Below are 243,793 nucleotides of genomic sequence, written 5' to 3'. Positions count from 1 at the left end.
GGATAATTATTTTTTCTGAATATTGTCTGGTTTAATCTTATTGGAGAGAAGATGAAAATCAATGTCATGGGATACAAGTTCAAAATAATTCAAATGATATCCAAACCCAAAGAACCTGGAATAATTCGGCTACATGTTTTGTATTTTTAATAAGTGCACCTATTTGTCAGGAAGACAGCAGAAATCAAGATATTGAACAAATAACAAATGATGTAAGAAGTGTGTTTATGTGTATGTGTAAATATTCTAGTGTTTTCCCATCAATGCAGGAGAAATTTTTAAAAAAAATTCAGATGAACCAAGTGTTGATTCACTGGTTGCCGGCTGAATCTGATGCTATAGTAGAAAATGGCCAAAAACAACCTTTGGGTATGCTGGATTTGCTTAACGACCATTTGATTCATTTAACAACCATCTGATTCTCTTAACAACCATGGTAATTTACATAAAGTCTGTTGTGAAAATGATCATAAATTGAGCCAGGTGATGTGGAGACCTACATAATGATTGCAACTTGCAACCAAAATTTAAGACTCAATTGTGGTCATAGGTTGAGGACTACACATACATATAAATTTCCAAAATAATTAGGATGTGGATTCTGTCTACACAGAAACACATTTGATTAACATACAGTATGTGCATATGATTTCAGCCTAAATGTGCTTTACTAAATATAACCTTTTTTCTGTTGTGATGGTTTAATTCAGCCAAACTTTAAGATTTTGAACTGGGTTTAGCGTGTTAAGAATGCTTGCAAATCATTTGTGTTATTTCCTATTTTTGAAGACTAGTAATTCTTAACCAACAGCTAATAATTCTTTCTCTAGAAAGGGACTTCACTGAATTCAGTGGAACATTCTTATAAATAATCATATTTGCGGATTGTACAATATAATTCCCAGAAAAACACCCTGTTTTCATTTATATCCTTTTATGAAAGTGAAATTCTAGAAATCAGGATTCTTCACAAATCATCACAACTGCAGTAATCAGGATTCTTATTTTAGTAAGATCAGTTTTGAGTACATAGAAGAACAAAGCACCTGGACTATATGTAACATTTCCCACTTTACCTTCCATATTTTCAGTTTTCTCTCCTTTATGAAAGCAGACCTACCACTATAGTCTGTCTATATTCTGTAAAACCCTTCAGAACTCTAAAATGTTAATAAGAATTCCATGAAAAAACTTCTTGCCCTAAATGCATTATTAATTAATGCTGATAACTCTCTTTCTTAGCAAAAAAGTGAGTAGTTAATCTGGGAATGTACCATCAACCTGTAGCTTTTAAATGCCTGAGAAAATGTATTGTACCTTCTAAGAATGAATTTAGTAACACTGCTATCCAAACTTACATAAACCCTCTAGAGCAGCATTTCTCAAGCTTGGCAGCTTGAAGATGTGTGGACTTCAATTCTGGGGGTTGAAGTCCACACATCTTCAAGCTGTCAAGGTTGAGAAACACTGCTCTAGAGGCTTCAATTGAATATAAAGGGATCTAGCTTTAGATTATCCTATGTTGCTCTGATTATAATGAATGACTTTTCCAGTCTTAAATGGAAAAAAAGCAATTAAAAATTAAATGTTCTAAACCGAATTTTCATAGCACTATGTTCAAGCTTAAACCTTAGGCTAGTTGAGTTTGTTATGAATGGTCACTATTCTAGCAATACCAGTAGTACCAACTCTTAGGCTTATATATCACTCCATAGTGCTTTATAGCACTCTTTACAGCAGTTTACAGAATCAGCATATTGCCCCATACAATCTGGATCCTCATTTTATTGACCTGGGAAGGATGGAAGGCTAAGCCAACTGATCAGTTTCAAACTCCAGGCAGTGGGCAGAGTTAGTCTGCTATACTGCATTCTAACCACTGCACCATCACTGCTTTATTTGTTGAATCATTTATTTATTTGATTTTATCACTGCAATTTGATTCCTAGTGGTTCTGAATAAACACTTTTAAATGCATGCTTAGTTACATGTAGGAGCATGTAGGAAGCATTGTTTTTGACTGATTAAAGTGGCTATGTCTCCTTGTATGATTATTATTATGTGGAAATTTTTCCTGTCTCTACATGTGGATACATATGCAGTCACACATTGCATTGGATAAACATGAATGGGTAATCTGTTTATGATTCATGTGCTTTTTTGACAATAGTTCTAAAAGATGACAAGATTGTTATGAGACAGAGACATCGCTATCTAAAGGTTGCTTTTTAGATAAAAACCATGGGAATGGAACTGAAATCACATTGTTTTCTTGATGTTTCTACTCATTTCAGTCCTTTTAATTTGATACTAGTTGATAACCTGGTGTTGCCCCTGTATTGATTTATAGGGGGGGGGGGGAATGTCCAGCCCAAATGTAATTTCTAATGTTGGATTTTCCCCCTTACCAGAGGGAGCCCCCTTATGGAGTACTGTGGGGCTGTTACCATGGCAACTCCACTGCATTGTACAGTAGAAGCCATTTTACGGCAGTATACTAGAAGTCATTTTAACGCACAACAGGCTGTATCTTAACAGAACATACACCCCAAGGGGTGTTAGGGGTGTCTTACCCCACAGTTTTTTTTTTTCCAGAGAGTAATTCATCTGTATACCAAGTTTGGTTGAAATTGCTCGAGGCATTCCAGAGTTATGCTGGAACATGCACACATACACACACAACCAGTTATATATATATATAGATAGATAATTCATCGACTAAAATGATCCACCTATCATAAAAACTAAGAGCTCTAGAACAGTGTAATTCCTAAAAAGGGCAGAATTGCCAGAGTTCTTGTTATCCTGGGTTTGCTATTTTTCTTGGACTTGCAGATAGATACACAATAATTATGAACTTTTATTTGGGCTGCCTTAATTTCTTAGGCAGCTAGGAATATCCTTATCAGTTTTCACATTGCTGCAGCAGGAGTGGAGGAGGCAGACCCCAGCAGGCTAGGCTGCAAAGGAATTGATGCCATTTTGTTGACCTTGTTTTGAGGAGAAGAAATGCAGTGAGTCACCTTTCCTTCTAGAAGAGCCACTTGCCCAAGCTGTTGGTGGCTCCAGGAGAGGATCTTGTATGATTCTTTCATTTACTGAGAGAATGTGGATTGGCTCTTATAAATGAGATGTGAAGGCTGGCGAAGGTGGTTTAGGGAACAAGGCAATCCAAAGGTTGCTCTTTGCCTGTTCTCTGGCTTCTGATGCAATTAGCAGATCATCATCGGCAAGATAGGAAGGTTGGGTGGAGAAGCCACTGACATGTCCTCTGGCACCTGCTTTTTGCTGGCAAGGGATTAAAGTCGCTGAGGAGAAGTTGTAGGCATCTAGAACTGAGGAACGCCTAGGAGGCAGCCTAAAGAGATCTGGTGCTTCAAATATATGATCCATATCGGAGAAAGGAACAAGAGCTTGAGTTGAGTCACATGAGCTCTTCTCTGTATCCTCAGAAATACAGGACTGGGCACAGCTTTCCTGGACCTGATTCTTCTGCTTCAAAAGGCACAAATCATCTCTAAAGTGGGGGTTAAAGAGTAAATAAAGCAAGGGATTCACGCAGGCTGGCAGGGGTAGCACCACCAAGAGCACAGACTTGATGACTTCGGGGGTGATGAGAATGAGGCTAAGCATGGAAGAGAAGGTGAGAAAAGCCACCGGGCAGTAAAGAAGGCAGTTGGTGAAAATGAGCCAAGCAACATGTTTGATCATAGCACAGTCCCAGACAGAGTCAAATTCGCCTTTCAGCAGGTTGCAATAGAGGCGGATGTACGTCCCAGTGATAATGAGAAAGCAAAGTGTATTCACTAGCACCAAAGCTACCATGAAACCCAACATGGAAGGTTTCCCATCAGGAAGCAGGTGGGGCAGACAGAGAGGGGATGCCCCATACTCCCCAATGGAGAAGAGGGGCAACATTGCAGCCACTGAAGAGAGGAGGAGACAACTTAGGGCACCTGCCTTGACAGTGCCAAAGGAAGGAGCCTTTCCGTACGTCCGCATGCACGATACTGAAAAGCTGCACTGCACGGCAGCGAGGGTTAAGAGAAGAATGGAAGCTTCTGATGCGAAAACAGACAGGAATCCAGTCACTTGGCATCCTGCACCCATCTCCCACCTGGCCCCGTATTTTGCAAAATGACCAAAGGTGACTGCATCCACAAACGCTAGAATAGCACAGTATATCCCCATCAACATATTGGCTCCAGCAATGGATCCAATGATAAACTTGATCGGGGACAGATAGCCTGGCGAGGCGAAGACAACCACTGCAACCAGCCCATTGCACAGCACAGAAACCAGCATGATCAACCAGACACCCAGGCGAATGACCCAGCTTTCAAACAGATGATCGCAGGGCTTGAAAGGACCTGGAAAGAAAGAAGGAGCCAAATGACTAAAAGGAAGGAGAATTCACTGCAACAATCAGTGGCACAAAAACTGCTGAGCACCCATTCAAAAATGTCTTATCCCTATCGTCTCACTTGCTTTTACAGATGACGATGACGACAATGCCAACAGAAGGTTACCAAAATAGAGAGCAGCTGTTCCGAGGCCAAAGGCGCAAAGCAGAGCCATGGTAAATTGTCTTAATTCACCATTTTAAGGTCATTGCTGCAATCGAAGTTTTGCAGCTGACCTTTCAGAGAAAAACGGTTCATTTGGGATATTGTCTTTGGCTTCCACTAATTTGTAGGAAGAAACAAATAAATTGAAGAATAAAAACTCTTCTAGATTACTGAAAAATCTGTTTATTTTCATCTGTGATTTCAACAGATGCGGTGTTTACACTTTGTGCTATGTCAAAGTGTGGTTTCGTTTTGTATTGTGTGTGATTTCTAAAGTATGTCTTAGGACTTATTGTGACGTGATTCCCCCCTCCCCTCCAATATTAGAAGTTAAAATTTTGCTGTATATAAAAAAAAGCTAATCAAATTGTTGCATCATTACCATTACATTATTCCTAATGCAGTGACAAATACATTTCTTATTCTTCACAGCAGCACCTTTTCATGCCCCTTTTATTTCCAGGTTATTGTGGGCTAGATCAGGGGTGTCAAACTCGCGTAATTGTTGCAAATTATGTTACATGTATTTTGGTAATGTTCTTACCAGGGCTGGGTGTACATTGGATCTTGGTCCGAAGTTTTGAATCATCGGAGTCTGCCTGGAAGTCATCCATGTCTAAGTCATCTAAACAGTAATAAAGGAAGAAGTACAAGCATGTTAATACTTAACTTGTTTTTATACTTAGAATGAAACATTTTTCTTCTTTTTCTTAAAACCATGGCTGTTGAAGTGACATAAATATCAACTCTGCTGTATTATACCACTTCAGTGGATCTTATACAGCTCATCTTGGAAAAAAAGATGTTTGTGACTTAACATGCTAGGAAACTGAAAATAAACCAAACATATATAATAATTGTTAAAAACTAAAAGGACAAAAACAAATTTCTAGACTAAGAATTGCCTTTTATTGAAAAATTAGTTCTATCGAGTTACATCCAGAAAAGAACTATAGAGTGTAGAGCATTGCAGTCTCAAAGGAGATATAGCTACAGTATGTCCCTTAATACCAAATTGGCAGGAATCAAAGGATATTTCTGTTGTCTCCCCCCTCCCCCCTGAAATTTTGTTGCTTAGTTCTATAGGGACATGTTAGAAGAATTCCAAGTCAGAACAAAAGAGAAAGTACTTTCAGAATTCTTTAAATATATCCCAGGAAATCTAGAACCATGTTTTTTTCTTTAATTAAAAAAAGTATTTTTGCGCATGTCATATTTAATTTTCTAGCTTGTCTTGTGAACATTTTCTAATCTTTAATTTTAGATTTTATGATAAGGGCATTGGGTAGTTCCATAGTAGTAGCATATCACTTCTGGAAAGTTTTCTTAACGTAGGGTTGAACCGCTAGTTCTGAATCCTCAACAATTTAGCTCCAATTCTAGAAGTGACTCCTGTGACATAGGCTAGTAAATGAACGATGTATTTCACAGGTACAGACTCCAATAAAGAGAATATTTATAGTTCAGGGTTGAAATGAGATATCCTTGGTGCTCTCTGAGCTTGGTTGTTTTCTTGCAGACATTTCATTACCCAAACTAGGTTACATCATCAGTGCTAGTCCAGGTACAGACATTCATTAGATGAACTTTCTTTTCTTATTCTGGAATGAATGAAAAGCTGTCCCTGTAGATAGATTTTCTACTTTTGTCAATAAAATGATGTAAATCCTACCATTAAGTATTTTCCCCTCCAATGAAGTTAGTTTTCTGTCTTCAAGAGAAAACTTACACAACACATAATATGATGAATATTTCCAGGAGGTTTAAGAGAGAGAGAGAATGAATGAATGAATTTTAAGTCACTGCTATTGCCTTACAAAGGTGAACCCAGATCCACCTCAGCCAAACTAGTAAGATGCTGGCACCCAGAGAAGGACCTGTTGCCCAGTTGTCTAGACTGTGCTGTTTATTTTCTTGAAGGTGTTGAGAACATGATTTGGGGCAGTTTTAGAAAAGGTGCATATTCTTTTCCCACAAACATCCTGCCAGAAAAGCAGCTGAGTTATACAAAGGGAGCCATACAGAGCTTCCATTGAACTTGCAAGCAAAAAAATGACCTTGTATGCTATTGAATGCATAGCAAGACTCAATGGTCTGATGCACAGTAAATGTAAGACCCCTTCTTTTGCTGGCTTGAATCGACTCTGTTTTCTAGTTCTGACTGTGGCTGAACTAAAGCTTTTCCAGGAAGAGAAGAGAGCAAACCCTTCTTCCCAGTCAATGGCAAGCAGATGCAGAACCACAGGACTCCACTGTAGATGTTAAACTAATGGGTTCCTTGATACTACAAAGTTACTGGTAGTGCTAGAAGGTGACAAAAGAAAAAGTGATTCTAGTCAAAGTGGGCGTTCTGTTTCCCAAAGAATGGGAATTAATTCCTACATCAACATGCTCATATCTACACAAACCATCAGGTAATGGAAGTATCTGCAAGCACTATATTCTTAGTACCTGAAATCAGGAAGTGACATAGGAATTGAGGGAGGAATGGGTATAAGGCATTCCTATATAGTCAATCAACCTACAATAGGGGAAAATGGTAACCGGAGCAGGTATCTAGATATCCTATTTTTTAAAATAGCAATGGCTATTTACTGCTTCGTAGTGCTTTATAATACTCTCTACAGCAGGGGTGTCAAACTCACGTTGTCACGGTGTCATCACATGATGTATTGGGACTTTTTTCCCCTTCACTAAACCAGGCATAGGCGTGGCCAACCCATGACGCATTTGGCCCCTGGGCCGGGGGTTTGACAGCCCTGCTCTAAGTGGTTTACCGAGTCAGCGTATTGCCCCTAATAATCTGGGTCCTCATTTTACTGAACTCAGAAGGATGGAAGGTTGAGTCAACCTTGAACCAGTCAGGATCAAACTCCTGGCAGTAAGCAGAGTCAGCCTGGAATACTGCATTCTAACCACTGTGCCACCACAGCTCCTATTATTATTTCTTCATCTCCAAAAATGTAGAGCAAGGGGCTAAATACGGGAAGTTTATGATAACACAAGACTCCCAATTAAATATAAATTCTAATCAAACCCAGAAACCATTAATCAGATTGCAAGCAGAGATGTATCCCTTCAATCCTGGAGCCATATCTGTCCAAATTTGAGGAACTGTTTCCATAGCTATAATATAATATATTAATATAGTATGATAAGACAGTTATACTTTAGGTCACAATTTAAAAACAGGATCTAAAAGGAGCGAGCGTTAGCAAGTCCTCTCTCCCCAGTAGTCTGCATCAAATAAGTTTCTCATTTCAAGTCCACTCTCAGTCTAGATACTGTGTGTGTGTGTGGGGGTGCATGTTTATGCAATCATGTCATGCAGCAAACAAACAAACAATGTGGTGGTTTGAGAATTCATATACTTCCATCAATGTTTTTGCATGTCTCTTGCAACTTCATAAAAATCCTCCACCACCACAGAAGGATTTGCATACTAGACAAATCTTCTACCTAGAAGCCACAAGGCATCTAGTTATATAGACTTTTTTCTGAAGTGAATCTAAGTCTTTCTTTTGAAGTACCTGTACAGAAGTTGTGATAAAAGACTGAGACTAGTCGTAAACATTACAGAAGCAGTGGAAGTGTACAGATGGAGTGATAATCATTTCCAGGTAATCCTTGGCCTTCAACCATTCTTTGAGTGACCTTTCAAAGTTATAGGAGCCGCGGTGGCTCTGTGGTTAGAATGCAATACTGCAGGCCACTTCTGCCAGTTCGAATTTCACCAGGCTCAAGGTTGACTCAGCCTTCCATCCTTCTGAAGTCGGTAAAATGAGGACCCAGATTGTTGGGGGCAATATGCTGACTCTGTAAACTGCTTAGTGAGGGCTGTAAAGCCCTATGAATATATAAGTGCTATAGCTAGTGCTATTGCTATAATGGAAAAAAAGTGAGTTATAACCAGTCCTTACACTTACGACATACACACAGCATCCCATGGTCATGTGATCCAAATTTGGATGCTTGGCAACCAGCATGTATTTACAACAGTTGCAGCTTCCTGGGGGTCATAGGATTACCACACGCAATCTTTGCCTAAGCCAGATTCACTTAATGACAGTAGGACTCATTGAACAACTGGGGTGAGTCTCTTAAGAACTGTGGCAAAAAAGCAATTGCTCATAAAACTGAGCACCACTCACTTAACAACCACCTTGCTTAATAACAGAAATTTTGATCTCCTTTGTGATTGCAAGCGAAGGACTGCTTATATACTTTATTCCAGTAGTTCTGGTCCTGTTTGCCAGTGTGTGAGTCTGCCTAAAAGGCTGTGCTGAAAGGACATCTAAATAAGGCAGAGGTATTGTTGTTAAGGAGAAAGCTTATTCTGGATGGGGTTGCGGTTCTCTACAACCAGACTGGCAATTGGAGAGAGCACTTTGAGCTCTGCTGCCACTGGATTTGCAGGCAATAGCTACTATTAGGAGTGGATTTGCACACATATGGCTCTAGTGCCAACTACAACCCTTCCTGAACTGACCTGGTTTAGCAACCATCATCACCACCCTGGCTACAACTCATATTGATGAATCCAATGGGACTATTTTTAAAAAGCATCTAAAAATGCGAGTGGTCTAAAATGCGTTAGCCAGATTTCTAATAGGAATGAGATATAGGGACAAGGTGTGCTGGCTACCAATTATCCGCCATCTAAAGTGCTGAGGCTGACCTCTGAAGTTTTAAGCCCCTTCGGGCCTCCCTGTCTGAAAGGCTACCTTTACCCCTAAGGACTTGCCCATTCAATTCCTGTGTGTGTGTTTGTGTGTGTGTGTATGCATGTGTGTCAGGGGTGGGTTCCTGCCAGTTCTAACCTCTTCTATAGAAGAGGTTCCACAAATCTACAGTGCCGTTTAGAACCAGTTCCAGCTCCCTCCCCCCTCCCGTCTGCACATCATCAAGATGAAGAGCGAGAGGAGGAATTCTGGGAGTTGAAATCCACAAGTCTGTCAAGTTTGAACACCCCTGGGTTTTTTTTTCCTAAAGGGTTAGGGGTGCAAAGGTCTTGTAACTTGACAGCTTTAAGACTTGCGTGCTTCAATGCCAGAGTTCCTGAGCCAACAAGACTGGAGGAGGAATTCTGGGAGTTGAAGTCCACAAGTCTTAAAGCTGTCAAGTTTGAACACCCCTGGGGGTTTTTTCCCTAAAGGGTTAGGGGTGCAAGGGTCTTGTAACTTGACAGCTTTAAGACTTGTGTGCTTCAAATGTCAGAGTTTCTGAGCCAACATTTTGGTTGCTAAGCAAGAGTGTTGTTAAGTGAGTTTCACCACATTTTACAAGTTGGCCACGTCCACCCAGTCACAAACTGCCAAGCCACTCCCACCCGGTCAAATGGCTGTCAAGCCACTCCCACTCAGTCACATGGCCAGCAAGCCACTCCCACAAAGCAGGCCACACCTACAGAAGAGGTTCTAAAAATTTTTGAAACCCACCACTGATGTGTGGGCACATGCACAGTCTTCACTGACTCCTGATAATTACCTGGACAGGTCCCTGCAGTTTTCTTGGCAAGAGTTTTGAAAGTAGTTTGTCACTGCTTTCTTCCTAATCCCGAGAGAGAATGACAAGCCCAAAGTCACCCAACTGGCTTCATTCAACTCATGCTCTCCTGGTGCTTTAAGCAATCTGGCTTTCTAATAATAAATAAATACCCCAAATACGGATAGTCCTCAACCTATGACAGTAGCTGAGCCCACAATTATGGTTGTACGTTGTTGCAGTCAGTAAGTGATCCCCATGTGACTGGACCCAATTTTATGATATTCTGTGTGGCAGTCATTAAGCAAATGTCATGGTCATTAAACAAATCTATGGGTTTGGTTTTGACTTTTTTGCCGGAAACTGACAAAAAACATTAAAAAAAATTGCAATCACATAACTGAGGCTGCAAATAGCCATAAAAGTGAGCTGGCTGCCCAGTCGCAAAATGTGATCACGTTACTTCGGGGCATGCATGTCATAGCTTCAAATGTTGACCATAAGTAGATTGGGGGTGATTATAACTTCAAATGGCCACTAAGTGACCGGTCATAAGTCGAGGACTACATGTAAAAAGAGCTTGGGTAGACTTTCCTTTCCAATTGTATTCCTGCCTTTGTTATTGTAAGCTGTGCCTCAGATTTTGCAAACTTAAATTTTGCAAACTTAAAAGGCAGAAGCCGCCTAAAATCAAAACTTGATCTTACAATGATCAAGTCCCAGGGTCCTCTTGTAGCCATCAACATCCTCAGGACTCATGTCCTCCGGGTCCCACTGACTGGAGATTTTGAAGACGTTGCCACAGGTTCCGTAGGCACAGCACTGGTAGGCATAGGGCACCTCCAAGACCCTAGGAAGAAGAACATAGGATGATCAGTTATGGTATATGCTGCCATTCTGCTCCCATATGGGCATGGAAACAGATGTTGGCACTAAGGTGGCTTTTTTGTTTTGTTTTGTTTGCAAATAGAACGCGGGAAGGGATAAAGTTAAGCTAGAGAATTCCCAGATCAAAGCTCTTGACCCTTTGACACTCTCACAGTAGAAGGGCATTTGGCATGGGTATTTTACAAGCAGACTTGCAAACAATCAATCACCCTCCTTTCACAGAACCGCTAAAGGTGCAGAGGACCATAATTCTAAACATAGCAAGAGATCAGTATCTATTACTTTGCATGTAATGGACACTCAGGCACAGTAGCCATGTTTTTTTGCATTCTCAGCATATCACATAATATAGTAATAGTGAAGACTAAGATTACATACTGTGCATGTCAGTCCAACTAGCACACAGAAAAGGGGCAATGAGCAAGGAGCAGGAAGTGCAGGAATACTCTTCCTTAGGAGACCTTTGCAAAGAGTATAAAAAAGTGGCAGCCTTTTGGAAGTTAGCGAAGAATGAACATTTCTTGATAGCCACTCAAATGTAATTATTCACCATGAGTATTTTATAGTCTTACATTGTCAGGTTTAGTTTTTTTGGTTTTGCTTTGTTCTGAGTTTGCATGGTGTTATGTATTGTAAACGGACGATTCAAAACTTAAACTTTTCAGGGCTAGAAATTTAAATCGGTACAGGTAAGAAATGGTTATGATGTCCAAACGGCCTTCTTTTGATTCTGGATATGCATGCATAAATGTATGAATGCATAAATTCTGATTCATTTCACCATCACTCTCTCTCTCTCTCTGGAAACTAATTTTGTAAATATGGTTAAGGATTCCTGACAGAATTTCTAGCACCATTTTTATGGAACTGTATTTCCTAAGATTGCTTGGGAAAGATAAAAAAATTAAATGGGCATACATAAGTATATATTTGTATCATATCTTTGTGCCCTCTTAGTATTCTCTGTGTTTACAGGAATATAAAATATGGAAATTCTATGCCCTATTTGCATAGTTTATTAATTTATATTCCTGCAAATGCAGAGATCATTAAATCTCTTTATAGAATCAGAACTAATCATGTGTTAGCTGCCTGTATTATAACCAAATTGGTGCTACTTTTGTATCCGACCAATAGGTTACCATGCTGATTGTTTTGTGTGTGTGAGTTTGGATAATGCCCATGACAAGCCATTCAATGGCTCATCAATTTCTCAAGTCAATGATGAACACAGAGTGCAAGCAGCAGCTGCTCAAACATTTAGCTGAACTGAATTATATGGAACTGCCTAGTAAAGGCATAGACAGCAAAAGGCAGATCGAAGTTGTTAGATTGGGTAAAGGAAAGGCACACTCAGGCTAAAAGCAACAACAGCTCTTTATTGTAACAGAACAACTATGTACAATCCAGCGAAGGTTGAGTCTGACAGCAGCCCTTTCATAAGGAGCTGTCAGACCTTCGACCAATAGATTAAACCTCTGTTCTCGCCGGAAAAGAGGACTCTGGTGGAAACCATTATAACTGTAGCTAGTATCTAACACCCCTCCCCTCTTAGATGGAATCATCTTACTGGTAACGTAGTCACGCAGGTAGGCGGGCTTTTTGGTAGCTCTGCCAGACCTGCGCAGTTCAGTCGGAGGGTGTTCTTCGGACAGGTCGGATGGACCTGTTTGCTCTGCAGCTTTGCTTGGTGGAAGCTCCTGGAACCTTTCACAGGCCGCGGCTGGAGCTTCTAGAGCCGGTTCGCTCGGAGCTCGCTGCGAGCCTGCAACAGAAGTACCTAAGTATCCCGGTGTCTTCGGGTTTGAGTTGGCTGTGGAAGGAGTGACTTCGTGCCCCTTTTGGGTAGGGTTTTGGCTAACTTGTGCAGGAGTTACCTCTGGCTGCCTAAGTGTGGAGTTGGAAGGCGGCCACGGAGTTGGTCAACCTGCCTTCTCCAATTCTGACAATCCTCAAGCTCTACGAGATAAGAGCGAGACGCGGTGATGCCTATCACTGTGGCAGTAATCCACAGAGTTCCCTCAGCATAGTTGTGGGCATAAACTGAACCCCCTATGCTAAGATTTTGAATTTTGCTTGTGGAGTCTGGGAGCAATGCGGCAGAATAGTTTGGGTGTAGCCGGTCTAAGTGGGACCTTAGCCAGCGACCCATGAGAAGCTCAGAGGGGTTTCTCCCTGTAGTGGCACTTGGCATGATGTGTTGAATTAAAAGATAATGGTCAACCCATGTTTGCCAATCTCCCGGGCCCATCCTAGATAGGGCCTCTTTTGCAGATCTCACCATTCTCTCCGCCTCACCATTGGAGGCCGGATGGAATGGTGCGACCAGGATATGTCTGATTCCCTGTGCTGTTAAGTAGGTCTCGAACTGCATGGCTGTGAATTGGGGCCCATTGTCAGGGACCAGGACATTGGGCAGGCCATGTGTGGAGAAAAGTCTCCGTAGTACCTTTATGACCACTTCTGCCGTAGTGGAGGTCATCAGGACTACCTCTAGCCATTTCGAGTAGGCGTCCACAACTATTAGGAATGTCTGGCCATGAACTGGGCCAGCAAAATCAATGTGTACCCTAGACCACGGTGCTTGAGGTTGCTCCCACTCCTTAGCGGGCACCTTTGGGGGAGCTGGTCTGTACTCCTAGCACGGTGTGCAGGTAGCCACCCATTCTTAGATCTCCCTGTCCATGTTAGGCCACCAAACGTAACTCCTGGTCAAAGACTTTATCCTGACAATCCCAGGATGCCCTACGTGTAAAGCCTCTAATACTGCAACGTGTAGTTTGGGTGGAACAATGACCCACCCACCCCACCAAATAGCCATTAATAACAGACAATTCATCTCTCTTACAATAATACATTTTGAAATCACCCAACAGGACCCTTGGGCCACCCCCTCTGCGCCCAGTTCAAAATTTGTTTGATGGTGGAATCTTTTGTAGAGTGGCAGATGACACAGGACCAGTCTCAAAGTAGTCAATAAGAAGGACTGGCGTCTCGGGGGTAGGGTCTGCAAGAAGTTCTGACAGTGGGCAGCGACTCAAAGCGTCGCCATGCCCCAAAGTGGAGCCTGGTCGGTGGCCGAGATGATAGGTGTAGGCCGCTATGAAAATAGTCCATCTGGTCATCTGCGGCAATAATGACACAGGAGTAGGTCAGTCCCCAGCTAACAAGCCCAGCAGCGGTTTGTGGTCTGTAATAAGTTCGAAATCCCAGCCATAGAGGTACTCATGGAACTTTTTTACACCGGCCACTGAAGCCAAAGCCTCACGGTACAGCTGGCTGTAGTTCCGCTTGGCAGCAGACAAGGTCCTTGAGTAATAGGCTATGGGAGCCTCGGTTCCATTGGGCATGCGGTGGCTGAGGATGGCTCTGAAGTCAAATGGGGAAGCGTCACAAGTCAACACCAGTGGCAGGATCTGGCAGTACTGCACCAGGAACGTGTCTGCTGACAGAAGTCTTTTTACCGTGGCAAATGCAGCTGCCTCGGCTCTGCCCAGGACCACTTCGTGTTCTTCGCCAGGAGATAATGTAAGGGCTCAGCAATGGTGGCTTTTTGTTTAAGAAAGATGCTGTAGAAATTAAGGAGCCCGAGGAACGCCTGCAGCTCGGTTTGATTGCAAGGTGCAGGGGAGTCATGGATTGCTTTAATTTTTTTAGTGGTCAGGTGAATCCCAGAGCCATTTAAGAATTCAACCCTTGGCACCTTAATTTGGAATTTTTCTTTTTTGAGGTGGATGCCTCTATCTGTAATTCTGGTCAAAACAGTTCGTAAACATTTGAAAAGTTGCGCCTCATTTGCAGCTGATACCAAGATGTCGTCAAAATAGGGGATGACTCCTGGAATCCCCTGCAAAAGCCGTTCCATGATGCTTTGGAACAGTCCAAGGGCGATACTAACTCCAAATTGCAGGTGGTTACATTTGAATGCACTCCTATGTATCACATTGGTTTGGGCCTCCGCCATAGCGCCATCTACAGGCAATTGTTGGTATGCCTGCACCATGTCCAATTTAGCAAATACTTTGCCGGGGCCTAAAAAATGTAATAAATGCTATACAATGGGTACAGGGTAAGCGCTTTGTTGTAACGCTTTATTGATTGTATATCTATAGTCCATGCAGATGCGGATAAACCCGTCAGATTTGATAGGTGTCACTATAGAGGTCTCCCAGCGTGCGTGATCAACCAGCTCTAGGATTCCCTGGCCTAGAGGTACTCTCCTGGGTTTTAGCCTTATGGGGGCTATGTTGGGGTCCAAATTAAAAGAGATTGGAGTCCCCACATACTTACCCAGACCGGTGCCAAAGATGTCCTCGAACTCCTTAAAAATTGCTTCGCCGCTCTCGTCTTTCAAGGTGTTGATACTGGTCATTTCTAGGCCCAGGGCTTCGAACCAGTCAAGACCCAGGAGGCTCTGCAGGTTGCCGCTGACCACCATCACTGGGAGCTGGCCGTTGTAGATTTTGAATTGCACCCGGAAGGTGCCCTGGCCCACGATGGGGACTCGGTTCCCCTGGTAATTGCGAAGGTGGATGTCAGGGGCATGTAGATGCTGCTTCTTCAGGCTAGGAATAGCCCGCTTGAGTGTAGACCATAGCATGATGGTCAGTAATGACCCCATGTTGATCACCATTTTGCATGGAGAACCCTCGATGAGGACTGTGACCTTTAGCTTTTTTGGCCGCCTAGTGTGCACTTGGCCGATTTAGGTGTGGTAGGTGACTCTGGTGTCGCCCTCTGAGCACCGAAGTGGCTGCTGCCATGTACCTTGTTTGGGCCTCTGCTGGCGGTTAGATTGGCTTCTGGGCTGCCAGGTCATCATGGGGTGGTCGCTTCTGCAAACCTTGGTGATGTGCCCCTTTTGCTCGCAGCGCTGGCAGATAGCGTCGTGGAAATGGCAAGACGATCTGGCATGGTCTCCTCCACAGCTTGTGCAAGGTGGGAAACGCGTTTTGAATGTGAGCACCAGCTTGGCGCGGCTGCTGCACATCCGGCAGCTGTCTTCTTCTTCTGAGCTCTCGGCCTCTGCAGCCTTGTGATGTACGCGTGCGCTCTTTCGCATGTCTTGTGAAGTGCTTTGGCACTGCAGGGTTTCTGTACACTTAACGGCCGATTCAGATGCCCTGGCTTCATCCAAGGCAATTTGTAGAGTGAGGTTAGATTTGGAAAGTAACATCCTCTGTAAATTAATGTCCCGCACACTGCATATGATGTGGTCTAGTGTAAGTTCGTCTAGGTCTCAGAACTCGCAGTATGCTGTGGCCTTCTGTAGCACCGCCATGCACTTGTTGATCGATTCACCCTCCTTCTGATTACGAATATTACATTCGTGCCCGTGGACGTGCTTAGACGGCTTGGGAGTGTAGTGTGTCCTCAGCGTCTGATGGAGCACTGACCAAGTGACCGATTGTAGCGGCGTTGGCTCTGATAGGTCTTTGGCTGTTTCGAACACTTCCCGTCCACAGTAACCCAGGAACATGTTCTTTTTGCAGCCTTCAGAAAGGCCCATGAGATTGTTGGCTTTGAAGAAGCAGTAGAACCTCAGCATATATGATTCCCAGTGTTCGGTGACTGGGTCATATGGAGTCGGTGGGACGTGCATGGCCATTTTGTGTTCTGAAGGCGGTTTGAGTTTGCCACTCAAAAATGGCTGCTTGAAGCTATGCTGAGCTCCGGACTGGATTTACTTGCTGGATTGCTACACTCTTTTTGGTTCGCCTAGTTGCCTTCCAATCCCACCTTCGGCGCCAGTGTTAGATCGGGTAATGGAAGGCACACTCAGGCTAAAAGCAACAACTCTTTATTGTAACAGAACAAGTATGTACAATCCAGCGAAGGTTGAGTCTGACAGCAGCCCTTTTATAGGGAGCTGTCAGACCCTTCGACCAATGAGATTAAACCTCTGTTCCCACCGGAACAGAGGACCTTGGTGGAAACCATTAAAACTGTAGCTAGTATCTAACAGAAATAAATTACCTTTCAGTCCCTGGGAAGCCAGAAATTAGAAATGAAACTCACCGTATCTTGGGGAAACTTTCTTTAGTGAATGCTTCAGACAGTGCAGGATTGCCTTTGAGCTTCAGATGAGTCAGTCCACCCAAGCCAGCCAATGGAAGCATCACCAATTGATTGTCAGTCAAATCCCTGTGACAATAAAAGGACAGGACCCATTGGAATGGACAGTAAAAGGCGTGGAGGACTCAATGCAGCAGCATCTCAGAACACATTGGATTTAGCATGTATACAGTTGTTGCTTCAATTAAGTTTTGCCTTCAGCTCTTGATTATTTTAAAACTAAGAAGTATTGCTGTGAATAAACCAAGAAAGAAGTATGTGTCTCTATCAGAATTCAGACTAAACTGATACCTTTGCTTTTGTATGTATTTTAGAACCAGAGCTACACCACGTAATAAATTAATAGCAGTGATGAGTTGGGACTATGCTGTGCTTGTACTATATGGGGACAGGCAGGAAAAGTCTGATCAGTGGTTTGGCCCTGGAAACTGACAGACTCAATCCAATCAGCGAGCAGAGGAGGTCAACCCATTCCTGGATGCTATCTCCACCTCAATGGAGAAAGAAGCAGCTATGAGTGCCAACCTGTAAGGGAAGAAGCGATTAAAATAGCTTCTTTCATGTGACATAGTTTTGATATCTTAGAAATGAAATATGAATGCTTGGCTCTGTAAACAGATTTAATGTGTTCCTTTTAGTCTCATAGATGGTTGTAGCACCTTAACATTGCAGAACAGGGTAAACATCAGCATAACGATCCGTTATACACTGTAGACGATTTTATTAGTCCCTGCTGGCCACTCATCTTGCAACCACGGCTTTTATAGAACTAGTGGCACCATATAACACCTTTGGCTTACACACATATCTTTATATTTCAGTTTCTAAAAAATGCAATAACTAAGATGGCTAAAACACAAAGACTCATAAAACAAAACACAATTAAGACATAACAATGAACTCCTAAGAAAGAAACATTTTCTGCTTTAAAAAAAAAGCACATATTCTTGTATTTGTGATTATGTCCAATACAGGAAAATGCAGTGTTATGCTTAGTCCATCATTTTGACAGTTCTGCCTTGCTTCTTCCCTATTACAGACTCTGATAATTCTACTTTTGGTTGCAGTGTCACCAGTCTTGAATACCTTATTGCAGTCAATAAGATATCAATATTATATCCAAATATCTCTAGCTTAGATGGTGAAGCTTAATAGTTTGCTATTTCTATGCAGGCTACCTAAATTTGCCATGATTCCTTGAAGCTAGGGAACTCAGTTTGTGTATCTTCTACTTTCAGCCATCATCTTTAAAAAAACCAAACAGATTTTTTATTTTTTCTCCTTCTGTTCATGCATTTTATATCTTTGCCATATAATATCATCAATTTTTGCTTAAGCAATGAAAAAAGGGAAGACACCCTTAAGCCAAGTTAATCACCAGGTGACTACAATAGTTGATATGTCCATATAATTTACTCAGCAATAAAACCAAAGTGGTTTGCCATGGCCTTTTTCTGGGACATTTTCCAATCACCCTGAGGCTTAATTGTCTATGGAGAGCAAATGTATCTCCTATGCAATATAACTTACAGCTTGATGAGGGAATGAAGCATCAGAAAAGCTTCAGAGTGGATAAACTGAATGTAATTCCAACTCAGGTCTCTGCAAAGCAAAATACATATTGTGATGGAAAATATGCTTTATATTCATTTTTTTCCCAACTTGCTGCTCTCTAGGTAGCAATTTTATGCACAATAATTGATTTATATATATTTAATCAATTTTATTGTCTGGGAATTATCAGAATTATAATCCAACATATTTAGAAGGCATTAGATGACTTTGTCTACATTCCACTTTTTATACCTACAGACGTGTTATACAGTTTATACAGTTGGTATACATAATACTTGCAATCTGCTTTGAAGGACATTGATTAGAGGAAGGCAACACAGTACCATCTAAACCTTAGATGACAATTCCTCTCAGCCTGTGCTGGTATGAGCAGTGGCAAAATTGCCTGGCACTGGGTTTTAGATGTAGTAGAAAATTCTTTTTAAATAATAAATTTAAAAAGATAAAGTATCTGGTAACATAACAAGCTATTCGAGGTGGCCAAATAATTTCTCGGGGGAAAAAAACCCATTCTATAGCAAAGCTGCTTTCAGAAATTCTAAAGATTTCTTATTCCCAATTGTGCCCTTTGCATGCAAAATGATTTCCAGGTCAAAACAAATTAATGGATTATTCATGATAGACCTCTCAGTGAGGAGATACAACATATTTTCTTTTCCAACCCCATCTCTCATTATACCTGGAAGTGCCCCACATTTGATGAATGAAAGAAAACTCAGGAACTGTCAAGGTGGCCTAATTATTTGATGCCATCTCTATAGTTATTGCTTTCCATGTGCCATGGCCTTTCCTAGTTCATGTATAGTACTTACCTCAGGGCTACCACAAATAGTCTTCAAAAATTTGGTAACTGACAGATTATTTAGTGTCATCTAGTTGGCATCCAAATATTTTCAGCCCAAATACAACCATATGGAAGCATAAGGAGCAATGAACATGGAAGTAATTTTCCATACGGCAGCTTACACAAATTGTCTGCTGACGGTACTTTTGCTTCTACTGTTATTCCATTTGGGAAAAGCTGTTAGAAACTGGAGCATTTTTCCTGGTTTGTCTTTTCCCAAACTTTAGACTTCTAGTGTGTGTGAGAGAGATTGTGTGCCTCTGTGTACATTTGAATACCGGTAAGTCACGTGGTGCTATTAAAACATCTTCTAACCCATATTCCAAAACCTTTAGTCAGGAAACTGGTATAGGGAAAGGGAAAGAAATCAACACTCGGGGCTTTGAGGTTAAAAGAATCGGCATATACCGGCAATTGCTTTTTGCAGAGCACTTAAAATAGTTTACAGGCTAGCAAATTAATGCTGAACCTTGTTCATTAAATATTTTGTAGATAAAAAATTGGAAATAATTTGGAATGGGCATCAGTTTCTCCTCCTGTTTGTGATTTTGAAGAAGGTAACATATCATAGTTTTTTTTCACAGAGTATGTGAGAGAGATGACACAACAAAGGCAGCTTTCCCCAATATGATGTCTTCCCGATGAGTGGAATTTTCACTCCCCAAATTGCTACCTAGCACAATCACTAGCCATGCTGGCTAATGATTGCAGAATCAGAGAATGTATATTATAATCCAATATTTCTGGAGAGTACCAGGTGGGAAAGACTTATTTTGTGTTCATATTTTAAACTCATTTTATAGAGTGCTATTGTAGGCCTGAGTCTATGCTTAACTGTATTGGGATCAAATGTTGGGTGACCATGGGCTAACAGGCCAACTTGTTTGAAGAATTCTTTATATAATTGAGCCTGTAATCTTGTCAAGAGCACAAAGTCTTACTCAGTTCCCAATCTCCTGACTCTTTTCTTCTATCACAGAAGGCCCTGAGAGCTCCCTGACGGCTGTACTTACAGGGAGCGGAGGGCTGTGAGCTGCCCAAAGGTGTCTGCTCCAATTTCGTGGATACAGTTGTGCTGAAGGCCACTGCAAAGACAGAAAGGCTGCAATGAGAGAGAAAAACTTGCTTCACTGGCAACAGAAGAAAGCACTTTTGCGAAGAAGGTTACATCTATTAAGGATTGCATGGGATTCAAATTTCAAGGGGAAAGTGGGTCAAGGAACATACCCACCCAATCCTCTCCCACCCTTTTCCCCTTGAAGAGCCTCAGGCTTGGGGCAGCGCACCATTCAAATCAAAAGCGTGCAAGTAACAACGTTTCTTTTTACCAAGAATTCCCAGGCCTCTTCAACATCTGCTCCTGCTATGGAGCTTGGAGAGCTCCATGACACCAGATGATATTCTCGGCCCCAAGAATACCATATCTAAAGGGAACAGGCAGAAAACACTGGGGACTCTGTGCTTTCATGTCTTGCTTTCACTGTAACCTTTGTAACTCAAAATATTTTGGAGGCTCCCATTATTCTCAGCCCCAGAACAATACAATGATTAATTCAAGCTCTGATATTATCTACTGGTCTCTGTAATAAGAGAGGAAGGTTTAGTTTAGTTTACTTAGCTTTATTGTTATTGCGCCTTGTACAATGAAATTAAATGCCACCTTCAGTGTACATTATAACTATAAAAATAAAACACAAACACACATCTTTCTCATTCTATGTAATTGAATTGAAAACTCCTGATTCTGCATTAATATTACACTACACAGTATAATTCAATATGGTTACTGCTCTGGGATAGAAGCTGTTTTTCAGCCTATTTGTCCTTGTTTTTATGATCCTGTACCGTCTGCCAAGTGGTAATAATTTTTTAAAAAAGGGTTCCCAGGATGAGATGGATCTTTAAGAATGTTTTGAACTTGCAGCGGGAGTTATAAAGCTTTTCCAAAGAGGGGAGAGGGCAACCAATGACCCTCTGGGCAATGATGTTAACCTCCTGGAGTGCTGTGCTATCTGCCACTGTACAATTAGCAAACCATACAAAGGTGCAGTAAGTTAAAATATTCTCTAGGGTGCGGTGGTAGAAGGTCACCAGCAATTTTTCATTCAGCTTTTGTTTCCTGAGAAGTCTCAGATAGTATAATCTCTGCTGGGTCCTTTTGACCAGTGCTGCAATGTGAGATCCTCTTTTATGATAGCACCAAAAACTTAAAACTAGCCACTTGCTCCACTCGGTCTCCATTGATAAGCAAGGGCTGGATGTCTGATCTAGTTCTTCTATAATCCACTATGGTCTTATTGGTGTTAAGGACCAAGTTATTGTCTCCACACCATGAAAGCAACTGGTCCACCTCATCTCGAAGGTGGGAGGGTGGAGAGTGATAGAAAGAGAGGAAGAATGCCCCCCCCCCCCAAATCTTTGAGATATAAATTTTCAGAGGAGTCCAGACTAGGTCACTGTATACCAGGTTTAACCTCTCAATTGTTCACACATACCCACCAGATGCTCAATAAGTTACTTGGATGTGGGAATTTCACAGCAAAGCTTACACTTACATTTCTTCCAGCTTCTGGCACTGATGAAAACTGGGCAGTTTCTCAATGTGATTGTGCGCAAGCTCACTGTGTGGAAAATAACAAAGGTTAGAACAAAGCCAGTCTTCTTAAAGGCCCTCTTGGCATGCATATGGTACACAGGAAGGGAGTGCATGACCTCAGGCTATGCAGCTGGGGAAGCAGGAAACCCCACAGACAGGTAAATCTTCTTGTACCCAACTGATGCTTGGCACTGTTCCTTTTATTCATTTCATTATCCGGTTTCTGGTATTATTCTTTGATTACCCCAATCCATTTCTTATTAACTTGTCTATTACGCCCAATTTAATACAAATAAAAAACAACTATAAACAACTCTTATCTAGTGTTTCTCCAAGACAACCGACGGCTTTGAAGCCCTTCAAAAAAAAAAGCCCACAATAAAATAAGTCCAGCAACAAGTGGAAAGCGGCTGCAAGTTCTCCATTACTGCTTTAGAAGATGACAAACACACATTATCCCCACATGTTAGAGCAACGTAACATATGCTTTCATGCTGCCTCTATTTATGTAAGGTATTTTTGAACGATGTTCAAAATAACATAACTTAAAAAGAATAGAATAAATAAAAAATGTTCAGCAGGGACACATCCCAAATATTAATAAATGTGATGCCATTACATTACTTTAAACAGCTTTGTTTGTGTGCTGGGAATGTTCAAGTGCTCGATTCTTATTCTACAGCCCCCTCCCTGTGTCTCAATTGCAGCAGGGTTTCCATCAACTTGAACTAAAGCATTTTTTAAATTTCAGACATGATTTTTTTTTCTCTCTCCATCCCCACCCTTGCTTTTTTGTAACCAGGGCTCTCAATTTATGCAAGAAATCTGAAAAAGGGCACAGATATAATCATACAATTCCCTTATTATCAGTTCCTGGAATGGAGAAAGGAAGCAAATGAAGCACTTGTCATGACTGTACAAAAAGAACCCTGATAGCAATAGCACTTAGCCTTATATACCGCTTCACAGTACTTTATAGCCCTCTCTAAGAGTCAGCATATTGCCCCCAACAATCTGGATCCTCCTTTTGTAGACCTCGGAAGGATGGAAGGCTGAGTCAACCTTGAGCCTAGTGAGATTCGAACTGGCAAATTCCAAGCAGCCGGCAATCAGCAGAAATAGCCTGCACTACTGCATTCTAACCACTACGCCACTGTGGCTCTTATATCTGATTGTTCAGCAAGAGACCTGTGAATGGTGTAGTGGTAATAAAGGCAATTCCCCAAAGCCTGAAGAAAGCAAAATGTATTGATAACTCACAGAACCCGTAGGCTGGCCAACTGTTGACACATTCCTCCAGGAAGCAAATGGATTCCAGCCTGGGTTAAAGTCCTGCAGGAGAGAGGGAAAAGCATACTTCATACCATCCTTTACTTCGTCAAGGGCTTAAGACAGCACAAACCAGGATAGTCAATGGGAAGAACTGTTCAATGAATGATTGGTGTTACATGAAAAGATATTTACCACAAAGCATGTGAACATCTTCTTGGCATTGTGGCATAATTTCCAAGACTCATTTGTACTCATTTATTTGAAGGAAATTAAGACAACAACACAGAGATGGATTGGAAAGTTTTCTTTAGATTCCCCCCCCCCCCCCAGTTTCTAAACTCACATAATCCTCTGTTATCCCAGTAGAAAAATGAAACAAGGAAATGGATATATAATTGGTTCAACAGCTGTTCTTAGGTAAAACAATGCAGAATAATGGTACTTTTCCAGATATAGGAAGATACAAAGATTTATGTGAGGTGGCATTGCTAAAAATTATGTGCAAACATGCTTTTTCAGTTTTTCACTTTCCTGAAAGATTATGTTTTTTGGAACAGGGATGGGAAAACTATGGTTCTCCAGATGTTGTTCAACTAAACCTCACAGCTGTCCCAATCTGCATCACTGAGGTAAGGAATGCTGGGAGACACAATAGAGCAACATTGGAACGGAAAGCAATGAGTGCTGAGTTAGCATCTGATACCAAATGTGAGCAATTAGGCTCCTTCTTGAGCATGACAGAAATTTGAGTAGGCAAAATATGCATTTTGGGTCAGAAATGAGGACATTGGCAGTATCTTTCTGCCTTAGAAATCAGTGACACAACACATTAACACGTAACAGCATCCACAGCAAAGCACAATGATGCCAAAATGACATTATGAATTTGATGACATCATTATGCAAATAAATAGTTGCATCCTGATGTCTAATGCGAATCTCATACCTGGCAGCAATTGCATGAGGGTATTGTCACACAGGTTTTATCTTTTTCCTTCTTCCTTCCACTCTCTGGGACTCTCACGCACAGAGATGTCCATAGGAGGGGAAAGCAAATGATGAAGGTACTACAATGTCATGACATAAATGGCACTTTTATGCACACTATCTCAATATAAAAGAACGGGCCTGAGGTTATTTATATCACAATACTATTTCACTATTCTGGCATCATCGGGATTAGTACGAATGCTCATGATATTACTTGTAAATATAATTGAAAGACTGGGGATCCAGAAATGGCCCTGAACTTTATGGTGCTATTTCTTACATAATTTGAAGTACAGGATTTCCAGCAAATGCTTTCTCTGGAATAGCCTGGATGTTGTTGTTATGGAAGCCCCTTTAAATAAACAAACAAAAATGCTAGAATGGTTAAAAGAAACAGAGCAGGAAAACTTAAAAATTTATTGCGCAGCTGTATGAATAATGATTGAATGGGGCAAATGGACAGATTTCTCTTTTGCTGAATCCACATGGCTGGAATCTTGACATAAATCACGCTCCCCAGCTGCATGAACATGCAAACGTATTAATTATTTTATTTTATTTGTCAAATAACCTATTAATGTACCCTGCATGAAAACAAACATTGGATTGGATTGGATTGGATTTATTAGATTTATATGCTGCCCTTCTCCCAAGGACTCAGGGCGGCGTACAGCATTAAAAAACACATAGTACAAAAGTTAAAAGGAAATTAGAAACAGTCCAAAAAACAAACCCAATTTATATAACACTCACATTTAAAAAATTAAATAAAATTAACAGGCCAGGCCGGCTTGCTGGAAAAGCCAACTTTTTAGGGCGCGTTGGAAGGACCAGAGGTCAGGGATTATGCGAAGCTCCAGGGGCAGCTCATTCCAGAGGGAAGGCGCTCCCACAGAGAAGGCTCTCCCCCTGGAGGTCACCAGCCGACACTGTCTGGCCGACGGCACCCTGAGGAGGCCAACTCTGTGGGATCGTACTGGACGGTGGGAGGCTATTGGTGGCAGTAGGTGGTCTCGCAGGTACCCTGGGCCTAAGCCATGGAACTCTTTAAAGGTCATAATTAGTACCTTGAATCGCACCCAGAAGACAACAGGTAACCAGTGCAGGCCACCTAAAAGGGGTGTAACATGGGAGCACCTAAGTACCCCCATGATAACCTGCGCGGCCGCATTCTGGACCAGCTGAAGCCTCCGGGTGCTCTTCAAAGGCAGCCCCATGTAGAGAGCGTTGCAGTAGTCCAGAAAGGACGAGGGCATGAGTGACTGTGCACAGAACATCCCGATCCAGGAAGGGGCGCAAATGACATACCAGGCGAACCTGGTAAAAGGCCCCCCTGGTCAGGGCCGTCAGATGTTCTTCTAAGCTAAGCCGCGTATCCAGGAGGACTCCCAGATTGCGAGCCTTCTCTGAGGGGGCTAAAATTTCTCCCCCTAACATTGTGCTTAAATCCTCCAATTCCTCCATGCTATGAGTGAGTTTGTGTGTATAGTTTTATGGGATGGAAATATGGAATGAAAATTGCAAACCAAATACCATAATTAACTTTTTAGTAAATCTGAATTAGAGCAATTGTCTAGTATCATATGGCATTCAGGAGTTCTATCATTAGAGTATGGATTATGGATTAAGTACAAGAGGCATCCTCTTCGCTCAAAAAAGTCAACAAGGTAAACTTGAGAGTCTACATCTGTATCCTGGGAGCAGTGTAATTTCATGTCACCAAGGCAACTAAAGTATTCCAGTTGAGTGGAATGCAGAAACTGGAAGCACCATCCACACAATTAGAAGCATGTGGATATGCCTTAATGCCTGGGAAATCTACTCATAGTTCATGAACCTTGCTTGAGATGTCACAAATTGTCCTTGTCATAAAAGAATGAATGGACTTCAGTGACGTGGAAAAGGGAAATCTACCGAAAGTAATAATTAGAAGCCCAAAACTTTTCCTGGGAGCAGAGAAACAGCAGGAGCAGCAACAATTAGCCAAGGAAAAAGAAAAGTATATCCCTGTCAGTTCTGTGTGCATTTAATGGCTCTATCCAGACCTATATGTTTGTACATATGTCATCACTGGGGTCAAAGTCATCGTTAATAAAGCTCACAGCAGATTCCCTGCTGGTAATTAACAGTATGGAAATTTTACAATACACTAATGATGTCTGTGAAACATTTACTGCCATGCTGGATATGATCAAGCAGAATTATGGAGAAATGGTGAAAGAATGCCCATTAGGGTTTGGGATGGTAGTTTGCCCACATTAGAGTTGAGCCCAAATGATCTGTTTGAACATTATTCTTACAGAAAGAAAATAAAAGTCTTACAGCTCTTGAAGTCTATTGAGTGACTTAATCGCCATTGGGAATTCCACCAGCTCATTATAATTTAGGTCCCTGGGAGGAAAAAAAGAAGACAAAATCAACATTAAGAATTTTGGAAAAGCTCACTAGAGTGTAACCTTGCGAAGGGTTAGGAATGGTTACTAGATGAGTTTTCCAGACTCATTCTGTCACATGACTTTAAAAAACATGATATTTCAAAGAGATTTTATAAGAATCTTTTGATCTGGGCCCAAGTAGACTAGAATCTCATAGGGAAATGTGGGTTTTTTTTTTTTGGCTCTATAACAATTATTCCTGGTGTCCTCCTCTTAGATATGTACAGACTACCATTTCAGTTTAGCCTAATATTTTACTGCCCTGCTCTATTCCCTTTATTATTCTAAAATAATGGAAATATAGCAAAATCTTTTTTCTCAGTCTGACAGCCTCCAAGTTTGTTGAAAACACACCTGACTGAGGATTCTTGGAACAGTAGTTCAACACATTTGGAGGATCCCAGGCCAGTAAAGGCTGCTTTAGTGTATGTTTAAATGTTTCTTTGCAGCTCACTCCGACAGCAGTAAGAAACTAATACAGCAGCCTCAGTATTTTCTGCCAGGACAAGCGATGTACGACAACTTTAAATACATGTAAAGAATGTACCTGCTATTCTAATAGCCCATCATTTACTTACCAGGTTGACAGACAGGTATTTGTCACATTTTCCAAAAGAGATAAAAGTCTAAAAATGTGTTGTTCCCTCATTGGACATGTCATGTATGAACTAATTCCTGGATCTTAAAAAAATGGGGCAGTATAACCGAAACTCTGATAAATATTTTTTCATACAGCCCTACCTTTAATTGTTACTACATGAGCTTATAAAATTGCCCAAATGATGTTCTAGGGATATGATGCTGGAGTATCATATATTATCGCATGAATTAGCATCATTAAACATTTAAGGAGAAAGTGAGATTATACATGATCTTTGTGTGATAAGGTCCTCAATATTAACACTTCTTTTCCGTGGTCAAATGTGCCATCCCTACCTTCATTTCTGGATTTGAATTAATCCAGATTTTTGTAGAGAGGGTTCCCCAGAATTCTATTGTTAAAGTAGTGACTTAATGAAAATATTGTTTCCAGTAATATAAAGGCTTTTCATTCATAATAATATTTTTATCTTTGGGCTTTGATGGAAATGCTTTATGGAAATGAATGTATCCATAAAAATCACATAATTACAATTTCCTTGACATCTACCATTTCAATTCCAAGTATTTTTTTCCTATGATATAAGTTATTTCCTTTACATAACAATGGAAAGTTGTTACAAAGTTAGCAAATCCCAAAGGTTCTTGACATTGTTAGATTAGCGCCATTACAGATAAAGTTTTTATAATTACTTGTAAGGAATCAAAGCATGAAAAACATATTTTGTTACAGAAAATATACCTGATGCCATATTAAAAGATCACAAGATGATAGACAGACAGACAGACAGACGGACGGACAGACAGATAAATGTGAAATAAATAAGCTGATTCATAACCAGTTTTTTTTATATACAGTAGCTTTCCAGTGTTGGTAGAGGAATGGATTTTTCTTCAGTATTCCCTCTTAAATATAGAATCATACCCCCATCAATACTGGCAAGGTAAATTATTATATATAAGCCCCACATTCAATAGCACTGAGTGTTGACTTATAACAAATAAGATATCCATATATCTAGCTCTATAATGAAAATAATGCTAAGCAGAATATTCTATGGATCCAGTGACACTGGCAGCCCTCACTATGATCTATTGTAGAAATGGTAGACAAAACAACACATTGCTTGACAATGAATATAATTAGCAACAACGCCCTTTTTGTGTGTTTTTATACTTCCTGTTAAAGTGCTCTGATCCAACACCATTTTAAAAAAAATGATGATTAATTTTGGCTTGATTTCTAGCCGACTACATGTACCTACAGGAATAGTTCTTCTTCCATGAATACTGGCATTCTTTGCGATGTTGAGAGCAAATATGAATTAAGCCTCTGATTGGCTGAGGTAGTATACATGGCATTTTAAGCAGATCTCTGTAGAAAGAGGAGCCATCACTGAATTTAGTCTGCAAATACATTTCTTGAAAAAATTAAATTCTATCAGACACAAACAATCTGTTTGCACAGCGAAGTAACTTTCTCACAGATTACTCTTACAAATATTACCATAATTTTAGCAAGTGCAAAATAAGAAGGCTATTTATGAAGCCTTTGTAGTTTAAGCACAGGCATTTAGAGTAAATTGAATGGATACAACTGCAGAATGGAAGGAAATAAATGTTAGTGATGGAAGAATATTGACAGAGAAGATCAACATGTGCCATTAAAAAAAATAGGAAAGAAAAATGGCATAGGTACAACAGAGACCAGGAGAGAGAATACATTTAGACACAACAAAAACCCTTAATTTGAGTACTTGCCAAGGCTTAGGTAGAGAATGAATTTCAATTTATGGAAAACAGAATTTGAAAAATAACTACCAAAAATAACTACTATCTCTTCTCGGCCTTTTGCCAAGATCAAGTGTAGTGTAATAACCACCATAGACAGTGTTTCTTACACTAATGAGGAACCAAAGCCAATATTTTTCCCATATTCACTTTCTGGGTATGATGAAATTATTTCTTGTTTAATAATTTTTGCGTTTTTTTTTTTTACTTTTGTCAAGATAATTTCTAGGAAAAAAAAGAATTATTATAGCGCTAATCTGAATGAAACAATTTCCTCAGTTTTACAATACTTTGACTATCCTCGGGTCTTTAGGATTGTTCTGTAGGGAGAACGAGGCAGACAGGAACTGAGGCAAGGCAGGTTGAAGCTAACACAACCTTTATTAACAGTATAACATGGCAAAATGTAAGACCTTGACCCGGCAAACAGCAGCATTTGACAGCTGACAGCCCTTTTTATACTAGAGCTGTCAGACGCTGAACCAATAGAATGGCTGCATTCTCCCGCCAGCTGGCTGCTTGCGTCTCAACCAATCAGGGGCCGGCAATGATAGTCAATGGCGTCGTAGCCTCAAGGACTTAACAAGGATTCCCTCTATGTCAGCCATCCCCCAATTTTTGTCTTCCAGATGTATTGGATTACCAATCTGAGAATAGTCAAGAAACATCTGGAGAAGATAATTTTATGGGAGGTTACTCACAGTAAACCTTGCCACTGAAAACTGTGCCAGGGACATTTCTCTGTAGTACTACTGTGGAACTGATGACTTTACAAGGGCATTGTGTGCAATAACAACAGCAACAATATTGAATTATTTATGGGCTGAAATAAGGATACCTTAGGCTATTAAATAAATGTTTAAACTGAAATATATTACCTATGGCAGCAATGTAATATCATGCAACATGCAGTTAACTTTGGCAGATTATTCCCCATATTTCATAATACTTCTGAAAGAGACACTGTTCTAGGTTTGTTAATTCCTTCAGGCTGTGCAAGTAGACTATTTCAAACTGAGATCTCATTTGCTTTTTTAGTATGTAGGGCAGTGGTGAAATTCAATTTTTTTTAACTAAAATTCCGTGGGCATGGCTTGGTGGGTGTGGCAGAGGAAGGATACTGCAAAATCCCTATTCCCTTCCCACTCCCTTCTCCATTCCCACCACACTCTGGGGCCAGCAGGTATTTGCCGGTTCTCTGAACTACTTTTCCAGAACTGGTCAGAACCTGCTGAATTTCACCCCTGAAGTAAGGGTAGAGAAAAAGCTATGCTTGCTGTTGATATTATTGAACAACTGGGAATTTAGAAAACCTAACTTTCTACAATAGATTATTAAGAGATATTCTAATAATCCCTGAACTGATTAGCCTTTTGTTGACCCATGAACATCCAAAGCTGATACGTAACTAAGCAATTAAGAAATCCACTATAAGAGATTTCTAGATAAACTTGGGAACTTAGGTACATTATCATTTCAAAATTTCATTTATATGAATATAGGCTTATTATTAGCAGCTCTGCATTTTTTAAAATGCTAGAAGCTCTATCTTTCACACTATCATTTCTACTGTTTCTTCAGATCTATAGTATGTTGTTCCTAGGAAAATACAATTTGGTCGCTGGTCAGGGCTGACTTCAGTTTGGATGGTGATTGATTGATTATCATAAATATCAACTAGACAATATCTGGAGTATTATTTTAATTAGTTATATAGGAATTATGGGAATTAGGTTCAAATTTGATAAGGATATCAAATTATTAAATTCTGAGTTTTGGTCAATAGTTGTCACCTGACACCTTTTTAAAAATATTTTTTAAATAAATGACTCAAGGTGGCCATCTTACCTGATACTACTCCCTACTACTACTACTTTCCCTACAGCAACAACTCCTGAGACTGAGACTTGGACTGAATAGGTCAAAGTCACCCAGCTGGCTTTCATGCCTAATGTGGGACTGGAATTCACAGTTTGAGGGGTCCTTGGTGCTCTCTGAGCTTGGTTGTTTTCTTGCAGAAGTTTTGTTACTGACACTAAGTAACTGGGGATGTTACGTAGTTTGGATAATGAAACTTCTGGAAAAATACAACCAAGCTCAGAGAGCACCAAAGACCCCACATTTCAACCCTGAGCTACAAATATTCTCTTCATCAAGTCAGAACCTCCCTGTTCCTTGTGTTTATTTATTTATTTTATTTGCTGAGCGCTTATAGGCCGCCCCCTCTCCCGAAAGGGACTCGGGGCGGCGTACAGTCCATACAAGAAATACATCATATAAATAACTAAATAATTGAACAGTTAAAATTGTTAAATAGGAAGATAGATATGGAGGAGGTTAAAAAGAAGGTTAAAAAGAACTGTACAGCTGAGTAAAGTATATAAATATAGTTTTAAAACCCCTAAAAATATCCCATAAAATTAGATTTAAAACAATTTCCCTAAAATACCAGTTAAGAAATATGTCTGCCAGGAGGTAACGGTTATGGTTGTGCCAGGCCAGCCAATCGGAACAGGTGAGTCTTCAATTTTTGTCGGAAGGAGCGGAAGTCGGTGGTGGTTCTAATGTTGAATACACAGGTCTCTTTTAATAGCAAAATCATTGAATAAAATAAAACAAGAAGAGAAAACTGAAGAATTTGGAATTTTGCCCCAAGCCACCAAAAGAAAATTTTATTTTCCCCTTATCCAGACAACACAAACTAGAAATAAAAAATATATATGAAAAGAGATTATTACCATTCATACTAAGCTTTCTGGAGCTCAGTGATACTGCCAAAAATAATGAGGAATGGGCGTGAGAGGAATGATCATAAACTACTATGCAAATTTACAGCTATCCAGTTGGGTTTCGCACCTAGTATATCTTTTAAAGTTGGAATCTTTTAACATTTCTCTCTTTCTCCTGGAAAAGTAATATGCCAACTGAAGTTGTTATTGCTCTGGAAAGCCTCCATAGACTCATATTTAGAACATGAATCTGTGTTTATTTAAGAGTAAAAGTAAATTGGCAGTAGCAAAATGATGATTGCTGGTTTAGGCTGCTAGAGTTATTACCTTGAACCAACAACACACAGCTAGAGTCTAATAATAACTTGTGAGGGGGCAGAAAAAGGGAAAATAAAATAAGAAATCAGAAAGGGAGCAAGAGATGGTGAAAGCTTCAGCTGAGTGTTTGGCCTATTAGAAGCTAGGGGTTCTGCATAGGAAGCCAAGATGAAACTGCATGGAATGGAATCATCACTTCTTCCATAGAACACCACACATTTGCAGCTAATAAACCTCCTGATGACATGAGTTCAGCCACCAGACCTGGAATCAGTCTGGTTGGTTTTTTAAAATCCTGTTCTAAGTTGCTTCCAGGAATTTAAGCTGTCATTGTCACTCTGTGACTGTTCCAGACCCTCCCCCCAAAAGGTGTGTGTATGTGTTTCCTCTAGACTTTTTCACACAACATTATTTTAGTACTATTGACCAGTGACGTGCGGTGAGGTTTATGGCTGGTGAGGCTGGTGACGTCATTAGGAAGGTAGGAAATGGGACCACGTGTGAAGGAGGCTGAGGCAGCCTCAGCCTCCTCCACACGTGGTCCCATTCCCCGCCTTCCTGAGTCAACATGAAGGGGACCGCGAAGCGCGGTGCGCTCCGCGGTCCCCTTCATGTTGACTCAGGAAGGCGGGGAATGGGACCACGTGTGCCTTTTCCCTTTTCTCTCTTTTTTTCTTTTCATGATGAGAGCGGTGAGGCTCTGCCTCCCCTGACCGCACGTCCCTGCTATTGACTATTTCCCCGCTAAAGCTACTACATATTTTGACTGCTTTCCTGAGTCTTGCTGGAAATATTAAGTGTACAGTATGCTTTTTGGGAAGTGATAATATGGTCAGCTTCCAAATATTGCAAACAATAAGTGAGAGTACAATACTGTATACCTAAAGTAAACAATAAACAACAAAACCGAGAATGGAACATCAGCTTTATGGAGGGAAATACTATAGGAAAAATCAAACCCAATTTTGTAAGACTTTGTAAATTATGGTAGGGATAGTAGGGATGACAAATTTGCACATCACAATAAGTCAGAATTTTGTTATTGTGATTAAACAAGTGGCTACTCCTACTTCAACAGGAATATTAATCAAGACTTCACACTGCCACCATTTCCATTCCCCAGTCTCTTAGAAGTAGTCTAAAGATGATCCCTTAACATATTCTCTTTTATTAAGATTGCAGTGCTGAAAACAAGGAAGAAAGAACCACTGTTTACCACACCTCCAGTCCACCAACAGTAAAAATAAAATGAATATCATGTATCCCATGACTTCCTTGCAACATTTTGTGCACATTTATCAAGCTGTGTGCAAGAAAAATGAAACAAAACACATCAAGCAGCTGCTATGAAAGAGAATTGCAAAGGGTTTTTTCTCCTTGAAAGAACTGCTAAATGGATGAGGCCTTGGAGAAGCCAGAGTTCTTATAAAACTGCAGGATAACAATGCACAAAGAACCAGAGAGCCATGGAGTTTCAAAGAAAGGGTTTGTTTTACAGCTCCAGAACATATTCAGTGTTATAGGAATACAAAAGTCTAGAACTGGTTTTAAAGTGGCAAAGATTTATTGGGTAGAAATATTCTCTATTCATATTTACATTTAGTGATGTATTTTCTAGTAATAAGTCATAACTGTAATCCAGGCACAACCTATCATTCTGGACTGTTAGGAGAGAATCCAGTCAGGCAGAAATCCCTATCTTAATCTGTTATGTTCAACAAATCATGGAAAATCCTCCTGCTTTGCTTAATGTTGTCTGCTAGTCAAAGAAGCCAAGTGGAGGATGAACATACTGTATTTTATTGAGCACAATTCAGAAGGATTTATTCAACTCTGTGAAATAGGCCATAAAATCAAACTATTTGAGAGGCATATGTATTATTTTGGCTGTTGCATTAGAACAAGAGATGTATGTTTTCTACAATAGTAATATTTAGCCCTCAAAAGACTGATGGCATCTTGTAGATGTCAATCATTGATGATTGACTATGTCCTGTAGATTTCAACCGTTTCTCTCCAAGGCAACTTCTGCAGCTTTTACTAAGTAGGGCTTGTTCTATCTCTTCACATTTGACTCAGAACTTGAACAAACCTACACTGCTCCCAAAAAGGTGTTAGTATCATTTCACAGGATCAAAGCTGTCTCCTCTGTCTGTTTCTCCAGGCATTCCCTCATACTAAGCTCTGTTCTGTAATACTTCCTTGGAGTGTTGGTTCTCAACTGAGGAAGCTTCTGAATTCCATGTGTTTTCAATTTTGGTTGAATTTATTTAACAAGTTAAAAGTAAACCTTAGGGAGGCGGACTCTCTTGGGGGATCCTTCACTATACAGATGTAAGACTCTAAAACAGAGTTTCTCAACCTCGGCCCCTTTAAGACATGTGGACTTCAACTCCCAGAATTCCCTAGCCAGCTGGCTAGGGAATTCTGGGAGTTGAAGTCCACATGTCTTAAAGGGGCCGAGGTTGAGAAACACTACTCTAAAGGAAGGCTCCGAATGCAATAAAAAAATAAGCAGAGTTATAATTATTCAGAAAATAACTATGAAATTATATGGGACAAAGTGACAGAATTATATGTGCAGAATGGTTTTGCATGAATCGTAGAACTTATTTAATTTTATATTATTTTGTTGTTGTTTTTAGTGTCCATGAGATCATTGTTGGTCAAATCCTTAGTGAAACCATGCTATCAAGTTGACTTCTTGTTGTTCTTTGAAGATATATTAATTAATTTGGGGGGAGGGGTTGGGACAGAAAACCCCAGAATGATTATATGAAATCTTGAATATTTCATGTGAATAGTGAAGGCAATTTTAAGTTCATTTATTGCTAGTGAGAGTTCATAGCTATTAATATGTCAAGCTCAGGAAATCAGGAGCCAAGGAGATTCAAATGAATACAAATTTATTACATGCTAATACTCTCTACAAGAATCTGAACTGCTAATGGTCAAAACAAATTGGCAGTAGATAAGAGTCAATGGAATTCAAGGTGGGCTGGACTTAGATCTGTTGTGGGCATGAAGGGACTTAGACTGATGACATGCTTGATCCCTCCCTTGGGCCAGCCTGGTCATCTCCAATAATGTTGCTGTTGTTCAGTTGCTAAGTCATGTTCAACTCTCTGCAACTCCATGGATCACAGCATCCCAGGCCTCCTTGACTTCCATTGTCTCTCAGAGTTCACTCAAATCCATGCCCATTGTATCAATGACTCTAATCATCTCATCCTCCTGTCCCCTTCTCCTTTTGCCTTCAATCTTTCCCAACTTCAGGGTCTTTTCCAATGAGTTCTTTCTTCTCATTTGTAGCCAAAGTATTTGAGTTTCATCTTTAGTGCCTGTTCTTCCAAAGAACAGTCAGAACAGTCAGTCTGCAGGCAAAATTGCATGCGCACTGAACTGGCAGTAATGCCGGCAGAAACCCACCTCTGGCTTGGGTTCTAAACTTCAACCCCCCCTCCCCAAATCCATATTATTACCATTATTTTCTCTCGGAACAAAATCAGCAGAGGTATTGTTCTTCCCCTTTCTTTTTCATTCCTCTGCTTGCAATAGATTACTTTTGAAAATTAAAGCTAAGCAAAGTAAAATGTGGCACGTTACTGTAAATGTGGAAAGAACGAAAGGAAGAAGGGGCAAACATAAAGATGCTGAAAATGAGGAGAGAAATAATTGGGGGGAGGAGAAGAATCAAGACATCTCTATGGCTCCTCCCAGAAACATCATCTTGCTGGAGGCTTCCTGGCAAGAGCCTTGCATATATGATACCTCTGGCTCCAACCAAAAGTCAATTCTTAAGCAATAAAAACCCCGATCAAGAAATCAGTAGTGAATCCTGCCATACCACCCACTTTTATATTTCATTATTTGCTTTAGGACTGCTTACGTAAATGGATCTTCAAAACTGCACACATGAAGATTGCCAGGGCTCCAGGCATAAAATACCTCAAGTATGCAACTTTTTAGAAATAGATTAATTGTTCAAAAACAAAATGTTCTCTTTGTCTTCACAGCCAGCTCTCCCCACAGCTTATTTGTGTAATAGCATCAAATCACATAGTGCTAACACCATAATTGTAATAGAAGAAATAACCAACCCATGACAAGCCTATTATGTAATTTATTCTCAGGTATGTTGGTGTGTGTCTCATTTGAACAGCAATCCTTGGTGGGGTGGGGTGGAAGCGGTAGAGGGTCTGCCATTTCTCAAGACTGGCTTTGTGCACTGCACGGGACAGATGAACCATTTTGCTAGTATTTTGAAATGTTCTTTTCATTGCACATCATAGGCAAGAGCTTTGATTCTATGAGCTCAAAGAGAAATTGAAGGGTTTTAAAAACAGTGATTCCACAGTACTTATCCTGATGTCCAAGCTATGCCCTGCAATGGTTAATGATGTTTAGGATTTATGAGTATTATAGGAGACTCTCATGGGCTTCTGTAGAAACATGCTGGCAAAAGGACATTTCTGTCAGTCTTACCCAGTAGGCGAGATAGGAAACACAACCAGATAAGCTAATTCTACTTTTGTTGATAAAACTAAAATAAAACATGTACTGTAGAGAATTTGGTGATGGTTTGAGTCTATAAAGCCCTTTATAGCTTGGCACCTGGATATCTTGCAGCATTGCTTAATCTAGCCAGTATCAGCCTGTCTATTTAGTACTGTTTGGCAGAGACTGCTACAATTCTTTCACTTCTGAAGTCTTCCCCTGTTGCCCCTGTTTATTTTCTGTTGTCTACTTTTGTGTAATTTCTGTGGCTTTTGCTTAATGTTGCTTACTGTTACTTCTCTTATTTATGATTGTCAAGTTTTTAGACAGCACCATGGATGTTTTAACTGTAGTATTTATTCTACGTAAACCACTGAGAGTCTTGTTTGATTGCAGCAGGACAGAAACATGTTTAATAAATAAAGGAAAATAAATATGTTTGCTGATTACAGAAACAATTTTCTAAATTTTATTACTGACTGGGGCAGAGGGGGGGTATAAATTTATGCTTTGATTCAGTCAGCTCTTTCACTGTCCACTTTTGCTTATCCCAATATTGCTACTTCTTAATTACTTACAAGAATTTTTACCTTTTTTCCTCTGCTAAAATATTTTTCTTGTTTCTACACAAAAATCTTGAAATCTCCATTGTCTCTAAACTGTAAATGTACTATATTTGTTCATTACTTATTTCTGATCCTCACAATCCAATAGCTGCAATTTACATTTATATGGTATGCTCTTCTCTTACTATTAACATCTTTTCTTTAGCAATTAATGTAATGTTATATGCTAACCACATAGCTTTATACATTTTAAATAAGAAATAAATTGTACCATATTCAGCAAATATGTATAGGAATGTAATTGAATTAAGATACATGTATATACACATGTTTAAAGTATTCCAATTATCCAAGAAAAGCTCTTGCTCTTTCCTAGGTAGAAAATAAATCAATTAATTTAAATGCCTCTTTTGATGAGGCCAAATGCCCCCAAACCAGACACTTATGGGAAGTGCCCAAGAGGACAGTAATATAGTCTTCCATTCTTGTTTTTCATCATTTAGCATTTGGAGACAGTTTGCTTCTGAACCTGGAGTAAATATAGCCAATATGATTATAGTTCATTGATTGACATGATTGACATGAGCTTTTAAAGTTTTTTTAAAAGCCATTTATATTGGTGAATGTTGTGGTAGCAACATAATATCATAGTTTAATTATATGCAATACGAAGAAATATTTCCTTTGGGTCTGTCATGACTTTCAGCTTTTTAGTTAATTGGATGATCTCAGATTCCAGTGTAATAAAAGAGAGAAGAAAACTTTCCTTTATTGCCTGTGGCATACAATAAAATTAAAATCAAATTATCAGTTTAATGGGTTTGTCAGAATACATAAGGCTTTGTCGTATCGTTCTGAAATTTTATTAGCTTTGAATGAGAAAGGCAGCACCCACACTACTATTATTATTGCTTTCCAATGTGTATCTGACTTAATGGGGGATTGCAACTTGTTATCACATGCTTGGTTTTAGAAGAATTGATTAAAACAAGCTTTCCTATTTTCCTTTTCTTCGGATGTATTAGACTCCAAGTCTTATGATGCACTAGCGAGCTGGCGTGGTACCAAGTTGGAACAGTCTGGAGTAGAATTTCCTTAAGTTAGGCATTGGTAGCCTATTCATTCTGTCTCACCGAGAACTTTGAGAAGGAGAAGAAGATAACATACTGTCTGAACTGCAATTTAAAATAGTGGATTGGAGTTCACATACGAGTTCACATACACGAGCAGCAGTTTGAAAAAAACAACTGTGCAATGTTTTTCAGTTTTCTAAACCAGTTACTTTAGGATGCTCATATGCAAAAGAATAGTAGATGATATTGTGAGGGACTATAGCTTTTTGATAGAGCAGACAGAACAATGTCTGATATGTAGAAGATTCCAGATTCAATCTCTGTAGTCTCCAGATAGTTGCTGGTAAATCTCTGCAGTTTACCAATTTTATCAGCAACCCTTGTCTAATTGATTAATGTTCTGACTCTGTAAAAGGGAGCAGCCTCCTATGTTGTTTTCTTTCTGTAGAGACTTGCGTGCTTAGAAGTGCAGCTGTTTCAATATATTTGTGCACCAATTTGTAATCAGTTGAAGGGCAGTTTCCCCATCTGTTGTTTCTTATTTGCTGTTTTAATTTTTAATGCTTTTTGTTTTCCCTTTTTGCTCAAATTTTCTCTTCTTGGTATTTTTACGGATCTCTCTTCCATTTCTTTTAACAGATGCTCTTCTGTTCCTGGAATACCTATTTCTCATTTTCTGCATGCCACACGGTCATCATTACTGCACCCATAGAATTGGTTTCTCTCTTCCTCTGCTTTGTTGTTTCCGCACCATTTCACCTGATAGCTTCAACTCAGTGATTTAATGTCAATTTTGGTAGAAATTGTGGCAGGTAATTTCAAAAACATGTTTAAATCCATCAACTTCCCAGCATAAGGCTTAGCTCTGCGACCATTATATCCTTGGGCAATGCATTTTCTTCTTTGCCTGTATTGTCTTCTTTCCCTAGATGAACTGGCTAGGCTCCCTAATGACTTCCAGAGAAAAGGTGCCAAACCACATGAAAGAGAAAAGCTATGGAGGTTCACTTCTTTCTTCCTGTTGTCTTGTATGAAAGAAGATGATTTGGTGGCAAGGCTTGCAATATAGGAGAAATAACTTGCTATTTAATTGCACACGAGCAATGCCTGGTGGGAGAGGGACCTCATTGCAATGTGGCACTACTGCTTTACCTTCCAGCATCTGCTTCCTTCTGTAACTTATTAGGACACAACCCCATCTTTTTTTTAAAAAAAGAAACAAAGCCAAAGTATATACTTTCAGGTTGAGTGTAACAAGTATGCCTAAAACTGAGTGTCTTTACTGCAGGGATTAGTACAATATAAAAATAATCCCTGAAGAAAGAATTCCAATGCTAGAGCTTCTGATGGATTAAAGTCTTGGCAGGACAAGTCTAGCAGGAAGGAAGAATGAAAATGTGGCATTTCCGCATTCCCCCCTTTCTACTCCTTGGGCTTTTGTTGTGATGCATTCCCTCTCTTTGAAATGTTTAAAGCACCTTTAGACCCTAATTCCAGATATTTTTTGAAGTCTAGGATGACTGGAGATCCTGTATATTCAATGGCTTTCTCAACACCCCTAGGAATAGTTACATTCCATTCCATTGTTACCTGTCGTCAAATTGACATTCTGATAAGGGAGATAGGATAGACTCTTCTGCAGTTTGAGAACATTCAAAATGGGGCATCTCTCCCACTACAAGTAGAGACCTCCTTTTCCATCCTTGATGGGGGAAATAAGATTCTATGGGTCCTGAGATGCCCTTCAAAGTTCTATATGATTGCAGCATAATTTGCTCCATAACCAGATAAGGTACAAAATTTGGGGAGATGTGTCTGGAAGTACTCAAAATGACTGAGTCTTTAATTATATGAGATTTAATAAAAACAACCAGCTTTATTAACTTCCTGATGATAGAATTGTTAGGTATCAATAGTAAAAAAGATATAGAAAGCTTGCAGAACATTTCTGGAATTCTTTCCAACCCCTTAACTGCACCTCCATACTGGGTCATGCAAGAGGAAGAGGGAATGGGCTTAGACTGGAACAGTTGGCAACATTGTGGATGGCTGCCCAATTGCTTATTCTATAGGGATCCATGGGGGAACTTTTTTCTGGATGGTTTTTCTCTGCAGAGATTTGGCTCTTTTTAAAAATTCCATCTTTCTTTTGCCAGCTTCTCCTGCCACTCCAGATGTATCCTATTTTGCTCTGTTTTTGAAGTGTTATTATGTTAACAGATAGATGACAGTCATAAGAGTTCCAAGCCCCTTGACATCTCTCTCCCCCCCCAATTTTCTGTTAGGCTTGCAATTTAAAACTATGCTCAAGTTCCTTTCAATTCAGTCTCCCTTGATATATATTCAACATTTATATTGAACAACATAAGGAGAGACTGTATAGTTACTCATTTGCCAACCTAGAATCAGTCTGTTTTGCCCTGATTCATTAGATTATGGCTTCCTGCTTTGTATAAAGATTTTGCATGAATAAAGGAACCAGTCAAGAAATATGCTGCAGACTAACATTTGATAGAGAGTCACGAAGATCTTGGAATAGATGTTCAGATGCTGTGATGTGTTTATACCTACAAGGATCAGAATCATGCAAGCAATGATTTTCCTCATGACTCTATGGAAGTGAAAATTGGATCTTGAAGAAGCAGGATAGGAACTGTATTGACCTGTTTCTGCTTTGTTGGAAAGGATTGCTAAGAATATCAGGAAACAAACATAAATATGCATCATAGAACAAATTAATCCAGGGTTGTCACTCAAGGCACAAATTATCAAAGTTTAGACACATTATCTTCCCTGAGAAATCTGCAACACCAGAAAAGATTAAAAGAAGAATAAAGGCCACGACAATCAGCCAAATGAATAGGCTCAGTTACTATAGTGATGGGTATCCTTATGGAGTATCTGAAGGACCAGGCTAGGCTCAGATTGTCCCGGAGAAAATGTATGTAGTCTCCAAGAATCAACACTAACTTAATGGCACATAATCAAACAATAATTCAAAAATAAATAAATAGCATAGGAAACACAAAATTGGGTATAAAAATAGTAAAAGCACAAAGAAAATCCAGCAACTCACAGAGTTTCCAGATTATGGAGTCCTTCAAAACCATGTATTCCCAAGTGCTGGATCTGATTATTATGCAGGTGTCTGCAGAGAGAAAGGAGAGGCTTAAATTCTGAACATCAAACAGTTTTTTTCCCTTTGTTTGAAGAGAAACTGTAAACCGAACACTGAAGGTCAAGAATGCTCATATTTTTAGAGAGTTTTTAAAATAATAACGAATGTAGAAGGAATATATTAAAAATTCTGAGAAATTTGGATATGGGTATGAAAGGGAGTGTGTGTGTGTGTGTGTGTGTGTGTGTGTGTGTGAAAGTGTAATGGGCTGCCATAAATAGATATCGGCTATCTGAATTAACCACATTTCAATCTCATTCCATTTAAAACTCCAGGATTTATTGTATTTCTGTTGATATAATCAAAAATACTACTAGTACTGAAAACCTTCGCTATGGCCTAAAATAGCCAAAGATACCAGTTTGAGTTTCCTAAGTGTATATACCATTTTGAACAGATCATAAATTGTCTGACAAAAATGGCTACAAGGCTCACAAAACACATATTTATCAGTTAAACTATTCTCTTACTGCCTTGACACAGAACTTTTTCAAAGAAATGAAGCCACAAACATCACACATTTTATCTGTGTCTGCTTTATCAAGTCTACATGATATACATTTTTAATCTTCAAAATCTAAAGACAATGGCAGGGAAGGGAGGAGGTTTAGCACAGTGACATCATACAGACATCATCAAGAAGAGAGAGAAACACAGCTGGGTCAACGTGTTCTTTAATGTGCCTCATTATGCTTTCAGATCACATTTCTTATCCTGACTGGCTTTATTAGTGCAAAGCTGGAATGATGAGGCAGTAATTGCAGGAATAGGAATAGGAATATTCTTTATTGGCCAAGTGTGGTTGGACACACAATAAATTTGTCTCCATAGCATAAGCTGTCAGTGTACATACAAACAACAAAGTGGAAAGTCATAGATCATAAATCTTAAGATGCAAATATAAATCATAAGATATAAACATCAAGTGATAAATCATAAGATACTAATAGAAGAAGGTAGTAGAAAAGATGAGAAGGATAATAGCAATACAACCCTACCATATGGTTAGGCATAAGAAAGTGGGAATTAGGTATTTAGCAGAGTGATGGCATGGGGGGGGAGGGAATCTGTTTAAGTTTGTGTGTAGTTGTTTTGGTATGCAATGCCCTGTTTTGTTAATTTCTGTTTACTAAAAAATATCCCTTTATTTGGCCATGATTGGAAAGAGAGAATTGGAGGCTTTGCTGGAGTAATGAACATTGGGAGAAAAAGGGAAGCATTCCTATTGGTGAAGCAACCAGGTCAATGCTCTCTTACTTTGACTGGGGCTTACAAAGCTGATTTGATGGGTTAGAACAGTGTTTTTCTGTTGGCAACTTTAAGACCGGTGGATTTCAATTCCCAGAATTCCCCAGTCCGCATGCCAGAAATCCACATATCCACAAGTTGCCAAGTGTGAAATCACTGGACTGGAGCAAAGGAAAATAATGCTTCCTTTGCAAATGCTATGGTTTATATTAAGAATCAGACAAAAATAAACCTTGTAAAATGAAATATAGTATATGAACAATTAAGCTGGTCATCCAAGTGATCTCTAGTCTTGAGGGAGAATCATGGCACTATTTTGTAGGAGAGAAAGCAAGTCGTTCCAATCTTTTGTGTGTTCTAGGCAGTGCCTTTGGTAACCTTGATATTGCCACTGGTTCTACAATGCAAAGTCCAGAAGAGAGAAAAACAGTGCTTCACAATGTGCTCAAGGAATACATAGATCAGGGGTCAACAACCTGTGGCTCTGGAGTCACATGTGGCTGTTTCATCCCTCTGCTGTGGATCCCTGTCACAGGTTGGCTCCACAATTGATAGGGATTTGGGTTAGGACAGGTAGAGGAAAAAGGACACTGTGGTAGGAGGAGACCCTAGGTGGGGGAACCGGACTTCCAGTCAGCTTCAGAATTGAAGAGGGTCTTCCGGTTAGGACCTTTGTGGCTCTTTGAGTGTTTAAGGTTGCTGACCCCTGACATAGATCAGCTCATAGTCAGTACAGTGATAGAATGGAAGTACAGTTTCCTAGTGAAATTGGATTTGCCATGCCTCGAGGGAGATTCTAACCATCAGCAGGTGATTCAATGGAATTATAATTACTTGTGTTTAGTCTAAATTGGCATTATGAGAAAAAGACATAAATCCCAACCCACTTGGTCTGAAAGTCCAGAGGTTTGGCTAAGTGTGAATTTCAGGCAGCCTCAACATATGAGGATAAGAGTAAGCATGTGGTTGAAAAATAGAAGCCTATGACATCCATAAATATTCCTGGCAAGAAGTTCTTCTTGCCCTTTAAGGTGAGCAGAGGCAGAAAAAAGATTTTCCCGAGAGAGAAAACCTGGATCACTCTAACTTGTAATATAGGAGATTAATTTCATTAAAAAGCTAAATCAGAACATTTGAATATAAAATAATGATTCTTCACTGAAAATAGAAAAACAGTACACACCAAACCCAGATGCTTTTCTCTGTCGAATTTTATGGTGCATAGTTAGATCAGAGTGCCCTGACATTACGGTGAACATTTATGTAAAGATGGATATATAATAATAGTAACACATGGCATGTGGACATATGAGAAGAATATGATAAGACTTGCACTCAGGCAACTCAACTAGCTTTGATTTGCAGCTGTAAGACTACAGTAAGTCCAAGAGGCTTCAGTACATCTAGCAAATGTACCCCGAATGGAATAGTTTTAATCTGTACAACATATCTATTCTGTAGTTAATATTTAAACTCTGAACACTGCTCTGTGTCATTATACAAGAGATTTTTTACAAGCATTTCCTATTCACTTTATCCTAAGTTTGGGAGAAAATATTCAGATGACTCTTATTGATATCAGAATTAATTAGTGTTACATTGAGACGAGAATGTCAGCATTGCTCTATCACACAAACATAATCATGACTGTATAAGAGAAACAGAAAGATACAAAGGTTGATCTGTTTCTGGCTTAAATTTGGCTTGGAATGTTTTGTTCTGTTTTGAATGAAGCAAACCATGAACATCCCAGTCCCCCAAGGAACATTTATAGACATATAGACATAGTCAATAGTGAATGCCAGCATCCTGGCAAGCCTGCAATTCACAATACAAATTTACCATCCCCAATGCACATTTTTACAGGAAATGGCTCTCTTGTCATGTACACAGAAAAATACCCCAACTCTACAATATAAAAATTGGAGCACTTTAACGCCAAAAAAGAACTTGCTAGGCCAAGAAAAGCAGAAATTAATAGAGTTTCCCCAAATTGAATTTTAAAACATTCAGAAAAATGGAAATACAAGAAAATTGAAGCAGAGTAACAGATGCTTCATGTTAGATATTAGCATATATCGCAGCAAGGCTCCTCTCTGGTCTGCCGCTACGGCGGGAAACAGGTATCGTTCTGATTGGTCGAGAGGCGTACCCGATCCCTATAAAAGGGGAACCCTCCGGCCACAGAGCAAGCTGGATCACTACTACTACTAATAAAGAGCTGTTAAGTCACTATGTGTCCGGAGTCTGTTCTCTCGTTGCTCGAATCTAACATTGGCGACGAAGGTGGGATCGAGAGTCAGATAGGACGAAGAGAACTACTTCAGAATCCCAGGATTCGATCCAGCCCAGGAATTCGGCAGTAATTCCGGCAGCCATCTCAGGACACCGCAGCGCGGCAAATTCAACGAACAGAAGATGGCGATGCACACTCCCCCCGCTCCGTTCGACCCAATGAACGACCAATGGGAGGCATACATGATTCGTTTCGAGTGTTTCCTTGAAGCGAATGAATACACGGGGATAACCGATTCCCGAAAGAAGAATATTTTTCTCAGCTACTGTGGGCGAGAAGTTTTCAACACGGCCAGAGACCTCTCCGAGCCTACTCCGATACAAGCGGTATCATGGACAGCGTTGCAACAGACTCTACAGATTCATTACGCGCCAAAACCTTCCCGCCATGTTTGCCGCCAGGAATTCAACACGTGGAACCAGAAGGCGGGAGAATCAATCAACCAATATGTTACAGCGCTACGTAAAGCAGCGACTCATTGCGAGTTCAGGGATCTGGACGAGCAAATCCTGGCAAGACTTGTTTGTGGGTTAAATGACATTTCGCTACAAAAAAGACTATTGGCAAATCCAAATTTAACCCTACAAATAGCACTAAATGAAGCAAGAGCATCTGAGTCAGCGGAAAGATCGTCGGAAACAATACAACGCGGGTTCAACGTAAGTCAGCCAGCACCCAGACACACCAGAGTCCACTACGAGGACACAGATCCAGACTACGAAGATCCCGAGTTCGAGGACAGTCACCTGATGCGGAGCAGTCACATGAGGCCTGGGGGGAGACCCGGATTCCGTTTGCCGCCCTGCGCGAGCTGCGGAGGGAATCACCCCCGGTCTACCTGTCGGTTCAGGAACGTTGTTTGTTCACACTGCAACAAACTTGGACACATCGCACGAGTGTGCCGGAGCGAAGTCCCTGCCTCCTCACGGCAGCCTCCAATGTACCGCCAACAGAAGCCCAACCCAGGGGCTTGGCGAAATCAAAAAGGGCGCCCAGAGAGAAATCCACAAGTGTTTACCCAGAGAGACAATTCCCAAAGAGCTGAAAGGGCATATTCCCAGAGAGATTACACACAAAGAGCTGAGAGAGCATTCTACCAAGACGCTCAACAAGAGTATTGTCAGGATACTAATGCGGAGATAGAGTTGACCCAGAGAGAGGAATTGCGAACCTATCTCACCACAATAAGTCAGGTCCGCACCAAGCGGCCTAAAAAGCTGAAAGTCACAGTCCTCTTGGAGGGCTCTCCTTGCGAGCTGGAAGTTGACACAGGATCGTCCCTGACGATCATTTCATGGGCCTCCATGAAAAAGGCTATCCCTAGCCTCAAAAAGAGCCAACTACGCGCACCAGACATCCTGCTACGAGACTACCAGGGGAACCGAGTCCCCATCGTGGGTCAAGGCACGTTCCAAATTCGCTTCAAGGACATCATAGCCCAGCTGCCCGTGACCATCGCCAGCGCGCCGTTACAGAACCTTCTAGGACTAGATTGGTTTGAAGCCCTGGGATTAGAAGTCACCGGGATCAACGCCGTGGAGAACAGCAGCGCTGAACAGATTTTTAAGGAGTTCGAGGATGTGTTCAGCCCCGGTCTTGGTAAGTATGTGGGTAAACCAATCTCATTCAATTTTGACCCCAAAGTGGCACCAATCCGACTTAAACCGAGACGAGTGCCTTTTGCACTCCGCCCAAAAATAGATAAAGAGATCGATAAGTTAGTTGAGCAAGGAATCCTTGAGCTGGTGGATCACGCGCGCTGGGAAACTCCCATTGTTGCCCCCGTTAAACCAGACGGGTCAGTCCGCATCTGCGCGGACTATAAATGCACAATTAATGTCGCGCTACAACAAAGCGCATATCCTGTGCCAGTGGTACAACACTTATTGCACTCGTTGGGGCCAGGAAAGATATTTGCTAAATTAGACATGGCACAAGCTTACCAGCAGTTGCCCGTGGATAGCGCCACAGCGGAGGCCCAGACTATAGTGACGCACAGAGGAGCATTCAAATGCAACCGGCTACAATTCGGTGTGAGTATTGCTCCAGGTCTGTTCCAGAGCGTCATGGAACGGCTTTTGCAAGGGATACCGGGAGTCGTCCCCTATTTCGACGACATCTTGGTGTCCGTTGCAAACGAGGAGCAACTATTAAAAAGAGTCAGAACTGTTTTGGCCAGAATCAGAGAAAAGGGTCTCCGCCTCAAAAAAGAGAAATGCCAAATTAATGTGCCTAGCGTAGAATTCCTGGGATATAGAATCAATGGTCAGGGAATACACCCCACGTCAAAGAAAATTAAGGCGATCCAGGACGCCCCCACACCATGAAATTAGACCGAGTTGCAGGCCTTCCTCGGACTACTTAACTTCTACAGCGTTTTTCTGAGACAGAAGGCGACCGTTGCTGAGCCATTACATCGACTACTCCAGAGGAACGCAACATGGAGATGGGGACGATCCGAAGCAGCAGCTTTTGCCGCAGTAAAGCGCCTGCTCACCACCGACTCGCTGCTAGTGCAATACAGCCAGACGCTACCGCTGGTATTGACCTGCGACGCATCCCCATTCGGAGTCGGCGCAGTCCTTAGCCACAGGATGCCAAACGGGAACGAAGCACCCATCGCTTTCTACTCCAGGACTCTTTCATCGGCCGAGAGGAATTACAGCCAGATGGACAGGGAAGCGTTAGCTGCTGTAGCTGGAGTAAAACGTTTCCACGAATACCTCTATGGCCGCGATTTTGAACTGATTACAGATCATAAACCGCTGTTGGGACTTTTGGCGGGAAACCGCCCCACACCAGTCTCCCTTTCTCTACGCATGACCAGGTGGATTGTTTTCCTGGCTGCGTACTCATACAAGCTAATTCATCGACTGGGCTTCACTCTAGGACATGCAGACGCACTCAGCCGTTGCCCACTCCTGGATCTCTTGCCAGACCCCACTCCCGAGGTACCAGTGTTGTTAATTGACTGTTTGGACTCAGGACCGGTTTCTTCCTGCGACGTTGCCAGATTCTCTGCTAAGGACAATATAATAAAGGAAGTTCAAACATGGGTTTGGAGGGGGTGGCCGAAAGGGAACGTGGGCCCGGAATTCAAGCTATTTTGGGGAAAACGAGATGAGCTTTCAGTGTTGCAAGGTTGTTTATTGTGGGGGGATCGAGTTGTTATTCCTTATGCGTTACGTAGAAATGTATTAGAAGTGTTACATGTGGGGCATCCAGGGATCGTTAGAATGAAGGCGTTAGCAAGAAGTTACGTTTGGTGGCCCAATATGGACAAAGAAATAGAGGAATGGGTGGCCACTTGTGATCCATGCCAGGAATCGAGACCCGCACCCCCGGAAGCGCCCACCACAGAATGGGAGAAGCCTAAAGCACCCTGGTCGTGAATACACATCGATTTTGCAGGGCCAGTCCAAGGTCAGACTTTCCTTATAGTTGTGGATGCATACTCCAAATGGCTAGAAGTAGTCCTAATGACTTCAACCACGGCAGAGGCAGTCATTAAGGTTCTACGGCGACTTTTCGCCACTCATGGCCCGCCCGACCTCCTGGTCTCCGATAATGGGCCCCAATTCACGGCCATGCAATTTGAAACGTACTTAGCAGGTCAGGGAATTCGGCATGCCCTCGTCGCGCCATTCCATCCGGCATCAAACGGACAGGCGGAGAGAATGGTGCGATCCGCAAAAGAGGCCCTCGCTAGGATGGGTCCAGGTGATTGGCAAACACGCATTGACCATTACCTCCTAATTCAGCATATTACCCCCAGCGCAACGACGGGTAGGAGCCCCGCTGAACTACTCATGGACCGCCGTCTACGGTCTCACCTGGACCGTCTTCACCCAAATTACTCTGCCACATCGCCCCCAGACTCGACAAGCAAAATTCGGAATTTTAGCATAGGGGATTCAGTATACGCCCACAACTATGCAGGGGGAACATTGTGGATGCCGGCAAGGGTCATTGGCATCACGGGTCCACGATCATATTTGCTAGAGCTTGAAGATGGACGAAATTGGAAAAGGCACATCGATCAACTACGAGGTCGCCTGGCACACTCAGACCTACGGGCTGAAGACGAAAACTATCTGCCAGCACAAAGTCAGCCATCCGAGAACCCCAACACAGAGAATCACGACACCTGCGAGCCCAGGATAGAACAAGAGGTCGAAGGCGAAACCGAACAACGCCAAAGCAACGAAAGCCTGCAGACCCCCGAACGCGAAGCAGAAAAAGCAACCGATCCTGCAACCACTCCAGATCAACCAGAACTGCGGCGTTCCACCCGTGTAAGGCAAACACCCACTTATCTTAAGGACTATGTAACTAACCGGAATGCTCCGTCTAAGAGGGGAGGGGTGTTAGATATTAGCATATATCGCAGCAAGTCTCCTCTCTGGTCCGCCGCTATGGCGGGAAACAGGTATCGTTCTGATTGGTCGAGAGGCGTACCCGATCCCTATAAAAGGGGAACCCTCCGGCCACAGAGCAAGCTGGATCACTACTACTACTAATAAAGAGCTGTTAAGTCACTACGTGTCCGGAGTCTGTTCTCTCGTTGCTCGAATCTAACACTTCAGGTCCTAATTCTGAAGGAATAGTTTATAAGTCTAGCAAATAATCTGTATTAGAATGTTAATGTGCATTACTAATAAGTACTCCCATCTTTTAATTCTATGTGGACAGTAGTTGTCTATACAGTATTTCAGCCTTTTATACGTGTATTTTGCTCCTGAGTAAATAATTTGTCTGTACAATTTTAAATCCCATTCTATCTATTTATAGGTAGTTCTATCTTGTCATTTGCTTGTGGTACTGAATTTACCTTCTTCAATAGGGAATCTTGGCATTTAGCATCTAAAGCTAAAATGAGCTATTACAGCTCTTCTTGTCTTTTCTTTTTATAAAAAGTTTGATTGTATTTATTTCTTGTGCAATTGGTCTCTCTCTCCCATAAAAGGGCTGAAATGTCTAACCACATTTTAAAATGCTAGATGAACAACAGGTGATGCTATTGGGGTTTTCTCATTTTTACTTTTTAACCACCAGAAAGGCAGTACAATGTATGACACTTATATCTTTCTCACACACACCTGGGCAACAGTGTTGTCACTGGCAAATCCTTTCAATCCAGAAGCACCCTTCAGTTAGCTTTGTAGGTGCTTCTGACATGAATATATTTATTTATTTATTTATTAATTAATCATTTTTATATGCCGCACCCTCTCCACCAAGGGACTCGGGGCGGCGTACAATTTACTACATAACAAATAAATGACAAGGAGGAGATCTACAAAAAGCATTATACACAAACAATAAATAAATAATCAATTAATTAAAAACAGCAAAAAGGCAATTAAAAACAATTAAAACACCCAGAGTCAAACCTAATTTAAAATTGTATCCAGAGGGATTAGAATAGCTATAATTCAAGCCAGGCCGGCTAGTCGGAACAGGTGGGTCTTGAGTTTCATGCGGAAGGAGCGGAGATCAGTTGTTGTCCTGATGTCGGGGGGGAGGTCATTCCAGAGGGCTGGGCCCATCACAGAGAAGGCCCTGCCCCTCGGCGCCGCCCTCTGGCATTGCTTGGTGGACGGCACCCGGAGAAGTCCCTCCCTGTGAGAGCGACAGCATGATAGCGTGTATATGAATATTTTAAGGATGTCTGGAAGGTATTTAAAGGATGTCTTCACTGTATTTCCACTACAATTTCTCTTTCAAGTTATAAGAAATCTTAGTTATAAGAAAGTTTAGCTCTGTTTCCTTTGGAGGAGGACATTGAAGACTTAATGCATTTCTCTGATATGGGGTTTAAACTCACACATACATACAGATGATAAAATAAGAGGTTCACATTAGTCACAGTTCAATCAATTTGTATTCTTCACTGAGTTTCCCAGGAGACCTGGAATCATATGATTTCCTAAACAGCAAATCATCTGTTTCTGATTAAGCTTGTTGCTTCTGATTCGATCCTGGTATTAGACTCTGGCTTCATACAAACCTATTTCCTCCCCTTCTCCTTTTGATTTGAGAGCAACAGATATCAGATAATCATACACCTATTTCCCTTTTATCACATAATTCTACCCCAATGCCCTCCAAATGTTGTAGAACACAATTCCCAGCTTCTGTCACCTTCCCTCCAATGACCAGGTTGTTGTAGTGGTTTATTCTCAGGAGCAAAGCATCTGTCTGTGGGCACCACTGTGCAGTTTGGGAAAGTACCATTTGCTCCCTTCCTCATTTACAGCTTCCAAGTAAATAAGGAGATCATTGAATTAAGGAAACCATTGAACTGGAATTGCTTGCACCAAAACATTCCCAGTGACAATATCATTTCAGCACCAGAAAACGTTTCTGCTGCCTATCCTCTGCTGCAGCAAAAGAAATGAATATTTAGTACAATTTTAAAACCTATGTTTTTCATGGATCAGAATCCAATGACAGACAGAAAGAGCACAAATTCTTATTTGAGATCCTATTTCATTTGGAATGAAAATTGCCAGCCTTTTTATTATAATAACATGTACCAGTCCAAAACTTAAACAATAAACAAGGGATAGAGTATATTAATGACTCAGAATTAACTGTCCCATTACTTGCTCATCAGACAAGTCACTGGCTTCTCATTAATTATTTTAAACGTTACTTCTTCTGGGACATTAAATACTTTGTTCTTTTCAAAAATTTCTCAGAATTCATAAAGTTTTCTATGACAATTCTGAGTTTTTTCCAGTCCTTTCCATCTTCAGACAGGTTATAAATGCTTTAATGGGTCTCAATATGTTTTCCAGTTAAATACAATGTTCCTTTGAAGTGAGGATGTACAAAATGTCACTTTGCAGAAAGCTGCACATGCCATACATGGAATAAGGAAAGTTGATTCCCCTACCTCCTCTTTCGAGCTGGACTATATGAGAGTTCCCTGATTTAGAAACTATCCTGGGTTGCTGTTACAGTCCGAAGGAAGGAGCAGATGGAACTGGTATACATTCCCTTAATGGGAATATAATTTATTAGCACAGTTTATGCCCCTAACTAGTTCCAGATTGGAAAGTGTATATTTTGAAGTTGTCTCTTTCCAGTATCGGAAGATAAACAGGCATGTAGCTCCCTTTGGACCAAGGTGTGCAGATTAGGAAAGCATATTACTGCACCTGGAAAGTTCATATCCTCAGTAATGATCAATTCTCATGCCTATCATTCCCATGATATCATCCTTTTGTAGCCTCTGTATCCATTTATTTCTAGCTCACTTACCATACAAGAAAGCCTGCCCTGAAATTGGTTTTCAGCTGGAAATGCTAGCACTCTGCAAAGAGTTCAGGCATTCTCTCCTCACTTTTTCTCTCATCTCCTGGACTTAAGCACCCTTCCCTTTCCACTAATCATGTCCAATTCTTACACGCTGCTTGGACAAATCCCTGCAGTAAGTTATAGAACCCTAGTAGGCACCAGGGGAATGTTGGCTTGATGGTGCTGCCTCTTCCTTTCAACTGAATTTGAAATTTCAAGTTTTACAGTATTCTACATACAAAATTTATAGTATTCTGCTACATGCTGTTTGATGGAGGATGATCCTCATTCAAAATGTCAAGTCGATTGAGCTTATTGATTTTCTTCTCTTTTCAATGGCTTGAGGTTGAAGGGATTTAGGTTGCTACAAGATTTACAGAAGCCTGAGGTGGACAGCAGGTTCTTCGCATTTCTAGATGCATGTCCTGACAGAGTTCTTTCTTTCTTTTTTCTCCATATACTGTATAGAGTATATCACAATATGGTTAGTGCCATTATTTTGTTACTACAATGACAAAAACAAAAGGAACATATTGTTTCTTCATTCTAGTGATTCACTATTGAGTTCTATAGACTTTGTGGGAAATAGTGATTTTGGTGTTCCATAGAAACAAAGTAATAGCTTTTCTGAAATTCTGTTCTAAGACGCCTACGCTGCAAATTCATCATTTTAAAAAAGACAATGAAACTTATTGCAATACTCTACTCCAAGTGGGAAGACAAGGCCACCCAACATGGATAGAAAATAAAAGAGAGCCTTCGGGGAGATGTAGAAATGGAATGGAGGGATGCTAGCAGAAAAGGTGGGAAAACATGATGGTGAGGAGAATTTACTAGCTTCTGTGGCCTTTTTGGGTCATTGTTAAGTAAACTGTCTAGATAAGAGTTATTTAAATATGAGCCAGCAGTGTGCAGCAGCTGCCAAAAAAGCCAACACAGTTCTAGGCTGCATCAACAGAGGGATAGAATCAAGATCACGTGAAGTGTTAATACCACTTTATAATGCCTTGGTAAGGCCACACTTGGAATACTGCATTCAGTTCTGGTCGCCACGATGTAAAAAAGATGTGGAGACTCTAGAAATGGTGCAGAGAAGAGCAACAAAGATGATTAGGGGACTGGAGACTAAAACATATGAAGAACGGTTGCAGGAACTGGGTATGTTTAGCTTAAGAGAAAGAAGGACTAGGGGAGACATGATAGCATTGTTCCAATATCTCAGGGGTTGCCACAAAGAAGAGGAAGTCAAACTATTCTCCAAGGCACCTGAGGGTAGAACAAGAAGCAATGGGTGGAAACTAATCAAGGAGAGAAGCAACTTAGAACTGAGGAGACATTTCCTGACAGTTAGAACAATTAACCAGTGGAACAGCTTGCCTCCAGAAGTTGTGAATGCCCCAACACTGGAAGTCTTTAAGAAGATGTTGGATAGCCATTTGTCTGAAACGGTATAGGGTTTCCTGCCTAGGCAGGGGGTTGGACTAGAAGACCTCCAATGTCCCTTCCAACTCTACTATTGTATTGTATTGTATTGTATTGTATTATTGTATTATATTTCAGTAGCAGATGTGGCATAGTAATTGATAAACAAACAAAAAAAAAAAAAAAAAACCTAAACTACAAATAATAAATGGAAGAAAAAGGAAATACTTACAATACCACAAGGCTAGTCAGGTTCTGGAAGGCATAGTCAGGAATGTGCCAGATTTGGTTGAGCGCCAATGTCATTGCTTGTAGAGCTGGCAGATTATTCAATGCTTTGACAGGGATCTCTGTCAGGGCATTATCATCCAGCCAGAGATGACGTAAGGCAGGCAACCCTTCAAAGCTCTTTTCAGGTACAACAGAGATCAGATTGGCATCTAGGCGTCTACAAGAGAAAAGTGGATAACAAATCAGATACAAAGACAGATATGTTCTATTAGTTAAAAACTTGAAAAAAGCCACCCGAGAAGGAATATTTTGCTCAGAGGCCATGTACTAAACATTGGATAGTTCTAATTTTTCCTGCATTATTTGCTTTGATAGGAAATAGGACTGTGGGGCCTAGGCCTCAGAAGTAGAATGCCATATAATTTCTGTTTATTACTTTTAAAATCTTCTAATGGTGATAACCACGATTATATTATTTATTATGTACATTCTACTACAATAAATAAAGCTGATCTGGGCATTTTCTTGCAATAATAACAGAAGAAAGGAGATTGAAGATGGCAATAAAATAAAGAGGCAATTGATGGAGGGGAGGGGAGAAATGAAGATGATCAGTATATATATAGTGAGACACATTGATAGTTCTTGTGAAAAAGCAATCATGTTGAAAATAAGAAAAGAGTAAACATGAACAATTTATACACTGTATTATCTATTCAAATAATGTTATTGTTAAAGTTATAATTGCTTATAAATAACTAGTCTTCTGAATAAATAAAATGACAGTCACAGAGTAAGAAACCTCATCTGCTGCCGGAGATTCTGGGAAAAGAACTCATAAAAGAGACAACACACCAGTAAGAATTCTAAATTTTCATTTAGGGATGGTGGCAGTGAATTTTATGTTGTATTTATTTATTAACAAAACAAACTTAGAAGGAATTTTGCTTTTTCTAATCAAAGAAACCCAGTTTGGTGCAATAACCCATAAAAATCACATTACACGTCGACTTAATTCCAATTGACTACTACAAGTTAAGTAGAACAATTCTGCAATAGTCCAAATGCAATACAGATTAAGATGAAATGTTTGCACTGAAAAGAATCTATTTTCTCCTGTGTAGAACCCACATTCAAATATCCAACTGGCCTGCCAAAGTGTCTAAGACTTGATTCGGGGCAACTTTATATAGCAATGGCCTAGTTCAACTACTTTGGCATCAAACCTAGAATTTTTAAATTGAGAAGATTTCTATCCATTTTGGAAGGAGTCCAAACCCATTTTGAATACATTATGTGAAGATCTAGTTCTATGGAGAAGGAGCTAGTGGTAGGAATGGTGAAAAGAAGGAAAAGATGACCAGCCGTAACGATTCAGTTACAGTACCAATCAGTACCTCATTAGAAGACCTGAAAGCCCAGATTAGGGACAGATTGCCAGAGAGAAAATCTATCTATGTGGTTGCTAAGAGTCAACCCTGATGTGATGACACATAATCTACATTACACACCATCAATTCAAATTCTGATTTGATATACACAGCAGATTTAGAAGCTAATCTGCTGCCTTTTAGTCTTCAAAACATTTTTGTTGTGGTATGACTTTGACAACTAATAACACTGAACAAACCAAAGCAGAAGATTAAAATGTTTGGATGATCAACCTGAAGAGAAAGAAAAAAAAATTAAAACTACTTTGCTTCATCTGAGACCAGGTTTACAGTCACGCTAAACCAGCCATATGGAGACTTTATTTCCCAAAATTCCAGTTGGCATAGTATTTAGGAGAATTCTGGAAGTTGGTCCGCAAATCTGGGAAGTAAGAAAATTAGAGATGCCCGCAGTAAGCAATAATGTGGTTTGTTTGATTTTGATTTAATATGTGTAACCTTAGCCAATTATAAGAATTTATTAACCAAACCAAGGATTACTGTTGTATGAACAGTTTGCCAATGTTTTTAGTGATTGGGTGTAAAATTAAGCCTGAAATTTTAAAATAATTTTAAAATAATAATTTTTAAGAACAAACTTCACACCTGAATGTTTCTATTATCTTACTACCTCTTTAGTCTTAGTATTTGTAATTAAATAGTTATTGCAGGACTCAGCATAGTTTTCCAGCCTTCTGTTTTTCCAGGAAACTGATCCTGAAAAGCTGCCCTGAAGCCTTTACCACAGAGGAAATAAAGAATGTAAACAATAATACCGTCAGACTTAAATAACCTGCAACCTTGCTTCCAGAACCAAAAACAACTTGATGTCCTTGCTGCTTGCCCACTGTCCTAAAAATATGTAGGAGAATCTAAACTCCCAAATTATGATGTTTTGCAAATGCAGCTTCTCTTATGGAATATAAAAACTCTACTTCCTTGGCACCGAGAAGCTACTAATTATATCATTAAACAAAACAAAAAAGCAACCATACGCTCTCCTCTTTCTGCACGGTGTGATTATGGCTTTTTAAGCACTTTCTATTCTGGTTTCTACCTAGGATAATTGGGCAGATTAGGAGACAGAGTAGGCCAGTGCCAGCTTGCTCCATTTCCACATAGAAGTTTAAAGTTTTGCTGCTACCGAGTTCCTCAGATCATGCCACAGTTAATGGGTTGGTTTGTATGAAAAGCATTAACCCTGCGGTGGGAGGTTTAAGGCCACATAAAGGACCTGAGATAAGACTCTGAGATTTGTGCACAGAAGTCATGGCAAGTCTTGAGCTCACTGGGCAATGCACTCACTGAATCACCAGCAACTTGTCACAATAGCTAAGGCTGGAGGAGCTGCTTACTATGGCTAGTTGACACAAGCTAACTTAAATGAAACATATGAATCTGACCTGTTGAACTATTACCAAGATTCATTGCAGTTTAAAGCTTGTAGCCCAAGTAGTGAAGGAAAGAGAAAGGGAGCAAAACCGGCTAAAACCTTTGTGTTAAGCAATGGTTTAATATTATGTCTAAGGGTTTACATGTTTAGACATCAATACTATTGAGTATAAATTTGTGTCTTTGAAATGTTATGATTTTCTGCTTCTGATAAGTAGTCTCTTTCATGGTATACTTGCTTTTTAACGTGAAAAGCGAGATAAGTAAATAAGGAAAAACAAATTACTACACTACAAAATTTAAACAATATCTTCTTCATACAAAACCAGCAGAACTCCACCACATTTAACTTGTTCTCTATTTTCAGAGCTTTCAGGTTGCCATCAATTTAATTTTGTTACTTAGTAGGGCCTACTGATGGGTGAATTTTAGGAGCTACGGTTCAATGTTCAAAGGGCAACAGATTATGGAAGGAAGACCTGTAGGTCTTCAAGTATATAACAATATGAGGGTATATGCTGATAAATACGAACAGCATAATAAAGTCTCAAATGTGCTTCTTATTGACCTTGATTAGGGAGATATATGACCCTGAACCCCATTACTTAAGTACATGACTTGTTAAATTTCCCTTAATAAGAAGCCAAAGAACAGTGAAGATGTATAATTGGTACCAGATGTTCCATAGAGTAGATGTGCCTTTGCAGCAGACTGATAGGTCCCAGATGTTAAATACAGTAGATGTATCACTGCAACAGGAAGACGGACAATGGTTGCCATAGTATGATCACAACAGAGAAGTTTGCTTAGAATTAGAAAAGACCACAGTGTAGAGTTCAGTAAAATACATTATTGGAGAATTATTTTGTCTTATCATCTGATTACTTTGAACCAATTTATGCATTCAGTGAAATTGGAAGGTCCCACGTTAAAGGGATCTACATAGTTTTTGTTCTGGACATTCTAATTGCTAGTTTTTATGACAGTCACTATTTTATATTCATGAATTATTCTAGACAAAGCTTCATTCTAACAAATTATAAGAGAAAACTATAGCTGTCAATAGTTGTCATTTGTCCTCCATCTGGGGCATTTTAGGATATAGTGGCTTCTCTGTCCCGCTTGTCAAAAAAATTATTCTGCTAAAGAAGACAGAAAAAATATGAGCCAAATCTCTGATTATCTGAATTGTCAATATAGTTCTAAAAGCTGAATAAATTAGTCATTATTCCCAACATTATAATATTATGTATCCGTGTTGTGTGCTTCATATTTATGAAACGATGCATAATCCTATTAAATATATTTTGCAATGGGGAAAATATTGATTTTACCTCTAAAGCACAGATACTCATATTTTCTGTCTGAAGCTAACTCAAAGAAACTATTTACTGTATTTCTCTCTCCCTGGTCCCCTATGTTGTGAAGTTATTTGCTCCAGGGGAGAAAGTTTTCAGATTCTGTTGCAAATATACTATCTGGGATAAGGGTTTAATAATAAATAAATGAAAGCAAGGGGGGGTGGGATTATTTAGCAAGATAGCCTACATATCTGATTTGCCTTGACCTTACAGTGGTAGTGTCCCAAACAGCAGGTCAAAGTCCAACCAAAAGAAAAAAATGGAAAGGATGTAGTAATGCTTTCCCTTAAAAACCAAAGTAAATAATGTCCCCACCCCAAACAGTTAGAATTATGGGTCAGTTCCCCCCAATACCTTTCAGTCAAGTCCAGTTCCTTACTTATCACATGACCTTTGGGCTCATGGCTGATTTATTTGTTTTTGGCAACTCACAATTCTTTTCAATGAACCAGAAAACATGCTTTTCTTGTGCTCCAGGAAAGGCTTATACCTCATAAATTACATTAACAAAAACTTAACATAACTTTGCACAAAATCAGGCCCATGCAATAAATTATGGGTTCATCTTAAATTACCCCAATCTTTTCTTCTGTTTCTTTTTTTTAAAATGCTCAATGGAAGGTTTCTTTTAAAGGCCAAAAACACATTCTATCAAACATGATTTATATGAAGCAATATTGCCCTTACAATGAGCTGTCACATTTCAAGCAGATCAAAGGTGGTCTATGAAAGCAGGAACATGCTCTCAGGCTATGTTAATTCCAAAGTGATTCTTTTCCTTCCTTCCATCACTCATCAGAATATACATACTTATAACAGCCCTGTCTGGTGGGGAAAGTTCCTCCTTTGTCAACATCAAAGCCCTTGTCCTGCAACTTCCAAGGAGTCACTTCTTGCATTTTAATCTTCAAAAATAATAATAATGATAATGATAATTATCCTATTCATGGATTTAAAATAACTTAAGAGGCCATTACCCTATTCCCATCTGTTTCCAAAGTATTTCTCCTAGAGACAAGAAGGTGGAGGTGGATAATGCAGAGAAAAAAATACTTTTTTTTACAAATGCTGCAGAAACAGAGGTGAAGGATATTTACCTGAACCATTCATTAGTCTTTCATACTTTTAAATCAATGATTTGCAATATAAGGATAAATTGATCAGCTGATCTTCTTCCTAGCAATTCCCTTTCTCCATTTTCACTTGCTACTGAAGTCTTGTTAGAAAGCATACGAGCAATGAGAAAAAGGAGAGAAACAATTTTCTATTCTTATTTTGTTATATTCTGCAGCTCTTTAATATCTTCTACTTTCCAGTTTAATAATACAAAACATCTTAAAAAATATGGGACTACCACAGTACTATAATTTTAAATCAAAAGGAATATTTCACAGAAAACATATACTCAGCAATGTTTCCATGTGCATGAGAGTGAAAGATTTATTCATACATTATCCAACATAGTAATATGGCTTGTTCAGTTTTGGCTTAGTATGTAGTATGATCCAGACTTGTTAATCTGGAAATCATATGCATCATGTGTTAACCAAATAATTTGTGGCTTATTCAACAAATATGATGAAACACTTAGTGACATGTATGGTTATACGATTCAGATCATATAAAATAAAAAACACATCACTAGAAGCCAAAATAATAAAACTACCGTATTTATCGGCGTATAACACGCACAGGCGTATAACACGCACCTTCATTTTAAGAGGGAAATTTCAGGAAAAAAAATTAAATTTCAAATAAAGAACTTTGAAGCAAAATAAGGGTAGTTCAGAACTTTTTTTTATTAATATTATTACCACTTATAAGGTAAATAATGTAAAAGGACAGTAAAAGCAACTATGAACACTGCTGCTTTCACTGCTACTATCTTCCACCCTCCCTTCCTCCTTCCCTTCCTTCCTGCCTCCCTTCCAGTTCCCTCCTTCCTCTTTCCTCCTGCCTGCCTGCCTTCTTTCCCTCCTGCTTATCTATGCTTCCTTCCTTCCTTGCACCTCCCTCCCTTCTGCCTGCCTGCCTTCTTTCCTCTTTCCCTATCCTCCTATCCTTCCTTTCTCCCTCCCTCCTTCCCTGCCTCCCTTCCAGTTCCATCCTTCCCTCCTTCCTTTTTTTTATTAACTTTTAGTCGGGAGTCCGGGGAGAGGAGAGACGGCTCATCCATTCTCTCCTCCTCTCACCCACACCCCGCTGTCTAAAGCGCTTCCTTTCGCCCGCCCGAGCTCTTCCGCGGGCGAAAGAAAGTGTTTTAGTCGGGTGTCTGGGAGAGGAGAGACGGCTCATCCATTCTCTCCTCCTCTCGCCCACACCCCGCTGAGTAGCGCTCCGTGATCCTTTTCTGTGCGCCTGGTGTTTAGATAGATAGCCGGATGTTTAAAACGCCAGGCGCACAGAAAAGCAGCTGCTTTTGGGGCGAAGCGCTCCGCGATCCTTTTCTGTGCGCCTGGCGTTTAAAACATCCGGCTATCTATCTAAACGCCAGGCGCACAGAAAAGGATCGCGGATCGCTTCGCCCCAACAGCAGCTGCTTTTCTGTGCGCCTGGCGTTTAAAACATCCGGCTATCTATCTAAACGCCAGGTGCACAGAAAAGGATCGCGGAGCACTTCGCCCCAACAGCAGCTGCTTTTCTGTGCGCCTGGCGTTTAAAACATCCGGCTATCTATCTAAACGCCAGGCGCACAGAAAAGGATCGCGGAGCACTTCGCCCCAACAGCAGCTGCTTTTCTGTGCGCCTGGCGTTTAAAACATCCGGCTATCTATCTAAACGCCAGGCGCACAGAAAAGGATCGCGGAGCACTTCGCCCCAACAGCAGCTGCTTTTCTGTGCACCTGGCGTTTAAAACATCCGGCTATCTATCTAAACGGCTGCTGTTGGGGCGAAGCGCTCCGCGATCCTTTTCTGTGCGCCTGGCGTTTAGATAGATAGCCGGATGTTTTAAACGCCAGGCGCACAAAAAATCAGCTGCTTTTGGGGCGAAGCGCTCCATGATCCTTTTCTGTGCACCTGGCATATATCGCCTGGCGTATATCGGCGTATAACACGCATACATCATTTGCCCCCTATTTTTCGGGGGGAAAAGTGCGTGTTATACGCCAATAAATATGGTACGTCTGATTTACGTTGGCCATGTCATGTGTGCAAATTCATTGGAGAAGTCATTGATGCTAGGAAGCCACAATGTAAAAAAAGATGTGAAGACTCTAGAAAGAGTGCAGAGAAGAGCAACAAAGATGATGAGGGGACTGGAGGCTAAAACATATGAGGAAAGGTTTCAGGAACTGGGTATGTCTAGTTTAATGAAAAGAAGGACTAGGGGTGACATGATAGCCATGTTCCAATATCTTAGAGGCTGTCACAAAGAAGAGGGAGTCAAGCTATTCTCCAAAGCACCCGAGAGTAGGACAACTAATCAAGGAGAGAAGCAACTTAGAACTAAGGATAAATTTCCTGAAAGTTAGAACAATTAATCAGTGGAACAACTTACCCCCAGTTGTGAATGCTCCAACACTGCAAGTTTTCAAGATGTTGGATAACCATTTGTCTGAAGTAGTGTAGGGTTTCCTGCCTAAGTAGGGGTTGGACCAGAAGACCTCCAAGGTCCCTTCCAACTCTGTTATTCTATTCTATTCTATTCTATTCTATTCTATTCTATTCTATTCTATTCTATTCTATTCTATTCCATTCCATTCCATTCCATTCCATTCTTTTCTAAAACTGTACAAAGATGAACATCCAATAACTGAAAGAAGCTTTTTTTGACAGGGTAACATAGAGAGCACTTGCCTATAAAATCTCTAAGAGTGGACAGGACTGAATGGTTAAAATAACAAAATGATTAAGCAAACTAGCTTTCTCTAAAACTGGTGTCTTCAAGATGTATTTGGACTAATATTTGATATTTGGACTATTTTCAGAAATTCCAACCAATTTGGCCAACATATTGTAGGACGTTAGCATCCACTCCTCTCCTAGAAGAATGAAATATCCTAGGACATATTGAAAAGGCAGAATATTATATTTCTCTCGATATGAAATGGAGAAACTTGTTTTAGGCAGGAAACAGACTCACTCATAATAGCCACCACTTTTGTCAATGGGCCATTAAAAGGCATGAGCCAGTCTATTCTACATAAAAAAAGATCTTCCCCTTTCAGCTCCAAGGTGATGGGATTAAGGCATGATAGTATTAGCCCATTACCCATCTCACCACAGGGCACCTGGGAAGAAGCAATGCTCAACCAAACATGGACTCAAAGCACAGCCTACAGAGTTGCCCCTGCATGGCCCCATGGGAGTCTGACAACCGATCAGAATACAAGCTCAAATTCAAAGCCCAGAGAGGACATAAAACCAGGGACTTTCACCATCTCAGTCTCTTTTTCTTCTCCACCCAACATCTGAAAGCATGTGACCTGTCCACCATCTTTCCAATCAGCCTCCATGTTCCCAGTGTCTTTTCCCCCCACTTGGAACTGAACCCAGAAGGACATTTCTTCCATTATATACAGTAAGTGCAGAAACAGAGGAGCTTGATTTACACAAAAGGAGTGAAAAAGGAAAGTGTGCCTGGAAAAAACGCAGAACCATGTTCAGACAAAAAAAAAGAGCTACTGGAATCTAAATCTCCATTGCAAACAGCAGAAAAAGGTTCTATAATCGTTCATCATAGCAGGCATCGAACACAAAATGAGGCTTTTCCTCCTCCTCAATTCATCTCAAGAGGTGGAAAAGATCTAGGTAGGACAAACAATGTATAGTTTACATTTTGTCAGTCCCTGGTTTGAATTAATCTGCGAAATCTGTTTCTTTGTACATCCATGAAGGCAAGGGCTATACGGATTTGCAGTGGCTGTGCTGTGATTCAATGCTGACATCAGTGATTAGAAAGTTCTGACATCAGATATGGTGCTGGGGTAAAGATGCAACATCAAAGTGGGCCTGGCTGTGGATCAGTGGTAGGTTCCGGATCCCATTGCAACTGGTACGGTGCAACGGGGCCCGGAAGCCACCACATGAACGCATGCGTCATTACCTCCTGTGACGCTCTGCGATGCCTCCATGATGCTCCAGTTGCTCGGCGGAAGCACTGAAGAACTCAAACACAGGTAATGACGGTGGGCGGGTGGGTAGGCCCTCCGGAGCACCGTACTGGAATGGTACCCGGTGCTCCCGGCAGGCACCAGAATGCCCGTACCAGGGCTTACTTTCTGCAACCCACCACTGCTGTGGATTGACAGAAAACAAGGTAAGGCTTATATCCACCATACCATCCATCTCCCACTTAGGACTTTAGCCTGCTTTGGTTGTTCCATCCGTGTATACACTGGTAATAAAATGGTGAAGTGTTCTGTTAATCAGTTTGTGACAATGATGGTGTACGCAGGCCTGTCAAACTGGCAGCCTGCGGGCCGTATGCGTCAAGCGCAGGCCACACCCACCCTGGTTCCGCAAAGGCAAAAGACATCATGAGACGTCATAATACGTCATGTGACACGATCGAGTTTGACACCCGTTGTCTACTGTATCTTATGTTCCATCAGAATAGATAAATTTTGTGAAAGCTTATGGTGTATTAGAACTTTAGTTTAAAAGGGATTATGCATAGTTAATTTTGTCTTAACAACACTATAAAGCACGCTGTGTAAGATACTAAAGGTATGGAATAGCATGACCTAAGTATTAAAAAAGCATTAAGAAAAAATAGTAAGATCAGCTATGAAAGGTAAATAATCACAGCAATGAATAAATCTTATTAAAAGTTAAACTTGTAATGGCCACCTCTGCCCAAAAAGGAAAATAAAAACTGCATAATTATTTATTTTTATTTATAGCCTGTTTTTCATTCTGGAGTTTAAGATAGGATACACAGCACTGAGCAACAGGAACGCTGCGTGTTAAGTTGATCTGAAAGAAAATGACAAGTTTGGTCACCCAGAAAGCTTCTCTCACTGAGGGTAGACTAGGAGCTGGATCTTTCCTGTTGTAGTTCAATATTTTTATCTCTACACCATGCTGAATCTTATTATAAGTTATAAAAATATATTTAAATGTTGGCCACAAATAATGATAATGTGAGGTTAGTAAAGTTTCCATAGATTGAGCCAGAATAGTGTTTAGAAATATTGCAATGAAAGAAAATACAGGATTTATAACCTTTGTAAGACTACCTGCATGCAAAGAGATGGGAAAAAGCCTTAGATTAACAAAAAATATGTCTTTGCTGTATAGAAAACTGACTGAAAGTGTCTGTAAACCATTGTTTTCAACAGTAAGACAATCTTTCAAATACATCATCCTGATAGAACTTCTTTACAATAGCTAAACATTGTACTATATTTTTTGCAGATGTGTAATCCAAAAGTGTAGTCAAGAAGAACAAGTTATATGTCAGTCTATTTAAAATGTTTGTCAGAAAAATGTGAAGCTTTGTTTCAGAAAACATGCATACACATTGCAAATATATTGTGTATCAAATCAGAGTATGCAAGTTGGTATGATGATTATGTATTTAATCTCTTGTTACTAGTTTAAGAAATAGATAGATATGAGAAACCTTTCACCATAATTAATCTTCAGGGTGGTAGTGTTGCAGCCATCGGCTGCCAGCAGAGCTAGCAACAGAGTCAGACAAGGAGGAGGTTGAGGGAGAACCTGGGCCAGCTTCGGAGCCTTTGGAAGGTTCTGATAAGGAAACATAATCAGAAACAGAGCCAAGGCCAGGGCCTTCCATCCTCCCCAGGTGGAGGGCAGCTGTCTTCAGGGCCTGAGCTTAGTGAGGTGGGAGAACATATGTGTGTATGCATAAAGAGGAAAAGAGAGGAGAGCAAAGGAAAGCAATAAGCCGGCTCTCAGGGAAAAGCAAACATAGACACTAACCAGTCCCTCCCTGGCTGGGAAATAAATAGTAGGAGCTTGGGAGTGGCCAGTTGTCACAGGCAACCATTCATTTTCTAGGATGCAGCAAACAATTCAGATTTCTTGCCCAAAACCAGGTTTATTGGGACTAATTACGTTTGGTTTTTGTTTATCCATGCGAATAAAAGACTGTTCCTGCCCTGTTTTGAAAAGGGGCTTGTTTTACTCTTGAGTAAGCAGCTTATCATTACTTGCAAGGGCTAGGTCAAAACAGTTACTTTGCTTCCATTTGGATAAAACGTATTTCTTTCTAACTACTGAAAACAATTCTTGACCATGACTATAGGGTGAAACAATCTAGGCAAAAGTACCTTATTCAGCTCTGAATTTAGGAGGTCAGATAATTCTCAGACTATAAAGTAATAAAAGAATTCAAATTAAGACTGGATCCCCACTTGGATTTCATCTTAACACAGTTGTCCTTTGATATCAGTTTTTTTCCTTGACCTTATAACTTTTGCTACTAAGAAATCTTCCACTACAATAAGGGATGTAAAATAATTTTGCCACAGGTTCCCCTGGGAAAAGATTTGGGCATTCTGCTCTGCTCCCATTGATTTTTTTTCTAGACTAACATCAAAGCCCAGCTAGCATTTGCCCTTCTCTACTAAAATTCTATGGGAAAAAAGGATCTGAAACTAGGTGTGCCCTGTGCCATTAAGAAATATGAATAAGTAGTAGTGTTTGTGTTATTTTTAAAAAACAGAGCGTACATTAGAGACGTGTATAATAAAGGAGTTTACATCAGTGTATCCTCAGTGTATTTTCAGATTACGTATTTTAAATGCTAATTTTTTTTGCTATGTAAAATAATAGTGTTGTTTCAAGAAAATTGCCATTCTAGGATATGCTTCAGAAAATTCAAGTTACTTTCTTTTATTTTCATTTGAAAGATAACCCCCAGGAGTTTGTCTGATCTTTTAATCCAATCAGCTCTCTTATTTTTCTCATTCTTACTGAAAATACCGTAATTATAACTTATAGCACCTGTTTGCTTTGAAAATCTTTGGCTTGATGTTAAGCTGGCAGACAAACAGGCAATGTACACATCTGCTTTAAGTAAGAACTTGTAACCACAAAGTTGTTAATTAGCCTGACACACGACTCTCACAGGGTATTCATAGTGTGTTGTTACCGCGCCTAGAAAACTGCTGATAGACAGATGCTCTAAGAGGGAACCACAAGTTGACCCTGCAGTAAATAAAGGATCTTATCTAATGTGTAACTTAGAAATGACCATTAGGTGGTAATTTTTGATGTGCTTCTTCATCTCTTTCCATTCAGTACAAATATATATATATATATATATATATATATATATATATATATATATATATATATATATATATATATATATATATATATATATATATATATATATATATATATATATATATATATATATATATATAAATAAATTAGCAACAGCCTCCTACTACTGCAGTGTCATCTAAGGTGGGAAAGATTGGAAATCGCTCAAAGTCAATAAAATGGAATAGAAGATGGGATGGAGGGCCATAGGCAAACTTTTACTTTCCATCCCATCTTCTATTCCATTTTATTGACTTTGAGCGATTTCCAATCTTTCCCACCTTAGATGACACTGCAGTAGTAGGAGGCTGTTGCTAATTTTTTCCACAGATGTCAATTTTGCCACAGGTGCCTTCAAAAGAGAGTTGTATTATTGCTAAAGAGCACTATTGCTTCTGAAAGGATCTTCCAAATCTGGTCTCCTCCTAATATTAGACTTCAGTTCTATAACATTAAACAAGCATACCCATTAAATTCTGGATGTTAAGATGCAGCATAACGCTTATAATCTCATCTGTTATTGAGATAGGTGTATTATTAGTGACAGAACTGCTTGAAGTATTGATATACTACCATGGGTGCCCTATAGGAATTTTTTAATTTTGTTTTTATTAAGCCATAACTGCCAACGTTTTCTGTTTTTCCTCATATTTGATGAAGAAATGTCTGTGAAGGTCCCAAGAGTTGCCCTAATTAATTTACGAGCCCTGAGATGAATTTTTTTAAAAAAACCATCAGTACTCTCCCAAACAATTGAAACCAGCCCAAATGGGGATGTGTTTGCAACAATGGGGTAAGAAATGACTGTCTTAAAACAGTCCTGAGGCTGGTGAACTGTTCTGACATAAAGCCAAAGAAATATTAAGAGAATCTGTATAGCTAACAACTGGTAATTTTTCAGACATTGGCTTCTTGGTTTCTTGCAGTGAAAAAGATTTGTGGCACCTCACTGGCCTTTTCCTCATTGATTTGTAGTATTTCTAGTGTTACAAGCCATTATTGAAGCAATATATAACTTGTTTTCATTAATTTTACATTGACACAATAACAGTTGGATGATTCAGTTGATTTTGTGAGACACTAGCAAATGTATTAAGGCATAAAATTTCTGGAAGGCACAAAAATTATAATATTTTAAACACCCTAAAGGATTCTTTGTGAGTCTGGTCAAACATTTGCATGCTATTCTAAAAAAATGAAATTCTTCAACACATATTATCATACTTAATTAAAAATTATTGCATTTAAATGTACTTTGCTATGTACAAAGTGCTTCTTTTACATTATATTCCTAATCACAAACCCAGTACATTTCCCCTATTTTGAATCTAGACAATCCAATTTGTTATACATTGTACGTCCAAGCTAAAATATGTAAACTGTAACCTTGGCTTGTGGACAAGTTGAGTGCAATTGTCATGCCTCAAATGTGTAGCAGATTGCTTTATTGCTGGTCTTCTGGATGTTAGTGTAGATCCTTACCCCGATAAGAAGGCCAGTAGCAGGTGTGTAAACAATGCCCAGGTGCAGGCCAGGCTAACCGACCTTCTCCGAAAACACAAGCTCTTCTCAAAAACGGGTGGAAGAACGCAAGCAAAAAAAAAAAGGAACAGTTTTGAATTGCCTCTTTATAAGAAGCTCATATTTGAAAGCATACTGCATGTACCCATTGGAATTTTTGCGGTATCATCTTGACCTTTGTCTTAATAAATCTTATTAATCCAGAACCCAGAAAGACTGCTCCTCCTTTATTTTCAGTCTTCACTGTCTGAACACTCAGCTCCATCCAATTGCCCCAATTCTACCGCAAATTATAACAGGGATAACAGGGTCGTAAAAAGTTTTATTGTTTGAGAGTTCTGACATTGAGCATAACAATGGCATCATAATATGTTTTTCAGAAGGTGTTTTCTTCCTCGACATTACAGGCATACAAATATCATGGAAACATGCTGTAAGGGCAACGTGTTCAGCCTGCCCTGCACTCAATCTGTAAAGCTTCCATCCCAGCGTTTAGTGTGGAATGCTTTCTGGTGTATTTCCTGGTTTCTAGATAGTATTCTATAAAATTACATGCCAGGGTCCTAACTTCAGGAAAGGAAAAAAAGCCCTGGTAAATGGGATTGGACATATAATATTTGAAAGCCACTTTACAGTGATATATGAAAGTTCCATGTTGGAGATAGATAGGCTGTGTGTGAGAGAGAGACTTCTGGCACTCATAAATACTAAAATAAGAAAAGACTTTAATTCAGATCTGGTTCCCCCCCCCCCAATGAATGACCATCCTCAAGAAGAAGAGATAGAAACAACCGACAGATATTTGGCATGTGACCAATTCTGAATAAAAAGCTATTTGGCAGTCCCCATGAAATCTGAGGAAATCAGCTTGGCTTGTGATATGCCTTAATTCACAAAGCAGTCTCCTAAGAGGAAAACCATTTACTCAACAACTTTTCATCTCTTTCACATCAAACCTAATTTATCCTAATAAGCACTGGTCTAATGGGACTTAATAAGGGCCGGGAACACTCTAAAGAGAGGTCCCCACACCTTATTAAATCTGGCTTTAGCAAGAAAATTGTCACCATTGAGGTAAGCTCAAGAAGGCAGTAGTTCTGACTTTATGTCAGACTACAAAAGGAAAGAGGAGTATCTGATACATTTTTATTAAATGAAATAGATCTGAGGCTGGTTTGTATTAAAATTGCCTTCACTTTGCCTCCAAATGTCTACTGGGAATGAAAGTGGAAGAGTATGTAATATAGGCCATTAGTAGCTGCAACCACTGTAACTTTGGCAATGGTACTCCTTAGCATGGTGGCTTGAATCATTTGAGTGATGGCAGAGAGAACTATAGTTGTCCAGAGATACTCCAAAGTAGGTCCCCATGAGTTCATCAATCAGGCTAGACAGGCCAAGATACACCATCTGAAACTAATTGTGACCCTAGGTGTTGCATATTTTTGTCTTCAGATGTTACAAAGAAGGATTATAAAATTGATGTTTATTGATACGTTTTCTTTCCCATTTCTGACATAGCATACAAGAGAAAATTCAAAATGAAACCCATTTTTTAAATACGAAGAGTGTACCAATCTCACAAAAAAGGGGCACGGAGTTCCAGCGTCATTTGCAGTAGCTTCAGCCAGACTTGGTACAGATAGTCCTCGACTTATGACCACGATTGAGCCCAAAATTTCTGTTACTAAGTGAGACATTTGCTAAGTGGATTTTTGCTCCATTTTACAACTTTTTTTTGCCACAGTTGTTAAGTGAAGTTGTTACGTTGATGAAACGATTGTTAAGTGAATCTGGCTTCCCCATTGACTTTGCTTGTCAGAAGGTCACAAAAGGTGATCACATGACCCTGGGACACTGCAACCGTCACAAATCTGAGTCAGTTGCCAAGCATCTGAATTTTGATCACGTGACCCCCCCTGGGATGCTGCCATGGTCATAAGTGTGAAAAATGGTCATAAGTCACTTTTTTTCAGTGCCGTTGTAACTTTGAGCAGTCACTAAATAATTGCTGTAAGTCAAGGATGACTGTATTTCACAGCTGATTCTTCTACTGAAGAGATCAGGAAAGAGGCTTCTCAAGAGATTCTCAATCTAGATAAGGATGCACTGCTTTAACTTAAAGGGACAATATTGGTGCTTTCTAGTGCAGTACAACAGAAAATCAGGATAATCCAATTCTTTGTAAAGAAAAATTAAACCTCTCTTTTTTTCTCCCACTGCAAGTCATTTCAACACAGATAGTATGTAGTTTTATCTTTATTTTTGTCTTCTCAAAGCTAAGTGTTAGATATTAGCAACTATTACAGTGGTTTCCACCAAGGTCCTCTGTTCTGGTGGGAACAGAGATTCAATCTCATTGGTCGAAGGGTCTGACAGCTCCCTATAAAAGGGCTGCTGTCAGACTGAACCTTCGCTGGATTGTACATACTTGTTCTGTTACAATAAAGAGCTATTGTTGCCTTTAGCCTGAGTGTGCCTTTCCATTACCCGATCTAACAGCCAACTTGCATATGACTATGTACAGATGTTATAATATAGCAATGGCACAGATCTCCAGAAACCCCTTCCAAAGGACACAGAACCCAGGATAAACACGGCAAAACTTAATTGAAGCAACAACAGTATACATGCTAAATCCAATGTGTTCTGAGATGCTGCTGCATTGAGTCCTCCATGCTTTTTTCAGTCCATTCCAATGTGTCCTGTTCTTTCGTTTGTAAACAGGGATTTGACTGACAATCAATTGGTGATGCTTCCATTGGCTGGCTTGGGTGGACTGACTCATCTGAAGCTCAAAGGCAATCCTGCACTGTCTGAAGCATTCATTAAAGAAAGTTTCCCCAAGATATGGTGAGCTTCATTTCTAATTTCTGGCTTCCCAGGGACCAAAACTTAATTTACTTCTGTTAGATACTAGCTACAGTTATAATGGTTTCCACCAAGGTCCTCTATTCCGGAGGGAACAGAGGTTTAATCTCATTGGTTGAAGGGTCTGATAGCTCCCTATAAAAGGGCTGCTGTCAGACTCAACCTTCGCTGGATTGTACATACTTGTTTTGTTACAATAAAGAGCTGTTGTTGCTTTTAGCCTGAGTGTGCCTTTCCATTATCCGATCAAACACTGGCGACGAAAGTGGGACTGGAAGGCAACTAGGCAAACAAAACAAAAAAAAGCATAGCAATCCAGCAAGTAAATCCAGCCCGGAGCTCAGCATGGCTTCGAGCAGCCATTTTTGAGCGGCAAACTCAAAATGCCCTCAGAACACAAGATGGCCATGTATGCCCCATCGACTCTGTATGACCCAGTCACCGAGCACTGGGAATCGTATATGCTGAGGTTCAACTGCTTCCTCGAAGCCAATGACCTCATGGGCCTTTCTGAAGGCCACAAGAAGAACATGTCCTCGGTTACTGTGGACGGGAAGTGTTCGAAACAGCCAAAGACCTATCTGAGCCAACGCCGCTACAATCGGTCGCTTGGTCAGGGCTCCAACAGATGCTGAAGACACACTATGCTCCCAAGCCATCTAAGCACTTCCACTGGCACGAATTTAATATTCGCAATCAGAAAGAAGGCAAATCGATCAATGAGTACGTGGCAGCGCTAAGGAAGGCCGCAGCATACTGCGAGTTCCGAGACCTAGACGAACTCATACTAGACCGCATCATACATGTGAGGGACATTAATTTACAGAGGAGATTACTTGCCAAATCTAATCTCACTCTACAAATTGCCCTGGACGAAGCCAGGGCATCCAAATCGGCCATTAAGTCTACAGAAACCCTGCAGCACCAAAGCACTCCAGAAGACACGCAAAAGAGTGCACGCATACATTGCGAGGCTGCAGAGGCCGAAAGCTCAGAAGATGAAGATGACAGCTGCTGCATGTGCAGTAGCTGCGCCAAGCCGGCGTGCAAATTTGAACCGCGTTTCCCGCCTTGCGAAAGCTGCAGAGGAGACCATGTCAGATCATCTTGCCATTTCCGCAATGCTATCTGCCAGCGCTGCAAGCGAAAGGGGCACATTGCCAAGGTTGATCACGCACGCTGGGAGACCCCTATAGTTACACCTGTCAAATCTGATGGGTCTGTCCGCATCTGTGCAGACTACAAATGCACAATCAATAAAGCGTTACAACAAAGCACTTACCCTGTACCCATTGTACAGCATTTACTACATTCTTTAGGCCCCGGCAAAGTATTTCCTAAATTGGACATGGTGCAGGCATACTAACAATTGCCTGTAGATGGCACTATGGTGGAGGCCCAAACCAATGTGAAGCACAGGGATGCATTCAAATGTAACCGCCTGCAATTTGGAGTTAGTATCGCCCTTGGACTGTTCTAAAGCGTCATGGAACGGCTTTTGCAGGGGATTCCAGGAGTCGTCCCCTATTTTGACGACCTCTTGGTATTGGCTGCAAATGAGGCGCAACTTTTCAAATGTTTACGAACTGTTTTGAACAGAATTCAAGACAAAGGCCTCTGTCTCAAAAAAGAAAAATGCCAAATTAACGTGCCAAGGGTTGAATTCTTAGGGTACCTAATCGAAGGCTCTGGGATTCACCCGACCACTAAAAAAATTAAAGCAATCCAGGGCGCCCGTACACCTCACAATCAAACCGAGCTGCAGGCATTCCTCGGGCTCCTTAATTTCTACAGTGTCTTTCTTAAACAGAAAGCCACCGTTGCTGAGCCGTTACATCATCTCCTGTCAAAGAACGCGACATGGTCCTGGGGCAGAGCCGAAGCAGCCGCATTTGCCGCAGTAAAAAGACTACTGTCAGCAGACACGTTCCTGGTTCAGTACAGCCAGACCCTGCCACTGGTGCTAACTTGCAACACTTGCCCATTTGGTGTGGGAGCCGTCCTCAGCCACCGCATGCCCAATGGAACCGAGGCTCCCATAGCCTATTCCTCAATGATCTTGTCCGCTGCCAAGCGGAACTACAGCCAGCTGGACCGTGAAGCTTTGGCTGCAGTGGCCAGTGTAAAAAGGTTCCATGAGTACTTCTACGGCCGTGATTTCGAACTTATTACAGACCACAAACCGCTACTGGGCTTGCTGGCTGGGGACTGACCTACTCCTGTGTCATTATTGCTGCGAATGACCAGATGGACTATTTTCCTAGTGGCCTACACCTATCATCTCATCCATCAATCAGGCTCCACTTTGGGGCATGACGATGCTTTGAGTCATTGCCTGCTGCTAGAACTTCTTGCAGACCCTATCCCTGAGACGCCAGTCCTTCTTATTGACTGCTTACAGACTGGCCCTGTCTCATCTAGTGACGTTGCCCGCCACTCTGCAAAAGACTCCACCATCAAACAAGTTTTGAACTAGGTGTGGAGGGGGTGGCCAAGGGGCCTGTTGGGTCTGATTTCAAAATGTATTATTGTAAGAGAGATGAATTGTCTGTTATTAATGGCTGTTTGCTGTGGAGGACCAGATTGTTGTTCCACCCAAACTGCATGTTGCAGTATTAAAGGATTTACACGTAGGGCATCCTGGGATTGTCAGGATGACGTCTTTGGCCAGGAGTTACGTGTGGTGCTCTAACCTGGACAGGGAGATCGAAGAATGGGTAGCTACTGGCACACTATGCCAGGAATGCAAACCAGCTCCCCCAGAGGCGCCCGCTAAGGAGTGGGAGCGACCTCAAGCACCATGGTCTAGGGTGCACATAGATTTTGCTGGCCCAGTTCATGGCCAGACATGCTTAGTAGTTGTGGATGCCCATTCGAAATGGCTAGAGGTATTCCTCATGACCTCCACTATGGCAGAAGGAGTCATCAAGGTACTTTTCTCCACACACGACCTGCCCAATGTCCTGGTCCCTGACAACGGGTCCCAATTCACAGCCATGCAATTTGAGATCTACTTAGCAGCACAGGGAATCAGACATGCCCTGGTCGCGCCATTCCATCCGGCCTCCAATGGTCAGGCGGAGAGAATGGTGAGATCTGCAAAAGAGGCCCTATCCAGGATGGGCCCGGGAGATTGGAAAACACGGGTTGACCATTATCTTCTAATTCAACACATCACGCCAAGTGCTACTATGGAGAGAAGCCCCTCCAAGCTTCTCATGGGTTGCCGACTAAGGTCCCACTTAGAACAGCTACACCCAAACTATTCTGCCGCATCGCCCCCAGACTCCACAAGCAAAATTCAAAATGTTAGCATAGGGGATTCAGTTTACGCCCACAACTACGCAGGGGGAATTCTGTGGATTCCTGCCACAGTGATAGGCATCACCGGGCCTTGCTCTTATCTCGTAGAGCTTGAGTACGGTTGGAATTGGAGAAGGCACTTTGACCACCTGTGGCCGCCTTCCAACTCCACTCTTAGGCAGCCAGAGGTAACTCCTGCACAAGTTAGCCAAAGCCCTATCCAAAAGGAGCTCGAAGTCACTCCTTCCACAGCCAACTCAAACCCGAAGACACTGGGATACTTATCTACTTGTGTTGCAGGCCCGCAGCGAGCTCTGAGCGAACTGGCTCTAGAAGCGCCAGCCACGGCCTCTGACAGATTCCAGGAGCTTCCACCAAGCGAAGCTGCAGAGCCGAAAGGTCCATCCGACCTGTCCAAAGAACACCCTTTGACTGAATTGAACGCAGGTCTGGCAGAGCCACCAAGAAGCCCGCCTACCTGCATGATTATGTTACCAGTCGGATGATTCCATCTAAGAGGGGAGGGGTGTTAGATATTAGCAACTGTTATAATGGTTTCCACCAAGGTCCTCTGTTCCAGCGGGAACAGAGATTCAATCTCATTGGTCGAAGGGTCTGACAGCTCCCTATAAAAGGGCTGCTGTCAGACTGAACCTTTGCTGATTACATACAAGTACATACTTGTTCTGTTACAATAAAAAGCTGTTGTTGCCTAAGCCTGAGTGTGCCTTTCCATTACCCAATCTAACACTAAGCATAACTATGCTGGTAGTTTCATATGGATTTTAAACCCACTCCCCAACCACTGCATCTGGTTACACTACAGGATGCCTCCTAGAATGGCAGATTAAGTGGAAGCACAGATGGATGCCACCCTATAGTATGTTTGGGTGCTGGCTCTGAGTCATTTTCCTTTCCATATACAGATTCACATTGACAGATAAAATTAAGCCATCTTCTCTCACTACAAATATTTAAGATCCAAATTCAGCCAACAAATTGTAGGTCATTGTTGAGAGAGAAAGTAAATGCTTCATTTACTTGGATGCTTTCCAGAACCCATGTTTGTGGAAGTAATCTCAAATCATCTCTTTTGTATGAAAACATGGTTGTTTCAGAAGTAATTGAACATAAATCTGAATAGGATTTCAACTTTAGGGATATCCCTTGTTTTGCTTTGAGAAGACAGTGCCTGCAAATAAATCCCATTCTATTTTTCTTTCAGAATCAAAGCACTTGAGGAAAGTAATCCTCCCCATTTCCTCATAACTTTGCCTTCCTTAGAGCTGAAAATTTACAAAGGATTAAAAATTACAGAGAATAAAAATAAAATCACAAAATCTGAATTGGTGGTTTTAATCATGTAAAGTATACAAAAAAAATTATGAAGTGACCTATTTTGAAATAGGATCATGGAGTGATTGTACAATGAGTGGCACTGCATAATGACTTAACAATGTAAGGCATCTGTCATGAGGAAAATCATTTTCAACTCTCTAAAGATTGCTTATTCACCCCAAAGATGAATGCCTATATGATGCTTCATTAACCTCTACTGAAGACAAAAAACACATTGAAGAGGAATATTTTAAAGAGTATTTTATGCTTGTTATGGTTGTTACAGGTTATTTCTAGACAAATAGTCAAATCATAAGAGGATTAAGCAGCATTATCAACTTGATCTGAAATGGACAGAGTTAGTATCTAATAATAGTAAGTACGTATATCAACATATTTTGAGAGGTTTTGATCTCCAAATTCACAGTCAGAGGCGTTTCAACTTAAACTTGCCAATATTAAATAAAAGCCTCCGATGGAATATCAGAAGTATATTTTAACCATGCTTATAGAAAATATACATGGAAAACCATGCTTATAGAAAAACATTATCAAATTTAGATGCCTGTCCATCTCATCAAAAATGACTCTGGGTTATGTACAATAAAACTATAAAAAGTTAATATATAAATTTATAAATAATATATAAATTATTGTTTCAAAACATTAAGAATCATAACGGCTAGCAGGACAGCAGACTTGAACAATGGAGCCACCTTAGTACCTTGCGACAAAATCATGTTACCCAAATGGTGGCAAATCAAATTATTGATCAAAATTGTATCAAATGATTTTCGTTTTTAATTCTTTCAGTAATATTGTAAGTCCTTCAGAGACTCCAGGAATAGAAAGGCAGATCAGTTGCAGGGCTAGTTTGTTTTTAGATCTTTTAAAAAGCTGAGCCTGATTTAGATCAGGCGAGAGAGAAAAACATTTTGGCTCACTTTGGTCATCCTTAACAAATGGAGGACAAGAAGAGAAAACCGATAGGGCTGGCATTTTCTGCTAACTGGGATGATAAGCATGCTTAAGTCTGTCTGTACAGGAATCAGGAAGAAGCATGCTATGAGGCACCAGACAACTGAATGTCAAAAAGAAGCACCTTCCTGAGCAACTTCCAAGAGCAGCTGGATAGTGCTATAGTAATTATTCTGCTATAACTATTATTAGACTTTGTTATTTATTGTAAATATTTACAGCCACTCCCCAATCCAAACAGACACTGGGTGGAGTACAGTAAAGTCAAAACAGAAACGTGACATTAAAGAATTAATTAGGGCATTTAAAAATTAAGCCAAGGAATTCATTAAAATATGATTACCCTATACTTTATAGGAGCCTGGGGAGGGCGAAAAGAGCCTCCCCCGACCCCCCGGAGGCCCTCCGGAGGCTTCAGGGACTGTCCGGAGGCTTCCCCCCGAAGCCTTCGGAGCGCTTAAAACCACCCTCCGAGCAAATCGGAAGTGACTTCCGGGTTGCTTGGAGAGTCGTTTTAAGTGCTCCGAAGGCATCAGGGAAGCCTCGGACGGTCCCTGAAGCCTTCGGAACGCTTAAAACGACCCTCCGAGCAACCCGGAAGTCACTTCCGGTTTGCTCGGATGGTGGTTTTAAGCGCTCCGAAGGCTTCAGGGACGGTCCCTGAAGCCTCCGGGGGAGCGGGGGAGGCTCTTTTCGCCCTCCCCAGGCTCCTATAAAGCCTCAGGAGCCTGGGGAATGTGGAAAATAGCTTTTAAAAAGGTGAACTCAGCGCCTCGCGTGCCCTGACAAATGGCTCTGCGTGCCACTTGTGGCACGCGTGCCATAGGTTCGCCATCGCTGTCCTATAGGGAAAGGACCCAATAAAATATATTACAACTGCTAGGAATGGGATCATATTTGTTTTACTTCTATGCATAGAAATGTGACAGGAGTTTTGCTAACCAAAGTCAGTTGGCTTATATGCTATCAACATTTTTCAATTCCTTTTAATTCCAAATCAGCTGATATTGTCTTCAAAGGAAGACATCCAGTGGAACTTGGAGAGAGAGTTAGGACATAATCAGGCAGTCTGAAGTGACAATGCAGGGAGTTGCTAGAGCACAAGATGGGACAATGTAGTCTGAGAGTGGGAATGGGACATCTTGCCACGACCAACTTGCCTCAGCCAACTCACCATGGCCAACTCACAATGGGACAAGTTGCCACAGCCAGTTCACTGCGGGACCTTTTAACAATTCTATTTAATTATTTAGAATAAATAAAAATTATTTTAATTTTTGCCATTCACCTTTCATTTTGCCCTTCCTTTTGCATCTTTTTTAAAAATTCCATTCCACCATTTCTTTGCAATTAGTGTAACTCTTGTCCCACTGAGAGTGGAACAATGCAATCTGGCCGTGGCAAGTTAGCCATGGTAAATTGGCAATGGCAAGTTGGCCATGGCAAATTGTCATAGACCTTCTGAGAGTAGCACCCAAACTGCATTTGCTAAGTCAAAAATATTGATCCTTGTTTGTATTATTTACTTGCTCTTGGCTCCATTCATTTTGAGAATATAATATCCTGACATGTTCCATAAAGATTAGTACGGTGCTCAGGCTGCAGAATTGTGCAAAACAAAACCTTCAAAAGCTTTTAAATTTGTTTGTATAAAATCGACTTCAAGCTTTTCTGATAGATCATATAATATTGCTTCCCTGTATATTTCCTACTCAGGTATCAGAGCAAACACTGTTTGGATTTCTATTTCTTTCAAGAAAACATCAGAGAGGAAAATACCCTTACTTAAAAGTTTCCATAGTTCAGAATGACAATTGATAAAGACTTACAGTGACTGAAGATTAGGAAGATCCCATAGAGCCTCCGCTGGAATTCGAGGGAGCTGATTATTCTGTAACATCCTATAATTACAGAAATAGAAAGATAACTTTTTAACATATAACTTTTAAAATAATATGGATAACTTCCATATCATGAAATATACCCATTTCTTTTTCTAAGCAAGATTTCAGACAAGTCACCATCTGAGGACAAACTTCTTACTAATAAGCAGAAGATTGAGGAATATGTGGGGGAAAAGGCCAGAGCTTTACACATCTCTATAGTGTAGTCTTTATTGTCATTGTATAAAATAAATACAGTGAAATTGGTTTTAGCCTCACTGGTGCAATCCATGACAACAAATACAAACAACATAAATAGTATAAGGAATAATCCCAATGCAAGTAATTAGGGGAAAAGAAAAAAGAGAAAGAAAGAAAAAGAAAAAAACTAGTCATACTTTTTCACGTGTGTGTGGAGTGATTGTGGTTATGTTTAAGAGTCTGACAGCCCAACTATTTTAAAACCTAATTGTTTGGCTGGCTATGCTTTGATGTCTTGTGCAAAGAGACACTGACCAGGGTGTGAATCATCTCTGAGTATCTTCCTTACTCTGCTAAAGCAGCGAGACCTGGCAATGTCATCCAGTGGTCTTAGAGGGCAACCAATGGTTTCTTTTGCCGAATTGATCACTCTCTGTAGTGCCTTCCTGTCCTCAGCAGTTAAACCAGCATACCATACCGTAATGCAGTATGTGAGGACCCTTTCTGTCATGGATCAAAAGAAAGAGGTCATTAGCTGTTGTTCTACCTGATTTTTTCGCAGGACTCTAAGGAAATGAAGTCTCTGTTGGGCCTTGCCAATCACCAAGGACATGTTGTTTTCCTGGTGAGATCTTGACTAATAAGCACTCCCAAGAATTTATACGAGGAAACCCTCTCCACACAGCCCCCCTTGATATACAGTGGGACAGGTTTACACAAATTGATAGGATAAGTACTGTAATGTTTAGTCCAGGATGAATGTTTTTACAGTTTTACAATCCAGCACAATTTGGAGCATGTATTTATTTTAGCTATCTACAACTTACCAAATTAAGTTTTTATTGTTGGTATTTATTCATTTGTTCCATCATTGGACATGGATTTTAAAGAGAGTCCCAACCTCCAAAGACTTTACAGTATAAAATTTAGCATGAAGGAAATGACAAATGAGAAGAAAGTTAAAGCAAGGGTGAACTAGATACCTCGAGCTTACATTGCTTTGTGATAGTTATAGATCATGCAATAAGTTTTAAAGAGGATTAGGAGATTGAAATAGCAATTCCAAGTGAAAAGTGGGTCTTGAGGAAAGATTTCAAGGAACCAAAGTGATAAAGGCAAGCTGCTGTTGAGAGAGAAGTACCCTGAAAATAAGACCTCCCCAGATAATAAGCCCAATCGGGCTTTTGAGTGCATGTGCTAAAATAAGCCCTCCCCTGAAAATAAACGTCCCTGAAAATATTGCAACACAGCAGCAGCCATGAAATGACCACAATTGCCGCCTCCTGCACCTCCAAATAATAAGGTCAAGTGCTTATTTGGGGGGGTCAAAATAAAATAAGACCCTGTCTTATTTTCAGGGAAACATGGTAGTTATGTATTTATTTTGTGGGTACAGGGTAATACAGTGGCTAGAAATTTGGATTTTGATACAATTTTTGATTTTGAGTGTTTTTTTTGTGTGAATCTTACACTGATCTTTTTATTCAATTGCATAAACTTTGACAGATTATTTAAATAGGAGTTGCACAAGAATAAAGATAGAAAAAGAAAAGCAAAAGGTATCTAATTATTAATAAAACATAAATAAAAATATTGTGCAAAAAGCCAAAATACTTTTAGTAGTGCATTCTATCCTTCCTTTCATTTCCCTAGTTGCTAACCACTACTCAAATATTTGTACTTTGTATATTACATATCTGGAGTTATTGCTAGGATTTGTTTAAGTAATTTCATTTATTTTGCGTTGGTCTCTTACCTTTTTCTTAAAACTGTATTTCAAATGCCCATATTTCCCTTGCTATATGTAATATATCACATATAAGTGAGTCAATCTTATTTGATTTTATTTAGAATTTTATTATGAATATATACCGACAGTTTTACCATTGCTGTATATTCTCCAATTTTGGTTTTCCAATCTTGTATTATCAACTAAATCTCACTTTTCCGATAGAGTATCAAAATTGTTCTTGCAGCCAACAATAAATTTTTTAGTAAATTGTGATGCTTTTCATATATATGTTTTCTAGAATTATTCTGAATACAAATATCTGTGGTTTCAGTTCAAGTTTTATGTTTAAGAATTTCTGAATGTTTTAATATATATTTTTCCAATACTTTTGAATTTTTTTTTGCATGACTACTACATGTGGTAAAATGCTTCTTTTTAATATAGCATTTCCCACATTTGTTGCTATATGATTTGTCTACTTTGGTGATCACTGACAATCTCATATACCAGTGATGGCGAACCTATGGCACGCATGCCACAGGTGGCACGCGGAGCCATTTGTCAGGGCACGCGAGGCGCTGCCCTGTCAGCTGGCCAGCGTGTATGCGCGCGCTGGCCAGCTGAGTTCACTCTTTTTAAAAGCCATTTTCGCCCTCCCCAGGCTCCAGAGGCTTTATAGGAGCCTGGGGAGGGCAAAAAGAGTCCCCCGCCCCCCCTTCATGAGCTTCCCTGAAGCCTCTGGAGCACAAAAAAACGACCCTACGGGCAAACTGGAAGTTCAGGAACGGACTTCCTGTTTGCTCGGAGGGTCATTTTGAGTGCCCCGGAAGCTTCAGGGAAGCCTCTTGAAGGTTCCTGAAGCCTTCAGAGCGCTTAAAACGACCCTCCGAGCAAACCGAAAGTTATTTATTAGTGACTTCCGGTTTGCTCGGAGGGTTGTTTTGACTGCTTCAGAGGCTTCAGGGAAGCCTCCTAAAGGTCCCTGAAGCCTCCGGAGGGCTTCCTGGGGGGCGGGGGAGGCTGTTTTTGCCCTCCCCATGCTCCTATAAAGCCTCTGGAGCCTGGGGAGGGCGAAAAAGCATACAAAAATGGTGGGTTGCGCCTGTAGTGTGCGCATGTGCATTGGGGAGGTTCGCGCATTGCATTATGGGTGTGGCACGCCTGCACACGACCCCACTGCGCTCCCCCTACTTATGACACGTGAGCCAAAAAAGGTTCACCATCGCTGTCATATACCATCTGCAAAACATTTTACATCAATTTCCCCTGAAATTATAGCTTAGAGTATATGTTATTGATTTTTTTCTTTACATTGTTCTACTGTGATTGCTTCTTTGAAGTTTTGCATTAACTTTATCCTGCAAAGTTTAATTTGACACTTGTCAATTGTCTGGACAAGTCCCTACAGTTTCCTTAATAATGTTTTGGGAAGTGGTTTGTTATTGCCTTCTTCCTAGGGCTGAGAATAACTGGACCAAAACTACCCAAATGGTTTCTTGCCCAGGGTTGAACTAAACTATGCATTTCCCAGTTTCTAGCCTAATATCTTAACCACTACATCAATTTGGCTCTCACTGTAGGATTGCATCGCCCACTATTCCAGGTTCAATTTGGCACCTGCAAATTAGGCACTGTAAAATTAATAATAAAATTATGTTGAAATTATCTGACTATGTTGAATTTATTTTCTATCAGAAAACATAACTTTCAGATACTTAGAGCTGGTATGTAAGTTAAAGTGATGAAAGTAATCCTCGTGTTTCTGTTATAGGTCTTTTGGAAGCTTTATTGTATTACCTGTAAACCAACTATCATTCCACCTGATATCATATAGGTATTCTCAATCATCTGCTCCATAGATGCATGGGGAAAATATGAGAAATGGACAAAGAGAAGGAATGGAACCGCACATATTCTGTTATCACTTAAGCCAAGAAATTTTGAAAGTTTATAGAACTTGGGTTATTGTAACAAAGGCTTAGTTTAGTAACTGAAGAGGAAAGGAGGAAGCTGCTATCGTTCACTTTTTCCTCTGTTTTCCTTGTTGCACCAATAGACTATGATGGCTGAGCATCTGATGAACCACCAGAGGTAAACGACAAATGTTGTAAATAAAAGGGGAAAGAAGGTATGCTGTGTGGGGCCATGTGTAGCTTGTTTCTGTCTATGGAACAATGACTTTAATCACAGGGTTTCATGGACACTGTGTCGTTTCTACTGGGAGTGGCCTACCAGCCGCACAGTTTTTAGTAAACATCTCGAGCTAATGATAGACATTTGCGTTTACTGAAATAAACAACAGAAGCACAACGTGGACCATGCTTATCTCTTGGCTGCATCATTTTACGTCTTTGGTACAAAAATCAAAAGGAGAAAAAATGGTGGTTTGGAACAATACAGTAACCCTCTTGCTAAAAGATCAAATTTGTTTTGAAGGGGGACAGAGCCATTCAAATAAGTCTTACATGGAAAACATAAGCTCCTGCCTGCTCAATCGTCTTGCAATAAACACTTCTCGTAACCGCTAGAGCAGTTAAGCAGCTGATTTGCGAGTGAACCTGAGAAAAATGGAAATAGGGTGAGTTCTTCCTTCAGACTGATTCCAAATGTGAAAAAAAAAATCAGCTCAGTTCAATCCAAGCAGAGTACCATGTAGTTCATACCTACTTGGAGCAAAGACTTGTGAATACCATTGTGAAGGTAACAGCTTCGATTTCTCTATATTTCCATTATAAATGTCCAGCTAGCAATCTCCTTACTTAGTATACAGCTCTGGCTGTAGCAATGGAAATGAAAAAGAAAAGGCAGATTGTTTTCACCCTCACCTTCTCATACTGATATGGCAGCATGCCAATCCACACATTTACCTTTGTAGGAGCATCATATAAGGAATAGAAGCTGGGAGGGAGAAGGAAGGCTTCTTTCACCACCACCACATCTGTTATTGGACAGAAGGGAGTTTATGCTAATGTGAGTGGGAAGAGGTAGAGGTAGATCAGGGGTGTCAAATTGGCAGCTCCCAGGTCTGATGCCTCACGTGCAGGCCACGCCCACCCCAGCTCAGTGAAGGGAAAAAAAGCATCACCATATGTCACCTGGTGGCCACAAGATAGTAACTTTTGGATTTATTGTGCTTGCATCATGTTTTCAGTAATTATTGAATGTTACTAAATTTGCATTTCCATGCTAGGAAACATAGATTTCAGCAGCAACTTTATTGACAATAACAAAAACCCACATTCTGGCGGGATGAAAAAATTACTATGTGGTATGGTAACCCAACTGGATCCCATTAACCTCTTATCCGGCGATCATTGCTTCACAAAGAACTACTGTGAGCTACAGGTGATGAGCATTATAAATGCCACTAATTATTATAATGAAACCACAGTCTACTACAGTGAAACCACAGCCGTCACTTGATCTGCCCTATTATCACAGCAGATTTTTGAAAGCAGAAGTAGGATGGTCTTTTTAGCTGCCATTGGTTTTTATAGCTCTGATGTCAGAGAGAGGCAGGACAGTGTTATATCAGCCAATTGAATATTGGAAAATTAGAATTGGAATTCTGCAATCAAAAGTATCTTTTGCTAAGTCAAGCTATGTATAATAACTTGCAAATGAAAGTACAGGAATTGAGCCTACCTCGTTCCATATTGCGGAATGAGACTTCAGAAGTTTAAAGTTGCTACATATAAAGACCTAAATTGCTTGAGAAGATGGTGTAAAATCTTCCAATTATTGATTCCAATACAACACCAGATTTATCATTAGTTATTACTGTATGAAGACATTTTAATATTTTCTTTCAATTCTAAGCCATTCCTTGATAGGTCAAGGTGTTCTCACCTGACTTTTATTAGCTTTTTTGAAAGAAGAAAGTTTTGTATTGGAGTGCTGTGAGCAAACTATTATTATATTTTCTGTGTCAGAACAGTTTTTTAAATTTTATCAGGATTGTAACTGGGCAGACTGGTGATTTTTCTTAGCATTGGAAGCTTCGCAGAAGAGATGATGGTCATGGATCAAGTACTTTTGATGGACTGGGAAATGGAAATGTTGGCATTATGGAAGCCCCATTCAAAACTTTGTTTTGGATTAGAAGACTCCATAATAAAATGTTTTTTAAATTCCTCCTAATCCAGGAGAACCTGAAGATCTGTTAGATATAGAGGTAAGGTCTAAAAAACTAAAATTCACCCCACACAAGGACAAAGTGTGATTCCCTTACAGGTCTGCAGTATGAGTATGCTGTTAACTCCAATGCTATTATTAAACAATTGAGTGGTTTTGGTGGTAAGAAGCATGTTTTGTCAGTTAAAGCTGCTAATCCAATTCTCATTCTGTCTGGATATGCAAAACTCCAGCCATGGACTAATTAACTCCCTTTTGGATTAGTCTAATATTGTACATGGGACTGTCTCTGATAACACTGTAGAGTTTTCTGTTAGTAACGGGGATCAGGAATAATGAATTCTGCCTTAGCGACCCAGAAAATGGCTAAATAAGACAGGGCCCTTCTACTGACCCTTTCCCCCTTCTCTGTTGGAAAGCATTTTTCTTTGTGAGGCACATCTAGGACAGCACTCACTTGCAGCTTTTCAGTGCTCCTGGGCTGATATTACTGACATATGATTACAGACCCTAATTATATCACTGTTTTAGCTTGCTTTTGCTTTTTGTTAATCTTAATAAAACTGTGCTACATTTACTTTACAGAGTTAATGTTGAAGCACTTCCACACAGTCACCATCCTTGCCAATCTACTGTCTCTGCAGCAGCTTGACAGTGTCAGGTAAGTTTCCCAATGCTGAATTCAATTCCCCCATGTTGGTTACCCATGTTTGCCAGTTCATACAAAGGCAAAAAAAAACCCCCAGCACCTATTGGCATCACCCTTGTTCTTCATTTCCTATGACATAGGAAGGGCAATTTTTTAAAAAAGTCATCTATAAATTAAGTTATTTTTCTCCGGGTTGCTATATATAAGGAAAAGACCTCTGTTCTGATGGTATCCCCAAGATAAACAATAAAACAATAAAATCTATGTGAATTTGGATTTTATACAATCTATTTCAGATGGCACATAACATAAAATGAACCTTGGAGAATATGGGAGCCTGCTGCTTTTGCTTTTAGTCCTCCCATATGGATTAATATATTGTTCCCAAGTCATATGTATGTAGACTCTGTTCCTAAGGGCTGATAAACATTCAGAAATTAGAGACTGCTAGTGCAAACCATGGCTCTTATTTATACTATTTGCTCTCCATTAGACTAGAATTCTAGGATATGAATCCATCAGAATGAATGGATTGCTTGCACTTTATTCAATTATTAGCACAAATCATTGTGTTTAGGTACTCTGTTTCATATTTTTACTTAGGGCAACAAGGGCTCTGGTGGCATTCTGAGCCCTGCTTTGTGTGTGTGTGTGTGTGTGTGTGTGTGTGTGTGTGTGTGTAGGTAGATAGATAGATAGATAGATAGATAGATAGATAGATAGATAGATAGATGTAGATGTAGATATAGATGGAAGCCCCATTCAAGATATAGATATAGATGGAAGCCCCCCATTCTGCCTGCATGGTCTTCTGTGATGAGCCAAAGGACAGAAAGAGGGAGTAGTGACCTTCCCCCCATATTTAGGCATACCAGGGGTTGTAACACAAATACATATATAAGCTTACATATACACTTGCATTGTAACAAATGCAGTGGAGAACTCTGAGGCTGCTCCCCTTCTTCTATGTCTTTATTCACTTTCTTTAGTTTTAATGCTTGGAGAAGATGAAAGGGAAAGAACTATAGATCAAGGGCTGCTCATCTACCACTCCAGGGAAGGATTTCAAGAGACAACACTGATTCATGTGCTTCTCCATGCCTTCTGGGGAAAGCTATTCATTTAGTCATAGGAATGTTTTCCCACACAGTCAGCCCTCACATCTGAAGCAGCCTTTAGTCTCCTGCCTAATTGACTGACACTTTGTGAATCCAATCTTGATGGCTCCGTGCATGTTTTCTGCAATAAAAACATTCTCTCGGCATGACAAGAACTGCCGTGCTTCTCTAACTTGCCATACATCAGATCAGCCTTCTGTTGCCAGAACTGCTGCTCTGTGCAGCTTTTCTGAAGTTAGAAGGAAGCAACGGCATTCTCCCACCACCCCATTGCTTGAATGCTCTTTCTGAGATGGATTTTATATGTCATTGTTGAACATTTAAGGAAGTGAGCCCACAATTCTTGTAGTTGTTTTCCTTTGGTTCGAATCACATTCCCATTGCAGCTTCTTTAAACTGGCATGTTCGCAGGTCAATTTGCCACGGAAATAAGCTCCACTGAACACTTGGTTTTTTCATCAAATTGCCCTAGAGACTAGATCTGTGTAGTGTGCTGCTGACATGATGCCATGAAAATAGAATGTATTTATTTTTAAAAATTATATGCTGCCCACGCCCATGTTGTGATTCTAAGTATCTAGAAGCCAATTTAAAAATTGAAATTGAAATAAAGCAGACAGCATGAAAAATTGTAAACTAAATCAAGGCCCTACATTTTACATTTTAAGGAGGAGGGGACCATTTTAAAGAGGAGAGGCCCAGCCTCGGTTCCTACCAGGACCCATTTCTTAATCCAGCCATTGGCATGGAAAAAGAGAGCTATGTAGTGCAACCAGCAAAGGTGCTTGTTGAAAATCTGAACATACAGGACAGACTACCCATAAGTAGGCTAAGAGATTGGTTATACATCTGTGATAAAGCAAACATGTTAACATATTTCCCATGAATTAAACTTTGAATTGACCTGTTCATTCCAAATTCTCAATCTAATCAAGTGAATTGGAGTTAATATTATCATCTATTAGCACTCTTTTAATTACTAAGTGAGATAAAGAAATACTGGCCATCATTGGTTTGTTTCATTAGATATTGGGATGTTGAAACAACGGGGACCCTTTTAAGCTGGTGATAAACATTCTGAAATAGTTTGGTGAGGATTTTATACCACAAAGACTTGACATTGATTAATCTATTTCAGAGCCCCTTAAAATCTCGTGATAGAAGCAGGAGATAAATCTTGTCATAAAGAAAGCAAATAATAAATATCAGAATCTATTTCAAGTCCTAGGATAAATTAGCTGACTAAAAATTCTTTGAAGTAATGAGGCTTAACCCAGAGGGGTGTGGTTGTGCGTGTGCATTTGTGTGTGCGTATGATTTTATATTTTTTACAAAATATGACTTATGGCTCTTGCATTTATTAATATAAATATAGTACAGCTTTCAGCTTTGTTACAGTAATAAATGAATTATGCCAGATAAATACCTTTAAGCATAGGCAACGTGCCTTTCTTTCAACATTAGGTAACAGAGATCAGAAAATAAGGGAGTAGACTTTCAGAGGAGATACCATGGCTGACTCTTAGGCAAGATGGCATCCTGACTGAAGTAAAGGTTGCATCCTGATTCAAAGCCTGCTTTTCAGAGCTGAGCTCTAGCACTATAAGAGATTTTCCGTATTTGAGCCCTTGGGATCCGTCTTTGTACTGCACTGTGGATGATTGGTGTGGTAGGACACCAAAACTCAGGACTACCCTATAAAAAGAATTCTCTCAGAAATTATGGCATGCTGGAACTGGGTGCTTAATCTGCATTCCTTACCTGGAGCATCTTGGATGAAAGCAAAAGTTTTCCCAAAAGTTTTAATTGGTGGATTTTTTTCCAAGGCCCCATCCCAACAAGTCCCCTGAGAGCTTTGCCTCTGTGCCCTACAACCTCCTCCATTTGCTATTGTGTCACTCCAGGAAAGAATGAATTGAGCATAGATCAGTGGTGGGTTTCAAATTTTTTTAGAACCTCTTCTGTAGGTGTGGCTGCTTTGTGGGAGTGGCTTGCCAGCCATGTGACTGGGTGGGAGTGGTTTGCCAGCCATGTGACTGGGTAAGTGTGGCCAACTTGTAAAATGTGGTGAAACTTACTTAACAACGCTCTTGCTTAGCAACCAAAATGTTGGCTCAGAAACTCTGGTATTTGAAGCAAGTCTTAAAGCTGTCAAGTTACAAGACCCTTGCACTCCTAACCCTTTAGAAAAAAAACCCAGGGGTGTTCAAACTTGACAGCTTTAAGACTTGTGGACTTCAACTCCCAGAATTCCTCCTCCAGTCATGTTGGCTCAGGAACTCTGGCATTGAAGTGTGCAAGTCTTAAAGCTGTCAAGTTACAAGACCCTTGCACCCCTAACCCTTTAGGAAAAAAACCCAGGGGTGTTCAAACTTGACAGCTTTAAGACTTTAAAATTTAGATAAGACTCTTAGAGGCGGGTGGGGCGTTTGGTGAGCTAGCCAATCAGTGAGCAGTGGGCGGGGCAAGCATGGTGCGGACTGGCAGGGGGAGGGAGCTGGAACCGGTTCTAAACGACATGGTAGATTTGTGGAACCTCTTCTATAGAAGAGGTTAGAACTGGCAGGAACCTACCCCTGGCATAGATGGATGCATGGGTCCTTGTAGAAACTGAGAAAGGTTGTACATTCTAGAAATTGTACAACACCCACTTGCCTGGTAACAAGCTGACTCACAGAGCACCAGTGGGCCATTACAGGGAAGCCTCTCACCAGATTCACAGCGGGAACCAGAGACACTAAATTAACACACATGGCTGCAAGCATAACATACGCCTTCAACAAGGCCAGTCTCACTATGAAGCAATATAGAAGAACTTCGCTTCAGGCAGCTTGTTCAAAAGGGGCACTAATTTCTCAGTTTCCATTTCATTGCAGAAACATGTCCCAGGCTTCTAGAACACTATATCATTTTTTATTACTGTTTTCATTTTGTGCTTCAAGTGGAAAAATGTTTCCAGGATTCCTACCATGGCAAACAGCAAAGGCTCAATTAAAAAAATAAAGTGAAAGAAATCCTGTAAAGGATGAACTTTCATTTGGGCATTTATTGTTTTAAAATATAGCTTCATTATTTATTATAGATTTAATTTATTTAGTAACTGGTGGGGTCCAGAAGAAAAGCCTTCTCTGCTGTTGCGCCCGCCCTTTGGAACATCTTATCCCTTCCCCACCTCCCCGAATGAAGTCAGTTTCAATCCTCCTTACCTTCCGTTGTACAGTTAGACTGAGGCTCCAAGAGATGGGTTTCATACTGGGGGTGCTTGGTAGATTAACAACAGGTATAATCTCCTCCCCTTCTCATTATACTCCCCCCATCCCCATCATTTTAGCTAGATTGTTTTTTTAAATAGTATTGTATTTATATTAGAAGGGATGCGGTGGCTCAGTGGGTAAGACACTGAGATTGTCGATCAGAAAAGTCGATAGTTCGGCGGTTTGAATCCCTAGTGCTGTGTAACGGAGTGAGCTCCCGTTACTTGTCCCAGCTTCTGCCAACCTAGCAGTTCGAAAGCATGTAAAAATGCAAGTAGAAAAAATAGGGACCACCTTTGGTGGGAAGGTAACAACGTTCGGTGCATCTTCGGCATTTAGTCATGCTGGCCACATGATCACAGAGACGTCTTCAGACAGCACTGGCTCTTCGGCTTTGAAACGGAGATGAGCACTGCCCCCTAGAGTCGGAAATGACTAGCACATATGTGCAAGGTGAACCTTTACCTTTATTTATATTAGGTTTTAGACAGTTTATACAAATAAGTAAATAAATTGATTAATTAGTAATAAATAAATAATGTTTTCAGGTTGATTCCATAGAAAGGAATAAAACACATAATAAAAGCCAAAATCTGAGAACAACAACAAAAATACAAGCAATGCAATCAAAATAGATAAAAGCAGTGATTTGGGGTATTTATTTTGCGATAGTTTATATAGGAAACTTAGGGCTGAGTAATTTCAAATATAATAATAAAAGTAAGAAAACTAAAAAAGTTTAAACAACTTTAATCTGAAAATAATGTATGCTTTATCTATTGCCATTACAATTGTTGCCCTCAACTTTTTATCTGGTCCTTTGTGCTTATCTTTGTATTCAATATTTTTTTAGAGTTTTTATTTTGATGTAATTCTACTTGTTTAGAATGTATATTTAATTGCCTGTACACTTATATTATTGTGCAGTATAAAAGCATAAATAATAAGAAACAAACAGGGCAGCTGCAGTGGTGGAGAGCTTCTTCATGTGTAGATCTTGGGTAGCGGCTGTTATGCAAAGCTTATTCTCACAGCTGGAGAACTAGTAGACCCTTTAACAGACTTTTGGGAAACATTCTTTCTGATCAGCCACATAGATTAGTAGAAGATTAAAGCAAGATGAAGCACATTTGGCCTGAGATAGGGTCTTAACCTACCCTAATCTCAGTATGAGGGCCACCTGGAAATATTTTTGCTCATATTTCTTCAGATAGTAAGTCTCTCACTTTAAAATGAAAGCTAAGATGATAATCCTTTTGTTAAAATGGGTGCCCAATTTGTCTGCTGTCAAGGAAGGATGAAAGTTATTTATGACTCCATCACAAGATTGCTTTTGATGCACTCCAGGATATTTGGGCAAGCATTGCCATTTGTCTCAAACTACCAGTGCTCCCTAACTAATACACTTTCAGCCTTAGGAGAATCACACAATATTTTTTTCCTCTTGAAGCCCATGGGCAACTTTGCTACTGCTAAAACTGTTTTAGTTTCAGAGAGACTAACACATCTAACCATTTCGCCAGGAAGGGCTCCAATGTACACTGATGAAAAGCAACTTTATTGAGTGTAGTGTTGCCCTTGTTGAGACAGGGTGGGTTTTCTGTGGTTTCCTTGGTTTCTTTGATTCGGTGCCTAATGCAGGCTACGGATAAAGAAGCAACTCATCTCTAAACCCAGGGATTTAGAGTAGGATTTTTAGAAGGCCTCGTGAACAGCCCTGCACTCTCTAATCCGAGGAGCAGGTTGATACCTGCAAGTTTCATGTGAACATTGTCAGCTATGGTGGTTTTCAATTGTGGTTGGGTTCCAAACATGCCCATGAACTAAAATGTTTATTGCAGAAGAAGAGATTGTAAAAAAAAAAAACCCTTTGGAAAAATAGAAGTTGAACCACTGAGAGAATAAATCTTTCATTAGAACCAGACTGTTGGGGCACTACTATGAAGTAAAACAGCCATCTGTCTTACTGTTTGGTAATAGATTGGTTACAAAAGAATCTAAAAGTAATCAGAGGAAAACGGTCTCCGGTTCCAATAAGGAGATTGGGACAATTGCTACTTAAACCCCTTAAATCCAATCCCAGTATTCCCAGTACTAGGGAAGATGTTAAATGAAAGAATGAGAGAGTGGCAGGAATGCAATTATAAGCTAGTGCTGTTGTTTTGATTGTAGAGTAAGGTAAACTCTAAGGCAGGGGTCCCCTATCTCTGGGCCAGGGGCTACTACCGGGCCATGGCCTATTCAGAACTGGGCTGGACGAATGGTGAGTCAGTGCATACACAGCTCAACTTGCATGAGCGGCAGGCCAGCATGCATACACACCAGGGGTGGGTTCTTGCCAGTTCTAACCTCTTCTATAGAAGAAGTTCCACAAATCTACAGTGCCATTTAGAACCGGTTCCAGCTCCCTCCCCCCACCCATCTGCACATCATCAAGATGAAGAGCGAGAGGAGGAATTTTGGGAGTTGAAGTCCACAAGTCTTAAAGCTGTCAAGTTTGAACACCCCTGGGGTTTTTTTTCTAAAGGGTTAGGGGTGCAAGGGTCTTGTAACTTGACAGCTTTAAGACTTGCGTGCTTCAAATGCCAGAGTTTCTGAGCCAACATTTTGGTTGCTAAGCAAGAGCGTTGTTAAGTGAATTTCACCACATTTTACAAATTGGACACGCCCACCCAGTCACATGGCTGGCAAGCCATTCCCACCCGGTCACATGGCTGGCAAGCTACTCCTACCCGGTCACATGGCCAGCAAGCCACTCCCACAAAGCAAGCCACACCTACAGAAAAGGTTTAAAAAATTTTTGAAACCCACCACTGATGCACAGGCATGTGCAGCTTGATTTACAAAAGTTGAAATACGCATGAATGCACTCTTGTGACCCGGTTCCCTTCTTACCGCTAGCCGGGCCACTGAACCGCAAAGGTTGGGGACCATTGTCCTAAACGCCTACAGATAATTATTTACTCTCTACATAACATAACCCATCCAGTCAAAGAAAATCAATATATTGTTGTAAGTACAGGGAGGTGATGAAGCTTGTGAGAGGGACGATCACAGAATTCCAAATCTGTTTAAGAATTTTTATGCAGAGGGAGGCACACTTTTCTGCCATGAGCACCACCTGAAAAAGTTCGATGAAAGTTCAAACCCCGTTCCTCATATCAAGAATATTTACCAAGTAACATGATTATGTTATAAGTGCCTGAATTTCTCAGAAGTTCAGACATACAGTATATAGTTAAAGAAAGTACAATCACATGACTCACTTATATATATATATAAAGCTTTTGGGAAATAAAACGAGGGGTCCAAATAAAAGTCTAAAGACCAGTAAAGCAGTAGCAGTTAGAAGAAATTGTGACTTACAAAATTTTTAAATTGTAGAGTCCAGAAAATGCTCCTTCTGGAATTTTAGAGAGTTGGTTTCCAGATAGGCGCCTGTAATAAACAGAACAAACAAGATGAAGATAATACAGCCAAATGTTTAAGAGTATCTTTTGTTAGGAAATATAATGATAGCTTGGAGTGAAGTGCCTTCCTATACTTTTCAGCAAGATTATGAGTGGAGCCAGAGGTCATTATAGGAGGAAGGGTTTTCTGTACAATAAAAGTTGCTTCCCTTCCCTTCCTTCCTTCCTTCCTTCCTTCCTTCCTTCCTTCCTTCCTTCCTTCCTTCCTTCCTTCCTTCCTTCCTTCCTTCCTCCTTCCTTCCTTTCATCATACTAATGAGAGAAAATTCTTAAATTTATAGTCCAGATCTTGTTGTGAAAATGGGAAATCTGTATGAAAATATTCTTAAGATTAGAAAAAAAATATTATCACAAAAATTTTTGCCACCAAAACTACAGAAAGGATATTATTATAGATGGTTTATTAAGGAGATCATCCATCTTCAGACTCAATGGTCAGGACCAACATTAGGATAGGGTTGATCTCGTCTTCTCTTTTAAGATGTCCCTTAGAAATTGTTTTTCAGTCAGGTGAGTCTTTTGCATTCCTTTTGCATTCCTTGATATTTATACACTTTCTGGATTTCCCCAAAGACAATTACAAATGTGTTACACTGGTTACTCTATTCCTGCATACAAAAATATACATCCTATTTGTTATGTAGGTTTCTATTCTTCTCAGGAGTTTAGAGAAATTATGTCTATAATGATGTAATTGGCATCAGATTGTCTTTTTAACACAAAAAAGCAGACTTTGACACATGGATTTTGTAGGAAATTATCAATTAGAATTTGATGGATTTTTAACAGGACAACTCATTGATATCACTGCATTTTATTTAATTTCTCTATCCTGGAAGAGTCAACAAAATATTGATAACACAGAAGCTGTGTCCAAATTGGTACTTACAGTATTGAACTTCATTTTTGTAGTTTACCTACATTTGTATTTATTCTTGTACATATATGCCTCTTCTTCCCAAATTGGGAAATATATTTTTTTTAACTTTTATAAAGTTGTATATGTTTTATCAATTTCATTCAGTGGTCAAATAAGCTTAATGGAGGAGAGACTGTTTAAAATTGGTTACAGTAAATTTAAGTTTTAGGATTACAAGGTACTTTACATTTAACTTCTTCAACAGGCATTGGAAATAAATGAGCTGTGTAGATACAATGCATGGATGCAGTCAGAGGTAGAAATAGTACATTTTAAACAATCCAGTAAGAGCTCCTATGGGGAAGAACTAGGATAACAGCTGAGAAGAAATATTTGAATGCTCCCCAACCCATGCCTCATGGGAAGCCTACAGTGCAGGAAATTCTATCATTCTGGTATAGATATTGGAAGAATGGAAACTTTGCTATTCTTATAAAGGAAATTACTAATTAGGAAATGAAATGTGACACCTGTAAACAGCATTTGTAGCAGAACATAAGGATACGTTTACCTATATGTATGAAGATACTTGGAAAACAAGAGAGACAATTTTTCACAAAAATGCATGTTATTTACAAGAGTAACTATAAGCAAGCTTACCCCAGGAAACGGTATTTAAATGTAAATTATGTACATAAAGAGAAAACAGAGAAGAAGTTTAGTTTTCAAGGAAGTCTCCCTTAATAGAAAGAGAACAGCATTTGAATCAAGAGGGAATGATTTCATATATGATGAATTCTACAAGGAATGGTTGTTGTTCTTTTAGCCTTTAATATAGCACGTCTCAATCTTAGCAACTTTAAGATGTGTGGACTTCAACTCCCAGCACTCCAGTTAGCTATTTTGTGGCATGGAGCTTGAGATGTGTTCTTTATGTATATGCTTGAAACACAAGCCAACAAAATGGAGCAGATGAAGCTGTCAACACTGGTTTCCATTCCCTATCATGAATCACTGACTGTTTAGCCTTGTGTATTTTGGCACAGCAGTGTTCTTTCCTCCCCCTCCCCCCTCCATTGCATTCCCAGTCCTTCTTGTCAATCAGCAAAATCTTCATCTACCTAATTCTTAAGTCTCTGCTACCTTCAATATTCTAACAAACTTCCTTTGGGCTGATGTTTCTAATTAGATGGGGGGAAAACAAAATCATACCGATAAAATTATTTTTCTTTTGATATAAGAAACAAATGGATTCCTACAATTCAGGATTACTGTCAGCTTTCAGGGTCTCAACTTTTCTTTATGTGTTTGCCTCATTAGGCATGAAGTCTCATCGACCTCAATGAGGCTTAGTCAGAAGTAGGCATGCCCTAGATATTGTGTCACCTTTTCTATGATCAGCTTTCCAAAGAATCTGCATAAAGTATCTGTGACATACAGCATCACAAAATCTCCTAGGGACAATGGACACAATATGGGTTTTCCACATGAAAATATTAAGAAGAAATTCTCCTACTATGCTTCAATTACAGCCAGCTGGGTGGTGAAAAATATACATAATATTAACCATCATTTGTTGAATTGGCCATAATGACAAATCATAATTGATAGGTTTGCACATCACTCAAAGTCAAAAACAAAGAACTTTGTTGATTAATTGTTAAGTGCGAGTCCAAACAACACCAGAGTAGTAACTGTACTGGCTTCTCCTTCCAAACTGGCATCCTGCAGTGCCACATTAGGCTACTACTGTTCCCATCACTTGGTGCCACTCCATGTCAAGAGGCATTTGTGTAGCATACAACTAGCACACCTGCTTGCAATAGCCCTATGCAAACTCCCGTGCAAGCTACTTAATCATTCAAGTAATTTATGCATTTACACTACAACCTATAAACTGTAGCTTTTTTCAGTATCATGATTTAGAGATTAGAAAAGCATTTTTTTTTACTGTGTACGCTATCTTCTCTTACTGCTGTTAAAGAAAACTCTTGTAGCTGAAGATCAGATTTACCATATATAAGCTGCAAAAAGCCAGACATCCACTAGATGGCAACAAAGAATTAGGGTTGTAAGTATTTCTTTACTACCATCTAAGGTGGTAGCCTTAGACTTTGCAAGCTCTGGAAGACCTAATGATCAGGGATCTCAACATATTGCTAGGATAAAATAGTAGATGTTCATTTTTGTAACTGCATATACTAAGATTGCTATTTACACTATATAGGAATGAATGGTGAATCCATTATGAAATAGAATTAAATATGCCAGTTTTTAATATACGTATTTAACCAGTGATGATCTAACTATTCTGACCAGTTAGATGAATCTCTTCAAGATCAGTTTCATCCAGTGACGTGCGGTGAGGTTTATGGCTGGTGAGGCTGATGGGGTCATCAGGAAGGCGGGGAATGGGACCACATGTGCTGGAGGCTGAGGCTGCCTCAGCCTCCAGCACACATGATCCCATTCCCCGCCTTCCTGAGCATGCTCCGCCGGCTCGCGCTCCGCAGTCCTCAAAAGCGACTGGGGAACGATGAGAACCTTCCTGCCTCTGCTGGACTTTGCGCAAGTCCAGCTGAGGCAGGAAGGTTCTCGTCGTTCCCCAGTCGCTTTCGTAGCTTCGTCATCCGGGAGCGCCGACAACATTTCTGCCTCCGCAGCTCCCTGGCGTGGCTGGACGGAGGTAGCCAGAGTGGTGCCAAGGCAGTCCGGCAGGCGAGCAACCGAGGATCAGGCTGCCTGATCCTCCATCGCTCACTTGCTCTTTCGTCCGCCCGGACCGCCTCGGCGTCGCTCTGGCTACATCCGTCCGGCCGCGCCCGGGAGCTGCGGAGGCAGAAATGTTATCGGCGCTCCTGGATGACGAAGCCACAAAAGCAACTGGGGAATGACGAGAACCTTCCCCCAGTCGCTTTCGTGGCTTCGTCATCCGGGAGCGACAACAACATTTCTGCCTCCGCAGCTCCCGGGCACGGCCGGACGGATGTATATAATATTATATATATAGTATATAATATTATATACTATTATTTCATGAAGAGAGGTGAGGCTCTGCCTCCCTTGCCTCCCCTGACCGCACGTCCCTGGTTTCATCACAACTTCTTTTGATTATTTTGAAAGATTTAGGAATGGTCAACTGGTTCTTTGTTATCTAATAAACATAACATCGTGATGATTTACCTGAATTTAGTTAATGGTTAAAATGTTAAAGGTACGATTGAGATCCTTAATTTCAAACACTGTCTTTCAACAAAATCAATTGTCACTTGTGTTACTTTTTGAAACTTTAGATTAGAAGTGACAAGAAATTACATCCACATGTATTTCTGTAAAACTGGAATTAATATTTCTGTCAAAATGTATTGTATTTTCATGGCTTATAACCTATGATTTATGAATTATTGTGCCTGCTTCAGCCAAAGAGCAAATTGCATTTAATGGCTTTCCACAAAGTCATATTATATATACCCTCATGTTCACATCGTCTAAATAAAAGCCAATATCATGTTTTGTTTTGTTTTGTTTTGTTTGATGTTCGTATTTTCCCTGTTTTGGAAAATCATATATGAGATGTGACAATCAGAATGCAAACCCAATATTCCCTAAGTGATTGGAGAATTCTGGGAGTTGAAGTCCACAAGTCTTAAAGTTGCCAAGGTTGGACACCCTTGTTGTAAACATGTGGAAAAGTTCTACCCTTATGCAGATAAGTTTTAAAAAAGGAGGGAAACTTTAAAGAAACCATGAAGTAGCTTCAAGATAAGATTACATGAAGCAGTATATTATCATTTGCTACAGAAACAAGTTTGAGTGTCAGGAAGGGAAACATAGTTTTTACCAGCTAAATAATAATACAATAATTTACTGAGGTGTGTGTGTGTGTTTACTGCTATTAACAGTATGAGTGGTCTGAGATTTTTCTGCCTCACATTCAAATATAAATTGTTCAGTCTTGGATATTATTTAGAGAATCGTTTAAAAGATGTCAAGACAATGTATGTTTAGTAATACTTACAATTCTTCCAGAAAATGTAAGTGATGGAAATCTCCAGGCAGCAGTTCACTGATGTTGTTCATACTTAGATCACTGAAAAATATAAAATAAATAAAAAATTGAAACAGTTGTAGTGTAAACCACTTTTCAACTTTGACAACCAGTTTGGGGCGATGGTTAAACCACCTGGCTAAAAACCAGGAGATTGTGATTTCTAGTTTTGCTTTGGGCACGAAGCCAGCCCCTCTCCCTCCCTCCCTCTCTCCCTCCCTCTGTCTCTCCCTGTCGGTCCTGTGAAGAAGGCAATGGAAAACCACTTCTAAAAATATCTTGCCAAGAAAACTGCAGGTAGTCACCAGAAATCAACACTGACTTGAAGACACAGAAAAAAGAAAAAAAGTTAAACTCTTAGATCTTATATAGGATCCTCACAGTATTAAAAAAAATTATCCCTAGTTTGTGGGCTGTATATATTAATCTGAATACAAGCTGGATTCATATACCATTCAAAGCCAAAGCTTTGTAATCCAGAGCTGGTTAAATAAGAGAAATCCTACCAACTGGAATAAGCTACAGTAGCCTGATACATGGCTAAACGGAAGCCATAATTTCTAGGGCCATTGTACATTGTTATTTTTGGCTTTTTCCATGCTTTACAGGCTCTTAAACTGAAGGAATTCTGTTTTATCATTCTATAAATGTTATTATAAAATCAATCTGAAGGTTTTGAGCGGTAAGATAGGATATGAAAGCATGCAGATAAATAAAACTAAAATATCTGTTATCTTCAGGAAATCCCCATTAATCATTTAACCTTGAAATAATTTCCCTACATTTTCAGTACATAGATAAAGCCTCTTCAGGAACTGCACATTTTAATCTGGGCTTCTAAATAAACACTATATCAAATGCTTGTTTTGTTCCATAAGGCAGTCTATATTACACTGTTCACAAAAACATTTGACTTAGTGTGAGGCAAAAAAAGGAGGGAAACTTTAAAGAAACCACAAAGTAGCTTCAAGATGAGATAACATGATTAGTATATTAAATAATGAAGCATAAAAATTGATCTCCAGTTCTGTTATATTATGTATAAAAGTTATAAATAAGGGAACAGGACAAACAAAACATATTACTCATTTAATATATTTATATATTAAATACCCTTCAGCCAAACAACAACTCATAGCTAAATACATCAATTTAAAACAAAAAGGGCTGCAAGACAAATCCATCACAGTAAATCTTGCAATAAAATAATACTGTACTTATAATAGGTAGAAAACAGCCTGAGGTCCAGATGTACCACTGGGTATTATTGGTATAATGGTGACAGCTGAACACAAGGCAACAGATACCGTGTTTCCCCCAAAACAAGACAGGGTCTTATTTTCTTTTGACCCCTGAAATAAGCATTTGGCCTCATTTTTGGGGAGGTCTTATTATTTTTGAGGTGCAGGAGCCTGCAAGCATGGTCACCTCGTGGCTGCTGCTGTGTTGCAATATTTTCAGGGAGGGCTTCTTTTCGGGGGAGGGCTTATTTTAGTGCATGTGCTCAAAAGCCCAATTGGGCTTATTATCCGGGCAGGTCTTATTTTCAGGGAAACAGGGTAATCTTACCCAGCAGTTTCATATGGAAATTAAATAGAAAGAGTGGGACGGTAGAACCCTGCAGTCTGCACAAATGAGGGGACATGAGCTCAATTTCTTCTGCCTGATTAAAATTGGCCACTAAGTAATTGGCCATTAAGTAAGCTTAAATGACAAGCCAGCAACAGTGCATGCAGTGACACTGAGGAGGCTGATGGGCAGTGAACGCCTCTATGTTTACAAGCACAACTGAATCCTCCAGAGATTTTTAAATATATTCTGTTGGGCTAAATTAAGATAGAATGCAATGAGGATGCTGAGATTATAATCCCCAACATAGGGAGTCCCAATCTATATACTGTACACGAAGAAGAATGTAATAAACTGTTTTGTCCACATTGTTTCTTTCATAGACATAATCCAGAATGACGAAAAACAATGTTAAAACAACCAATAACACATAACCCTTAAAATCAGTGAAACCAATTACAGAACAAATAATGCAAACTGAATTTGAACATATTGTGATGGAATGTTATGCTTCTTCACTGCAGCAAAATCGTTCCATTGATTTCCAGTAATGTGCAGTAATAAAAACAGAAAGTTAGTTGGCTGACGGATCCAGAGTGACTAGATCAGCTACAGTATATCACACTTTTCAGTGAGTCTTAGTCAAATATGGGAAATCTTGGTTCCATGGTTTAATTTTGGCCTCCAAATGCTCTTAATCCATGTTCCATTACAATTTTGGAACCTAGAAAGGATATGGAATCTTCTTTGACCTTCATCCATTACTGGTGCATTACTGGTAAGAAGAAAAGGGGATACATCTGAAGATCAGAACTTCTGAAGTCATCTATCTACCTGCTTTAATGATTAATTTATTTAATCCGTTTGCTAGTCATTCTTGGGAACAATTAACAGTAGGATCAAAATGTGGATTAAAAGAGAAATACGATAACATAAAAACAGAGATATATCAGGCTTCCTTGGGGAACAGTTTAATTTTTTAAAAAATAAGTGGAGTTTCAAATCCCTCTGCCTTGTGGCCTCCTGAAAAAGCCAAGGAGGGCAGGAGGGCAGCAGGTTCAGGTCTCTATGGACTTCTAGGAGGACATGGGTGGCCACAGAGAAAGCACAAATTCCCAACTTGTATACACTGGAAAGTAAGACAAAGATCTTGGAAATCTGAATCGTGTGATTCAGAGTTAGACCTCATAATCCACTTGTCCCTCAAGGGGCTTCTTAATTCTAGGGCTTTGAAGTCATCCGCCTCTCATAAACACACTGTTTTATCTCTGCTTTTAGTTATAATTACTTTTTTTCTTCTTTGCCAAAAGTGCATTCTCTCCCTGGTTTGTAAAGTCCTCTGACAATTTTCTACTTCATATTAAGAAATATGTTTTTCTTAGATTAGCAGGAGCTATGCTACAGTTACCTCTCAATGTTCATTTCCTGCATCAAAAGCCATGTTTTTTTTTTGCAGACGCTCATAAACAAATATAACATTCTAAATAACAACTATAGTCATGTGCAGTCATAGCACACCCACATGTCTAACGTTATTAATGTGACAATGAAAGGAAAACAGAACAAGTATTCCAGTTAATATTAGTCAGATTGTTTTTTATTTCTGACTGATTTAAGATTCACATGTGATAATGCCTTCAGAACCTTTCTTCTTAAGGGATAAATTTGAATTTGTTTTTTTTTCCATCATAAGAAAGATCTAAAATAAGAGGACTTGTAACAACTGATGGTGCTTCTATCTAACTTAAAACAAGAATGAGAATTCCATGTTCTTCTGATAATGGATCCAAAACTAGGATATTGGCTGGAACTGATAAAAAAATGTTTTGAGTAGTGTCTGGAAATCAACAGGTTTCTCACTCCCATTATGACTGAGGCAAAAATGAAAAAGGTATGCTCTATGACTCCTATGTCTCTCTAACCTTTCTCTTGGAATATTGAGCATAAATTGGAAGCATGGTGTGGTAAAAATAAATAAATAATTGGTTTGAAACAAAGAAACAAATCAGAAAGGTGATGTCAGGTTGGGAAGAGGGACTCTCTTACAGGATATGCAAAAATCACAAGCAGACCTCACAAATTAGGCTGAGAAAAAAAATAATGATGTAAAACTCTCAGCAATATAGCAGGCCAATATTATCTGCTTTTCCTGGAAAACTGAATGAATGAAAGAATATGTTGATTTTGGAGAAATGGCTGCTAGATGTTTCCAAATGACAAATTTCAAGCAACATCACTTAAAAGGTGCGGGGCAATTATTTTATTTTATTTTTCTTCCTAATGAATATTCTTTATAAACACAAATGATAAGAAAGTGGTAAAAAGAAGGAAGTATCCAAATGGAGAATCATCTGAACCCAAGATAAATTCCATGAATTAGGCAGGACAATGATTAATATAAACTTTATCTGATTCAGGGGTCCCAAGGCAAAATTTTCAAACTGGTGTTCCCCTCTTAATATCAGTCATCATTTGAAGAAATAGTGTCTAGCTTTATGGGAACAGACGTGTTTTGGAGAGAATGGCAGCGGTGGTGACTCAGGGTATCTGGATAGCCCCAGTAGGTTGCCTTAGAAGTGGTGGCCATCCAATCTGGGTTGCAGATTATGTATTCAGACATAACCTACCATTAGATGGCAACCAAGAGTAAATATTTCCTATATCACACTTCTGCCATCTAGCGATCACTTCTCAGTAGACACTAAAGTTGCCTTCTATGCAGCCTTTTACTACCTGCTTTTCTGCCTCCACCTACCAGGCAAATGCCCTAGACAAATATCTAAGTTCCTTATTGGGTACACACAAGTCCTGCATCATATCACTAGAGATGTTTTTTCCTAGGATTTTTTTTAAAAAAATGTGGGCCCCAAAGTGACTCCTATTTTCCCCTTGATTTTCCCTTGAATCCAACCTCAAAATCTATCATGTCAATAAAAACCTTTTTAAAATTAATGTAGGAAGTTATCACCTAGCCCTCTCCCAGAAAAATGAAATATCCTAGGAAATATTGATAAGGCAGAATATTATATTTTCCTGGATGTGAAAAAGGGAAAAACACATTTTAAACACAAAGTAAATTCCTGCAGCTTCCTGCCATCCTCACTTTATCAATGGGCCATTAAGAAGGCCAAGCTAGTCCACTTTACATAATAAAGAGTTCTCCCCTTCAGCTCCAGGGGGATGGGAATGAAGGCATGATAATATAAGCCTTTACTCAACTGACCACATGGCATCTGAACTCAATCAAACCTGGATTCAAAACTCAGCCTAGAGGGTTGCCCCTGCATAGGCCCATGTGAGTCTGACAACCAATCAGAATACATTTCTTACACAGGAACAGGAAACAGAGAGGTGGGACTGAACAGGTTATAAAAAGCCTAGCAAGCCCCTCCATCTTCCCTTGTCTTCTTCTCCATCAACAATGAAGCATGTGATTACCTTTTCTGTTCAGGGCTCAAGCCATGTGGTCCTGTCCACCATTAAAACCATCTTTCCAAGCAGCCTCCATGTCTCTAGTGTCTTTTTCCCACTTGGAGCCGAATTCAGAAGGACATTTCTTTCATCATTAAACAACATATTTCCAATATGGGCCATCACAAATTTAGAAAATTCTGTATGTACATAAATTGGGAATTAAGAGATGATAACTTTCTACTGTGTCTATAAATGTTATGCCCTGAATCCTCCATCTAATTTGTTTTCAAATACTCTATGATGTGCCATCTATAGTAGATTTAGCAAGATTATAACTTGCCTTCAGTAACAGTTTTTTAATGATTTATTTTTTTAAAAAAAGAAGGCCAAACCAGGGGTATCCAACCTTGGGAACTTGGGCACTTATGGGCTTCAATGATTGCCTGGGAAACTTTGGGATTTGAAGACCACAAATCTTAAAGTTGTCGAAGTTGGACACCTCTGTTCTTAGCATTCGAATTACTTGACTAGATTTCCTATGTAGATATAATCAACTGAATCTAGTTATATTGACTTGTTCTGAAATGCAAAAATGTGTTGTAAATCTATAATCTATAAATAAAATTTTGCCCAAATTATTCCACAAAGTTAAAATTCCACAACCAGGTCTCTAGTAATGGCAGGAGATTCAAACCTTACAATTTACAAGGTTATGTTAATGTAACCTTATAATAAAGTAGAATTAGCTCATACTGTTGTTTCCGCTTTGGTTTGGAGCTTTGCTTGGTTGTCCGATGGTGCTTTCTGTTTAGACTGCATTAAAAGGTTGGCAGCTAGGCAGATTGAAGATTATAAAACAGAATCATTAATCTGGAATACATTGCCACTGGCAATACATGGTTGTTAACTGACCCAAGCTCCTCTTTTTGCTTATCTGCTTGATACCAGGATGACCTTGTGATATTCATTAGATGTTTCGTCTTGTGATCCTGTTTGCATACTTATTACATACACCTGACAATTCAGTTCTTTCAGCCCAAGATGAATTCAATATATCACAGTTGGCTCAGTTTGTGATTATTACAAACAATTACAGGTTATTATGGTCATGCAGAAATTTAGCAGACCTGGAATACCAACTTTTCCATGAAGCTCCAGTTGCAAAATAACTAAGGACCATCCAGAAAAGTTATTTGAGGGCATTTTAACAATTGCAGAAAAAGCAGGTTTTGATTGGCTCTTGACGAGAATAGGACAATTTTCTGCAACTATTTCTAAAAACCTGAGATACAAGGCTCCCAACATGGTATCTGAAACTTCACAGAAATGTACAGTACAGAAGCAAATTGTCCATTCCCCAGAGTTTGGCAAGGCTATACCTTTAATCCATTGCCAACCCTTGAGGTAGATTGGCAAAGAGTGGTCTGGGGAAAACAGCAATAATCCCAGTATTTATTGGCAGAGCCCACGGTGATGGGGAGGGTAGCTTTCAGTTACAATTACCTTCATGTTTCATGCCTTTAATACATAAATAGAGAGTGAGGAGGCTGCAGGAAATTTTTGCACATGTTTACAACTCTGCATGCTTAACAGGTGATAACAAGACTTCTCATGGTATATTGCAATGGCATCTGTGGATTAGTCAGTGTGGAAAATGAGTCAATGTGGAATCCATTCTCAGAAGGCATATAATTGAAAACTAGAGGTATAAGGTATAAAGCTTACACATTTTCTCCTGCCGTGGCAAATATGGACATTGCTTTTCATCTTTAATATGATTGCAAATGTTGCATGACAAGGTATGGCCTGGAGCAATATTTATTTTCTAAGGTGCACGAGTCAGTTACTCTCTTTGATGTTTCTGGCCCCAATTATATTGTCTTAGTTACTCCAATCTTTGTGGATGCCAGGAGTCCAAAACAACTTGATGGTATATAATCAATCAATCAAATATCACTCACCCCAACTACTTGTTACATTGCTTCCTTCATGGAACCATAAAGAATTCAATTTTAGCCAGGAGTGGGAAATCCCCCCCTTTTTTTTTAAATTGGGCAATGACCTATCAGAAGTGGTGGAAGTTGGGATATCCAATTCATTTTAAACCCATTTCAAACTCTGGAGTTGTGGTTGTATAAGGAATGAGTTTCTTTCTAAAATTTGATTTGGCTTTAGAGTATTAGGAGATAACTTGAAAATTTCTGGAAACATTACAGTATTTGATTTTCATGTGGATAAAAAAAAATAGAAGTACCCCCAGATGGTATTTGGGTTTCATGTCCAACTTGTCAGCTAAGGTTTTCCAACATCATCTAATAGGTTTTACAGATGAATAGATTCCAGATGGAGGAATCTAGACACTTAACAATGGCAGAATAAAACTTTGCACATTCACCTCTATACCACAAAAAAAGAATTCTTATGCTGAACTTTTGCAAGTTATGCCCATAAAAAAACTATATGAAATCAGCAGAAAAATATATGCAAAGTTAGTGGGTTAGTTAGTTAAGAGTTTCTATCAAGCAAACTCCAACAGTATGCAATAGTTACCATACTATCATTGACTGTTTCTATTTTCTGTTTTGATATTGCTTGTATGTAATGATCTTCACTTTTTTAGATAAAATCTACTGTATTGTTTGGAGTATAAGACGCACCAAGATTTTGAAGAGGCAAATTTTTTTAAAAAAGTTTTTGCACTCTGCAGACTCCCCAAAATGGCCTGTTTTTCGTGAAAATAGGCCCATTTTTTTTGATAAAAACGGCATGAATAGCCTTTTGGAGGCTCATAGAGTGCTCCTGGGGGCTGGGGGGCAAAATCGAGCAAAAAAATGGGCTGTTTTTCACTCATGTCTGCCCTTCCCAGTCCCCAGGAGCACTCTGAAAGCCTCCTAAAGGCTATGCATTTTTGTGAAGGAGGCGGGGTTTTGGGAGGCATAAAATGCTGTATTCAGTGTATAAGACACACCCAGATTTTCAGCCTCTTTTTTGAGGGAAAAAAGGTGCATCTTATACGCCGAAAAATACAGGGAAATACTTTTTTAAAAGCTGCAAAAATCCAGTAGTACTTTCAGTTCATCTCATCTCTCAAATTAACATCATTAAATAACTTAATTTTTTTTCCTGATAATGCTATTTGAACTGTAAACTTTCCTGTGGGAAGGTTTATCTTTTAATATGCTTTACTATGATAATAACCAGGGAATTTTGGGGGTTAATCCACACATCTTAAAACAGCTGAGGTTGAGAAATGCTGCTCTAGTGACAGAAAATTGATTGCATTCAAATGACTTTCTTTCTTTCTTTCTTGGTCTTTCACAGAACTCCATCAAGTTCTTCCACAGCCTTATGGTTATGCACAGCAATTTGCAAAAGCCGTTGCAACAAGAAGTAGCAACATCTTGAAAGAAGCAACTGCCCGCAAGCAACACAGAAAGTCAGAGGTTTTCTCCTTTGTGATGAGTTTCAAAGTGGAAAGGGGGTACCAAGTACATATGAAAACTGAGGCACATGGGAAGACATTCTCAAGAACCAGGCTGGCTGTAGCCTGAAACGTTCATGAAAATGATTTCCAGACCATACAGCCTTGTAAGAAGGCAGTATAGCAGAGCAATTGACATGAAGAAGGAAAGCCATGTCATCATCTGACACCTGCTTCAACTGTGAGACAGGACCACAGCCTGGCCTTTTAAACATAATCTTTCTCCCAGATGCTGCTAAAATAAGAGGAGGGTTTCCCCCCCTTGCTCAAGCATTAAAAAGCATGCATATCTAATTCTAGTAGGAGTAGAAGTCAATTACTCACCCAGAGATGTAAAATAGCCCAGATCAAAACATTCCAGAATGATTTATATTGAGAAAAGGTCTGGCAACTATCTCACTGAAATGGGATTTTGGTATTTTGTTTCATAAAATACAGACTCCTCAACTTACAACCATTATTTAGCAATTGTTCAATCTTACAACAGTGAAAAAGTGATTTACAATCTATTCTCACATTTACGTCCACCATACTAATATCCCAGTGGTCACAGATCAAAATTCAGGCACCTGGCAACCGGGATGTATGCAGGATGATTGCAGCTTCCCAGAATCATGTGATCACCATTTGCAATATTCCCGGCCAACTGCCAAAGACTAAAGCCGATTGGTGAAGCTGGATTCACTTAAGAATTGCATTTTTCACACTACAGTGGCAGTAATTGCTTTACCACAACAACAACAAAAAAAAGATTGCAAAATCAGGTGCAACTCACTTAACAACCATCTCGCTTAGTGACATCAATTCTGGTCCCAGTTGTAGCCATAACTTAAAGTTATCTCACAACATAGCCTAAACTTCATTTGCTTTAAAATATAACTGGGGTAAACAAAAGATCACATTGGCCATTAAAGAATGATTTAATTTATCCAAGTAGCCAGTAAAAATACACAGGTTAGTAGCAGCAATGTTCTGTTCCATCCAGGAATGCCCCAACATTTTGTGAATATAAATGAACATGAAATAAGATTATCTGTTCACTGGGTAGAAAACGTAATCCCTCCATTTCTTCAGTTGCCTTAAAGCAGGGGTGTCCAAACTTGGGAACTTTAAGACTCGTGGACTTCAACTCCCAGAATTCCCCAGCCAGCATGGCTGGCTGGGGAATTCTGGGAGTTGAAGTCCACGAGTCTTAAAGTTCCCAAGTTTGGACACCCCTGCCTTAAAGAGAAGTGCTGTCAGTTAAAATGCTGTTTGAGGGTCAGGTTCTTTGTTCGTACAGAGTGGTCTGCAGAAGTTCCCAAAATACACCAATTATGTCAACATGAGGTTTCAGACCCAATTAAGGTTCTTCCGTTAACGACCATTATTTTAGTGACAGGAAATCTTAGTGACAGAATAGTATGTGAACATCTTTGTTTTGTTCTCTCCTTCCAGCCCACAACCCACAACCCCACCCAGCTGCTATCTATCATGAGGGCAATTTCCCCGCCCCCAGCCTGACCACCACTTTGCCTGTACTTGTCTTCATGGCTGTTGAAAAGTCATGACAATGGTGGCAGCTTCTAAAGCAATGAACACATGTCCTTTGGCCAACCCACCCACAGCAATAAATCTTTTCCCCTTTCTTTTTTCAGTCATCGGCAAGCCTGCCCATTGTTTGGCAACTCAGCTTCCTGCCCCGGCACAAATGGGAAAACAAACAGCAGGTTTGGGTGGCATCTATTGAACTAGAAGAGAGAAAGCATCAAAGGAGGCAAGGAGGGTGGAGGCAGATACCAAGAGCCAGTTACTTCATCAACATCCGCTCCCTTTCAATCAGGTATTTTATTCAGCACCGGTAAGCAGGCAGGTTATCTGGCCCTGTTTGCATTTCTCCCCTCCTTCCACCACCACCAATATCTCATTAAAGTAGACAAGGTATATGCTGAAATAGTTACTCAGATGTTTTTAGTAGCAGATTAAAATCATCTTATGGTCTGATCAGAATCTCCTGTCTTTTTATTTATATTGGATAACATACTGTTTGAATGGCTCTTCGTTTCTATCTCTTCTACCGCTGATTGTTTTGCATGTGGCTAAAGTTACATTTCTAAAGTTACATTTCTTCTTTTCTTTTAATAGATTTGATCTAATTATTCTCTAGGCGATTGATTCCCCACCCCACCCCGCAAAGGAGTGGGAGATTGTCTCATTACTACACCTTGAAATAGGAAGGCCGGGAGGTGGCGCCATAGAATGAATTTAACTATTTCTATCTTTTTCTTCTTTTACTTGCTTTTACTTATAAGTTACACAGCTGTGGGAATCCTATGTATTTCACAGGGCAGAGTTAACAGGGAGGACAGCGGGTGAAGGTGGGCGATAGCAGCAATAATTTCCAGCCGCTTTTCAAGGCAGAGAGACAGAGCCAAAGTGTGTCGACCCAAAGAATTCTGGGAAAGAAACAGAAAAAAAAACACTCTGGATTTATGGTTTTGATGATTAGAAAAAAAAGGGCAATAGAAAAAAAGTTCTTTTTTTGTAATCATAAAATAAGAGTTAATATTGTAAATATACTTCTATTTTCTGCAGAAGAAATTAGAAACTTCTTTTTTCTATTTCTTTTCATTCTCTTTCTGCATTTTCGTCTTTCTTTGTTTTCTCTCCCTGTTTTTAGTTCGTGTTAATTTTTATGTTCTTTGTAAAACCTTGAATAAAAAGTATTTAAAACAAAAATAAAAGATTCTGGGAAAGGAGATTAGAGACCTCTGATCTCTTCTTCTACGTGCTCAACTGTGCTGCTGCAAACCTGCTTTGCTTGACAAATATCTTTCTGAATTTATCAGAGTCATATTCAGGAAATGCAACAAAATATAAGGAAACAGATATTCGTGTATGCAACTTGCCAAAGTGTGTCAATCTCAGAAACACTGTGGTCTCACTAATGGCACACATAGTTTGGACTGATGCAACATACTCAGATACATGAAAATAGAAGTATATTTTATTCTATAACATTGTCAGGAACTCTTCTCCCACTGGAAAGGGTTTATGTTATTTCTTGAAATATTAGAAGTAGGGTCGGTGATCAAACTAAATGCAAGGAGATTCGGAAATAAAGCACGTATCTCCTTAAGATGTAATTAAAATACCACATTAATAATAAGAATTTATAAAGGGGAAAGGGAGAACAAAAATAAAACTGAGATTACTAATAAAATATGCATTTTAAGGAGAAAGGGCTGTTGAGCATCCAGATTCAATAGAACAACTGCAAAAGACTTTTCTTTAGATTAAGATAATCTGTTTTAAAAAATCCTGTTTTAACAAAGGTAACCCTCCAAACAATTTGAAGAAAACTGTCGTTAATTGTAGAATTATTCAAGTTGCTCTTTCGGCTAATGTAATTTGCCACATACTGGTAATAATATTTTTTCTTTAAAAAATCACTCACAAAAAATGTGGCCAAAGACCTTAGTAGCTACTCATAAAATATTTCTGAATTTAAAAATGTATTAAATACAAATTGATGCGAATGACAGCAGAAGAGGGTTATTCAGATGACTAGTAGATGGCAACAAAGCATACCAAAAACTCACTCTTTCGCTTCTATCCTGCAGTAGTCTAGATCTTAGCAGCCTAGATCTGATAATGCCAGCTGCTGCTGATGACAAGACAGCTACATGGCATCTGATTTATACTACCTGATTTTCCCAATCTACAAATGCCAGAAACTGCACTTGGGTCCCGAGTATACAAATTAAACACAGCAGTGGTTTCTCCCATAAAGGATAGGGCAGAGCACTAGAATAAAGGGAAGAATTCTCTAGTCATGGTTTCCATATCTCCATAAAAGGTAGTTCTCCTGTATTTTGGATCTGTAGATGGTTTTCTGGCTCCAGTCCCAGTGAATGAATGAAACTAATCTTTATTTTTTAAACTTAAAGTTTATTATGGCCAAAGACCAGCATCAAACATGATATAAAGAGCATTGCAAAACCCTAAGATGAAGCTTCTTAACAGAGAAAAATTGAAGATTCTGCAGCAAACGGTTCCCTCTGAACTTGCTAGATAGTTTCTATGGTTTAATTTGCCTTGTCAAAACAACTTTTAACATTTAAACATGGTAAATTTTCTCCAAGTTGATTACAATAACCATTTGTTAACAGAGGGGTTTGAACCTTTAATCTTGCTTCTTTATTATTATTATTGTTCTTCTTGTTAATTATTTTGTCAGTATAGTATACAGGTGACAGAGTGGGTTTCTGCCAGTTTGGCCTGGATCAGGCGAACTGGTAGTGGTGGCAGTGGGAGGCTCCGCCCACCCGCCCGGACGCTTCTGCGCATGCAGAAGTTTTTTTTAAAAAGGGAAACCCACCACTGTCGCAGGCTAATAATTTGCCGATATATTTAGTAGTTTAAACATTTTTGAGGCCTGTTTTGCAAGGGGTAGGAAACTAATATTGTAGCATTGTATTAACCAGTATTTAACTGGGGGGTATAATATGTGTAAATGTGCTCGTTTTTTTCTTTTTTAAATGCACTTTTTAAATGCCTTGTTTATGGTTTTTTTTTCTCCATTTCCTTTTTTTAAAAGAGTTTTTTTGGAGTTTAAAAAAAAACTTTTTATAATAAAATAAAACTAGAAACAAAAAAATGACTTTAAACACACATACATGCATACATGCATATGTGTGCACATTCACACACATGCGCACACACAAGCAGAATACTGTATATAAGTATCACAATAGCCACAAATCTTCTGCAAGGAATGATAGACTAAAGTAAAAACAACCGATTCTTCATCTACATTAAAAAAAATCAAATCATATACAAGAAAGAACATTAGAACCTGACAGTGTTTCAGAAAATAGAATTTTCGAAAATTAACTTATCTATCTATCTATCTATCTATCTATCTATCATCTATCTATCTATCTATCTATCTATCTATCTATCTATCTATCTATCTATCTATCTATCTTTTCTTCTTCTCTCTCCCTCTCCCTCTTCCTGCCTCCCTCCCTCCCTCCCTCCCTCTCTCTCTCACCACATCCTAAATCTTATTCCGTATCTTGGTATTAGCTTTCCAGGATAGCATTTCCCCCAAACTTTTAGCTTGTAAAATGGCCTTATTCTTTGCAACAAACTCAAAGTAACATCAGCACAACAAGTTTGAGTAGAAACATATGACTGGAAATAATGTACACTCCTGAAGTCATGAGATAGTGATGGAGTAAATACAACATTTCTTGTTCATGTTCACTATCATCTTCCAGCAACAAACATTTAGCAGAAATATAAACAGGCTTTCTGCCCAAGAGAACCATAGCAGCTCCTGACTCCATGGCCCACTTGTGAGCTTGTTTCAGGCATCCAGTCAAACCAATTAATACAGTTATTTTCAAATATTGGTTTTGCTCAATATTTTTATTTGTTATTTACAAATATTTCTATACAGCCTAACTCCCAAGATAGCATGAGCCAGCAGGTTCCCTCAATCCTATTGATAATCCTTCATATTTTTTCATCTGCTTCATAAATGTGCAATCAGGGGTTCAGCATTTGCCCAGGTTTAGCAACAAAATTTAAGCTCCAGTAATGTACTCTATCAGTGCTGCATCTCTCATTTTCCTTCATCATTCGTTGCAAAGAAATTTGCTAAAATGCAAACATACCTAAACTGTAATAATACAATAAGGTGAAGTAATATGATCTCAAATTAATACATTTGTGCATTAATATAATAACAGAATTCATTAAAAGCAGCAATAAAACCAACAACTAAAGCAGCCATAAAACCAAATAGAGACTCAAAAGGGATTATTTGAGTGGATGTTTAAAAAATGATCTGGTTCTTAAATTAGTTTCATTGGGAGAAAGCATACATTGAAGCTTGCATGTTGAAAGAGCCTTAGGACTTTGAAAGTCAGCATCAGCATTTTATATAGAATAAAAGATACTGGTTGCCAGTATACATATTCTCAAGAATGAGAGAATATATTCAAATTGGAGGATTGCACTTTACTTGCTGTATTCTTACACTGAAGCCACAAGCAACATGGATCCAGAATTATGTCTCCATGGATTAATGGAATAAACTCCTTAGAATCCACTGGTGAAGGCAACTGTGGATTGGCATTTGAATAATATGGAGAATTGCTCAGTTACCATTTAAGAAGCAAAGACTTCCTATCAGGACTAGCAACATTTTCTTAGCAGATATAATAGTGAAAAGAATTTGCATGCCTGCAACAGACTTTTTAGCCATAGAAAAGCATTTGAGTCCTCCACTACAACTGACCTTTAAATTCTTGTTTCCTTATTTATTTATTTATTTATTTTATTGAACTTATTAGTCGCCCCCTCTCCCCACAGGGACTCGGGGCGACGTACAGAGCAATAATCAAGATATGAATAGCAGAGTTTATATGCAACTATATGCATGATGCAAATATATAAAAACCTATTATAATGAGAGACTGCATGATTTTAAAGTTTGTAGGTGAGAAAAAAAATCTAAGATTGTGATGGGGCCATGCATTTTGCTAAATTAATACTTTGATATGCTAAAGTTGCACAATATGCTAAGCCCTAAACCAGTTTAAAACCACTTTTGCCATATTAGCTCAAGATAGTAAGATATCATGAGACTGGTTTTGGCTTAGCACCTTCCATAAGCAAGTAAATATACCTTTGTCCATTTCTTTGCTCAATTCCAACTCTTCATTTTCAGATTAAAATTAATTTCTTTACTCTAGTGGTTCTGATTTTCTCTCATTTCAGTTGATAGCAATAGCACTTATTTCACAGTGCTTTTACAGCCCTCTCTAAGCATTTTACAGAGTCAGCATATTGCCCCCAACAATCTGGATCCTCATTTTACCCACCTCGGAAAGAAGGAAGGCTAAGTCAGCCTTCAGCCTGGTGAGATTTGAACTGCTGAACTGCAGCTAGCAGTCAGCTGAAGTAGCCTGCAGTACTGGCACTCTAACTACTGCGCCACCTGGGCTCGAGATGCACTTTCTTGGATTATATTTCCTGCAGAGCATTATATTTTTGAAAGTTGATTGAGCACATTAAATGCATAGCAAAGGTGGCAAAGGCTCCAATCTTCATGCAGAGAACACAAGAAGCAAAAGATCAGAGAAGACATACAGTGAAGCTTCCATGACAGCCATGGATTGAAGTTCTTCCAGTAATGGAGGAAGAAAGTGGGGAAGAAAGGCAATTAAAAGTACATCATTTGGAGGAAAGCGCAATGGCAAGAAACCAGGCACAAGGGTTGTTACCTACTGATCAGATCAGGTTATTATCGCAATCAGGATCTCAAGCAGAGACCCAGTTTAATCTAGTGACCAGGCTAGAAAAAGAGGAGACTGAGCTCAAGTCCTATCTTAGCCGTGAAAATCAGCTGGGTGATTTTGAACTAGTTTTTCTCTCTCTCTCTCTCAGCCCAACCCACTTCACAGGGTTGTTGTTGTGAAGAATATAGGAGGAAGGAAGAAGGTGTGCTGGACATGTTCACCCCTCTTGAGTTATTTGTAAAAATAATAAAGGCGGGATACAAATAAATAAATAAATACAATTTTGTCCATCGGAACATGGTCGGTAATAAATGTTCATTCCTGCATTATATTTCTACAATGGGCAGTACCCTCTTACTAGTTAATTTGAATCAAAAGCAGATGATTGGTTTTAAAAACTCAAATTGTGTTTTCAAATTGAATAATCGCGAAGGTTTACAGCAAATTAAAAACCATAAAAACAAAATGTAAGCCAGTAGCAGAAAATACCGTGTTTGTTTTATACCAAAACTAATTCTCCCCTGCACCCAAATCTGGCTATGAATGGCCAATTTCATAAGAGCAAGCCTCGTTTTGATGGCAAATTAACACAGTTATTGAGAATTTCAGTGGAAGGAATTTTTCCTGAGAATCCGATTGAAAAAAATGGAAAATAGAGAAGCCCATTTCCACTGAAAAAAATAATTACCTGCAGAAAAACTCACGCATTTCCTGGGATTACCTTTTAATTTAGAAAGTGCAGGAGCTCCACACTCTGTCCATGAACAACTTCTCCAAAAGTATATCTTCTCCAGGAAGGATTTTAAAGCAAATTATCTTTTATTAGATTGAATTGGACAAGATAATGCCCAGCTCGCCTTAAAAATGGATATAAAAATGACTTGGTGTAATTCATTATTTTACATCTAATGCCACCCAAAATCATTTTCTAGGAGAGATGGATGGCTAAATAATAAACATACAAATAAATAAAACCTCTGATAAAGAACTACCCAGAAAACTCTCTCCAAATTTGTGGAAATAATGTATAACAAGATCCATATTTTTCAAGTACTAGACTAGTATTTCTCAAATTTCGCATCTTTAATATGTGGGGGCTTTAATCATTTCTTACACACAGATTTCCTTCTGCCTATGCCCCTTCCTGGCAGATTTTAAAATACTCCCTTTTCCCATGATTTTGAAAGGTCCACTTCTGAACCTGAGGCTCACAGGAGAAACGAAAAACAAGACGCAGAAGGGATCTTTACATGAAAAGGGCACTAAGTACAGTGGCCTTTTGACAAAAGGGCAACATGAGATTGGAAACTGAGCTGCTCCAAGAGTAATGTTGTTAACTATTAGGAGAATATTGCCCATTCTTCTTCTTCATCATCAGTTTTAAGCCAAAGCAAGGCCAGCACTGAGCATGTAATCCCTATCCCTCTGAAATGGTCTAAATCCTACTTGCTATCAAAATCTACACTGTGGTCAAAGGGACGTGGTGGCTCAGTGGCTAAGACGCTGAACTTGTCAATCAGAAAGGTCAGCAGTTCGGCAGTTTGAATCCCTAGTGCTGCATAACGGAGTGAGCTTCCGTTACTTGTCCCAGCCAACCTAGAAGTTCCAAAGCATGTAAAAATGCAAGTAGAAAAATAGGGACCACCTTTGGTGGGAAGGTAACAGCATTCTGTGCACCTTCGGCATTTAGTCATGCCGGCCACATGACCACAGAGACTTCTTCAGACAGCGCTGGTTCTCCGGCTTTGAAGCGGAGATTAGCACCACCCCCTAGAGTCAGAAACGACTAGGAAATGTACGAGGGAAACCTTTACCTTTACATTGTGGTCAGTTTCAGATGATATAACTGGACTTTCTAATTGCTCTCACATGACTTTATAGTCCTAGCCTTTTGCATAATTGAAAACTCATCCTTTGAAGGATCGTGACCAGGCACACTAGCTCTTTGAAAAGGCTCTGTATAAAGGACCTGTTGACCTGAGGGAATCCAACTGATATATTATTAGTGACTTCTTCTGAGTTGTTTTTTAGACATCATAATAACAGATGACATTCACATGGTTACATTAAATGGAATACAGGGAGGTTTGTGAATTCTATCACATTACTCTAATGGATGGAAAAGTATGAGAGAACCCTGTGGAATTTTCTCAAGTGAGAATTGGTAGGAGATTAATTAGTCTTCCTCACAATTCTTCTTCTTTCTTCATAGAACGTTAGCAACTGCAACGTTGCAACCTTGTGTTTGCTAAGAAAATAACACTGAACTAAATCAATATGTGGTTAGCCTGTTACGGCAATCTGTGAATCCATCACTTGTGAATTGAAAACTATTGATGAACCCAGCCATCATGCCTACATGAGCAACTAAGATTTTTTTAAAAATGTGTTTTTTTGCAATGTGAGTGGCTAATTAGGAATTTTGCCTTATTACAGTGCTCATCTGTTGCACATTGTGGTTTGATGAGCAATTATAAATGATGGTAATGTTATAATGAGCTATTCATTGCATTGTTACTTTTGTCAGCTTTGTTATTTTTTTAATCTCTGCTGACTTGGGTCATACATTACAGAGAAATTTCATCAGTGCACATACAACTGATGAATGGGAAACAACACCCATGGAGTTCTTCATTCCCCAACAACATTTTATATATTATTTTCTGCCTAGAAAAAAAATCTGAATATTTGTAATAGGGAGGAGCAGCAAAACTGATCTTCTGATCAGCTTAAAAACAGATGTGAGCAGCTAACATGAAAGTCCTGTGGCTTATGCTTGATTAAGGGCATAGGACCAGGAAGCAGCATGATGTAAGAGTTTCCCAAAACAATGAAACAACCAACCCAGTGACCAAGCTCTGAAGAGCAACGTTAGTTCTGCTCCATGGTGTTTTAACCCTAATTAATTGCTTCTGGGCATTCAACTTGAGGTGGTATTAATCACCTTTATGCTCTTGTTTTTCATCCATCATACACCAAAATTCATATTACGTGGTGTTATAAAAATGGTCTCAAAGGTGTTTTTCAAAAGACAACTATGCGCCATCTTTGCGTGAAGGCCAGCTGGGCGGCACACATGCAGGCACTGGATGAGAGCAGTGCACTGGAAGAGAGCAGCTGGCCAGTGCGCATGCCAGCACATACAGGCACTGAGCAGTGCACTGGAAGAGACCAGCTGGCTGGCACACATGCAGGCACATGCAGGCACTGGAAGAGAGCAGCTGGCCAGTGAGCATGTGTATGATGGAACCCGGAAGAGCAGCTGGCCGCCATGCGCATGCACATTGGCCAGTTGCTCTCTTCCAGGTTCCGGTGTTCTGGTGCTCTGGTGCATACACCCGCTCTAGTTTCAGCACTTGGTGCCAAAAAGGTTAACCATCATTGTTCTAGAGCATGAAAATTGAATTACATCTACAACCTTTCTGGATGGTGTCACTAGGACAGATGGTATCTACCTTAGCTATCATTTTTATAGTTCTCTTAGGAATCCCACGATAATTGTATAAAAGTCAGATAAGGTCTTGGAATAAAGCCAGCATACAATTCTTTAGTAAGACAGCAGTAACAGTCTGAAACGCCAATACATTTCTTTATGTTCTGTTCTGTTCATTCAAAATCCACCAGATAGCAAACTTTCAAATTTTATTTATAATTCATCTAGCTTCTCTTTAATCACTAAGGACTATATAGGCCACACTAATAAGATACCATCCCTTATTTACTAAATCCTGTTCTGGTTCTGCTCAGCCTGATGTTAACACTTAGAAACATGCAGAGGCTTATCACTGTTTAATGCCCCATTTTGTAAGCCTACTCTAGCATTACTCAGAAGTAATGGTCAGATATGGATGGCATTCTTGGCCTTTTAAGGCTATTTTAAAATGATTATTGTCTTGATTTTTTCCCCTCCATGCTATGGTGCTAATCTTATCTTCAAGTAGAAAGGGAATACGTGTATGCGTATGTGCTCACTTTAGATCATGGAACTGGGGAGAAGAAGACTCTGTGGGCCATCCTTACTGTAGCCTAAGTTGTTTGCCTCTCAAGAGCCTCCTGTCTGTTTCTTAAGCCAACTCCAAACATTCCAATCCAGACTGCAGCAGGTTGGAAACTGGGGCAGCCTGGTACTTAGACCAGACTGTAGCTGCCACGACACCTGATGGTTGAACTTCTATTTCTTGTTCTTTCTACCTGTGCAAAGAAGGCTTGCTCCTCTTGCTTCCCTGGGCCTACTTTCTCCCTTGGGATGATAGTTTCTCACCCAATGATTTGTCTTGGCTTCCTAGCAACTGGCATGTAGACACGTACACATATCCTTCCCATAGTAACCCTGTTGACAGCAAAGCAGACCCTTTCTTTTCCCTTTCTCCCTTATTGCAACGTTGATGCTCTGATGTCACACCACTCAAAGCATCAGAGGAAGAAGCTGCTCTTTTGTTCTGCAGATCCATGGAATTGTAGTGAGGGAGAACTGGGTTTCCTAGCAGCAAAGCAAGATTGTTCTTACTTCACAACACAAAGATATTTTTAAAAATGAAGAGAAGGGTAAGGGAGCTTCTCAGTAAGGTGTGTATACACACACCTACGTGTGGGAGGAAGTAAGGATGGGCAGGCTTTGACCAAACTGGGTGGAAACCAAGGGGGTGCCCAGTGGGAGATGTAAGTTTGAGTGGAACAGCAGCTTATTGGGTTAAGGACAGTGGGTTGAATTTAATGGGCCATTGTTGGGTCAACCACAAGTTTATTAAAACCTACAAACAAAGAAAGAAACAGTGGCTGCCAACTAGCCGAGAACAGCCACAGAACAGCCCAGACCAAAATGGTTGCCTAAGACAGGGCCAGGCCCTGGAGGGCCTATCAGCTGCAGCACCAATTGAAGCTGGAGTCGCTAGAAGGAGTGAAGCCCTGGGGACCAAGCGCACTGAATGGCTTAAGACAGCTCCACTCAGAAAACAGCAGCTTTGAACTAAAGCTGGAAAACACAGGTGCAAGTGCATCCACAATGACCTGGAAGTCAGGGAACAATTCATCCATTTTTGCGGTCAGGAAGCAATGAATGGCCTATAGTAGCAAAGGGGCCAAGCAGAAAGTGCATACCTGCCTTTCCTAACAAAATGACTCCCAGCTAAAAGTGCATCCCTGGAATTTTGCTTAAGGTCATTGTTAATATGTGTATATTAACTATATATTCATGCCATATTAACAATGGTTTTTTTTAAAAGTAAAGTTTCTAGTAATGAATTTCCCACATTGCACCAAGTTTGGCCCTTATTCATGATTGCTGGCATGCTTCTCCATCCACACCATCCATTAATCACAGTTCAAATGAACCATATAAAGAAGCATCCCAAATTGCAACTCCCAGAATTTCCAGCCAATACAGGATAACCATTTGTTTTCAGTTACAGGACTTGGTAACTTCATCTTGGTGGGCAAAATATGGCCATTCTCTAGTCAAAATCAGTTTATATTTTTACCAGAATGTTTACCATCTCTGTTGGAACTTTCTTGGCATGGTCTATGAAATTTATTTCTTTGTTGGTACACAATCCTTCTGCTTGATTTAATTTGGCACTTTTCACTGTACTTACAAATATTGGCTCGGCTGAGATTATCTCTCTGACCAAGATAAAGGGCTCAAATCATATGCCTGAAGGCCCTTTCTAGGTCACATAACGTCTCCCAACCACTAGCCAAAAGTAAATGAACCAGTATAGTGCAAAGAACTGTTTAAAATTACTTGAGGACCTTGTTCAAATTACCACCAAGTTAATTGTTTGATTTTTAATTGTTAAATCACTCACTTTTCCAAATAGGATTCTGTGGAAAGATACAAATAAGAAAAGTCCATCCTGAAAGGAAGATTGGAATAAGTTGGATAGCAAAGTGCTGTCAAGTTGCATTCAATGCCATTTTAATCAGTCTTTAGTAATAGCACACAGCTCTTCCAAAGTTATTCCATTAATCTCTTTGATCCCACTCATCCATTTTATAACTGGACCTCCAATACCTCCCTCAGTTTCGTCAAGCACAATAACTTCTTTCAGTCTATCAATAACTTGTAACAGAAAGAATAAAAATAATCTTTGTGCTGTAATTTGCCCACTTTCAGCATTGATGTGTGTTACAAAAATACGGGGCAGGGTAATTTAAAACCTTACTGGCAGACTCTTTGTTCCAGAGGTATCACTATGACTGATACATAATTTTTTTTAAAAATGCCTGACTTCCAAAACCACAGGGCATTTTACATTGTAGAAAGCTATAAATAACAATAAAATAAAAGAACAAAGAGAGAATCCTGGGAAAGCAAAACCATCACAAAAACAAATTTTACAGGGGCTTGCCACAATTGTACTCCTAGGCCATCGTACCCCAAGTTGTCAATGTTTTGCAACATGTCATCAGGATGGGAGTCATGCCAATCTCTGGAAGAATATTATTCTCAAAGGTAAGTGCCATCATAGAGCCATCATACATCTGGAGTACCATTAGATGACATTGTTTAATTGAGAAGTCCTAGTGTACCTTCTTTGCTGCATCTTACTGGATGGAGAGAAATTATTACAGATATATGAACTATCAAGTAACCAGGACCTATACCATGAAGGGCTCTATATTGCTAACAATATCTTGAATTGCACCTGGAAGTCAACTGCTACCTCTGCAGCTTGTGAAGGGTTGCAAGGGCATATTGTGGCATGTCCATTGCTACTAGTGCTGCTTCATTCTGGACCATGTGCAACTGTAGTGCTTTTCAAGGACAGCCTCTCTCTCAAGGCCTTCAGCCCAGCCTAGGAAATCTAGAAAGAAAACTTCCTGCCAAAAGCTCAGAAATATAGACTCTAAGAAGTCTTGTTTTGGAAACAAAGGGAAGGGGTAGTTATCTAATGTGCGGTCTCACAACTGGAGCAACTTTTGAGCTATTAAACCACTAAATTTGAATGTCTAGACATAAAAGCTTATTGTAAAAAAGAAAAGTTAAGAAAAATTAGGGAAGAGGACTAGAATTCAAAATAAAATCAATATCACTCAAATGGGCTAAGTTGATTACCTATTGTTTCCTTAAATGAGTCCCCAGATTTCATCATATATTTAAAATTCAATCCTGGGAGGATGGCTAAAGGGAAATCCTTTGGGTCTCATCGGTAGATATTAGTTAGCAGCTTCTCAAGCTCCTCCCTCCCTCCCATTCTTCACTGAACACTTCATAGAAGGCAAAGAATAACTGAAAATATAGATGAGACCAACTAAAATGAACACAGGATCAAACATCTTCCCTAGAGGAGGTATGTTTGGAACTCTTTAGTTTATAAAAAAAAGGGAGCCGGTTCTCTGTAAAAGTTAAGGCATCAGGCTAGAAACTTGAAGTCCATGAGTCTAGTCCTACCCTAGGCATGAAAACAGTTGTGTGATCTTGGGTCAGTCACTTTGTCTTAATCCTAGGAAGGAGGCAATCGCAAACTATTTTTGAAAATCTTGCCAAGAAAATGGCAGGAACTAGTTCAGGCAATCACTCACGTCTGACTTGGAGGAATCAGACTAAAATAAAGTTTAGCAAAAAGACAATTGAGGGGGAGATTTAACCAAGGCAGATCAAATCTTGCATAGCATGAAAAAAATCTAAAAACTTTAGAACTGGTAATTACTGTATGAAACTCATAGGAAGGAAAGCACAAAAGCAAGCACTTCACACAAAATTCACATATAATTAAGATGGAGGCTGGATTGGAAGAAGATGGTTTCAAAATCTGAGGAATAAATATCAATAATCTGCATTATATGGATGTCATTGCTATAATAGCTGAACATGCAGATAGTCTGCAAACTCTGGTAATGAAAATTAAGGAACACAGTGAAAAAAGTGGCATTAAAAATAAATATAAAGAAGACCAAATGAATAATAAAAAATATAGCAATTAGCCTTAAAATGACAGTGTTGCTATTCAAGTTCTGGATAGCTTTTAGAATTGACTAACAACCGTAAAAGAATGAGTAACCAAGAAATATGTTACAGACTAGTACATGGGAGGGTAGCAATGAAGGTCTTAGGAAAGATATTAAGGCAATATTATTTGTCTATACCTGCAAAAATTAGAATCCTTCGGGCAATCATTTTTTTGGGGGGGGGGGGGTTACATTCTATAGATACAAAAGTTGGACATTGAAGAAGCAGGATAGAAAAACGATTGATGTGTTTGAATGTTGCTGCTGGAGAAAACTCCTGAGAATACCATGGACTGCCAAGAAAACAAACAAATGAAGCAGAGAATAACTTACTCCAGAATTTTCACTCAAGGCATACATTACCATCCTCAAATTACCATATTTTAGACATATTATTCATGCGAAGACCCAAATCCCTTGAGAAATCCATAATATTAGAAAGGTAAAAGGGAAGAGAAGAGAATGCCCAGCAGAAATTGGATAGGAATGATTACAGGTTGGGGACAGATTCAGGAGAAGGCTTGTCTATGTGGTTAAGAGTCAACACACACCTGATGAAACACAATCAATGCACTACCACAAATGGAATAATAACCACTAACTTGGATGGCTTTAAAAGCAGATTGGAGAAATTCATAGGATAAATAGCCCCGTCAAGAGCTATTAACTTGAGAATTCATGTTACTTCCAAGTTGGAAGTACCTTAGAGGCATATGGATGGCTATTTTGAGAAACAAACTTTAGATAAAAAGGAGCTTCAGCTTTATTCAGGAGGGCTGTTCATATGGTCTTATATTTTTCATGGAAAGCTGCTTCTTTGCAGAGACGATGGCTTTGCCCAATCAAGAAAATTGTTCCCCTTCTAATATCCTGACTAGATAGAAAATCAAAAATTACCTAGTGATTAAACCCATATTTCTAACATTTAGTTAGGTTTATTATAAATACATAAATACCAATGCCCAGTTTGAATGATAAAGGAATAGTCCATTTTTCAATAGTTATGGTCTTTCATGAAAGGGATTACATAGGATAAACTTTTAGGGAAAGAAAGAAAAGTTCCCTCCATGTATACAGTCAAAATACCGGACAGCTTAGAATGCTTCATGTCATATGAAAACAAAGGGTCCTGTCACAGCATCTTAATCAAAATCTATAATTAAAAACAATATTTCTAATTAATTTATTCCACAGACAAGGAATTGATGAAAAGTAGCTTTGACAGTGTAACTGCTAGTCTCCCTCCGCCCGCCCTTGTTTTCCAGCGGTCTAAACAGAAAGAGGCCAAGTCTTTTTTTTATGCCTATTCATGTACTACAGTAACAAGTAAAAGCTGCCTTGTGGTTCTGTTTATCTAAGGTGGGGAAAGGATCAAAAAGAGATGGATCACGTGGGGTGGTGCTTGTTAAAGTTTATTAGATGCCTATAGGATGCATCTGCACCAGGCAGTACTCTGAAGCTGTTTCCAAAAAATCAGCATAATAAGTAGTTGAGAATCATCAGCTCAAAGGACTGCAGTTCAGAGAAATGAAAAAACAAAACAAAACACCCAACTCATTTATTCACTGCCATGCTGAATTTGTCTCTATTACTTAATGCTGTGGCTGGATTGAGTTTTTAGTTAATGTTCACATAGAGCAGGAGTGTCCAAACTTGGGAACTTTAAGACTTGTGGACTTCAACTCCCAGAATTCCCCAGCCAGCATGGCTGGCTGGGGAATTCTGGAAGTTGAAGTCCACAAGTCTTAAAGTTCCCAAGTTTGGACACCCCTGACATAGAGAGTAGTGTTGAATGTAGCAGTCTTTCCCCCACCCCAAACCATTGCATATGTGTTCACTGTCTTGACTACAGTAACATGAAAAGCTCTTTTCTCGAGAGTAGGACTATCAGATCAGGGCAACAAGAAGCCAGGTGACCACTAGTTGGCAATAATGATGCATGCGAAGCACTGGTCTTTGCAACCATCTCTAGGTCACCCAGAATTTTATAGCTCAGATCTAGTAGCCCTTTCAAAAATATACATTTAATAAAGTGGGCTGTGACTTGCAAAAACTTATATACGTAACTTTCAGAGGAATAATCAAATGGATTAATTGATTGATCAAATTTGGATAGCGGCCCGTCTCACAAAAAGCGGCTCTAAGTAGCACATAATAATTGAGTAAAACAGTGAATATAAAAACAACAGATGTAATATGATAAAAACCCACATTAAAATGTACATATTTTCAAAACAAATACTCAGTCCTAGGCAAAGAGAGGGTAAATGCCATCACCTTAGCAATGGAGCCAATGCAGAATGTTTCCAATTCCCTAGAAGCCCCAGACTGGATAACATAGCTGTCCTATTAAGACACATTTTATAGCCAAAGCGCATGCGCGGAAACCGAGTGCTTGTGTGGGTGGGGCACGTGTGAGCGAAGCAACCTCACGCGCATGCTCACATTTGTGAACCAGTAGGGAAAACAAGTGAATACCACTCCTGTTGCCAAGCATCTGAATTTTGACCACATGATCATGGTCCTGCTACAAAGGTTGTAAATGTGAAAAACAATCCTAATTCACTTTTTCATTCGCTATTGTAACTTTGAATGGTGACTAAATGAACCGTTGTAAGTACAGGACTTACCTATACTCTGTTCTGATTTCTGAGAAAGTGCACTTACCTTTGCAGAAACCATGTTTAGAATTTAGGGTGGTTTCAATTGACATCCCCTCCCTCTCCCTTTCTTGTTTATTAAATCTTAGGAGAGAAAAGAAGACTAATTTAATCTACGGTACTATTGCATAAACTTCATTTTTCAGCAATATAACAAAGTATAGCGGGATGTTATTAAAAGAAATAGCAGGGTTTTTTCCCCCTTACACACAGAGCTTTAAATCGGAGCAAATTTCTCTTCAGTGGAATGTTTGGAAGACAACATTCCCCAAAAGATTCTGAAATGGAACCTTTCAAGCTTTCTGTTCCCATTCTAGGTCAGGGATGCCTCTGGAGCCACTAAGAGCAGCAACAGACAGATGGCAATGTTCTTGGCAGCACATTAGTAAAAGTAAACAAGCTGATTGCATTTAGTCTACAAGTACACAGCATGAGGCTTACCTTTAGGCCAGAATTTATAGGAGAATGTCTGTAGTGTAAAATATTGGGACTCTGACAAGGATGAGTCAGGTTCAGATGTTTACTTAGTCCTGAAGGGTGCTGAGAACCTTTACTACCTCACATTCACCTCACTTTGTGAGACTGGAAAGGAGGCAGATGGCCTGCACAATTTGGAGAAATGCTGAGGTAAAACTATCTATCCTCCTCAGGCATGTGCTCCATCACCGGTTCCAGCGTAAGCAATGAGTGAAAGAAAATGAACCGCAAGCGTCTCTTCCCTGAAATACTGGATGTGATATGATGTCAAGTATTATTCTGTCCAATTGTGAAAATGGCGCCTGCCACAATATGTCAACATATTTGTCCAGCAAAGCCTAGTCATAACTAATAATGTAATGGCCAATACAAACTGCAGAGAGCGGAGTGAAATATGCATGCCCTAATATGACAATCACTGTTGAAAGGGACAGGGTGTCCAAAGCCTGCTGTTTCTAAGATCTACCATGTTAAGTCCTCGGGCTTACGACCTGGGCCAAGTTGAACTCGCTCGGGCTTCACTGATTGGTTCCACTGTGCCTGGAGACAGGCACAGTGAGCATAGCCCTCGGATTGGCCGACTGCCTGGTGGCGGTTCTACAAATGGCTGTCAGATAGCCCCTGTTGCTTGTTTGTAGTTCTACGTTAGCTTGTTAATAAATGGTTTGACTGCAACTTGGGGTCTGGTGTTATCTTGGCTTGCGGACTAAGCATTGGTGACGAGGATGGCAGGATTTTCGACCACACGTTTGTTCACTGAGTACAGCCCCGACTGTAAGTCATGGGACGCCTTTTTGGAGTGTTTTGAATGTTTCCTGCAGGCGCAAGATTTGACTGAACTCTCCCCTGACAGGAAACAGGGATTTTTTTTGAATTCCTGTGGGCCTGAAATGTTTGCAACCGCCCGTGCATTGGTCACACCAACCCCAGTCCATACTGTTGTCTGGGATGTTTTATTGGACAGGTTGAAAGGGCATTACACCCTTGCTGCCTCCCATTATGGCCGGCGTCATGCTTACTGATATTGCCTGCAGCGGGAGAACCAATCCATAAACCATTATGTTGCTTTCCTCTGGGCATCGGCGGTGAATTGTGAGTTCGCAAACTTGGAGGAGGCTCTATTGGAGCAATTTATTTACGGCGTTAGGGATGTGTGGTTACAGAGGCGTTTGCTTTCCCGATCGGAATTGACTCTTTCCCTAGCCCGAGGACTTAACATACCATGGGCTTTATTTGTCCATCTGATTAAAAATAACGCCTGTGGCAGACTAGAAAGTTTCAGTCCTGTCTCTTGCAATCCTTTCTTGCAATTGTTAATGTTCATAAAATTGTGGTGGACAACTTTGAAGAGTAGCCTGTCTACCTATAGAACAGTGGTAGTCAACCTGGTCTCTACCGCCCACTAGTGGGCGTTCCAGCTTTCATGGTGGGCGGTAGGGGTTTGCTGTAACTCTGCTTTATAAATTTTGTGAAGTAAAGTTACTTCCCTACTTTATAAATTACAATTACTGTGGAACCGGTAGGCGGTTAGAAAATTTTACTGCTAACAGAGATACAAAAGTGGGCAGTAGGTATAAAAAGGTTGACTAGGCCTGCTTTAGAAGCAGAGGTATAACATTTTGCTTATAGGTGATAGTAAATAAGTAAAGTAAGTAAGTAAATAATTTTTATTCCTGCCTAATGAAGATTCAAACAAGGAATCTTCATTCATGGAACACTCCCTCCTTCAGAGGTTCCCAATCTACGAAAAGAACAAAGTGGTCCATTGTGTCATTCCAAAACATTCTGCTGACTCAAAAATCACAACCTTCATAAATACAGCAGGTTCTCACCTTCAACTGTTTGCTTTCCTGTACATAAGGGCATGCGAACCATGGAAAGGGGACATACAGAGGGAACAGCATGCCATTGCACTTTCTCATACAATTTTAGTCATGTAGTGTGGGAAATGCTTAAAGGAAACTAATAGGTAAGAATAATCTAAAATATAATTGCAATAACATCAGGCAGGGAAGGCTTATGATACTTTGTCCCGCGATTTTTAGGCCAGTTGTTGTCAGATTACCATACCACGTCTCTTTTCTCTATAATAATTGACTTGTTCTTAAAAAAAAACCTATTGTGGAATGTCCATGCATTCTTCTACATTCAGCAATAATCCAGCAAACCGAGTGTTTGGAATGAGGTGTAAGTGTCAATAATAGGAAATGACTTCTGGTACGGGTGCTCTGATTTGAGGTTTTTAATGTAGACTATATAGTTTCTAGGATTCTCTGGAATGAAACAATGAATATTAGATAAGTTAATATATTTGATTCTGTACTGATAATTTAATTATATAGGAAAATTGTATGGAAAAATTCTGTACCTACATTTTGAGAACCACATCTACAGTGGAGTATGGCAGACTTCAACAGTGCATAGGAAAATTATTTAAGAACAAAGTGAGCAGAACTAGTCCTTATCTGTTTGCCAGCACAATGAGAACTAGGCAAACTGACTTTTCTATACTTTCATTCTCAGCTCTGCGAGTAAGCCACTGATCTGGAAGCCAAAGTTCCATGAGGTCACTGCCCAAAATCATATAGCCTTCATAGGACTTGGAAGCTTACTGTAAAGAGACATAAAAATGCCATCTAAGTTTCAGACACTGTGCCACAGAAACTGAAAGAAAAACTTAATTCCAAATCATTGCATATCAGTCCAATATGGGCGCTGGAGTGAAACCTGAGCTTGGTTCCTCCAAGGCTTTGCAATGCTTATGGAGTCTGACTCAATCAACACTGATGCTGTCATAACTGGGTGAGAGCCATGCCCAGTGCCTGTTTCAGCTTAAGACTTCCAGGACTAATAGGATATGAATGCAGAGTAAGATGAAGGGAAATTCATTTAAACTGAGTGGCAAAGTCTTTGTAGTGCCACATGCCCTGTTGATTATCAGGAAAGAAAGCCAACATTAATTACCATCTCCTCAGTTCTCAGGATGCCCGGCTTCTGGATTGAGAGAAGGATATGATCAGTGACACAAATTGGGATGTCAGCTGCAATATCCTGAATCCACCTAAGGTTGGAAAATGAGAACTGGCAAATAGAAATTGGGAAGTTACAGAAACCTTGCAGAGAATAATCTGCTATATTTTGTCTGCTGTATTTCCTCCGAGAACCAAGTACACAGTATTATTCTTAGTTCCCCTCCACTGAGCTTGAACTATAGCACTCTGTTCCAATGATCAATGTCTAATATATTGAAACTGTTTGAGAATCCTGTCATTTACACAGTCCCAGCTCCCAAAACCACATTGGATCTTTAAAGACCTTGGTTATTACACCCCAAGAACAGCAAAGTTTTGCCAAATTGCATTTTTAGCATGATTTTTTTAAAGTTACCGTATTACCAATTTTTAATTAGATCAAATGGAAAGTCTGTAAGTTTTGCCCATTATTTCCATGATATTCAAAAACAAAGTGTGGCCCAGGAAAAGTTTAGCAGCCCTGATCTACAGAAAAATGGATCAATACAGATATTTATTTACCTGTAATACTTTGTCTTTGTCCCGGTGTTTGGAGGCCGTACGGGTCTGGATGGATGACAACCGACTAAAACTCAACCCTTCCAAGACGGAGTGGCTGTGGCTTCCGGCCTCCCGGTTCAACCAGTTGCTTCCATCTCTGGCCATTGGGGGCGTGCAACTGGCCCCCATGGAACAGGTGCGCAATTTGGGCGTCCTCCTAGATGCCCGGCTGTCCATGGATGACCATGTAACAGCCGTGGCAAGGGGGGCGTTCCATCAGGTTCGCCTGATGCGCCAATTGCGCCCCTTATTGGACCGGGATGCCCTACGCACAGTCACCCATGCGCTAGTGACGTCTCGCCTGGACTACTGCAATGCTCTCTACATGGGGCTTCCCTTGAGATGCACTCGGAGACTGCAGTTGGTCCAGAACGCGGCCGCGCGGGTGATTATGGGGAGGACTAGATACTCCCCTGTAACACCTCTCCTGCGCGAGCTGCACTGGCTTCCTGTAGTCTTCCGAGTGCGTTTCAAGGTTTTGATTATGATCTTTAAAGCGCTTCATGGCACAGGACCTAGTTACATGCAGGATCGCATCCTGCCCCATACATTCCTACGACCAATCCGCTCACACAGAGAGGGACTTCTTCGGGTGCCGTCCGCCAAACAGTGTCGGGGGGCGACACCCAGGAGCAGAGCCTTCTCTGTGATGGGCCCAGCCCTATGGAATGACCTCCCCCGTGACATCAGGACTACTTCCGATCTCCGCTCCTTCCGTGTACAGTTGAAGACCCACCTCTTTCAATTATCTGGCCTGGCTCAACCGTAAATTTTTCTTACTCCTCCTGACAGTTCTTTTAAATTTTTAAATTTAAATTGTGTTTTTACAATTGGGGTATTTTAATGGTGACTTTTAATTGTCCAATGTGATGTAATTTGTTACCTCCTCCGTGCATGTATGTCCTGTATATATGTATGTTTATGTGTTTGTATACTTGTTTTATGTTTTATACACTCCATTGTACGCCGCCCCGAGTCCTGTCTGGAAAGGGAGCGGCTAATAAATTTAAATTTATTATTATTATTTATTATTTGTTATTCTTAGACAACTAAAAATGGTTTGGTTCAGGAATGTTCACACTGGCTGCCAAAGTTAGCTAATTTAATATACCACCTGTTCTATATTTTCATGCCACTTTGGTGTTAGATTCTTTTTATAAAACCAAGAGCTCAATGTTAACCTTCAACTTTTTACAGCTGAACAGAATAATTGATTAGTGGATGGGAAAAAATATATCCCAATCTTGAATCCTCTTCTTTCCTTTCCTGTAACTTACATTATAACACCTAATTTATTTATTTATTTATTTATTTACAGTACTACCAATATTTCTTTTATTTTTGTTCTTGTTCATACAATATCTTTCCATTTTACTATTTAAAACAAACAGCAGTTTTGGAGAGAGAAGTCCACAAAGTTTTATTTTTTTTAAAAAAAATAACCCTCTCATTTAGCATTGGAGACCCAATTACAATTGACATTTTTGCCTTCACTTTAAGATGTGGGATACTTCAGATCCATCTCTCCAAATTTGCTTTGGATGAGCATGGATGTGCACAGTGCTCCCTTTAATATTTGGCATATTTTCCCGAGTTTGCTCAATAACTCCATGATCCTAGGAAAAGTTTCAACATGGTGCAAGAAGTGTTTTGGAGCAGGCATTAACACAATGTCAGCACCTCCTTAATTCAACAGTCTATTTTCCTGGGATTGCATAACTGCTATGGGAGTCTAGAGAAAAGGCACAGCTACTTTAAGGAGGTATCCAGAGTTTGGAATATGCAGTACATGTCACACCCATTCCAAAGCACCCTTTGCTTTAGGTCTGAAATACTTTGTATCCATGTAAATAGTGTGTCTAGAGGCGCGGGTGTCATTTGATTTAATTTATCTTCTGACAGCAGATATATAGTGGGAACATGTTCAGCTTTTTTGCAACCAGGAACTTTTCACAATAGCTTTAGTCATGATTTATTGTTGTACCATTTGAAGCTGGGGAACAAAGCTGGGATGGATCCAAACTATTCTATTTGCCAGTCTTTGAAACTCCTCCTGGATACCATATAATCCAGATAGAGTGAGAAGGGATCAGAATCAGAGTAGAATAGAGCTGAAAGGGACCTTGGAGATCTTCTAGTCCAGCCCCTTGGTCAAGCAGGAGAACCCATACCATTTCAGACAAGTGACTGTCCAGCCTCTTCTTAAAAACCTTCAGTGATGAAGCATCCACAACTTCTGATGGCAAGCTGTTCCTCTGGTTAATTGTTCTCATTGTTAGGAAGTTTCTCCTTAATTCCAGGTTGCTTCTCTTTTTAATTAGTTTCTAGCCATTGTTCTTGTCCTATCCTTTGGAGAATAATTTGACCCCCTCTTCTTTGTGGCAGCCCCTCAAATACTGGATGAAACTGACAATAGTGTATTAGCTTTTCTCTTCTATGAGGAAGATTCCGAATGTTGTGTGAATTGTGTCCATCTAATATCCTTGAAAAGGAAATATGTTCTAAGCTGACCATGTCTAAGGAGAATGAGATAGAAACAATAATAGTTGCCTTAATTTCAGAAGTCAGGAAGTGGGGTGAGACAAGTGTTCCTGCCAGTCTTCCTGTTTAGTCAGGGGGCGCTAAATTCAAAATTGGTAGGAAGCAAGGGTGAAAAACCTGGTTTTAGCTTGGTCAAAGATCATCCATGATGGCCAGACCGCCAGAAGATTAACGTGGCCACATCTCCTTTTTGTATAATGCTTGCAGACATGAAATATTTCCTGAAAGGCACTTATATTCAAAGAGCATGGCACTGTTTCGGTTATTTTTAATTTAATAGACAAAAAATAAATAATCACCATTGGATATGAGTGAACAGAGTAACAAATGTATTAACGATCCGGTAGTGGTTTTGCATAGAATGTTATTACAGATTTTTCTTCTCCACAGTTGAAGTGTCCTTCCCCCATCCTGAAACAACAGAAAACTCTATTGGCCTGCAATTATTGGCCTGATCCCTACCCTGCTCCGCCTCTGTTTTTCTGAGTTACCCTGAATGCTGCTGTCAATCAAAAGTGCTTGATTGATTGCTCTAGATTTCTTGCTTCCCTGTTTAGCATATCACTAACTATCTGCCATTCACCCTGTAGAAATGGGTAGTTCTGACTGCAGCACTCTGTCTATTGTTTCTTGCCTGCCTTCCTATATTCCCTTTTGTCATAAGAATCAGTATTGTTTAATTTTCAGAATGGGAATGGCCAGCAAAAGCAGCCTTCATGGAAATTAACCCTCTTTGAATTTGGCAAGGGATTATTTCCTTGTAAGTCTGCACAGAACTCTTCATTCTTCTTTTTCAACACATATTTGTTACTAGTTTTAATTCTCTCTCTAAAGTCCCTTCACAAATACAAGGCTTTGAAACTGAGGGCTTAATTCTTTGGCCAAATACTAAATGTTTTCTTCATAACAACTTACAGAGAGATAGTGAATCAACCAAAAATCACAAGGAAGTTTTGAGTACAATCAAAATGCTACCTAAGGTTTTATGTTACAGGGGGGGGGGAATCCCACCTCACCCTACTTGACTACATACATAGGGGAACCCAACGTATCATGAAGCTCTAGTTGGTAATAAGTAATATTCAATTGAGAGACATGAACATTTGAATTGCATTCCTATCAGATCTGGGTTTCTGCTAGGTTCAGTGCCATTTGGGAACTAGATATGAGATGGCAGCCTTAATCAGTAAAATAAGCCTGCAAAATTAAGGATTTTTCCAAGGATGTCCTGGCTTCTTCATTTCTCTCTCCTCATGTTTCCTTCTTTTTTATCACCTAGCCTAGCCTGAAGAAGAGTTCTGATCAATCCAGTTCCATGCACTTAGCCCAGGTGTCGGCACCTTTAACACTCAAAGAGCCACAAAGGTCCTAACCGGAAGTCCCCTGTTCAATTCTAGAGCCGACCGGAAGTCCTGTTTCCCCACCATAGAGTCTCCTCCTAGCGCAACATCCTTTTTCCTCTACCTGTCCTAACTGAAAGCCTTATCAATTGTGGAGCTGATCGGAAAACCTGCCCCTTGCCATAGAGTCTCCTCCTGGCACACCCTGCTTCCCCCTCCCCCCCCCAAATCGGAAGCTCCTCTCAACATTGTAGTACCTTTGGGGAGAGGGGGCGGTATAAAAATCGAAATAAAGGTAAAGGTACTGACTGGCAACAGGGAGCTGCAGCAGACGGATGAAAGAGCCACATGCGGCCCCAGAGCCACAGGTTGCTGATCCCTGATTTACCCAAATAGAGGTATTTGTTTACCGGTTGACCCCCCAAATAAAGATATAACTTTACTGTCTTTGTACAGATATTTTAAAGAAAAGAGCAGTGAGGCCACTGTATATCGTAGGTCCTAAGGCCATTCACTAGAGCTTTCCTTTTTATCACGGGAATCTCCCCTTGGGTAGAGGACCCTGCAGGGCCCCAGGGGCAGAAATTGTGGCATATTCTTTGCAGCTTCCATCTCCCGGTCCCATGCCCATCCCCCTCAAGAGAAAGCATTTCCTCTCCGTTGTGGTTCTCTTGTTTGCAGCAGGCCGGGTCCTGACAAGATGCCTCCGTGCCTGGGCCTCGCCTTCCCTTTGAACACAGAGAATGTTATTAATTGCCTCCCTGGGGGGACGTTTTCGGTTGGAAACTATTTTGTCTCCCTAGGGTGCCTTTGTAGTGGGACCTCCGGCGGGAGCCAAGAGGTTCCAGGAATGGCTCCCACAAATACAGGTGTGGCTGACTCATTTTCCCCTGAAAAAGGGGGTCCTTTTATGAGGGGAAACTTCTCCATTGAAGCCTATGCTAGACTGCTACCCTCCATACAGTACTTGGAAGGTGGTGGGAGGAAAGGCAACCAACACAGTTTTGTGTGTAGCTTTAAATCCTTCTTGAAATGCTCGGCAGAAAAAGCGTATAATGCCATTCGGAAACAGCTCCTGTTCCATGGCAAACAGGCTAATAATTCATAGTTTTCAGTACCCCTAGAAGCACAGAGATGTCCTTACGAATCTGTCTTTGAGGCTGAGTTTCATTTCATTTGTAATAGTTAATTTTATAAATAGATCCAGATTACTAAATTACTCCTCAGGATGGTTGTTTGGGAATGGTATTCGGATTATGCAAGTGAGTCCTTTCAAAAGAGGCTACGCCAACCGTGGGGAATCTTTTTCAAATTTAAATAAATGCATTTTCATTTTCCTCAAATGGCGGGGGGAGGGGGAAGAATCTAAAATCAGAAAGTATGCTTGTTTGCTTTTATGACTTTGTTTACATTTTTTAAAAGCGTGGAATCTTTCGCTTTGAAGTTTTGTTTCTTCAATGAAAGAAAAATTAAAAAGAAAAAGCCTGATGACACCCCATCTTATTTTTCTGCTGATTCTTCTTCTGCCATTGAATCAAAATCATGCCACTCAAAATCCAAATCATGCCATTCTTAGAACAGGGGTGAAATTCAGCAGGTCGTTCTAGGTTCTGGAGAACTGGTAGCGGAAATTTTGAGTAGTTCAGAGAAGCAGCAAATACCACCTCTGGCTGGCCCCAGAGTGGGGTGGGAATGGAGATTTTGCAATATCCTTCCCCCGCCACACCCACCAAGCCACGCCCACAGAACTAGTAGTAAAAAAAATTGAATTTCACCATTGCCTTAGAATATTTGCAATCTAGATCAATGTTTCAGCACTGTCTGGAGAATTCTGGGAGATGAAGTCTGTGAAACTTAAAAATGCTAAGCCTGAGAAATACTGATTTAAAGGATTTTGCAACCATGTTGATGCTCATTCAATATCAAGGATGGCAGCATTCTGAAAAAGTTTTCCTTACTTTTTACATACCCTTCTACTTCAGTTGTCATCCTCCCAAAACAGGGGCAACTACTTGGGGCATTGGCATCTTATGCTAGGTAGTTTCTAGGACTTTTCTTGCTCCCTCTATATGCCTTTGTTGTATTTATCTTCATCCTGCCCATGTTAGTCACCAGCTGTTTTTAAGCTGCATGGCATATGAAGCTGAAACTATTTTGGTATGTACCATCAAATCCTTGGCCAGACTCCAAAACTGGAAGTAAATCATACTGGAAGCAAAACAAATATGAAGAGGCATTTCAGGAGGGAAACTAAAGGCAAAGAAGAATTTGACACTCCCGTCCCACCCATTATTTCTCAATTGTTCCCTTGTCCCTTCCTTTTGTTTGACACCATCTGTGTGCTACATGGATCATGCTACCATCATAGCAACATTTTTGCTCTTAGCTACAACTTGTAGATAGTATTTATTCACTGGTTCCTACCACTTGCATCTTTCCCTAAGATAACATCCTTTCTAAAATGTGGACTAGAGGGTTGAACTGCAGTTCTTTGCAGTTCCTAACTGGTATGGATCATACTTTCTGGAGATATTGGAAATAGCAACCCAACACAGTTTGAAAAAGAGGAAGTATCCTCAAAGCACATTGCCACGTTGGGTGTGGGAAGCTGCTCAGTAAAGTACTGTCCTTGTCTGATACTAGATATCTGCTTACAAGCTACTGTCCACCCTTAATAAAATAGAATTTGTTTTTATTTGAGTGTTCATTATTGCTTGCCAGTCATCAAAAAAAGGCATACAATGAGCTGAAAGAGAAGCCACAAAGAAACGTTTCTAATCTTAAGCGTGTTTGGAAATATGAAGCTCTCGTCGTTCTCTTTGCTTGGTTCCTGAACCTTAGCAGGTGCAGCAAAAAAAGGAATTGACGTATGTGACATAGCTGCCCTATGCTCCCCTCATTCACCCTTTGGCAATCCCAGCTCTGCCAGATTATCATTATTTTTTTTTAAAAAAAGGCTGTTCAAAGAAAGTCCTAAATTCCCATAATCACTAGTTAGATCTCCTAACATACAGATTTAAAAGTATGAGCTCAATTCTTGCACTCTCCTGGCAGATTTATCAATTGCTTCTCCAGGAGGAGGAGGAGGAGGAGGAGGAGGAGGAGGAGGAGGAGGAGGAGGAGGAGGAGGAGGAGGAGGAGGAGGAGGAGGAGGAGGAGGAGGAGGAGGAGGAGGAGGAGGCATGGCTTATTTCTCTTTTGCTATTCCATTTTCTCTTGAATTCCCTGGAAATATTGCTTTGGTGCAATGACAAGAGGCCATGGGAAAAGAGCAGCAGAGTCTTTTTGTGTGGTTTAATGTTTGGGTAAGCTTATCCATTGTAGTGTTTTTCATCAACGCCATTATAATGTGCTGGTCTTGTAGACCCACCTCAGAAGCTTCCAGATATTGCAAGACTACAGCTCCCAGAATGCCCCATTATGGATCATGCTAACACGGACAGCTGGAATTGATATTCAGTGACAGCTGGAGATATACAGTTTCCTCATCTTTGTATTGTAAGGGATAGTCTTCATTTGCAGGGATCAGATGAATTTCCCTAAATGGGAAACTTCCTGCTGAGAAAAATTACAAACCGTTCCATCTTGCTGACATTATGGCTTTTAACAATAGCATCATAAGTGGTTAAGATCCATGAAAAGGCTCATCCCTGCAGTAAATTTAGCTGTTTAATTCATTTTAATTTATAATATTAGTTGGCACTTCAACAGCAGTTCTGAATGCTTAAATTGCTTTGCTTATCTTCTTATAATCCCTACAATGATTCTGTTGGAATAGAATTAAGTGTTAATTATATTATACCATAATTATGCCATATAATTAATAGTATATTATTATTTCTATTTTTTGATGTTTAGGCAGGAGAGACAGTTCTTATATAGTTTGGATGGCATCAACTGTCCAAGAGTAGGAGGCTGAGAGAGAACTGAAGCTTGCTGGGGTACAAGTCATCTTTAGAATGAAAACTCCAAAGAATATGATTAGTAGGTAGGTCTTGTAGAATCTGATTATACAATACTGCTGACAATTAAGAAGAGGTAGGAAAGCAAAGCTAAAAACTGAGTAAGAATGAAAATGGAACCAAGTGGCTAGCAGTGACTATTTGTGCAAAAATGGTGCTCGCTCATATTGTGCCTTAATTATAATTTGTTGACCATACAATTTGACTGGATTGTTGACAGTATTCGTAGAACACATGGCGAAGCCATAACAAGCCATCCCCATTATGGTTTAGAACAATGTGTGAATCTGGCTGTAAGTCTATAGAAATACAAAAGAGTACAAAAATAAAATGCATTCAAACAACATGATCTTGTGCTCATCATTAGATTCTGCAGCTTCTGATTCTATGTAGCTCATTCCATCTTCTCTAATTCAGACATGTCAATTCTCAGACTCTTCTGGTCAGCTTGGCCAGGGCTAACAATTGTGGAAACTGAAATCTATGCACTTGGTGGGCATCAAGGTTGAAAAAGACTGAGTGCATGAATTTACACACATGATCATAAGGACATTTTCATTTTCTTGCAAACATGTGCATGTAACATTGCATAGCTGTATAATTACGGCAATATTTTGCTATAAACAAACCAATCAATTGGCTTTTCAATTTCCTCAGTTGCCAGAGACAAAATGCAATATGGCATCTGGAATGACTTATCTCATGTTTTACTTTTTCCATATTTCCATAAGACATTAAATTGCCAGCTTTAGCATTATTAGGTTTAATTCCATTGTATCATCATGGTGCATGTGATTTTCTTTCATAGGATGGCTTGGAGGTTTAGTGTTGTCTTAAATATTTCTAAATATTAATCATGGTGTTGTAGGACCAATTGACTTCATTCATATAATCCTGCATATACAAGTATTACACTTAAGAATCCAATAATTTTAGCAAGCCTACTTGATCGTCATTCTTCAAGGCATGAATATAGAATGGAATTTCTTCTTCTTTTCATTAGGAATCCTAGGTTGCTCTTGAAAGGTATCTGCAAGCTTCAACTGATGCAGGATGTAGCAACCAGGCATATGTGCTACTAAAGTGGCACAGTGCTCCATAAGCTGCATTGATTGCCATTTTGCTTCCAAGTCCAATTCAAAGTGCTTTAGACGCCCTCATGACATGGGATTGGGTTATCCAAGAGACTGCTTCTCCCTAAATGTAGTTGCCTGTCCCATAAGATGTGGTAGAGAAGACATAGTACAGGTTCCAACTGGTGGGTGCCAGAAAATGTGTCTTCTATACCATGGTGCCTATCTTATGAAAAGTTCTTCTCCCTCAGCCTCCTGAAGTGTTCCATTTGTGCTAATGTTCAGGAAGTCCTCAAGATCTGGCTATGCCACCAGAACTGGGGATCTCCAGGGACTGTGAAAATTCCAAGATGGGTCAATGACTGTGGTTAATATTATATTTGTTAGTATTTAATTGTATATTGTCCAGAGTCCCTCTATGATTACTTTATAATGTTAATAATGATTGTCCTTATATATTGACTTAACATATTATTGTATGAGACTCAGAATTGCTTTTTGTGATATAGGCCACCATACAAATTTGATAAACAAAAATAAAGCAAAGATTTATATTTTACTTATTCTTCCAAGATTCTTGCATGATACACTCCAAGAGGTTGTTTGAAGAGAGTCCAAAAGCCACAGACAATATAAAAATGACAGTATCTAATGTATGGAAACTAGTGTATGGCATACATACTAGTAGCTTTACAGCACCTTCACCAGTTCTGATCCACTTGTGGATTCATGGTACTGGTTTTAATAAATGGTTTAGGACCAGGTGCCACAAGTACAGCCTCTGTATATATTCTGCTATCTGGTTTGGAGCAGAATGTGATGGAGAATAGAGCCTTTTTTATTTTGAGATTTTTGAATTGGAAATTGGAATCTCCCTTGCTGGAGAATCTCTTCTTAATCTCCCTGTTCTAAATTTGAATGTAAGATGAACAAGAATGCTTAATTTGGATTTCAGAATGTAAAATCTGTCATGATTAGTACATAACTAATATAAGTAATACTTGTTCTCTCTACAAATATCATTCTCTTTTGCAGCATTTGCTTTCTGGCTAATAAAAATATCTCAGTACAACCTGTTTCAGCAGAAGGCATAATTACATCCACTGTCCACCAGCATGCAAATGAAAGCAGATTCATGAACTGCTATGCTGCAAAATAAATAACTTGAAGACATAAGATCTTTGGAAGATGAAGTTGAGCAGGCAAAAATTATAAAATTGAAACTCCTTAGGACTTTGTGTATTTTTGTGTATTCCTTAGTGCACTCATTAGGGCAATATATTTCGCCACCAACTTTGTTAATAGCCTAAATGCCCAGTTTGATACTTTATTTAGAAACCTCTGTGTGGGAATAACACCAATATTATACATTCTGTGTTTTCCATGACATACAGAGTTGGATCCTTCTTAAGTATATACAGAAAACTCAAGTTGTTAGTAGTAAGAAGTATTTTACTAAAGAAACATTCAAAATCATGTTGCAAGAAAAACAAAGTCTGTGAATGGACTGAATTAAGCAAAACAGTTGAAATTCAGAGGAAATTTTTACAACAGATGTAACTGTCCTAAACTCTCACATCATTTGGACTCTATTTAAGATTGAGGAACTCCAATCATTGGCCAGGCCTGTTGGGAGTTGTATTTCACAAGTATCTACAATGTCTCAGATTTTCCACTTCTGCCTCAACCCAACCAGTAAGCAATTTCTTGAATGTAGCAAGAACATTTCTACATCTTCTTTTGAATGAATACAGTTATAATCCAGTGTCCCCCATATTCTAATGCTAGCACTGGAGATAAAAGCTTTTTGGTAATTTCAAATACTAAATTCTAACACCTTTTCCTCAGTATGCAGAAGAATGAAAAGATAGACTAAGTCAGGGGTGTCCAAACTTGAGAACTTTAAGACTTGTGGACTTCAATTCCCAGAATTCCCCAGCCAGCATGGCTGGCTGGGGAATTCTGGGAGTTAAAGTCCACAAGTCTTAAAGTTCTCAAGTTTGGACACCCCTGGACTAAGTTAACCAAAGACAGTTTTTTGCCTGGGATAAGGTACAGATTGTACAACTTTTCACTGGCTATCCTGTTTGCATTCAGCAAGAAATTTAGAAGAGTTGGGAAAGATGGCACTTGAATTTCAAATTCATACACGGGGTGTGAAATTCCAAAGATGGGTGAAGAATGTTGAAGAGAAGGGGAAACTCAGTGAACATCTACTGACTTGAATTTCAGCTTGCACAAGTTCAGCAGCGGAGAAGAGAGAGCAAAGCTGAGATAACTAGAGAGATTGCTATTTACTGCTACAATCAATATTACAACACAACACACCAAATAGCTGAACTGGGATGGAAAAAAAGCAACATAGGGTCACTTATGAGACAATCTTGCTCTTCAGGAGTAGTTTGTTACTTCCTCCTTCCAAGTATATATTTTTTCACTTCCCAAGTCATGCCTACATTCCTAAAATATCTTAAATCTAATAGTCTTTCATTCAAGGAGGCCTACCTGGATTAAGGATTAATACAAAAAAACTGAAGGAATGAGATGCTGTGAACCTGTCCTTAGATGAATATGTTGATTCAATCTTATATTACCACCTTTGTCTGATAGCTATGTATTGAAAATTATAATCTAAAGTGTGCAGGTAGCTGGACTGGGTTGAAATCAGCCATGGCAGAATAAAACACTTAGTGACTGTAGATAACTCTATTTTAAAAAATAACTATTTAATCAAGTTCTAAAGGATTCCTTTTCTCTTAAGCTACTGTATTCAATAGATAATGGCTTCTTTACTGCTTTATTATATCACACTGGAAGAGTTTCAGTCCTGGCAATAAAACTAATGTAACTAAACTCACTTCTTTTACTTTTGGATAAAAAAATACCCTATCTATTTTCCACAAAAATATATGTATTTGCAGGTGTAGGGTTGCAAAACCAGATTTTGCCTGGTATGTTGTGTGAATCCAATTCATATTGCTAATGCATGGTTTAATGTGTTTTGCAAGCCAGGAAATTGATATGAATAAACTCAGGTTAAGTTATTTGTGTGAATGCAACCATGATCAAAAGATTTTTAAGCAGTGATGTGGGAGATCGAGTTATTTTTGCTATTCTATATTAAATATTTTCCTAATACAATTCATTTACCGAAATGATTCCATTTGTCATTTAGAGATTTTGCAGGAGACCTGATGCAAAGGAAAAGTTTTAAAAGGAATTGTTATTCAGAAATTAAAAAGTTGGAGGAACTCTTCATTTAAGGATGCATTTTGGAGACTATATTTTACAGTGTAAGGTTGATTTTCATAAAGAACTATCAATGGCGCCACCACATGCTGAAACTGAATTATTGTATCCTAGAGGGATGTTCCTAGAAGAGTTACAAGGTGATTAAAGACTCCTTTGAGCTTAGCTTGACTTCTAGGTAACTACATAGAGAAGTCAATGTCATTTTCTTGGCAAACATTTAGAAGTGGTTTGTCCAGGTTTTTTTTAACTCCCAGATCTAGCCTAAAATTCTTGTATTTATATCAGACCTTTAGATGTACTCATAAGCTTGCTCATAAAAAGTGACACAGATCAATTGAAAGCAATTAATATTTGAAGATGCCCTAAATTCAGAATTTCCTAGTTGGAGCAAAAAATGCCTACTGCCCAAGACATTGTCCTTTTAACACCCAGACATGATCTTTGAGCTTCCATAGCCAGAATAAGCTTTTTTAGTAGATTCCTTGAATCTGCTGCTTGCATTGGAGCAGTGCTCGATTTTCAGTCAGCTATGCCAAAGATGGGAGTTGTAGTCAAAAATCCCTGAAAAGCTCCTGATTGTAGAAGTTTATCCTATGGGATCTGGCAATCTCAATAGAACGATGACTACTAAGGATCAAATTACCCAGGATATATTAATAAGTGCAAGAATGCACATGTTAACAAACCACAAACGCAAAGATGTGTCAAGGCAGAATTAAAAAGAGAGGGAGGTATTTAAGCTTTTTCTTCAAAAAGCTTCATTTCTCTACTCTAAAGTTTCTCAAATACCTTTTCCTTGAAAGATATTAAATACACGTCCACCTTTCTTCCTAATGTAGCCTAATTCCAAATTCAAAGCTACAGCTCAAAAGGACCTTTGGTACCCCTTTTATATTCTTGTTCTCGTGCCTGAAAGACGAAGAGTCTTCCTCACAGAGTTCATATGTACAGTACGCATTCCAGCTTTGAGATGAGAGACCGGTTGTGTTGACCTTGTGGCTGAAATCACTGTGTCAAACCCAGGGCTAGTTCAGCACCAAATAAATAGAGCATTTGTCGCTGGCCTTAAAAGGGGTGCTGATTTGCAGCCTAGCTTTTAGCCCTGCTAGCACTTTCAGCCATAGGAAGTCAAACCAGGCAGTACAAGGGAGAGGGAAAGCGCCATCAACAACCTTTGCTGCTGCTGTAGCTCAAAGACTTGTAAAGTAATTGCACAAAAGTATAAGCAGGAGTTTCTGTAAGTAAATTACTTCTGTAAGTAAACAGGAGCCTTGATCAGGGTGTCTCTAGGGCTGGCCTTGGGGAAACTGAAGGGAAAATTTTTCTGGCAAAGTCTTGAAGACAAGGCAGATTTGGATGAATTAAGTGGTGGACTGGGTCCCTTAATAGCATTTTAACATTTGCACCATGTAATGCTGCACGGTGAGCTGCAAATTAGGCCATCCTTATTACACTTCATTAGATTCCCAAGTGTGTTTTGTAGAAATCAGTTGTTCACATGTATTGTGCAAAACTAATGCCATGGACTGGAAAAGTTGCATTTTAAAGGGGAGAGTCTCCCAGCCATGGAAAGTGCTATATATAGGAAATAATATTTTGGAGCACAGGGCTGACCTCAGTTGTTTAAAAAGATTGCTTATGGAGTCACTAGGTTGACTAGTATGAGAACTTACTTTGACTTGATAAATTCGATTCTTTCAGTCTCCCACTAAGGCTTACGGTAATTACTGAAGTCAAAGATTTTCACTAATTCATGTTTTTTTTTTTTTTTTGCAGAAGGACTCTGGATGTATAACTTTAGGCAACCAAGGCAATATCTTGGTTATTTATAGCTCATGATGTTAAATATCTTGCATCATAGATCAAATCCTCAATTATCTAAAAAAATTTCCTTCTTGAATGCCTCTTTCTCCCAATAGCCAAAGCCAAAATCTGGGAGATAAGACAACTGCATTACCTCCTGAGTTTTAACAGAATCCACTTTTCTTCTTGAAATGGCTATAAGTATATTCCTCTTGAAGGAGAAAAACTGGCCTGGCAGGAGATACCAAGTGTGAGTGTTGTCCCACAAAGAAGTCAGAAATGCAGCAAGACCCAAAGGCAAGGCTCCCACCAACTTTTTGACCTGACCTCTAGGCAGTGTTGCTTACAGTACGGATTATTTAGCGCCCTGTTTTTCCACATTTGGCAACTTTTGAGGTGTGTGGACTTCAACTCTCAGAATGCTGACTGGTCGTAAAGGAACAGACAGGAACTCTCTTTGCCAGGTATCCCACAAAATCTTTTCCACAGATTTCCGGACAGCCTTTCCCAGATTTTTTTTTTTCATTGTCTCTTTGTAGGATTTCTTAAAAACAAAGCCAGCTTCTTTCACTCCCTTCGTCAGCGCAGGGAAGTTTAGCTAAGCCTTCTCTGCCTAAATATGCAAAATCTCTTTCATAAGCGGGCGACCGTCTGATTTCAAAGCGAAAGCGCCGCTTGGAGCAAACAGCCACGACGCACGCAGGGGAGGCAAGGATTGCCCAGTTTTGCTACACGCTCATTCCGCTGTGCTACAGATAGACGAGCAGACAACTTTCCAAAGAACAGAATAGACGTGGCTAGTACCAGTGGAAGCGAAACTTCAAAAGCTTCCCCTCTGCCGTGGTTCGGTTTCACCGGACCAGAAGAGCTTGCTCCTTTCCCCCACCCTTCAGTTTCCAAGCCGCGGGGGACAAGCTGGATGTTGACTCTCCCCGAGTCTGCAAATCCCCAAATGATCCTGGCCCCTTGATTTGAGAACTACGGAAGAGAGAGAGAGAGAGAGATGGGATCCCCCCGTCGCAGTTTTTCCTAATTACTCAAGATAAATATACTCTTAAACAGCCAGAATCTGCCCTGCAAACAAGTTCTGTTTCCGCTGATCCGTAGCAATCAAGAAGTAATGCAAGCAGAACATCGCATTCTAAACAGGCTTTGCTCAGGACCAAGAGAGAGAGAGAAAGAGAGGAGAGAGAAAGGAGAGAGAGAAGAAAGGAGAGAGAGAGAGAAGAAAGGAGAGAGGAGAGGGGAGAGAGGAGAGAGAAAAGAGAAGAAAAAGAGAGAGAAGGAGAGAGAGGAGAGAGGAGAGGAGAGAGAGGAAAGAGAGAAGAGAGAGAGAGAAGAGAGAGAAGAAGGAGAGAGAGGAGAGAGAGAGAAGAAAAGAGAGAGAAAGGAGAGAGAGATAAGAAAGGAGACAGAGAGAGAGCAAGAGACGCTTCTCCGTTTCTTTTGGGATACGGTTAGAGTCGCTCTTAGATTTGACGGCCGGCAGGCAGGCATCTCCCTCCCCCCCGCCACCCTCCCCCCTTCCCGTCCCCTCCCCGGGAAAAGCAAAGCGAAGCGCCTGACAGGTCTGTGCTTACAGGTAGGCAGTTAAGGGGCTGAGGCCGCTGGGCACGGAGGCGAGCGCTAGTTCGGAGCAGTCGGCGGAGAGCGCGATGCCGTCCTCCTCGCAGTGGCAGAGCGGCGGGCAGAGGACCGCGACCCCCGGCGGCTGCGCCGATGCCAGAGTGCCGGAGAGCGCCAGGACGAGACAGCAAGGCAAGAGGCTGTCCAGCCAGGCGGCGAGCGGACCTCCCGCAGCCAGCATGCTGGGCGCCGCTTGGCCGTCTCCCCTCTGCCCGAGCGGTGCGCAGGAAGACTCCAAAACTGCTACCGCGGCCGGCTGCACCTTCCGAAGCTCCTGTGCTCGTCTTCCCCCGCGCCGCCGGGAAGGGGAGGCATGGCTGGATGGTCGCGGTTATTGGGTTTCACGCGGGGCTGGGCTGGGCTGGGCTGGGAGGTAAAGACTCGCGGGGAGGAGTTAGAGACCGCGCGCCTCGATCCCTCTTTGCCTCCCTCGAGCAGGCATTTCATTCAAAGGGAAGACGCGGAGAAGAGACCTGCCACGAGCGCAGCAATGGCTTTGCACTGAGGCTCACAAGAACACGGGAAGAAAGGGGGGGAGGGGGAGGGAGAGGGAGAGGGAGGAGGGAAAGGGGGGGATGAATGAATGAACGAACGAACGAATGAACTCTTTCTGAGGAAAGTATAGCATCAGTTCTAGGCGTTGTCCTAAGGCAGGAGTCGGCAACCTTAAACACTCAAAGAGCCATTTGGACCCGTTTCCCACAGAAAAGAAAACACCGGGAGCCAAAAACCCTTCCTGGGCCTGACTATTTCCTGAGCGGCCACAAAACTAGCATCTGTAGTTGATTTAAATCAGGGGTGTCCAAACTTGGGAACTTTAAGACTTGTGGACTTCAACTCCCAGAATTCCCCAGCCAGCCATGCTGGCTGGGGAATTCTGGGAGTTGAAGTCCACAAGTCTTAAAGTTCTCAAGTTTGGACACCCCTGACTTAAATGTTCTGTTTTCTTCTGAAACTTTGCTTTTCTTGGATTTATCTCTGATTGGCTTAATGGGGGTTTAAAAGCTCAATAAATCGCATGGCGGCAGGTGTTGCACATTGGCAGTTGTGGTGCATATTTTGAGTGACAGGGAGCCACAGCCGAGGGATGAAAGAGCCACATGCAGCTCCATACATCCCTACGGCCGATTCGCTCACACAGAGAGGGACTCCTCCTGGTGCCGTCCACTAGGCTGTGCCAGCGGGCGACGCCTAGGGGAAGGGCCTTCTCTGTGATGGGCCCGACCCTCTGGAATGACCCTGACATTAGAATGACTACGGACCTCCGCTCCTTCCGTCAGAAACTCAAAACCCACCTGTTTCAGCTAGCCGGCCTGGCCTAATTCCAGCTTTCCCACCTCAGTTTTATTTTTAAATTTTTATGATTGGTTTTATGGTCTAAGTTTTTAATTTTTATAAATTCGTACAGGGGCTATTTAATCTAATTTTAGCTATGTATACTGTTGTTTGTATGGTTTTTTAAATTTATACCTGTACACCACCCCGAGTCCCTTCGGGGAGAGGGGGCGGTCTAGAAATCTAATTAAATAAATAAATAAAAAAAGAGCCACGGGTTGCTGACCCCTGACCTAAGTCCGGGCTCTCCAACCATGGCAACTTTAAGCCTGGTGGTCTTCCACCAGGCTTAAAGTTGCCAAGGTTGAAGGCCCCTGTCCTAAGGCCCATTCTGTTACAAGGACTTTTGGCTTGGTGTCCTTTTCCTCCTGCCCACTATTCTACAGAGATCTGCTTGTCTGCTTGCATTCAGGGTGAGTTATGTTCTTCAATGATTGTTAGAAGATTTTTCGACCCAGAGTTTTAGTAGAAACTGTCAGAAGGCTCCCCATGCTGAGTTTTAGATTGTTACATTGGCCCATTGGAAGTAATCCTAATTTTACTATTGTAATTTAATGTAAAGATTCCTAGACAGTCAATTTAGTCCTTTTTAGGCTCTTCCTCCAGGGAAGAGACAATCCAGTGGCGGGTGTGCCTGGAAAATTTAATTTAAAAGCATACTGAGACTTAAAGAGACATACTAAGCAGAGATTCAGCTTGGCAAAAAGTAATACAGCCTCTCTCAACAGAAAGAAAAACATAAACACATAATGGCTGGAAAAGTCCAGTCAGCAAAGTAACAAAGGCAACGCAGCCAAGAGATTTATTTGCATGCTTTTCACAGAAGTTACTTCCAATGCTTCACTTTTTTATTCTTGATATTCTTTTTTCCTCATACATTGAGTTGTTGATCAAATAAACACCTGCAACTTTGCTTACCCCATTCAAACCTATTTAGTATCACTGAATTGTCAAATCATTGAGTTGGAAAGAGCATTTGAGCCTATGCAGTCTGTTCTCACTGGTACTATTTCTTTCTGACTAGTAGTAACACATGTAAACAGGTTCAATGTACATGCTGATCCCTATCACAAATGTGCAGTGCATTATATAGGTCCCCAGAGATGTTCGAATTTGTTTTGCCCATGTGCCCTTACTAGGGCTTACAGTATGTAGGGCTATTGCAATGGCTGGAGTTTGCAAGACTGAAGAATTTGCTGGAGAGAATCAGAAGTAGCTCACACTTGCTTGTTGTTTTCCAGACAGGCACCTTTAGTCTGCTCAAGTAAGACCAAAAAGAGTCTTGTCCTTATAGTCACTGGTCTTTTTTTGCAGGCAATGTGGTTTTGTGTACCTGTTACTGGGAAGTCCAATTTGCATTGTTTTTTCATAATTCCTATCACTCAAGACATAATTCTGGGGATGAGTAACATCTGATCCATTGCATATCTACTACCACAAGCTCCTACTGGTTGATGCCTGAAGGATGCAGATTATGAAGATTATGCTATCAAGTCAGTTAGCAACCACATAGACTGTTTTTTTCCAGAATAAATGTCAGATTAAAGAAAGGTGAAATAAAGGAATTTGACTAGGACATTATTTGAACTTTTGGACAAATTATCCAAAGCAGATTCCAACAGAATCAAACTTATTTACTTAGCCACCTATTATTTAGATACAATTCTCATAGTTTTAGATCTAGAATCAGTTAAATTGGTTTTATCTTTATGAGCATAAAGTTAATGGCAGCAGACAAAACAGAAGAAAGCAAGCCTAGGGCACGCATGCTACAGGTGGCACACAGAGCCGTCGCCCCAGTTGAGCTCCACCGTGCTTCCTGCCAGCCAGCTGATTTTCAGGTCTCTGCAGTGTATGTTGTTTGATTAAAATGCAGTTAAAACATTATACAAGCCATTGAGAATATAACTATATACATTCAACAGGAACAGGATGTGCTTCCCAGGAGCAGATAAAGGTAAATCCTAGAGAGGCAGGAAGTGTATCACTGAACAATGGAGATGAATGTTAGAGAGGAATAAAGCTGCATACAAGGCAGTTATAATACTTGTAACAGCGTAGGCATGCACGGAGAAGCGCAGGAGGCAGGGGAGTGCAGGTGATGCTCCCCGCTCCCCTCTTTTGGGTCTCAAGAGGCCTGCTAGGGCCAAAATGGGGCACAGGGGTTTGCACGTGCATATGCGGGGGATGGGAGAGCACACGGGGGTCATGTGTGCATGCACAGGGGTCAAGGCGAGCATGGGGGGCGTCACATGTGCCTGCACAGGGGGGCAGGGCATGGGGGAGTCACACAAACATTGTATTATGAGTTTGGGCGTGCGCATGCGTTTTCGGCTTTCGGACAAAAGGTTTAGCCATCACTGGCCTAGGGTGTCATTTATTCATTGGATTTATTTATTCATTTATTCTACTTGTAGTGGGCCAAATCCTATAGATCTTAGACCCTGGTTTTTAACCTGACAATCAAAGTAAAATGTATCCAGTAAAATAAAAATAGCATTAATAAAATTAAAATCCTGATAAAACAAAATTATGATAAAATCAATTGCTGTAACACAAGCTGAATGAAAAACTTATTTCTACCAATTAGAAACTGAGAGTTAGTACATTAATGCATCTCTGAAGAGAAAATAACAAGGTTACCATTTGATAGTAGCAGTGACGTGCAGTCAGGTGAGGCAAGTGAGGCACAGCCTCACCACTCTCATCATGAAAAAAAAAAAAGTAAAAGGAAAAAGCTGAGCTAGTTGCTGCCTCACCATGGATGACTCTGCTTAACCTCACTGGTGCTCTCCCTCCCCAAGTGTAGTGACTTCCTCCCCAGGCCCCCATTCATTTCTCTCTCTCACACACACAGCTGGATAAAACTATATAAAAATCTAGCCCAGCTTCACTGATTACAAGTTTGAAAAGGCAACGTGGCTCCGCCTGCAATCAAACTACACTTGGGGAGGGAGAGCACAAGCGAGCACTGAGGAGACCACAGGAGGAGGCAGGAAGCCAGGCAAAGAGCCATGCTGTAGTACACACACTTCCCCCCAGCCTCTTTCTTTTGGAAGGCTCGGCTCGGCTCCCCTCCGGCTTCTCTGCCTCTCCTCTCACCCCAGCCTGCCAGCAGGAGGTGGTGGGTGGGCTTTATTGTGTTCCAGGCATTTCCCACCCAGACAGCAGGCTGTATTTGCAATGGTGGAGGTGTTTTGGAAAGGCAGCAGGGGAATGGTGGGGGGGATGGCAGAGGAGCTGCTTTCAAGCCACTGGAAAAGATATCCAATCCAACTTTTGTGTGTGGGGGGGTTTGTTTGAGAGTGAGTGAGAGAGGGAAGGGGTAGGAGAGATAGTCCAATCCAACTTGTGTGTGTGTGTGTGTGTGTGTGTGTTTGAGAGAGAGGGAGGAAGGAGGGGAAGGAGAAGAAAAAGAAAAAGAAAGAAGGAGCAAAGGAGAAAAACAAATGCTGTCGCTTTAAATTGGAACTGAGCATGCCTGGCTGTGGAATTCTGGGAGTTGAAGTCCACAAGTCTAAAAATATTTGAAACCCAGCACTGTGTCAGTGCCTCACCAGTCATAAACCTCACCGCACGTCACTGGATAGTAGTAGTTTTTATCTCTAGAAGAGGTCTGTCATAGCCTTGGGACCAGATGCATCATGGGCTGGCCAACTCCACGCCCGGTTTAGCGAAAGGGGAAAAAGTCCCGATACATCACATAAGGCCGTAGTGATGACACAAGTTTAACACTCCTGCTCTAGAACAATCTTCCCCAGCCATGCAACCTTCAGGTAGCCTGGAGATGCCATGTTGGAGAAAGCTGCATTAGTAGTATCCCTCTGTTCATTTGAGTTAGGTCTGGCTCCTGGTTGAGCTGTGTTGCCATATTCAAGTATATTTAATATTCTTTATAAAAATTCTGCTACTAGGATTTTCATGACTATATCAAGATACCATAGCTCATTGTTCCTTGAGATGTGTAAAGGCTGATATGCATATAGTGTGATTAGTGATATACAGGGGGAAAAAGGTGGAAGATCTATCTATAACTGGATTCAAACCTTGTCTAAGGCATAATGTGGCCTTTGGGAGGAACCATTGCATTAATGAATACTTTATAGGTTAACGTGAATTTGAACCCTGACAATTGTGATTGATAGAATAAACCATTATTAAGCAGATCTTGAGTTGCAGTCTATATGTTTCTTGGTATTTTATGGACTGCACAGTCCAAGGAATTTGTTTCAGACGGTGGTAGACATTGTCCACAATACATTATATCAGTTTGATACCACAACAATTATACTAACTTTCCATGAATTTTATAACTGTGAAGAAAAAAATGAAGTATAGATAAAGTATAGATAGAGTATAGAAAATGCACCCTACATTGTTGGACAATCATTAAAAATTATATTTATTCAACTTTGGAAAACTGGGTAATCATAGTCTGTAGAAGAATTAGCCATTCATACAATGTACCTAGGCTACCTTTGTTTCCAGCCAATATGTTTCTCATAATGGCTTTCAAAAAGAATATATCAAATCACAATAGGCAATAAAGCATGCACAGACATGGATGAATGCTAAAACAAACAGAACTAGGAAGTAGCATTTCAAATCTCCTTTAAGTTTGCCATAGATATAATTATTGAAAGCAAGTAATATTCCTTACTTTACATTACAAAATATGGAATGGGCTAAATCCTTTCTTAATTTAATGGGATGGAAAAAGAAAATCAAAGTACCATGAAAACTTTAGAAATGCACTGATTAACTTTGCATGGGCTCAAAGTAGGAAAATTTGCAACCGTCTTAAATAAAGGAAATCAGATGGAGAAGTTAACAAAGCTATTTGGGAAGGAAGCATTCATTGGACAATTAAGATTACAGTGAATATGGCTGAAAGTGGACTATTGGAATACAAATGGTAACTATGTCAGGCCTGACAGAAAAATATTTAAAGACTATACATTGAAAACTGTCCCATTCTTTATAAAAATGAAGACTATAGGATTTCATGTAACTGCTGTGAAAATGGCAAGAAATGCTGTATATCACAGGTGTCAAACTCACGGCATCACATTGCCATCAAGTGACATTTCGTGACATTTTCCCCATTTGTAGAACTGGGGTGGGCGTGGCCTGTACATTACCCATCCAGTTTGACCTCTCTGCATCTATATTCTTGGGCTAAGCAGTCTCATCATTACATTTTGAACCATGCTTTCCAAGTGGCCTTTAATGGCAACTACATGTAGAAAGTGGTAGAGCACAGGTGTCAAATTCACAGTGTCACGTTGCCATCATGTGACGTATCACAACGTTTTGCCCCTTCATGGAGCTGGGATGGGAATGGCCTGTGTGTGTCACATCCGGCCCGTGGGCTTCTACCGCGTTTCCCCGAAAATAAGACAGGGTCTTATTTTCTTTTGACCTCTGAAATAAGCACTTGGCCTTATTTTCGGGGAGGTCTTATTATTTTTTGAGGTGCAGGAGGAGGCAAATGTGGTCACCTCGTGGCTGCTGCTGTGTTGCAATATTTTGGGGGAGGGCTTATTTTGGGGGAGGGCTTATTTTAGCGCATGCGCTGAAAAGCCCAATGGGGCTTATTATCCAGGGAAGTCTTATTTTTGGGGAAACATGGTAGTTTGACACCTCTGTGGTAGAGTGTCACCTCAGTGCACTACCCAAAGGGCTATAACTTGCTTATAAAATTCAGTTGGTGCTTTGAACCACAAAAGTACATTGATCAAGCTGCATCTAATAGCACCCCCAGACTGTGAACCCAATTCACAAGAGAGGGCATATGTGGGTAACTTGCAACTCTAGAACCGACGGCAGAGAAATTTAAATGCTGCATACAATAAAAAGCTCTCAGTCCTTCTTCCAGTTTAAGAAAGGAAGAGGGTGTCAGAAAGACAAGAGAAAGGGGAATAGATGAGCTATCCACCCACTTGGGCTCCATCTGGTGCTTACTTCAGACCTGCAGCATTCAGCTCTCAACCGATTCTCTCCTCAGTGGGGAGGGGAAAAGCCCATCCCATCTTCCTTGTCCCAACTCACTAACTGTGTATTCATGGTGAGATACTCGCTATAGCCTGCTGCAGTTAATTGACTATGTACTGACCTTTTATTGATTTCAAAGGATTAACTTCTTTGCTGCTGAAACATTTAATCTTCTTCCTGGGCACCTCCGTGACCTTTTCTCCCGAGACTTCAGTTAACTCGCCAGTACACAGTGAGGTTTTTATAAGCATAACTTCTTGTTTTCCCCTTCCCTTGTTCAATTTAGAGCACTTGGGACCATTGTGTCTTCCCTTCACACCATTGATTTGATTCCATGATGAAATAAAGAAAGGCTGTCAGTGATGTTAGGAATATAGTCAAATAAGTCAAGATGTTCCATCTTTTTTCATGCAAAACTTTCTCAGCTGAATAGAAATGCCTTGATAGATTGTACAAATACTTGCCAATATGTTTGATTTGTGACCCCACTCAGGATTTTGAGTATTGGTAATGTTCTTTTTGAGACCTGCTATCCTCAGCTACCTTCTTTGATTATGCCGAAATCATGAACAATTTGGATGTTCCTCCTAAGCATAAGCTATGCTGTCTCCTCCTCCTCCTCCTCTAGATATTTCTGACTCCTCCTTTTTTCTGTGGGCACTTGTCATAAATGCTTTGGCATTCTTGTGGCTTGGCTGGATGCTGTGAGTTATCTATGTTTCAGACACCACAAGGAGAAAGCACTACTGTCTTTTCCTTCCTATTTTATGAATCCTGCCCTCGGGTTCCATGGCAAATCTTAGATAGGTAGGAGAGCGGGGGGAGGGAGAGAGAGAGAGAGAGGATGGGAACCAAAGGTTTTGATCTTTGTGTGATTGCACTGTTGGTGGAGGAAACCACGAGGGAGTCATTTGCAGGACCAAAGGGGGATGGAAAGCATCCCTGACCCATTGCTCCCAGTGGGGCCATCCAGGGTTTGAAATGCCACAGGTAATCTCAGACCATGTTTCTTGGATGTGTTCCAATATATAAACTCAAGCCCATGTCAATGTGAGAAGACAACAGGCACATACACAGTCCAAGATGGTTTGAAAGCTCATGGGTGAGTGGTGGCCTAGACCACACATTTTCCTCTCCCACCGTCAGTTGTATTAAAGTTAAAGAAATGTTTCATAAATGCCTCTTCATAAAGTAGAAGAAGTGCAACAAACTCAGTATGTGTATTTTTCTGTGGAAAAAGGCTAAAAGAGGGCTAACGGGGAACAGGAGAGGAAGGAATGAATCTTTAGTTATAGCTGCTGATAAGCAGAGCAGATAAAAAAAAGCTGTGCAAGGAATCATGTATCTTAACAAATCTAGAATGCTAGGCAGGTACAGAATATGCTTATTCCAGATTTATTGAATAAATCACAGTTGGCTGGATTCATGAAGATATATTCATTATTTACTAACCACAATGGCTGGGTTGACAGGACATACGAATAAAAATCACATTATGGCTTAGCTTATTATGTGAATCCTTCCATACTTTTTCTGGTAATGATATCCTTGTAAAGATTTGTGTCTTACTTATTTAGAGAAACAGGGAGTTTTAATGACGAGAGTGGAATTTGGTACTGGGCTCCCCAATCTTTAATCAGTTCCCTCTGATTCTCATATTCAGTCATTATAAGTAAAGGTAAAGATTCCCCTCACACATATGTGCTAGTCGTTCCCAACTCTAGGGGGTGGTGTTCATCTCCGTTTCAAAGCCGAACAGCCAGCGCTGCCCAAGACGTCTCCATGGTCATGTGGCCAGCATGACTAAACGCTGAAGGCGCATGGAACACTGTTACCTCCCCACCAAAGGTGGCTCCTATTTTTCTACTTGCATTTTTACATGCTTTTGAACTGCTAGGTTGGCAGAAGCTGGGACAAGTAACAGGAGCTCACTCCGTTACGGGGTGCTAGGGATTCGAACCGCCAAACTGCCGACCTTTCTGATCGACAAACTCAGCATCTTAGCCACTGAGCTACTGCATCATTTGATGAGTCATTACTGCTCATCAAAGAACATGGATATAAATTGTGTGTGTTTGTGTGTGTGTGTGTGTGTGTGTGTGTGTGTATTTACTTCACATGCTGGTCAGTAGAAATGGACTTGATGGTAACAGAAGCCCCAGCGAACCTGTCTTCCTTCATAGCAGATGATGCAGTGAGGTAATTAGTCAAAAGATGTTTAATTACCATATTTTTCAGAGTATAAGATGCACCTTCTTCCCTCAAAAAAGAGGCTGAAAAACTGGGTGCATCTTATACACTGAATACAGCATTTTTTGCCTCCTGAAACTCCGCCCCTTTACCAAAATGGCCACGCAGAGCCTGTAGAAGGGTTTCAGAGAGCTCCTGGGGGCGAGGAAGGCAGAAACGAGTGAAAAACAGACCGGTTTTTGCTGAATTTTGCCTCCCCAGCCCCCAGGAATACTCTATAAGCCTCCTAAAGGCTATACATACAATTTTTGGGAAAAAATATGGGCCTGTTTTTGTGGGAAAATGGGCTGTTTTTGGCTTGTTTGGGGGGGGCATCCCCCAGGAGCACTCTGCAAGCCCTCTAAAGGTTATTCATGCCTTTCTTTGGAAAAAAGCGGGTCAGTTTTCATGAAAAACAGGCGTTTTTGGAAGGTTTGCAGAGTGCAAAAACTTTTTTTTTAAAAAAATTATCTCTTCAAAACCTTGGTGTGTCTTATACTCTGAAAAATACGGTAACCAACAGCTTAATGTGTAAGCTTTGGGAGATGATAGTATTATGTCTGTACAATGAAGCCATTTCATTTGCTTATTTCTTCAAAATGCTTTCAAAGGCACCTTTTTACCTCATAAATGATGTTTTTTCCCCCTGACATTTTGAACTGATGGGCATTTTGAGAACATAGACGTAGTCTTCAACTTACAACAGCTCATTTGAAATTTGAAGTTACAATAGCACTGCCAAAAGTGACTTAGGACCGTTTTTCACACTTGCGGAGGTTGCAGCATTCCCAGGATCATGTGATGAAAATTCAGATGCTTGGCAACTGACTCATATTTATAATGGCTTCAATGTTCTGGGGTCATGTGATCCTCTTTTGTGACCTTGTGACAATCAAAGTCAATGGGGAAGCCAGATTCACTTAACAATCTTGTTACTACGTTTCCCCAAAATACGACCTGTCCTGAAACTAAAGCCTTGCCACATTTTTCGCGTGGGCAAAAACATAATCCCACCCCCAAAAATAAACCCCCTAGACAACCCCCCCCTCTGGCCAGGCAGAGCACCGCTCACTGACATAGGGGTATCCTGAAGTGGCCAAGCTGCAGGAGTCGGGGGGGGGGGGAGAAAGGCGCTCACATTGCTTGGCGTCTTTGAGATACCGCTAGGTTGGGGAGTGGCGTTCTGCCTTGCAAACCCCCTTCTCCAGCCGGGCAGAGCTCCATGCACTGACATAGGGGGTATCCCTAATGTGCCAAGCCACAGGAGCTGGGAAGTGGGCAGAGCGCCACGTGGCTTGGCACCCTAAGGATACCCCCTAGGTCAGTGAATGGCGCTCTGCCCGGCTGGAGAGGGGATTTGCTGGGTGGTTGCTCGTGAGCTTGGTCACCTCATGGCTGCTTCACCCCTGAGGATGTGCCTGGCTCTTTGGGAGCCAGTTTGCAAGGGAGCAGCCACCCGGCAACCCCAAAACAATAAGCCCTCCCCTATAATAAGCCCAAGGCCATATTTTGTAAGTAAAAAGAAAATAAGACCCTGCCGTATTTTCGGGGAAACACGGTAGTTTAGCAACTGCAGTGACTCATTTAACAACTGTGGCAAGAAAGGTCATAAAATGGAGTAAAACTCCCTTGACAAATGTTTCTCCTGGCAACAGAAATTTTGGGCTCAGTTGTGGTCATAAGTCGAGGACTACCTGTATTGAGGATGCTTTCATGAAGTGATTGTCATAGATGTTGCAAATAGTTAAAAGACTCTTCTGCTTCTGCACCATTGCAGGCTGTTTTCTACCAGACCTTTCTTTTAACCTACTTTGAGGGAGGAAAGCAATCCCACATCATTTTTATGTTCTGAGAATGTTTACGGGAGTCCATGGGAATCTAAAGGTACCATCAGAAATGAAGATATTTACTCAAGAGAACGTTTACTATTTATGAGATTACATATCCAGTATAAACTGCAGCCTCTGGACCTTCATGGCAATCTATTATCCTTCTCTCATACTCTTTCATTTATATGCTGCCAGAATCCAAGGACTCCTGGCAGTTTCCAACCATAAAAACATAAAGCAGTAGAAATCAGACAAAAATAAAAATATAATATCAAATCAATTCAATTTATTACAAGGTCTGACCCCATTTAGCTTTCCAAGGTCAGCCTACTTCAGTTATGGTAGATTAGAAGAAGAAATGATGTCCCAGAAGAAGCAATATCCCAGAAGACAATGATAACCCACTTCCATACTATTGCCGGGGGAAAAAATCCAACCCTACGTGGACATGAAATCACCTAGAGTCACAACTTTGGGACAAATAGCAAGAATTGCCAAGTTATTTCCAGGCATAATAACAGCTTTCAGTGCTCTATTGGAGACCTAGTTGCATAAAGCCCATGCATTATTACTGTATAACTGCTTTCAGTACTAATATGTGTATTCTTAAGAGGAAATTCTAGCTATTAATTTAGGCATTAGCTGGTCCTGTGATCTAACTCTAGATTACACTCAACAACCCATTGCTCCTGTACTTCGTTTGTTTTCAAATGTGGCAGCAACCTATAATTAGTCTGGCTTTGTCCTCTTCTGTCTTTTTCGGCCAACTGAAAATGGCGACCTTATGATACAATCATAAATCATCCTATTTATGCATGTGCATATGTGTGCAACTATATGCATGGTGCAAATATATAAAAACCTATTATAATGAGAGACTGCATGATTTTAAAGTTTGTAGGTAAGAAAAAAAATCTATGGGGCCATGCATTTTGCTAAGTTAATACTTTGCTATGCTAAAGTTGCACAATATGCTAACCCCTAAACCATAGTTTAAAACCACTTTTGCCATGTTAACTCAGGATAGTAAGATATCATGAGACTGGTTTTGGCTTAGCACCTTCCATAAGCAAGTAAAGATACCTTTGTCCATTTCTTTGCCCAATTCCAACTCTTCATTTTCAGATTAAAATTCATTTCTTTACTCTAGTGGTTCTGACTTTCTCTCATTTCGGTTGATGGATGTTTTAAATGTATACACTGCTATATTAATATCAAATTTTAGTATTTGAAATAAAAATACATTTGGACAGGTACTAAGGCTAGAAATAAGATCTTGTGCCACTGTATAGTTTAGATTCAATGGGATGTACTGATACAAGTGTTGAATTAAAATTGGGATGACCGACATCCACCGACAGACATGAGCAAGAATTTCCTATTTCATTAATTGTTCTCAATGGAATAGCTTGTTTTCTGTGGTGGTGGGTGCTTAATCACTGGAGGTTTTCAAAAATAGACTGAACAACCATTTGACTGGGATAAGATTAGAAGACCTCCAAGGTCCCTTTCAGCCCTGTGATTCTATAATTTGCCTTGAGTTCCTAAAGAACACCATAGGTTAAAACTATATAAATTTGTTGTACCATATGAGATGGATGTGGTGGCTCAATGACTAAGATGCTGAGCTTGTTGATCAGAAAGGTCGGTAGTTCGGCGGTTCGAATCCCTAGCGTCACATAACAGACTGAGCTCCCATTACTTATCCCAGCTTCTGCCAACCTAGCAGTTTGAAAGCATATAAAAATGTAAGCAGAAAAAGAGGAACCACCTTTGGTGGGAAGGTAACAGCGTTCCGTGTACCGTCAGCGTTTAGTCATGCTGGCCACATGACCTCAGAAATGCTTTGGACAGTGCTGGCTCTTGAAAGAGACATGAGCACCACCCCTCTGAGTCGGGAATGACTAGCACATATGTGCGCGGGGAACCTTTATCTTTACCTTATGATTTTTTAAAAAAAAAATATTGTTGCTGTCCTGGAAGGGGCATTGTTTTTAGGTTGTGGATTTTTTAAGGTGTAAACACTTGTGTGTGAGTTGGGCAGCCATATAAATTTGTCTCATCAATAAATATAGCTAGCAAATAATAAATTTACTTTACTCTAGTGTAAGAATGATGGATTTGGGAAGGGTCACAAAATGTCTATATCCAATCTGACAACTTCCCTTTATAATGAGAAGCAATGGGGGAAACATGAGGCAGTGCATTCACTAGATTGGCAATATTGTTTGGCAAATGTATTACAAATCATTTACCTGCACGTCTGTGGCTTGCGTTAAGAAACAAACAGGTCAGGGCTTCCTGATTTTTTTTAGCTCCATCGGCTATGCCAGACTCCTGGCAAAGAGCACAAAAGTCAAGCCACTGAAAAGGCTAACAACATTCCCAGTTGCCATGCAAGGCCAGGACGGGAGCTGTAAATATAGGCTAGAGAGAGAGGGAAAGGCTGAACATTGCCAAACTCCTTTAAGAGCAATTCTATCTCCCATTTCCTGGCAACCCCCCCCCCCCCCCAGCTCAGGTTGCTTGTGCCTTTCCCATTGTAGACTTCAATTGCTTCTTGTCTTTTCTTCCTTTCTCTTTAATTGTGATGCTCCTGGGAGCCAGACACTATCTGGGGCCTTTGTTACTTGCTTAGAGCAAACTCCCTAGCTTTGATCTCCATTTCAGGGCCTCCTTTTCTTAAGGCCATTCTCCAGGAATGAAACCCAGCAAAGCCAGAAATCTAAGACTCACTCTGAGCAGCGAGTCTTCCGCCCACCTGCTCTGTCTGCAAACCTTCCCCAGAAGCTAAGGTGTGTGTCTGGTGGCGGTAGCAGGGAAGCATGGTGTATACTCTTGATAGATATGCCCCCGTGGTACATTCTTGATCATAGATTGCAAGGTGCCTTCTCCAAAACGAGTTCTGTGGCCTGAAGGTGTCACTAAGACAAATTGCGCTTTTCATTAGGAACTTTCCAAGGAGTTGGTTGACTGACTGAGTTCTCACGCTGCATAAAAGCCTTAGTATAGTTTGCTTGTTTGGGTTTAATTGTGATAATTGGACTTAATTGTGATTTAATTAACAGAAACAAATTGTAAATCTTAAAAAAAAATCATGGCATAGCTCAATATATACACCCCACTATTCTCTCCTAATCAAATGGAGCACTAAGATTTGAGATATGTGAAGTTGGACAATAAAAGAATTACTGCATATAAAATAATGTTTAAAAATAAAGAAAGTCAACTACACAAATGCTAGATCATTAATTTTTTCCATCAGCTGGCTCATCTGTCTTGCACTTCAGTTGTTCAGGTTTTTCAATATTTTCATTCTGATGACTACATTGTACCACATTTTGAAAATATGCTAGCCATACAATATACTGAAAAATGTGGGGTGTAATCAGGTAGCAGACTGATTTAGAAGATGCATAAGAAATTTACAATTTAAAGAAATTTACAGGAAATGTTCTGCTATTTTCAGTTTCATTTCCAAAATCAATTTACATGACTAGATTAGGATGTTTAGAATGTCTCAGAATTGTATCAGAGAGTCAATCTTTAAATCTCTTAAGTTTTATACTTTTCCTACTTCCCATTCGATTCTACCATTTGCCTACTCTTAAACCTCTTATGCTTTTGAGAATGCTAATGTGACCTTGCTCCAAATCTCTCTCAAAAGTTTTTCCAGGCAGTCAACAGCAATTTCCTCTCTAGTCAAAATACCGCCTGGTACTCTTCTGTAATGTGTTCCCTCAATATTTGCCGATTATGATCCTATCGGGAGGAAAAAAAAAATAGTCTGTTTTGTTAAACTCAGGCTTAACTGTTTTCTTAACAACAGTAAGTAGTAGTTTGCTGTTCCTTTTATCCAAGATATTTTCTTGATTTCCCATTAATTGAAGAGATATACAGATATAACTCACCTTACCTTTTGAGCGCAGAATGATCAGTTACATGCTTCCACCTCTTGAGACAATAAATTATAATCCAATTTATCTTGAATGCTCATTCTGGAGGTTTAGCTATGCAGTTGTTAACAATCAACATTGATTTGATGGCACATGATCAATCAGTTAATCAATATCTCAAGTGCAGGTTTGGAAAGACTACTTACAATAGTCGACTTATAACAGTAACGAAGCCTGCCTATTATTGTTGCAAGTTATGACAGCAAAACAAAGTTAGAAGGGACCTTGGAGGTCTTCTAGTCCAACCCCTTGCTCAGGCAGAAAATTCTGTACCATTTCAGACAAATAGTTGTCCAATATCTTCTTTAAAACTTGTTGTTCCACTGATTAATTGCTCTGTCAGGAAAATTCTTAGTTCTAGGTTGGTTCTCTCCTTGATGAGTTACCATCCATTGCTTCTCATCCTGCATTCAGGTCCTTTGGAGAATAGGTTCTCCCTCTTCTTTGTGGCAACCCCTTATATAGCATGTCATCCCTAGTGATCCTTTTCATTAAACTAGACCAGTGATAGTTAACCTTGTTTGGTTGGAGTGCCCAAAGTGTGTGAGTGCGCGCACAAGCACATGCCAGAACCCCCAAAATGCAATGCACCCCCCATGCATGTGCCCTGCCCCCATGCATATGTGCATGACCCCCTGCACACCCCATCCCTGTGCATGCGTGCATGACCCCACACGCGCACCGCCCCTCCACATGCCCGCCTGACACCCCCACGCATGCACGGCAGACACACAAAGACCAGCTGGCCAGCGGGTGGCATGTGCACATGCAAGGGAGAGCTGAACTGGGGTGACAGCTCGCATGCCATCAGAGAGGGTGTTGCGTGCCACCTCTGGCACATGTGCCATAGGTTCACCATCACGGAACTAGACATATCCAATTCAACAACTGTTCTTTTCATGTTTTAGCCTCCAATCCCCTAATCTTCCTTGTTGCTCTTCTCTGCACTCTTTCTAGAGCACGGGTGTCTAACTCGTCATGTCACGTGATGTTTCGCAATGTTTTTTTTCCTTTTGTGGAGCTGGGGTGGGCATGACCTGCACGACACATCTGGCCCACGGGATGCCAGTTTGACACCTCTGTTCTAGAGTCTCAACATCTTTTTTTTATATTGGTGCAAACAAAATGGATACAATATTTCAAGTGTGGTCTTACCAAAGCATTATAAGGTGGTATTAATACTTCAAGTGCTTTTTTGGCAGCTGCAGCACACTGGTGGCTCATTTTTAAGTGCTTATCCACCAGAACAAAGAGACCCCTCTCACAGGTACTACTATTGAGCCAGGTACCACCTATTCTATACGTGTGCATTATTTTTTCTTGCCTAAATACAGGTTGCCGTGACTAACCAATTTTACCATCTTTTTTTACAGTGGTTGTTAAGTAAACCAATTGTTTACTATAGGCCAGTTTTGCTAAAAACCAGAAGTAAATGTTGTTTTGGGGAGAGAAAACTGTCATAAAATGCTGTCATATGGCCATAGAGATGGGGTTTTGTTGTCAGAACTTTGGAACTGGATTCATTGGGAGATCCATGATTTCAAATGGTCACTGAGTCATAAGACAAAAACTATCTACATTTGATCTAAGCTGAATTACATATAGCTGAAAGAATACTGCTGTTCAACCCTACCTCCTCCTCCTCCTATCTCTCTCCTATTGTTTTACTATATCTATTTTTAAGATTGTAAACTCCAGGCATCCTTTTCCAAATTGACAATCCCAGAAGATCTCAAATGAGTACTCAAAATCCACAGCTTGAACTGGAAAAAGTTGCTGTAGAAAGTATGGTCCACCAAAGCTATGATCTACAAATACACTGTCAATTTAGCTGCTGAACCATTCAAGGCAGATATAGTATATAGTGATTACTGGTTTGTGCTAGCCTACATTTCTTAGATTTATGAATTTATTGTTTCTAAAGCTCACTGACTATCTTTTCTTTGCTCTTTGGAATAAGACTACTAATGATAAATTTGACCATAACTTTGTCTTTTAGTGAAACACCATGCACATTGCAAAGTATAATTTCTTTTTCTTAACATAAATGTCAGTGAAGGAAGTAGACAAAACTGAATGCAAAATATTTCATTTTTCGTAGAATAATTTATTATTATAAAACAATTTTCCCCAGGAAATTGGGGTAACTCATACCTATCTGTAAAAATGCACTTCTCCCAATGGATAGTTCAATCCCATTTCAAAATTAAAGTTACAACTTTAAGAAATGAAATTAGGGGTAAGTCAAAGAAAAGCAAAACTGGATTTCATGAAACTCAAAATAAATTTCTCAAGCAATGCTTTAGGATAAGAAAAGCCTGTCATGGAATCCTGTGAATATTAATTTCAATAATTAAATTAAGTTTAGTACAATGAGTTACTTTCATGTAAATAATAGGATCACCGATCAGAACTTACGAGAGGAATACCCCAACTTTCAAGCTGTGTCTCAAAAGCTTACTACTGCAGTTGTTATCACATTTTCTTTGTTACACACTTCGAAGTGGAACCAAGTGAGATTCAGGAATCCAGAGTTAAGAGTGGAACTCAAGAGAAACAGAGGAAACTATAAATTTGCAATATGAGTTGTTTTTTTCTAGCTGGTTCCGTGTATGGATTAAGGAATTTAGGAAAACTTGCCTTATCTGCAACAATAGCTAGGCATAAATTTTGGGAAAATTCAAAATAAGGCAAGATGGTGTTTGTGTAGTTGGCATTATCTTTTCCAGACCATTCTGTAATTTTAACCTTTCAAGGAACCTATTCTGCATTAAATAAGAATTTATGCAACTGAAACAAATCTCTTTCATACCAAATTAGGTAAATTATTCATATTCTCTATAAGATAATCTTTTTGAGAACGTCTTTACCAAAATTCATCTGGTAAACTTTTAATTCATTTTTTATTTACCTCCAGTGTTACATTACACAACACATATCTTTAAAATACTTTTATCTCTTTCTGTTTGTAAGAGAGGCAGACTTAGGCTGGTTTTTAAAAAAATATGAATAATTTTATATGTATATGCAAAATAATCTTTCTGCATAATTTGGTTGTGGAATGTGGAAAGAAGATAAATCACTGATTTGGGATTATCCTACTGTTAATATGCCAGTTAACAATAAGGTATTTTACTCAGCCTATTTGTATTGGAAAATGTCAAAATAAGGGGGGGGGGGTGATGATGCCATTCCGTATGATGGACTTAACTGCCGTAACTGGGTAGCTCTGTTGGGGATCCAACATGCAACATCAGAAATGTAAGAGAGAGAGAGAGAGAGGGAGGGAGGGAGGGAGGGAGGGAGGGAGGGAGAGAGGGAGAGAGAGAGAGAGAGAGAGAGAGAGAGAGAGAGAGAGAGAGAGAGAGAAAGGAGAATCACTGGATCTTTATTCCATTACCCTTTCTTGCAACTTTTCCAGCTTTGTTTTTGTCACAAAGCCGTTATTATCTGAAATGTACTTATTGTAAATTTGTACAATGACATCATGAAACATCTTGTACCTACCAACTCTATCCATATCCAAAAACATGTTTCATAGTATTTTTAAGAACTGAACAAAACCTGGGAAGGCTCAGGTGGTGATTTTTCTATCCCCCCCCCCTGCCCTCAGCAAACGGTGTATCCAGAATGAAGAATGAGTTGTTATGGCATGCACAACCCTGTCTTGAGGAACAGAAGTCTGCTGTCAGCAGAAATTATCTTTCTCCAACTGGAAGAGTGGAACATCACAGCCAGCATTTTTACAGACTCATGATTTAACCTTCTGCACAGATCAAGGTCAGAGCCCTGGGGTAGCTGCTCATCTCAGCACAGGGAAGCACCAGTTCAGTCTATGTCCACAATTCTGCTGCACACTGAAGTTCTATCCATCATCTAACCAGGAGCAGAAACCAGAGCCTAAACTTGTTTCTGGGTGATGACATCACGAATGCATTCATATAGATAAATATATTTATCCTAGAGGAATGAGGGTGGGGAGAGAGAGAGAAAGAGAGAGAAACACATAATACATGAGATAATGCAGATAAGCAAGATTTTTTTTTAAAAAAATTGTATTGATACTAGTGGAGGGAGGGAGAAGAATATTACTGAAGGCTGCCCCACACCACACTAGGAAATACAGGTTCACGCTAGAAGTGCTAATGTAGCATGAAGAGCTTCATATATTATCAGCATCTGCTACTGTTTTATGGTTGCAGGGGAAAAAAACCAAATCAACCACAGACTGACCACTTTGCTACATATGTGAACGTTTCCAAGGCTAAACTAATGGTCATTTCTGCTCTTATCTCCTCCTTGTTGTATTCTACAAGGCAGAGCCAGGGAGTTCTTTGATTAAATAAACTTGCATAAGTATCACAGAGTTAAGTATAAAATCTATGCAGTACATATTTTACATCCATATTTTAAGTTTCAGTCTGGGAACAGGTTGTATGCAACACCCTCTGGTGGCACAATATTGTCTTTCAACTCCCTGAAAGATTTACTCTTGTAGAAGCTCAAGGAAGTAGTGCATAAATATAATGAAGTGGCATTTGAAAATACATGACTGAAAGTCTTTACAACATATCATTAAATACAATAAATAGGCATTTGTCTTGTCTTCACAATAAAAAGGTTGTGTTTTATTCACAGTATGGTCCATATATTTTCCTAGTTCTAACTGCAACATTTTGATTTGAGAAGCTGCAATTCATCTCCAGACTGCATATTTCTTTCTGCATTGCATGTGGAAAGGACATGAACCACCAATGGCTGGAGTGTAGTCTAATATATCTGGAAGCATCAATTGGGTAAGGCTAACCTAAAACAATGGCCTGTTCCTGCCATGGTGATGAACAAGCCAAAAATGCATCTCAAATGTTCCTGATAAGAATGTTCTGGAGCACATCTGATACATTTTTGCTTCTTTTAGCTTTATTTCAAAACAAACATATTTGGTCATCAGAAAAGATATCTGCACAGTTAAGGGGACAGTGGCCTGTGCAGGGACAGGCTTTAAGGGCATAGCAATCAGGATGAGTCTAGATCCAGCTCTCTGCTTTACTTACCAATGATGGTGTCATGAGACAACAGCTCCTCACCAGCCTCAAAACAACACCGTACACATCCACATTTTTTTCTCCTTTCATCTGCTGCAGCAGAGTATCTAAGGCAATGAGTATGCCCATCTGGCCTACACCTCCCGAACTGGGAAAGAAGTAAGAATTAGTAGGGGTTGACTTATAACTATTATATAAGGTAAAGGTAAAGTGTTAGGTCGGGTGAATGAAGGCACACTCAGGCTTCAGAGTAACAAACAGCTCTTTATTAGCACAAGTCAACAATGTACAATCCAGCGAAGGTTCAGTCTGACAGCAGCCCTTTTATAGGGAGCTGTCAGACCCTTCGACCAATCAGATTGAATCTCTGTTCCCGCTGGAACAGAGGACCTTGGTGTAAACCATTACCAATGTTTCTGGTATCTAACATAGAAGTTCCCCCTGCACATGCGTGCTAGTAATTCCTGACTCTAGGGGGTGGTGTTCATCTCCGTTTCAAAGCCGAACAGCCAGCGCTGTCCAAAGACGTCTCCATGGTCATGTGGCCAACATAACTAAACACCGAAGGCGCATGCAACGCTGTTACCTCCCCACCAAAGGTGGTCCCTATTTTTCTACTTGCATTTTTATATGCTTTTGAACTGCTAGGTTGGCAGAAGCTAGGACAAGTAACGGGAGCTCATTCCATTACGTGGCGCTAAGTCACTGAGCCACCGCATCCTTAATTGTTGTATACTGACATCCAATCTAGACAACAGGGAGTATTTAGTATTTACCAATCCAAGACTGATACCCAAGAAAGATACCCTTGACCCAGGATGGGATTTGGGCTCTTACCTGCAATGCAGAACTAAAGGGCTGGTCCTCTTCCGGTATGGCACTAGCTGTCTGACCACAGTGAGAAAACCCACCAGAACCTCAGGATCTGGCAACTCTTCTCCTTCCCCCAAAGGAAATCGGAACTGTTGCAACACTCTTTCCTTTGCCTTTTTCTCCTGACAAAGCAATGAGGACATCATCAGTGTAAGCACAGTACACGAATTAAAAATTCAGTGTAACTCAGAAGCTTAGGTACAATTGAGGAGGAGTAAGCTATAAGCACACTGTGAGTTTAAAAGCAAAGAAATCAAGACAGTGCATGTTCATCTTCTACCATAAGGAGAATCAGAAACAGCAAACAGGAGTTGAACTAACTCTACAGGATTCCATTTGCTTTCACTTCACATGGAAACAACGGGGCTTCTACCTCCCTATCTCCAACCAGCATTAAACATAATCAGAACTTATAGTTCTGTCTGGTGTGTGTGTGTGTGTGTGTGTACACATACATACACACACATATATGTGTATGTGTGCGTGCGTATGCATATATATTCACAAGATAAATATATAAGTCACATACAATAAAACCAAATTTCAAGAATATGAGCATGTAAAAACAATAAAAAGAACCGCAAATCCAGAAAGGATTTTGGCGAAGGGGTGTTCTTCACTTAAAACATAGTAATTAGCTTCTAATCACGGAGCAGATCCATTTAATTCCTCCAAGAAAAAACAACAACACTTGAGTTCCTCCAAAGAAAATATAACATCTCCCACATTATCTTCCTAGCTTTGCATTGACTGGCAATTCCAGGACAATAAAGTGCTATCTGAAGAATAAATAAAAAAGGTCCATCTACCACCATGAGCCACAAACTGAAAAAGAGGGAAGTTGACATCTTCAGTTTCTGAATTTTACTTAGTTCACAAGCATCTCTAGTCAAGCTCATTTAATCATCCACGTGCTGTGCCAGCAAGCCATCTCTGTGCATTGGGGTTCATGTTTCCACAACAGTCCACTGACCAACTCACGTACATATTTTAGTCTGAGCTGAACACAAGGCCATCCTGAAATGATCTTTTCAGGCCCTTGCTGTATGGTGAGCATCTCTGTGCAGACAGGTTCACCCTCCGATGGCCAGCATGACTTATCTGGAGCCTATGGGGGGAAAGGGGGTACAGCAGTTACAAATCTGTGTTTCCAGTAGGACTAATAGCATAGTTATTGCTGGTTATTCAAAGTCTTTTGAGTCAAGAAAAGATCCATACAATCAACTTCCTATTCCCCACATAAAATTCATAACACTGGAGTACACAGCCAAATGATTGTCGTTGGTTGTTACTGAAGTAATGCTTCTCACATGAATATTTTGGCAGAGCTCATTCAAAACCCATCCCCATTCATTTAAAACAAATAGGTGTCCTTTTGTTATTGCTAATAAACAAGGCAGTCTTCACCCTACTGGAGGTCCTACAGAAGGACTCCTAAACATGGCAGCAGGGATAGTTATTTAGTGATATAATTTGCATGTTGCCAATTTGAGGCAGCTAATATTTTTTAAAAAGGGAAAAAAACCTGTCTTTGTCCTTAAAGAAAAATAAACAAGCCCTCTTATAAAATAAATACAACATCAGCATAATACAAAAAAGAGGAAATATACAAAGTCATGGATTTTCCCAGTTGAATCACGGTTTGGAACAGTCAGGCCTTAAGTGCTCTCCTGGAAGCCAGAAGGGATGGAACAGACTAGATCTCTGTAGAGAAGGAATTCCAGTGTGGGAGTGCAATGGAAAATGCCTATTTCTGAAGTAATATCTGGTGGTATCGTCATATAGAAAGGACTTATAGAAGGAGTTGGCGCTATTCAATTGGCTCATAAAAGGTAAAGGTAAAGGTTCCCCTTCACATGCATGCTAGTAATTCCCGACTCTAGGGGGCGGTGTTCATCTCCGTTTCAAAGCCGAAGAGCCAGCGCTGTCCAAAGATGTCTCTGTGGTCATGTGGCTGGCATGACTAAATGTCGAAGATGCACGGAGCGCTGTTACCTTCCCACCAAAGGTGGTTCCTATTTTTCTACTTGCATTTTTACGTGCTTTCATACTGCTAGGTTGGCAGAAGCCGGGACAGGTAATGGGAGCTCATTCCGTTACACAGCACTAGGGATTCGAACTGCTGACCTTTCTGATCGACAAGCTCACCGTCTTAGCCACTGAGTCACATGTCCCCAATTGGCTCATATGGGCAGATAAATAATGGAGATGCTTGCACAAATAACCAAAAACCATATTGGTCTTGAAGGTGACAACTAAATTGCATCCAAAGTTGTCTGACAGCCACTGCAGTTCCCAGAGCACTGAGATATACCATCACAAACCAGGTCACTGCATTCTGAAACAGCTGTAGCAGCTTCCAAGTGCTTTTAAAAGGCAGCTTTGGTGTTATTTAGGCAGGAGGTGACTAAGTCATGAGTGACTGTGAGCAGGATTTTTTCTCATGAGTCATAACTAAGAAGGATGGTATTACCTATACAGGAATGTCTCAAGCTTTTGGCCTTCTTCATGAAGGAACATCACACTTCCCACTTTCATGGAAGAATGACTCTTATGTCATTATCTTAGTAGCATTTCCATCAATCTTAAGTATAAACCTCTCATATTATTCTGCATTGCTGAATCATTTAACACCATTATCCCAGAATGGCCCCTCTTTAGGCTTCTGTGAACTTATATGATGACTATCTTACCGGACTATTCATCTGCCTGGGTAGCAAAGTGATGATAGTGTGGACACCACGTTCCCAGATTAATCCCCAGAACTCCTCCAGGGCCAGCTTGTCAGGTCCTTCTATAGCAATATAGTCCTTGGCTGAATTGCAGCCCTGTCATATTAAAAAGACATAAACTAATTAACAACACAAGAATTTTGTTTATATAATTTGCTTGCAAAAAACAAATGCAAAAAATTATGGAAGCAAATGACATTAGGCAGGTTTGGTCTAATATTGGGAAAACAAGGTAAACCTCATCTAAGTCTGATCTACGTTTTAACATGCTATTATAAAAGTACAGATGAGTTACACAATTGAGTTTTAAATGCCAGAAGTTGCTGAAACTAGTACTAGAAACAAAATCTTCTGCCTCCAATATAAGTAGCCTTATGGTTGGGCAGGATGTGTCGGCAACTGGGAATACAGAAGGATAAGGCTCTATGTATTCGGCATTCAGTTTTCCCCACTTAATCCATAAATTATTGTACGGTACTACACCTGACAGCCGTGACCAGGGGGGGCTTTTACTAGGTTCACCTGGTACCCCGGTTGCGCCCCTTCCTGGATCAGGATGCCCTGTGCACAGTCACTCACATCCTCGTCCTTTCTCGCCTGACTATTGTAATGCATAGGGCTGCCCTTGAAGAGCACCCGGAGGGTCCAACTGATCCAGAATGTGGCCACGCGGGTTATCATGGGGGTACCTAGGTGCTTCCATGTTACACCCCTTTTAGGTGGCCTACACTGGTTGCTGGTTGTTTTCCGGGTGCGATTCAAGGTATTAAATATTATGTTTAAAGCGCTCCATGACTTAGGCCTAGGGTACTTGCGAGACCACCTACTGCCACCGGTAGCCTCCCACTGTCCAGTACGATCCCACAGAGTTGGCTTCCTCAGGGTGCTGTCGGCCAGGCAGTGTCGGCTGGCGACCCCCAGGGGGAGAGCCTTCTCTGTGGGAGCGCCTTCCCTTTGGAATGAGCTGCCCCCAGAGCTTCGCATAATTCCCGACCTCCGGTCCTTCCAGCATGCCCTAAAAAGTTGGCTTTTCCAGCAAGCTGGCCTGGCCTGAATAAAATAAATTATTAATTTTAATTTAATTTCTAAATCTCATTGTAAATGTCTATTGGTTTTTTTTGATAGTCTACTTAATCTTTCTTTTAACTTTTGTAATATGTGTTTTTATGTTGTGCGCCACCCTGAGTCCTTTGGGAGAAGGGCGGCATATAAGTCCAATAAACCTAAACCTAAATCTAAATCTAATGCTGAACGTTCTTTTGCTTTGAGTAAATTTCTACCAATGCAACTAAAGTGGCTGTCAGGCCTGCAGTCATATTCCTTGCTGGATCTTTGGCCTGCGACACACTCTAATATTTTACTATGCTGTTTCATTAGTGGGGAATTGGGAGGGAGAATAGTAAGGAGTAGAATGTGTTGTCAAAATAAAAGAAAAATCCTTTCTAGAAAGCCAAGGTCATTCTTTGTCTCTGCACCTCTGAGCTTGACCGGAACTGGATGGGTGGAACTGCCAGCGTGGCAGTGGAAGATTCAACCATGTGATGGACATGTGGGTGTGTGTGGGGGCAAGATCATTAACTTTGAACTGGGTGGGGAAACCCAGGAAGCTCAGATTCGGATTTCCACAGATGTGTCAACATGTCTCTCTTAATAAATTGGAAGTTTGAGGAAAGTTCTGCCTTGGACTCTGATTTAAGTTTGGATGATATTTAGAATGCTGACAGTGGCATTTAACAATTTAGCAAAAAATAGTATCTTGTGAGATATGTTGGATATCCTTACCTCTTACAGTTTATACATTAATATATTTTTAGACCTGTTTTGGCTCAAGTCTCTAGATCCAATCTGACAGATTTACTCTAGATTATCAAGACACTTTGGATTTCTAAATATGCCCTCAGAAGCATTTGCAAATGATTCCTGTTTTATGTTAATTTGCATGCTTTAAAATTGAATTTTCTTCATCAGTATCTTCGTTATTAATAGACATATTGAGCTAAGATTTTCTGCATAATCCATTATCTGTTCCCGCCTTGACAAGAATTATTGTGTAATAATAATAATTGCAAAAGGCAACTTTACTTGGAACACCTTACATCCTGTGACAATACCTTTTTACAGTGTGTGTGTGTGTGTGTGTGTGTGTGTGTGTGTGTATGCACAGACAGACAATAAGGCCAAAGTGGTCCTAGTGGTGGTAAGATCACTTGTGGCTGTGACTCCTAAGGTGGAAGAGTGGCTCCAATGGACCCCACGTACAACACCAGAGCTCTCTGTCCAGAAGAGGAACAAGTAAGATACTGCGCAGAACCTTCAAACTCCCGGCCCCAGTTAGAGTACCCAAGATTGGGGAAGACCAGAGGTGGGTTGCTTCCAGTTTGGCCTGGATCGGGCGAACCAGAAGTGTCAGTGGCAGGAGACTCCGTCCACCCGAACACTTCTGCGCATGCGCAGAAGCATCGCACGTGCACAAGCAAACTGGTAGTAAAAAAATGGGAACCCACCACTGGGGAAGACACACACACACTACATAGGGGCAAGAATGGGATTTTTAAACTATATATTAATCTATGTCTTTTAGATTAATAGAAGCAATATAGAAAAATTAATATGCATGTGAATTATTCCTTTTATAAATAAAACAAGCAGCAAAGAAATACTTTTGCAATAACAGAAAGCAGAAAGAAGAGAATATAAAGTATAGTGGACTCACAGGGATAAACCAGACATGTGCAAGATCTGAGAATGGATCTCGATCCAGTGGTAAAAACTTCACTTTAGAGCGATCATCTGCAAAACAGACTTAGTGTGAAGGACAATGGTTGGAAGATGTTGTGTATAATGTTCAGTTGAGTGCATACAGCACTACGCTTATCATCACATCTCTTTTATCTCAAGCCTAGTTAATTTAGCTCTTTTGTTATAGTTCTTGCTAGGGACTCTACACGTCTCAGAGCAATTAGCCTTTTTCTGTCAAGGATTTTGCTTAGGCTGTAACTTTTTTTTTCTGAGAAAGCCTAACCTCTGGGAGAGCCACAACTAAAGTAATGACTTCCTACAAATTGCTGGACTATCATACTATTGAGCATGATATCCTTCTGAGATACTTCTGTGGGTTGGGGAATGGGGGCATCTTTTACCTTCTTTCTTCCCTTGGTTCTAATCAGTGTTATTTGGAGATGGGTTGTGCCCTAGGCTCCCCCTTTGTGGGGTACCACACAGTTATACCCCCCCCCCCTTTTTTCAATATTTATAGGGCAATTGGCCAAGGTTATCAACAGGTTTGGGTTTCGGCATTACCAGTATGCTGTGATATTCAATTATATTTTTTGATCTTGGAATGGTTAAGAGTTCCATCACCCAGAGGCTGGGCAAGAGAAACTGTCTCTGATTCAATCCTACCAAGATTGAATAGCTTGGGTATTTGGGCTATCCTGATCTGGGGATATTATAGAGAAATATTTTTAATTTGACACAGGGATCAGTACATTGATCCCTCAAACTTTCCAATCTGCCTTAACCAATCGCAGCTGCATAAATCCAGACAATGGATATACTGTAATTAAGAAAGACAAAGTGTCCCACCATTTAATAGTTGCTAGGTTGACAGGGGCAAAAGTTCTTTAAGGAACAAATAGTAAAACAAAAATAGTGATTGGAAAGTCCAGACCTTATAAGCACCCCATCAAACATCAGCTTATGAAATTAATGGCAAATTTCAATCAGAGAAAACTTTATATTACTGCCCTTATTGCGTCATATGGAAAGGTTATAGGGCAGCAGCTCAGCATGATCCCAATTCGGATGCATATGAAAGACATGCTGTGGGGACAGCACGATTTATGCTGATATGATTTACTTCCCTATGATTGGACTCTGGCTCCATAGGAAATCACAGCTGAGTGGCTATGTGGATGAGTCCTTTATTCTCCTTAAGCAAACATCTAAGACATGTTTTTATTGGCTACAAAACTCTATCACTCACATGGTATCTTGCTGGAGCTAAGGTTGATTTGCTGATTGACAGAGGGTGGTATGGCAGAATTTATTTCCTCTTTTGCAACTTCCAAGAGCATCTGCTGAAGACAAATGCAGCAGAAAAGGAAAACTTAAGAATAGAAAATTGCTAGGTAAAGGTTCCCCTTGCACATATGTGCTAGTCATTTCCAGCTCTAGGGGTGGTGCTCATCTCTGTTTCAAAGCTGAAGAGCCAGGGCTGTCCGAAGATGCCTCCATGGTCATGTGGTTGGCATGACTAAATGCCGAAGGCACATGGAACGCTGTTACTTTACCACCAAAGGTGATTCCTATTTTTTATACTTGCATTTTTACATGCTTTCGAACTGCTAGGTTGGCTGAAGCTGGGACAAGTAACAGGAGCTCACTCTGTTACATGGCGGTAGGGGTTCAAACCGCCAAACTTCCGACCTTTCTGATCAACAAGCTCAGCCCTGGCTTAATTGACATTCTTTTTATTCACAAAGAGCATGGCAAAATCCTGTCCCTGCGGGTATGGGAAGGATCAATACATTAACTATGCTCCTCAGTATTTCCAAACATATAGCCAAATGTCTGTAAGTCACTGGGAGTTGGGCAGCCTATAATTTATAACAAACAACAACAATAAAGGTCATATAGATTGGAATGCGCAGCTTTTGTGCATTCAACACCTTATGTTTTAAACAAAAACTGTTGAGGGAGAAAAACTCTACTTGAAAAAATACATGGAACAACATACCATGTTTTCCCGAAAATAAGACAGGGTCTTATTTTCTTTTGACTCCCAAAATAAGCACTTGGCCTTATTTTCAGGGAGGTCTTATTATTTTTGAGGTGCAAGTGTGGTCACCTCATGGCTGCTGCCATATTGCAATATTTTTAGGGAAGGCTTATTTTCGGGGGAAGCCTTATTTTAGCACATGCGCTCAAAAGTCCAATTGGGCTTATTATTCGGGGAGGTCTTATTTTGGGGGAAACAGGGTAGGAAAGTAAATATAGAAAACTGCATTAAATACTGAGGCTTCATTTAACCCAGTACTTTAGACACTGGTTAACTGGAGTTCTAATGACTTCAGAAAAGTACTTCTCAGCCCTGTCTAGTCATGTTGTTATCGAACTTTGGCCTCTGCTATGGATTTATACCCAGGAAGAATTTTCCTAAACTCAACATCCTAATGCCAAAATCTTACCTCATATTCCTTTAGGAAGCCAGCATTGGACTGAGAAGAGTTTTTTGCATGGTGCTGAACAAAACTTTTGAGAGAGACTGGATGGGAGCTTGAAAAGACAATAAACAAGTTTACTTAGTTGCTGATTGCAGTAATTTAACATCATAGCTGACTATTTTACACAGAAAAATCAGCACCTATAAATATCCTGTATTGTTGGTTGATATTACTGTAGACATCATATTGTACTGTATGTACTGTAGACACAGAGCAGACATCAGTATGCTGGGCAAAGTACTAATGAAGATTAAGAATAAAAGTGGATAATTCTATAATTGTTCTGAAAGGAAGCTGATGTTATTGTAATGCAGGGCAAGGCAAAAATATTTCCTATTAGTACATGCATGGATATCTGATTTCCAAAGGTTCTTCTCAATGTGAAATAAAAGTCCCCAGATTTGTTCCCCTTAGCCTTATACATGTACAAACTCTGATCGGGCACAATAGAATGCTGATCTGCTTGAAGATGAGACATAAGAAAGTTTTCATGGTTGATCATTTTTGTAGGGTAAGCACTATTAGGCTAAGAATGATAGATATGTTGGGGGACCTAACAAGGGATTGTATGTGTGGAAAGAAACTTACATCTCTGACAGGCCAATGAGTGGATCTTCAGAGATCTTCTCTAGGATGCAGCTATGCAGGAAAATGTATTGCCCCTGGGAAGCAGAACATAGGGTTTATCTACACAGCACATTTTGAAATAGAAATGCTACATTTAATGTTACTGAGGTGCAAAACTGAGAGTTTTTTTCATCCCCCGTGTGGATTATCAAAACTACAGAAAAGTTTAACCCTGGGGATTTAAGTAGGAGACAAAGATAAGCAGGACAAGTTTGAAAGACTGTAATCCAGTTGGTGATACTGTGAATGATCTCTAGATTTGATAGGATCTCGCACACCATATCTTCTCACATTTTCTATGTAGCACAATTTCCTACTGAGCCCTCATTTTGAAATACCTGCTTCTTATAACATCTGAAACATGTATCTGATCTCTTACAATAATTCAATTACTTTCCTGCTGAAAATTGGCAGGACACAGTTTTGCAACTGATCTTTAGCACCATCTCAGGGGCCGCAAACAGCCACACAAAAAGGGAAGAAAACTGTATGTGGATAGTTGCAGAGCTAAGAGAGAAGTTCAGATTTTCTCACCAGTGTCTCTATCATACAATGTCGATTCATTCGAAGACTGTAAACAGTATTGAAGATATCAACCAGCTTCTCATGCTTTAATTGCTGTAGGAGCCGATCAAGGGCAACGAAGGTACCGGTGCGACCCACTCCTGCACTGCAATAGAAGGAAAACCAGGGATTCTCTCAGTGAAAAGTTTCACGTTTTGGTTCATTTTACCCATCCTCACCACCATTCTTTCAAAATCCAACATACAAGGGAACTGGACAAGAAGTAACTCCTCTTCCTTCAGAAGATGAGGAAGATGTAATACAGTTCTTGTAATTGAGACCTTCTCATCGCCATGGTTAAAAAGCATTCCTTTGGTTTTTTTTTTAGCATGGGCAGTATTTTCATAGCCAAGAGTTATACTTAACATTTCTGGGGGATGAAGATCAATAAGTAAAGAAACACATCTCTTTATTGAACAAGGATGTCTTTGAAGGAGATTTTGGAAATTTAGTTCTTGTTTTTAACCGAAATATTCTAAAAAGAAAAAAAGGGAGAGAGCATTCATGGCAGTTGATTGCAACTTACCTACCATGTACCAGGATAGGTCCACATTCATTTACACTCTGCATATGTGCTCGTACCAGCTCTATGAAAGCAATCATGGAGATGGTAGACTCAGGAATACCATGATTAGGCCATGCTGTGTAGTGTAAGTGACTCAATCTTCGTTCTATATTTAGTCCTTTCTGTAATAGGAAAGGACTATGTTAATGTCTATGACAAGAGATCAGGTAATGCTCTAGGCCAACAAAGAGAATTAACAGTCTGGCAGAATCAAATGACTGTGTTATCACATGTTATATCACAGACTAGGTCCTACTGTTAAAATTGCAGGTGAATACCAGGCTTGCCCTGGCACTATGTGAGATAATTTTGTTGGATTTTAACTATTGCAATGAAGAAAGCTGATCCAGGAAGAGGCCCTACTACTAAGTATCAATATCACAGCACAATGATTAACAGAACTTATTTGCTGTTTTGATTTGGGAAGTTTTGGGAGTGCTTTGCAGGGCTTCCACTTACATGCTGCAGTTTAAATTCCCGTGTTGTCCACTCATCAGCAAAATTCTCAGCAAGCAGATGAATGCTAATTTCTCCAGAAGAGACAGGAGAGATGTCTGTTGGCCAGTAGTATTCACATAATACCTATAAAAAAAATAGGACTGTTAGCACATTTTCAAAAGTTTAGAAGAAAGAGTAGTTTAAACAATGTTAGTAAAAAATAGCCATGCCAACACTAAATTTATTTATTTATTTATTTATTTATTTATTTATTTATTTATTTATTTATTTATTTATTTATTTATTTATTTATTTATTTATTTATTTATTTATTTATTTATTTATTTATTTATTTATTTCTTAGATTTTTAGACCGCCCCCTCTCCCAAAAAGGGACTCGGGGCGGTGTACAGTCAATGCAAATAAAATACAGTCATAACAATAAAATACATTTAAAATACATTTAGAGGGGGAGATAGACTGTACAAGAAATAAATACCTAAAAACATCCCAATTAAAACCCCAAACCCAATTAAAATAAATCCCCGGGAGGTAAAACTAAGAAAGTGCCAGGCCAGCTGATTGAAATAGGTGAGTCTTTAACTTTTGACGGAAGGAACGGAGGTCGGTGGTAGTTCGAATGTCAGGGGGGAGGTCGTTCCAGAGGGTTGGGCCCATCACAGAGAAGGACCTACTCCTAGGTGTCGCCCGCTGGCATTGCCTAGCGGACGGCACCAGGAGGAGCCCCTCCCTGTGTGAGCGGATAGGTCGCAGGGACGAGTGTGGTAGGATGCGATCCTGCAGATAACTAGGTCCTGTGCCATGGAGCGCTTTAAAGATGGTGATCAATACCTTGAAACGCACCCGAAAGGCCACAGGTAGCCAGTGCAGTTCACGCAGGAGAGGTGTTACGTGGGAGTAACGTGTACTCCCCATAATAACCCACGTGGCTGCATTCTGAACTAGCTGCAGTCTCCGGATGCGTCCCAAGGGAAGCCCCATGTAGAGAGCATTGCAGTAGTCCAGGCGAGACGTCACCAGCGCATGAGTGACCGTGCGCAGGGCACTCCGGTCCAGTAGGGGGCGCAATTGGTGCACCAGGCGAACCTGGTGGAACGCCCCCCTTGCCACGGCTGCCACATGGTCCTCCATTGACAGCCGGGCATCAAGGAGGACGCCCAAATTGCACGCCCGCTCCACAGGGGACAGTTGTTCGCCCCCTATGGCCAGCGATGGGGTCAGCTGGCTGAACCGAGGTGCCGGTACCCACAGCCACTCTGTCTTGGAGGGGTTGAGTTTGAGTCTGTTGTCCCCCATCCAGACCCCGACGGCTTCCAAACACCGGGACATCACTTCGACAGCCTCGTTGGGGTGGTTTGGGGTTGAAATGTACAGCTGAGTATCATCAGCGTACAGATGGTACTCAACCCCAAAACCACGGATGATCTCACCCAGCGGCTTCACATATGCGTTGAACAGGAGGGGCGAGAGGACCGACCCCTGTGGCACCCCACAAGTGAGTGGCCTCAGAGACGACCTCTGCCCCCCTGTCAACACACATTGCTTCCGGTCGGAGAGGTAGGAGCCGAACCACCGCAAAACGGTGCCTCCGACTCCCATCCCCTCCAACCGGCGCAATAGGATACCATGGTCGATGGTATCAAAAGCCGCCGAGAGGTCTAATAGGACCAGGATAGAGGAACAACCCCTATCTCTGGCCCTCCAGAGATCATCAACCAACGCGACCAAGGCTATCTCAGTGCTGTGCCCGGGTCGGAAGCCGGACTGGCGTGGGTCTAGATAGTCGGATTCGTCCAGGTGTTGTGGAAATTGCTGCGCCACCACATTCTCAACAACCTTCGCCAAGAAGGGGAGGTTGGAGACTGGACAATAATTAGCTAGCTCCATTGGGTCGAGCGAAGGCCTCTTGAGCAAGGGTCTCACCACCGTCTCTTTCAAGGTGGTTGGTAAGTATCCCTCACCCAGTGAGGCGTTCACCAGGCCCAGGAGCCAGCCTCGTGTCACCTCCCAGGCTGCCAGCACCAGCCAGGAGGGGCACGGGTCCATTAAACATGTGGAGGGTCGCAGCCGTCCACGCAACCTGTCCAAATCCTCGGGGGCAACAGAGTCAAACTCCTCCCAGAATGGTCTCTCAAGACTCGCTGTTGGCGGCTCGTCTGGTCCACTGACGGAGGTCCACCCGCTCCGGATCTGATCGATTTTGTCCTGAAGATATTCCCCAAACTCCTCTGCTCTACCCTGTAAGGGTGTCTCCCGCGCCCCCTGTGATAAAAGGGAGCGGGTCACCCGAAACAGGGCGGCAGGGCGGTTATCTGCGGACGCAATAAGGGCAGCACAATATCTACGTTTGGCCGCTCTTATTGCCACAAGGTAAGTCCGCAAATAGGCTCTTACCTGTGTTCGGTCAGATTCGGAGCGTGAGGACCTCCACCTGCTCTCTAGACGTCTCCTGTGGCGCTTCATCACCCTAAGCTCCTCAGTGAACCAAGGAGCCTGGGTGGGTCGATGCCGCAGGAGAGGTCGCAAAGGCGCAACCTGGTCCAAGGCCCCAGTCGTCGCCCTATTCCAGGCAGTCACTAGGTCCTCGGAGCGGGAGCGGGACAAGGCTACAGGTATTGGCCCAAGCTCCGTCTGGAATCTATCCGATTCCATCAGGTGCCTGGGGCGGTACCAGTTTATAGAGTCTGGTTCCGCCTCCTCGCGGTGGGGGATAGCGCCAGGGAAGTCCAGCCGGAGGGATGAGTGGTCTGACCATGACAGGGGCGTGATGACTAAATCCCCTATTCCCAGATCACTCGTCCACTGCTCAGATACAAAAATGAGGTCCAGTGTGTGGCCCCCTTCGTGAGTGGGGCCCTGCACTAATTGGGTCAGGTCCATGGCCGTCATGGAAGCCATGAACTCCCGAGCCACCTCAGAAGCCGCTCCCGTTGACGGCAAGTTGAAGTCCCCCATGACCAGAAGTCTGGGAGTCTCAATTGCCGTCGTTGAGATTAGCTCGAGGAGCTCGGGCAGGGCTGCTGATGCATAGCGAGGAGCCAAGTATACAATCAGCAAGCCCCACTGCCTCCCTGGGCCCCAGTTCACACCAAGGGACTCACACCCGGGTATCTGAGGGACAGTGAACTCCCTCGGCTCTAAACATTCCCGAATAACCACCGCCACCCCACCACCCTTACCCAGGGCCCGGGGCTGATGGAATGCCCGGAAACCTGGTGGGCACATTTCCACGAGGGGTAAACCAACCTCGTGGCCCAACCAGGTCTCCGTTATCCCCGCAAGGTCTAGCTCCCCCTCTGAGATCAACTCATTAATGAGGGGGGCCTTGTTGGTAACAGACCTTGCATTGCAAAGCATCAGCCGCAGGCCCTGGCTCTGTAGCACCTGTCCACCTAGACTGCAGGGGTTGGTACAAGCGACCGGGCGTAACCAGCAGCCACGGTCTCCCAACCGACCTTGAGATCTTATCCTGTCCTCGCATCCCTTCCTCCCCACGACCGTTGTAATAGGACAACCCTCTGCTCGAATGATCTTTACTTCCCCCCCCCCCACCGCATCCCCGTCCTTCCTAGACTCACCCATTTGTCCGGCACTGCCTCTCCTCCCGGTCTGAATAGCCCTCCCCCCCACCCTGGAACCCCCTAAAAAAGATAAAAAACATTTTACTAAAAATCCCCTTAGCTTCCGGTTCCTGCACCTCTCGGGGTCCACGAACCCATCCTCGAGGCGGGCCCTTGAAAGAGCCAAGGGCCAAACCTGCGAGAGAGGGGCCTCCCGCAGGCGGAGCAAATCTAGCCTCGAATAAATTATTATCAAAGTTCCAATAGGGGTTAAGGTGCTGTAGGTGGTAAGAATAAGTCGGTATGGGGGGAAGGTTGAAGGCATTAGTCCCATAAGCCAATGTGGGGGGTAAGAGGCAATGTCCTAGATAATTCTTCAGTAAAGAGTGGGGGGGGGAGCAGATGTCCAAATGATGGGATTAGACGGATGCGGCGATGATGGTAAGAGTGGTAGAAAGATGGGTGATAGCCCTAACTGTAAAGTTGGTGAAAACCCTCCGTAGTCTTAGATGGTCCTAGGTGGGGATAAGCTCAGGAACAGAGATTCAGGGTCCTTGGTGGGTGGGGGGGACAGTCTTGGCCCAGGTATCCAGATAGTCATACTCCCAGGCAGCGTTCCAGCCTCTCCATGGTCACAGGCCCGGTCCATGGCCCTTGGCCAGATCTCCCAGAGGCCTCAGATGATCCAAAGCATATTGTTGGTGGCTGTCCTTGCTCAAAATGTTTTGTGTAATGTATATACCACATAGTAGGGATAGGCTGATTATTCCACCGATTAAAAACAGATGGAAAACAGGGTATGAGAGATCAGAGTCAGCTACCTGTTGCACCTTATGAAGTGCAATTAACATAAATCTACATCTGAAACATTAATAGATCAATGACATTCATATTTTACTGGTCAGAATTACAGAGACTGAAAATGAAACAATAATATAAGACCAAAAGTAAATAACTGGGCAATGAAAACTCTTGCTCATCTACCACATATTGCTCAGAAATATACTTACAAATCCCAACATACTATGTGACCGGTTGCAGTATGTAACATCAATGTACAGTAATTCAAACAAATGCTTTTTCTACAACAAATGTCTGTTGAAATAACTTGCTCACCCAACTAACTCAATATCATAATTTCACAAAGCTACAATCCAACAGAAATCTTAGGAATATGTTAAGTATCTGCATACAAGGTCTAGTCTAACCTTCCGTTAGATCTAGAAAAACAGGATTCTGACAATATTCATGAAAATAAATCTCTCTCTCCCTCATATTTATTCAGGTCCTCTTATTATTGAGAAGCATTGATGTGCCAGTGAGGAACAATAATTTCCTCTGTAGACCTACCCGTCCATTCTCCATGCCCACTGTCAACATCACAATAGTACAGATGTTCTGCTCCCATACCAGTCTCCAAAAATCATCCAGAGTTTTTTTCAAAGGCCCCTGGGTAGCAATGAACTCCTGTGGGGAGCTATAACCCTGCAACAACAGAAAGAGATTTCAATAATAAAACTGAGTATTTTTATTAGCGACAGAAACATTAGAAAACAATCCTCTGTCTCCTCCACTTAAAGAAGACTCTCTTTCTTTCCCGTTGTAACTTTAAATCTTAATATAAATATGAATATGAACTAGCGAATGTTTGATATATTTCACTATTATTTTTTTTTGTGCACTTTGCGTAGGAAGTCTTTTAAATTCTTAAGTTGATGTAATCAGCCCCCTTCAATTGATCTTCTATGTCAGGGGTGTCCAAACTTGGGAACTTTAAGACTTGTGGACTTCAACTCCCAGAATTCCCCAGCCAGCTGGCTGGGGAATTCTGGGAGTTGAAGTCCACAAGTCTTAAAGTTCCCAAGTTTGGACACCCCTGTTTTATGTGGTTTTATAATCGACTTCCTAATTCTATAAAATCCTAGTGCTAAAGAATCAACTTTCCAAATACTGATTATTCTTTTAAAATATTTAACAACCAAACAGCAATATAGCTAAAAAGCTCCAAATCCATTATTCCTTCATATGCCATGTTCTATAGAAATGATTTAATGTACAGTATGGCAAGTAGACAGATACTTAAGAAAGGGGAAATGATCCTTTCTAATAATAGTTTCCATGATGAAACAATGATAGATTGGCAAGATTAAGTGAATGGAACTAATCCAATGTTATTTGGAGAAGAGGATGCTCCACATTTATTTTTTAATCAATTTCTTTGTTACTTCTATCACTGGAGTTTCCCAGAACTACATGGTGCTTTAGTGGAAGGAACTCTGAAAATTCCAGAACATATCAACTAAAATTCTGCTAAAGTATTTTTTTTCCTGTCCAAACTAGACAGGAATCTACATGCGTCCCTGGTTATGTATGCATAAATGCATGGAGCTGGGTTATCCTAAGGCAGGAGGCAGACTTGGATTAGAGTTCATATTGCTTCCTGCAAGAGGAGACAGCACAGTCCTTCCTCCACAACATGTCAGCTTCACAACAGACTTTTAATTTAGACATTTCCCCCTTTCCCTTCTTATTTTGCTGTTATTTCCCTGAAGATCAAGCACAAGATGCCAACAGTTTCATGGGTTGTTCAGGGGAATTATACTGGAGGACCTCTCAAATGGCTTGAGTTGATGAGCCCAGGATTCTTCACCCAAAGCCATAGCTTATTTATTAAACATTGTCTCCCCCCATTCTATACCTCTCTTTCATCTGGAGACCTTTTGAGCCCAAGACATCAGAATAAAAAAGAAACACTTGGTAACTACAGTTACTTTCCTCCAGGACATTGGATGCGGAGGAAGGGAGTTGTCCCTGAGTGGGAAGGAGACCAATAGCCTTCAGCTAAATCCATCAGTTTCTTTCAAAAAGCAAACCATTCCTACTATTTCGAAAACTATGCAATACCCCTCCATCCCAACCTGATGGATTTCCTCATGGATAGAGATAAAGCTGAAAATCTCAACTCTCCAAATGTTACAGTACACAGGAACTAGTATAACTAACTTATGACAGAAAACTCACAAACTTCATAAGTTTATTTATGTATGAAGTCATATATGACAGTACATAGGAATCAACCCAAATATTCATGACTATGGTTTAAGTTTAAATTTACCCTTTTGCAAGTCAATGGACTGGCTATTCTCTTGCTGGCTTTGAGAGGGTTTGATCTTGACTAAAGGCTCTCCCTAACATTAAAACGGTGAATTCCTGCTTTGGTAGTTTCATTTCTTCCTCTGGGAGAGTTATTCTCAGTAGCTAACATCACATGTTTTCTATTTCACACGATCTTTAATAAAATCATTAAGAACAAAAGAGGCTCTAGGGTGGCATTCTCCACAGGCACTCTAGACCTTATCAAGATCCCTCTAGTAATTTCTATGACAGCTCTGGTTTTGGGACAGACAGTAAATATATGGAGCACATCTCCAAACCCATGGGGAAGAGCTCAAGGGATTTTGTTTTAGTGACAATGCATAATAAGACTTTAGCTTCAGCCATAAGAGCCTCCCTTGTTGCATCCATCTTTGCTAGGGGCCAGACAGCTGTGTCAATTCATCCCCCAGAGCAAAGATAGGTCAGGCAGGATCAAATAATCTAGCCACACCTTTATTTTTATGCTAGTTGCTAATCTGAATAATGTCCCATTCTCACCCAGAGTGATTGCTTTGTCTACTAAGAGACAAAGTAATTGACAAAGTTCAAAGATCCCAGAAATGCTCTCAATGAAAAGCTGTCAATTGGTACTTCAAGCTCTAGAAGTGATGAAATACATTTGCATAAAGTTATGGATACCTATGCCACTTAGGAGGTATCAGAGGGCAGAAACCTCCTGCCCAAATGGCTGGAAAGTTCTTCAGAAAATAGTCTCTAGCAAGAAGTAGCTATATAGTTACTCTCTAGATGTATGATCCCACCTGTAGGGATACTTAATATATTATATTAGAATGCTCTGCCACCACTGTAAACTGTAGACAATGAAAGTTCATTTTCTGTAGCAGAGATTGGGCATTCAGATCAGCCATTTCAGCTTACTGTTTATAGTTTTATTTATCTTTCATATTCCTTACCTTCCCAAAGGGTAAGTGATCAAGCCAAACCCTCCCACAGAATGAGTATCGGATTTAATCTTAGTCCTGCCTTAGTCTAACAAAGGGAAATAAGAGCCGTGGTAGTATAGTGGTTAGAATGCAGTACTGCAGCTAACTCACTGCTGACTGCCAGGAGTTTGATTCTTACTGGCTCAAAGTTGATGCAGCCTCCATCCTTCTGAGATCAGTCAAATGAAAACCCAGATTGTTGGGGGCAATGTGCTGACTCTGTAAACCACTTAAAGAGAGTTGTAAAGCATTATGATGAAGTATATAAGTCTAAATGCTATTGTTATTGCTATACCCACTATGCGATGCTCTGTAGAAAATTGTTACGTCAATGTATTATTCCTCTCTCATTCCTAACCAAACTTCCCTGTTGTCCCATGGCTGTTTTCAGGGAATGAAAAACCATCATTCCACTAATTCATCCGTCTGCAGTCCCAGGTCTCATTATTCTATCTGCTTTGTACCTTACATTAAAACTAAGATAATTCAACCACACATTCAAATAGAAATATAATTGCATAATCTGAATTGTTAGTCTTCCATTCCTCTCCATCTCATCTCATCTCTAGATATGCTGGATAATTTTAACAGCTTTAAGATGTATGGACTTCAATTCCCAGAATTCCCCAGAAGGAATTGAAATCCATATATCTTAAAGTTGCTGAGGTGGAGAAATGCTGGTCTAAAGTCCGGTGGCCAAAAAGTTCCATGGATAATAATATGGGGTATTATTTCTACCATGCCTCCCACTGCCTAGAATAGTGAAGCATAGGAATTGTTTAGGTGGACAGGGAAGACCAAGGATCTGTAGAAGAAGACAGGATCATTTCCATCTCGTAGCTTCATTCCAGCAGTGGCTAGCCGATTGCTTTAAGCCAATGCAGAATGTAAAGGAGATATAGCTTTATTTCTGCTAAGGAAAATTGATCCTATATGAGAAAGGTAATGTGCAAGTTAAGCACAGTTATTCTAATACAGGCATGCAAACATGACTGCTGTGCAAATACATACACTGTCCATGTATAACTAGACAGGCATGTGCATGCAAATATAAATTACTACATGCACACACACAAATGTGGGGGGAGGGTAGCCTTTACCTGGATAGATCACCAGAGAGGCATCCAAGCTTTTTAACATACAGCTGTAATTAGCAAGAAAAAGAGAAGAGAGAAGTAACATATTTAGAGCAACAGGGCTGCTCCAGGAGAGCCCTTGCTGCATTAAATCCAAACACACCTATCCTTCTCCGGGATTAATCTCTGGTGGAAAAATCCAATTTCCGCATGTTTAAGAATATACTGATTTTACATGACTCTTATTGCCTGGGTGCTGTGATGTTACACCACCCCCATCCCTCGTAACAGAAGCTTTACACTTTTAAATAAATATATATATATATAACAAAAATGTAAGCCTTCATTTGCTACTTGAAAGCTGAAACAGGAGCATCTTTTTTTTTGCTACAAAGCCGGTAGATGACATATTTGAAATTGTATTTAATGTTCAAACTTTTTTTAACTTAAGGACAAATTAAGAAGAAAAATCTATCCAGGAAAGAATGTTGGAGCTGCCTTCTCAGCAAATGATGAACAGAATATCTGGCACACAAAACTTTATCTTCCTTTTCTAGTCTCCCTTTCTTTTATTTTGCCTTGTTCGGCTTGATATAATCTTTCTACTTATCTTACCAAAGAGAAATACTGGATATTCTATAACTATATAAAGGATAAGAGATATTCAACAACAGGGATATAATTAGAATTAGAATAAAACTAACTAGTTTTGAACTACCATATTTTGGGACTATAAGATGCACATAAGCTTTAGAGGAGGAAAACAAGGGAAAAAAATCTGCCTCTGCCTCCAGCATCCATCTGGTATTCATCTGGCTAGCATCCTTGCAGCAAACAGCAAACAGCCTGGTTCGCTTCAGCACGTTATCAAGCCCCAGCACACGGCTCATCAGGGTTCCGCTCCATTGCACCCATACCTGTCAACTGAGCTGAGCTGCTACCACCGCTGGGAAACACTAGAGCTTTCGCTTCCAAGCAGCTGATTGGCGGTTGGATCGGCCTCCTGGAATACTGCCAATCACTTGTTCTAGGTGGTGGGGATCGCCACGGCTCGTTTGCCACCAGCAAACGGGCAGCAATGATCCCCGCAGCTTAGAATAGCACCGCACCAACCCCGCTCCGCTGCAATATTCATTCTATAAGACACACGGACATTTCCACCCACTTTTGGGGGGAGGGGAGCGTAGATCTTATAGTCTGGAAAATAAGGTAAGTATGCCCTCTAATTTTAGTTAAATCCCTTCTTTTATGCTTTGCTTATTGCCATTATTATATACAACCACATTATATGGACATGGGCACCACAGTTGTCACAGTTGTCTGTATATGATTTTGCTTCCCAATTTTCTGTTGTCCTACTGCTTGTCAGCCAAGAAAATCTACTCAGTTCTAATGCAATTACCCATCGTATATCCTACTCCCTTTCTATCAGATAGCCAACTCTAATAAATGGCTAAATTCATTTATAAAATTTCACATGAAGTTCTTATTACAGGGAGACTAACATAATGTTCCTAATATAAAATGTGGGATCAAGGTAATGCACTTGAACTCACTGGCACAAAGTTGGCATTGATATAATCAGAATGGGGCTGTTCATCCAGCAGGCTCAGCTTGACTCGAGTATAGTCATCTATAATTAAAAAAAAAACAGAGTTAAGAGTTGTTTTAGAAGATCTACACAATATACAATATAGATAGTTGCAGAAATATAGCTCTTTTCAAGTTTATGTGCACAATTGTAAATATATAAGAACCAGCATTATTAAAGCAACGAAACCCAAGTTCAAAACCTGGAAATGCTGTATATATGTATGTATTCTTTCCCCTAGGATCCTAAAGTAATATAAAAGCCTTTTCTTCCCAAACTTCCATAGCAACAACCCTTTGAAGTGGGCTGGCTAAGAGACACTGACTGACAGTGAGCCTCCCATCCAGGGGGAATCTATGGCTGAAGATGGCCTTAACCTGGATGTCTTCAATCCTAGTCCAATACCATAAACCATTAACTAATCTATTTTCTACTGTATGATCTTCTGCCTCTTTTTTAAAAAGTTAGATTTTTATTGAAGAGCAGCATCAAAATACTGAGAAGTAGATTGGAGGAGCCAATGTTGGGACAAAAAGTACGTGCAGTCTCAATGCTCTGAGACCGCAGCCGATACTTTTGCTGCTAGGTGGTCCAATCGGACCTAAACCATCCCGCAGAGACGGTGAACAGGAAGAATACATCTTGCTGATCTCAGGGACATCGCAAAGTCCCTGATTGATCCAAGAGAAGTTCTTCAAGCCGGCAACAAAAAATCCAGCCAAAGATTGATGAAGTCGGGGCGGCTCCAAAACGGAAGGAGACGGAAAGAGAAAGTGTTTCCAGCTGGTGAGGAATTTTTACCGTTTTAAAAGAGACTGCCTATAAAAAACTTAAAATTAATTTAAATTGGAGAACAGAAGAAATAAGTGGCGGAATTAAGTTTGGAATGGTTTTGGACAGTGGGTTATCTTACTTTTTAAATGCTATGTTCATGGTTGGAATTTATGCAAGCCTTTTAAAACGAATGGATTAAGTTTTCTTCTTCTATTTTTTTCTTTTATTACTCTTTGTAACCTATGAACTAAAATTCTTCTCTTTCATTACTGTGGGTGTTCTTCTAACTCATTCAAGAATCGGACTTTTTTAAAACTTGAAATACAAAAAATACAAAAAGAAAAAAAGAAAATTGCAACAATAACACTGCTACTTGGAGGCTGGAGGTTTGTGTATTGGAAATGAAACACTCTTACTTTTCTCACTGATTATCCTGGCTTGGCACTCCAAGGTCTCACTGCTTGTTTATAGAGAGTGATAAGAAGAAAAGCATACAGATGTCCCTTTGAAGTATATATTTAACCAGAGAAAAGTGAAAATAAAATTTTATTATTGAAATCTATGCTTAATCTTGTTAAAACCTTCTGAGCTAGAGCAGTAGTGTTTGTTAGCTGGAGATAATGGCACAATTTCAACAGCAGAAAGAAACTTTAAGTCTGCAAAAAATATTCTTAGAAATACAGAAATTATCAAACACATTTGAGAGGATAGAGAAGAAGTTGGAAGACTTAGGGCATCTAACAGTAAAATATGATGAAGAAGTTGGAGATGTTTATCAAGTGGAAAAAGTGGTGGTTAAAATCCTAAAAATCGAAGAGGAAAATGACTATACAGAAATTAAATTTGCTGATATTTATGGTGATTGGTTTGTCTCTGAAAATGGAAAGATGGGAACTCTACCCCAGATGGCAAGACACAGAAGAAGAAAAAACAAAAGAATTTATGGATTTAAAGAGAGAAATTTTATTAGTAACATCATTGATAACACTACCGACAATCAAAGATAAGTGTCAACGCCTAAGACGTTTCCATGACTACTATCAATTTGAGAAGGGGGGGGGAATGCCATGCATACTTTTGGCCAGAGTAAAAGTTTCATATTTCTCTACTGGGATGTGAATGCGCATTTCCAGAACCCTGCCATAATGTCCTGTTGGAGAATGTGATTGATGACCTCAGCCAGAGGGGAGGGGTCACAGGGGTAAAGGTCAGATGCCATTAAATGTGATTTAGTTTCAGCTACACAGACGTCCGTGCTAAGATGTTCGCCCTAATAAACGAATGGGTTTTTTTTTAATTTCGTCTCGGGGCTCGTAAATTAATTAGGGCAACTCTTGGAACCTTCACAATAAGCTGATTAAGGAAACAGAAGAATGGCATCGAAATTACATGAGAGACTATTTAAGCAAGGAGTTGCTAAGAGGAGTCCATTCAAATTTGTTTAAGGAGATGATTAGAGGACTGACACCACAAATGGCAGAAGATATGAGACTGTTTTGCTACCGGGAAGATAAAGGGTGATAGATGGAAGACTATAAGTTAAAACTAGTTAAACTTAGTGAAATTTAGTGACAATAGAGATAGTTAAATAAATAATTGATAATAATGTATACAATGTGTAGTGTTATGATAAGTAATAATTGGATATGAATAATAATAATAATAATAATAATAATAATAAGTTTGAATTTATTAGCCGCTCCCTTTCCAAGTAGGACTCGGGGCGGCGTACAATGGGGCATATAAAACACAGAAAATATATAAAAACACATAGGCGTACATACAGAACATACATACAGATACACAAACACGGACTCGAACTCGGAGGAGGTAAACAATTTACATCATATAGACAGTTAAAAAACCCGCATTAAGATACCCCAATTATAAAAACCCCGTATAGAATTAAAATTTAACGTTTAAAATACAATTTAAAACCAGTTAGGAGGAATAAGAATAATTACGATTGAGCCAGGCCAGATAATTGAAAGAGGTGGGTCTTCAGCTGTACACGGAAGGAGCGGAGATCGGAAGTAATCCTGATGTCACGGGGGAGGTCATTCCACAGGGCTGGGCCCACCACAGAGAAGGCTCTGCTCCTGGGTGTCGCCCCCCGGCACTGTTTGGCGGACGGCACCCGGAGAAGTCCCTCTCTGTGTGAGCGAATTGGTCGTAGGGATGTGTGAGGCAGGATGCGATCCTGCATATAACTAGGCCCTGTGCCATGGAGCGCTTTAAAGATCATAATCAAAACCTTGAAACGCACTCGGTAGACCACAGGAAGCCAGTGCAGCTCGCGCAGGAGAGGTGTTACAGGGGAGTATCTAGTCCTCCCCATAATCACCCGCGCGGCCGCATTCTGGACCAACTGTAGTCTCCGAGTGCATCTCAAGGGAAGCCCCATGTAGAGAGCATTGCAGTAATCCAGGCGAGACGTCACTAGCGCATGGGTGACTGTGCGTAGGGCATCCCGGTCCAATAAGGGGCGCAATTGGCGCATCAGGCGAACCTGATGGAACGCCCCCCTTGCCACGGCTGTTACATGGTTATCCATGGACAGCCGGGCATCCAGGAGGACGCCCAAATTGCGCACCTGTTCCATGGGGGCTAGTTGGACGCCCCCGATGGCCAGAGATGGAAGCACCTGGTTGAACCGGGAGGCCGGAAGCCACAGCCACTCCGTCTTGGAAGGGTTGAGTTTTAGTCGGTTGCCATCCATCCAGACCCGTACGGCCTCCAGACACCGGGACATCATTTCGACGGCCTCATTGGGGTGGTTCGGAGTGGAAATGTATAGCTGAGTATCATCAGCATACAGATGATATCCCACTCCAAAACCACGGATGATCTCGCCCAGCGGTTTCATATATGTGTTGAACAGGAGAGGCGAGAGCACCGATCCCTGTGGCACTCCACATGTGAGTGGCCTCCGGGTCGAACTCTGCTCCCCTGTCAACACACGTTGCGTCCGACCAGAGAGGTAGGAGCCAAACCACCGTAAAACGGTGCCTCTGACTCCCAGCCCCTCTAGCCGGTGCAACAGGATACCATGGTCGATGGTATCGAACGCCGCCGAGAGATCTAATAGGACCAGGATAGAGGAACAACCCCTATCTCTGGCCCTCCAGAGATCATCAACCAATGCGACCAAGGCCGTCTCCGTGCTGTGCCCGGGTCGGAAGCCGGACTGGCGCGGGTCTAGATAATCATTTTCCTCCAGGTGACGTGGGAACTGCTGTGCTACCACACTCTCTACAACCTTCGCTAAAAAAGGAAGGTTGGAGACTGGACGATAATTGACTAGGTCCGTTGGGTCCAGGGAAGGCTTCTTGAGCAGGGGCCTCACCACCGCCTCTTTCAAGGCGGCCGGTAGAGACCCCTCACCCAGCGAGGCGTTCACCAGGCCCAGGAGCCAGTCACGCGTGACCTCCCAGGATGCCAGTACAAGCCAGGAGGGACACGGGTCCAATAAACATGTGGTGGGTCGCAGACGTCCACGCAACCTGTCCAAATCCTCGATGGCAACCGAGTCAAACTCCTCCCAAAGCGGTCCCTCAAGACTCGCAACGGGCGTCTCTACTGAACCACTGAAAGGGGTCCATCCCATCCGGATTTGAGCGACTTTGTCCTGTAGATAATTCCCAAACTCCTCTGCTCTACCCTGTAAAGGGGCTTCCCGTGGTCTCTCAAACAAGAGGGAACGGGTCACCCGAAACAGGGCGGCAGGGCGGTTATCTGCAGACGCAATAAGAGCAGCGCAATGTTGACGTTTGGCCGCTCTTAGTGCCACAAGGTACGTCTTCAAATATGCTCGTGCCTGTGCTCGGTCAAATTCGGAACGGGAGGATCTCCAACGACTCTCTAGGCGTCTCTTGTGGCGTTTCATCACCCTTAGCTCCTCGGTAAACCAAGGTGCCAGGGTGGTTCTTCGCCGCAGGAGAGGCCGCAAAGGCGCCACCCGGTCTAGGGCCCCGGTAGCCGCACTATTCCATGCGACTACCAGGTCCTCTACTCGGGGGCGGGTCAGGTCCACAGGAGGTGGCCCAAGTTCCGTCTGGAACCTATCCGGTTCCATCAGGCGCTTGGGGCGGAACCATCTAATACCTTCCAGTTCCGCCTCCTCGCGGCGGGGGGTAGCACCAGGGAAGTCCAGCCGGAGAAGTGAGTGATCCGACCATGACAGGGGAATAGTGTCTAGATCCCCTATTCCCAGATCACTCGTCCACTGGCCAGAGACAAAAACAAGGTCCAGGGTGTGGCCTCCCTCGTGAGTAGGGCCCTGAATTAACTGGGTCAGGTCCATGGCTGTCATGGAAGCCATGAACTCCCGAACCCCCTCAGACGCTTCCCCCATCGACGGCAGATTAAAATCCCCCATCACTAAAAGTTTGGGGGTCTCAACCGCCACCGATGAGATCAGCTCAAGGAGTTCGGGCAGGGCTGCTGAAGTATAGCGAGGAGCCAGGTATACTATCAGCAGGCCCAACTGCCTCCCTGGGCCCCATCTCACGACGAGGGACTCACACCCGGATGTCTGCGGCACAGTGAACTCTCTCGGCTCTAAGTGAATGAATATTGAATGGTACCCATGAAAGGAAGATTAGAAATCCTTTTGGATTATATATAAAGGTTAATAAAAAAGAATTAAGTTAGATTCAGTTAAGTCTTGATTATTAGGGGGAAAATGTTATGATACAGGATATAGTTAAATAAAGGAGGGCTAATGATAACAATGTATATATATGTATGGGTACAACATAAGGAACTGGATGTAAATTGTAAACAGTGATTTGGAAAGGAGGATTAGAAAATTTTGGTATTAAATATTATGGATATTTAGCTAGAATAGGACATAAGGATTCAGTGTTATTGGAGAATTTAGAAATAGTAAATGAAATGCCAGTATGTAGTTATGTATTAAATCTTGGTATATTTTATGATGAAGGACATTTAGACAATTATAGTCAAATGAAAATGGAAGTATGATGATGGTAATATGTATAAATATCTGAGTTAAAATACTTGAGTTAATATGAATTAGGCTTGATGACTGTGGAAGAGATGCACGAAAGCCTTTTGTAACCAACTGATACACTTTCTACAGTATGTAAAGAAGGAAGATTTTATGTGTTGTGTTTGTTTAGAAAATTAAAAATATTTTTTATAAAAAAATACTGAGAAGTAATCCTCAACTTATAGTCATAAGTGTGTTATTTTAAGGGAACAGCACATTTACACTGTTATACAAGCTGTATACTCAGTACTTTACATTGCAGCCAAGTGTCATTTCTTCAGTGTTGTCACATGAAAAGATATACTAATATTTACAAAATGTGAGGAGGTGTACTCACTTTTGTTTTATACGTGTTTGTGTGTATGTATGTAAAATCATGGGGAAAGGATGTTAATCCTATCTTAAATTATGTTTTAAAAATATAGAAAGTGCTTTTGAGAAATGTTGGAGATCTACTAAGCAAATCATTTGTAGAAAATGGAAATGCATTATTATTATAGACATTAAGGATTTGATTCAAGACGTGTAATTTATTCATTCTCAAAAAAGCATTTTTTTCTGCAAAAATTGATGCAATATATTGCTTTTAGCATATACCATCAAGTTTTTTCTGTTTTGATTTGAAATTTTATTATATTATTTAATATTTACTAGGTAGGCAATATGCTCAGGTATTTCATTATCTTTTTTTCTATTTCCCTTGGTGTTGTGTTCATTTGTTGCCCTTATTTAGAGTTTGTTTATAGTTATCTGGCTTTCTGTTTTTTGTACTTGCAATTTTAAAAACTTGTAACAAAAGAAAAACGAATGTTAGAAATATGATTCTGTTGTGATCTTACATGGTAGAACATGGGGATATCGATTCTTGATGGCATTGGCTGGAACTTCAGCTTCTGCTTTTGGCTGATCCTTTCCAACTTCTTTCAGCTCCTGTACAATGCAAAAGGGAGGAAATCCTTTGTAGTATAGTCACATATTCTCAAGATTTTTTTCACTGTTTGTTTTGAGCCAAGCTTCAATCTGAAAAAAGCAACATTTAGATATCTTCAATTACAATTCCCATAAGCTAGCATGGCCAATATCCATGCTTCTAGGGATGATGGGAATTGCATTCCAAGGGATCTAAAAATGTAGAATGAATTTGGAAAGGCAGTTGTTAAAATATATTTGAGAGAAATATTTCTCATGGTACTGAAGCTGACCAATTGTAAAGCAAAAGGATCAAATGCAAGAAATAGATGCACTCAACCTGTTCCACAATCTCTGTTAAATGTTTAAAAATATATGTTCTAGAGCTGGAAAATGAGTTTAAATTTAAAGACTCTCTGCTATTTGATACTGTATCGTAGAACATTTTCCTCACAATTATTACCACTACAGAGAAGTAATATACAGAACTCATTTAGGACAAAACCTGTTGGTGAAGGAATATTCTTGGTGAGCTGGTTTATAAAAAAGACTCCATCAGACACGAATAAGCATCCACCCTCCATAGCTCATATCTTGTAACCCTCAAATTGCTGATATTCTTAAATAGTTACTCTTCTGGAGTCAACTGTATTGCAATCCTTCATCCCTGTATACTGTTTATAACAGAGAATATATTGATCGTTATAGGCTCCATGAAATACAGCCTATTCTTTGGGGTGCAATTAATAGATTGTGGCAGAATTAGTGATTATTAAAGAAAGGACATTCCTTACAGATTAAATTACCAGCTATGAGAAGCAAGAAGAAAGGAGACAGTGTACATAGATTAAAACATGCAGTAGCTTGTATTAATTACCTGTATTAATTGACCAGCCTTCTCCAATCTACTATTTTTTAGACATGTTAGAACTTCAATTTCTAGAATTCCATGCTTGTAAGGCCAACTGACCCATGGCCTGATGTAATAAGCATATTTTAATGGACTTTTAAAAAGCCAACAGGGAAGGGTTATTTGGGGGGGAAATAGTCCAGAGAGTATCAAATTGAAGAAGATGCAGTGGGTAGATGCAGTTTGGTTAACTCTTTCCTCCATTCTAGCATTACATAAGCTAGAAAGAATAAAGCTGTTGTTTAATTATGGCCATAGTTAAGTTTGGATAGAATTTTACCTAGAATCATTACCTCAAAATCCTGAAAGAACCCATTATTTGAGTTTGCTGTCCTTGTCTCATAATATTGCCTAAAACTTTGCAGAGGGATTGGCCGATGGGTATTCCTGCAAGGAATTAAAAAATGCTCAGAGAGCAATGAAACAGGACACGTGCTATGCACATGGCTGACATAACCAACATATACAATAAGCTAGATAGAATTCATGTTTCTTTTAGTTAATTCCTAAGCTAGCAATATACACTACTTGTTTTGCAATAGAAGCAAAATCAACTGGATTTTATTGCAATGCCAGAGAGTTTAGTTCCCTAGATGTTCACAAGTTGTTTTTACTTGGAATTTACTACAGCTGTGGACTTCAATATTCAGTTATACTTTTTAATGATGCTATGTCTGTTATCTCAAAGCTTTGGCTATGCTAGAAAATAATGGTTAGGTATTGATTGCTTAGCCCTGTTTTAAGGATATAGTTTAAGAATCCTCTTGTGGGACAAGATACCGAAAGAAAATCAAATGCTGTTTCTAACTTCCTAAAGTTGACCTGGAGATAAATTTTCATAGCAAATCAAACCTATGAACTGAGCTCTGAGAATGTCACAATGGTTTCTTTCATAAAAACATTGGAGTATCTATTCTACATCATCTAATATTTGTCTAAGCGAATAGAAAGATGAGCATTGCTTCACCTACCTGAGACTGTAGATAGACATTTCTTGAGGTATATTACCCTTTTCTACTCTGAAATAAAAACACGGACATTGCTATTGTTTTGGTAAAGAGGTATGTCTTTCCAAATGTACTTCAACACTCTCTCTCTCTCTCCCCCTCCCTCCTACCCCCTTTCTCTCCCTCCCTCCCTTCCTTTCTGCAACAGCATTTTGATAAAACTTGTTGAGCCATTTTTTGATAAAACTCTTGTTGAGCCATTTTTCTTACCTTGTGGTGCCATTCAACTATCTCTTATATCATTGAATAGAACAAGGACATTTAGCTAAATCAGCTATCTAAAAAAATCTAAGCTAAGACCATTTTATAATAATTCCACTCACTTCTCATGCCCAGCTCCAAAGTAGACAATCCTATATTTTATTATTTTATTTTATTTTATTACCTTCTTTTTCTTAAATGTTTCCAGTAAACCCATACAGAAATGGCTGTGACTGTCACAAGGAATCCCATAATGATTCCAGCCACAACTGGGGCAGGCAGAGTTGCAGAATCTGCTGAAGCAGCTGCTGCTAGATATCAAAACAAGGAAAAATTACATTTGTATAAGGTAATTTTCTGTCAGGCCCAGAAAAAAATAATACTGTCGAAATAATTTGTAGTATAATTTGATTAGAAAACACTAATATAGCATTATCATTATAGTACTGTCCTATAAGGAAAGACAAATGATTGGACATAAGAACAATTCCATACCCCACATGGTAGAATAGAATAACAGTATTATTCCGATATCAAACAATCAATCAACCATTATTATGGTCAAAGACCAACAGTCTGATATAGTTTGATTGTATGGGAAAACAGGATGCTGGAAGATACTGTGAGACCTTAACAATGCATACTTGGTACAGGATGGGTGCAGAGAAGAAGTGGGGGGTTGTACATGCACATGCACAGATGTAATCTGGAAATGTCACTGAGTGAGCTGTGTGGCCCACAGAGACAAAAGATTTTCCAGCAATATTGTTCCTACAAGGCCTGTTCAGAAGAGATACCTACAAGAACATTCAAGACAAGTAAGAGCCCCATATTGAGGATTGTACCAGGGCTGCAAAACATAGTTATTTCTCCAGTCTTATCACACCCACAGATAGCCACCTAGCAGCCCTCCAGTAAGAATAAATATATTATTCTATGCTGGAGGGATGATCCACACAATCATCTGGACAGCTGCTGTGAGGAATATTTTAGGCATCTGGCAGATAAAGTTACCTGGATTCACTTGGAGTTGGACTTTGACTAGGCAAGTCCTGTTGAAGTGATGGAAGCATTCTTTATTTGGTTAATGGCAACTCCAATGCACATCCCTTCTATATGTAGGGGATGAGTCTTAGGGTGGAGTCAAATTTTGGACTTCTTGTGCTCCCACAAGAGACCCAAGTCCATCACCCATGAATTCTGCTGACCCTTGTCTAGCATTAATTTGGTTTGACCATTAGTAGATCAGATTTTTGTGAATAGGTAGCATATAATAAACTTTTAGTGTTTTGAACTCAATTCCTATTCCTGATTACTTGCACCTGATACTATATATCGTACATGGCAGTAATATGGAAACTTATTTCTGGATTGATATGCAAAAGATTGGACAATTGGTAATTTAATGAGATAATTTAACATATTCCTTTGAATATTTGGGAGGAGAAACCCTAATGAAATTAGATAGAAACTAGACATCTATTTAATCCAAACTCTAACAAAAAAATACAACTTACCTGAGAATGCTGTGAAGGACACTTTTGGAGTCTGTTGGCTGTATCTAGTGAATGCAGCAATGCTGAACCTATAGAAACATTGAAATAAAACTTCTGATGATTCTGTTTACTGACTTACACTTTCAATAATTTGTTGCATTTATATCATCCCCAGTTCTCCAAAGAGTTCAACCATTGGACATGCTTCTCTCATATTTATACTTTTACTCGCACAAAAATCTAGCAGATGGATGGAACTAGTATAATTGTTAAATACTTTCAGTAAGGAAATAGGTTAGTTGCAAACTCCCTCAAGATTTCTAGGTGGTGACCAATGAAAATGAAACAAACCTCTAGTATTTTACAGCATGATTTTTCTTACATTCCTACCTGTACTGTTTATTTGTTTTCAGCTTTCCATTGCAAGTTGCTCGGGAGTGGCTGCAATCTTCTCCACCCATAGACACTGGCCAAGCCTTGAGGTTGGTGCTCTCATTAAGATGAAATGGGTTTGGCAGCAGCATAGCCAAATATGAGTCTTCCTGCCCGTAATAGTGGTCATACCATGTGTGGGAAATGATTTCTTGAGTAGGCCTTAGTACTGGAAATACAGAAACAAGTATTGCAGCATTAAGGTCACAGGTAAATTAGGAAACCTCTCCTACCAAGCAAAGCACATAAAGAGGTAGATACTTACAAGACTCATTGGTGGTGACTACAATTCCATAATACTCTATGAGACCATTTTCTTCACTGAACATATCTGGAGAAATGACAATTCTGGAACTGGCATCAAATTGTGGGAGGTCCATTCTCACAGGAGGTGGAAGAACTGCAGCAGAAAATAAGAAACGTTGTTGGAACTGATAGATGCAGAACAAAGTCTGCAACCCTTGGTACAATCAATGGTGAGATTAGAATCAATACCTTCCACAGATGTGTTGCACACGATTGTCACAGATGGGCCCTTTAAGTCATTCTTGCCAACAGCATTAATTTGGATTTGATAGGAGGTATTTGTAGTCAGCTCTACCAGAGTAATATTAGTTTGGAAAACAACCAAAGCTAGTATTGGTTGTTGGAGGGTTCTCGTTGGAAATGGATTCACAGTCAGCTCATAAGATTTAATGTCACTCTCAATGATTGTCCAATTTAGAAACATACTGGTGGTGTCAGATAGACATTGCAGGTTCTTCACATGACTGGGTTCTAGAGAGACAGGACACAATCAACTGAGAAAGTTCAAACTTGTCTGTCTCTATGACATTTAATAAATATTTAATTAAAAAACCACCTACAGGCAAAGCAGCCTCGGCACCAACTTCTAGTGTATCCAGTCCAACGATTCAACAGACAAAAATTTCATCATTTTTACAAGAAAAGAGTGGAGAAAGTTCAAAGGATTTATCTGTTACTCAAATGTTTCAAGCTATTATGCAGGGTCAAAATGAGTTGAAAAAGGAGGTAGCAGATTTTAGAGATGAGCTTAAAAATGTGCAGCAACAAATAACAGAAAATAAACAGAGAATAGGGGTGCTAGAGGAGGGTGCGGCTGGGCTGGGGAAGGAGGTTAAGGCAGTCCAGAAGGGGAATATAGGAAAATTTCATGGCAAAGATAGAACTTGAAAGAATGTCCTTCTTTCTCAGATTCCAGAACCTACCGGAGACAGAAGATGAAGATCTTAAGGATATTATGAGTACAATTTTGGCAAAATATATTAAAAGAGATAAAGAACAGTTGTGGTGGGATATGGATCTGGTTTATAGGATTAATTAAGCATATGCCAGAACACATAATGTTCCAAGGGAAGTACATGTTAAATTTCTTAGGAAGACCATGAGGGATGAGATTCTAGGGGCTAGGGAATTTGGTTTAGATGGTTATTGCCAGAAGGAATGCTGATCTTCTGGGAGGGAAACAGAATTAGAATTAACACAGTCGTGGAGGCAGAGGCCTTCATTAAAAAACATAGTGCTCTCCTAGAGGACGGATATATAAGAAGTACTGAAAAAGGCGACAAAACACAAGACATGAAGGAGGGAGGGGCTGCGGCTCTTCCTGGGGACAAGGGGAAAGGAACAATAATGGAAAGACTCAGGTCACAAAAATAAATATATCTGGAATATCATTTTAATTGTTGATATATTAGAAAGTGGCAAAAGAGATGATTGAACACATGGTTGATACAATGTATAATAAGATGCTGTTTCTGCTTATCTTTTATCTTTTTTTTTTTTGCTTCTGTAAACGTTGTGTGAATTGGAGAGATTCCTACCTCTGGCACGATGGAGCTGCCAAAAAAAAATTTTTTTGTATATCCACTTACCCTTTTCCCCAAAAAACTTTAAAAACCAATAAAATTCTTTTGAAAAAAAATATTTGCAATACAGGAAAAATGGGATAGAACAAATTCTGCCTAATTCACACTATTTTGTTCACAACTTTGGTGAAAGCAAAAGGCCACTGAAATCACAGATGGTTTGTACCACAGATGTATGACAATCCCGATTTTGATCATTGGAATTTGGACCATATACAGGCTTGCTTCTTAAAACTCTTAACTGATCCATCTGGGCAAGGATGAGCTGTAAAAGATACTATAATACTTGCACAATTTGATGGAAGCTTCTTATATCCATATGAATGCCAGAGAAATTATTCTTTATTCTATATCAAAGTACAGAATGAAGAAAGTGTCCCTTGAATTCTCATGGATTTGAATTGTATGACTTAGAATACTGTGCTTGACAATTTGGCCTAATGTTCTTTTCTGCTTCTTGAGCCTCAACCAATTTTATGATGTCCGAGCAGTGATCAGGATACTCCAACTGAAAGGATACATCTGGGGATGAAGATGGAAATATGAATATCTCAGAAAGATGAACACATACCCACCTATTGGCATTACTATCATTTCAGAACTGTTCTTATATGGTCCAGCAACACAGGTGAGGGATATGGAATAATTTCTCCCTGGAACTAGTCCCTGAAAAATATGCCGGACTTGCCACTGAGTCAAGGTGTGAAGCTGTAACAAGGTGCTATTTTCTGGATGCCACAGCTGCAGCTGGCAGCGCTCAGGTTTGCTGACAGGTTTTGCCCAAGCCACAGTCAATGCAGGATTTCCCTTCTCAGCCTTTACAGAGAGCTTCCTGGGAACCAATGGGTCTGGTATGTAAAACAAAAGGGAATACAGAGTGAACAAGCTGCAAAAATAATAATGTTGATGTAACATTCTACAATGAAGCCCCGAACAATCAATCATCTCCTACTTGTTTGTAACAGAAATTGGTGCACGGTACACAATCATTATTCTATAACTACAAACAAAACTCAGTTGAACTGCATCATCTCCAAACCTATAACAGAAACATTGCCCAAGAATAGTTCAGAAAGACTGTTCAGAAACTATTCAGTCCAATAGGTTAAAGGAAGAGCCATGGTGGTGCAGTAGTTAGAATGCAGCACTGCAGATTAACTCACTGCTTACTGTCAGGTGTTTGATTCTGACTGACTCTAGATTGACTCGACTTCCATCCTTCTGAGGTCAGAAAAATGTGGACCCAGGTTGTTGGAGGGCAAGATGCTGATTCTATAAACCACTTAGAGAGGTCTGTAAAGCACTATGAAGTGGTATATAAGTCTATATGCTATTGTTGCTGTTGCTATTTTTAAAACAAACATGTTACCATTTTTAAGATATCAGGCTTTTTTTTACAAAGATGTTCACACCATCTTTAAAGTCTTAAGTCAGTTCTTTTGACTTAATGAGAATTTCATGAAAAACAATGGGACATGGTGCTGTTTTACACAATATTACATTCAGCAAAAACCTGTTTGATTAAATCCATTTTTACAAATCTAAATCTGTTCTTTAAAAAAGTTATTCAGTTTAAATCTTTCTTTGCAGAAATGATTAGGGGCTGTTCTTTCAAAACGTTCTCTTCCACATCTTGTGCAGAAGCCAGAAAAAAACAGACTCAGATACTCAGTGCCTGCACATTTTTTTCCAAATCATTTTGGGTTCATTGACTGATATCAATGCTATAAATTACTAGAGCTGAATTTAACTTCAGCTGATAATCAACCATCATTACAGTACAGATGGACAATACTTTTGGCTTTCAGGATCATAAAAGTTGGTATGTTGGGAGTTAGGGGCTCATACACCTCCATCATTCATATATTCCTGTGTATCTCTTTTTCTTATTTCATCCTGATCTCTCAAGCAATTTTGAACAGAATTTTGAATTAAAATGGGTAAATAAAGTTTTTTTAAAATCCCTCCTTTGTCCTAATCACTCACTACTAAATATCAATTTTCTGTGGGGCAGCAAGTGACAATAGGACAATTGACAATTTGTCAATAGGAAAAATAGAACAAATTTAGAACCAATGTAAATTGCCAAGAAGAGTTAAGACACTTTCATCATATTAGGCTTTCCATTCCTCATTCTTCAAAAGCACTTTAGGGCTGATTGTCTTCTTTCTTCCACCTTCAAAGTGGAGTACAGATGACAGTGAGGGAGGAATTTTCAGGGGAGGTGGGTGAAAGAATCTGGCTTGCCTGTAAATTTTAGAGACATATTGCTTGGGCAGGGGGGAGCCCTGCTTTGCTAAAATTTGAAATATTCCACAGCAAAGCTGGTAATAAATTGACTGAGCTTCAGATACAACTGACATTGGGAGATTCAGGAGCTCTGAAGTAGATTTTGAATGTGTTTAAAGTTCCTATCCGGAAATGTCCATATGTGGACAATGAAGAAACTCAGACTCACATGTCCAGTCACTGGTGTTCCCTGATGATATCCGATACGGCCCTGCTATGGAAGCAACTTCCAGCAAGTATTTACTTCCTGGGATGAGGCTTCCAAAGGTGAAATTAGTAATGTCCTTTTCTACAGATACCTTGGCTACCACAATGCCCAATGCAGCACTATAGAGTGTTAGTACATAGCCACTTTGATCTCCCGCGGGAGTTTCCCAGGTAGCAGTCAGCTTGTCAGTATGTCCTTTATTTGACAGAAGCACCATGCGAGGAGGTAGAGGACCTGGGCAGAAGAGAAATGGAAGTTATGTGTATCAATATAAATTCCTAATTTAACAAACAAATCTGTATGAATTTATAGCTTTCACATGATGGATTTAATTTTATTTAATTTAATTATATTTCTAGACCGCCCCCTCTCCCCGGAGGGACTCGGGGCGGTGTACAGGTATAATTTAAAAACCATACAAACAATAGTATACATAGCTAAAATTAGATTAAATAGCCCTGTGCGAATTTATAAAAATTAAAAACTTAGACCATAAAACCAATCATAAAAATTTAAAAATAAAACTGAGGTGGGAAAGCTGGAATTAGGCCAGGCCGGCTAGCTGGAACAGGTGGGTTTTGAGTTTCTGACGGAAGGAGCGGAGGTCCGTAGTCATTCTAATGTCAGGGGGAAGGTCATTCCAGAGGGTCGGGCCCATCACAGAGAAGGCCCTTCCCCTAGGCGTCGCCCGCTGGCACAGCCTAGTGGACGGCACCCGGAGGAGTCCCTCTCTGTGTGAGCGAATAGGCCAAAGGGATGTTGCCAGCAAAGAATTACTGACACTATTACTTAAGTGTTAGATCTTCCTTCTAGTATAACATTAGCAGCAGCTCAGATCTTAGATGCAGTGTCAGACACAGTACTTTCTGGACATGTCAAATGTATTTGCCAGTGATTTATTGGATTCCAAAAACCTATTCTTAGATGCAGCAATTATTGATTGTATTGTAAGGTTCTATGATTAAAGTTCTATGATCTATTGATGATAGATTTAAATTTCATTGAGAAAGACTGAAGGCAAAAGAAGGCAAAAGAAGAGGGTAGATAGTGAGATGGGTAGATAGTGTCATCGACACAATGAACATGATTTTGGGCAAACTTTGGGAGACAGCGGAGGACAGGGGGGCCTGGCATTCTATGCTCCATGAAGAGCCAGACATAACTTAGCAACTGAAAAAGAAGATTTGACTATTTCCTTTGTGCCTAGAAAAAATGGATAATAGTTCAGCCATTATTTGAAGTGACTGTGTCTCCTGAGGCCTTATTTTGGGATCATATCCCACATTGCCAAAAGAACAGAATCAGATGTTTGCTAGTTGAAACCAAGCAAAATTTCAAGGCTCCATTTCTAAATTGACCAATTTAATCAATTGACCATGGATTAATTTGGGAACAGATGCTAATCTTCTGTATTAAAATTGCTACTGGGTTTATTAAACCTTGGATATATTTGGCCTCCTTGATTCTAATATTTACTGATGCAAACAATTTCCTATGAAACTTTGCAAGCTATGGAGATCAATATTATTCCTGATTTGATCTAAGTGAGGGAAGTGTCAGCTATTTCAAATGAAATTCAGGACCAGTATTCCTCTTAGCTTCAGAATGACAGCATATGGCATTGCTTGGAATGAAACTGCAAATAAAACTTGTTTATTAAATTAAAAGGTTCTTGGCCATATGTACACATTTTGGTCTATGTTTAAATCAGTTTCTGAACCCTGTGTTTGTTCTGGATCACAAGAGCAAGAATAGTAAGGTGATTTATCATTTACAAAATTACAAGAGCAATTGAAGAATCAGGAACTCACTTGTGTTGGGTTATTTTTATTCATAATAATTCTACTGTGTTTGGAATATATGGCAAAGGCACTGTTTGATGACTCTGATTTATTTCTTTTCTGATGAAGGATTTTTTTTTACATTATTTATCTAATAACTTCTTATGGTGGAGGAAGAAATATCTCAGGGTGTTTACTGAGGTGGAAGCTTACATGACCAGCCTTAGGAGAAAAATTTGTAGTTGGGTATTTCTGAAGAGTATAGAGATTACCAAACACTCAAGAAGGGAAAATATTAGGATAACTTGTTTTCATATTAGGATGAGGACAATGGTAATCCAAGATGTAGTTATTTGTCTAACTGACATCTACTTTATCTTGTAAATTCATTTTATTTTCATGTAAAAGTATAAATTGCTTCGGGAAAACCCTACTGTCTACAACTGAAGTTACACATATGAGAAGCCAATCATTATAACAAGGGGCTGTATTTTAGAATCATATATGTCAGTAATAGAGGGCAGGATCTTGTCATGATTTACTCACTTGTCCAAGCACTGAAATTCCCTGCCGAAGTCCTATGAGGTCCAGCCTTTGAGAGAATCTCAGATAAGTAATTGATTCCAGATGTCAGACCTGAGTAGGTAAAATTAGTAGCATCCTTTCCAAGATGTGCTTGTGTTGCTAAAGTACTAGATCCTGTGTAGTACAGTTTCAGTTCATAGCCATCCAATCTTCCAGAAGCTGGTACCCAGGCCATATGCAGCCTGTTTGGGTGCCCTCCATTCCAGATTTGCACAGAGGAAGCTGGCAGAGGAGCTGTAAAGTAATTAAGAATTTGTCTGATTAAATGAGTAACAGTAATTGACATATATGGCAGCACATAGTGGCTACAGGGCATGGGAAGGTGGTAATGATACAATGGATTCTATATGGTATGTAGTACTACTAATTATGTTTCTCTGTATATATACAAATAAAAATATTTATTAGATATATAACTTCACACAAAACAGAACAGTTTACAAAACAAGACAAAAATACAAAATTATAAAGATTTAAACCAGCAATCAAGAGCAATATCTTAAATTTACCAAATAACAAACATAACTAACACTCTTATCCTGAGCAAATAGGAGAGTCTTGAACAATGACAGAGCTACAAAGTTAAGGATAGGCGTAAATCTTGCTTATAATTGATACTCAATTATCAATTGAGTATTATCAGGTTTATAATAATAATACTGGTCGAAGTCATCATCAGAAAGTTGATCTACACTAAATCAAACCTTTGAACCTTCCTACTCACTATTTTACTGTCAGCAGCTCTCTAGCTTTAATCTGAATCAGACTTAATATTGAACGTATACTCTAAATACATTTATTAAGCTTTATCCATTCTTCTTCTTCTCATAGTTCATTTTCCTTTCTCCCAAAGGAAAATCACCCTGCTTTTCTCAAACTGATATCTCTCAGATATGTTAAACATCAACACTTATATTTACCAACCATGCTGACTGAAGGCAATGGGAGTTGAAGTCCAATACAAGGCACCAAGCTGAGACAGTGAAAGTGAAATTAACCTAACGACTGAAAATGGTAAGAACGTGCTGTAGATACCATTCTATGTGAATAAATTGCCCTCTTATTTCCATCACAGTTGAAAGGATGTTGACCACACCAATATGCTAATATGTAAGCTTGCCTATCTTGTCTCCGACAGAATGCACATGAGGATTTAATGTATATCAATGTTGATAGGATTTTTGAATCTAACGGAACAAACACATTTACAGATTAGTACTTTCCGTTATTAAGACCTAAATTTCCTTTCCTCTAATTACATACAAAAAAGGGACTAAATCACTCAAGAATAATAAAAACTTTGTCAACTTGGGGATATATCCAATTGTTTGATTTAGGAAACTTCAGGAAAGGAAATGTGACCTAATGATCAGTGGTCAAGCATGTGGAAGAGTTGGATAAAGAAAATGGAAAATGGAAAAAACACTGAGGAAGAGTTGGATAAAGAAAATGATCTGGAGAATAGAGTTGTTCAAATAATGTTATAGTCTCATATCTATGGGTAACAGTACAGCCTAGACTGTCAGACTCACATGTCCACTCAGCAGCAATGGTGGAGGAGGCCTCAGCATGTCCTTTCACTGAAATAACCTGCACAGCAAAATGGCTTCCTGCTGGCAAATCTGTCCAAAGGAAATCCTGGACACTTGGGCCAATGACATGAATTCTCTTCATGCCTGGAGGATCCAGGCTATACAGGATCATCCTGTAGTGGTCCCGTCCTCCTGGAGGCTCAGTCCAAGATGTGTACAGCACAGATGAATTGCCCACATTGTTCAGAGTCAGGTTCACAGGAGCAGCAGGTGCTGCAATCAGAAAGAAGCTTCAGTCAGAAACTCTCTTCATGGTACAGTAATATACATGGTGGTGACACTATAAAATTTAATCATTTTCTCCCAAAGTGAACAAGACTGAACTGAAGAGTAGGCAAGTCCATGCAATCTAGGATCCATCAATATGAGAAAAAGAAATCTTTTTGCATCAGAATTCATTCACTGTGCCGTATTGACAAATTCAGAGATCCATTATCAAGGTGTTGCACTTACCTGTGCAAGCTGAGCTGTTCCGGGAAGCAGAGCTGTAGGGTCCAGCCAGTGACCACACTGCGATCAGATAGCAGGTCCCAGGGGCCAGTCCCACAATTGTAACGTTGGTGCTGGCTTTCCCCACAAACATGTGATTACTGGTATCTGTAGATCCTTCTTTCGATACAGAAACCATATAACCGTCTCTCTGCCCAGCTGGGGGCTTCCATTGCACAGATAACACTGAAGAACTGTGACTGGTTACCTTCAGAGAAAGTGGCAACATGGGCACTAGAAGAAGCAGCAGAGGTGACATCAGAAAATGTGGACAAAAATAATTAGACAAGTGCAAAGTCTCATTGGTTTTTTATTGTCCCATTAGAATAAAGAAGATGTAATTATAGGGCAAGAAAAAGGAAGTATTAGATAGTAATGGATACAATATGGAATGTAAATATTCACACTAGAAAAGGTAAAAGTTTCATTTATTGACTTAGTGGAACTAAAGGCTAATTCCTCTTCCAGCATTGTCTCTTATGATGACTCTGGGTCATTGTACGCTCCTCTGAGTGTTTAAATAATCAGGAAGAGGAGATGTCAATTTAACAACACTACAAAAAATAAATACAGATAGTCCTCAACTTACGACCACAACTGGACCCAGAATTTATGTTGCTAAGTGAGGAATTTTTAAAGTGAGTTTTCTCCTATTTTATGACTTTTCTTGTCACGGTTGTTAAGTGAATCACTGCAGTTGTTAAATTAATAACACTGTTGTTAAGTGAATTTGGCTTCCCTATTAATTTTGCTTGTCAGAAGGTCATAAAAGATGGTCACATGACCCAGGATACAACAACCGTCATAAATATGAAACAGTTGTCAACAATCTGAGTGCAAATCACATGATCATGGGAATGCTACAATGGTCATAAGTGTGAAAAGTGGTCATAAGTCATTTTTTCAATGCTGTTGTAACGGTCACTAAATGAATTGTAAGTCAGAGACTACCTGTAGCGGGTTGATCATGGTACAAAGAACAGAAATAATCCAAAGGATAATTATCAAAAAATGATATTGGTTTAATCCACTTAATTCAAGATCTGTAAAGTAAGGAACAATTACTGAACATTCCCGATAGATGACTGTCTGATCTCTTCTAAAATAAGTCATTGTATGGGATAGAGATAGCACTGGTGCAAATTCAAAAGGCAAGGGAGAGAAAATATAGAACTAATGATTATCTAGCTCTGAATATCTCACTCATAATGCACCAAAATATGGTACTGACAAGAAACAATAGCAGCTCTGCTCCTTCTGTCAAAACCAGCAATTGGAGATGGATCTTTTAAAAAATATGCAGTGCCAACCTATTTCAGTCAGAATAAACAGAATGGGGAAAAAAGGCAGGAGGAGCCCTACATTATACCTGTGTAGCCAATGGCTGTTTGAGAAGAAATGTAATGAGGTCCAGCTCTGGAGACAATTTCAACACGATACCGAGTCCCTGGCACCAGATTATCTAAAGTAACCTGTGTGGTTCCATGTGGTACAGACACATTCTGTATAATGGACAGGGATTCCTCTGAATAGAGCTGTACCCAATATCCTCGTCCTCTTCCCGATTCAATCCAGCTCACAATCAATTGCTGGGGATTTTGGCTGCCCTTCACACTGACATTTGCCAGAGATAGAGGATCTATAGTGATAAAAAGGTTGGCACATCAGTGTCAGGTTTTAGAAAAAGGCAGGCATGATGCATTAACCTCACAACAGCTGATTCACAGAATATATTCACCAGCTCTGTGACATCTTGGATTCATTCTTCTTTTCAAGGATTTGCAAAGCTGGATATATTTCAGCAGACTTTCACAATATGAATTAAATATTATCTTAATGATATAACATATGAACATGAAAAGATACCCGGCATAAGTTAGTGACAGGTAACTAAGGCAGTAGAGCAGGGGTGAGCTACCTAGAGTCTCCTAGTGCAGTTTTTTGCAGTTCCATTGATGTTATTGCAGGAAGCTGCAATTTTTTGTTGTATTTTATAAAATTCTCGGACATGGTACCAAGTGTCCCAGTCACAACGGGTATCACTGTTCCATGTTTCATTTCGATGGCCAAGTCACAATAGTTTGTGACTTTTTTTCCAGTTCTTTTTCTTTGACTCTGGTGTCTCCTGGTACAGTGATGTCAAGAAAGTTTTTGCTTCAGTTTTCGATAACTGTGATATCTGTGTTGTGTTGTGTTACAAATGATGAACTGTCTGTCAGTTGTTATTGTTGTTGTTATTGTTGTTGTTATCTCTTTTATTCATTAAATATGAAACTAAGTCAACTGAACATTTAAAAATGTATCACAAATAACACTGACTGGTACTAATGGCTGATACGAGTTGCTGCCAGCATCCTAGGGATCAACCAATTATTATTATTATTTTTCTGTGGTCACCAGGAATTCTGCAAGGACATCTAAAAGGCCACAGGTTTCCTGGCTCTATAGCACTTCAATCCAAATGATACCCCCAAAATCAACATAAAACATGTTTGTGAGCTGGTAGCAAATAAAAATATGGCCCTAACAACATTCCAGGATAATACAAGGAGAGAGAGGGGGAGAAAGGGGGAGAGAGGGGGAGAGAGGGGGAGAGAGGGGGAGAGAGGGAGAGAGAGAGAGAGAGAGAGAGAGAGAGAGAGAGAGAGAGAGAGAGAGAGAGAGAGAGAGAGAGAGAGAGAGAGAGAGAGAGAAAGAGTGTTGAAGTACATTTGGAAAGACATACCTCTTTACCAAAACAATAGCAATGTCCGTGTTTTTATTTCAGAGTAGAAAAGGGTAATATACCTCAAGAAATGTCTATCTACAGTCTCAGGTAGGTGAAGCAATGCTCATCTTTCTATTCGCTTAAGACAAATATTAGATGATGTAGAATAGATACTCCAATGTTTTTATGAAAGAAACCATTGTGACATTCTCAGAGCTCAGCTCATAGGTTTGATTTGCTATGAAAATTTATCTCCAGGTCAACTTTAGGAAGTTAGAAACAGCATTTGATTTTCTTTCGGTATCTTGTCCCACAAGAGGCTTCTTAAACTATATCCTTAAAACAGGGCTAAGCAATCAATATCTAACCATTATTTTCTAGCATAGCCAAAGCTTTGAGATAACAGACATAGTATCATTGAAAAGTATAACTGAATATTGAAGTCCACAGCTGTAGTAAATTCCAAGTAAAAACAACTTGTGAACATCTAGGGAACTAAACTCTCTGGCATTGCAATAAAATCCAGTTGATTTTGCTTTTATTGCAAAACAAGTAGTGTATATTGCTAGCTTAGGAATTAACTAAAAGAAACATGAATTCTATCTAGCTTATTGTATATGTTGGTTATGTCAGCCATGTGACATCTAAGATGTCTGCATAGCACGTGTCCTGTTTCATTGCTCTCTGAGCATTTTTTAATTCCTTGCAGGAATACCCATCGGCCAATCCCTCTGCAAAGTTTTAGACAATATTATGAGACAAGGACAGCAAACTCAAATAATGGGTTCTTTCAGGATTTTGAGGTAATGATTCTAGGTAAAATTCTATCCAAACTTAACTATGGCCATAATTAAACAACAGCTTTATTTTTTCTAGCTTATGTAATGCTAGAATGGAGGAAAGAGTTAACCAAACTGCATCTATCCACTGCATCTTCTTCAATTTGATGCTCTCTGGACTATTTCCCCCCCCCCAAAAAAAAACCCTTCCCTGTTGGCTTTTTAAAAGTCCATTTAAATATGCTTATTACATCAGGCCATGGGTCAGTTGGCCTTACAAGCATGGAATTCTAGAAATTGAAGTTCTAACACAGGGGTGTCCAAACTTGGGAACTTTAAGACTTGTGGACTTCAACTCCCAGAATTCCCCAGCCAGCCATGAGAGAGAGAGACCTATTTTCACTCCTTTTTACCCCCTTGGAGGCTGGAGAAATTGCTTAAACAAGCTTACTCTTTTTTCTGGGATGCTTTTCCAGGCAGCATACTACAAGTTAACAAGCTGAGCTGTGACCTTAAGTAGTTTATTACAAAGGGGAGGTGGGGGAATGCTGCCTGAAACTGATCAGACCATCAGTTTCACACTAAAGAATAGAATAGAATAACAGAGTTGAAAGGGACCTTGGAGGTCTTCTAGTCCTACCCCCATGCCTAGACAGGAAACCTGTCTTGATTGTTCTAACTGTCAGGAAATTTTTCCTCAGTTCTAAATTGCTTCTCTGCTTGATTAGTTTCCACCCATTGCTTCTTGTTCTACCATCAGGTGTTTTGGAAAATAGTTTTGTTAATTTAGTAATTTTGTTATCAAAGGCAGGAAATTTGTGTTAAATAAGTATTTCCTGTATATTAAGCACAGAAACTGAATAAATGGAATATGTACCAGTAGCTTTGTCTTACACCTTCATCTGGAGCAAGCCTGTTTTATTTCCCTGTTCTGTTTGGATTGTAACTTCCTATCTGGTATGTTATCTTGAGGACAATGAGATGTTCTGGGATTCTCATTTTCCTAAGGATATTCCAGAGGTTGACATCATCAACAGATCAAAGACTTTTCCATATTTATTGAAGCAAATAGTGATTTCTTTTTTCAGTATTTTTTAATTTCTCATTATCTGGGACCAGCAAATAATCTCTTATTCTTTGGCTTTTTCTAAAATTTATTAATCAGTTTAAACCAGGGGTGTCCAAACTTGGGAACTTTAAGACTTGTGGACTTCAACTCCCAGAATTCCTGGCTGGGGAATTCTGGGAGTTGAAGTCCACAAGTCTTAAAGTTCCCAAGTTTGGACACCCTGGTTTAAACACTTGCAATCTCCTTTTCCATGCAACATTAATCTGTGTTGGATGATTCTAAGCATTGTTTTCCTAATTTGTGCAATTAATGACATTGAGAGTTTGCACACTCAGTTTTCTTTAGCTGGGTATGCAGACTGACCTTTTCCAATATGCTGACTACTGTGCTCTTCTACAGATTTGTTGTCAGGGTTCAATTTTTACTGATCCCTCTTTTGTTATTTGCCATACTCATGTAGACATGATATCTATTTTTGAAGCCTTATGAATGGATAATTATCCAAGTGTCAATTGAACTTCACCTTCCAGTCCTGGGAGTTCTTGTAAAAAGGGAATTTTTTCTAAGATACAACTTGGAAGTTGTCATCTCTATCATATAAAATTTCAATAGACTCCATCTTTATTTGATTTCTTTGAATCAGTTATTAACAATCCCTTTGTGACTTTCAATATACTAACTCAAGGTTAGATCTTCATATTAAAGGATTGTTCCCAAAGTCTAACTGTCATTATTAAATCATTGATTGTATTATACCTAAGTGCTGCTCTTCCTATATCATTCTGATTATGAACTTTTTCTTTGTATTCACATCTCAAGTAGTAAATATTATATTCTGACTGCCCAATTCCATTTCTATATACTGATGCCCAAGATGTCAATAGCTAGCTGATTCCATTTATTTTTCATGGTGTTGAGTTTTCCTATATTCCTGTTTCCTATATTCCATGTTGTCACTGTAATTCTGTCTTATGCTTTTTTTCTGCATAGCAGCATGATCTTAACATCCTAACATTTTTAATTTAGCCACATCATAAATACCATTAGTATTCAAAAGTTCATCAGCAATTTTTCAATAGATGCTGAGTGCCATTTGACATGAGAGGCCATCATCTCATCGTCTAATGCCAATATCTGATGGCATTAATTAACCAATTACCTATCTTGATAAAATGCAGGAGTAATTTGCAATTTCCTTCTTGCATACTGTATGAAATTTTGTTATTGTCAGTGAGGTAAACTTTCAATACTTCCCTATACTGCTTGCTTTAGCTGGGCAGCTAGGAAAATCTTCATATCTTGGGTGATCCTGCTGGAAATGTTCCTTCTTGATATGCACACCTGACATTCTTCATTCACTTCTTCAAGGAGCATCCCATTATCACAATAAGACACCACAGAAGAACTTGGGGGATGACACTACAATAGCTATAACTTCACATATATATTTATTTAAGTACCGTATATTCTTAAAAGTTCATTTTATTGGAATGTTCTATCCATCTAAGCATAAGATGATCAAAAATGCTTCCTCTAGTAACAAGATAAATGGTAAATTCCTTTTGCAGATTAATGGAAATGAAAGATTACTGTAATTTGTCAAGCAAGAGCAAGGATATTGTAACAGCTTATGCATGAGTAGCCTCGACATCACACTATACATTTTTAGCCTTACTGAGATCTTAGTCTATAATAAAAACTGTGCATTCAGGAAAGTCTCATTATTTGCAGAAACACATTGAATACTTACATGTCCAAGCAGAAACCACCTGAGATGAAGCTCGGTAAGGTCCTGCCATTGCTGTAACCTCCAGTAAGTACTGACTGCCAGGTTGAAGACCTTCAAATGTAAAATTTAGCATGGTTGGCCCAATTGTGATGTTCCTCTGCAAAGGATGTTCCAGACTGTAGAATCGCAGGAAGAACTGGTCACTGTCACCCAGAGGCTGGTCCCAAGAAGCAAAAAGGCTGCTGGCCCACCTGCTACTGGCCAGCATCACTCCTGATGGCACCAAAGGATCTGAAAGAAAGAGGTTTATCTATTACTAGGATGGAGAATTCAGGTGATGAACAGATGTTGATTTGGAAGGAAAGATTTCTAAGTAAAAATGTGACTTATCTTGGAACTCAGTAAAGATCACATATATAAGGGTCATTTAATCAATATATTGTTTCTGGGCTATAAACATCCAGATACCACTAGATAACAGAAAAGAGATACAAAAACTCATCCAGATACAGGAACCCTAGATTTATTCTTCCCTTGTAAATGTCTATGGAGATTCTCAGTCATGCAGGTCATGGTTGTCCCAAAGGTGCTTTTTCAAGAGGCAAGTGGACTTTCCTGGATGTTTTGCTTCTCATTCAAGAAGCTTCTTCAGATCTGACCAGATGATATAAATCCTTCCATTCCCCACCATCCAGAAAATCCAGTTTCCTCCTGAAAAAGCACCTTTGGGACTTGCCTTGTAAACTATTAATTGTAAACTACTGATATGAATTAAGATACAATTAGCCTATTAGTATGAATTATGGTGATACAATTACTTTTTGAACACATTACAAAAACAAAACTCAAATACGATATCTGAAATCTTGGGCAATCTGTTGAATTTGGATGAAATACTGTTACCTTTCTAAATCAAATCAAGTTCTTACCTCAGCAAAAATCAGGCTGGATCCTTACAAAGTTCAAACTCACAAATATCCCTTCATTTCTACCTCTACTTTTCCTCTTCCTGTCTTTATTTACAATGAAATGTTTATGTTTGCTAATACTTTTTCTACTTGTGGGTATAAAACTCACTGAAAGTCAAAGAAGAACAGGAGAAATCCTCTGCTGCAACTTTTCATCAGTGCAATAATTTTATACGTTTGACTGCATCTCCCAGTATGGTTAATGGGGGGTTGGGGTGATGGGACTGTAACTAAGCATAGCTGAAAAGTATCACAATGGAGAAAGATGCTTGGTTCACATACTACTGAGAATGGTGGCATACTCACATGTCCAGTCACTAACTATTTGAACAAGAGACTGAAATGGTCCAGCCACTCTTGCCAGCTTCAGAGTATACTGACGTCCTGGGACTAGCATTTCAAAGGTGATATTAGCCTCTGCCAGAGTTAAATTTTTGATCACTAATTGGGACTTGGTTTCCAGAAGAGCTCCTACATAGAAGCCTCCGCTTTTGAAGGGATTCTGCCAAGAAGCATGGAGCGACCTCACTCTATGACCATCATTGCTAAGTTTCAGGTGCTCTGGAGGCAAAGGATCTGAAGGAAGGAGAAAGGAACCAATATCAGAGAGGTTATACATTATAAGCAAATTCTTACAATTGACCAAAGTCATTTTTTAGACAGTTGCCTAGAAATTTCCTAACCAGTTGTCTAATAACATCTGTTGTAAAGGAAACAAGGAATCCTAAACTGAGACTGGTTGATTCTCAGGCAAGTCTTGATCACAAGGCTCTGAACAGCTGGATCTTACTTGTTATTGGAACAGACTGTGCATAAAAACAACCCGCTAATGCTTGCATGTTCTCCCTATAGCTGCTTTATCTATCTAATCTAAAATTAGTAACAGAATAACTAAATAAAAGTTGGAAAGGACTTTGGATATCTTCTAGTACACACACACACACACACAAACACACACATGCACACACACAAGCAGGAGACCCTATGCCAGCGATGGCGAACCTTTTTTGGCTCGCGTGCCACAAGTGGGGGGAGCGCAGGGGGGTCGTGTGCGGGCGTGCCGCACCCATAATGCAATGCGCGACCCCCCAGTGCGCATGCGTGCACAACAGGCATGACCCCCCCCATTTTTACATGGTTTTTTCACCCTCCCCAGGCTCCAGAGGCTTTATAGGAGCCTGGGGAGGGTGAAAAGAGCCTCCCCCGCCCCGCCTGGTTTGCTTGGAGGGTCGTTTTAAGCGCTCCAAAGGCATCATCAGGGAAGCCTCTGGATAGTCCCTGAAGCCTTCGGAGTGCTCAAAACGACCCTCCGAGACTTCCGGTTTGCTCAGAGGGTCGTTTTGAGTGCTCCGAAGGCGTCAGGGAAGCCTCCGGATGGTCCCTGAAGCCTTCGGATCGCTCAAAATGACCCTCCGAGCAAACCGGAAGTCACTTCCGGTTTGCTCGGAGTGTCATTTTAAGCGTTCCAAAGGCTTCAGGGAAGCCTCCGGACGGTCCCTGAAGCCTCCAGAGGGCCTCCGGGGGGGGGGGGAGCGGAGGCGGCTCTTTTCGCCCTCCCCTGGTTCCTATAAAGCCTCTAGTGCCTGGGGAGGGTGAAAAAATGGCTTTTAAAAATGGTGAACTCAGCTGGCCAGCGCGCACATGCGCGCTGGCCAGCTGACAGGGCAGCGCCTCGCGTGCCCTGACAAATGGCTCCACATGCCACCTGTGGCACGCATGCCATAGGTTCGCCATCACTGCCCTATGCCTTTCCAGACAAGTTGCTGTCCAGACTCTTCTTAAAAGCCGCCAGTGATGAAGTACCCACTTCTGAAATAATCCATGCCTAAAGTCTACCAGGCATAATAATTATGGAATTATATGCATTTACTTCACCCTCTATAAAATGAAGTCATGTACAGCAAGGAATGCCAAACCCAAATCTTACGTGGGATCCTATGCTCATTAGAACTTAAAAAAAAATCAAATCAGATTTTGTGTTGCAATATTAGAAAAGACCGTAATTGCTAGAACAAAAAATGCACAATTCTCTCAGCAAAAGTGAACTCAAGGGGCACATTTTACTCTTGAGCTATTTAAAGGGATGAGGGAGAACTATCTGCAAGAGTTGAGACATTATTTTTGCCTCATCCAAAATCCTTATTTTAAAAAAATGAAACACCGAACATTTTGACCTCTGCCCCTGAGGGGGGGCAGGGGGAGGAAAGCTTCCTCATGTTTTGTAAAATGATAGTTTGGCCTTAATTAGAGATGATTCCTTTTCAAAGGCAAAGGCACAGGAGAAGCTTCTCTTACTCAGCAGGGCAGTTGTGCATGAGCTATGCCAAGTACCTTTGGTGAGTCCTATTGCTCTCTTTTAGAATTTCCACCCTTTCTCATTAAGACTGTTAGGGTTGCAAGCTCTTGCATAAGAGTTAAGGTTGAGAAGTTGTGTTGATTTTAACTTTCCTATTCAAGCCAAGAGGACAGGTTACATAATTGTATTGTGTAGATACATATACACAGATACAATGTCTATACTTATTTTTCTGATGTTGTTTGGAAGAAACACTGTAAAGCTAGTGAAGTGAAATGTATTCATTTCATTGCCTAGCAAGGTAACCTCAGTGTTGCTACTTAGCTTGGATAAAGAAATGATGGCAAGATAACAACCAAGTTTAGAATGCACAAAACTTTGCTATAAAAAAGAGGATACTGGAAAACTGCAATTTTTGTGTCCCTGATGTATTCCCCATCTCCCATTTTTGCACTTTCTGTGCCCCTTCTTGGTACCTTCTGCACAACAGAACAATGATGCTCTCCTGACACTCACATGTCCAGTTGCTGAGATGGAAGGGTAGAGAAATGTGGGGGCCTGCAATCGTGCAGATCTCCAAGGCATATTGAGTGCCTGGTCTTAACCCTTCATAAAGTTGGCTGGAGGACTGCTTAGGCAATGAACTGTTTTGCAACATTACGAGGGGCTTCATGGTATATAACGTTATCACATAACCGGTCCCAGCTGCCTCTTGCCAATGAGCCTGAAGTATGTAGGCACTGCCTTGATTCAATAAATTCCCACTAGATGGAGCCATGGGATCTGAAAGCGAAGGGGGAAAAACCCAGAATGTTGTATGCAGACTTCCTTATAAAAGACCTGGAACAATCCAAGATGGGAAACTGTGATCTGAGAAATGGCAGACTACAAAAAAAAAAAGGCCTCTTGACAAACCCTATAATGGTTGTCTGTTCTGGCATTCTGCTATTCAAATCACATGTTCATTCTACTTCTCTTTACTGGAATCCAGGGGAGATTATTTGGTACCATACCAAATTGTAATTTCAAACTAGGCAGAGGTTCCCAGGCCCATTGTGTCCACCATCATCATGGCAACTGATTGGAATCTAATTTAGCAGGGGTGGATCACCTTTGGTTGCAATCTCTTGCGCTTTCTTCTCCTGTAACTGCCAAAAATCAAGATCATATATTTTCCATTTTGATTATGAAAACACAACAAAATTGTAGAATATTCTTTACAATAAGCAAAGATCATTTTTTAAAAAAAATCAAGATTTTTTTTTTTAAAAAAATCTGAATATGTATCTTGGGCAAACCCACTTTATGTCACTGCTTTTGCAGGCTCTTGCCACCCATTCCTCAATGGCCTGAGTGCTGCCCCCAGGAACCAAATGCAAATATACATCCACCCACCTCCCACAATCCTGGAGGACAATCTCTGGAAGGAAGACAATGCATCTTAACTTCTCTCAACCAGTATACCCCTCAAATCAAACATTTGCAGGGAGGTATTTTACAGGTTATTTGGCAAACCTCCCCCTCCCCTTTTTTCCCCTTCAGGATCTGAAATTCAGCTCTTACTTACAAGTCCAGGCAGAGTTGCTTTTTGCTGTTGCTTTATGGGGCCCCGCAATAGCTGTAACCCAAGCAGTGTAGTGGCTTCCAGGGGCCAGGTCAGTGAAGATGGTGTATGTGCTGTTCCCTTCCACGGATACATTTCTGACTGTAATGCTGCTGTTTCCTTTCTGCAGGCTCACCAAATAGGATTCTCTTCCACCAGCTGCTGAGTTCCATGAAGCTTTCAAAGTGCTATCTCTGTCATAGTTGATCAAGTTTACATTGTCTGGTTTCAGAGGGTCTATAAAATGATGAAAGGAAGAATCAACAATCATAATAAATAAATAATTTAGAAATTATTCTGATTAGTCATGCCCAGCTAGATCCCCTGAGACATGTTGGGTAATAACTTACATAATTCCAGTCAAACAATCAATGGTTGGTACTGATAAAAGATATGCTGCACTTTAATACAAGTCATATGTTAGACCCCTTGCAGTTTGCCTACTGAGCCAAGAGATCGGCAGATGATGCTGTCATTATATCATTACACCACATTTGGAACATATTGAATTTATGCACTGGTCCTTTTCAGGGATTTCAACTCAGTGTTCAATACCATCCTTCCAGAAATTATTTACTCTTAATTGATCCAACTCATTGTACCTACTCATACTTGTAGGTGGCTAATCAGTTTTATGACAGATAGAAAGTATCATTATTTTATTACTCCCCATTATTAGTATTATGATGATGATGATGATTCTGTTTGCTTTGCATGTACACAAGAGACAATTTCCTCATGTGTATAATCACACTTGGTTAGATAACATATTCAATTCAATAGATCTGGAGATCATTAAATAAACTCTTGAGTAGAATGCATCTCCTTTATTTCACACAATTGTTCTCCCTTATTTCATATGAAGAAGAAACTACTTTTAAATAAACATTCTAAAGATTTATCACTCAATCAATCAATCATAGCTCTTCAAATTCTCAACTGCTCATATACTTCCTGGTTCTGTTTCATCCCTGAAAATATACTTAGATCTACTTAGCACAGTAGATTTTATCATGGGAATTAGAAGTATCAAAACAGGCACATTTTTCCAGACCACATCCAACTGAACACTCAATCATCATGGATCTTTACTCCTCTGGATTGCTCAAATAGATAAGGATATATTTAGAACATGAATCCAATGTGCAGGAAAATGTGAAATAGCTTTAATTAAAAATATAACAGCTATACGGGAAGCATAGATTTCAAGGAAGGAACAGAACAGTCCATTTGAATATAAAGAATGAAAGGGGGATAAAAGACTCAATTTGCATCATGTTGATTTCCAGCAAGAACTGAATTCCAGAAAGTAAAACAATAATAATAACTGTCACAACAATAACAATAATAATTTCCCCTTGGACAAATTCTCTCTTCAGTGAGGCTGAGAGCTATAGGGGCAATTACTTGCTTTCATAAGCTTCAAACAAAGTGCCAGATATCAGCTGAGAAGGCAGACACCTCCAATGTCCATTAATAGTAATGCAAACAAAAAATTATGAAAGAATTCACAAATAATTTCAATAAAGTGAAAAGGTACAGACCAACTGAAAAAATAGAGATACCTAAAACACAACGTACCAGACACTAATTATTGAAAGGGGGGGGAGCATGGTTTATAGATGTAGCATGACTAGGAGATAGTCATACCGATGAAAAATGAATTAAAAAGTAACAAAATATCAAAGTTTGCAAATTCTGAAAGAAAATATTAGTATTAGAAAACAGAGAGAGCTTAATGCTAGGCAAAGGGATCCGAAGGGACCCCCTGCTTTAAAAATTAAGCATCAGTTGCAGCAGGTAAATTGAGTGAAAGTACATCCAGTTAGCTTTTTGAAATTCTAAACTTGGGACTACATAAATAAAATATATATATTTTACCTATTCAAAAGGGCAATTCTGGAGGAACTCCTACACTAGAGAAATATAAGAAGAGAACAAACACCATAAGTCTCTCTTTATAACCAGCCTTAACAACTCCATCTATTCATACAGAATGTATTTGCTATCAATAATAAAGCAATAATAAATAAACTTTTGGCCTTTTAGAACAGAAACTCTCTATTCTCACACAGATAAACCTCTTCTGAAATTCATCTGATTCATAGGTCTTCCCACTTCCTAGTATTGTAAGCAAATAGATTGCTGCATGCTTACATGTATAAACAGTGATATTGGGACCCTTAACCAGGTAAGGCCCAGACAACGCTTTAACCTCCAGGTGATAGGATGTTCCAGGCTCCAAGTGCTGGAAGGTGTAGTTAGTTAGGCCTCTCTTAAGTGAAACTGTCCTGCTGTCAGCAGGGGTGTGCAGGTTCTGCAGAGTGAAATACAGCCATTCTGCTCCCTCTGAGTTAGTCCATGAGGCAGTCAAACTGGAGCTGGAATTGTTGTTCCGGAATGTCAGGGCCTTGGGAGGACTGGGAGCTGTTGGGACAAAAGAGAGCCAGAGAGACTCATCACTCAAATTCAAATTCAAATTCAAATTTTTAATTTGTTAGCCGCTCCCTCTCCGCAAGGGACTCGGGGCGGCGTACAATAAAAATATACATACATACATGTAGACATGCAGGTACACACATATACACACATATACATACATGGAGGAGGTAGTAATCAAATCAAACATATATCACATTAATAATAATAATAGAAAATTAAAATTAGCCATTAAAATATCCCATGATAAAATACAATCTAAAAAGGACTGTCAGGAGGAGGATAAACTACGGTTGAGCCAGGCCAGATAATTGAAAGAGGTGGGTCTTGAGCTTTACACGGAAGGAGCGGAGATCGGAAGTAATCCTGATGTCAAGGGGGAGGTCATTCCACAGGGCTGGGCCCATCACAGAGAAGGCCCTGCTCCTGGGTGCCGCCCCCCGACACTGTTTGGCGGACGGCACCCGGAGAAGTCCCTCTCTGTGTGAGCGGATTGGTCGTAGGGATGTATGGGGCAGGATGCGATCCCGCAAATAACTAGGTCCTATGCCATGGAGCGCTTTAAAGATCGTAATCAAAACCTTGAAACGCACCCGATAGACCACAGGAAGCCAGTGCAGCTCGCGCAGGAGAGGTGTTACATGGGAGAACCTAGTCCTCCCCATAATCACCTGCGCGGCCGCATTCTGAACCAACTGTAGTCTCCGAGTGCATCTCAAGGGAAGCCCCATGTAGAGAGCATTGCAGTAGTCCAGGCGAGACGTCACTAGCGCATGGGTGACTGTGCGCAAGGCATCCCGGTCCAATAAGGGGCGCAATTGGCGCACCAGGCGAACCTGGTGGAACGCCCCCCTTGCCACGGCTGTTACATGGTCATCCATGGACAGCCGGGCATCTAGGAGGACGTCCAAATTGCGCGCCCGTTCCATGGGGGCCAGTTGTTCGCCCCCAATGGCCAGAGATGGAAACAACTGGTTGAACCGGGGGGCCGGAAGCCACAGCCACTCCGTCTTGGAGGGGTTGAGTTTAAGTCGGTTGTCATCCATCCAGACCCGTACGGCTTCCAAGCACCGGGACATCATTTCGACGGCCTCGTTGGGGTGGTTCGGGGTGGAGATGTACAGCTGAGTGTCATCAGCATACAGATGGTATCCCACCCCAAAGCCACGGATGATCTCGCCCAGCGGTTTCATGTATGTGTTGAACAGGAGTGGCGAGAGAACCGACCCCTGTGGCACCCCGCAAGTGAGGGGGCTCAGGGTCGATCTCTGCTCCCCTGCCAACACACGTTGCGTCCGGCCGGAGAGGTAGGAGCCGAACCACCGTAAAACGGTGCCCCTGACTCCCAACCTCCATAGCCGGTGCAACAGGATACCACTCCAAGGAGGAATCCATTTTTCTTACAAATTTATGGAAACAAATAGCCTGCACTGATAAATTAGTCTTAGGAACTTGGAACTGCAACTACCTTAGAAATACATTCATAAACTACCTGAATCTTAAAGGTTTTTTTTTAAAAAAATCAACCTACTGACATATACCTTTTCTAGGCCAAAATGGCCTTTGAGTGGTTTGTTTTGACTTGACAAATATGAAAGTTGGCTTAATTATGTTGACATCTAACTGTTAAACTTAATGAAATGAAATATATTTCACTTATATTTCATTAGAAGAATTGTTTCTCTCTTGTACCATTTAATATTACAATTTGAGATAACTTTTGGAGGGGTTCTGCACTCAAATCTTTCAGATATACAGTACTTCAAACTGTGCTGATTTGCTTCAAAAGAAAAGAAATTCTGTCTTGATGATATAGCATCTTCTGTCCTGAAGATGACATAGGTATTTGTCTATCACAGGAGCTTCTTATGGTTTTATCAAGTCTGGCTCAATAATGCTGACTTACTTTCCTACCCCACAAATTATTTATGAAGTAAACATGAACAATCAGGTGACAGGGGGCTATTGGTACAGCTGGATGGATTCTGCTAATAGCAATAGCACTTAGACTTACAATATATACCACTTCACAGTGCTTTTACAGACCTCTCTAAGTGGTTTACAGAGTCAGCATATTGCCTCCAACAATCTGGGTCCTCATTTTACCCATCTCGGAAGAATGGAAAACTGAGTCAACCTTGAGCTAGTGAAATTTGAAATGCCGAACTGCAGCTAGCAGTCAGCTGAAGTAGCCTGCAGTACTGCACTCTAACCACTGTGCCACTTCGGCTCAATACTAATACTTTCACTTTCACACAATTGATTTTGTTCTCTAGCCTACTGGTTATCCATTTCCCTACCCATTACCCATTTCCCAATACCTGTCCATCCTCGTGCATTGGTGCTTGCTTTGTAATATCCAGCCCATGTGGTGATACGGAGGGAGTATTCACTGCCCGGTAAAAGCTTCTCAAAGCGGAAAGTAGTGGTTCCTCTAGCAATGCTTGTATTCTTGACAAGAGCCTGTGAATCGATGTGGTAGAGAACCAACTGGTAGACATCTTTCCCACCTGGGGGTTCACTCCAGGAGGCCAATAATACTGAGGGACTTTCATGACTCAAGATAACATCCCGCACAGGTAATGGTACTTAAATAAAATACAAGTTGAAAAAAAGTTGTCAATGAGAGAAGGCATCCATACCAAGATGTTACACTTTCACTGATCATATCTGAAGCCTTCATGTTAACATCCTCCCAAATGTTAGCACAGTGTTGATTTTGCATTTTTGGCAATAAACAAAAAGGGTGGACAATGAAAGTTTAAGCATAATTATTGAGAAAGGTGATTCTTTTGTTGCATTCAAGATTGGACAAGGAAATTACCAACATAATTCCCAACATGCAAGGAATCTATATTCATATATATAGGCATATATATCTGCAACTTGATAATGAAAGTTCTGAATTGCACTAAAATAGGATTGATCCTCCCCCCCAAAAAAAGCCCCCCACTGAGCAGGTTTCTGCTGATGGGCACATGCATCTTTCTAAGATTAGCATAAGCCTAAAAAGCTTTTCTATGCAAAAAAAATTGTTGTATATAATTGAACATAATCACCCACTTCAGATGGGCCAACAGAAAATTGTAAACTACCTCTGTAATGAGTGGCTTCTGAGTTTCCTATGTCTAAAAAGACAATGTCAGAATGTTGCAGTGCTTATGGCACTGCCATAGTAAGAACAGCCTGTTGCAAAATAATGCTGAGCTGACATTGCTGCCAACATACTGCAGATTCTGGCATTATCGTCGCACAATTACATCTGTCTTCTGTGCAAGTCACATGGATAGACTACATATCAGAGTGCCTTTGTTTATTGCCATATGCACTTGAAAATACAAATTACAGGCTAAAAAGAGAAAACAACTAGCATTTTGTTGTATAAGATGCCAGTCTATTCAGATTTGAAGGAATGCATTCATTATTACCTACATGAAAAATCATGTAACAGGCAGTAAAAAGAAACAAAAGAATTTGAATGTGATGTTTATTCCAATGTATATAACTGTATTGAAATACAGTATTTAAAAAACAGAATGAGGTCTTAATGAAAAGTGTTATAACCCAAAAACAACCTATCATTTTTGTCTTCCAAATTCAGTTTTTTTAATGAAACGTTAACAGCTGGATTGCAGAATAATGACCTTTCCTTTACACATACTGTATATCTTGAAGTTTTGAACTACTGTTTAAGTAGCTGTGATGAATTTTCTAGACCATCTGCTAGAAAGTATATTGTTATCAGTTGACTTAGATACTACTATTCATGCAAGGATGTGCCCAGAACTTGTATGGTTTTATTTTTTGAGATTAGTTTTGGACATTGTGGCTTGAAGACATGACAAAACATTGAATGCATGAATCGAAGTGGAAGAGGACAATCACCATATATCAAAATTCAAATTTGCTGAAAATGATTCCAAGCTATAAACTTATATCTTACCTGTCTGCCCAGTGATTCTTCTACTCGAATTCTGTGCACATGCAAGCAATGCAGTGATTTCAATCATATATTGTGTCCCTGGAAGCAAACCTTGGAAGCTGAAGCTGGTGGTATTGAGTGTAGATGATCCATTCTGCAGTAGAGTATTTGTGTCCAAGTCATAAAGAGCTAATGACAAGCTCTGGGTACCTCCCAAGGGATATTCCCAGGTTAGAAAGAGAGCATTTGAATAACCACAATTGTTGATGGTCACATTCAGTGGGTAACCTGCAGAAGATAGAACATGTGCTTAGCAAATGCATTGCTTTCTAGCATTTGGTGCTTTTAATTTTATTCCCAATGCTCCTTGTCAATCTGATGCATACCAGTGGCACTTAATCAGTTGAACTGAGAAATTTGAGAAATTTTACCAAAACATCATCAATATCTACTTCAGTATTAACATGAACCTAACTTACAGCACATACACTATATTGCCAAAAGGATTCATTCACCCATCCAAATAATCAGAAGCAGTTGTGAGTGAATACTTTTGGCAATATAGTGTATAATTTGAAGTTATGATGGACCTCCTCAGAGCTACTTAGGACCCAGATTTAAAGTTTTGAAGCAACCCCTGGTCACGTTTTGAGTGCTTGGTAACCAAATTGCATTTATGGCTGTTTGTAGCATCTCACCATTTTAATGTTTTTGCTAGAAATTGGTATTTACTTCTGATTTCCGGCAAAAAAAATGTCCATTGCAGACCATAAATTTGCTTAAAGATAACAATGTTCACTTAATAACCATCCTGTCCCCTTTATGATTGCCATGATCACTTAACAATCACTGTAAAAAAGATTATTAAAAATAGGTCCAGTCATATGGTGACCTATTTAATAACCATCATGACTTACAACTGTAATTCCTGACTCAATTACGATGTATTACAGTTCAAGGTCTGAACTGTAATTCATATACTAGGTTCATGTAATTGACAGACAACATCTTATCCAAGAAATGGACTGATCACTATATCTATCTGAATATAGATGCAAAGCTCAGCCTATAATTAAAAGACTAAAGATGAATATCATAATTGAGTTACATTTATTCTGGCTCTTCATGCTGCACATACATTTAAAATCACATTCTTAAATTAGGAAATGTAAAACAGGTTTCCACATTTCCAGGTGTGGCCACCTGCAGATTTTAAAAAGTGAAAAACATAACTTCCTGTCATCTACAGCTCTCATTTAAAACTAGTGCATTTAAAGACAGAGTCACAAAAATTAAAATGTTCAACAAATCTGAATACCTGCTTTATACTCATGTCAGCTCACTTGCTGCAATATATTAGACCTTATAACAGGGGTGTCACTCAACTCAATTTCATTGAGGGCCGCATTAGGGTTGTGTTTGACCTGAGGGGCCGAGAGGGTGGGCATGGCCAGCTCAATGTCACTTAGGTAGGGGGTACCTGTGGTGACCAGAGTGCTCTGCCAGCAAAAATGGGCTCCTGAGCTCCGTTTTCGCCTGTGATTGCCTCCTGCAACCCTCTGCCAGGAAAACAGAGCTCGGAATGGGCCCTATCAAGCTCCATTTTTGCTGGTAGAGGCACCATGGGCCCATCTGGCACTGTTTCCAGGGTAGCCCCAAGAGCCAGATCTAAGTAATCCGTAGACCGGATCTGCCCCCCCCCCTCCCCGGGCCTTGAGTTTGACATCGTTGCCTTATAATATCACTCATACTATTTACTCTTCATCATTTTCTACTTTTATATCTACATATATGTCCTAACTGAAATTAATATTTCACACTTCTGAATGACAGTTTATGCTATGCTAAATCTGCAGCAAGAAAGATATGGAGGTATCTTGAGTGATTAAAATCCAGTATATGGAGTGGCTTTATTAACAGTTCAAGAAAGAACTTTGTTACTAATGCATGGTGAGAAATACTTTGAAGAGTTTATAATTAGAAAGGTTTCTGTTTATTTTAAAGTAGAAATACTGTATTTGGCTCCTAACATTAAAAAAAAAGTACAAATCTGTTTGCTTATAAAACCTGTTTTACAGTCTATGCTAGTCTTATCCTTGACAATTCCCTTTGGTAATTGCTATGTATGTGGCATGTGCTGAACTGACCTATTTGAGATTCCTGCATGCTACAATTAATGGTTGAGCAAGCATGTGGCCTGATTTAATTAACACCGACAAAAAAAAAAACCTCAAGAAACTGTCCAGCTCTCTACAATATTAATCTTGAATGAACTCAAGTTTTAAAACTAGTGACTTGCTATTGCTTCTCTCGAACACATATGCAGCATGTCATCTTAGTGCTAGCAAAATACGTTTTTGCTTCTTCAGAAATTGGCACCCAGGGTTTCCTCAGTGCAGTATCCACTGCAGCCCAGAGTACTTCTAGAAAAGTTGGACCTGAAGATTGGAAGATTCTCTGAAAACTGATTACAGCCATTGCCCTAAATTCTATTATGATATACTTCATTTTAGCTTAATGTAGTTTGAAAAAACAGACACTGAGATCTGCAACCTGCCTGTACTTAATGACTCAATGTGTGTACAACATGATGCCAATGAGCACAGCTCATGGCCACCTTCTTTTGTGCCTCACCTAATATTGTTTTTAAAAAGTTTAATTAGTTCAAAGGAAAGCACAAACTTCTAAACATACCTGTATTTCCAACAAAGCCTTTGTCCCCCGCCCCTCCATAGACCCCAGAGGCATTTCTAGAACATAATTGTGAGTGATTGAGAGCCAGTGCTTTATTTTGAAGCCTGCTCAGAAAAAAAAAGTAACTTAAAATAATAGAGAACATCAGCAAAGGCTAAGGGACTAGCCTTCTCAACTGTAATTTTTTGACTGGACATACCCATAGTGGAAACCGATTTTGTTATTATAGACAACATGTTCTCAAATTCTGAAGGGTCCATTTTAAAAGGTTGGCATAATACTTTATATGAATCAAAGCAAAACAGAAAAATATTTTTGACATGAAGAACTAGAGGAAGTTCCATGTTTTGCTTTAGGCCAATAGGCATAAATATATTCCACAAGCAGAAACTTGCGATTTGATGTAATCTAATGCCAGGATCATTTTAACTATTACTAAATGACACAGTGCATTTAAAATTAGATAGCTATAGCTTACCTGGATATGTTGTGTGAATCCAGCCTCTGTATGTATTTTAGGCTTCGGGTTGTTGTGTAAAGCCAGGCAATTGGATTAATTCAGTAAACCATAGTTCAGTTAACCATAGTCTAGTGTATTTCGCAACCACAATGTTTGTGAATCTTTGACATAAAAGGGTTTTTTTTAAAAAAAATTAGGTTTCCACAGATGCTGAACTGAGTGGAAGGAGAGTAAATCTTACGTTCCCCAAGTCAAGCCCTTTCTCCGCACCTCCCTGGAGAATTAAGGCAAGAAAGACGAGAAAAACTTTGCCGACTCCCTTCAATCTCTACTTCATTCTTCCTTGGAGCTGTCTCCAGGGAAATTACTGTGGCTTCAAAAACATGTGGACACATTATAATTTTGATGGCCCAGGGTACAAAGTGATTATTCCTGAAATCTTCTATCTGGCAATTCCCAGTGATAATGGGTAAAAAGCTGCCCGAGTCACTTGACAGTGAAATGGGTAAAAAGGCCTTACCTTTCTCATTTGATAATCCTCCACCTAAAGGTTTTTGCCATTCTGTTTGATTGCATCTGTCATCCTGTATGATTAGAACACATTCGATTATTTCCTTACTTTTTTTACTTAATTCCATGATTTAGAGTGGCAAAAGTGAACAAAGTACAAACAATAAGAAATTATCAAATGCTTCTTGATTAAGGAAGCCCTGCCTACACTTTCAAAAGTGAATCTGTATTGCAGTGAGAAATTTCTAACTTAATGAAATCTTTTCCCCAACATCATTTTTTCTGTATCTACTGTAAGATGTTACCAATTCCTTGCTGGACATCTAATGGAGAACTCCATGGCACTCTGAAGTCTCACTTGCACTGCAGAAAATAGGAGGAGGGAGGTATGCTGGATATATTTGTTACCTTAAACTAATAAAGATGGGATATAAATAAATAATGCTCTCAAATTGTGGTGTTGGAGAAGACTCTTGAGAGTCCCTTGGACTGCAAAGAGATCAAGGATCAGTCAATTCTAAAGGAAATCAACTCTACTGCTCTTTGGGAAGAGAGATACTAAAGTTGAAGTTAAAATGCTTTGGCTACCAAATGAGAAGAGAGGACTCATTGGAAAAGACCCTGAGGTTGAGAAAGATTGAAGGCAAAAGGAGCAGGGGCTTAGCAGAGGATAAGATGATTGGATGGTGTCATCAAGGCAATGGACATGAATTTGGCAAACTCCCAGACACAATGGAGGATGGAGGGTCTGGTGTGCTATGGTCCATGGGCTTACATGGAGTCAGACACAACTTAGTGACTAAACAATAACATAAATAAATACAAATGTAACAAAGAGGAAAAATGTGTGATACTAAACTGCACAAGTTTTATGCAAGAGAGCTACTCATTTTTCTTTTTTCTTTTCTTTTTGGTCTGTACTTGCCTGTGAAATTCTGGTTTGGAGTTTCAAACCACATAGATTATTATAGGGCATCTTGCAGTTATCAGAATTATGCCTGCCTCATATTCTGGGTTGAAAAGAAACTTCTCACAGCCTAGTTTTACAGTTTGCTGATCAGAAAGAATTCTGTTGCACATCTCCATAATCACAGAACTATTTAAAGGTCAGATACCGCTTCCTTCTTAGTAGAAAGCCAGTATCATTGTTTTGACTCTAGTAAGCTGAGCACACAATGCCAAGGTCTCAGCACCTGGATCTAAGTTGTGCTTTCTGGAAATCAAACTCATCACTAGATACTGTTTCTTGTTCAAAGGAACTGAATTTGCTTTATTCTGTAGTGTTCTGCAGGTTTGTTCACTTGAACACTACAGCTGTAGGGATCCCCTTCCATATAACTTGTTTGGTGCCCAGGAAAGGCACTTTGTCTGAGAATAGGAGAACATCGGGTCAAGCCAGATATTAAATGCAATCCCCTTTAAGGTTTTGTGGTTGATGTACAACATGGAAAATAGTGGTAGGAAGGCTTGTTACACTTGTTCTTTATTGACTGTTTCTATCATCTGGAGGGAAAGATAACAATGGAAAAAAAAGAGACAAGGCCATAATTCTAAATTAAAAAAGGACAGCAAAGAAAGAATAAAACCCTCATCCCATTCCCCAAAACAGTAATATCTTTAACCTTCTGTATTTGCTTTTACTTTTAAATTATGACAAGGAAGCCCAGATACTATACATATATACTGTATGTATAACTGATTTCTATATTTAGTCATTCCAAAGGTGCTTTTAAAAAGGCCACTGGACTTTCTTGGTTTTACCTTTGAAGACATTTCACTTTTTATCCAAGAAGTCTTCAAGGGAAAAACCCAAGAAAGTCCAGTTGCTTCTTGAAAAGCATCTCTGGAACAACCATGATCTGGATGTTTGAAAATCTCCACACACGTATTTAGTTGTTGGCTCTAATAATATCCTACTGGCCAAATTATGCCAACTATGCCCTAACCATTATCAACAAGGAATACTGCATGATGCATAGGCAGACTAAAATAGGTGATCTAGTTTATGCTATCTTGCTAAAAATTATTACGGTAAAACTTAATTGACCAAAACACAATTGGGATAGAAGCAGTATCTATGCTATTGTTAGGACCACTGCATATAGGAGATTGCTCCTTAGAATGTAAGAGATATGTATGACAAAAAGGATGGGAAAGGAAAGAAAAGTTGTATGTTTCTGAAAGTAAGAGAAAGGGAAGGAGATCATGGAGCCTATTAAAGATGGCTTGATTGTATGAACCAGATATGACAAATACATGCAGGGAAGTGAAAGTATTTATGAATGAAAAGGATAAAATGTTATTAATAATACATTTATAAATAAATACATTCAATAAATATTAAAGGAGAATGAAGTACTTATGTGAGTACATAAGAAAATAGAAATCCATAGAAATATGTTGGCTAAAGATGTAAACGCAGAGATATTTTTCTGTACACATAATGCTATGTTGTTGACTGAGAATCTAAATAATGTGCACAGAATGTTTAAATAAATTGAATGATGCACCAGGGATTATGGGTCTGAAAAATAATGCATCAAAGACTTGCAGAGGTCATACTTCACAAGGCAAATGGAGTAAATGATTGCAAGTCATACATTAATTGTATAAAGTAGAGCAGGGGTGTTAGATTGGTGGTCCACAGGCCGGATACATCACATGCAGGCCATGCCCACCCCAGCTGAAACATCATGTGACAGCAACCTTTGACACTGCGAGTTTGACACCCCGTGAACTAGAGCAAGCAGATGAATTAGTGTACTTTGGTATAGTACATTTAACATAGGAACATGAATGAGGATATTTTAATATGTCCAAATAATGGTAGAAAGGCAGTAGCGGTCTGTTCTGAGGAATCTGTTGAAAGTAGTAAAAAAATGTGTTTAAAAATGTGCTTCTGCCTATTTTAATATACAGAAATGAGAACTGGGTGTGTTAAAAGCTACATAGTTAAATGGAGCAGGTATGGGAGGTTACTATGTGTGGTAAAACAAGAAGAATAGTACATAGAAAGAATGCTAAGTAAATATGGATTGAACACAGAGTGTTGAAGTGGTTTGGTCATACAGAGCGGGAATTATGACTGAATCACAAAACAAATATATGAAGATAAAGTAAGTAAGTTGAGAGAAAGAAGAAAACAAAGAAAGTCACAATTGGATGAAATATTGAGATTATCAAAAAACAGAGAGAAGCTTAAAGAAAAGCAGCGTTATATAAAATATAACTATGTGGTAGAAACAAGGATAATTTCTAAAAATAGAAAAAAGTACCCAGGAAAAAAGTGTCGGCGTAGTTTTTTATGCTTGCTTTTGTTTTCTAATTTCATTAGTGTATTATCTTTGTTTTACTCTTTTCTTGGACTCTGCATAAGTTGTTTACCCCAAAACAGCATGAGAAATCTTCTCTGCAACAAAGTCACAAAGTTGTGCCTTTGTTGGTTTACAGTTTATCAACTTCAGATAGAAACATTAAGGAAGCTACCCAAGGTGGCCAGAAAATTATCAGGTGAAGTGAGAAGGGTTAATATAATACAACTCATGGTAGTATCTTCCTAAAATTCAGCAGGCTGCTCCCCAGTTTTGACCAAAACATCTGAGCTCACACACTGCAGTGTGCTAAATTATAAACCATGGTTTTCAATTCAAACCATACCTAAGCAGCCCTGTGAATCTTCGAATAAGCAAAGCAAGTTTTCTGAGGAAAATTGTGAGCAAGGGTAATGCAGAGAACTTTATTACCAGCTCCCTTCAACAACTTAAGAGGATGGTGGGTTGCAGTTTTGCAATTCTCACTGCCTCCCCCCACCCCTTTCAAACGGAACCTCCAGCAACTGGACCAGCTGGATTAATACTGCCATCCAGTCCTTTGGAGGGCACCGCGTTGGGGAAGGCTTCTTCGGGAACTTGAGTACAGTCTGCCTCCCGTCTCTTTTTGCAGTCTTGCGTTAACACCGAATGGTTGCATTTGCACACGCATTTAATCAGGTCAACACCGTCTTAGTCCTGCACGCATCCGTGGGTCTCGTTTGTTTTTGTCACAAATTAATTCCTGGCCGCTACTCACCCTACCCCGCCCCGCCCCACGCGGAGCAGCCCATCCGCTCCCGCGATGAGGGTTGTGCTTACCTCCCAGCCGTGGGCCAGTCCGGGGGCCCAAACGAAGGGCAGGGCCACCACCACCACCAGCAGCATTGGGTGCCCGGACAAGCTCCAGAGAGGAAGAGGCACCGCGGGACCCCTCAGGTCCCTTTTCCCGGAGGCTCTCCAGCTGTAGCTGCCTCTGCGGCAACAGGCTTCCCGCATAGGAGGGTGACCTCAAAGCCTTGGCATGCAGGATGCTAGCGACGCCAGCACAGCCGCTGCCTGCGACCGGCCGGTTTAGGGCAAGGCTTCCTCGCGGGTGGCCAGTATCCGCGCCTGAGCCGACACGGAAACGCTTCTCCCTCTCCGGGTGGCGCTTGAGGGGAGGCGGGGGGGGGGGAAGGATCGGCTGCTCCCTGGGTCTATATATACGCCTCTCTCTGCGTGCGCGCCGGCGCGCTCCCGTCAGGAGGAAGAAAGAACGGCTGCGAGCCTGGCCAGCGGCGGCGTTCCTCGGTGTGGGCGTGCCTGCGTCTTCTTTGGGTGAGAGTCTCTCTCAGAGAGGCTGCCTTTGGCTCCTGGTCGCTGGCTCCTGGTCGCCGGTGTGAAAGAAGGAGGCGGTGAAAGTGGAGCAGGATTTCTGGGGTGGGAGGAGTGGATGGCGGGAAGCTCGGTTCTTCTTTGACGCCGAATGCCGGAATAAAACGGAGGGAACGAGCGACGCCTTTAACTTCCCGAGGGAGTTGTCGGCGTGGCGCCCGAGTAAAATGTGCTCCTTCCTCGTCTTTTCTCTTTCTTTCTTTCTCTCTCTCTCTCTCTCGCTCCCTCCGCAGGGACGAAGCCTGACCCGCCACTAGGCGTTCTGCTCTCCTCGACGCCGAAGTGGAAAGGGAAAAGCACGTTGGAGCGGAGCTTCAAGGAGAGCCAAACCTTAGTTGGAACCTGTAATAGAAAAAGCTGGTCGTATCTCAAAATCTAAGTGGAAAGTAAATTGCAGTGCGTGTAGTTTCTTTTTTCTTTTTTCCTTCACCCCGCCCAATGGAGAATTTTATAGGAAGACTTGCAGCCACGGGTGATTTTCTGGACCTGAATTATTAGGTCGCCAAAGGCTTCCCAGCCTGATTTCACTGTCAGGTTAACCTGCTGGCAAGCTTTGCCCTTCAAACGAGTTGTGCTTCTGTTTAGTTTGATAAGCTGATAAACCACAATATCTTAAAGATGAACAAATTATGGTAGACGCTTTGGGAAAGTGTTACTAAGACTTGAAATGTATGAACAACATTGCATCCACATAGTATAGAGTGTTGTTCTAAGCTTTGAATCATGCGCAGTAATCATCAGCTTTCACAACTTGTTTGCTTGAGAGAATGCCTGAAAGCACATGCATGTACACCACAAACTCTCACTCAGTATAAAAGGAGATTTTCAAGTTGACATATTCTGGGTTTCAACATCAAAGCCAGCCAGCCAACCAGCTGTGATATCCCATCTCCCACTATGGTTATAAACAGCATGCATTAAATTGATAGAAGTTCAAACTGCCCTTTTAATCCCTGGAACGCAATTGGGGAACCCCCAAAACAAGATGCTATTATAGGAAATTTTGTCAACTATCTGATGAAGCCTACCCACTCCACCTTGCCATTCCCCAGTAGAGGAAAGGTAACTAACTGGACCAGTTAGAGCTTGAAGAAGCTAATCCACCTCACAGGGAAAGATTGCAGATAAAGGCTGCTCACCTCAAGTAGATGTGCCATCTTGGCTGGCCAAATAAAAGGTAGAACTAGAGAAACACATAAGTTGAGAGAGGAAGAAACAGAGCAGGAGAAGAGGCAACTATAGGTAATCCTTGGTTTACAACAGTTTGCTTAGTGAACAGTACTGAAAAAAAGTGACATGACCATTTTTCACACTTATGACCATTTCAGCTTCCCCATGGTCACATGATTTACATTCAGCTGCTTGACAACTGACTTCCATTTATGACGGTTGCAGTGACCCACAGTCCTGTAATTCCCTTTTGCGACCTGACAAGCAAAGTCAGTGCGGAAGTCCGATTCACTTAACAACCGTGTTTCTAATTTAACAACTGCAGTGATTCCCTTAACAAATGTGGCAAGAAAAGTCATAAAATGGGGCAAAACTCAATAAATTTCTCAATTAGCAGCATAAATTTTGGGTTCAATTGTGGCCGTAAGTTGAGGATTACTGTAGTTCTTTTCTCCCAGAAACATTGCCAGAAACCAGTCAAGAAAAAGGAATATAAAACCTTTCTAGTCATAAGCACTGATTCCAGATCTTCCCAGACAACTGATGCCAGCATTTCCATTAATTTCGTCCTTGCGAGGTATTTCTGGAGTGTTTTAAGCCTCTCTGCTATACTTCTGATTCGTAAGGAGGGAAGGTCTGCTTGCTAGAGTTGGAGAACATAACCTGCAAGGAACCTGTGTGTTTCTCCATTCATGCCTGACTGAAATCTAATTCCTGTTTATAGTTTCCTGGGACAATGAGAGATTACCAGGCATGCATTATGCATTAGATTTTATGGGAAAGAAAGCTTCTGTGACAGGAAAGAATCTGAGATGAAGAAATACGTTAATATGTCTCAACATGAAGAAACAGGAGCAAAAGCTTTTGTGCTATTATTAATATTATTAATACAATTTAGAAGGTGATGGTCCCTCAGAAGTGCATTATCTATTTTGAAAGAAACTATCCTGCTTTGAAAACAAATAGGGCTAATAAAAATATTTGGAAATTGTTGCAAATATTTTCAACCTTTTTTTAAGGTACCGGATCTGCCCTCCATAGTGTGGAATTGTTTTTAAATTTTACTACATCTCGGTAGGCTTGATGTATCTCTTGTCAGCCCCTTGTGGATAGGAACAACCTAGGGAAAGGAAACTTTCAATGGGCAAAAATGTTGGTTGCATAAAACATGTTCTAAATGACTCCCTTGCTCTCTGCTGTGTGCTTAACAAGGAGAGAATATAAAATGTGTTACCCAGTTTGAGTGGTGGTATGTTGGCGGTCATAAACAAAATAAAAAGTCTTTTTATGGATGAAATATTTGATCTGCAATGGAGGACCTTGGTTTTACCTTGCTAAAGGAACTGCTCAGACCTGCGCACCCAAATGTCGTCATGGATGATTCCCAACGTCCCTATGTTGGAATAGGGCTTTGTAGGTTGAACAGGCTAAGATTATATGACCTAAAGCCACACTTCTCTCTTACTTTTGTTTAAAAGACATAATTACCTGCCTAACATGCAAATTATGAGATGGTCATTAAGTGTTTATGCTCAAGTTATGAAGAGTTTGTTCCAAATCACCACAGAATCCGCCTCCCCCCCACCTCCAAATGATGGAATTTAGGCTAACTTCCAGGTGAACTTTTTATTCCTAATTGACAATCAAAAATCACTAGCTGATATTTCTGTGACCGCATTTTCAGGAATTTCCTTCATGTTAACAGACTGCAACCCAACAGTTATAGTTCTTATCAGTCATTTGTATAAATGTATACATCCGATCTATAAAGAAGGTTCAATTCATAACAAAGCAGCTTCACATACTTTGTAATTTTCTTGGTTAATATGTAATTCTCTTGACTAAAAAAGAAGATCCTGCCTCTTGCACACAGTTCTCTTCTGATGTTATGCTAGTTCTGTGGGCTGACAACTTGCTTGAGCAATAATTACAGGTTTAGTGAGCTATTTTAAATCAGTAATGGCTTTTAGAAACATTCCACAGTGAGTAGGAAGCAGCAACAGTCTCTTTGTGAATTACTGGTCTGCTTTCCATTATTTTGGTTATTTAATAAAGGAGGAACTGAAATGCCTACCTTATTTAGAAGTGCAAAAATTCCTGATGGAATTGTAGAAATTTCCTTAAAACCATAGACAGCTCTGTTGGAAGAGGCCAATATTCTATTGAATCTGTGTTCTGCTTCTAACTATGGCCCATCAGATTCTTCTGAAAATTACAAGAGCCTAAGGATGATTAATATGTGCAAGCTGATAGGTAGACATTTCAGATCCAATAAAAAGAAACAGATTCCCCACATGGTATTTTGTTAAATTATGTAGTTCATATGCAAAAGATATAATTGCAGTTATTAATCAGGATGGTCTTAAAAGATGGGATAAAATAGCTTCTAGAAATGATGGCTGTATCTCAATTCCAGGATGGGAGGAAGTATGCTTCTGAATCAGTGGTGGGATTCAGATTTTTTTACTACTTGTTCTGGGGGCGTGGGTGGACGTGGCAGGGGAAGGATACTGTAAAATCTCAATTCCCACCCCACTCCGAGAGAAGGTTGTTGCAAAATCCCTATTCCCTCCCAATCAGCTGGGACGCGGGAGGCAGAGCATAAATGGGAGCAGGGCCAGTCCGAGGGGGTATTTAACGGTTCTCCAAACTACTCAAAATTTCTGCCAGCGGTTCTCCTGTTCTGAATGTTAATTACTGGAGAACGCAAGTGGAATTGTTCTATAGTATTTTGTCATGCGTGAGGGCGCATTTTTGACCACTGAATTTAAGGTGATGTAGAACTTTGATCTGAACTAGCAAAACTGATCGTATATGTTATATTTGAATGCAAGAAATATGATTAACTCTGCTAGAGTTTTTAAAACTTCATTTACTTGGCGATGGTGATGGTTGAATATCAAACTTTTTTTTTAAAGCCAGCAAACTACTATAGAGCCAGCAAAATATACATAATCATGTACATATTGTTTTAATCCATTGCAACTGAGGAACAATTGCAGAACAGCAGTACTCTTTCACACTAATTACTACAAAATAAAAGCATTATACAACCTCATTTGCCTTCCCAACTTTCCCACAATTTAATTTGACTGGCTATAGCTTTATAATCATGTCATTAAAATTTCCTCAGGAAATGCGGCCCATAATAATGCACTACAGCTGTTGGGGGGGAAGGGAGAATCTGAAACAGAATCTCTGATGTCATTGTAGATGATTGGGAAGAGACTTACTGGTTAAATATAAAAGCCACCAGAGCTAAAAGGCAGTCCTGTTGGTAGCATATAAATATTTTCAATAGTCAAAGCTATCAAAGTCTGAATTACTTCTAATCTATGATTATAAATTCCACAAATTAATTTTTAGAGGCAAAACAGATGCCTAGGGTTAGGAAAGAACTTTCTAGACCTAGAGAGGTATTCAATTATATGAACTAACGGCATACTTAATAATAAAATAACTTCAAATATTTGCTCCAAGTACTTACTTTATCTGGGCACAAGCCTACAGCAAAACAGCTGTACTGGAAAACAAAAGGATTAGTCTCACAAGAGAAGGGGGAAGGTTTATAATACCTAAAAGCAATTTTCTTAAAATGGTACCCTACAATGTGTTGGGCATCTCCCATCATTCTCATGTTGTATATGTTTAATGGGTATTATAGTCCTTGCAGTATAAACTGTTTGCAATATGCTCTACATGAGGCTGTTCTGGAAGCTATTATTAAGACCCATTAAACCCATATAGCTTAGAAAGAAACTGTATGAATCATACCCTGTTCTTGGGTCTTAATAATAGCAAAACTACCATACCTAAATCCAAATCTGAATATATCTTGAAAGGGCTCTCTTTAATTGGGCAGATATATGCATCAATAGTATACAGACATTTCATCTCTATTAGGCTTTCACCCCTCCCCCCAAATGATTATATCTATTTGGCTACATCTCTCTCTCTTTGTGAGAAGAAGCTCAGTGGCAATTGACAAAGGACCTGGAGGCTATGGATGGCTTTGCGTTGGGTTTGCCCCCCATTCAGGTAGCTTTTTCTGCTGGATAAAGGGGAAGAAATGAGGGAAGGGGAGGGGATGGAGCTTCTTGCCAAAGCAGAAGAAGAGCCAGCTGGCTTCTGAATGGGTAGCTGTTTGGAAAGGCTGATTTCCAGGAGTCTGTGGTTGCAAAGAACCAACTCAGGCTTTGCATTTCTCTTGGAACTGGAACTGCTTCCAGCTTTAATCCCCCAACTAGGCAGATCTCAGTCAGCATAGTATATAATAATATATCTTCTGTAGCAGAGCTAAGTAGAAAGAACCAAAGGTGGATTTTTAACAGACATCGTTAGCAAAAGTAAGGGTAGAGGAAAATGGAGGAAGTATTAGCTAGTGTGTAGTTAGAATAAGAATTATTCTTCTCAGGGTTTCATGTGCTTATGAATGAAAAAGGGGAACCTGTTGGGCTCCAAGATGCTCCAGCCTAGTTCCATGAACACAAAGCAAAATTGGATTCTGTGCACATGATGTCAATCTTTTTATTTTATTTTAACTATGAGTATAATGTGTTGGAATTTCAATTTCCATAAACTGCCAGGAGGATGACAACACATCAGAAGGACGCTGCCCTGGAAAAAGCTGAGCTGTACAGTGCAAGAGTCTTGATGCAATAAATATTGTCCAGAGCTTTGAATATGCAGCAATTTATTTTTGAAAACTCAATTCAGTTATATATAAATATCTAAAAGAAATATTCATATCTTGTCAAACAAATTACAAATAATTTTAAAACAACCAAAGCATCTTACAGAGTATGACAGAATTGTTTAAGTGAAACAATTTGGTGTGCCAACTATGTACTAAAACTTGGATTTCTTCCATTTTAATATTCATCATCTAAAGTAACTTATCCAGATATGATGGAATTTCATGAAATGGCCTCCCTTTAGCAAAAAGTTAAAAACGAAGAGTGAGGCTTCTGAGGATTGTCAGAAGAATAATTTTAAATTATAAAGAACTGGCCATTAAGCTCTCTAATTGAGGAAAGGGGGGTCTTGAGGGAAATATTGTCAGAGTGACATTTCAATCTTCTCCAAGGAAAAACAGTGAAAGAACATCCATGTAATGGCCATAAAAATACTACAATCCATACTGTGTGTAAGTGTTAGATATTAGCATATATCGTAGTAAGTCTCCCCTCTGGTCCGCTGCTACAGCGGGAAACAGGTATCGTTCTGATTGGTCGAGGGGCGTACTCGATCCCTATAAAAGGGGAACCCTCCGACCACAGAGCAAGCTGGATCACTACTACTATTAATAAAGAGCTGTTAAGTCACTTCGTGTCCGCAGTCTGTCTCTCGTTGCCCAGATCTAACATTGGCGACGAAGGTGGGATCGAGAGGCAGATAGGACGAAGAACGCTACCTCCAGAATCTCCGGATTTGATCCAGCCCAGGAATTCGGCAGAAATTCCGGCCGCCATATCAGATCACCGCAGCGCGGCAAATTCAAACAGAGAAGATGGCGATGCATGCTCCCCCCGCTCCTTTCGACCCAGAAAACGACGAATGGGAAGCCTTCATGATTCGTTTCGAGTGTTTCCTCGAAGCGAACGAATACACGGGGATTACCGACGCAAGGAAGAAAAACATTTTCCTCGGCTACTGCGGAAAGGAAGTCTTCAATACGGCCAGAGACCTCACCGCGCCTACTCCAATACAGGCAGTATCATGGGCGGCGTTGCAACAAGCTCTACAGACTCATTACGCGCCAAAACCTTCCCGCCATGTTTGCCGCCAAGCGTTCAACACGAGGAACCAGAAGGCGGGAGAATCTATCAACCAATATGTTGCAGCCCTACGTAAAGCAGCCACACATTGTGGATTCAGAGACCTGGATGAGCAGATTATGGATCGACTCGTTAGCGGGCTGAGAGACATTTCCCTACAAAAGCGGCTGTTAGCAAAAACCAATTTAAGCCTACAGATTGTACTCGAGGAGGCAAGAGCTTCAGAAGCAGCAGACAGATCAGCGGAAACAATTCAACGCGGTTTCAACACTGGCCAGCCAGCGCCAAGACACACCAAAGTTCATTACGAGGACACAAGCCCCGCCTACGAGGATCCCGAGTTTGAGGACAGTCACCTGATGCGGAGCAGTCACATGAGGCCTGAGGGGAGACCCGGATCCCGCTTGCCACCCTGCGCAAGTTGCGGAGGGAATCACCCCAGGTCTACTTGTAGGTTCAGGAACGTTGTTTGTTCGCACTGCAACAAACTTGGGCACATCGCACGAGTGTGCCGGAGCGGAGTCCCTGCCTCATGGCAGCCACCCATGTACCGCCAACAGAAGCCCAACCCAGGGGCTTGGCGGAATCAGAAAGGGCGCCCAGAGAGAAATCCACAAGTGTATACCCAGAGAGAAAATTCCCAAAGAGCTGAGCGAGCGTATCCCCAGAGAGATTACTCACAAGGAGCTGAAAGAGCGTTCTATCAAGACGCTCAACGAGAGTATTTTCAGGATGTAGACGATGAGATAGAGTTGACCCAGAGAGAGGAGTTGCGAACGTATCTCACCACAATACATCAGGTCCGCCCTAAGCGGCCAAAAAGGCTGAGAGTCACAGTCCTCTTGGAGGGCTCACCCTGCGAGCTAGAAGTTGACACAGGATCGACCCTGACGATTATTTCATGGGCATCCATGAAACAGGCTATCCCTAGCCTCAGAAAGAGCCAACTACGTGCTCCAGACGTCCTGCTACGAGACTACCAGGGGAACCAAGTCCCCATCGTGGGCCAAGGCACATTCCACATCCGTTTCAAGGACATCGAAGCCCAGCTGCCCGTGACCATCGCCAGTGCACCATTACAGAACCTTCTGGGGCTTGATTGGTTTGAAGCCCTGGGGTTAGAAGTCACCGGAATCAACGCCGTGAGAAACAGCAGTGCTGAACAGATTTTTAAGGAGTTCGAGGATGTGTTCAGCCCCGGTCTTGGTAAGTATGTGGGTAAACCAATATCATTCAATTTAGACCCCAAAGTGGCGCCAATCCGACTTAAACCGAGACGAGTGCCTTTTGCACTCCGCCCAAAAATAGATAAGGAAATAGATAAGTTAGTGGAGCAAGGAATCCTTGAGCCGGTAGATCACGCGCGCTGGGAAACACCCATCGTGACCCCAGTCAAACCAGACGGATCAGTCCGCATCTGCGCGGACTATAAATGCACGATTAATGTCGCGCTACAACAGAGCGCATATCCTGTGCCTGTAGTACAGAACTTATTGCACTCGTTGGGGCCAGGAAAGGTATTTGCTAAGTTAGACATGGCACAAGCTTACCAGCAACTGCCAGTTGATAGCGCCACAGCGGAGGCCCAAACTATAGTGACGCATAGAGGAGCATTCAAATGCAACCGGCTACAATTCGGCGTGAGCATTGCCCCAGGATTGTTCCAGAGCGTCATGGAACGACTTTTGCAAGGGATACCGGGAGTCGTCCCCTATTTTGACGACATCTTGGTGTCCGCTGCAAACGAGGAGCAATTAAATAAAAGAGTCAGAACTGTTTTGGCCAGAATCAGAGAAAAGGGTCTCCGCCTTAAAAAGGAAAAATGCCAAATTAACATGCCTAGCGTAGAATTCCTGGGTTATAGAATCGATGGTCAGGGAATACACCCCACTTCAAAGAAAATTAAGGCGATCCAGGACGCCCCCACACCACGAAATCAGACCGAGTTGCAGGCCTTCCTCGGATTACTTAACTTCTACAGCGTTTTTCTGAGGCAGAAGGCGACCGTTGCTGAGCCACTACACCGTCTACTCCAGAGGAACGCACCATGGAAATGGGGACGATCCGAAGCTGCAGCTTTCGCCGGGGTAAAGCGCCTGCTCACCACTGACTCACTGCTTGTCCAATACAGCCAGACCCTACCGCTGGTATTGACCTGCGACGCATCACCCTTCGGAGTTGGAGCAGTCCTTAGCCACAGGATGCCCGACGGAAAAGAAGCACCCATCGCTTTCTACTCCAGAACTCTTTCATCGGCCGAAAGGAATTACAGCCAAATGGACAGGGAAGCGCTGGCTGCTGTAGGTGGAGTAAAGCGTTTCCACGAATACCTCTACGGCCGCGATTTTGAACTAATTACAGATCACAAACCATTGTTGGGACTTTTGGTGGGAAACCGCCCCACCCCGGTCTCCCTTTCTCCACGCATGACCAGGTGGACTGTTTTCCTGGCTGCGTATTCATACAAATTGATTCATCGACCGGGCTCCACCCTCGGACACGCAGACGCACTCAGCCGTTGCCCATTACCCGACATTCTGCCAGACCCCACTCCAGAAGTACCGGTATTGCTCATTGACTGTTTGGACTCTGGACCGGTTTCTTCATACGACGTTGCAAGGTTCTCCTCTAAAGACATTGTAATAAAGCAAGTTCAAACTTGGGTTTGGAGGGGGTGGCCGAAGGGAAACGTGGGCCCGGAATTCAAAATGTTTTGGTCAAAACGGGACGAACTCTCAGTGTTACAAGGTTGTTTATTGTGGGGGGATCGAGTTGTTATTCCGTATGTTTTACGTAGGAATGTATTAGATGCTTTACATGTGGGTCATCCGGGGATTGTTAGAATGAAGGCGTTAGCAAGAAGTTACGTTTGGTGGCCAAACATGGACAAAGAAATAGAGGAGTAGGTGGCCACTTGCGACCCATGCCAGGAATCGAGACCAGCACCCCCGGAAGCGCCCGCCACAGAATGGGAGAAACCTAAAGCACCCTGGTCGCGAATACACATCGATTTCGCAGGGCCATTCCAAGGTCAGACTTTCCTTATAGTTGTGGATGCATACTCAAAATGGCTAGATGTAGTCCTAATGACTTCAACCACGGCAGAGGCAGTCATTAAGGTTCTACGGCGACTTTTCGCCACTCATGGCCTGCCCGACCTCCTAGTCTCCGATAACGGGCCCCAATTCACGGCCATGCATTTCGAAACGTTTTTAGCAGGTCAGGGAATTCGGCATGCCCTCGTCGCGCCATTCCATCCGGCATCAAACGGACAGGCGGAGAGAATGGTGCGATTCGCAAAAGAGGCCCTCGCTAGGATGGGTCCAGGTGATTGGCAAACACGCATTGACCATTACCTCCTAATTCAGCATATTACCCCCAGCGCAACGACGGGTAGGAGTCCCGCTGAACTACTCATGGGCCGCCGTCTACGGTCTCACCTGGACCGTCTTCACCCAAATTACTCTGCCACAGCTCCCCCAGACTCCACAAGCAAAATTCGGTCTTTCAGCATAGGGGATTCAGTATACGCCCACAACTATGCAGGGGGAACATTGTGGATGCCGGCAAAGGTCATTGGCATCACAGGTCCACGATCGTATCTGCTGGAACTAGAAGATGGGCGGAACTGGAAAAGGCACATCGATCAACTTCGGGGTCGCCTAGCACACTCAGACCTTCGAAACGAAGACGAGACTTTCCTACCTACAGAAAGCCAGCCACGCGAGAGCCCCATCATAGAAAACTACGACACCTGCGAACCAAGCGGGGAACAAGAAAACACGCACAAAGCAGAGCAAACCCCAGACAACGCAACCGAGCAGACTCCAGAACGCCCTAACAACGAAGGCACAAAACCTCCTGAACGTGAAACAGAAAAAGCACCCGTTCCTGCAACCACTTCTAACCAACCCGAACTACGACGCTCCTCCCGAGCAAGACAAACACCCACATACCTAAAAGACTATGTTACCTACCGCAACGTTCCATCTAGGAGGGGAGGGGTGTTAGATATTAGCATATATCGTAGTAAGTCTCCCCTCTGGTCCGCTGCTACAGCGGGAAACAGGTATCGTTCTGATTGGTCGAGGGGCGTACTTGATCCCTATAAAAGGGGAACCCTCCGACCACAGAGCAAGCTGGATCACTACTACTATTAATAAAGAGCTGTTAAGTCACTTCGTGTCCGCAGTCTGTCTCTCGTTGCCCAGATCTAACAGTAAGTGTTTAAAATCTGCTGATTTTTCCATTAGTCCTCTCTCACTTTCCATCTTAAAAGTAAACTTCTGAATCACATCATATTTTCCCCTCTCTTTTCTCCTTTTTTGCATTATTTTGCCTATCTGTTCTCATTTCATCTGCTTCACCCACATATTACCATCTTTGAGCTTGGAAGCAGACCCTGTCAACATGCTTGCTCTATACCTGAACTAAATGTTCCTCTTGATCTTCGTTGACTTACTACACCTGCTAACACATTAATACATTTAATTCAGAACACATCCAAATCCTTTCACTTCAGCCACTGATTAGAAAAGATGAGAATGCTATCACCCTTATCTTGCAAGGAGGCAAGATATATAATATCTGTGGAACATTTCCCATGCAAATTCTGCAAGCGTGTCTCGTCAATCCCTCTGATATAAGGAGAGCTCAGCCAACCTGGAACAGCAACAGGTAACCTTAGTTGCTTAAGTTGCTTGTACAGAGCTTCTGCTTTAATCCCTGAGAAAGGATGACAAACCAATGGAGGAGCAATTAAAGAGCTGGAGAAACCGAGTTCTTCTCCTTCTGCCCTCTACCTTTGACATCAGATAGAGCTGGACTCAAAGCAAGAGATTCCTCCACCCAATGGCTGGATGGAATAAGGTTATTGAGTCATCACATTTTCCATCAAGCATTGGAAGCCACCACTGGGATTAGGTTATGTACACCGGGGTGGATTGGGAATGGGAGGTGAAGATGTAGCATTAAGACATACTGTAATTAAAAACAGAACAGCCAGAAGGCAGATTGGCAGAGAAATTGGAACCCTGCAATCTTTTTTGGGACCTGCAAATTTTCATTGCAGAAACTGTTGTAAGTTGTTTGATGGGGAAGAGTGGGGAGAAGAGCACTCTGCATATTTGCTAGAACTGGAGAACATGTGGAGGGTGTTACTCATATGTTCCCAAACTTTGTCATCTCTAAATGTGCTGGATTCATTTTTCCTGACCAGAATTATCAAAAGAGAGTAAGGAAAAAGCAGCATGTAATAGAGAAAAAAGGGAAGTTATTTCTACATTTTGTAATTCTCCGGAATGACTGGTGGCCAAATGTCAAGAAAATTAATGATGACTCAGAAAAGAAAATCTGTGATTTGCTGAGATTCTTCCTCTTTAACATCAGAGATGCAGTGACCTTGTCCATTTTGCACTAGTCGCCACTTTTAAAAACCATTTGTCAGACTGACCGCTCCTAAATCCCGTCCCAAGGCAACAGCCAGCATTATATCAGTACAGAAAAGTTAGTAAGTCTATTTCGCTTTTCTCAATCTTTTTTTATTCTTAGTGCCAGCACCTGCTCTATATACACAGAACGGGTTATACCAGTTTTCAGGAGGTTGGAGAATACCAGATCAATCTGTTATTGGCTGTGTCCTGTGTTCTCAGCCCCATTGGAATCAAGTTTCTCTCCAAGCCAAATGGCAAATATTGTGCAGAACCACATGTCCAAGTTCAGCCATTACTATTAGAGTTTGGATTTTATTAGCCTAGAGAGAGTCCTGAGTCCATGACCTGACAAAGTCCACAGGATTGTAAAATCCCCCAATGGTGAAATGTTCGAAAACCAGCAAGTTATCCTTCTCACAATCTCCCCCTTCCCCTCCAATTATG

At 40.5% G+C, this 243,793-nt stretch overlaps 2 protein-coding genes across 5 annotated transcripts; both read right to left on the bottom strand.

Annotated features, from left to right (window-relative positions):
- Window positions 1–697: 697 nt before the first annotated feature.
- On the bottom strand, window positions 698–144,050 carry LGR6 (leucine rich repeat containing G protein-coupled receptor 6). Of its 2 annotated transcripts, XM_081948344.1 has the most exons (16): window positions 143,728–144,050; window positions 97,735–97,806; window positions 92,754–92,825; window positions 78,246–78,317; window positions 53,983–54,198; window positions 41,378–41,449; window positions 26,615–26,683; window positions 24,573–24,644; window positions 23,291–23,362; window positions 21,990–22,055; window positions 20,448–20,519; window positions 18,546–18,617; window positions 16,959–17,084; window positions 10,760–10,902; window positions 5,113–5,193; window positions 698–4,370 (listed from the first exon to the last, which is right to left on the bottom strand). In XM_081948344.1, the coding sequence occupies exons 1-16, from the start codon at window positions 143,952–143,954 to the stop codon at window positions 3,121–3,123; spliced, it is 2,754 nt and encodes a 917-aa protein (XP_081804470.1). In that variant the 5' UTR covers window positions 143,955–144,050; the 3' UTR covers window positions 698–3,120. The 2 variants fall into 2 exon arrangements, with proteins under 2 accessions (XP_081804470.1, XP_081804471.1); XM_081948345.1 differs by lacking the exon at window positions 24,573–24,644.
- A 17,163-nt stretch (window positions 144,051–161,213) lies between these two features.
- On the bottom strand, window positions 161,214–230,751 carry LOC309388662 (receptor-type tyrosine-protein phosphatase V-like). Of its 3 annotated transcripts, none has more exons than XM_081946173.1 (37): window positions 230,416–230,751; window positions 226,296–226,359; window positions 222,643–222,909; window positions 221,021–221,287; window positions 218,418–218,687; window positions 216,225–216,497; window positions 215,174–215,440; window positions 212,668–212,937; window positions 211,415–211,684; window positions 206,479–206,748; window positions 205,074–205,343; window positions 204,561–204,833; window positions 202,990–203,262; window positions 200,624–200,896; window positions 198,741–199,013; window positions 196,772–197,053; window positions 196,542–196,676; window positions 196,235–196,445; window positions 195,866–195,933; window positions 194,533–194,656; window positions 194,112–194,159; window positions 193,434–193,527; window positions 192,161–192,251; window positions 185,499–185,575; window positions 180,117–180,251; window positions 175,207–175,329; window positions 174,709–174,869; window positions 174,153–174,288; window positions 173,580–173,653; window positions 172,956–173,043; window positions 171,752–171,845; window positions 170,480–170,556; window positions 167,728–167,862; window positions 166,020–166,142; window positions 164,999–165,156; window positions 164,171–164,309; window positions 161,214–163,076 (listed from the first exon to the last, which is right to left on the bottom strand). In XM_081946173.1, exons 1-37 carry the CDS (start codon window positions 230,590–230,592, stop codon window positions 163,017–163,019), a joined length of 6,390 nt encoding a protein of 2,129 aa, XP_081802299.1. In that variant the 5' UTR covers window positions 230,593–230,751; the 3' UTR covers window positions 161,214–163,016. The 3 variants fall into 3 exon arrangements, with proteins under 3 accessions (XP_081802299.1, XP_081802297.1, XP_081802298.1); XM_081946171.1 differs by having other exon boundaries at window positions 194,533–194,659; window positions 230,416–230,750; XM_081946172.1 differs by having other exon boundaries at window positions 171,752–171,842; window positions 194,533–194,659; window positions 230,416–230,750.
- Between the last annotated feature and the right edge of the window lie 13,042 nt (window positions 230,752–243,793).

This window comes from Natrix helvetica (genome assembly GCF_964273705.1).
Source record: "Natrix helvetica genome assembly, chromosome: 3".
In the NCBI taxonomy this organism is placed as follows: domain Eukaryota; kingdom Metazoa; phylum Chordata; class Lepidosauria; order Squamata; family Natricidae; genus Natrix; species Natrix helvetica.
This window is presented reverse-complemented; position numbering and strand designations above follow the sequence as displayed.

Bases quoted from the DNA above. Each gene is read 5' to 3' on its own strand.
- LGR6 (XM_081948344.1), bottom strand. From the start codon at position 143,954: ATGCTGGCTGCGGGAGGTCCGCTCGCCGCCTGGCTGGACAGCCTCTTG. The intron at 78,318-92,753 runs GTAAGTCACAAT...CTGTAATTATAG, and splicing joins CTCTACAATTTAAAAATTTT to GATGTTACAGAATAATCAGC. The intron at 41,450-53,982 runs GTAAGTATTTCC...TTCTCTCTGCAG, and splicing joins CTGACTAGCCTTGTGGTATT to ACACCTGCATAATAATCAGA.
- LOC309388662 (XM_081946171.1), bottom strand. From the start codon at position 230,592: ATGCGGGAAGCCTGTTGCCGCAGAGGCAGCTACAGCTGGAGAGCCTCC. The intron at 226,360-230,415 runs GTAAGCACAACC...CTAATCATACAG, and splicing joins GACTGGCCCACGGCTGGGAG to GATGACAGATGCAATCAAAC. The intron at 192,252-193,433 runs GTAATGATTCTA...TGCATTGTACAG, and splicing joins GGTTCTTTCAGGATTTTGAG to GAGCTGAAAGAAGTTGGAAA.